The following is a 243793-nucleotide window of genomic DNA, read 5'->3' on the forward strand; positions in this document are numbered from 1 at the left end:
TATGATGTTTCTTTTTAAAATAAATATGGTCAAGTTTTAAAAATCAGCTGAAGAAAAATATTAAGTAAATAATGGTGCATGTGCTACTCATCCATCGTGTAAGTCGTGAGGTGGGATGTGGTGATATTCGGATATGGGGGAAATGGGAGGGAACACACAAATATCTGACGCGTGAACAACTGGGCTTTGGAGTCTAAATAACATGGGTTTCAATCCCGTCTACCTCTGCTAGGTACATGACCTTAAGCAAGTTCTTGAACCTAGTTGCACATCTGTAAACTCAGGAGAATGGCGGTTCACTACCCACCTCAGGATTTTTGTGAAAACAATGCACGTGAGGCTGTAATGCAGGGTCCTAGAACATACTCGATAAAGTCAGCCATCATTTTTTTTTTTCTGGAAGTTTGTACTTCTTACTCCCCTTCACCTAGTTTGCCCATTCCCCGCCCCCACCCCTGGCCTCTGACACACCGTGTAAGCACCATGCCCGGCACCCAGCACACAGTCACGTAATTCCTCCTGTCATTACCGTTGCTGTCATTAGCATCGTGGGTTAGTTCACATCTGCTTCGAAGCAGATGTCAAGGTGGGATTAGATATGCAAGGGATTTCTGAGGGGGAAAGCCTGTGAAGGATAAAGGAGGAGGGGGCAGGGGAAAGCGGAGCGAGTTCTGACACCTGTGAAAGGAAGGAGGTTAGGGTTGGAGGAGTCTCAGACTGCAGTCCAATTAGAAGAAAGGTTTGGCCAGGGGGCGCCTCCGTGGCTCAGTCGGTTAAGTGGTTAAGCCACCGACTGTTGATTTTGGCTCAGGTCATGAGCTCAGGGTTGTGGATGGAGCCTGCTTGAGATTCTCTCTCCCTCTGCCTCTCCCCCTGCCCATGAACGTGCATATGTGTTCTCTCTCTCTCTCTCTCTCAAAAAAGTAAAAACTTAAATAAAAGAAAGATTTGGCCAGGCCGCAGGAGTCTGGGAGCCAAAGTAGACCACAGGAGAGGTCTACTTGGGAGGAGCTCACAGGAAATGTGGTCTTCACGTGAACATGGTGGCAGATCCAGAAGGGCAGGCAGCTTTGGGGACGACAGTGATGCTCCCCACAGCAGGGGATTTGAGTGGCACGCTCATGGCTGCTGTGCCTACTACCATTTCCATCTTGCACTGAAAAATGGAGCCTGAGCATTTCTTCCAATTCATTTATCTAGTTAAGTAACTACCTGGTCATTGCAAACTAGAGAGAGAGAGTAAAATTATTTCACACCTAAAAGTGAAATAGGATGTTTGAAGGATGAAAGAAATTCATGGCCAACTCATGATTTTCTTGTTTCAATGTCTGACTCACAAGCCAAGAAATTATTTACTTTGAAGAGTTTGTCTTGATCAACTTTTTAAACTAAATCTATTTGCCTTTTAGCTCTAATTTTATATTTCTAAAGTTTGGCATTTCAGGCAGAGAGTTAAGCATAGTTGACACATTCATGCAAATTGAATCTAACACAGGGGCCCAAATGTCAATCTACAGATACGTTCAGCCTGTACAATGTTAAAATATTTTTGAGCCAACACTTTAAAATTGGGAGATATCATATTTTGAAAAATCGTTTCTGGTTTCTCTTGAAAACCAGCAGATCTGGAACACTAAGCCCGAATTTCAGCATGACAGTATTACCTAGGGCGATCATGGCTGCCCCTCAAAGTGGAGCTCTCCTCTTTGTTCCACCTGTAGGCTTCACTACCCATATAAAATATGCAGATGTCCTTATACCCAGCAGGTTTCACTGATTTATACATCTGCTTGGTCCTTTGGGCAGAGTGCTAACTGCAGCTGTCCCCCAATATCACATTCTGCCCTTGTAATGTTTTAGCCGGACTCATGACTGCCCATCTAAGACTACATTTCCCAACCTCCCTTGCAGCTAGCATGATCATGTGGCTTTCTAGCCAATGGTATGAAAGTGGAATTGATATTTGGAACTTCCAGACTTCTTCTTTTTTTTTTTTTAAGATTTATTTATTTATTTTAGAGAGAGAGAGTGCAAGTGTGCATGTGACTGGGGTGAGGGGTGGAGGGAGGGTGAGAGAGAGAGAGAGAGAGAATGTCAAGCAGACTCTCTGCTGAGTGCTTTGCTTGTGGGGGCTCCCTCCCACCCCTGAGATCAGGACCTGAGCCAAAATCAAGAGTCCCACACTCAGTGAACTGAGCCACCCAGGCGCCCCCTGAACTTCCAGACTTCTTGTGAAGGAAAGACGCCCTCCCTTATTTCTTTTCTTCTTCTTGCCAGCTGGAATGTTGATGTGATGGTGGGAGTCAGAGCAGCCATCTGACATCACAAGATGGAAGTTATGTATTGAGACTAGCAGAGCAAAAAGATAGGAAACCGGGTCTCCAACCCCAAAGAGCATTCTCCAGCTCTGGAAAACTTGTGCTTAAACTGTTACATCAGAAAAATAAAATTCCATTTTTGTATCTCTTTTACACAGCAGCCTCACCTGTATCTTAACTGATATGTCCCTGTTTGCAATTGAGTCTGGCCTCTGGCTTCATTGGAACAGAGGTGTAAAGGAAGAGAAAATGAATGATTTTGCAAGTTTTTCCTCATAAAAAAAACCTGTGTGAACAGCATCAAATCAAATTACACTGAGAGCTGAGATGAGGTGTGATCCTCTCTACAGTAAAAACAATACTGGAAAACCCTGTCCCTGTCTTCCAGGCTCCGTTTTCGGGTGGTTCCATTTTCGGGTGGTTCCATTTTCCGGTTGTGAACTGGTTTGTGTAAATGGTTCCTTACGGGCCACTGCTCCCCACAGCTACGTGTCTCGGGCTCACAGGCTACTGCACCACATTCTCACCTCTTTTTCATTTCCACCTTGTCTTTGAAGGCCACACTTGAGCAGGCAGCCCTCCCACCTTTTCTCGGCAGTGCCCTCTGAGTGGAAGAGAAGTAGAAACTTCTCGGTTGGTGCTCTTCTGGCTCCCCAGGGGCCAGCAGAGGCTTCCCAGAGCTCAGCATGAAACCATTGAGGAGCCTCACAGTTTCAAACTGAGCAGACCCCGCTGTGTTCTGTGAAGGTAAAGAGCCAGTTATGAAAATGATCTATGACTAAAAAAAGATGTCCCTACCTCCCTAGAGGCAGGTGCCAAAAATGACATGTTATTGTGTTCCTTAGAATGATGAATGAAAACATTGAATGAAATCTGAGTAATAATAATGCCACACTATTCAGTATAACCAGGGACAGAGAATCCTTTAAACCAGACGATGTGGGGGCATGGAACAGGGGAAGAAAACAACCCTGCTGGTGAATACGCACTTCATGTGCAGAAATATTATGTACGTTTTCTCATTTAATTGCCTCAAAATTCCTCTGAGGTAGTATTCAAGCTACTTTTTCCTAAAGCAGAAATGTTAAGTCATTTGACAGAGATCACACAGCCAGGAAGTAAAAAGCCAGGATTCTGACATCCTGGTGACCTATGGTCAGTCCATGTCATGCAGCCTCATAGATGCCCTCAGACTGGCCGAATCCGATGGAGGAGGCAAGCGGGATCACAGACAAAACTGCTGGGGATGGAATTATCTGGGTGAGGAGTGTAGTCTGTCACGGGCACAGGAAAGCAAGAAAGGAAAGTGGAAGAGAGAGACACGCTGAGAAGCTATACCTGTGTCAGATCATCCTAGGGCCCTGCCGCCTACAGAACAAATCAAGAAGAGTGCAACTCTCTGGTCCCTGAGGGAGGAGGGATGGTGGCAGGTGGCAGATAGGCATGGGGAGGGCTGACCTGGTGGCAAGGTGAGAGAAATCTGAAAAATAAGTTTTACCATACTCTTTACACTGAAGCGTATTGCTGCGTAATTTGTTGGCATGATATGGAGTGGAGAAGAAATTATAACTTAATCGTCAGACGGGAGTTAATGTTTCTGCTTATTTATATGTGGGTGCTTTTCCCATTCCTGGCAAGTTCTTTTTTCTGCCGTGTTATTCTTTTATATCCATGGTCTCTGTGTCCGTTCATATTATAAGATCAAAAGGGAAAATTATTCCCGAGGCACTGTTCTGGGACCCTGAATGTCATCAAACATCAAACAGAATTGTATCAACTTTTCAATTTTTTTAAAAAATTATCTCTTACCTTTGTTTCTTCGGGGAGGCCGTTCATCTTTATTTTCATTTAGAGGTAAAATATTTCTAACGGCATCAATGAAACCACATTCAAAGTCAATGACCAGCTTTCTAGACAGAAGACAAATGTGAGTTCTGTTCGGTACAAAGTGACTGCCAACCAATCTTTTTATGTGTTTCTTTCTCTTTCAGCCATTGACGAGCGTCTGACAGCTCCAAACTCCCTCAACACTAAGCCGATGAGACAGATAAAACGCTCAGAAATAGAGAAGTTGTTTAAGACGTAGCCGTTTGCATATACTGATCTGGCGGGGGCGGGGCAGGCTGGGGTCCCAGATATCTACATTCAGGCTGTAATAGCATGATGTTCTCTCTCCTTGGTCAGTCAAGCTCTACAGAATGAGTCCCCCGTGACTGAACACCATTCTCCAAAAGAATCAAGATAGGGTATGACAGAGAAACACTGACAGACAAAGAGAACAATGCTCCCAAGGCTATCTGCTGAGCCTAATGGTTGTGCGGGCGATGGAGCAGAGTGGGGTGGAGACGAGGCTCCAAGAGAGCTATGGGGGATGGTAGGAGTCCTGAGAGGAATAGGGACATCCGGTTTTTAGAAGGCTTTTGGTGATTTTATCTTCCATAAGCTCTCCAGAGCGGGTATGTGGTTCCATGATGTTGGGGACCCAGTTTCCTTCCATCTTTGTTTCTCTCTTACTTGCAGTATGCAGCTTCCATCTTGTGAGGTCAGATGGTAGATAAGTAGTAGACAAAGGTTGCTTCACTCATCATAGGTGGTAATAGGTGGCTTTGTTACTGAGAACACGGATGCCTGCTACTTTTGAGGTTAGAAAGGAAGACAAAAAGATGTGATGAGGTACTACTGTCATTGGCAGCTGGAAAATTCATTGCATCACCAAGTTCTCCGACTTAAGTCTTGCCTGCCTTGCACTGAGAAAAACAGAAATGCCCTCAGAGCCATGGGAAACAGTTCTCCATGGCTGTGACCATGGCCTGGTTGGGAGAAAGTGAAACTAATTTGGGCCAAGTCATGTCCTGTCTGTCCTGCCCATTCTTTCTGTGGGGCCCTGGGGCAGAGGCAAAAGGTGACGCATACTGGGCTAGAATATTCAAGAAAGAGGAAATAATGTCTGAAACGAGACTTTGGGGTCAGGGGTACTTCAAAATTTAACAATTTTTTTTTTCTGCTTTAGGAAATGTTCTTTCAGCTCTTCTTTTCTTTCCTTTTTCCTTTCTTTTTAAAAGTGAAGTTACCAAGAAGACAAGGCAGTATTTCCCAAGTGCTGTAATTTACTTTAAGCTAACTGTGTTCTGAACATGAAAGCCCTTTTTTATTTTCACAGTAATTTAAAATAATAACAATGATAGTAGCATGTTTTAATACTAACTTACAGGCTCCCCACTTAATGCTAGGATAAGCCTCTGAGACAGGGGTCATTCTCTTTGATTGAGGGCGAAATTGAAGCTCAGAGAGGATAGTGGCTTGCCCAAGGTCATACGGCTGGTAAGTGGCAGAGTCTGGGGTTTTCTCTTCGACCACGCCTGTCACCATAATTCTCAGGAATGAGCAGTAGCTTTAGATAGATGTGAAGGTTTCTTCTCCCGGAAGTCCTCCAGGCTCAGTGTGATAAGTACACGCTCCGTAGCCTCCCACAGCTATGTGGTGAGACTCCTCCAGAAACTTTAGTTCTTCTTCCCTACCAGTGTATCCAGAACCACAAACAGCTGAATTTCTTTATCGTCATTTTAGAAATGAGAGAAAATTCCAAAGGACGTTTTATTCCTGATGAGGAGTTGGCAGCCTTTATTTATGAGGGAATGCATTCTGGAATGTTCTGTTTTAGTGAGGAGACATCCTTAGAAACTGAGGGCAAAGAAGAAATGGGAGCAAGTGAGGGAGAGCTGAAGGGCGGGTTTCAGGTGGGATTGGGAGTCTTCGCTCTTTTTCCTCCTCTTCTTCAGCTTTAGAGGTCTCTGCCTTCCTTCTCCTGGGAGAGAGCAAGAACGAGGCCTTTTAAGTCAAAGAGACCTTGACTCAAATCCCAGCTCTGGTGAAAACTCTTGAGGAAGCTATTTAATCTCACTGAGCCTCAGTCTCCTCATCTGTAAAATGGGGATGATATTATTACCTTCTTTGTTGGGTCATTGGGGGGATCGATGAAATAATACAGTGTTTCTCTAAGCATACCACTGGTGGTAACAAGAGGATTTTCTGGTGATACTGACATTTTTTAATGTAATAATTATGCCACACCAAACCCATTATTTCACAGGTTTTATTGCTTAGGGCAAGACTAAGTAAAAAAAAAAAATGCAGTCCAATGTGAAGTCTATTTTAATAAAATGTTGAATGTGTGATGTAGAGGAAGGGAATGATTATTGTCAGGAAACCCTCAACTGATGACTATGAAAGCGGCTGGCTCAGCCCCCTCTGCTTAGGGAAGCAACTCCTTTCCCACTCCTCCTGGTAAGGAGGGCAACTTTGGACAAAGAGAAGCAGAGGGTCCTAGACGACCAGCAAGTTGGGTTCCACTGGGGACCCGGGGTGAAGTGACCTATGTGGAGGCCCCTGGAATTTCACCTCGTGCTGCTGCCCTCTGGTGATCTTGTGCTGTCCCAGCATCCCAAAAACAAGCACAAGTAGACCCATTGCGATGAAACAGCCAGCCCCTGTGCGCCTCCCTTCCTGGCCCCCTTTTCACCCCTTCATTGTCTTTCCTTCTGCACTCCCACCCCATCAGTCCCACATGGCCTACCCTCCCCAAAGTGTCACTTCCTCCGGAAGCCTAGACACAAAAACACCTGTTCCCCAAACTCCTTTCCCATCAGTAGAGGATGTTCTGATTTGCAGGTGTGAACAGTTGAGCTTAGCTCTTCCAGGGAACGTTTTTTTTTTTTTTTTTTTTTAATGATTTTTTATTATATTATGTTAGTCACCATACAGTACATCCCCGGTTTCCGATGTAAGGCTCGATGATTCATTAGTTGTGTATAACACCCAGTGCACCATGCAATACGGGCCCTCCTTACTACCCATCACCGGCCTATCCCATTCCCCCACCCCCTCCCCTCTGTAGCCCTCAGTTTGTTTCTCATAGTCCATAGTCTCTCATGTTTCATTCCCAGGGAACGTTTGTTTTAAAGGAAGAACTGGCTTAAAAACCAAATGAAGTCAAATCAGCAGAGAGTGGCTATATTTTGTGGTGGGATCCTTCCTTGGCTCCCATCTTTCTCTATGAAATAGGCGCTTCTCTTTACATAGGCGCTAGGTACAGGAAATGAAATTCTTGTATTTCTTTCCAGGAAATTCTGCAAGAAACCGTCAAAATAGTTTTGCGGCTGGTGTTAGAGTTACATTATTTTTCTTGAGACTGAAACCCCAAATGGCAGTGACTTTAAAATGATTCAAAAATATTTATCTCTCATATAAGCAGAGGCAACCTAGGGCTGATATGGTGATGCCTTGATCACCTGGTTCCTTCTCTCTTTTTGTTCCATCCTCTTCAACACCTGGCTTCTACCTCGTGGCCCAAGATAACTGCTCCAGCTCCAGACCTTGGGTCAGCGTTCCAGTCATTGTTGTGGAGGAAAGTGTACACTTTTGCCCTTTAAAGCACTCACTACTTTCCTTTCCATCCTGCTGACCAGGACTCAGACATGAGTTCATTGTAAGGCGTACTAGGAAGTGTAACATTTTTTTTTTTTTCCCGAGCAGCCCTGTGCCTTGCTAACCTTGGTCATTTCATTACTGAAGAATGGGAGAATGGATCTGGTCACAATTAGGATCTCTTCCACAAGCCTGTTGCTAGGGTTGTGAGAAAAGCTCAGACCGAGTAGGTTTGGATCCCAGGACTAACATCAGCCTCTTGTATATTTCTCCTGCGGCTGTGAAAATACCAAATACTTGAGATCTACAGCTAGGATATTGAGCTTCTAGTTTTGGTTCTACTGCTGGCCAATGTGGTGGCCTTGAGAGAGAAGTCTAATGTTCCAGGGCCTCAGTTTCCCTAAAATAGGTTACTTTATTTGATCTCCAGGGTCCCTTCCTGCTGTAATATTATGACTTCTTTTAATTAATTAATTTATTTATTTATTTATTTATTTATTTTTAAAGATTTTATTTATTTATTCGACAGAGATAGAGACAGCCAGCGAGAGAGGGAACACAAGCAGGGGGAGTGGGAGAGGAAGAAGCAGGCTCCTAGTGGAGGAGCCTGATGTGGGGCTCGATCCCACAACACCGGGATCACGCCCTGAGCCGAAGGCAGACGCTTAACTGCTGTGCCACCCAGGCGCCCCTATTATGACTTCTTCTAACACGATCTTGGCCTCTATAATCAAGCAGTTAAATAGAAAATGAACATATCGCTTTTCCTTTCCATCGTGACTACTAAATGCTATGGATAATCAAGAAGAGACAACCAGTTGCTGGCCCTAAATGTCCATTCAACCTTGTCATCCTTCAGCAAGACTCCTTCCTACAGGAACTAGCTAGAAATGGAGCTGAGGACCAGGAGATGCACTTTATTTTCCCATTGAACTTTGGAAGCAGAAAGGCTGCAACAACAGACCAGGAAGCTTGTGGTTGTAAAGTCCCTGTTTATATCCGGTAGTCGTGGCTGCAATTGCCCATGTCAAACCCCTGGGACAGGAAGCATATGCAGCCAATTGATAAAGAGGATATCTGCTGTGAGCACGCTAATCTCGAGGAAATGGGGATCCCAAAGTCACCTGGATTAGCCGCAGACCAGAAGGGAGTCCTTTTAGAGTTCCTTTCAGTTGCTAAGGCACACGATGCTTGAAAAACACCTCCTACTCCCACCCAGAGGTGGAAAACATTAAGTCACCGTTGCTTAACTTCCTTACAAATACCCAACAAACACTAGCGTCGGTGCCTTAATAAATAGCTAATCTGCAAAGAAAAACACCACCTTGTCTGCTTCTTGGGGCCACATAGTGAATAGTTTTCTGGTTAATCACCAGGGCTATATAACTTGTCTAGCTCCATGTGCCCTGCTGAATGAGCTGCGTGGTGGCAGGAAGAGGACAACATTGGACATCCAACCAGGAAATGAGGCAGTGGTCCACATGCCTGTCACACCTTCAGCCCCAGCTGAGCATTGCTTCTGACTTGACAGTGGCTCCCCAGAGACTGGCAGAGGCAGTGAACAAGGACAGGCACTCCCAAGTGTAGCATCCAGGATACCATCTTCCTTTTTACCAGGATGACTCCTGAGGATCAGGAAGACCAAGCCTAGAATCAAAGGGGAAAGGATCTAGAAAGTTCTAGAGCATGGCAGAATATATCTGAAACCCTAGCAAAAAGTACCTGGCTTCAGCTGAATGACAGCAATCCCTTTCCCGGGGCTGGCCAACATTTATTTGACTGCCTGACTAGTGGCTTAGACCCGTTATGTCAGCTTTAATGACTCCCACTTGGGCATGAATCTTCCAACACACCTCTTTTTTGAATGATAGATAACTGATATTGATAACTAATACTTGTTGGGTTCTTACTGTGTGCTAGGCACTGTTCAAACCTGTTTTTTTCTTATTTAATCTCACAACTACTGTTATCCCCACTTAAGCACAGAGAATTTAAGTAACTTGTCAAGACCACACAGCCAGTTCACAGGATAGCCAAGACTCTAGCCCAATGCCATCTAGCTCCGAAGTCCATGCTTCTAACCATGCTACTCCTTCATTCAACAAATACTTATTGAGCACCTACTATGTACAGATACTGTGCTTGGTACTGCATATGATCCTGGGTTGGAAACCTGGTTTTCCTACTCTGGCCTGGACTAGGACAAATATGCAGCCTGGATACCTGCTGGGTAGATCCAGAGTCTTGACTATGGACATGTTTATTCTGGACAGAGCATAGGACACGGTGAAAACAGGTACTAATGTAGGTCTGTTGTAAAAGCCAAGTGGCCTAACTTGAACCTTCAAAACGTGGGGGGTACCTGTACGTGATCTCATTTTAAAAGAAGGACACAGGGACCCAGGCAGCTTCCTCTGGGTAAATCGGGGCCAGTTTGAGCATCAGAAGAATTAAAGACAGCAATGGGTTATCTGCTATTGAAAAATTGCAATCCACTCATCCACACTGATAATAAATAGATGAGGGGGAAGAAAGGGCTCTTGCTTACGATAGAATGGTCCGTGCTGGCTGGCCAGTGTGCCACACGTGCTGGAGTTTGCAAGTTACCATTTACAGTCATCCAGTAAAAGAGCAGCTCAGGCAAGAATCATCAGTGGTTGCTAAATCTCAGTGGAAATTTTGGTGAGGAACAGGGTATTTGCAGAGTCTTAAAGTACCTACTCGAAGATTGCTTATTCATTGCAAGGGAAAAAAATAGTCACTGTAACATGGAGAAGGCAGACTGCACCTTGACTGATTACAATTTATGCTGCCAATAAGGGGCAGATGAACTGTGTGTGCTTCCAGATGCAATACCCTGCCAAAGACCCAGCATCACTGCAGTGTTCTGGTCAGGAATCCATAACCTGAATTTAATGGTGAGGAAACATCCAAAAACCCCAAGTGAGAAAATTCTTTTAAAAAGGGGGGAGAGAGAACTAGTATTCTTCAAAAACGTCAATAGCATAAAAGACAAAGAAAGACTATGAAAAATGTTTCAAATTAAAGGAGACTCATGGGGGCGCCTGGGTGGCACAGCGGTTAAGCGTCTGCCTTCAGCTCAGGGCGTGATCCCGGCGATCTGGGATCGAGCCCCACATCAGGCTCTTCCGCTATGAGCCTGCTTCTTCCTCTCCCACTCCCCCTGCTTGTGTTCCCTCTCTCGCTGGCTGTCTCTGTCTCTGTCGAATAAATAAATAAAATCTTTAAAAAAAAAAAAAAAAAAAAAAAAAAAAAAAGAAAGAAGAAGCATTCAGAATGTTAATAAAACAGCTGCAACTTTTAAAAAAAAAAAAAAAAAAAAAAAAAAAAAAAAAATAAAGGAGACTCATGAGTCCCCACAACTGACTCTGATACCTGATCCTGATCTCAGGCTGGATCCTGTTCTACAGAAAATAAAGTGTCATACAGAACATCAGTGGGTCAATTGACAAGCTAGAAGACAGACGGTAGGTTAGACAAAATCACTGTATCAGTGTTATATTTACTAAGGTCAGCAACTATCCTAAGTTCATGCGAGACAATACAATACACTCCAGTGTTTTGGAGTAAATGGCCTACCATATACGCCCGTTAGATGGGTAGATAGGTAAACCGATGGGCAAAATACTAACTATAGAGGACTATGGGGTAAGGGAATAGTGTTCTTTGTACTATTCTTTTTCTTGCTTTTCTGTAAGTTTGACATTTTTTCCAACAAACAAACAAACAAACAGAAACTTTTAAAAGGCTCACCCACGTTGCTGTGAAGCAGAGATTGTGGAGGGAAAGGACAGAAGTAGGGTGGACGGTTAGGGCACCATTGCAAGAGCTGTAGGTGAGAGAAGACTGTGGCTTCCACCAAGACAGTAACTGGAGAAGGTACAGGAAGGGCTCGGGGTCTGGCTATGTCCCGAAGATAGAGCTAATAGGATTTGCTAAGGCATTCCGTGTGGTGTTGAGAGAAGGAAAGGAAGCTGATGGAGAGACACAAAGATTCTGGCCTGACCAGCTGGGGGGCTGGAGTTGTCAGGAACTGAGACGCGGAGGAGGGGGAGAGCAGGTTCAAAGGGGAAGATCAAGAGTCTGGTTTTGACATGCACCTGGGTAAGTGGATTTATGGAATATAGTACCGAAGTTTTGGTAAGCTAAAGCATATAAAATGGGTAACTCTCTTTAAAAGATTCTTCCAGAGTAGCCATGAATCAAAGATAAACTTACTAATGTGAGCACAAAGCAAATTTTCAAAACAAGTTTGCATTTTTGGTGGGCAGGACCTCGAGTGGGACCAGCAATGACGTCCCTTATAATCAACTATTGAAATAAGCTGAACTTAGAATCAGACCCCGGGATAACAGCAATACGGGATGTTAAGCTGATATTTTTAAGTATAATGAAGCATATGCAATCATATTGCTCTTATCAAAAAGAGTAAAATGGCTTTATTATATATTTTTATATAATTTATTATTAGACAAATAAATTTAATGTTATCTATTTCATCTTTAATTCAACCCATTCAAATGTCCATCTTTAGTGTGTGTTCTATCATGTAAACAGTAATATATTTATAAAGCAGTATGTATATATAACTTATAAATAAACAAATATACATAAATGGCAGCAGGAACATGCTCAAAAAATCAACAAGTGTGGAGATCAGAAAGTTTGCAGATGTAAAAACAACAAAAGCAAAAATACACAGGTGGGACCACATCAAACTAAAAAGCTTCTGCACAGCAAAGGAAACCATTAACAAAATTAAAAGGCAACTATGGAATGGGAGAAAATAGTTGCAAACCACAAATCTGATAAGGGGTAATATCTAAAATGTGCAAGGAACTCATACAGCAAAAAACCAAATAACCCAATTAAAAAAGGATCTGAATAGACGTTTTTCTAAAGAAGACAGACAAATGCCCAACAGGTACATGAAAAGGTGCTTGACATGACTAGTGAGTGGGGGAATGCAAATGAAAACCACAAAGAGATATCACTTCACACCTGTTAGGATGGTTATGATTAAAAAGACAAGAGACAACAAATGCTGGTGAGGATGTGGAGGAAAGGGAACCCTCGTGCACTGTTGGTGGGAATGCAAACTGGTGCAGCCCCTGTGAAAAACAGTATGGAGATTCCTCAAGAAACTAAAAATAGAATTACCCTATGATCCAGTAATCCCACTTCTGGGTTTTTATCCAAAGGAAATGAACTCACTATCTTGAAGAGATATCTGTACTCCATGGTCATTACGGTCTGGTTCATATAGTCAAGTCATGGAAACAACCTAAGTGTTGAGGGATGAGTGGAAAAAGGAAAATGTGATGTATATATAATATTACATATATACACACACAATGTAAGTATAATATATATTATATATTAAATGAATGCATTATATATAGTAATTGAATGGTATTATTCAGCCTTAAAAAATAAGGAACTCCTGCCATTTCCAGATTTATAGGGATGAATGTGGAGGGCATGATGCTTAATGAAATAAGCCGGCTGGCAAAAGGCAATTACTGCATGGTATCACTTTTGTAGAGAATCTATAAATAAATAAATACATAAATAAATAACATTGAACTCATAGAAACAGAGGTAGAATGGTGGTTCCCCGGGGCTGGGTAGCAGTAGGGGGAAGTGGGGGGGGGCTTAGTAAAAAGGTACAAACTTTTTGTTTGAAAACCACAATAACAAAAGAACAACAAAGGGACATATTTGGAGACCTCTATAGACTATAGTGCTAGTTGCAGCAGTAATGCTGTCGCCCGTACTACCACCTGCTCCCTTTTCTGCCAAAGGTACGGCGTGGATGGAGCAGTGGAGACCCTCTGCTGGGTACCCAGCTCACCGAGTACGCTGCGAGCGCAGTGAGAAGTTCCGTCCAGGATGTATAAGTGATAGCATGTCACTATCTCACAACTTCTAAAAAGAGCTGATCAATTTGGATCGATGTAGAAAGATGCCCAAGATGCAGTAAGAGAAAAAAGCGAGTGGTAGAAGAGTATATGGTGTCAAATAAACAAACATAGATAGGTGCTTCTATATTCATAGAAAACTGGTAGCAGTGGTTACCTCTAGGAAGTGGTACTGAACAGAACAGCCCTCTTTTACTTTTACTTTTAATTTACTTTTTAATATACTGTCTAAATTTAAAAAAATTATATACATGTATTGTTTCAATTTTTTAAAAAAGTTTCTAAACATTCAGTTTTTTTGAAATTCCTCTTATGATTTTTTAATAAGGAAATACGTAGTATTTTGTAGTGAGATGGCCATGAGAACATTGATTAAAATGGTGTAAGGTTGGTGGTGACTAACATAATATAATAAAAAATCATTAAATAAAAAAAATGGTGTAAGGTTGGAAATAACTTAAATGTGTAGCATTAAGGGAATGGTTAAGTAAATAATGGAAAATTGACTGTAATATAATGCAGTCTTTTAAAAAAATCAATATTCTGAGAATTTTAGCCAGATGGGAAAGGCTGGCAATATACTAAGTGAAAAAAGCAAGAGCTATGTAAATTCAGTATTAATATCAACTATGTTAAAAATACATGGGGGAAAAAAAGCCTGGAAGAAAATATCCCCAACTGACTAGTGGTTGCCTCTGATAGTGAGATGATGGGGGATTTTTCTCTTTCTGGACCTGTGTATTTTCATCTTCTTTTCCATTTTTGTGCAACGAGCATGCATAATTTTGTAATGTGAAAGAAAAAGAAAGTAAAATACTGAGAAAACCATCACATGCCTTCCTGGCATGAGTCAGGAGCTGAATTTTCATGTTTAAATTAGTTTCAGAAACACGGGAGTGGTTTCTAGGCAACCTGCTTGGGAAATCATGCTCCTTTCCCTTGTTGCTGGAGTGTGCGTGAGTGTCTCAAAGAAAATGTAAGAGATGAACCCTTGTGAAAGCTGACTCCTGCTAAGGAAACACAAGCTTTGCTACTCATTTCGGTCACGGAGCTTGAGTTATCGTGATCCCAGAGGCACATAGGGACCTGAGTTTTGTGGGGGTTTTTGTGGTGTGTGTGTGTGTGTGTGTGTGTGTGTGTGTGTTGGCAAATGAGTGATTGATTTTAATGAGGATTGCCATAGGTAGGTAGAATACAATAGCTATTCAAGTCTCTGCCTGTGGTGTGTGTGAGAAACTGGGGTAGGGGGTGGGGGTGGGGGAAGGCACAAGAACCCAAACCAATAACCCCAGGTTGACAGCTTTTCTGAGAATCCGGGGCTGGGAATTCAGACAGTGGCAAGGCTTTACAAGACGGATGGCAGCTCAAGATGTGAAAAGATTGCCTCATCATCATGTGAACCATTTACTATCATTATAGACAATCCTGCTGAGCCAAAGGGCTTTAATCAGGAGGAAACATTGAAAAATGGAATCCGAGCTAAGAAACCCTTGTCCTACCTGATGGGCTGTGGAGGATGGGATGAGTTAAGAATGCTTTTTAGCCTCAAGGGAGCCATGTTCTTTACCAAGAGATTGCAGAAGGTACAGAAGGTACACAGAAGCTCACAGTGTATGTTTTGTAGACCCTGACTACATTTTCCAGCAAGCATGGCAGGTGTTCTGACTGATGAAGAGGGTCCGAGCTCAGCTTCTAGCTCCTAGGCCCCCTAGTGGTTGTCTCTTGAAATTAAAAAATTTCAGTGAGTAGGTAAAGAGCAGGCCTTTGGGAAAATGTTAGCATTTGACTAGGGTTACTGCCTTTGACCTTGGCAGCTCCGAGACTTTGTCAAAGCACAAGGGAGGGGGTGGGTAGTGGCTGCAAATCAGGAGCCCTGGCCTCAGGGAGGAAAGACCCACTTCGCAATAGAAGGGGGGGGGGGGCGGCGCAGGAATCTTCCAAAGTGGATGGTCAGGAGCTTAATCTGTCTCCACACCTTTTTTTTCCCCCTGTCTCCAACCTTCTGAACCCACATCCTGCATTCCACTTAGTAATAGTCCCCTGGGTCTGGTCAACCCTCCGTGATGGGGACGGACACCAGGAGGGTAAAGGAAGAGGGAGACTGGTATTTACTGACCCTCCTCCCGTGGTAGCTCTTGAGGCAAAACCCTTCTCTTTTCATCTTTGGGCGCAGGCCTTAGCACAAGTGTGTGTGCTAATTGTTTGCGGTCTTGAATGCTATATGGAGGCCACAAGAAGGCTGAGGGGCAGAGGGGTTAACAAACGCCTAAGCTCATAAATAGCAAACAGAAACTCAAAGCCCAAGTTCCAAGAATCTATTCTTTCTACCAAGATGTCCCCCGCTCCCACCCCAAGCCCTCCGGCTGGCTGGGCTTGCTGGTCCAACCTATCGGGTGAGAGCCCTGTCTCCTTGCCCGTTGAGTCAGTCCGCCCTGAGGGCCAACGTCTTCTCCCTTCTCTGAATTTCTCCTTTGACACTGAGTCACCCCTCTGAGGCATATTCTTCTTATATTACTTGTTTAACTCTTGTTTATTTATTTATTATTCAGCTTTTCTTAGAAGTTTGTCTTTTTTCTCCATAAGCACCTTGAAGGAAGGGACAATGGATTAATTCTTCCATAAACTCTCTGCCCAGCATTTAGTAAATATTTGCAGTGAGACTAAATTAAGTAGCAGAGTCCTGGTCAGATCTTACCTGCCAGGGCTTGTTCGTATTAGGAAAGTAGCAAACGGTTTTTATTTTAATGATTTCATGTATTTATTAGAGAGAGAGAAAGAGAAAACCCACGCTCATGAGTGCAGGGGGAGGGGCAGAGGGAGAGGGAGAAGCAGCCTCTCTGCCCAGCTCCGGGCTCGATCCCGGCACCCTGGGATCATGACCTGAGCCGAAGGCGGAGGCTTCACCGACTGAGCCACCCACGCGCCCCAGTAGCAAATGATTTCAGTTTTTATCTAAAAATATTTATACTCATCAAACATAGTTAAGTGACTTCCCCCCCTTGCCAAGGGGCTTGCTACCTAAGGTAAGTTAAATGCAGATCTCTCTTGAGGAGCTTAGCATCTTGGGCACAGACGTAGCTTTGCCGCAGCTGCACTGGCATTTGGGTCAAAGGTGGAGTCTAAACGCACTTCGCTCCTTCCGTTCTGGCTGGAATCTGCTGGCTCCCAGGCCAAACGCCGCAGGCTCGCTTCGGAAACAGGGCTCCGTTCTGACAAGCTGGAACGCTCACGGAGCTGGGAACAGGGAGCTGGCTTCTCTGCCAGGTACATTCACATCCGGGTTCCGTCTTCCTCTTAAGGAAGCCTCGCCGGCGCGCGCACAGGCATAGAAAGGTTAAGAGCAAAGCGCTCAGCTCCCACCATCCTTCCACAGAGGACACCAGGCAGGGCCATTCCTCCAGGGAGGCTGACCAGGGCTGCCTGGGGAAGTGTGGTGTGGGAGGAGGAGGTGCACGGGCAGTTAGGAGACCTCCTGACAGACTCTTGTTCTTGCCACAATACAATCATGTATTTCATGAGCATTTATTGGACGCCTCTTGTGTGCCAGGCACGGGGGATACCAAGACAAATAGAACTTTGGGGAAGTATTCAGTCTGGTTGGGGGAACAACCATGTAAGCGATTAAACAGTAGGGTAGACATTATCATAGAAGCATGTACGAGAGACCTCAAGATCACAGAGGAGGAAGTGCAGAATTCAGCCTGCAGAGGTTGGAAAAAAGCTTTATGGATAAGGCAACTCTCAAAAGAAATCTTAAAAGAGAAGCAATTGTTCACCGGTTGGGCCAGGCAAGATGAGTACTCCAGGCTGAGGGAATAAGGGGTACAACAGCATGGTGGCCTGAGGGGGTGTGGCAAGTCCTCCCTGGCGCTAAAGCTACGTGGGGAAGGTGGGGCTAACAATAGGAAGGGCTGTGTCTCAGAGTGGAGCTCCGCCCTACAGATGATGGGGGAACATGGAAGGGTTTTAAATGGGGAGGGGGTTGTGTCATGGTCAGATGTCAAAAGATCTATGTAAGTGTGTAAGTATGATGTGAAGGAGGGGCTGGAAGAGGAAGTGGTTGACTCACTACCTTGTCGTGTGTCAGGGAAGATGAGTAGGGCGGTATGGCCTTAGGAGATGGGTTCCGATGAAGCCTGCTGAGAGACGGGATGTAGTGGTTTGTGAGGGCAGGCTAGGTCAACTCCTTTAGGCCTGGGGAGATGGGAATGGTGGCCCCATACACCAAAATCAGGAACATGTGGGAGAGTTGGGGGAGAAGGTCGGGGCTGGTGAGTTAAATTGTGGCCATGTCTAAAGTGCATGTGGGACATCCAAGCAGAGCTATCTAGTAAGTGGTTGCCATATGGGAGTCTGAGCTCAAGGAAGATGCTGGATTCTGATGGAAGAAGGCTGGATCAGGCTTCTCTCTCTGTAGACATTCAATAAACATTGTTTTGAGTAGCTAATTAATGATTACAGGGCCCTGGGAAAACAGAACGATGTTGCAGTGTAAATGTGGATGCTCTTACAGTAATGGACTGATGGTTGCAGAAAAGCTCAAGCTAAATAACACTAATTTTTCCCTGCTATAAATAAATCTTCTGCAGTCGGGGTTTTCAATTGCACAGTGAAAAGAAAGGCAGCAGTGGAAATGAGGAAGGGGGGCACATGGAAGGCCTAGCATGCCTGCAGAGTGAGAATGTGAGCAAGTTCCAGCCCAAACGGATAAGGTAGTAATCTGATCTGGTGGAAAAGAGATGAGAGTCTAATGTCTTGGGTTCGAGTCCTGATTCCTCAACTGACTCATCAGGGTGTCTATAATATTCATAGATGTGTAGTAAATGTTTGCTAGCTCCTTTTAGAGGTATACTCATGGTTTAAGCTCTTTATGGGCATTATTACCTCATTCAATCCTCAGAACAACCTCATGGTATGTCCTTTATTACGCTTTCTTTGCAAAACTGAGCACGGAGAGTTTAAGTGACCTACCCAAGGCCACTCAGCTGAAAAATGTCAGCTCTAGGATTCAAACCCAGACAGTCTGGGCCCAGAATCCTTTTAGAGGCAATTAACTGCTGTGCTATTCTGCCTCTTCACGTAAAAAAGTTAGGAAATTTCACTGTGCTGGGCCTTTGATTTCTTATCAGTGTATGGATTTTGTAAAGGGCAAGTAGCATAATTTATCTTAAGGCCTAAATTATAGGTGTGTACTTTCATTGTGTTCTCCCATAATCAGTCCTTCAAGGAAGCAGTGTTTAAAGATTTGTCCCAAATCTCCTTTTTGGGGAAAGCTCTGGGAGTTCCTGTAATTATGTGACTTTGTGTTTGCAGATCACAGCAGACTACACGAGCAGCGTTATCACTCAGCATTAGAGATCGCTGTTTACGGAATTTGGCTAATAATACTAATCATGGGCTCAGAGTCAGAGACACCTTGCTTCTATCCCAGATCTGCCACTTGGATATGTTGCTTAAAACTCTCCATGCTGGGGCGCCTGGGTGGCTCAGTTGGTCGAGGGTCTGACTCTTGATTTGAGCTCAGGTCACGATCTCAGGGTTGTGAGATTGAGCCCCGCATCGGGCTCTGCGCTCAGCTCAGAGTCTGCCTGAGATTCTCTCTCTCCCTCTGCCTCTCCCCCTGCTTGCATGCTCTCTCTCTCTTTTAAATAAATGAATAAAATAATTTAAAAAACCCTTTTCCATGCCTGCTTTTTCATCTGTACATGAGATGATAACTTTGTGAAGGTAAAAGGGCACAGTGGTAAGGAGTTCACAGTCCAGGGTAAGAGTCACTGAGTGCACTAAGTTTAATACAAATAGGCGTATGAAAATGGGGGAGGTGCATTCTAGGAAAAAGGAACCGTGGAAGGCTTGTTGGCAGGGAACTTGGAGCATGTGATAGACTATAAGAAGGTCAATGAGACCATCTCATAAACTTATTAAGCAACTAGCATTTTTTTTTACATCTTTAAAGTCAGCATTTCTCTCTTTAGATAGTTTATATATAACTAATAAAGCAAAACTTGGGGCGCCTGGGTGGCTCAGTCGGTTAAGTGTCCAACTCTTGGTTTTGGCTTGGGTCATGATCTCAGGGTCCTGGGATCAAGCCCCGCGTCAGGCTCCCAGCTCAGTGAGGAGTATGCCTCTCGCTCTCCCTCTGCCCCTCCCCCTCCTTGCTCACTCTCTCTCAAATAAATAAAATCGTATAAATCAATCAATCAAAGCTTATTATTTTAAGGAAATAATTTTCTCCAAACATTTAAGTGTTGATAGCAAGCCTAAATTAAGTTCTTCTATCCATTTAACTAAAATCATTACACAAACAGGCCGGATGTTCTTAAATACATCCAATGTCTTAAAAACCTGATAAAACACACACTAGTTTTGCAATGATTACAGAAATTATTGTGTAAAAATTTATTTTTAAATTGCTAATATCATGGATTTAAGGTTGTTTGTTCATCATCTCCATTGTTATCCATATTTTATTTTTTTTTCTTGAAAAAGGGTGTTTATTTTTATTTTTATTTTTTTTTATAATGATTTTTTATTTTATTATGTTAGGCACCATACAGTACATCCCCGGTTTCCGATGTAAGGCTCGATGATTCATTAGTTGTGTATAACACCCAGTGCACCATGCAATACGTGCCCTCCTTACTACCCATCACCGGCCTATCCCATTCCCCCACCCGCCTCCCCTCTGAGGCCCTCAGTTTGTTTCTCATAGTCCATAGTCTCTCATGTTTCATTCCCCCTTCTGGTTACCCCCCCTTTCTTTGTTATCCATATTTTAATTCTTATTTTTATTTTATACTTTCCTGGGATTCCTATTTCTACATCAACTTATGGTTACAATAATCGTACAGACCCTCCCCCCCCCAGTTCAGAGTAGCCAAAATCGCAGATTCCGTTCTCAAATGGTTGATTCTTGCTGGGGATACCCAAGCTAGCAATTCAAACCTGCACAATTAGTCTTTAGGTTGAGTCTTTTAAAAAATAATCAAGTCTCATTTCTGGTGTCACAGAAATTTTAAGTCCTTTTCAGTTCAAAGAGATTTTGAGCTTCAGAAACCAGAAACACATATTCTTTAAAGTTCTCACAATCTCTGTTCGCCATCCCACAATTCAGCCATTATTCTATATTGATTTGGTCTGTCAGGTTAACTTAGGCATACTTTATCAATACCTCATTATCATTATAGAGTCATCTGGAGTCTTGCTACTCAAAGTGTGGTCCGGGGACCGACAGCCTCAGCACATCTCACGAAGAATCTCAGCTTCATCTCAGACAAGCCAACTCAGAAGCTGCATTTTAACAAGACATCCACCCACCCTGTGACTTGACTGCACTTTAAAGGCAAGAAGCGCTAATACAATGAATTCATCTCCCTGAGGATGAGGGATCAAGCCTGCAGTTCGCACTCCCTTTTCAGTGCATGCAATTAATTTATCATCTCCGAACCCACTTTTTCTTCTTCTTTTCTTATAGTTTGAGATAGTATTTTAACCGCTAGGATTTTCTGTTACACCGATCAAGAGAAGAGGGCCTGGGACTGAATTGGAGAAATCCAGCATTGAAGAAGGGGATAGATGAGGAGGACCTGCCCAGAAAGCTAGGAGAAAACCAACAGAAGCCCAGAGCAATGACCTTTCAAGGACATAATATTTGTCAGTTTCTCTTACCACGCCGACAAGCATGTAGTGAGCACTCCATAAATATTAGCCATTGTTACTGCTGTGGTTAGTAGTAGTAATTTAAGTTTTTTTCCTTTAAAGATTTATTTATTTATTTATTTACTTGAGAGAGAGAGAGAGAAAGAAAGAGAATGAGCTGGGGGAGGAACAGACAGAGAGGGAGAAGCAGACTCCCTGCAGAGCAAGGAGCCCAATGCGGGGCTCCATCCCAGAACCTTGAGATCATGACCTGAGCCGAAGGCAGCCACTTAACCGACTGAGCCACCCAGGTGCCCTAATAGTAGTAATTTAAAAATGAAGAACAGATGCTGTCTTAGGTTTCCCACAAGAGCCATTTTCCTCGTCCCTCTCTGGTGTTGAATGAAGAAGGGCTGATTTGCAGGATGACCTCAGAAAAAAATAAGGTCAGAGGAAAGAGTCTATCCGCTAGAGTGTTTACATTTCCTTTGGCGGGCAGGGTGGATGATAAAGTAAACTTACTTTTTAAAGAATGCTGCAGCTTTTCTCCCACTCTGGTTACTGGACTTTGACCATAGCACTCTAGGCATTTACTAGCTTTTTTTTTTTTTTTAACGTAAGCAAATGGTTTGAATGCAGTTTTCAAAATCCCCTGCCCTATAGGAGTGAGAGGTCTAGTCCTAGAAACCCAGGTGAAGAGTTGATTTCTCTGAGACCCTCCTGAAATGCTGTTTTGGTCTTGCAGAATTGTGCTCTGCTAGGCATTGATCTGACTAAGGGATGAGGAAAGAATAATGCAAGGACATTCTAGAAAGGATATTGATTAGGACACACTGATTTATAATCTATTTCATGGCTTGAATATGTTAATAGATTGTATTACATAAGCATTTAGCTATTAGCCAGCAGTCCTGTAGATTTAGTGTGTGAAGCTGTTGCATTTCAAACTGTTCTGAGTGTGTGTTGCCATCTCCTTAGCGCTGGTTAAAAACCACGGATTTTATTTATGACGTTATCTTGAGTGTCCTGTGGGCCCCTGCAGGGAGTTTGCAGAGACACCTGGTGGCTGGTAAGGTGAAGTACCCTGGCTTTGTTAGAAAGGATTTGAATTGCGTCTAAAATTTGGGTAATTTTTGTGGTTGAGAATTTCATTCTTTCTTTCAAATCTTTGGTAAGATTGCAGTCACGTATTTAAAAAATGGACTTTGATTCTTACAGAAGATTTTTGTAGCCTCCAGCCTCTCTTTCCTAAAAGAAACAATCAACCAAGTGAATTGACCAACACCATCAGCTGGGCGAAATCTAGCGGAGGCTAGGACGAGGGCGAGGCAAGAGCGAATGTAAGCAGGTGCCGTTCAGTAATGAATACATACAGCATTTTAATGCAATATTTTAGAAAGTCAACATTAATGCGAAAAAGTCATTATCAACAAAAAATGTCAAAATTGTAAATAGCAGGATCAGTATTGCTGGTTTTCTCTTTGAGCTCAGACTCCAATATGGCTCTGAAAGGCTCTGAGAAGAGCGAGGGTCTGATGGCCTTCCCTGACAGCCCATCCCCCACCTGGCTCATTCATGGTCAGTGGATGTAGGTCCACCCCTCCCCCCACCCATTGTTTCCCTTGTCCTTCCAGTGGCTCTTCAGGTCTCCTCCAATTCACATCAAGGGTAAGAAGCCTGGGCCAATGGCAGTGATAGGCAAGAAGAAGAAATGAAGAATAGGAAGTTAGCAGGTGGCCCTGAGGGGAAACAACTGGGAATTCCATCTTCCATTTCTCCTGTTTTATTTGTCAGGACCCTCTCTCCTCCACCTTCCTCCCACAGATGCTTCTCAGAGGCAGGGTCTTAAACCCACTGCACTGCTTTTTGCTAGGCCTCGGAGCCCAGGACACTAGGGCCCTGAGGGCAGGTGCCCGTGTCAATAAAATGATGTTTGCTCTGGTGAGAAAGCCCTTGTCACAGCTTTTCTGTTTTAATACGTGCCTTTAGTTCCCGCTGGCCAGGACCAGGGTACGGGTGGGGTGAGTGAGGATGTGGGCCCACGAACACATGCTGCTTCTCAGGGGCGCACATTTGTGTGAGACGTTGGGAGCCAGAAGCTCCCAAAATAGCCTGGGAAGAGTGTGAGTTTGGTCTGTGTGGTGCTGCCTCTGCACTTCCCCTTCCTCTTCCCCTTCATGAGGATGGCACCCCGAATGGGCAGGCTACAGTTAATAGGAGAAGTGACCCCTCCCACCTCCTCCCTGCTTGTCTCTCACCTAACCCTTGCCCTGTCATCAGAGAGATGGTCCCTGGAAATAGCAGGAAAATATGGTGTAATGATAACCACACGAGCTGCTATGAAAGGGGGAAGGAAAGCCAGCGGGGAAAGAACATACTGAGGCAGGAAGGGATCAGAAACTCAAGAACAAAGGAAAATTTCAGAAAGCCCCAAGAAGCAAGTGGCCTACCAAGGAGGCCCAATAGGTCTCATAGAGAGGGGCTGCTCAGCACGTGGTGAAGAAAGACTCCAGCAATAAGAGGAGGCCAAGGGGTACTCCTCCTAAACCACTGCGTAGAGTCCCATGGCTTTCAAATATATTCCCTGAGGGGGTTTCAGGGAGAATAGCGTGTGCCCTCTGACAAAGCCCCGTCACCAGAGCCTGCCCCGGTCTCCGGATCATTCACCTGGACACATCGGATACCCTGTCTCATGTATCAGCAATTCTCCTGACCCAGAAAACTGCATATCCCTTATCACCCGCTCACGTCTCTGCATGAACCTGGCTCTTCTGTTGGCAACGTAACGGGTCTCTTTTTACCAGTGGAGGTTTTGCCGACGACCGGAGCCCGCGTGGTTCAGCAGGGGAATCATAGTAACATTTATTGAGAGCCTGCTCTATGCCAAGTCTGTGCTTGGCACTTCATCTGTTTCCTCTTTAATCCTCAAAATACCCTTTCGAGTAAATATTATAATTATCATTTCTAACAAATGAGAGAACTGAGACTCAAAGAAATTACGTGACTTGCTCCAGCGTGTATGACTAGGAAGTGGTGGGCCGAGGACTTGAACCTGGGCCACAGGACTCCTCCTACGTCTCCACGTTTTTGCTGTTGTGTTAGGTCAGCAGAGACGTGGGAGAGATGCCTTCACTCCCGCCTCCTGCCTCCGGGGCAGATGCTGCTAACTGGTCTTGGCGTTCGCTCCCCACGAGCTAGCACGATGTGTGAGCATATAGAGAAGTAGAAATTATGACCCATGTTCTCAAGGAATTTTGCTTTGACCTCGGTTAAAATATGACACAGCACCAGAGTAGGCATGTAAGGCTGTAAATAAGCCCCTAGGCCGTAAGTGCGAAAGAGGTTCTGGGAAGCTTATGATTCATAGGCTTCACCATCCTTTGTCTGAGAGCTGGCCTCCTCCCCACTTTGTAATTCCTTGGATTTCTTTTCTCATTTTAGTTATTACTCCTTCAATCAGTACATATCTTCTCTGATTCTGAGAGTATAGCACAGAACTGGGCCACGCTCATGGAACTGAATTTCCAGTGGGAGACAGACCATGAACAAGCAAGTACACGCACACGTGCGCGTGCCTTAGCTGGTCATAAGTGCCGTGAGAAAGTAGAGCAAGGAAGAGGTAGAGAGAGGGCTGAAGTGTTACTTTGGGGAAGGGCTTTCCTGGTAAGTTGGCATTTGAGCTGAACCAAGAGAGAAGAGAGAGGAGGAGTTGAGACACTATGTCCCAGGGTGCCCCAGGCAGAAGGAACCAAGAGAGCAAAGGCCCCAAGCAGGAGCGGCGTGTTGGTGGGATAGCAAGGAGACCAGTGTGGCTGGGTTAGAGGAAGCGAGGGGAACAGTGTTAGAGATGGAAAACCAGAGACACCGCAGTCCCAGGTAAGGCTTTGGGCTTCTACTCTGGGCACGATGAGAATCTACTAGGAGGGCTGAGCAGAGGGCCGACATGGTCAGACTGATGCGGGCCTTACATGGAGAATGGAACGTGGGGCACGGCTTGCCGCCAGGAGGCAAGTCCAGTGGAACGGGTGGAAGCGGTGGGAGTCAGTGACGGCTTGACGCAGGACCCCAGTGGTGAGGCGAAGAGAGATGGCTGGCTTCCAGAAATGCTGTGAAGGTGCAGCGGCCAGGGTCTGTGGACAGACGGGGTGTGGGGTGTTAGGGTCTGAATTGTGTCTCCCCCACGTTTGTATGTTGAAGTCCTAACCCCTGGTACTTCAGAATTTGGAGATAGGATCTTGAAAGGGGTGATTAATGTGAAGTGAGGTCATTGGGGTGGCTCCGAATCCAGTGTGACTGGTGTGTTTATAAGAAGTGGAGATTAGGACACAGGTACACTCAGAGGAAAGGCTGTGTGAGGACACAGGGAGAAAGCGGCCATGTACAAGCCAAAGACAGAGGCCTCAGAAGAACCCAACGCTGTTGGCACCCTGATCTTGGACTTCCGGCCTGTAGAACCGTGAGAAAATAAATTTCTGTTGTTTCAGCCACCTCACTTAGTCTGTGGTATTATGTTGTGGCAGCCCTAGCTCGCTAATAAGTGGAACACGAGAGAGAGAAGAGTCACTGACGATGCCCAGGAGTGGGGTCTGTTTTATGTCATGGTTACAAAAGTTTGGGTGCTGGCCATTTTCTTTACGACGTTCAGAAGCACCAAGAACGATTGTCCTGCTGGCTCTTGCTATGAAGAGTTTCCAGCGTACCACACACCTCCAGCAGTGCCAGAAGGCCCCGGGGAAGGGGGGAGACACAGACGTGTGCATTTACAGATGGGGGAACGGCCCCCCAAGAGCGTGAGCCCCTTTTGCTACTAGCACCCCGCTGAGATACAGAGCCCAGCGTTCCTGTTTTCTAGGCGGTCCTCCTTCCTTCCTTTCCCGAATCTCTTTTGTTATGATTTCATCTGCATTTCCCAAGCCAAATGGAGTGGGTACGATTGAGGGATAGGGGTCACCATCCTAGACACAGGACAGTGCTCTGGGACTCCGTGACATTGCCACAGCCCTGCCTCCAGACTCCGTCTGGCTTGTCCATGGGCACCTGAGAGGGACTCACACGTACTTCTGAAACATTCCCCTGCTCTCAGCGCCTAGCCCGGCTGTCGCCACAGTTTCCATCATCATGCTATGTCGCCCTTATTTGGGGATTCTGATTGCCTGCCCATGACACTCTGATGGCCACCATGAGGAAGCCTCCCCGGCCTCCAGACGTCAAACAGGACTGCTGTGCGCTCTCTAGTTCCCAAGTGTTTCTGCCTCTTCCACGGAAAGGCTTGTTTTCTGCGAGAGCTCCCTCTCTCTAGGAATTTGTACGGGGCCCTCGGGAGCCTGCCCTGGGAGACGGTTTGCCTGTCACTGGATGAGCGGTGTTCAGCGTCAGCCCTGGCCTCACCACACATCTGCCCACGGCAAGCTCGTGCTTCATGATGCCCTTTTCCTTTCAGGCCATGCCCCTTCCTCATCTGGGGTGCTGACCCCTACTGCAGTTTGCTTGAGCCTGGGTAAGTGGATTTAAGGATTTGGTGATGTGTATCCAAGGTCGGCAAACAATGGCCGGCCATCTATTTTTGTAAGTAAAGTTTTATTGGAATGCAGCCGTGCTCATTCATTCACACCGTGCCTGTGGCTGCTTTCACAGCCCGACTGCGAAGAAGAGTAGCTGCCGCAGAGACCATCTGGCCCGCAAAGCTGAAAATATTTACTATCTGGCCCTTTACCGAAAGAGCTTGCCAGCCTCTGTGATAGATTTACGTCAACTAACGTTCACCAAGTGGATAAGGGGATTAAAAAGACTACTACAAAACATAAGAAAGTAAACAAATAAATCCACCATGGATTGTCAATAATATTCATGTTGCAATAAAAAAGGACAGCAAGAAAAGGGAAGGGCTGTTTTTTCCCACCTGTAGTACAGTGAGACTCCTCTAATTAGGTCTGTCAAGAAGTTGGGGGTGGGCAGACAAAGAAATGGATGGAAAGAAAGATAGATGAGAGAAAGAGAGAGAGAGAGAGAGGAATTGTGGCTACAGGTTACATGCCTAATTTAAACAAATGCTGGAGTTCATTTCACCCCTTTCATTATCACGTATTTAGCCCTTTTTATGGCCAATCACGGTTCTTAGAGGGCAGGCACTATGATAATCGTCCCCATTTTATAGAAGAGGAGACTAAGGCACAGAGAGGTTCAGTAATCTGCCCAAAGTTACACAGCTAGTAGGTGGTGGGCAGGACTTGAATCCAAGCAGTTCGACTCCAGAGTATATTGGCTTAAACTCTACACGAAATTGTGGTTTTTTTTTTTTAAGATTTTATTCATTTATTTGACAGAGATAGAGACAGCCAGCGAGAGAGGAAACACAAGCAGGGGGAGTGAGAGAGGAAGAAGCAGGCTCATAGCGGAGGAGCCTGATGTGGGGCTCGATCCCAGAACGCCGGGATCACGCCCTGAGCTGAAGGCAGACGCCTAACCGCTGTGCCACCCAGGCGCCCCCCAAAATTGTGTTTCTTAAATACGAAAACGTAGAAACAAACCTGAAAATGTTTGGAAAGCACTGTCGTGGTGAGTAACTCTTTGAGGAAGACTTGGCATCCCAGCTGGCAGTCCTATAAATTCTGGGACCACTGTGTAACTGGTCTTTTCTTTATAGAGCTGGGAGCCGAATGACTGGGTATAAAGATAAGCAGGTATCTGAGAAAACACCTAGGAGTTGTTTTTAGAATGCATTTTTAAACATAGTTTCTCTCTGTTGCAATTCCCGTTTTGTTCATGTGTTGTTCTCTTAGAATGAATTTGGGTGGAGTTCGCTTTTAGTCATTAGTATCTTTGCCCTAAAAGGCAGAACTGGCCCCTTGAATGTACTGATTTCACCTGAAGTGTGTTAACATTGGTAGGTTAGCATCAACTGTTAACTATTAAAAAAAAAAATTGTAAGTGACCCCAATGAATGAACTGAGTTAGTGAAAAGCAATCAAAGATCACCAGGGACGGTTACCTTCCAAGCAGGGGCCGAAGTAACCAGCACCAAGTGTTCCGGGCACCCATCACCAGGGGCTGCTCTGAATGTCATGAGCAGTCAAAGAGACGTGGGTCGAGAGTCTCTAACCACGAGAAGGCACCACCCAGCGGCTCTCAGGTGCCATGGGGCTGAACGACGAGGAAGAGGGGCGGTGTTAGCGTGAGGAGCACACCGGGTTGGGGCAGGGGGCTTGGATTCTGTCCCTGGGCCAGCGCTGCTAGAGGCAAGCCATTCACCTCCCCAGACCTCGGTGTCCTCGTGTGAAAACGCGGTGTTCAACTCAATTTCAGAAGGACCTTCAGCCTCTGAGACGCCAGAGCAGATGGTTTGTTGAAGGAGGGCTCGAGGGTTTGCAGCAGGAACTGTGTCATTTGATGGGTGAGTCAGACTGGGGGCATCGGGAAAATAATGTCTTCCCAATCAACACCAGGGCATAGGCAATTAGGAAACACACTTAGCTGACGGCTTGAGTGTCTGTTCCATTTGGAGGATAGATTCCTGAAGAGGGACAGGGTGACTCACCAGGCGGCTGTAACCTGATGAAATAGAACTATCCAATTTCCTTGCTCTGATTCCAGGCAACCAAATGATCTTAATTTGGTTTTCCAAGGCAGTTTCCCCAGGTAAGAGGAGGGATAAGTTATGGCAATTGGAAATTGACATTCTTTTGTGGGAGGAAAATTAGATCACATGTGAGAAATGACTGTGAAATTAAATAAGGTGACATTCAAATGCAAAGAAACAGCATCCTTAGTAATATCACCATTAGTTATGAATCATTTTCGTGCTGATTTGGTTAACCTTTGAACCATGTTTTTTTTTTTTTTTTGGAGGTAGTAAACCCTGGGTGACTTGGTGATTATAGACATTCTGGATCTGCAAAATCAGAGGAAAAATCACTAACGTTTACATGGTGCTTTTGCATGAAATATCCCAGTAGATCTGGGAGACAGCGAATAATATATTCCTGGTCTCCAGCTCAGGAAGGCTCAGTATGATAGGGCTAGGAAGGGTTCAGGCTTGCAGTTAAACCTAGGTCTTGGACTCCAAATCTTACTCGCAGTGCTGCTGCTTCCAAAGGGAGTGAATATGCTTCTCCCATCCCCTCCCCCGACACTCACACACATTACCACTCGAGATCTGTGCCCGATCTTGAAGGAGCTGAAGCAGAAGGTAATCTGTTCTGGAGATCGTGGAATTGCTTCTCTTTCCCTCTTCAAATGCCACTTGAAGCACATCGATAGAGCCTTTCCAGAGGAGGCCCTGTGGCAGGGTCTGCTTGGCTTCCCTTAGTCCTTAGACTCAGGCTCCATCTGCTTGCTGCAGGTGTAGAAAGTGTCTATTTCCTTCTGCAGAGTCTTGGGGGCTTGGGGGGTGTTGACCTCCTACCTGGCTGCTTCTGAAAGCTTGGTCTGGATGTTCCTGGGGAAGGTGGCTAGGGACCCTCAGCTGAGACAGTTTCCTTGGATCAGCACTGCCTGACCTAGCCCACCCAGGCTCCTATATCTCTGTGGCCGAGCTGGCAGTCTCGGATTACCAGAGGGAGGGAGGGCGGGTCTGGATCTCAGGACCTCGGGCCCTAGGTGCACTGCCAGCCGGAGCTCTCCATCTGCTTTGGCAAGACTGTGGCAGAGTGCGATCTTTGTACCCAGACCCTTCCCATTCACAGAGGGAAGTGGAAGACTGCTGCATAGCCAAGAATTTCTAGAGGCTCAGGAAAAAGATGAACTGGCCCCATTCCTGCATCTTCTTTTGCTGGATTTACTTTGCTGTCTCCAGACTGAGAGGTAAGAGGCTGATGGGTGTGTAACCACCTCAACTCATTTGGGGCCACTTCTTTCGTGGGAGTGGGCCAGCAAACAGAACCAATGCTCTAACTGCAAGGAAATGTTCGTGCCTCTTATTGACTAGCCAGAAAAATAACTCTCAGATACCCAAAGCTTGTGTCTAGCTGATGCTGGGTTGTGCCCAGTTCTAGTCTTCAGTTTGCTGTTCTTTGCCTTGAAATATACACAAGATTGAATGTTGATCCAGGTCCCTCTTTTTGAGCAGCTGTAGAAACAGCAGATGGAAAATATGCTCAGAAGTTGTTTAATGACCTTTTTGAAGATTATTCCAATGCTCTCCGTCCAGTAGAAGATACAGATAAAGTCCTGAATGTCACCCTACAGATTACACTTTCTCAGATTAAGGACATGGTGAGTAACATCAAGTGGTGACTCTTTGAAACAGTGCTTAGGATGAAACTAACCACGCTTTCCAAAGAGGTGTCTTACCTGGAATTTGAGAGGAAATGAGAACAGACAGCAACATGTACATGCTGGTGGGGGAAGGGAATACCAAGGAAGGAAGCGCTCTACGAAAGTAATTTCACTAAATGTTACCTAATCCTGACCGTTAACAGCAACAATCTTGATCATCTAAACAGAGATGGTGTCACACATCAGATGATTCCCTTTCTATGAAATGTCCGAAATAGGCAGAATCCTGGAGACAGAAAGCAGAATAGTGGTTGCCAGAGACCGTGGGAAGAACGGGGGAATAGTGGGTGATGGCTTGATGGTCATAGAGCTGACAAAAATGTTCTGGAATTGGATAGTGGTGATGGTTGCACAATATCATGAACATACTGCAAACCACTGAACCATACGCTTAAACACGGCTGAAGGGTGAGTTTTATGTTTTACGAATTTTATTCCTGTTTTAAAAAAGAAAGGTGGTGTGTTAAGATGGCATATCTTCTTTCGTGCTTATATGTGTTTAATTACACAAGGTTATGAAACTTGAAAGACTTTCCTCTGTACATTGTAGATATTTCCTGACTTTCTCATTCAAGTGAATCATCAGTGGATCAATTTTCAGAGAAATTTGGGTTGTTGATCCACGCAAAGATCTGATTGATGGCTTAAACACCTGTCCACTTTTTATTCAGAACACTAAATGAAGCAGGAAAAAAAAATATGGTTTTGGCAGTCAGTCAAAGGGATAGACTAGAAAAGCTCTCCTTTATTTAATGAAAGATTTGTGCTCGTGGAATGTCTGTTGTGAAGAACAAGCGTTCTAGAGATGGAAGGCGTTTGGTTGAGGTGTCTCCTGGACAGAGTTATATCATGGTTACTCATACAGGATGAAAGAAACCAGATTCTGACCGCCTATTTATGGATCCGCCAAATCTGGCATGACGCCTACCTCACGTGGGATCGAGACCAGTATGATGGACTGGACTCCATCAGGATCCCCAGTGACCTGGTGTGGAGACCCGATATTGTCCTATATAACAAGTAAGTACAAGTCAGTCATTTCTCAGGAATGAACTTGTTGACTTAACAGAATTTAAACATAATGAAAAAGGAATTTTTTTTAAGATTTCATTTATTTGAGAGCGAGAGAGCTCGTGCTCACGAGAGCACGAGCCGGGGGAACAGCAGAGGGAGAGGTAGAGCTGAGCAGGGAGCCAGACCCAGGGCCCGATCCCAGGACCCCAGGACCCCAGGACCCCAGGACCATGACCCGAGCCGAAGGTAGATGCTCAACTGACTGGGCCACCTAGACTCCCCTGAAAGAAGAATGTTTAAAACATACTTGAAGTTAAGTACCAATTCATGTACCTAGGCCCTGGAATGATGATCATAAAATCTTAGATAATAAAATAATAGGTCATAAAACGTAGACCTACATTTGCTTTTGGATGAGAGACTCTATTGTGGGCTGTGCTAGTTTACTAGGGCTGCAGTAACAAGCACTGCAAACTGGGGGGCTCAAATAGCAGAAATGTATTCTCTCCAGTTCTGGAGGCTAGCTCTCCAAAGTTGGTTCCTTCTGGGGCTGTAAGGGAGAGTGTGTTCCATGACTCTCCTCTGGCCTCTGGTGGTTGCTGGCAGCCTTTGTTGTCCCTGGACTTGTAGAAGTATCACCTTGATCTCTGCCTTCCTCTTCACCTGGCATTCTCCCCGTGTGTTATCTGTGTCCATTTTTTCCCTTTTATAAAAATGAAACTCATGTTGGATTAGTGGCCCACCCTACTCTGGTATGACCTTGTCTTAATTAATTACATCTGCAATGACCCTATTCCAAATAAGGTTACATTCTGAGGGGGCTAGGATTTCAACATATAAATTTGGGGGGGGACATAATTCAACCCATAATAGTGGTGCTCCCTTCTCCAAGACCATGTATCAATGACGACAATACTACTAAGATGAAATCGGAATGGGCCAGCTAGCGGCTGGCCTATGGATTTTGAACACTGCAGTGGAAGAGGAACTAGATCATAAGATCATCAGTTGCCCTTTCTTGGTTTCAGAGCAAGGGGCTCTGAGTGAAGGGGTAGAAGGTTTATGTTTCTCAAACTGTGAAGTGCACATGAATCTCCCGAGGAGCTGGTTAAAATGCAGATTCTGATCCAGTACGTCGGGGTGGAGTTTGATGTTCTGCATGTCTGTAAGCTCTAGAGGTTGGTGCCGCTGGTTCGTGGACCGCACTTCAAGGAGGAACCACACAGCTCTGTCACAGTTCAGGTTCGGTTGCTCCACATATTGTCAAAGGAGCTTCTCTCTTTTATTCAGGAACCCAAGCTCCTGTGGGTTGGGAATGGTTCCTCTTTGACTCAGGGTGAATAAGGGGCAGTTCAGGGGTACTCTCCTGAGAGCTCAGCCCTATGAGTGTCTCTTCAGGAAGAAACACTGGTGGGTTGCAGCCTGGATTTTAGCCTTGTTCCTTCCTCAGAGAGCTCATCCGAGGGTCATGACCTATTGAATCATGGCACTGATCCTGCTGACCGTCCTCCACTCTGGGTGGCCAGAGGGCCCTTCCATATCCCTTTCCAAGCAAGACAGCATCTCAAGGCTAGTGCTTTATTATTCTGGTTCACTTCCCCTTCTCTCTCTCCCTCTCTCTCTCTTTCTCTCTCTCTCTCTCTCTCTCTCTCTCTCTCACACACACACACACACACACACACAGAAGGCAAGAGAATGAGCCATGTTGTCCATTAACTCCTCTCACTCACAGGGTGCAGGTAATCAGAGAATATAGTTGACATAGATCACTAACAGCATTCTATCAGTTCTGACAGTTCTTCCTGGGAAAACAAACAGAATTCTGGTTCTCCTCTTCCTCCTGCTTTGGTTGACTGAAGCCATGACTAACTCTTACTGACATGCTTCTTTGCAAGCTTGCATGGTCGCCTAAGTTAAGCCTGCCCCAGGCCCTGCTTATTCCAGAAACCAGTTGTGTGTTCGTGAGCTCACACACACCTATTGTGGCTTTGGTAAATTCTGTCCCCATTTTCCCCCAGATCATTGGCCTTGAGGTGTGTGAGTTCTGTTCCCTGTCCCTTTTACACACAGAATCTTTTCATCACACTGATTAATCAACTCTTTTCTGTTCCTCTGGGTTGACTCTTTAGTCTTCTCTTCCCTACTGTCTAAGCGAGTTCTGTTTCAGATACTTTATTCTGCTTAGCATTCTCCTTCTCAGTAATGTCAAATTTTCATTACTTAGAGGAAACTCTAAATGTGGCTATGGTTGGATGTCATTTGCATTCCTATACCTAGCTAAAATGAGACTAGAAGAGAGTTACAGGATCAGACAAAGAAGGGACCTCGGTCATAACAATTTCCCTGACCCTGGTCCTTCCAGCTGAATCCCTGGTCCCACAGACTCATCTGATCCCAGATATAATATTCTCATTATTTCTCAGAAGCTGGCATTGAACCTTGTAGACCACAAAATGGGCTTTCTGAGTGGTGGTGGGGAGAGGAAAGAGGGCTATGTGGTAGTGATCCAGTCAGGTGTGATAAAGATAGTTTGGGCAGGAAGATGCTTCACATCTAGATTTGCCGCTCATGCCTGAATCCATGGGGTTGGACATGTTGGGGTGTGATCAGGTTGGTGATGGATCTGGGAGCTACTTCATGTGAGGACCAGCTGAATTTGTTGATGCTTAGTTTGGAAGCCAGAAGTCCTTGGGAAGATTTGATGGCATTGTTAGGCAATCAAAGAGAAAATAAGATAGAGAAAAAGAGAGAAATTGTTCTAGAGGATAAAACCCAAGACAATGAAAAGTTAAAGGGAAGATAAATAATTTAAAAAATAATCATAATGAATAACTTGAACAATTGATATTCCCAAGAGGTAGTGAGCTCTTTAGCAATATAGTTATTCAAGCAGACACTGGCTCTGTTACCGAATCAGTTAAGGAATAAATATATTGGGGCTCAAAGTTCTGGTGAGGTTGTTTGGCCAATATCATGGTTAGCCCAAGAGGCTGCAAGGATTCATGACATTGGATTGAGTAGAGACTGGGTTATAGAAGTTCTGAATGTGCATTTATTATGAGAGAGTTCTAATGGTTAGGTTTTCATGGGTCATCTTAACATTTGGATTTTAGAACTAGTGAGGAATTGAGTACCCTATCATATTCAGAAAGATTTGTCTAGAATTGAGCATTAGGGTTTGCTTAAGTCATCTAGTGGTTGAGAAAATGGCAGACTTGTTAGTTGAGATTGGATGTAAAGGAGGGGAAGGAGAACAGGTTTGAAGAAGATGATGAGTTTGCTGTGGGACCTGTTCAGTCTGGAAGACCAAAGGAACATCCACATGGAGGCAACCAATGAAGGGACTGAAAAGGCAATCCTCAAGCCTGGAAAGAAGGTCGGGAAAGAGATATCAAAAGCCCTGTGAGTCCTTATAGAACTACTCAGGAAGGAGAGAAAATGGCTGCAGATAAAGTTGGTGAAACTCTTCACTACACACATTTTCAGAAGACACTTAAAAGAAATGGTTAAAGGGGTAGAAGGAGAAATGAGAGAGAGAGTTGTGTCATAGAAACCATGGGAAGAAAGGATGTCTAGGAACAACCTACAGTGTGAAGTGCTTGGGAAGAGTTGAACAGGATAGGGACTTAGAACAGGTTTTTAGATTTGTATGTTTGCAAGTCATGAATGCCCTTTGAAAAAGCACATGTTGGGAAGAAGCCAAATTGCAAGAATTAAAGCAAAATGGGGAAATGACAGCATCGTGTATCACTTCCAATGTGTGGAAAGAGGCAGGACGTGGGAAGTTCCTGAGAAGACGGGAAGTTGGTAGGAGATACTGGGGAACAGCAGCATTAGGAAGGGTCTAGATGAGCCAGAGAGAATAAGAGGAACCAAGAAATGCAAAATCCTGAAGGAGACGTGGGAGGAAAGGAATCATGTACCAGAAGGGAAGTTAGCCTTGGAAAGAAAGAGGGGGACTTCTTTTTAATATGGAATTGTCCAAATAGATTCTCTCTGATCCTGAGATCTCTCCTCTTAGACCAAGGAAGGTAGGATGGGTGAGTGATATTCTCAGTTCATCATAATGCTCACTTCTCATACCGCTAACTGTATACATTTCTCATCATTACAGAGGTTAGGTTCAGGGATTTTCAAAAAACTTCATCTTGTTAACTTCACAAAGACCCATATTAAAGATCCTTCTCTTTAAACTGTCATTAATGATCCTCATTAAAAATCGAGCACCACACATTAACTGTAATGGTCTGATTTGGTCCACTTCAAGCAGACCATTACAGTTAATGTTGTGGCACCCAATTTTTAATAAGTGGGAAAAAATAATTTAAAGACACGCCAGTTCTTTGATCCAGCACATCTTCTTCTGGCAATTTAATCTAAGGAACGAGTCAGGGGAAAAATGCAAAGATTCAACTACAGCATTGCTTGTAAATGCAAAACCTGGAAACAACAATGTTGAACATCGATGGATTGATTAAATAAGTATGGCATATCTATATAATGGAATATAAAGGAAAACTATCAGCCATGAAAACAATGTTGCGGGAGCATATGGATGAATAACCACCTTTTAAATTTTATATCATCCTCTTTTTGGGTAAATTAACTTTTTTATTTCAGGATAATTTTAGATTTCCAGGAAAGTTGCAAAGATGGTACAGAGTGTTCCCATATACCCTTAACATAGCTTCCCCTAATGTTACATCTAGTGTTACATCAAAACGACAGTACATTTGTCAAAACTAATACAATATTATTAATTAAACTATAGACTATTTGTATTTCATTAGTTTTTCCACTACTGTACTTTTTCTGTTCCAGAATCCAATCCAGGATACACATTATATTTAGCCATAATACATTTTGTAGGGAAAAAATAATAAGTAAGACTGGAAAACATGCATTAAATGCTAATTAAAACTTATCAGTTAGGGCTGTAAGCATTGGAAACTGACTTTGGCTACCTTCTGAAAAAAGGACTTTGTTGGAAGTGTATGGTACAGCTACCAGAATTAAAGAAAAAAAATCAATGACCAGTTCTTAGAAAGGACAGACTGGGTAGACTGGGATTGCTCTACAGTTTGAGACAGCAGGGACTACTGAGTTGGTTTATCTATTTGTTTTATAAGGAGGCATCACCAGGGTGACCGTTTCTGGTTTTTGGGTCACTCTGCTTAAGATCTAAACTCCAGGGAGAGTGAATCCGTTGGATATAGCTTGGGTCACATGGCCAGCCCCTGGCCAGGGGAGGCTGGGGCACCTTGATCAACATTTCATCTGCCTTGCAATGATGGCGGAGAAAGTCAGTCTCTAAAGGAAAATAGAAATTCTGTACCCAGGCATAAATGTTGATAAAGCAAAGAGAAGATATATCTAGAATAAATTATTATCTCTTGGATTATGGGTCAATGAATTTTTAAAAAAGATTTTATTACTTGAGAGAGAGAGTGAGCAGCAGGGAAAGGGAGAGAGAATCTGAAGCAGACTCCACACTGAGTGCAGAGCCCAACATGGGGCTCGATCTCATAACTGGGAGATCAGGACCTGAGCTGAAACCAAGAATCAGATGCTTAACTGACTGAGCCACCCAAGCACCCCTGGATAAATGAATTTTTGTCTGCATTTTTCAAATAAACATGTATAACTCTTCCAACAGCAACAAAAGTCTCTTTTAATATTCTTGTGCCCAAAGTTAACAAAATCAGGTAAGCAGAGCCTCCTTGTTAGATTTTAGCCTCAACATATTTACTTTTTATCTAGATGTTTGAATCATTATACCTGGACTAAGAGAGGGGCTTTGGAAATGAAGAGGAAGGAACATAGAGCAGAGATGTTTTAAAGGAAGAATCCAAGAGAATTTGGCCCTGAGTAGTTACAGGAGATGAAGGAGAAGGGCAAATGGGAGCTGATTCCGACTTTCAGCCAGGATGATAGGGAGAATGATGATCCATTGCCAGAGACACTGAAAGGATGGGCACAGGTCGGTGAGCTGTCTGGAGGAAGGAAGTTGATGAGTTGTCTCGACAAGCGCTTTCGTTTTCCTCCTCTGACCTCCAGGGCTGATGATGAATCTTCTGAGCCTGTGAACACCAATGTGGTCCTGCGGTATGATGGGCTGATCACCTGGGATGCACCAGCCATCACCAAGAGCTCCTGTGTCGTGGATGTCACCTATTTCCCTTTTGATAACCAGCGGTGCAACCTGACCTTTGGTTCCTGGACCTACAATGGCAACCAGGTGGACATATTCAATGCCCTAGACAGTGGAGACCTCTCTGACTTCATCGAAGATGTGGAGTGGGAGGTCCATGGCATGCCTGCTGTGAAGAATGTGATCTCCTATGGGTGCTGCTCTGAGCCTTACCCGGATGTGACATTCACTCTCCTCCTGAAGAGGAGGTCCTCCTTCTATATTGTCAACCTCCTCATCCCTTGTGTCCTCATATCTTTTCTGGCTCCCTTGAGTTTTTATCTCCCAGCAGCCTCTGGGGAAAAGGTCTCCTTGGGAGTGACCATCCTGTTGGCCATGACTGTGTTTCAGCTCATGGTGGCAGAGATCATGCCGGCCTCAGAAAATGTCCCTCTAATTGGTGAGTGCAAGCGTCTTACACTTTGAGCCTAGCTTTGCAGTGAGTAGGATTGTATCTGTTCCTTTAAACTCATAACCATTAGGTCAACTGCAGACTCAACACAGGCTGTCACATACTTCATTTGTGTCTTCAGTTGGCATCTTTGAATGCAGAGATGGCTATTCTCCAAAACTGGTCTTATGATCTCTGGGTTTACACAAAAGAGGAAGGAGAGTCAATATAGTTTAGAGCAGTGGTTCTCAAACAGTGATCCTTGGACCCACCGCGCAGCATCGTTTTTGAAATGCAGATTCTCAAGGCCCACCCCAGACCTGCTGAGTTAGAAACTCTGGGGCGAGTCCTGGCAATCTGCATTAACAAGACTTCTGGGTGATTTTGATGCACTTTCTTTAGCACTGGCTTAGAAGTCATGGTCCTGATTTTGAAGTTAAAGAAATCTGCCTTTGAACTCTGACTTCACCGCTCATTTCTTAACGATTGATCTTAGGCAAGTTACTTAGTCTTGTAGTTTCTACCTCATCACCTGGAAAGTGTGTGTAATTGCTACTCATTGTGTGATTGCTTAGTGCAGAAGCTGGCATATGGTAAGTATGAAGTAAGTAGTGACTGTTATCTTTTCACAGCACATGGGATCTCTTCTTGGGAAAGAGCAGCAAACAGGATAGAAATGGTTGACTGGATTTTTCAGCCCATCATCTACCCTTAATAGAATAATCTTTAACCTTTATTTATTTATTTTTGAGAGAGAGAGCACAAGGGGGCAGAGGGGTAGAGGAAGAGGGAGAAACAGACTCCCCTCTGAGCAGGGAACCTGACGCGGGGCTTGATCCCAGGACTCTGGGGTCATGACCTGAGCTGAAGGCAGAGGCTTAATGGACTGAGCCCCCCAGCTGCCCCTCCCTATCTCATTTTGAGACGTCTCCTAATACCTTCCGTACCTGGCCCGTCCCACCGAGGACCTACTCAGCTCCAACACCTCTGCCTCCACGACTTGCTCTTATAACAGATGCTTCCCAGAAGCAGAAGCTGGACCTGATTTCTAGTTCCTTAAAGTAAACAATGAGGAGGAATTTCAGAATGTGCAGAGACTTAGACGCCAGTATGAAAGGGATACTGTACTGCCCTTTTATCCTTGACTGAATCCGGTAGGACTTGATATTCAGACATTACTACATTGGTTTCCTTGTTTGGAGATTTCTTCCTTGTTATGTCTCTCAAAGCAAAAAAACACAGACACACCAACATATGGACCCAAATACACACAGACACACATTTTTGAGAAATAGACACAGGAAGTTCTCTCCAACCCCCCCCCCCACCACTAATAAAGAGAAAGAGGTGTATTGGCATTTCGAGGACCTCTCCCGAGACAGAAATGATTGACAGTGATGACCTGTAATTATAATCCTATTTGAGGCAAAACAATGGGCAGATCTCTCTCCTTTAGGAGTGACATTCAACAGCAAGCTGGCTAAAGTTCTAAAGAGAGCTGTCTTCGGACAAGTCTCAGAAATTTTGCAAACATTACTTATTCTGTTTCTGTGATAATTTAAATATATATTTTTAGAAAAGGGGCACACAGAGCATATCTATTAACAATGACAATTTGTTATTTGCAGCACCTATGAAATGCACTTCCAATCTAATAGAAATGTGCTTTAGTGTTCTGGGTAAGCAAGGCATTTGGTCTAACCTTCTGACCCACAGTCTTTACTATATTAAGAAAGATCCCATTTATTCTTAGTTTACTTTGAGCTTTTAACAAATAATAAGAGGATGACAAACATTATCAAATGCATTGTTTTCAACTATAGAGATTAACATCTGGGTTTTCTCTTTTACTTCATTAATATAGTGAATTAGGTTTTCTGATGTTGAGTTAAACCCTCTTTTATTGTGATGAATTATCATTCTATTGGATTTAGTTAGCTAACACTTTTTATAGGACTTTCTCAAACATGCCTATAAGTAAAATGGCCCTAATACTTCCTTTCTTGTTACTTTTGGAATAAAGGCTAAATTGACTTCATAACGTAAGCTAGGCAATTTTTCTACTTCTGGAACAACTTGACTCGCATGGTATGAGTTATCTACCTTTTAAAAGTTTGGTAAAACTCACCTATAAAACCAACTCTGGAGATTTTCTATTCCAATGTTCGTTTCTCTTACACTAAATTTGATGTCTTATGTATTTTTAGAAATTTCATCTAGGTTTTCAAATATATTACCATACAGTAAATATTATTTTATTGTATTCTAAATTTCTATTCTGTTATTTCTTCTTTTACATTGTCCCTCCCTCTCTACCCCCCCCCACCTTGCCTCTATTCTGTGAGTGGCTTTGTCAAAGGTTTATCAATCTTATTCTTTTTTTCAAATAGCTTTTGCTTTTGTTCATCTTTTTGGTTTTTTGTTCTGTATTTTATAATTTGTACCCTTATCTTTATTATTTCTTTCCTTAATTTTCCTTTTTCATGAATATTGCTTTATGCAATCATACGTTAAAGACTAATAGTGACACAGTGTCTCCTTCCTTAACCAATACTAATGAGGTCTGAAGACAATTCTGAGAGTTGCCCAAGATTATTTGTTGAAAGTGGAATTTTTTCACATCATGATCTCAGCAAACATTTAGAAACCTTTAACTCAGTGAAGAGTCAGTGCTGAGAACTTTACATGTACCATCTCAATTAAACCTCACCCTAGTCCCATGAATTAGATCCGATTATTATACTTATTTTACAGAGAAGGAAGCTGAGGCTTAGCAGGATGATATAACTTGCTCCAGGCTACAAGTCTAGTGAGTGACAGAGCTGGGATCTGAACCTAGAAAGTTTGATTCAGAAGCTTATACTGGTAACCATTAGTGCATACAGCTTCCCTAGAAAAGGTGTTTGTGTATTTTTGAGCCAAACATGAGGACAATTTTAAGCTAACTTGGTTGTGGTTATTTTCCAGGCAAATACTATATAGCCACAATGGCCTTGATCACAGCCTCCACCGCCTTGACCATTATGGTGATGAATATCCACTTCTGTGGGGCTGAGGCCCGGCCGGTGCCACACTGGGCCAGGGTCGTCATCCTGAAATACATGTCCAGGGTCTTGTGTGTCTATGATGTGGGTGAGAGCTGCCTTAGCCCCCGCCACGACAGGGAGCGAACCCACCTCACAAAGGTTTATGGCAAACTTCCAGAGCCAAATCTGAAGACAGACAGAAACAAAGGCCTTTCCAGAAAGGAAATAAACAAACTGGTAAAGAATGACCTGGGGTGCCATGGTGAGAACCCGCAGGATGCTGACAGCTACTGTGCGCGGTACAAGGTGCTGACGAGGAATATTGAGTACATTGCCAAGTGCCTCAAAGACCACAAGGCCACCAATTCCAAGGGGAGCGAGTGGAAGAAGGTTGCAAAAGTCATAGACCGATTCTTCATGTGGGTTTTTTTCATCATGGTGTTCGTGATGACTGTTTTGATCATCGCAAGAGCAGATTAGGGCGCATTTGGTGTGGAGACAAATCAATAAAATTCCCTGTGATCCACTCTAACATTTTTCCAAGTCAGATTTACACACACACACTCACATGCATGCAAATACATATATATAATTTATATATATAAATGAATATATGTCTAAAAGTTAGGGGATATGTTGTGTTTTCTTTCTTTCTTTCTTCTTTCTTTCTTTCTTTCTTTCTTTCTTTCTTTCTTTCTTTCTTTCTTTCTTTCTTCTTTCTTTCTTTCTTTCTCTGGCCTGAACTCACGATCCCAAGATCAAGACTGGTGTTGAGATCAAGAGTTGGCCATCCAACCGAATGAGCCACCCAATCATCCCTGTTGTGTTTACTTTTTATTTTTAATTTCAAATCAATATTATAGCTACCTGTTAAGTTCAGCAGAAAAAAAATTGTTAAACAAGAGGTCCAAAATTTCAAGGGTAGGAAGATGAAGGAAATAAAAAAAGATCCTTTTTATAGCCTCTAGATCACACAATTATTTTCCCCTTTAACAGGGCAGATAACACAGTACCTTACATTACTGTTTAAAATTTAAAGCAAAAACAAAAGCTCATTTTCCCCTTAGCCCCTATTTTTAAAAAGATTTTATTTATTTATTTGAAAAAGAGAGAGCGTTCGGGGAGGGGGGTGCAGAGGGAAAGACTCTGAAGCAGATTCTCTGCTGAGCACGAGCCCCATCTCACAACCCTAAGATCACGACCTGAGCTGAAACCTAGTTGGTTGCTTAACCGACTGAGCCACCCAGGTGGTGCGCCCCCCTATCCTACCACTTAGCCCCTATTAAAACATGCTTTTAAAAAATGAATCATGGATTCCTTAGTGTGATTTAAGTTGCAATGTTACCTTTCTCAGGACTGGTGCATTTCAGTCATTTCTCAAATAATGAAATAAAAAGTTTTGTCCCATATAAAGAAAGTCTAAGAATCAGCAACTTAATGGGTAAGAGAACTTTCTTCATGATGATGATGTCATATATAGTGGTTATATTTTATATAAACCCTAAAGATGAAGTTGTTCCTGCATGTAGTCTTTGACTTGAACAAGATAATCAGGAAACTGGGCTCATTCATTTGCTCATTCAATTATTCACCAAGCATTTATTGGGTTGGTCCTACATAAGATAAAGCTACGTGGTTCACATTGGCATTGGTGTCATAGCAAATCTTGTACACAAGTCTGATCCTTTTTGGCTTCCCAATAATTCTGTGAGCCAGCCAGGCAGGTACCTCTAGTCCTTTTTCTCAGAGAAGGAAACTGTGTCAGAAGAAGGTGGATGGGGGCGCCTGGGTGGCTCAGTCGTTAAGCGTCTGCCTTCAGCTCAGGGCGTGATCCCAGTGTTCTGGGATCGAGTCCCACATCAGGCTCTTCCGCTATGAGCCTGCTTCTTCCTCTCCCACTCCCCCTGCCTGTGTTCCCTCTCTCGCTGGCTGTCTCTCTCTCTCTCTGTCAAGTAAATAAGTAAAATCTTAAAAAAAAAAAAAAAAGGATGGTCCATGCATCCTTTAAAAAAAAAAAAAGAAGAAGAAGAAGAAGGTGGATGGAAGTGACCTACCTCCTCAACAGTCAACGAGGAGGTAAGTGGAGCTGGGATTCAGACCCTCATCACTGTGGCTCTGAGTTTGGGCCAGGTCTGCTAAAGTCACTGCTTTTGAGCATGATAGATCATGATTTAGGACAGGAGAGACTGAGGGATTCTCATTCTTAATTCTGAATTTCTGCCCTAAATTACTTCCTGTGCTTCTCCACTTTTTTCCTACTTCCAAAGTGTCATCAAATTCCTCCCACTTTCACCTTGATGACAATTATCCAAGTACTGATAACCATTACCTATCAACTCAACTCTTCTTTTACCGATAGAATAAACAAAAAAAGGAACAGAAATGGGGAGAAGACAGGGGTTTACCTAGGAAGGAGAGGATGATATTTGGTTTAAATATGTAGATATTTTTTATTCTTATGTTTACTTATTTGAAAAGTATTTATTGTGCACCTACTATATACTGACTGCCATGTCAGCTTTGGAGGGAACAAATACAGAACAGGGTTTTTGACCCTTCTGTTGCTCACAGTTCAGCAGAGGACACAGTCAAGAAAATAGACAAAATATAGTGTCTCAAGTGAGTAGAACGTTTGACAAAATGCCATGGGAACAATGATGATGAATCTTTTTGAGGGAAAAGTTGGGAAAAACGTTGTGGGGGTTTAACATTTGGCCTTTTGAAGGATGAGCAGGAATTTGCTAAACTGAGAAAGAAGTAGGGTAGAGATCAGAAGGCATTAGGGATTAGAAAGCATTAGGGAAAAGAAAAGAGTGTGAGCAGAGCTTAGAACAGAGGCCTTGGCCTATTCATGGAATGGATGATGAGGAATTAGAGAAATATAACTTGGAGTCAGACCACTTTTTCTTCTTTATTTTAATTATAGAGGTACTTTGATTAGTTACAGTTGCATCTGACTACACATAACAGAAAACTCAACGTAGCATGACTTAAGCAGAGAAAAGTTATTCATCCACACAAAGGTAAATCTAGGTAAAGTCCAGGGATCTTTTCGTCTTTCTTCTGTGATGTCTTAAGGCACTACATTTGTGGTAATTTGTTAGAACAGCAATAAAAAGCTAATATAGTACTCAATGAACAGCTCTGTGTATATAATTTTTTCCATGTTTTAGATTACTTGTTTGGGATAGATTTGTCTATAGCCAGATCAAGACGTTTCTATTGATCCAGGCTTTAAAAATTTGAACTTTATCCCAAAAATATTGGGGAGCCACAAAAGGATTTTAAGAAAGATAGTGATAGTGTCAGATTTGTGTTTCAGAAATAAGACTGTGGGGGCACCTGGGTGGCTCAGTCAGTTAAGCATCTGCCTTCACCTCAGGTCATGATCCCAGGGTCCTGGGATCAAGCCCCACATCCGGTTCCCTGTTTAGCGGGGAGTCTGCTTGTCCCTCTCTCTCTGTGCTCCCCTTCCCCACCCCGCTGGTGCTCTCTCTCTCTCTCTCTCTCAAATAAATAAATAAATAAATAAATAAAATCTTTAAAAAAAAAAGAAACAAGTCTGTAATGGCAATTAGAAGATTTTAGAGAAAGGAGAGAAAAGGCAGAGAGATCTGTTGGCATGTTTTGTTGTTTTTTTTTTTTAACCAGCTCAAGGAAGTGATAATGAAGGTATGACCCAAGATGGTGGGGATAAGTAAATGAGTCATTTATTATCTAAAATGAAGTATCTATGGCCTAAATAGACAAGACATGGTGACAGGTTGGATGTGGGGTCAGAGAGAGAGTGATACTGAGCATTCTATCCAGGAAACTGAAGTGAAGAGTAAGAGAGAATTGGGTTTTGGAGGACAGAATTCTGTTTAGGACATCTTGTATTGGAAATGCTTGTAGGACATACTGGTAGAGATGTCTAGAAGTAGTGAACATGAGTTTGGAAATTCGGCAAAAAGTAAAAGCTCAAAAAAGAAAAGATCTAACACTCCAGTTAATTGTTAAAACATCTGTTAAATGATTTCAGTGGGTAAGACACAGTGCTACAAACTGAGAGACTGAAATGAATAGAAACACATTCTTTACCAGAATTCCAGGAGATTATAATCATTACATGGCTTTAAAGCATTTACCTTGTTTTACTGTCATTTCTTAGTTTATGTGTCTGCATTCCCAAGTATACCAAGATCCTCTCTGGGCCTCGTGCCCAGAAGTTCTGTCATTATTCTCTTTTTATCCTTTGGGATAAGGATATCTTCTTTGTATGCAATAATGGACCTAGTGTGGGGTCATCAGCTGTGAAGCGATTGTTAGCAGATGAGCGAGTAAAAGGAAGAGCTGTAAGAGGGTCCAACCAAGTGCTTTTAGAAACACAGACTGTGAAAGGCCCCTACCTTAGACTATATACTGAAAACAAATCCCAGATGAATAAAAGACTTAGAGGTAAAAACAAACAAAAATGAAAGGTTTGTAAGAGGATCTAGGAGACTTTCCAAATAAAATTCTCCACTTTAATACATTTTATTTTATTTAAAAATTTATTTATTTGACAGAGAGAGAGCACAAGCAGGGAGAGTGGCAGGCAGAGGGAGAGGGAGAAGCAGACTCCCCACTGCGCAGGGAGTCCTATGCGGTACTCGATCCCAGGATCTGGGATCATGACCAGAGCCAAAGGAAGATGCTCAACTGACTGAGCCACCCACGTGTCCCACCGCTTTAATACATTTTCAAATGTGGTGACTACAAGAAAGAGGAGTCCAGGGCTCACTGAAGAAGAGGAACAAAGGGGACCAATTTGGATTGGGTGGTCAGCCTACTGAGGAAGTGGCATTTAAGAGGAAATCTGAGGATGAGAAGGAGTTAGCCGGAATAGGAGTTGGGGAAAGTGCCAGGTCACAGGCAATGGAATGGTCAGAATTCAGGGTCAAGAGAAGAACAGGGCTTGATTATTATTTGAGAAAGCAAAAGGAGGCCGATGAGGCAGAGCCATACGATCAAATCAGAAACCCACAAGAGAGCAAGGGAGGAGACTGGCAAGGTGAGCTGGTTCCTACAGAGCCTTGCAAAGTTTAAAAAAACACCAATGACTTTGTTTGTTGTCCAACTGCCTTGGTGCACTGAGGTGCGTACCTGGGTTTGTCAAGGTCCTGACCTTTGTTCTTTCTCCTTTAGTCTCCATGTCTACTTTTCCATGAGCTCATGACTCAGACCAACACTTGCCAACACAGCCGTGGGCAAACCTGGCAATGGGCTGTCTTGGTCAAACTGGAAACACAGGTTCTAGAATGTCTTAGGAAATAGTGGTGAGGCCACCAATAATGTCATCCAGCCCAGAGGCTAGCATAAGAGCTCTGACCATTTCTTCCTTCCTATCAGATCACACCATTGAAATAGGCCTTGGCTATGGAAACTTCATAAGCTTGTCAATATAGCCAAACCTCTTTAGCCCTTACAAAATAAGCCCCATGACAAAAACCTTCCCTCGCTAACTCTTGCTCTTCCCAGCCAGGCTTCCTCCTTGCATCATTCAGGGCTCCAGCAGGATACAGATGGTGTGCTCAAGTCAGGATGATTCATGGAAGGTTTAATAAAGGACTAGTAATAGAGGTGTAGACAGGATGTAGAGAAAACAAAGCATGGTAAAGAACACTAGGACTGGAAAAGCAGAACTATTACCACTCTCAGTGAGGCTTGAGAGGAGCCAGGAGAGAGTGGTTACCTGAACCCAGCTGGGGAGAGTTGTGACCTTTGGTTGAGTGAATGTAGCAGACTCCATAAGGAGGGAATTGGGGGAGTATATATCCCCACCCCACTCCTTCTTCCCTCCAGTCTCCCCCCAGGGCTCTCTATTAGTCAAACTCAATGGAGTCACTCAGTGGTATTCTGTTGATGTTGCCATTGATCTGGGACAGAGAGCAGAGTGGCAAAGGGTAGAGCATGGATCTGGAGGGACAAAGGGGAGACACCCGGCACGTTCTCTCATTCTTTGACTTCACTCTACATTTAAAATCTGACATCTTTTCACCCCACTCAACTGAAACTGCTCTCGCAAAGTTCACCATTTGGTAATTGCCAAATCCACTGGACCTCCGAGGCCTCTCTGCTGCCTTCAACACAACTGACCTCCTTCTCACCTCTCTTCTCTCTTGCCTTCTGTGTTACCACTTTCTGCTTCTTAAATGGCTAATTCTCAGAAACCCTGGCTGCCTCCAATTCCTATCTCCTCTGGTATAAGTTGCTGTTCCTCAGTGTTCCGTCTCGGCTCTCCTCCTCCATGGTTTTTACTACCACATATATCCTGGTGGTCCTGAAAACAACTTATTCAGTCTTGCACTCCCTTTAGTTCCAAACCCAATATAATCTTTGTGTCAGCTGAGTATCACCACGTCAGTGTCTCACAGACCTTCAAATTCAACATGTTCCAAACTAAGGTCATTATCTACATTTCACCCAAGTCTCCTCCTCTGTGCTTCTGTGTCATTTATCTGTACCATCAACTCTATCATCCAGGCTAGAAATCAGGCAGTTATTATGGATTCTTATGTAACTCAATATCAAATCAATCATGGATCCTGTCAATCCTACCTGCTAAGTGGTTTCAAAGCTGTCCTCTTTTCTCTCTATGTCTGGCAGTTGCCTTATTTAAGGTCTTTGTCATCTTTGCTTGGACTCTAACAGTAGTACCTTGACTGAGCCTCCTGTTTCCAGTTTCTTCCCCTTCTATTTCATCTTCTTTGCCACTGCCAAATTGATCTTGTGACTCTTCCACCTAAAACTTTTAAATGGCTAACCAAATACCTACAAGTTGAATAAATTCCAACTTCCTTAATATGATATAGCAGCAATTAAAAAATGTGTGCATATGTGTTTTCTTTTCTGCTGCTCTAGTAAGAGGTGTTCCTTTGTTCACCCTGGGAATATAAATTATCTTCTTGGCATGGGAAGTAACCACTCTACTATGTCTTAAAAGAGAAGTAATCAGACCTTTTTTGTTGAGAGAGTCTGAGACCCCAGGACTGATTTGGGTCTTCATTATGAGAAGGGTTTAGAAATAAGACCTTTGGTGTTTGATGTTTTAAAAAAGAGTTGCAGAGCTGGCTTCTCACTCTCTGCATGTGACTCAGACTGAGCTAGATATATACCCTTACCTGAGACATTGAATCTTAAAGCTTATATGGAAGAATGAATACTAAATATGACAGTCAAGAAAAATATACAAAAGAAGACTGTGGGGGTACGTGCCTAAGGAGATAGTGGAGGTCATGATAAATAAGTCAAATTAGGATTAGGCTAGAAACAGACAAATGCAAATAAACAAAATCAGTGGAAATGAATTGAGAATCTAGAAATGGACCTCAGTGTATGTGAGACTTTAATATACATCAATGAGGGTAGTTCAGATCAGAGAGGAAAGGCTCTCTGTTAAAAAAAGATGCACCTCAATCTTAAATAAGATACAAATACTAACTTTTTACAGATTTTATTTATTTATTTATTTATTTATTTATTTATTTATTTATCAGAGAGAGAGAGAGAGGGAGAGGGAGAGAGCATGAGCAGGGGGCGGGGCAGAGGGAGAAGAGTCTCCTGCTGAGCAAGGAGCCTGATGTGGAACTCAATTCCAGGACCCTGGGATCATACCGAGTTGATGGCAGATGCTTAACTGAGACACCCAGGTGTCCCTACAAATACTAATTTAAGATGGATTAAACAAAATCAAACAACAGCAATCCTGTAAGAAAATCTAAGAGGACTTCAGCAAGGTGGTGAACTAAGAGGTCCCCTCAATCAGCAACAACAATTTGGCAACCATTCACAGACCAAAGTGCCTTTGTGGTAATACTGTGAGATCCAGATAGGAGATTGTGAAACCCTAATGGAGCCGAAGACTGAGGAGAGCCATTTTGAGAAGACAGGCACATGTCTGGGTAGCAACCTCATCAACTGTGGTCCTGGCTACAGACCTGGAAACAGTCCCCATGAACTTGGCTACAGCCCATTTGGCCACCCTGCACAAGTACCATCTGCCAAGAGACCCAGAAGGAAACATGCCCATCCATGTCCCCAGAGGTAAGACTGCCAAACTCAGTTTGACTTTATATCCTGAAATGGTCCTGCATCTGGGCTCCATCTCCTCTCAGCCATGGGCCAAGAATATTCTTGTCCACCGAAAGAACCACGAAAAGACATAACCAACCATGCTTCCCGAGGTAGGCCCACTGACCTCAGTCTGACCATGACGTTAAAGCAGACTTATGACTCAGTTCTAGCCCCTGTCAGTTGCAGTCCAAGAGTAGTCTTACCAGCCAGGGACCCAGTAGAAGACATCCTTCTCATGTTTCCAAAGGCAGGCCCAACAACTCTGGTCCAATGTGGATTCTAATGCAGCCCTGTGACTTGGTTCCAGCCCCTATCACTTGTGGTCTGGGGCAAATTCTGTCTTCCCAGGGACCCCTCCTCTCCAGTGACCAGTGGAGAGCCCTCCTAATGACCCGGCAGGACCCACATTCATCCACATGCTAGTAACAGGGCTGTCATCTACGAATCCTGAAGCGGATACTTGTTCCAGTGACAGCCTACTGACCAAGGTTCTAGAGGCAGTCCTGTCCACCCAGGAGCCAGGCAGAATCCACACCAGCCCAAGGGACCAGTCAATCCACATCTGCTTAAAATTCTGGTAACAGGCCTGCCAACTGTAAACCCTATGGCAGACCCAGTAGGAGCCACATGACCCAGCTCCAACTCCATTCAATTGCCATCCAGGAGGCAATATTATCAGTCTAGGGACCTGGCACAGGAGGACTCTACTTGCTGAAACCAGTCTATAAAGACTGGAAGAGGTATTTCCTCCCTCAAATGCATAGATACTAATATAAGGCTACATGGACTATAGAAAGTCAGACAAATGTGACACCCAAAGGAAACTAATAAGCACCCATAAGTGACCCCAAAGAAATGGAGATCTGCAAATGGCCTGACAAAGAATTCAAAATGATCATCTTACAGATCAATGAAATGTAAGAGAACACAGGTAGACAACTAAACAAAATCAGGAAAGCAATGCATGAACAAAATGAGAGGTTTTATAAAGAAATAGAAGCCATAAAAAATACACCAAAAATCCATAGAGCAAAAACAAACCAAAATCCTAGAGCTAAGGACTATAGTAACAGAATGACAGAACTGAAAAATTCAAAAGAGAGCTCAACACAGACTGGATCATGCGTAAGGAAGAATCAGCAAACTCAAAGGTAAGTCATTTGAAATTAGCCAGCTAGAGAATAAAAATGAAAAAAAGTAAAGAAAGCATACAGAACTTATGACATACCATCAAAAGAATGAATATATGCATTATGGGAATACCAGAGGAAGAGGGAAAGAACAGGGCAGAAAGTTTATTTAGAGAAATAGTGGTTGAAAATGTCCCAAATCTTGGGAGGGATATGGGCATCCAGATACATGAAGCTCAAATACCCCAAGCAGGATCAACCCAAGAAAAATTACCCCAAGACACATGATAATCAAGGTGTCAAAAGTGAAAGGCAAAGAGAATTTTGGAAGCAGCAAAAGAAAGAGACTTGGGATATATAAGGGACCACCTAGAGGCTACTAGCAGTTTTCTCAATATAAATCTTATAGGCTAGAGGGAAGTGGGAAGTTATTGCCAAAGTGGTAAAAGAAAAAGCTTGCCAACCAACAATACCATACCTGAAAAGTCTGTCTTTCAGAACTGAAGGAGAGAGAAATAAAAAGCTGAAGAGTTCATCACCACTAGACTTGCCTTATAAAAAATGCTAGATGGATTTTTTCCAAGCTGAACTGAAAGGAGGCTAAGTAACAGCATGAAAACATATGAAAAATACAAAATTTACTTGTAAAGGTACATACAGTTAAATTCAGAATACTCAAATATTGTATTGATGGTGTGCAAAGCACTTTTAACTGTAGTATAAAAGTTAAAAGACAAATGTATTTCAAATAACTATAGCTACAATAATTTGTTAGTGGATATACAATATGAGAAAGATGTAAAGTGGGCCATAATAGCATAAAATGTGGGATTCAGGGGAGAAGTAAAAGTGTAGAGATTTTGTATGTGGTTGAAGTTAAGTTGTTATCCTCTTAAAATAGACTGTTATAACTGAGATGTTTCAGGTAAATCTCATGGTAACCATAAAGAAGAAATCTCTATGAGACATACAAAAGGGAAAGAAATCAAAGCACACCAGTACAAAAAAAAAAAAAAAATCAACAAATCACAAAGGATGACAGCAAGAGAGGAGGAAAGGAATACAGGAATTATAAAATAGTCAGAAAACAATGAACAAAATGGCAATAGTAAGTCCTTAGTTATCAATAATTACTTTAAATGTAAATGGATTAAATTATGTAATCAAAGACACAAGAAAGACTGGATAAATTTAAAAAACAGGATCTAACATTATGTTGCCTAGAGACTCACCTTAACTTTTAAGATACACATTGACTGAAGGGAAGTGATGGGAAAAAATACTCCATCAATGGTAACCAAAAGAGAGCAGGAATGGTTATATTTAGTTATATATATTGACTGAAATAGATTTTTAGTCAAAATCAGTCACAAGAAATAAATAAGGTCACTATATAATGGTAAAGGGGTCAATTCATCAAGAGGAATAACAACTATAAACATATATGAACACAATACTGGAGTATCTAAATATATAAGGCAAATCTTAACAGAACTGAAGGGAAAACTAGACAACAATACAATAATAGTAGAAGATTTCAACACCCTCATTGATGAATAGATTATCCATACAGAAAATCAGTAAGGAAATAGTAGACGTGAGTGACACTATAGACCAAATAGACTTAACAGACATATACAGAACATTCCATCCAACAGCAATAGAAAACAAATTCTTCAAGCATATAGTATATAGGGAATATTCTCTAGGATAGAGCATGTGTTGGGCCCCAAAACAAGTCTTAATGGATTTAAGAAGACTGAAATTATATTATCTTCTATGGTCACAATGGTGTGAAACTAGAAATCAATAACAGGAGGACAAATGGAAAATTTAAAAATATATGGAAATTAAATAATGGACTCCTGAAAACCCAACAGATCAAAAAATAAATCAAAAGAGAAATGGAAATGTACCTTGAGACAAACAAAAATAGAAATACAACATATCAAACCTTATGGCATGCAGCATAAGAGTTTATAGCAATAAACGCCTACATTAAGAAAAAAAGAAGAAAAAAGAAATATCTTAAATAAACAACTTAACTTTAAACTTTAAGGAACTAGGGGAAAAAAAAGAATAAACAAACCCAAAGTTAGCAGAAGGAAGGGAACAATAAAGATTAGAGCAGAAATAAATGAAATAGAAACTAGAAAGAGAGTGGAAAAGATCACTGAAATTAAGAATTTTGGGGGGAAAAGAGAAACAAAATTGACAGACTTTAAGCTAGATTAACCAAGAGAAAACAGAGGACTCAAATAAGTAAAATTTTAAATGAAAGAGACGTTATAGCTAATGCCACAGAAATACAAAGGATAGTAAGAGACTACTACGAACAAAGACACCAATGGATAGGACAACCTAGACAAAAATGGATAAATTCCTAAAAACATACAATCTTCCAACACCAATCTTGGAGAAATAGATAATCTGAAATGATCAATTACAAGTAAGGGGACTGATCAGTAATCAAAAACTTCCCAAGAAAGAAAAGCCTAGGACCAGATGACTTGACTGGTGAATTTTACCAAACATTTAAAGAAGATTTAATACCAATCCTTCTCAAACTCTGAGGAGAGAACATTTCCAAACTCATTTTACAAGGCCAGCATTACCTTCATACCAAACCAGATAATGATACTACAAGAAAAGAAAATTACAGAGCAATATCCCTGATGAGCAAAGATGGAAAAATCCTCAACAAAATATTAGCAAACTGTATTCAACAGCACATTAAAAGGACCATGTGCCATGATCAGGTGGGATTTATCCCTGGGATAATCCCTGGGAACAGGATGAAGGATTAAAATCTTCATCTTAAGTGTTCTCACCACCAAACACAAGAAAAAATGGTGACTGTGTGAAGTGACGAATGTGTTAATTAACTTGATTGTGGTAATCATTCCACAATGTGTACATATATTAAATCATCACTTGCTACACCTTAAAAAATCCTGTTGTACTATCTAAATATGTATAGTTTTCATTTGTCAATCATACCTCAATAAAACTGAAAAAAAAAGAAAGAAAATGTAGGAGACTACCTATAAGCAGCAGCAGAGATTTTTTTTAATTGAGGTATAATTGACGTATAACATTATATTGGTTTCAGGTGTACAACAGTATGATTGATATTTATATATTGTGAAATGATCACCACAATAAGTCTAGTTAACATCCACCACGTGCACAGTTACAAACATTTCTTTTCTTGTGGTGAGAACTTTTAAGATCTTACTCTCATAGCAACTTCCAAATATGCAATAGAGTATTATTAACTATAGTCACTGTACATTATAGCCCCATAAATTATGTATGGAGATCTTCTTAAGATAAAATAGAAATTGGAAGCTATAAACAAAAAGATAAACATATTTGATTACATAAAAACTAAACATTTTAGGGGCACCTGGCTCAGTTGGTTAAGGCTCTGACTCTTGATTTTGGCTCAGGTCATGATCTCAGTGTCGTGAGATCGAGCCCCTGGTCAGTCTGTTCTCTCCTTCTTTCTTTCTCTCTGATCCTGCCCCCATTTTCGTGCTCTCTCTTTCTCAAATAAATAAATAAATATTTAAAAAACAAACAAATGGGCACCTGGGTGGCTCGGTTGGTTAAACATCTGCCTTCGGTTCAAGTCATGATTCTGGGGTCCTGGGATCGAGCCCCGCATTGGGTTCCCTGCTTATTGGGGAGCCCACTTCTCCCTTCCCATCCATCCTCCTGCATGTGCTCTCTCTCAAATATGTAAAATCTTAAAAAAATAAAAAAATAAAACAAGAAAAATACTAAAAATTTTATATGACAAAAGATACAATGAATATAGTCAATGAAAAAGTCGAATGAAAAATGATAGATACACCAGTGGTACTGTTAACATTCAAAACACTCATACAAACTGATCAAAAGAGTAAACAACCCAATCAAAAACAATGAACAAACAATATGAAAAGACAGTTCCCAGAAAAACAAATTGATATGGCTAAAAAGCATATTAAAAGTTGCTAAAATAGGGGCTCCTGGGTGGCTCAGTCAGTTAACTGTCCAACTCTTGGTTTCGACTCAGGTCATGATCTCAGGATTGTGAGATTGAGCGCCATGTAGGGCTCCACACTTAGTGGGGAGTCTGCTTGAGATTCTTTCTCTCTCCCTCTGCCCCTCTCCTGTTCATGAGAGAGCACATGCATGAACACACACACACAAGCACACGCACATGCACACATGCGCTCTCTCTCTCTCTAAAATAAATAAATCAATCTTTTAAAAAGTTGTTAAAATACATGAATAGTTCAGGAAATCCAAGTTAAAGCTATGTCACTTTTTACCCAGCTTGTTAGCAAATATTTAAAAAGATCTTGACATCTATGGCTGGTGGGAATCCGGGTTGGGGGGGGGAAGGAAGGGCTACTTTCTCTCTTACACAAGTAAAAATGTGAGGTGTTGTAATATTTTTGAAAAGCAAACTGACAACATTTTAAAATATTAAAAGTATGTCTTTTACCACAAAATTCTCTCTCCTAGGAATCTAGCCCATAGAAATAGAAGCAGCAGCAGTTAAGAATATATGTCCAAAGATGTCTATTACAACAATGCATATAATATCCATCAACAGGGAAATGGTTGGATAAAATATGATATATTTACAGGATGGAATATTATGCAGTCAATAAAAGGAATAATTTATAGCTACCCCGATTGAAATGTAGGAGTGTCTACAAGGTATTGCTGAGAACAGAAAGATCCAGAAAGTATCTACAATATGATCAGATTTTTGTAAAATGAGTAATGACAACATATACATGTATATGAGTATGATTGATTACCTAAGCTTGGAGAAAAACATGGAAAAATAAGTAACATAAAATTAGCAATGTTAACTGAAGTGAAGTATGCTGATTGATATAAGTTGAAAGGGGAGGAGAGAAGGAAGGAAGCCAACAAAAAAGGGAGAAAGGATTCACTAAAAAAGGCCAGTGTTTTTATATATAAAGAAAAAAAATATATAAGAATTCCAAAAACTCACATTATTTTGCAAAGCTTCTACTGTTCTTTCAGTTTCATTACTCCGTCCTTTGTGGTGTCTCTATTGTGTGTACAGATGTATATATTCTCACTTATAACACACTAAAAATTTGTAATTTAAAAATGTCCACGGCTATGTCCTCTCTTAGATTGTGAGGACCCCTGATGACAAGATGTGTCCCTTACTTATCTTCATATCCCATTGTCAAGTTGGGCATTGAATTCATGGCCTGATGTAACAAAATCCTACAAAGTGGATGGCTTAAAACAACTGAAATTTATTGCCCCTCAATTCAGAGTCTAGCAGTCCAAAATCAAGGTGTCTGTAGGGTCATGCTCTCCAAAGTTTCTAGGGGAGAATCCTTCCTTGTCTCGTCTAGCTTCTGGTGGTTCCCACAGTCTTTGGTGTTCCTTGACTTGAAATTCTATAACTCCAATCTGGCTCTGTCTTCTCATGGTGTTCTCCATGAGTGTCTCTGTCTCTATATTAAAAATTCTCACTTCTCGGGGCGCCTGGGTGGCACAGCGGTTAAGCGTCTGCCTTCGGCTCAGGGCGTGATCCTGGCGTTACGGGATCGAGCCCCACATCAGGCTCCTCTGCTATGAGCCTGCTTCTTCCTCTCCCACTCCCCCTGCTTGTGTTCCCTCTCTCGCTGGCTGTCTCTATCTCTGTCAAATAAATAAATTAAACCTTTAAAAAAAAAAATTCTCACTTCTCATAAGAACACCAGTCATTGGATTTAGGGCCCACCCTACTCCAGTATGACTTCATCTTAACTTGATTATATCTGCAAAAACCCATTTCCAAATAAGATCATGTTCACAGGTTTGAGGGTTAGGACTTCAATGTATCTTTTGAGGGGACATGAGTCAACCTATAAGAAGCATGTAGGAGACATGTGATGAAGTGATTTTTTAATTTAGTTGGGGTTATAGAATCTTCATATTGAAAGAAAAATTCATCGAACAAGCAATTATGTTTTAGTGATCTAAAGGGAAGTGTAATAAAAGCAAAGTGTACCCTGATTTGTAGCCAATACTTTATGCTAATTGGGGGGGGGGGAGTAATAAAAATAAGTAAATATGAGGAAAATAAGAATGGGGATGGGGATTGTGAGTGGTGTAATAAAAGATCTCTTTCTTTTGTACATATTTCCTTATCCAGATCACAGAAACTTAATCATAATAAAATTTCTACTTGACACAGTATGTACCTTAATCACATTTAGAAATAGATGACTCACGGGGCACCTGAGTGGCTCAGTCGGTTGAGTGTCGGACTCTCGGTTTCAGCTCAGGTCATGATCTCAGGGTCATGAGATTGAGTCCTGTGTGGGGCTCCGTGCTCAGCATAGAGTCTGCTTGTCCCTCTCTCTGTGCTCCTTTTGCTCTCTCCCTCTCTCAAATAAATAAAATCTTTAAAAAAAAAAAAAAGGAAAAGGAAAAGAAAGAAAGAAAGAAAAAGAAAGAAAGAAATGACTTACGCAGGTTTAAAGTGCAAGGCTAGGACACACATTCTCAAATTGGGGAAGACCCCTCCAGGAGATCCAGGAGAATGGAGAAGAGTCTTTGTTTTAAAAACAATTTTTCCACAAAGCTATCGTTTTCATTAATCAGACGATGGGAAGCAAAACTGACTAAATCTTGGTTGGCAAGGGTATAAAGAATTCAGCATTTGAAAGCTTTGAAGGGGGCTGAGTTAAAAAAAAAAAGAAAGAAAGAAAAGATTGAGGAACACGAGGCGAGAAGAGACAAGAAACATAATTCAGAAACATAAACTGCAAAACAATTCAACATTTTTACAGGTACAATGAGAGTCGGGTTCATCTTTGAGTTTGGGGGAACAGCATTTTGACAAACTCTGGCTGCAAGATCCCCTTTCTGTCGATAAGTGAAAGAAAGGTTTGCATTGCCCTGGCTTGGTCAGGAAGACTGCGGTTGGCGGCTGCCGACTTCAGTCATTTACAGACCAGGAACTGCACCCGCAGGTCCCAGGTTAGATGGTTGATAGATATACACGCAAAGCCAAGGGAATTGCCTTGTTTCAAAATCTTCGAGATTTGAAGGAGGGCTCCTCCCCCTCCCTTGAGAGTCTTGGGCTGGGTTGAAATCAATTCCAAGCCAAAATTGACTCTTGTTTTCTTAATTAATTCAATTCATTGGTGGTGTAGGACTGTTGCAGCAACTGAACAGTTACAAGGACCTAGAGGAGCCCACCGGTGTCCCTGAAATCCAGACAACCAAGCTGTAGATACGGATTTGTCTTGTTCTGCACCAGATACCTTGAATTCTTAGTGACTGGTTTTATGGGAAGTTATTGAAACCATAAGACTATCTGAGGCTTCATATGTAATTTAGCTGTTGAACATATAGTAATTGAGATTCTCACATCAGATAACTGGGCCAAGGTCCAGAGACCAGCGAGCAGGCAGAGAGCTGGCTGACATCCAGGTGTTCTCTGTCCCTAGGAGTGGACTCTGAGCATTCCCAGTCCTGCCCCATCTTGGGCAACTGCTGTTGGGTCAAGGCTACAGAGACCAGCTCTGTTGAACCATTTGGTTCAACTCGAAGAGAATCAGTAACTTAATACTAGTCTAAAAAACGTTCTGCAAATGGAACAAGTGCTATAAAAAAGATTTATAACGAGAAAGAATAAGAAGTGGAAGAGCTTTCCCAACTTTTACCAGGGAGAGACATTTTTCCCAGAGGCCCCAGTGCTGTTCCTTCTATATCTCATTGGCTAGAATTTGGTCACATGTACACCTTTAGACCAATCCCTGACAAAGGTTAGTCCACACCTTTGCAAGACTGGTTTTAAAACAATCAGGATTATTCTCTGGGGCTGTGGAAGTGGCCCACTTTTCTCACTACTTTCTTGTGCTCCCACTATCTGAACAATAGAAGGGCTCTGTTGGCAAGGAAGAATTTGGCTGGGTAGCCAACAGTATGGACCCACAATAACATTGGGAAAAATATAAAGTAGGGTACCAATCAGTTAAGGTATCTACCTACCACTGTTTATGTAACAGGACAAATGTAAATTTGTCCCTATTTCGCCAAAGTAGATGGTGACCTTGAATGAGAAGCAAAAACTCTTCTCTGGATCCATGTATGTTGCAAGGAACTCAATTAGAGACCCCACCAACTCTGAGAACAATCAGCTGATAATAATAGAAAGTTGGTTCCTAGAGCCCGCTGAATGAAACTTAAACCCTTTACTAGTTTCTCTCAAAATTTGTCTGGTTTGATAAATTGGAAAAGAACTTTAGAAACAAAAGAACTACTATCCCAGTACAAACATTAGGGAAGAAAAAAGAAGTAAACTTAAGTGTTGAACAAAACTTTAGAACTACGTCCATTAAGTCATCCTTAATGCCTGTAAATGACCAAATACTATCCAGTGATGAGGGACAGAATAATATAAAATGAAAGCCACTGCCACTAGAGGTTAAAATGGTAGGAGACGTTCAGTACAGGGAATTAATTCTATTTTTTAACGTAAAGATACATGCGTGATGTGCATGGATCTATTAACAGAAAATCAATTTCTCTTGCCTCCACTGAATTAAACAACAGACAAGTGTTTACTGAGCATTGTTTTGAGGAGGCGTCCGAGTGTTACCCTGTCAAAGCACCGAGTCTACTTCTGTCAGTGAGGCAGTGGGATATAGGAGACGGGAGCTCGGGCCCTCAGAAAGTTGAACTTGAACGCAGGCTGCCACACTTCCAAACCTCTGTGAACGTGAGCAGGTCCTCCATCTTGTTGACTCTCGAATGCTCACGTGTAAAACAGGAGCAACTCATGGTACCGCTGTTCTTGTCAAGCGCTTGCTTCGGAGTCAACGCCCATAACACGGTAGTCACCCTCACCTCCATGTTGGGAACAGTGGTTTTCAATGTGTCGTCCTCCGACCAGCAGCATAGCATACTTAGCAATGTACTCGAAATGCAAATTCTGGTTTCTATACAGGAACTACTGAATCAGAGACTCGGGCATGGGCCCAGTGATCAGTGTTTTAACAGTCGCTCCTTAGATTCCGATGTGCATTCACATCTGAGAACCACTGGTTGAAGAGCAAGGGCAATAAGCCAGTCTCCTGGTGTTGAAACCACTTTGACTTCCTCTTCAGCAAGTTACTCAACTTTCCCTATGCCTCAATTTCCTCATGCAAAACGAGGATAATGGTGATGTCTGTCTTCTCATAGAGCTGCTGTAAGGATTGAATGAGTTCATACATGTAAAGTACTTAAAATGGGACCTAGCCCACAGTAAGTATTTAATAGATGGCAGCTGGTATAATTAATTGTTAATAGTTCTGTTGTAGTTGTTGTTCTGCTATGGACATTTCCAGGTCAAGGGTCATTTGGGGTGAGGTGGCAGGCATACTGTGACCATGCTTTGGGGTCCCAACACCTTCCCTCTGTTCTTAGCTTCTGCTTCACTCCCACCCAAAGTGGCTTGAGGAAACTTGGGAATAGTAGAAATATACCAAAAATACGTCTTTGCCAAAAAATTGCTAAGTCTTGTCATGCTGAGACATTCAGTAAGCTGTTTAAACCACTTCTGAATGGTTTATTATGAATCATGGGGTTTCAACTAAGTTGAACTGGTTCTTATGAGTTTAATTTTATCTTAGCAAATGCAAAAGCTTTTTCAATTTAAGAAGTAATTCATAATTCAAAGGACAAATACTGTATGATTTCACTTATGAATATGACCTACTTAGAGTAGTCAAATTCATAGAGACGGAAAGTAGAATGACGGTTACCAGGGGCTGGAGGGGAGGGGATGGGGTGTTTAATGGGTTCAGAGTTTCAGTTTGGAAAATATGAAAAAAGTTCTAGAGATGAGTGATGGTGATGATTGCATAACAGTGTGAATGTACTTAATGTTACTGAACTGTATACTTAAAAAATGGTTAAAATGGTAAATTGTATGCTATGTGTATTTTATCACGATAAAAAAATAAAAAAGGGAATGATAGAAAAACGTAATACATAGATGGTGGGTGGAATAATATAGAAAATAATGTTTTTTTAATTTATCTATTTTTATTCATTTTTAAAAAAATGATTTTATTTATTTGTCAGAGAGAGAGAAAGCACAAGCAGGGGGAGCAGCAGAGGGAGAAGCAGGATCCCCACTGAGCAAGGAGCCCAATGCAGGACTCGATCCCAGCACCCCGGGATCATGACCTGAGCCAAAGGCAGACACTTAACTGACTGAGCCACAAAGGCAACCTGTGTTTTTATTTATTTTTTAAAATTTTTATTTAAATTCCATTTAGTTAACATATAGTGTATTATTAGTTTCAGGGGTAGAATTTAGTGATTCATAAGTTGCATATAAGAAAATAATGTTTTTAAAAAGAACCTCATGATTGTGGGGTATAGGCAAGATTTTGTTCTTTCACCTGGTTACATAGGTGCTGATTTTATAATATTCCATCAAGCTGTTCATTTATGCAATTTTATATCTTTGTGTTATATTTCACAATAACAGGATGGGATGAAGTATGAGAGTGATAAATTCTTAAAAATAATCACCCATGGGCCTACGAATTTATCCAGAGGCAATCACCATCAATGATTTGGGTATTTTCTTTCTTTTTCCTCTGCATATAGCTGTGTAGTTGTTATTCATTCATTTCATTCATTCAACCACTATTTACACAGCACATTTTAAGTGCTGGAATGTATCACTTATCTATTGCTGAGTAAGAAATTACTCTAAAACATAGCAGCTTAAATCACCAAGCATTATTTCACAATTTCTGTGGGCTAAAAATTTGGGCATGGCATGCTTAAGTGCCTAGGATTTAAGGTCTTTCATGAGGGTGTACTCACAATAGGCCATAGTTTCATCTGAAGACCCAGTTACAAAAGTATCTACTTCTAAGCTCACTCACATGGGCCTCTATTCCTCATAGTTGGACTGAGAACCTCAGTTCCTTGTTGGCTGGAGGCCTCCTTCACTTCCTTGCCACTTGGATGTCTTCACCAGGTGGCCTCACAACATGGCAGTTAGCTTCTCTCAGAGCAAGTAGTCCCAGACACAGAAAGAGAAATATGCAAGAGAGAAGTCACAGAGACACTTCTGCTGTATTCTGCTTGTTAGAAGCAAGTCAATAAATCCAGCCCACACTCAAGGGATGGGATTACCAAGGGCAGAATACCAGAGTGTGGGGTCATTGGGGGACATCTTCGAATCTGCCTCCTACGTGTGGAAATAGCACTGGACAAAATAGACAACCTTAACTCACACAGCTTACGTTCTTGTGGGAGAAGTCACGTATTTGGTATGTTAGAAGGTAATAAATACAACAGTAGTTGGAATTTTCTACAGCTTTATTATAGATTCTTGGGGTTAGAATGACCACACAAAAGACCTGATTTAAAAAAATATATGGCTCTTGTATCAGAGCCAAAAACCCCAACTCTGATTCATTTATACAGAATTAATTAATAAAATAATTTTTACTTTAAAAAATTAATTTTACTTTTTTACTCGATGGGTAATTGACTTACAATATTCTATTAGTTTCATGAATACAGCATAATGATCTGACATTTGTATACATTGCAAATTGATCACCGCAGTAAGTCTAGTTCACATCTGTCACCACACAAAGTTAATACAATTTTATTGACTGTATTCCCCACGCTCTACATTACATCCCCATGACTTAATTATTTTATAACTGGAAGTTGTATCTCTTGATACCTTCCATGCATTTTGCCCCCCTCCACCAATCCCCTTAAGTAATTTTACTTTATTGAAAGACCAATGAATCAATACACAGAATCTCTGGACACGAGAACCTGGTTCAGAGTTCCCAGCTGTTCTTTCATCATTTTTATTTTTTATTTTTTGGCCATTTTTTAAAATTAAGGTCCAACAGACAATGTTTTCTCCATATTACTACACTTCCTCTCCTTCAAATGTTGCTAATGAGTATGAGTTATATATTAAAGAGATTAAACTCTTTGCCATGTGTTGTGACATATATTTTTAGTTTGTGGTTAGTCTTTATATGATTTTTTAAACAAAATAGTTTTTACATTTTTATGTAGTTAAATCTATTGTGAATTCTTCCTCTGATGCAAGTTTAGTTTCAAAGCTGCAGGTTTTCATAATTCTGTCAGTTTCCCAGGAAATCTCCCCTCATCTTTTTTCCAGAGACCCCTCTGAGGCTCCTTTATTTGAAACTTGCTCACCTGGTCAGATGACATTAAGCTGTTTTTCTGCAAGAAGAGACTGTAAGGAGTTTTTATAGCAACAAGCACAAAGGGATTTTGCTCTCATAAGATTGCAATTGTCAGCAAACAGCCACGTGGGCTTAGGATTTTTTTTTTTTTAAGGTGCCATCCAGGGCCCAGTCCCACTCCATTGGCCTTGAGTTATATGAATGATGGTCTATGTCAGCACCTATGTGCAGAGCTCTCTTATTTTCTATGCTTCCTTCCAGCCATCTTTAGATGCCAGTCACTGAGATAAGTAGCTTCCCCGATTCCAATCCCAACTTTTGCCTCTGGAAAAAGGTGAGGATACTGAGGCACAAAAATGCTTAGGTAAAGGGCTCAAATTTATACATTAAGAGAGCAATATTCAAAACGTTTAACGACCAGCCCGACGCGGACAGCAAATACTCAGAATAGACAGCCCCAGAAACTGACCAATCAGAACAGATGCCGGGATGAATTCTAACCAATCAGGACAGAGGCCACTGTAAACTATCAGGATGGCTCCAGCACTGAGAACTCTCTCTTTCGTGGTAGAGCCAGGACTTGGGCTCCAGAGCCTCTACACTGGAATATACTCCACTATGCTGTCTCATCGCCAGACTTCTCAGCAATCAAGTCTGATAGCCAATTTCAATCCCTCCTGTTCTGTTCCATAATCTCCTGTTCCTCCCAAGCCTTCAGCAAAGCGATCCATATTCATTCAACTCTGGTTGTAGTGGAGTCATGAAGGGAGAAGGCAGAGGGAAAAGAAGTCGTGTTTAGGGTGACCCACCGCCTGGGGCAAAGTAATGAGAAGGCAGGACCAATCCACGAAACAGCCTGGAGCAGCCCTCTATACCGAGGGTGACAGCATTCCCCATTCCCCAAGATCTTGAGAAACCTTTGGAAGGGAAAGAGATTTCCTACACATGTATAAGATGTGATTTCAAGATGTCGTTGTCGTCGTCGTTGTTGTTATTATGTTATGTTATGTTATGTTATGTTATGTTATGTTATGTTATGTTATGAAAGGAATGGGTGAGTGAAAACACTGTGAATGCTTGACCTGGATACGTTGAAAACCCAACGTGGCAGATGTAGGAACACCCTCTTTGGAGTGAGATGGCACCCTAGTCACGGCTCTGGTATTTACAGGTTAAGTGATCTAAATCAAACCTCTTTCCCTAAGTCTCCTTAACCTGTAAAACGGGTGTAATAGTAGTGCCCACTCCAGAGGGTAGCTGTGAGGGTTGAGAAGACAAGCGTATCCAGTTGCTGAGCACAGTGAATGGAATGTTGAGTCGAGGCCAGGCGTCGCTACAGAGAGCAGTGACCTTACCACCTTCGTCATCACCGTGATCTCTGAAGTATTTTGAGCCCTTAAACACAAGCACACACGTACACACCCCTCAGAAGAAAAACCCGGGTGAGGGATGCCGGCATATTTACTCCTAATCTCCAAATGGCAGGAAGAGAAGCAGGGCTGAGAACCAGGAAGGGGAAGCCCCAAAGGTGAGAACTATTAACACAGTTGCTGTGGGCAGGGCAGTGGGTTCTGGGCTCAGGTGACCCCTAGGTCGTGAAAGCAGGGAAATTGCAAAAAAAAAAAAAAAAAAAAGACGGAGATAATTTAATATGACTTTAGGGAGAAGAGAAGTCCTGGGGGCCACGATCTGATAAGAGAACTGAGAGGTGGTTAACTGTGGGTATAAAAGACGAAGGCAGGGGACGATCAGCACTGTTTTTGAGACTAAGGGGCACCTTAACCTGTCAGATTTTATCCCTTGCCTTTTTGCTGCCTCTCTGGAAAGTCAGAAGTAGTGCCAGTAGGTTGGGTCTTTTACACAGTGTCATGATTCAAATGTTTTCAAGGTGATTTTGGTCAGCACGGGTGGGGTGAGGCCAGGTGAGGCCAGGTATTCTCATGCCGTGTTGGAGGGAATGTAAATTAGTAAACTCTTTGGAAAGCTATTAGGCCACACATCTCAGAATGACTTAAAAATGATCATCCGTTGGATAAAGAAGTGTTGTTCATAAACCATGTGATAAGATGCAGCCATAAAAAAAAGAATGAAATCTTGCCATTCACAAGAACATGCATGGATCTAAAGGGTGTAAGTCACTCAGAGAAAGACAATATCGTATCGTTTCACCCATATGTAGATTTTAAAAAAACAAAACCAATGAACAAAAAGAAAAAGAGACAAACAAAAAAACAGACTCTTAACTATAGAGAACAAAATGGTGGCTGTCAGAAGGGAGGTGGGTGGGGGATGGGTGAAATAAGTGAAGGGGATTAAGAGTACACTTATCATGAGGAACATTGAGTAATGTATAGAATTATTGAATCATTATACTGTATACCTGAGACTAATATAACACTGTATGTTAATGATACTTGACTAAAAATTTTTTTTAATTATCTGTTTGGGTGCAAGCTTTGGAGCAGTACTCTATGGAAATGATCAGAAATTTGGCCAATGAAAGGGAGGCCATTATGTTGCTTACATGAGTGACAAAAAGAACATAGGAAGGAGACTGTAAAGAAACTCATAAAAATGTGAGCACTTGGGTAGTAGGATTATGAAAATTTGTTATTTGCCTTATTTTACTTTTAAGATTTTCCTAGATTTCTGAGTATTTACTTATAAGAAAAATGTATTCAAAAATCAATGCATTAGACACAAATCTATTTCCTCCTTTCCATTCCTCCTCTGCCTCCCTCCCTTTGCAAACCAAAAACCTACTTATTCTGGTAACGACGTGCACAGGATGACCCATCGTGGAGTCTGGTTTTGACCCTTCCTTCTTCCTTTGTTGATTTTGCTATTGGCTTTGGACTGCAATTGTATGGCTTCCTCCACGTGGATAGAAGCTCTGCAGGATGTGTCTTCAGTGGCACTGATCCACAGACACCCCGCCACCCTGCTTCTCTTCACAGCCAAACTGGGCAGGGCACCTCACCAGTGGAAATGCTCAGGCTGAACTCAGCGTACTTTACGGAGGGCTCGTCTTGTTTCAGAGACATTGGTAGGGCTGGGGAGATAAAAAGGAGAGAGAGGAGAGAGGGTATTTTTCCTATCCACTCATATTTCCCTTTAGCAAGTTAAAAGTCATACCTGGTATCCTCAGTTGGATATGTCTTGGTTGGTGGTAACCCGGTTAGTTTCCTACACCAAGAAGAAGAGAGTGTGGTGGAGCCAACGTTTTGCAAAGGAGTTCACTCATTCACTCATTTCTTCATTTGTGGCTATTTATTAAGTTCCCCCACTGTGTCACGCACCATTCTAGGTGCTGGAAATGTATCTGTGAACAAACCAGGGGAGATTCCTGCCTTGAAGGAGCTTCCATTCTAGTGAGGGCGAGAGCCGACAGTGCCATGAGGAAGCATGAAGCAGATGGAAACAGAGACTGATGGGGTGGAGTGTGTGTGTGTTTCTTTAAATCGAGTACTTGGAAAAGGGCTCTTAATAAAGAGATATTGGAACAGAGACCTAAAGGAAGTGGAGTGAGGCACGTGGCTATCTTGAGGAAAGGCTCTCTAGACCGAAAAGACTAGCAAGTGTAAAGACCCCTGGGAAGAGCTCACTCAGTGTGTTTGAGGAATAACAAGAAGGCCAGTGGTCCTGGAGAGGAGCTTGGGGGGTTCCAGGAAAGTCAGCTCATGAGCAGCTCTGCAGGCCTTTTAAAGGGCTTTGCTTCTTACTCTGGGTGGAAAGGGAAGTCATGTGGGGAGTGGTGAGAGCAGAGGACTGACACGTCTGACTGCGCTGGTTTTCAACCTTGGCTGCCCAGGGGATCTCCTGGGGAGCTTTACAAGATCACCGTGCCCAAGTCTCACCCCCAACTCTGAATTACTTGGTGAGGATTGGGTAGCCAGACTTTTAAAACTTGCCCAGGTGATTTTAATGTCAAGCCAAGGTTGAGAACTACTGAGTTAAAAGGCTTTCTCTGGCTGTTTTGATGAGAAGAGAGGAGTGGGGGCGAGGGTGGACGCCCGGAGACAATTAGGAGACTACTGCACGATTCCAGGAGAGACATGCTGGTGGCCTGGACCCAGTGGTAGTGATTAAGATGGAGAGGAGCAGCTGAATTATGGAAATAATTGAAGGTAGAGGCCTAGTTCAGTGCTGCTGCTGCTGCTGGGGCTGGATGGGTACCGGGACTTAGTACCTTGACCAACAGACCAAATGCCTATCCTCTAATCTGGTCTTTATTCATAATAAAGCCGATGTTTGGCCTCCCCATTTACTTAGCATTATTTCTCAACTTGCTGAGAACCTGATGGGGAGGAGAGATGCTATTTATTAAAGGAAAGCTTCAGAGATTGGTAATGAATCTGTGGTGTGCGTGTGTGCATGTGCACGTGTGTGCACGTGTGTGTCTTTGGCCACGTTCAGCAGCCTGAGGGGAACTGCCAAGTTGGTGGCAAATTATATTTTACCAGGAATGAAATGGGGCAAGGGAGCTGAGGGCGATGCTGACAGAGACGTACCACAGAATCTGAGCCGGGAATGCCGGAAAGCAAGAATACGGGGGGAAGAGGCAAGACTAAAGAATTATAGGTCCCGGTGGGATGAAAGAGACGTTGGGGTCATTGTCAGGACGGAATGAGCTGGAAAAATAAAAGGTGGTGGTGGTGGCGAGGCGCCTGGGTGGCGCAGTCTGTTAAGCGCCCGCCTCTTGGTTTTGCCTCAGGTCGTGATCTCAAGGTTGTGAGATGGAGCCCCTGCCGTCGGGCTCCACTCTCAGCGCAGAGTCTGCTTAGGATTCTCTCTCCCTCTCCCTCTGCCCCTCCCACTTGTGCTCTCTGTGTTTCTCAAATAACTAAATAAATCTTAAAAAAAAAAGTTGGTGGTAGGTGCCATGTTTAAAACTAACATTATAAGTAGATTCTTAGTAATGACAAGGTCTAAGGTGTGACCCTGGCAGTGGCTGAGATAGAGCAGAGAACGAGATCATTGAAGGAGAGGAGGAAACAATGAAAAGTGAAAAGAGAACTAAACCTGAGGTCAGAAACTGGATTTGAATCTCGGTTCTGTCACTAACGAGCTGTGACCTTTAAAACACCATTCCGCATTCTCGGCCTGTAAAATTTCAGTTCAGTGAGCCGTGGGAGGCCTCCCAAGGCAAGCCAAATGTGGAAGCGTTTCATACCTGGAAAATGCTCTCTGGATGTAAGGGGTTTTATCCGTGGGTCAAATGAGGCACGATAACGTTTCCATAGTTAGTGAACCAAAGGGAGAGTCAATAAAACCCCAAACTTGCAATTTCTGGGACATCGAATAATCTGGGTGACTATCAAAGGAAAATAACAAATGAGTCAAACGGATGGCCCTTTGGGACTGTCCTGTTGGCAATCTTTCCACTTCTCTTTCTGTGATGAAGAGACCTAGAAGTATGGTGTTTGATGCCTTTATTCCCTTTTGCAGAGGAGTGCCTTTGATGGCAGGGAGGAGGCACAGAACTGGGAGGAGAAAGTGGTTAAGTCATTCAATCTTTCAGAAAAGAGTAATTGCCAGATTTATATTGTGTTAGAAACTATTTTGTTCAATTGTTTTTGAAGGAATTTGGTTTACCCACAAGTATACCCACTAGAGCAACAGAGATGGAAAAAACACAAACACTGAGAGAAGGAAGCAGTTTTTTCGGGATGCATTGCTGGAAGAAGTCATTTAGCACATCTGCTAAAAAAAAAACCTCCCCATGATATTGGGATATGGAGTCATAAATATTTTAATATTTGTAAACACCATGTCTTTTCATATTTTTTATTTCATTTTGCTTATTTCTGGTACTGATAACCCTAAACTTGCTTGTGACTCCGTGATCAGACTCCCACCCTGCACCCCCTATTCTAAGAAGAGGTTAATGTTTCTACATCATTTTCCTGCTTATTATCCCAGTTCTCTGAAAGCTGAGGTCCTCCCTGGTCCACTCCTCACAGCCCTTGCAGGGCTTAGCACCCACATACTGACCACTGGTCTCCTGTCTGGGTTTTTTTTTTGTCTTTGCTTCTGAATCTTCCCAACCCCCTGCCAGCTTATTCTGAGCAGACATATGGTGTGTGCTTTATTCTAAAGTGCACAGGCTTTAGAATCAAAGATAAGAAGTGAGAGACTCTTAAATTGAACTTTTATTTTTTTTTAAGATTTTATTTATTTGTTTGACAGAAAGAGAGACAGCCAGCGAGAGAGGGAACACAAGCAGGGAGAGTGGGAGAGGGAGAAGCAGGCTCCCAGCAGAGGAGCCTGATGCGGGGCTTGATCCCAGAATGCTGGGATCACGCCCTGAACTGAAGGCAGACGCTTAATGACTGAGCCACCCAGGCGGCCCATAGATTGAACTTTTAAAATGATGATGACAAAACATCCTCCTCTCCTCCATCCAGTTATATGTTGTCTGCAGAGACACATTTGCACTAAAAGGATATGGAGAACTTGAAAATAAGGAACGGAAAAACACCTACAAGGAAGCCAAAGGAAAGGTGGGATAGTAACTTCAGTCATGGTTAAAATAGAATGTAAGCTGAAAATGATCATAAGGGGTGAAGGAGGACATTATATGCTGGTTATAAGCCTTGATCAACAATCATTAACAAGTATGCTCTCTTCCTCTATATAAAGCAACGACTTAAGAACTACAGCAGCTTAACACAGCCCTCTAAGAAAAGATAGATCCAACAGGCTTTGGTTGTGATTAAGCTGACCTGAGCTCACATCCCTTCTCCACCACATGAGCTGTATGACTTCATGAACTTACCTAATATCTGTGAAGCTCAGTGTTCTCACCTAAAAGACAGGAATAACACCAGCCTTCTAAGATTGGTATATGCTCTAAATTAGATAATGCATATAAATTATCAAGTACAATGTCTGGCTCGTAATTGGCACTTTATAAATGTCTGCAATAAAAATTATCTTTTGGAGGGGCGCCTGGGTGACTCAGTCGGTTAAGCATCTGTCTTCGGCTCAGGTCATGATCCCAGAGTCCTGAAGTCAAGCCCCGTATTGGGCTCCCTGCTCAGTGGGGAGCCTGCTTCTCCTTCTTCCTCTGCTGCTCCCCCTGCTTTTGCTTGCTTGCTCTCTCCCTCTCTGTCTCTCTGTCTCTGTCAAATAAATGAATGAAGTCTTTTTTAAAAAAATATCCTTTGTATACCTTGTCCCCCATCACCTGCTCTCTTCATATTGGATCTTTCTAATGTTTTAAAAAGGATTTATTTATTTAGTTTAGAGAGAGAGAGTGAGAGAGCAGGAGAGAAAGAGCACAAGGGGGAGGAGCAATGGGATAGGGAGAATTTTATGCAGACTCTGCACTGAGTGCCGAGCCCGACACAGCAGTGGATCCCAGGACCCCGAGATTATGACCTGAGCTGAAACCAAGAGTGGGAGGCTTAACCAGCTGTGCCACCCAAGCATCCCTGGATCTTTCTGATTTTTGAGAACAGGCTATATCCTGTATCCCAGGTTTTCCGCCCATGCAGTCTCTAGGGATACAGCAGAAAGCTGAAACAGAGACTAGAGAAATCCATCTTTGCACATCTCAGGGTACTCACCTAAAACAAACCAGTATGTCTCTACTGGTTGTTTACAGATGGGCATCCCCTCTGATTGGCCAGGGCCTGTGCCTTTTACCAGTTTATTGTCTTTCTGTTCCAAGTCAACCTTCTTTACCCAGCTGTGTGTTATCAGAGCCGGACCCTGTAAACATGTCTCTTTTGCCAGCTGGCAGAATGTTAGGTTTCTTCAATAAGGCACTGGAGTGACATTGCAAGGACATAGCCACAGAAAGAGAGTTCCCTTCCACTTGTTATTTCTTCTAGTTCCTTCCATTGTTATTAGTCAACATGGCAGCCCAACTGCCCATGCAGACAACTTTCAGCTGCACCCTAACCCCTTGCTCTCCCTACTGTGACTTAAGCAGCTTTGGTCGCCCACGACGTCTGACAATAGAGAACCTCTTCCAGGGGCAGCTCTAGCCTGTGTCTCTTGGCCCTGTCAGGCTGGTGTTCCTGCAGCAGCCACAGCCTCTTTCAAGAGGTCTCCTAAGCCCTTAGTCCCTTCTTTGTCCAGGCTCCTTCAGCCTAAAGGTGAAAGTGTCTTCTACTATTCTACTTCTTTTTTTTTTTAAAGATTTATTTATTTATTTATTTATTTATTTATTTATTTATTTAATTTTTGAGAGAGAGAGAGAGAGAGAGCATGAGCAGGGGGAGGGGCAGAGGGAGAGAGAGAAGAAGAGAATCCCCAGCTGACTCCCCATTGAGTGCCAAGCCCAATGTGGGGCTTGATCTCATGACCCCAACACATGACCTGAGCTGAAACCAAGAGCCAGGTGCTCAACCGGTTGAGCTACCCAGGCACCCCTAGAAGCTTCTTTTTATTGCAACTGGTTACTGCTGAACCCCTTGGGGGCATCTCTTACTCTTTTAGTAGTTAGTCACCTTTTATTAGTATTAGTCAACAGTTCTTTATATCAAAGTTTCCTTGTTGAAATAATTGATGTAATTTCTTTTTCCTTATCAGAGACATACCTGGTAGGTTTCTCCACTAAACTGCAACTATTACCAAAGATGAATTGCTGTGTGGTGTACAAGGAATTGCTTTCTCAGCACACAAGTATTCCTGAAAGTAGCCCCACTCCTGCCATGGAAGAGGAATCATTGCCAGCTCAATTTGCTTGATTCTAGAAGGAATAAGGAGATAGGTAGAATAGACAGGATCTAAGAAGTGGGAAGGGACCATGGAAGACTTAGCACCAGGAGCCAAGTTGATCTGCATACTCAAGAGCTAAGGGAGAGAGAGAAAGGTAGGGGGAGGAAGACGAAGTATGGACTGAAAACTGGAGAGAATTAAGATTGGAGACATTTGCTGAGGCTTATGAATTAGGTTTCTGTTGATATTCTTTGAAGGCTATGAGTAAATATTACAATTTAGTTTTTATTACTTTTGGTTAAGGTAGCATGCTTCCTGAGTTGTGCTCTGTGCACAGGCTCGGCCACATGGGCACCTGGCACTTACTAGGATTATACCTGATTTCTATTTTATTTTAGGGATAGTTCCAAGTTGTTCACACTTTTGTTTCTGATATCCAAACACTAATATTATTGCTGATTCTGATATCCAAACGCTAAAATTATTGCTGAGACACTTTTAAAAACTATCGTGGGGGTGGGGGTTTAGGCTATGTAGGAAGATTCTTAGGTGTCTGTTTTCAACCACCTAAAAAAGCATTCACTTCCTTCAGTTCCCCTCTTATTTGGCACTGGAAAACCCTTTACTTCTGATTAAATTGAGATTTTGGGGGGTAAATTGATTTTTTTTTAAGAGAGGGAGAGAGCATGTGCAAGCATGAGGGTGGGGAGGGGCAGAGGGAGAGGGAGAGAGAGAATCTTAAGCAGACTCCATGCTCAGTGTGGAGCCTGACACATTGTCACAACCCTGAGGTCATGACCTGAGCCAAAATCAAGTCAGATGCTTAACTGATTGAGCCACCCAGGTGCCCCTAAATTGATTTTTTTTAAAAAGGACAGAGTGGGCATTCAACTGGGCATGGTATAAACAGTATCAGCTTTCATCTGTGTGTGTGTGTGTGTGTGTGTGTGTATGTGTATGTATGTCTATTCTTAAAAAGAAACACTAGAAAGATAAATCAGAAATTAACAGAACTAATTTATAAGGGGGAAGAGGATGGGAAGAAGGCACAAGGATGAAAGTGGGCATTATAAAACTAAAATGTAAAAGAAAAGCAGCAGATATGGAGTTAGACAGGCTTGGGTTCAAATTCCAATTCTGAAGCTAACTACCAGTTGAACTTGGAAAAGTTATTTAATCTCTGTTGGCTTCAGTCCCATTAATAACATGCAGAGGGCTGTTGGGAACATGAAGGGGGTGACACCTGCTGAGGCAGTCGGTGCCTGGTGAATAAGAAATGGCCGGGACGTGTTAGCTGTGGTTAGTAGAGTCTTGGCTTAGCACGTGAGGGAACCTTGTAAGATTCTTAAGCTTTGTAACGAACCATCTCTTTGTTTTTTTTCTTGTCCCCTGTTTGTCCTGAATTCTTAGGAAGAAAATCCTTAAGAGAATTAGGGCTAGCATTTGTCTTTGGGGGCAGCTGGAATGAGACGTTCTTCCTCTGTAGCCATTTTGATAAGAACTCCAGAGGAAAGAGCAGGTAGGAAATGGAAACAGTCCCTGGGGCTTGTTGCAAAGAAGGAAAAAGGAACCTAGGGCATGGACGTAGACAATGAGAGCCCAGTGGGAGATCAGAGGGTGCTTCCCCAAATCCAGCATGGATTCCTCCCTTCTTCCTCTTTCAGGAACAGCATGGAGAAGCAAGGACACAGTGTGGCTATGTAACTTTCTCTGTGTGTTTTACAGGTCCTGGGGTTGTCTTCCTTGTTTCAATCAGGAAACAGTTCTCAACTCCCTTTCTCCCTCAATCAATGCCTCATTGTTTACGGAGCTGAGGAAGTCCTTGGTGCAGATTATATAATCCAGACCAGACCTTTAGCATCTAATGCCTCTTTTAAGAAGGAGCCAAAGCTTCTTTTCTTCCTGACATTTCAAAGTTCAATTGAACCCAACGGCTTCCATGCATTCTGTCCCTTAGCTACCTGTGTGACTCTGGGTGAGGTTCTAAGCCTTGAATGTGAACGTTGGGTCTGTCCCTCATGGAGAGCAGCAGTGTCAGGACTGTCAGGCCAATCTCCACCCCAACATCGTGTAAGTGGTTTTGGCAAGAATAACAGATGGTTTTGCAAATGTGTTTCCACCACATGTGTTCCACTGTGAGCCTTTTTCTCTTCCATCAGCCTCTCACACCTGCCTTTGTAAGAGTCACAGTTGAGCTGGGTCCTAGCCGTCTAAACTCGTTTGGCTTCTGCTGTTACAGGGGAGGAATGATGCCTGTGTCAGCCAGGTATCTGCAGTCAAGTACTGGCCAACAACGGTGGAAAATGAAGTCATGGAAGGTTGCTCACAGAATCTGTAAGAAGGTGGGAGAAGCAGGCCTGGAGGCCAGGGAGGCTGGGCAGCAGACAATGTGGCCAGGATACCACCACCATCATCAACCATGGTCACTATCTTTGGACATGAATCTTAATGCTAGACCACCTCAGCTGCCATCATGGGTCCAACACCACTGTTTCTGTGACTTCGCATCATTCAAAGTCCTGGGTGGTGGTGTCCTACAACTTGTGCGGTTCCTTTGGTGGTCAAGAATAAGAAGGGCAAGGATTTCTGCTTTTTCGCTTCTGTACAACGCACGCATTGGCTAGCAACCAGAAGTTACAGTGTGGTTACACTGGGTTCTTGTCCTCTGGTTGACTCTTGAGACACTGGTGCAAGGAGCACCAGCTCTGACTCACAGTGGGGGGTTCCTCAAAATTCAGAAGGGGATTTAGATGCTGGGCAGAAAAGGAAGGAAGGAAGGAAGGAAGGAAGGAAGGAAGGAAGGAAGGAAGAAAGGAAGGAGTATGAGAGAGAGGAAGGGGGAAGGAAGGAAGAAAGAAGGGCCACTGAAATGTGGAGAGTGTCATAAAGTGACTTTTTCAACCAGGCCCTTTGCTCTGCCCTCCTCCGGCTTCTCTGCTACTGGGGTTGGGCCTGCCCAAGTCCTGTCACGCTTCAGTACCTGAACAGGTGCATGTGCTCCCTTCCGGGGCCTGGAGTCCTGCCATCCATTGCCCAACTCCAACTTCTTGCTGTTTTAACATTGGGCCTCCATCCCCAGGGCCTTCTCCCGGCTGTGGCTCTTGGAGTCAAGTTTCCTTTCATGAAGCTGTAAGCTGCCAGCCAACCAATCATAGAGCTTGGGACTTGGCTAGAAATGACCTGTTTTTTCCCTTCTTGGCTCTGCCCTCTCAGGGTCTTCTCTACAATCCCCGGATGTGGAAAGAGTGCTAGACTGAAGTCGAGAGACCCAGATTTGCTCACCATAGACTTGGGCAAGTAATCTGACTTTACAAACCTCAGTTTCCTTATCTGGAAAATCATGGGGGTGGTGACTGTAAAGATTCCTAGAGCTGCTGAATCATGGTGATTCCAGTTCTCACTTGAGTACCTTTTTTTTTTTCGTTTATTCTTGATTTTACTTCATGGATTCCTGAATTCCCCGGTTCTCCCGCCCCTAATTCTGGTGTGCCTTATTTCTATTTCTTTTGTTCATATTTAACCCACCAGTTATGAAGCACAATAAAAATAGGAATTTTCCATTCTCCACTCAACCCGGAGTCCTCCCACTCAGTATCATGCATACATTGCCCCAGATCACTCAGCCTGAGGATTCTGACTTTTCTGGGGTCACAAGAGAACAGTAGAGGGGCCGAGTTCTCAGCATTTGACCCTTCGCCTGCACGGTGGGGGTCACATATACTTGTCATTTTCCCAGTGAAACCCAGATGATCTGGGTTACATTAGATTTCTTTGTGGCAACATGGGCTGCAATTTCAGAATCATCTCTTTGCTCCTTGATTCTATCCAGGAGGAAAAAAAAATCCATACAAAGCAATCTTTTGTTTATTTTGTATGCCAGAAGATCCTCGTGCAGGTTTTTCTACTCTGTCTTGCCTGTATTGGTTTTTTGTTTTTTGTTTTGTTTTTGTTTTTGTTTTTGTTTTTAGAGTTTCCCCAAAGAGAATAGTAGTCCCAAAACCAGCTACCATTTACTGACAACTTGCTACGTGTCAGGTCCTGGGCGTGGGGCTGGATCTATGTTCTCTCTCAACTTGCTCAATAAATACAGGAGGCACCCACCAATGCCCTCTTTCTATGGATGAGGAAACAGGCTTGGAGAAACCAAGTGACATTTTTCTCAAGAACCCCGTTTAAGCAGCCCTCATAGAGTCACAAGCAGGCCCTCTGGTGGGGTTGCTTCACGGTCCCCAAAGTCCCCTCAACTTCTCCATCTCCAGGTGTAAAGGAGTCTCTGCTGCCTTTCTGACGTGCTTCTTTCCAGAAGCCTCTGACTCCCCTGAGGTTTACAGAGTTTCAGTCCCCTGGCTGGAAAGGATTTACAGACTCTGCAGAACCAAGGACTTCCTGGTCCCATAATGGTCCTGTTCTCACAGAGGCTACCATGCTGGGTGTGGCTCCTTTGACCATGCACGTACACTGGACTCCAGAAAAGATGGCTCTAACATCAACTCCAGGCCTTCTTGGGATTAGGTGAGCAGGTATGTGATCTGGAAAAGATCTGCAGAGGTCATTTAGTTCATCTCTTCATCTTTGGCACAATTCCCCTTTCGTACTCTAATTCCCAAGTAGGGTGACACGCTCAGCTTCTCTCGCACTGCTCAAAACAGTTTCCATTTTGATTGAGCCCAAATTTTCCTTGTTCTATCTTATCAAAACAGGGGCAAATTAGTGATTATTTTCAAAATATTGATTTCCTTCCTTCTTTTCCCTTCCCTTCCCTAGAAAAAAAACATTAAGTAAGCGCTTTGGGGGAATTACCTTTGCCCAGCAAGGAGTACGCACGCTGGGAGTCGTCAATGGGGGATTAATGTACTTTCCTTTTTTGCTTTTTCCCCACTGGCTGGAGGAATCTTTTTTTTTTTTTTTTAAGATTTTATTCATTTATTTGACACAGAGACAGCCAGTGAGAGAGAGATAAGCAGGGGGAGTGGGAGAGGAAGAAGCAGGCTCCCAGCAGAGGAGCCTGATGTGGGGCTCGATCCCAGGACTCCGGGATCACGCCCTGAGCCGAAGGCAGACGCCCAATGACTGAGCCACCCAGGCGCCCCTGGAGGAATCCTTTTATCTGGAGAAGTGATTAGAATGGTTCCTAAAGGAATTCAAAGCGAAAGAGAGGTGGTATTCAGTTTTGACATTCAAAATAAGATTTCACAGTAAGACAGTAACTTGAATGCTAGGTTTGAGAAAGGATTTTTCTAAATAACTTCAGCTCCCAGTTGGTCAGGATCGCAGAGTTTCTTTCATAGAACAGAGAAAGTAATGCTGTTTACGATTTGGGTTTAACCAGCAGTCTGTAGGTTCTGTTTAGGCTCAAGCCAGGAAACTATAAAGCAGAGTAAGTAAATGAGTCTGCTGCCTCTTCTTGTCCTGGGGCATTGTGGGAAGAGGATGCCAGGAACTGAAGCAAGTTAAGAGGGGAGGTGGTGAGATACGTGCTCTGATGTCCCTTTAAAAGGTGTGTTCAACGCACTGAGAGGCACCTAGAAGACAGGTTTCTTCTCCACTCCCTATTTGTTTAGGACTCTGGAAGGCGAACTCTGGTAGCAGGCTGTGCTCTGGGATGGGAGCCAAGGGTTGAGGGGGCAGTCAAAGTGGTACAAAAGGTTGGCTGCTTATTGGGGGCAGAGAGAGAGCCTACTGCTTTAGTCCCAAGGCTCCTCCACTCCCATTGGAGAGCCTGTGAGCCAGCCCTGATGCCCACTGCACCAGGATGGCAGAGGGAGGCTGGGACAGAGCTCTGAAGGGTGCACAGCTCCAGAAGGAGCTGAGGTGAGGCGAGAAGCCAGGGACAAGAGATGGGGAGCCCAGACCAGGAGCCTCGCTAGCTGCAGACATTAGTAGGGCACCAGCTGAACATCCAGGAGCAAGCCCCCACCTAAGGCTTGCATAAGGCCAAGGTGCCCTCTCCTCCCACAACAGTGCCACGGGCCAAAGGCTCAGACACCCCCTCGAGAATGATCCTGAGCAAGACCCAAGAGGGACCAATTAAATGAGCTATTTAAGCTAAGTTTTAAGGGGCTTCTGAGTGGAGCAGTCGGTTGAGCATCTGACTCTTGGTTTCAGCTCAGGTTCTGGTCTCAGTGTCGTGAGATAGAGCCCTGTGTTGGGCTCCATGTTCAGTGCGGAGTCAGCTTGGGATTCTCTCTCCCTCTACCGCCCATCCCCTTCCCCCGTGATCTCTCTCTTAAAAAGCAACAACAACAGCAACAACCACAAAACCAACCAAATTTTAAGCTGGATTGGACATTCGATTATATTTCTCCTCTTTACTTAGCAAGTAGCAACAAATAAGATGGCAACACAAAGAAAATATTTTTCCTACACATCCAGGTTGTCTGGTGAGCATACTTAAGCCTGCATATTTCAATTAAGCATATTTCAATAAAAGAAAATCAGCCTTTTCTATTTCAGGCTGATTTGAGTTCTCTTAACTTTTCTTCTTATTTTACATTCTTGGTTCCAGTTGCTAACCTCTGGATATTTCCTCTGAAATTCTAGAGTATGTTCTCTTCTCCCTCCTTTTCACCAACATCAGCAAGAACAAAAAGAAGAAGGAACACTACCTCTTCTGGGCTAAAATGTGGCGCATACGTTGAAGCCCAGCCCCGCGCCTCAGAAGAAGACTGACTGCATTTGGAGATAAGGCTTTTAAAGAGGTGAGCAAGTTAAAATGAGGCTCCTGTTCTGAGGACTTGGAGGATATCTTGTCATCATTTAGTATAAAAGTGTGGCCATGGCACGATCATGGGTGATGGGTCAGTGAGCAGGCGAGGGTGAATAAGAACTCACGCTAAGATGACTCGCAGCTCTCACCCCTCCGGGGCCAGGCAGAGACAGAGCGCCAGAGACACACATGGATGGCAGCTGGGTGCCCCTTGCTCACTCAAGTCACTTTTCTGTGACAGATGCTTCTTTCATACTGACGGAGAGCCAGGGAATTAGTGGCACAAATATTCGAGACGGTGTAAAAAAAACCAAAGTGTGATCTTGAAAGGTTATCAGAGTCCAAGACGTGTAGGGAAAAACTTCAGGAAGTTTGCTGTTTAGCAGAGACCTTCCAGCTGGGAGGGTGACAGAAACCCTGTGACTTGTTATCCAAAGGCCTGGGGTCTCGTGGATATTGTTAATGAGCAATGCTTTCTACCAGCTGGAAACCAGCTCCTTAACTGACACCCGGAAATCACTAATGGAAATTAGGGGGGGCCCAAAAGAAATGAGGCTCTGGGAAAATACAGATTGTAGAAAATGTGCCCTGCACATAATTGTACTTTTTTTTTTCCCCTTGTGTTTTCTTTTTTATGGAGATAGGGTTGACCTAAGACATCCTGGGAATAAATCAGCCTGAAATTCTTAGCATCCTGCCCTAGAGACCCAGGTCTGAGGAAAAGAAGCCTGTCTCTCTGCTCTGTGTCCAAGGTCATTAATCTTTATCCCATTATGTCCCTGAGTTAAGGACATGAGGACAACTCAAAATACTAGGTGGGGCTGAGCTCACTGAGAGGGTTCCACTGTCCTTCCCACCTACCCCTTCGTCCTCTCCAACCCAGAGACACAGCCTTGACTTCGCCCACCCATCTCTCTCTCCCCCTCTCTCAATTGTAATTATTCACTGGGCCCCATTCAGAAAAGGAAGACTTTGCCTCATTCATCTGGAGTCCAGAGGGGGAATTTTATTCTGAAAGTGTAGAGCTGTCTCATCCCCATTCTATCACCAGCTGTTTTGGGGGTAGAATCCAAAGAGATGTTGCTGGAACCCCAGGCAAATGTTGACATGTCTGCCATGACCTGGGCCAGAGATCACGTGCATTCCTGCCTCTTGGCAGCATTTTAATACATCCTGCTGCCTAGCACCCTGTCCCCTTTCCTAATCCTGTGGTTAGAGAAACACCCCAAAGAGCTCTTGTCCCAGAGCCTTAAAACTCTGTTCAAGGGGAGGGGTAAACAAGTCTTCTCTGCTCTCAAAGTTCTTTGCTATCTGAGCCTTGCAACAGCAACAGCCAATGGCCTAATCTCTTGCCGTGGATGGGCCTGCCCACCAGAGCGGGAGTCTTGTTTGTCATGGAATAACAGAATGCTAGAACCTGAGATGCCTCCAAGATCATCAAACCCACAGTACACCAGTGAGGAAACTAAGACCCAAATAGATGAAATAACTTGCCCAAGGTCACACAGGCAGTAGTAATAACACCCGTTGCTCCAGTTTATTGAATGCACATGACATGACCTACCATTGGGCAAAGCATTTTGCTCGAGTTATGTAAACCTTACCAGGGGGAGGTACTATTATCTCTAACTGACAGAAAGAATAAGGAAGCCTAGAGACGCCAGGTGACTTGCTCAGGGGCCCCTAGCCAAGCACAACGAACCCGGGTTTCTGGACCCTCTCTTGGCCACCATTCTCTGAATTAGTGTCCTGCTGGCAGAGCTGGCGAAATGCTGGATTCTCCAAATCCACGTGGCGACAGGTGGCGTCAGCTGTTTCATAAGTGACCAGTAACTAGGGGGAAAAGCACCTGGCCTCCCCGGGGCGAAAGGATTATACTTCTCAGCTCCTCTTTCCACAGGCCTCTCCAAAGAGGCTGTGAGATGTTGACAAACGAGTTGAAGGCGGTTGAAGTGCCAGCCACCCTGTGTTTGCTTCCTGCTGAGCTGTGTCCCTGGCACTTGCCCTTGAGGACGCAGAAAAGCCAAGGGGATGTTCCCTTTCTCACGGGCTGGTGGGATCTCAGAGGCTCCGCAGCTCTGGGAGGTGGGGAGCAGGCTTTGTGTCTCTACTTGCCCCTCTCCCCTTCACCACTGCTTTGGATCTTTTCCTTCCTTCGTGTCCCGACTGCACCCTGCGAAGCCTTGCTCTATGCCAGAAACTTTGCCCCAGTCCTCCCTGCCTCTGATTCCTAAAGCCCTACCGCCCGTGGACATTTCCCGGGGCCCCGCCCTCCCCGGCGGGTTGATAAGCCGATCCCTGTGATGCGTGCAGGGCCAACCCTCGCTGGGAAGGGAAAGGGTGGAATTGTCAAGTTCCTGAGCCGTCTGTCAGGAATATATTTGAGGAGCCACGAAGGCCTTGGAGGGAGGCACATCATCCTAATCTGATTCTCTAATTTCTCGGGCAGCCCTGAGCCTGACGCTCTGCTCCCCCCTCACCGCCCCCCTCCGCCTCCCAAACTGCCCGGGGCAAGATTTCCACCGCTCCGCCCCTGCAAGGTGTGTAAGGAGCGAATTCATTTGCATCTGCGTCCTGAGCAAATGCCCGACCTCACGGGGGACTGGGGACCCGCACTGTACCCTGGGGGACGCTCAAGTGTCTCTCTGACGACAAAGGAAAGTTGAAGCTATGCTTAAAGCGATGGCAAAGTAACACTAAGCAAGCAGCGTTGCTCTCTTGTGGATGAGACTGTATGTAAAGCACACGAGAGAGATTCACATGAGCATCTCATGTTATCGATGAAGACACTGAGATTCAGCGACTTGCCTAAATCCTCACAAGAAGTAAGTCTGAGAGAGGTGCATCTGACGTCATCGCTCATGCTCTTTTGTTTATGCAAGAGATGTGTCTCTTAGCTCAAAGCAGGTCTCCAGCCCAGGCCCGAGCTGGCTGGTGCTCCCTCAGGAGAGCTAATTGTTAAATTTTCAGCAATTTTGTGAACAAATTGTTAAATACAGCCATTATTAAAAATCAAATTATATGAACTTATAATGAAATCTATTACATTAAAAAAGGTAGTATATAGGGACTCCCGGGTGGCGCAGTCAGTTAAGCGTCTGCCTTCGGCTCAGGTCATGATCTCAGGGTCCTGGGATTGTGTCCTGCATCGGGCTCCTTGCTCAGTGGGGAGTCGGCTTCTCCCTCTGCCTGCCACTCCCCCTGCTTGTGCACGAGGGCGTGCTCTCTCTCTCTCTCTCTGATAAATAAATAAAATCCTAAAAAAATAAATAAAATAAAACAAAATAAGAAGGTAATAAATACTCAACACCTGAATAAGGTTATTTACACCTATTTTATCTGTGTGGTGGAAATAACCAAAAAATGCTGGATTATTGCACTCTCCTACCAACTTGGCATTTGGTGATAGCACCGAAGAAATCAGAGAGAAAAATCTTTACGATCTTGGATTTGGCAATGGAGTCTTAGGTATGACACCAAAAGCACAAGCAACAAAAGACAAAAAATAGATAAATTGGACTTTGTCACAATCAAACATTTTTTCATCACAGCACACCATTAAGAAAGTGAAAAGATAACCCACAGAATGGGAGAAAATATTTGCAAATCATATATTTGAAATGGGCTTGGTATCCCGAATCTATAAAGAGCTTTTACAACTCAACAACAAAAAGACAACCCAATTAAAAATGAGTAAAGAACCTGAATACATATTTCTCCAAGGAAGATATAGAATTTGATCATTTAACATAGGAAAACATTCTCAACATCGTTAGTCATCAGGGAAATGCAACTCAAAACCTCAATGAAATACCACTTCGCATCCACTAGGATGGCTATAATAAAAAGAAAGAAAGATAAAAAAGTATTGGCGAGGATATGGAGGAATTGCAACCCTCGTACATTGCTGGTGCTAATGTAAAATAGTGCAATTGTCGTGCAAAACGGTTTGGCGGTTCCTCAAAAATGAAACATAGAATTTTTATATGACGCAGCAGTTGTCCTCCTAGGTAGGTACTCCTAGGAGCAACGAAAACAAGTGTTCAAACAAAAACTTGAACATGTATATTCATAGCAACATTATTCATAATGGTCAAAAGGTAGAAACAATACAAATGTCCATCAACTATTTAATATCCATTCAATAGTTCAATTTTTCAAAATGCGGTATATCCAAACAATGGAACATTAATGAAGCCTAAAAAGAAATGAAGTAGAGATACAGGCAGTAATATGGATGAATCATTCAAAACATTCTAAGTGAAGGAAGCCAGTCATAAATGGCCACGTGTTATATGAGTCCATTTCGATGAAATATCCAGAATGGAGAAGTTCATAGAGACAGCAAGCAGATCAGCGGTTGCTGGGAGCTGGAGGCACAGGGTATGGGGGTAACTGCTTAATGGGGATGGCTTCTTTTTTTTGCAGGGAGTAGTGATGAAAATGTTCTGGAACTATATAGCAGTGATAGTTACCCAACGTTGTTAATATTATAAAAGCTGCTGAATTGTATGCTTTAAATGGTGAATATTATGTTATGTTAGTTTTATCCTCAATAAAATAAAAACAATAGAGGTGGGAGTATCATGTTTATTACTGATGGAGGAGACTGGAGGATGTTGGAGGACTTGGCTTGGTATGAGAGCCAGATCTGTAAAATAAACCCCTGAATCAGGCAGACCTACCCCACCCAGTCCCAGGCAACCCCGGGCCTGGAAGGATTTAGTAGAGGGAACAACAGAGAGGAGCTCATCTACCATTAAGCTCCTTCCCCAGAGGAAGAGGGAATTATTTAGCCTGGGATGCTGGGTTTTTCCCCCCAAAATTTATCAATCACACGTGAAACTATCATGCCACGAGTAAAAAGCAAAATGGGGCAAGGAGTGCATTATATGCACTCAGATGTAGAAAACAGTTTTCACAGTTTAATACAACAGTTGACACCTTTGTGCTCCTGGGGAGACCCAGTAACGGCAACATTCAGTCTTGCAGTTAAAGGTACCTCAGGCTCCTTGGGTTTACGATAATCTATTTTAGATTAAAAAGTCTCTCTCAAGTAAATAGTCAATCATTTAAAGTTCACCTCCCCAGAGCTCTTTTCCTCTTCTCGGTCTTCCTCCTTCAAAATGGCGGTTTGCTGGGAGCTCATGTAACATCATGGCAGGAGGTGAGAAGCTCTGGATCTTCATGTTGGTCTGCAGTCTTTGCTGGTTTCTGATGCAGGGGGCTGTTTAATCTGCTAACTGGGGGTTTGGTCCTGTTGCTGATCAATGGAATCTGTGCCCATCGAACAGCCCTCTCCCCTGCTTGTGCTCTCTTGTGCGCCCTCTCTCTCTCAAATAAATAAATAAAATCTTGAAAAAAAAAAGAAAATTTCCAGAAGTGATATTTTGTTATAAAGGGTCATCCTTTTAAAACCCATAGTTTTAACCCACTTTTTAATAGCCAGTTACCTTCTGGACTTTGCCTGAATTCTCTACAGGTGTTTCAAGTTCAGTACATCTCCAGAGTGAGCTTGTCAAGTGCTTAATTGAATTTGCTACACCCTCTATACTCTTCCTTTAAGTAAATTGCAATCCAGGGATCTGGTTAAGAATTCTGGGGGCACCTGGGTGGTACAGTTGGTTAAGCATCTGACTCTTGGTTTCAGCTCAGGTTGTGATCTTAGGATTGTGAGATTGAGCCCCACGTTGGGCTTTGCACTCAGCGGTGGAGTCTGCTTGAGATTCTCTCTCAAAAAATAAAAAAATTTAGGGGCGCCTGGGTGGCACAGCGGTTAAGCGTCTGCCTTCGGCTCAGGGCGTGATCCCGGTGTTATGGGATCGAGCCCCACATCAGGCTCTTCCGCTATGAGCCTGCTTCTTCCTCTCCCACTCCCCCTGCTTGTGTTCCCTCTCTCACTGGCTGTCTCTGTCTCTGTCTGATAAATAAATAAAATCTTTAAAAAAAATAAAATAATAAAAAAATTTAAAAAATTAAAAAAAAGAATGTGTTGGGGTGCCTGGGTGGCTCCGTTGGTTCAGCGTCTGCCTTTGGCTCAGGTCATGATCCTGGGGTCTTGGTATTAAGCCCCACATCAGGCTCTCTGCTCAGTGGGGAGCCTGCTTCTCTCTCTCCCTCTGTCTGCCATTCTCCCTGCTTGTGCTCTCTCTGTCAAATGAATAAAATCTTTTTTAAAAATAGAAAAATAAAAAAAAGATTGTGGATTCTGTAGTCAGGTTGTCTGAGTCTAAATCCTGATTCTGTCACTTACTAGCTGTGTGACCTCAGATAACTCACTTAACCTCTCTATGACTCAGGTTCCTTGTTTACAAAATGGGAATAAGAATAATATCTCATGTAAAAAACAGGAGGACCAATTGAATTTCTATTTAAAGAGTATTTAGAGCCCCCAATCCCCTCCTTGCTTCAGCTGGGTAGATGGCTGCCATGTCTATTCTCCGTCTGGCAGAAGGCCCGGGTTTTATTCTCTGGAGAGGTCTCTGAACTGCAGGATACCAGGCATATACCATAACCCCAAACCCTAACCTGAAACTAATAAAAAGAATATTTCATGGAGTTAAGAGGATTACACGGGCCAATTTCTGTTAAGTACTTAGCACAGTGCTATGTGATGTTAGCCATATAAAACTGCACCACTACCCACCCAATTACCCAGGCCAGATACGTAAAGGTTCTTGACGTGTCATTCAGGTTTGGTTTTAGGAAGATCACGCTGGCTGTGGTGTGGAGGGTGAATGGAAGGTGGAAAGGGAGTAAGGATGGAGCTGGGGAGACCCATGAGGAGGCCGTCTGTGCCACATGGTGATAGGTACTGCTGGTGCTCCGTAGAGAAAATGGGATGCTGTCTCTTACTGCAAAAATCTCAAAACACAAGGAGCCAGGCACTCCCTCATGTGATTACCCCATGGTGAGATTAACCTTGGGGGGAAAGAGGTACACAAACACTCAGATTACCAGGGGGAACATTCCAGAAAAGCGGAAGTAAAATTTTCAATGGCCAATCTCCCTCCTGTTGGTGGGATATCCTAGCTCTATTTGGGGCAGAGTGTTTAAATGAAAGCATCAAGCTATTGTGGTATGTTTTTTAAAACTTCAAATTCCAAGTTCCATTTGAATTGGACGTATTTAACATTTGGGTGAAAAAGCTGTTCTGAGAGATGCACTGAGGTATCTTTCACCCGAGAAGGAGGGCTGACGCTGAGCGAACCAAGTCACCTTACAGAATTCCCTCAGAACCATAGCGCTCTTATCCTTTGAAAGGCGCTCATTTCCCGAGTCGACCCAACTAGGGTGTGAATGGTGGCTCTTCCACCCACAGCTGTGAGGCCTTGGTAGTCATTTAACTTCCCTCTGCCACTCAGTTTGTCATTCATGAAATGGGACTTAAAATAAGGGTAACTGCCTCATAGAGTTGTCATGAGATCTTAGTGAAACACTGTGTTTAAAGCCTTTGGCACCACACAAACAGTCACGCCATAGTATTTAATTTAGAGTGTCACTGTCATCTTGGGCAAGCCCTGTATCCTCTTTGGGCCTCAATTTCTTCCTTGATAAGGTAGAGATAATGTGTGACGCCTGGGTGGCTCAGTCGGTTAAGCGTCTACCTGCGGCTCAGGTCATGATCCTGGAGTCCCAGGATTGATCCCCGCGTTGGGGGTTCCTGCTCAGCGGGGAGTCTGCTTCTCCTGCCCCTCCCCCTGCTTGTGCTCTCCGTCTCTCTCTCAAATAAATAAATAAAATCTTTTTTAAAAATGAGTAAATAAAAAAAATCTTAAAAAAAATGGAGATAATGTTCACCATTGTTTCTTTAGGTCCCACCACAATGCCTGGCACACAACAGATGCTCAAAAAAAAAAAAAAAAAAACCCCAAAAATACATTTCTTGAATAAACAAACGAATGAATGAGGAGAACAGGAAGGAGAATGTCCTCCGGAACTGTCTTACGGATTGTCCTGAGGCTCGAGTGAGGTAGAGCTGAAGTCAGCCTTCTGTGGCCAGCCGAAATGCTGTTCACAGGGAAGCTGATAATAATATTACCATTTTAGAATAAAGACGTTCCCTCAATTGGCATGTCTTTCCAGGACTTTATTCAGTATGTCTTATATTTGGGCCATCGGTCCTTAACATTATTCAATGAACTCTCCAAGGGTCTAATTATTTGGCCCCTGACAACTCAGAATTCCTAGGCTGAGCTCCCCTCTGGGCTGCCTTTGTGGTACGTGGCAGTTGGAGGACCTCCCGATGCTTGAAGTTATTCTCTTTATCCTACTGGGTATAGCCTTAAATGCCAAACTTTAGAACTTTACTCCTCAGTTTATTGAACAAGGGCTTTGCCCTTAGTGAAAAATGCATAACTCCAAGTAAATTAGTTCATTCCTTCCCTTCCTGAAAGTGGAGTTTGATACAAGGGATGCTGGAGTGCAAGAGATTTGGAGCCATGGGGAATAAAAGGACAATCCCACAGGGCCCAGAAACTTCTAAAGGTTTTGTGCCGCGTCCTCCGCCATGTGTGCTGGGTTTTTATTCTCTTCTTTCCAGTGATATTTATGGTGAAGTGACTCTGTTAGGAGAGCAGTGTAAACTTCTAGAAGAAACAAATTAAGTCCTTACAAAATGGGTATACGACAATTACTCCCCCCCACTACCCACCCAGACACAAACCCTTGTCCCAACTCTGGAGTTAGATAATCTGGGTTCAAATTCAGGCTCTTCACTTACCAGCTATGTGACCTTGGGGAGTTATTAAACCTCTCTGCCTCCTTGTTTTCTATCTCTAAAAGGGATAATAGTAGCAGCGATTTCAAGCATGAGAAAAATGACCCATGCGGAGCTAATCTATGCTGTTAGAAGTCAGAGGGGTGGTTACCCTTGGGGAGGAGGTAGTGACTGGACGGGGCCATTAGGGAAGCTTCTAGTATAGTGGTCATGTCTCTAATCTGGATGCTGGTGACATGGATATACTGTTGTTGAACATTCTTCAAGCTATATGTGATATGTGCACAATTCTAGATCTACATTATTTTTAATAAAGTTTTTTAAAAAATCCATGTAAACTACACAACATATAGTAAGTATTCGATCAGCATAGGAGTTACTGTTAGCTCATTATACTGTTCAATTATTCTTACCTCCTGCTGAGTGATCACCCTCTAAGTCTTTAACATTATTCCCAGGCATAAGGAAAATGAGGAAAAAGAAGAAATACTCACAGAGGGCAGGGGATATTCGCACTGCAGTGTCAGGAAATGATGTGAAATAGATTATTTTCTCAGTTGTCTCTTAGGCTCCAAATGCTTCCTTCTAGAAATGCTAGAGCACATTTAGACTCAGCCACGTTTCCAGAACTTCTCCTCTTAGAGGCACATCTTATTTGGAAAGGGGAGATGAAGGGCCTGTCAGGATGGGGTTTGCTTAGCACTTTAAGACAGAAAGTATCAAGTGGCCATATTTGAATCAGGGTTGGGGTGAAGCTGGTGAGGCTGATAGAAATACCATTTCCTGGTGCCACCACTCTTTAGAATAAAGGTCCTGAAAACAGAGAGGAAAATTCCCTGCAAAAAGCAAACTGGCATGGCCCAGTGTTATCATAATACCATAAGCTCATAATGTCTGGACCCAGTGCCCCCAGCAAGGTCATCTCAGAAACAACTGGACTTCAGCAACTTGTCTTACCTGCCTCAGAATGACTAAGGCCTATTTAAGCCTCGTGGTTGGTTAATCATTAATGAAGATTTTTGACAAACAAAGTAGAACAAGCCAAGAAGGATGGCTAAAAATTAGCTCAGGAAAGGTCATATTTCTTGCAAATGCAGGGTTTGGTGTTGCATTTGATCGTGGGTATAATTGTGTGGAACAGAGTCACAGGAAAATATAAGCCCACCGAGGGAGCCAGTGAGTCTCGAAAGATTTTACCTGGAACCCTCCTCTGCCCTCACAGTCCTGCGGAGGACTATAGGCCCCCCTCATCTTTGCTGAGAAGTCTGCATGTCTGTAGGGCTGCCAGGGGGAGAGTGGGGACGCCCTGGCCAGCACGTGTAGCCGCAGTCTGATTTCCGAGAGGAAAGGAAGGAAGGTTCCAGAGGCTGGAAAGTGGACCTAAGGAGGGAAGGGGTGGGGAACCCTAAGAGCCCCGGCTGACCCTCCAAACTTTCCGCCACAAGATCAAGGTTGGTGGGCATCACCTGGGACCAGGGAGACAGAACAGTGGGAGTTGCCCACTAGGGGGAGTGCTCAGATTCACCATGCTGTTGCCTGAGAGAAAGCTGTTCCCTCTGCAGTTTAGTAAATGCAGGGCTCCGCCATTTTCTGGAACTCAAAACCCTAAGGAAGAATGATTTAAGGTTCTTCCCACTTCCTTGTTAAAGGGACCAAATCTCTTCCTTCTACAGCTGACACAGGCCCATGAACCCTGTTTAAAGCTGAGCAGAACAAAGGTTGAGTTTCTTCACAGCACACCCTTTCTCTGAGACAGCCGTACTCAGCTAGTTCCGGAGACCTGACAATTCCCCACCTTTTTTTCTTCTATACCTGGCTACTTCCTGTCCCCTCTTCTCTCTGCTCAGCTGCCCTAACTCCTACTCATTCTGTAGATCTTGGCTCAGATGCCACTTCTTTCCCTTAGTCCTTCTTAACCCCCTGCCCAAGCCTCGGGGGCTGCCCCCTCCCATTTCATAGCACGCAACACTATCTTATCCTGCCTGGGAGTTTCTAGAGGGCAGAGAGGGTCAGTTTTGTTGATCGTTATCTCTCCAATGCCTCATGCTGTGCTGGCACACAGTCGACATTCAATAAATATTTATCGAACCAATGAAAACAAAAAGGAATCAAAAGGGGTAAAATGGAAAGGCTAGCAGAACGCATTCACACTACAAGGGAAGGGGAAGGAAATGTGTTTCTTGAGTGCTTACAACATACCAGGCTTTTTTGGATTCACTAATTCAGCTGATTTTCACAATAACCTGGTGAGGTCCGGATTATTTTATCTATTTTACCAGTTAAGAAACTGGTGCTCAGAGAGGCGAGGCGTCTTTTCTAAAGTCACGTGTCTGGTAAGTAGCAAAGCTGGGGTTTTACCCCCCAGGCAGGTGGACTACAAACCCAGCCTTGTTCCATGAGGCCACGGTGCTTGTCCACAGGGGCGAGTCTTTGGGCAACCAGATTTTTTCCAGGTATATTGGTGTGAGAAGTTAGGAGACAGAGGAATACCGAGTATCTAGAAAGGGATGACTGAAGAGGGAGAAAGAGGAGAAAGAAAAGGCTGTACCCAGTCCAACAGCTTAGAACTTGAAGCAAACACTTTGTGGAGGTCTCCTGAACCTCATTTTGTATTTAAGCCTAATCCTGCCCTTGACCTTGGGGGGTCAGAGACGGGGAATGTGTCAACAAAGTGGTCGGGCAAGGATAAAGTGAGTACATCTGTATCATCCTACCCAGTCATTTTTTTAAAAAAACTGAAGATGTATTTTTTTTTAAGAGTCATGGTGTCAAAATGTCATTTCATCAAAAAAGCCATGCCAAAATATCACATTTCATGTTAAAAAACTGTAAATAAACTTCAACTCTGATAGAACCTGAGTGCCCAGAAGACTTTATAATAAAGATAACATCATGTAATAACTGAGGTAATATACATTTCCATTAAATAGTCAAGCACCCCATCCTTAAAACAGAGTTTGCTAAGCCAGGAAGGTCAATTACAGCTAACAAAACACGCCACACACAGCGCGTGCCGCAGAACAGCATCCAGCGAGTGTTGGACTGTCTTGGGAGGATCCTTCACTAGAAAAGAAAAACCAAAACTTTGTTTTCTAACTGTTCTTTCAACTAAATAATCGCTTACGTATATTGTCATGACAGGTATTTTTGGAATAAAAAAGCGGGGCGCCTATTCTAGGGAAATCAGAAGGGTACAGCTGGCTTTCTAGACAGTTCTTTAGCCTTCTCTGTCATGTTTGGCACAGCCTTGTAGATAGAACTCCTGAAAACTCCCAGCGTGGACATTGTGAGCGGCTCTACTTAGAGCTGCGAGGTCCTGCAGGCCGAGAAGAGGCATTTTCAGCCATTCGGCCTTCAGTTCTCATCCAAGTTCTCATCCAAGGAAAGAGGCTGCATATGGACACATACTAGAACCCAATGGAAAAGTGCACTGGTAGAGGAAGCTTTTCTTTTCTTTCTCTGGGCTCTGAGGCAGGTTGGTAGCATGACTGGTTTTGTCCACTTCCAGGATCAGTGTACTGTTCGCAAGAATCTGGGACTCGGAATCTGAGAACAGATTTCAGTCCAGGTCCTTACCAGCTGTGTGACCTTGGCCAGTCACACTGCTTACTTCACTGAGTTATTGTGAGGTCCTCATGCAATTAGGGAAGCCAAAGAGCCTAATGAGTGACGTCATCATAGCATTTGTCCCTACCCACTATGCTGTTTATCTGCTCAATCCATGTTCTCCCCCCGGAATGTAAGCTCTATTCGGACGAGGTGTTGTGGGTTTATTCAAGCTGTGGTTGCTACAGCACACAGAACCAACCCCAGTACCTCGTAGAGGAGTGATGCACATTTTGTGGGATTATTCTTTTTCTAATGAGACTTCAAACTCTGTGATTCTGCAATTTGAAGGGCATCTGTACTCTCCTCCTAGAACAAAAAGAAATCAGCAGATCTTGTTGCCCTTGAAAATATTGCCTAATGATCTGTCATCTTGGGAAGTTTGCTGGCCCCTCCTGCCTCTAAAAAAGGGCTTTATCTTTTTAAGAGGAAGAAGTTACTATTCCAAGAAATGTGAGAAGGAAGGCCGTAACCCAGACTGCTCAAGACTAAAAGGTAAAATTTTTTGTCAATGGTAAAGCCATGTGGGGCAAGTTTTTTAGAATTAATTCCAGTGACTACCCATCACCTGCCCTTCAGTCACCTGATTGGCTTAGCTAATGGACATTGTCTGAAGGTAGTGATGCTCTCTAGAGAAGAGGGAAGGAAGTGTCCTGCTAACCTTGCTGTGCACTGTGAAAACGAGGAACACAAGGCTTTGGTTTCTGAATGCAATGATGGACCTTCAGGTCACCCAGCACTTTCCCGAGATCACCAAACAAAATGTCACATCAACTGCCTCCATTTAGAGGTCTGAGTGTGGCGCTCTTGGGATCACAGACTTCAGTACTGACAGCAGAGACAGGCTTAGCCACATTCCACTCCAGTCCGGATGTTGAGCAGAATTTGGGCGCTTAACTTTCAACCACCTAACCTCGAGTCTGATGATACTGATAATTCACAGTTTTTACTATATAACCCATCTTCAATGTAATTCCAAGCCAAAATATGACAGTAACTTGCTGGTTTTTCTGGCTGAAAATACTGAACAAGTTGCTTCCTTCCACATTGTAAGGGTTTCTCTTATTTTGTTAGGAAAAAAAATCAGTATAAAGAAAACACAATTTAAAATAAGGTCTGGAAACTGCTTTACAGAAAGCTTTATTTACTACATACATCCTAAGAATGTATTGTAAATGAAGACCTAAATAAATTTAAAAGCTTTTCAAATACAAAGCAACTAAAGATAACTAAACTTCTAGCATGTTTGAAAACAGAGAACACTAAAGCTTTTTTTTTTTTAACATTTATATAGTTTGTTCTTAACCCTAAAAAAAAAAAAGTTCACATTTCAAGTTATAAACTTATCTCAGTAGTGTATGTGAAATGGTTTTGAAACAGAAAGAGACAGACTATAGAGAAGAGGCTCAGCAACATCTGTTTTTAAGGTAGTCTGGTAGTTGCCATGTTAACACATCTATCTTTTTCTTTTCATTACTTTTTTTTTTTTTTTTTTTTGCAAATAATTTACAGGCATATGTAAAATACAGTAAGACCGCTGGGTCAGAGTCTTATCCGGTTAACCTCTGCGACACCCCTTCACTGGAAGGAGTCCTTTCACACAAAGTCAAGGGACGAGGATCTGATCCAAACTGCATTTTGTTGGATTACTCATTCCACCAGATTCAAGTCTGGAGGCAGCTTGCTGGGTACATCATCAGGAACATTGCACGATTATTTTATGTCATTTAAGAACGATGGAAAGAAACATTAGACATGTTTAAAGGCCTTTGTAGGCACTCAATAATTTTATAGAATAGTTAAATAAATATTGCTTATATATAAAAAATTCATCCCACCCTAAGATGAGGGGGAGGGAAAAGGCATTTGGGACTCTCTTAATTTAAAATTTAAAACAAAACTAAAGTATTTGCTAAAGGCGTGATCCTATCATTAATCCATAAATAAGAATTCAGCCATTAGCAAAAATTCAGTGAGTGGAAAGATTTTCTAGATCTCTAATGTGACATAAACACACAACTGTGTCCTTGCTACCTATTGCACACCTCAAGTCCTTGATGGAGCCTTTAAAAAAAAAGTTCCATGTTGATGTATTTCATAAAGCAGATGACAATCTTAACATTTTACTGTATTTTACATTCACTCTGCTAAACAAAAGCCTTGAGACAGGCACAACACTGCAACAATACATTTACTTCCTAATAATAAACAAAACTTTTTAATAACATTGAAATAAAATGGTTTCACTCTGCATTAAACTATATACCATGAACTTACGCCACAGAAAACAACTAAAAACCTATTTACAAGCTATCTTTTAACTTCTACAGGTCTCTCCTCCTCCTCCTGGATGTGCACGCCCCGTCAGCTCACCCCCACCACGTGCACAGCAATGGAGAAAAGCCCTGCTCAATAAACATAGTATTTCCAACACCCCTGACAACCACAGATATTTTGCATTGAAACATAAGGAAGATAGAAGCATAACTTTCTACGACAAGAGTCTCTGAGGGTCTTGTCAACAAAAACATTCACTGTCTCTACAAACTCATACTTCAAAACTGAATAAAATAAAAGCATTAGAAAAGGAACTAAGGTTTTATATAAGACATTAAATAGCTATGCAAAGATATCTTATGGAAACTATTAAAATTTGTGCTTATGCATATTCAGCTATTGAAAATACTTCCCCAACCAAGACCAAAAAAACCCCACAACACAAAAAACCCCCACAAAAACCCAGGAAGAAGTATAAAAGCCACCAATGTTCTATCAGAGTAATTCATTTGCCCTAGACTTGCCAAACTCAGGGGTGGGGCTGGGGCTAGGAGGGAAGGAATGAGTAGGGGGATGGGGAGGGCAAGATACATGGAGAAGAAACAGGGAAACAGGGTAATGGTGGCAGGTGAGAGCTTTTCAGTGTTTGGACTTAGAAGTGTGACAAGTCTTTTCAACGTGGGCTTAAGGAGAGATCGAGTGTTTCCTTCCTTTAAAAAAAAAAAAAAAAAAGAACCGTCATAGATAACACATGGTAACACCATCAACCCTTAATGCCAACTGAAATAGAGATTTTACTCACTCTAAAATTGCACTTTCCAGTATAACTTTTAAAATAACATTTTATGTAGTATTTTAAAGCACTATGGTTTTGTATCTTTAAATATTGAATATATTTTTCAAAATAGTTCCCTAGCTGCTCAAGTGTGCTTTTCAATATATAGTTGATATATTATCGAAGGTACTACAAAATAGAAATCTCTGGAGTGCAGAAGTTAAGAAAATAACCTTCATACTGAAAATATATCCTTAAAAATACAAAAACAAAAACCTCTATACAAATATACTATGGAGTACAAATTTTTGAGAGATGGTATTAAGGCAGGAACCATTGCAAGTCTCTTAGAAATGTATGAACACAGGCTGCTAAGTTGAAAACAGTCTTTAAAAAAAAAAAACCACAAAAAAAAAACGAGTGAAAACTTCATGAATATAAAATCTTTCAGGATGATACTGGATAACATTCTTCACTTTCAGGTCGCACGAGTGTGCGAATCCCGCACGTTCTTTCTTCATAAATAGTCAAGTGTTCCCTCGGGGGCAGTTCGTGGTCGGCGGCCACCCCGGTGGCCAGCGTCAGTACGTCTGGTAGACGTCGTGGATGGGCACCTGGATAGCAGCGGCGGGGAAGGCCTGAGGTATGTAGCCCGCGTAGCCTCCGTACACGGCGGCCGCGTTCTTCTGTAGTGTGGCGAGCGTGGCGGTGGCCGGAGCGGCGAACGGCACGTAACTGGCCCCGTAGATGCCGGCAGTGGGAATTCTCTGAACGTTCGGAGCCACCGTGTACACCGGAGTCATCGGGCGGCCCTGCGGGGAGACAGAAGGCTCCTTACTGAGCGCGCCCGCGGGCCTCTCCCGCGCAGTCAACCCCACTCATCTTCCCGTTCCTGGGGGGCCGAGGTGGGGGCAGGAAGAGGTGAAAGCCAAGGTTTTCGTTCTCGGGGCGGGGAGGCGGACGGGTACAATCAGTCACTGTTGTAAGGGAAGGCGGTAAGGGCCATTAAGGGAAGCCGGAGTGGCGTCCTCAAGGCTCCTTGGAGTTCAGCTGGTCAAAGCGCCAGACCTGCCAAGCTAAGGGAGTTTAAACACTCTGGGATCTTCTACCTTGTCATTCCTTTCCAGCGGTATATCCCCAGAGCATTCTAGGAAAGGGAGTTGAGAATCTACCCTTTGCTCAGTTGATCTCACTGTAATTAAAAAAATTGTCCCTCAAATACATGCCAGCTGTCGCCTCAACTCTTCCTTAACTGAAGGAACATGGTGCTTCAAAAATAGGAGAGGAAGACAGACTGTGACAATGTTATGGAACCCACTGGATCGATCTCCGTCGGGGCAGCTTTTTAAGCTGTGACCTAAAAACCCTGTGACCATATACTTCAGCAAGTGTGATGGGTGATTTCGACCATCTCCCGCCTAAGATACGACACCCGCGATATATACAGTTGACCCTTGAACAACACAGGTTTGATCTGAGTGGGTCCACTTTCATGCGGATTCTTTCCACTAAGTTCAGCACAGTATTATGTATGTATTTTCTCTTCCTTATGATTTTCTTAACCATTTTCTTTTCTTTAGATTACTGTAAGAATACAATATGTAATACATACAACATACAGAGTATGTTTCATTGACTGTTTATGTTATCAGTAAGCCTTCTGGTCAACAGTAGGCTGTTAGTAAAGTTTTGGTGGAGTCAAAAGTTATATGTGGATTTATAACTGCATAGGGGGTTGGCACAACCCTTGGGTTGTTCAAGGGTCAACAGTACAGATGGTTGTAGAGGCTTAGAAAAGGAACCAACTCACTTGGGAAGCTGGAGAAAGCATCTTGAAAGTAGAGACATTTGAGCGGGGTCTTGAAGGGTAGGGAGGAGCTTCCACAGGAGAAGGAAGTAGGGACAGGCAAGCTCACTGCAGACGCCACCTCGAGCTCATCACAGTCCCTGCTACTCGCTCTTCTCTACTTGAAAGCCTAACATGCTATGTTTTCTGAGCAAACAGGTGTAAAGAGTGAAGCTTGTGGTTCAGTATTTCCCAAAGGGTTTGCTCTGGAGCCAGTTCTGGGAGATGCTTTATGGAGAGGGGATTTGTGGTAAAATAAAACACACGCTGAACAGAATACCTAGTGCTCCTTCTGTTCCTCAGAATGCCCTGCAGCACAGGCCGCTGTGGCCTCTAGGTCTTCACGCATCTTCAAAATAAACAATTCAGGATATAGGACATGGAGAATTCGATTTTTAAAAATGGTTTCTTCCTGGATTTTCATAAGGGAATTAGTTATCATTCCTTTACAAAATTTGCAAATGAGAGTCACAAAATGACATTCAAAGGAAAGTCACCATCTAAGAGCCATTTTTTCCACTGTAACCAAAATAATAATTATACTAAATGATAATAACAACTGAGGGACTGTGGTCTGCTAGGCACTATTCTAAGTGCCTTATTTGTATGATGTTACAGAATCATCACAATCACCAATGACACTTGTACTATGATTATACAGAGAGGTCTGGATGTGTTAACTGACTTGCACAAGGTGACACAGCTTTTAAGCAATGGAATGGGTGACTGTGGAGCCTGCACTTTTAGCCTTGTATTATCTTGTCTCCTCCAACACTAAAGCAACGAATATCTCATTGGCCAGAGAGAAACTTCACAACTGGGAAACGGTGGCTTACAGCGAGACACAATCTTTTCCAAATGCGTGGACATATATTATTTAGCGACAAATGCACAAGGGGATGAAACTGCAGGGAAGGGGGCATTCGAGAAAAACCTTTCCATGCGCTATGGTCCAGCTCAATACCTGGGCTTGGAAGGGTTGAGCATGGGGAGATGGGGGAGGAGGGAGGAAAGGAAAAGACCTCATCAAGGGGAATGGCTATCCCTGCTCTACTTATACCATAGATTTGTGAAGACTGAGAACACTTTGAAAAATAAATTTTTTAAAAAGTCTATGCCAGTAAACATTTTCTTAAATTACTTATAAAGGCTTTATGAAATTGAGGCTATAAAATGGCTAAGCAGGAACATCCCTGAGTACGTGCAAGACAGAGGAGTATGACTGAAGGTTTCCACAGGAAGGTTCTGGAAGTAATGCTGAGAATGGATTTCTAGTGTGGCTCCACTCGGAAAAGCGTTCTATTCACCAATCAGTAGTGCTTAAATGCTCCTTCCTCTGCTGCAGTTTGGCAGACAATATAGGGGTGGGGGCAGAGAGCCGAACATTCAGAGAGCCCAAGGTCAAAGAACTCAGAGGAAGCATGCAGAGTACCAAGATGGCGGGTAAGCACCAAGGCCACACACACTCAAAGAAGTCATTCCTGAGTTCAAAAGTAAGTAGCTCCAGGCATTCTGCAGGATATGTTGAGAAGGAGGGGGGAAAATCTCCATCAGGATCAACTGATAATGACTGTCTACTGAACAAATTCATAAGCAAAGACTCTGAACAGAGACCCTGGTGGCAACATTGAGGGGAGACTGACAAAAGACTGAAAAGAGCCTGTGGTCTAGAGAAATGAATACGAGAACTGGAATTTGGGACACTACGCACCAAGGACAAAAGTTCACGAGTTTCTTAGTAAAGAGAAATTTGAGATTATTACCCAAATTCCACTCAGTGTTGTCTGGAGGTTACTGTAGATACTTACAGTCAGTCCACAGTAGTAGCTATGCTCAGTTGCCATTTCATAGTGTGAGTCATTTACAACCTATCCCTCGTCCTGGCTTTAGGAAGTCCAGACAGAAGGAATACTTGATGACACACTCACAGATGAATACACTTCAACCGGCATAACCCCCTCTGAATAGCACAGTCAAGAATGGGCACAGAGAGGGCCAAAGCGACAGCACTGCCGTGAGGTGGCTCACAAGTCTGGCTCTATTTCAGCATTACTGAGGAGCCAATACAAAACATGGATTCTAGAACCTCAGCCGAGTTCTTTTTTTTTTTTTCTAAAGATTTTATTTATTTATTTGACAGAGATAGAGACAGCCAGCGAGAGAGGGAACACAAGCAGGGGGAGTGGGAGAGGAAGAAGCAGGCTCATAGCGGAGGAGCCTGATGTGGGGCTCGATCCCATAATGCTGGGATCACGCCCTGAGCCGAAGGCAGACGCTTAACCGCTGTGCCACCCAGGCGCCCCCCGAGTTCTGCCCAATGGGAATCTTCTGGGGTCTGAGTCTAAGAATCTGTTTTGTAAACATACTCCCTGGATAATTCTTATCCAGTTAGGGAAGGGACCCCCAGCCTGAGTATCTGTACTTGTTGACTGGAAAGGATTTTGAGATTCACTGCCTCACAAAAAGTAGCTTTAACACGATTTTTTGTTTTGTTTTGTTCGGATGAATGACATATCATCTACAGGTATTCTCTACGTGCTATGCACTGAAGATAACAAGGAAATGTAAGATGTAACTCTCAGTCTAGAGGAACTTCATGAGCTGGGGAGATGGAACATATTAGCAATCATATGCCCAGTTATAATGTGGGTGATGAGAAACACAGGACACAGGATTTCCAAGGCTAGGGTGGATGGGAAAGATTCTACAGAAGCCACGAGACTGAAGACACCATTCAGAAGAGAAACTATAGAAGAGGCTGGAACAGTAAGATTGGACCGGATGAAAAGGAATGGGAACAGCTGGGTCTACTTGGAGGAGAAGATTAAGGGCAGATTTTGTGAAGTTTCATATACCTGTATCTCTACAGAGTTCTCTCTCCACGCACGCTCTTACAGACCTGTATATGGATATACATGTTGAAATACTCATGCACAGGTGGGGGGGAGAGAGAGGACTTTATTATTTTTTTTAAGATTTATTTATTTGAGAGACAGAGACAGAGAGAGCGAGCGAGCACGTGCTCGGGGTAGGGAGGAGCAGAGGGAGACAGAGAATCTCAAGCAGGCGCTGCTCGGAGCACAGAGCCTGATGTGGGGCCCAATCTCACGACCCTGAGACGAAAATCAAGAGTCAGAAGCTTAACCGACTGAGAAACCCAGGTGCCCTGACAGAGAGAGCTTTAAAAAAAACAAAAACAAAAACTTCCTAGAGCTGCAATTTGGAATGTGAAAATGTGAGCTATCTGCCTGGACTTTGGGAATCTGCCCCTTAACAGTAAGAACGTGAGTTAAAAATTATCCAGCGTCATAAAAAAAAATCGTATGTACAATATCGTGACACTGTGAAGAATTACATGTGTCATTTTTGCATATCACTTCCCATCTTTAATACGGTGATGACATTAGGGTAGTACAATTATTATTTTAAACTCGTCTGTCCTGGCATGATTTATAGGACCCATTTTTTCTGTCGCCCCATCCCATGCTTCATCAGAGAGCTAGGCACACAGCTAATTCTCCTGCTGAGCGGGAGGGAGGAATCCATGATAAAGGGAGGCCCCCCCCCCCCCCCACAGATGTCGAGGACCCCAGCAAGGGCTCTACCTGGAAAGGTGGAGGCGTGGACACGGCAGGAATGACGGCGGCGGCGGCGGCGGCGGCTGCAGCGGCGGCAGCGGCGGCGCTGGCGGGGTCTGGCTGCACGGCGATGGGGCTGATCATGTGCTCCATTGTGTGGATTTTGCCGTCTTCGATCATTTTAGGGGCTGGTGCTGCCTGAAACATGGAATACTGGGCCCCGATGGCAGGGATGGCCACTGCAAGAGAAGGGACAGGGAAACGTACACGCTTGAAAGTCCTCGAGGAAGATCCGTCGCTTTCCTGCTATTTTTCAAAGCCAAGTATGGCGGTCATGGGCCTCCCCTGCTAACTAGTGCTCCCTCAGTCTGGGCAACAAGGCTCTACCCAGGAGGGAGAGAGGGGAGCTGGCAGGGACGTCCTGCTCCCTGTTCCTCCTACAAAAAGAACCACATGGGTACGGATGGAGTCTCCCAACAGATGCTTACGGGAAGATGTCTAGAGTTTAGGTGTCTGCACCAACGTTTTTCCTACTGCTTCTAAGGAGAAATCTCATCTTGAATCCTCTCTTGATGTCCTGCAGCACAGGAAAGGGCCTTTTTTTTTTTTTTTAAGATTTTATTTATTTGACAGAGAGAGAGAAAGAGAGAGTGTGCATAAGCAGGGGAGCAGCAGAGGGAGAGGGAGAAGCAGGCTCTCTGCTGAGCAAGGAGCCCGATGTGGGGCTCGATCCCAGGACTCTGGGATCATGTCCCCAGCTGAAGGCAGATGCTTAACTGACTGAGCCACCCAGGCACCCCAGGAAAGGGCCTTCTGACTGAGAGGGGAGGCTCACGGTGAGAAGTGAGATCAGAGGCTCAAGGCCCACCAGGTGCGAGCGAGAGTGAGCAGGCCGGCCCCCATCATTCACCTGGCCCATTACCAGACCCGTCACCCTTTCGCTTTCAGGTTTTAAGAAGCAGGTGCTGGTGAGGGTTTCCTTCTGGGAACTCAGAGGTCTGTGCACGACTTCCCCACTCTGTGTTTCAGATTTCAGCATTACTGATTCAAGGAAAAATACTTAATAAAAAATGGCAAATTCCCTCATTTTCTAATGTCCACTCATAGTAGAGAAGCAGCAGAGTGGCTGGTTTTAGGATGGGTCCTGCCAGCTCAAAGATGTGCTTCTGTGAGTAAGTCCAAGGGATTCTGTTTTAACCAGGGGCTCAAACAGACAGCAGTTAATGAATGCCAACATATGACAGAGGTAACAAGGACAAAATTCTAGCCCTGGTTTTGGAGGAGTCTGTGAGTCTGTGGTATGTGTGCGCGTGTTGAAGGTAAGCAAGAATATAAAGTGTATACACAGTGGGCTTTCATCTGTGTTTTTTCTACAAGTGTAGGTGTATTTACTCTAATACAAGCAGGCTTGATACGAGGTGAAGAGACAAATGACTGCAGGCTAAACAATGGGATGGCCTTTCAGAAGATGGACCTAAAACCTTAACCAAATCCTTCACCTGCCTTTGCAATCATACGGTCTTGTGGCCAGATACTTCACCAGAAGTTCTAATTTTCTGGATGAATGAGAAATTGAGGCCAAGGGGATGGGGACCTGAGGTGATCAGGAGTTTCAGCTACACTGGGGTTGTACTGAGTAACTCTGGACTGTTTTGGCTGTCAGCCCACAGGAATTTCTATGTCAGGCCCCAGGACACGACTATACACTTAAAGATGGTTTAAGAGTTCTTTTGTCTAGTTAAATCTTAAACTACTGCAACTTGCCAACAGGAGTCCCTTTTCTAACAAGCAGAAGTGACAACTCCCATATCCAGGCTCTGTTTTATGGCATTACAGAGAAATACACGATCAGTTTAACACTGCTTACAGTGTCAACGGCATTTATAAAGAAATCCAATGTAAGGAGTCACTTGACTGAGAATTTGCAACATTTTTTCACAGGCAAAAAGCAAAATAAATAAATAATAAATGATTTTATATATATATATATATATATCTATATATATATCTATATATCTATATATCTATCTATCTATCTCACTGGATTATCAAAAGGAAGCTCTACTGGGAAAATGCTTTTTAAGCCCTACGTGGCAATGCAAACCTATGCCCCAAACCCAGATTCCTTGAATCTTTTAGCTAGGGGAAGGAGTGTACAATCCTCAACCAGAAGAAAAACAGAGCAGCTGAGCTTCAAGGGGAGGATTCTCTCCAAGAGCTCGTCAATCTACCCTCCCTGGAAGCAGGAAGAGGGCTGGAGGAGGACTGCTGTGATTGTCCACGAATGGATTTTCCCTGTGTTTGGATGCCTGTGTGATGTGTGCTAATAGGGAGCTGGTGCACTGACGCTCTCTTGACGGAGTTCCTCGCAAGTTAGGATCAGAAAGACCTGCCTCGTGTTAGGTGACCAATGGGCACTATTAATACTGGCAAACTGGTCTGTGGGGCCTGGAGTTGAAAGCAAAGTTCAAGGTTTCTGGCTTGAATTACTTGAGTGTCCCTTCCCCCAATCTACTGATCCAGCGAAAGGGAGAGAGAGAAGTGCTCGAAATCAGAATCCAGGAAGTGAGCAGCTGCAAAAACTTTCATTGCTGTCTTGTTCCCAGGTGTTCTGGTTTGTTCTAAGACCATGACAAGGGACACTTGTGTTTCATGCTCCCGAAAGGGAATTTTCTACCCTTTCCACCAACTCTCGGAACCGGCGCTCAGCTATACCCTCTGGCCGCTGACTGCTCGAGGAGGGAGAAGATAGTTTGAGCTGGCAGAAGATACAGAAGACCCCCCCCCCAGTCTTCTGTTGTCTTCCTCTGCCTCTCCCCCACCACTCCAACTCTGCCTACTTGGTCACAGATGGAGAAAGAGCCTAACAACTGGTGACACCCACTTGAAAAACCCACTACTGGGAAGTTCGACTTGAACATGATCAGGGCTAGACCATCCCCTTAAGCTCTAGAGAAGAGGACTCAGGAGGCCATAGTCTTTGCCTCACCTCTGGCTGCCTGTGAGAAGAGGAAGGCAAGTGTCAATGAAAGAGCCTGAGAAAACCTTGGGGTCGCTTCAGAGAGAGCGCTGGGGTTTCGGCTGAATGGATGCATTCTATCTCTGGTTTATACTGACCTGTACCAGGTTTAATGGCAACTGGATTGACGGCAGAGATTTCCAAATTCGGTACAAGTTCATATCCTTTTTCTTGCTGCTTTCCTTTCCCTTCATGATATCGGCTATATATACCACGGCCGGCTGAGTATCCCCCGAGGTAGGAGCCCCTGGGCCCTGGGGCTCTGTTGCCAGCCGCACCTCGACCCCGGCCTCTTATGCTGCCTGCTTATAATAACAACACAAAACATGATGAGCATCCGACAGTGACTGTGCAAGACGCAGATCTTACTCAAGCTTCTTGGTGTTCAGGTGTTTGCCCTGAGTCTAAGTTGCAGGTGGTGTGTAGGTGCTCTTCAGTGAGCTGGTAAGATGCTTCCAACATTCTGTTCCAGCCCAGGTTCCTACCCTGAGTACGTCTGCTTAACGCAAGAGAGGAACTGGCATGGTGAGTTCCCAGGACTGCGAGTGCAACTGCAATGAAGAACCACCTTCAAGGGCTGTAAGAAAGTTCCATCTGGAAGGGGATCTGCTGGTGCACCTTCCTCATTTTATGCGTGAGAAAACTGGCGGAAGGAGGTTAAAGAGACTGATGAAAGTCACAGGGCCAGTTAATCTCATGACAGCAGGACGCAGACCCTACGTATTGGTTTCCCGGTGTAATGCCTGGTTTCATGACACCCTAGCCAGTAAGTTCACCACCATCACCATGCCAACAACATCCTGCTTCCTACTCCCCAACATCCTGAAGATTTAATTCCACAAGGGGGCTTTAACCTAAGTACCCAGAGACTGGCAGACTAGCCCCAAACTGGGTAGGCCCTGCAGAGACAATATGCAGGAAACGCTTGCATGCCCCCGTGATTTCACCGCTCACCCCATGTGCAGGAACGACCTGTATTTCCCTCAATGCTATGGAAGCGAACGCCCGAAAGTGCCGGTGAAGAACAGACCCCCGAACCGACCCCCAAAGGAGGGTGGGGAAGTGGGGGGAGGAGCCCATCTACCAGCTCAGCAAATCACAGCCCCAACACCCCTGACGCTGCCCGGGCCGCGCGGCTCTCGGGGGCCTCCCCTGCAGACCAGCCCCCACTAACCTTTCACAAAGTAGTCTCTGTTGGGCCCGATGAGCGCGTTGTAGGGGTAGCCGTAGTAGGCGAGCGTATAGGGGTCACAAGAGTACACGTAGCTGGGCTGCTGCACCGCCGCCTCGGCCGCGCCGCCGCCCTTGGCCGCCTTCTGGTAGCGGGAGTACTGCTCCTTGTCCACGGGCTTGGCCAGCGTCACCTCGAGGCACGAGCCCTCCAGCTCGGTGCCGTTGAGGTTGTTCATGGCGTGCACGGCGTCCTCGCGGCTGACAAAGTGCACGAAGGCGTAGTCGCGGATCTTCTTGACGCGCTCCACGCAGCCCGGGTTGAACTGGCCAAAGCTCTTCTTGATGGTGTCCTCCGTGGTCTCGATCATGAGGTTGCGCACGTAGAGGATCTTCACAGTCTCCATCACGTCCTCGTCCACGTCGATCTCGGGCTCGGCCCAGTCCACGGCGATCTGGTGGCCCCACAGCTGGATGCGGCCGGGCATGAGCTTGCGGCGCGCCATGGCAGCGGCACGGTGGCTCTCGTACTCGACGAAGGCGAAGCCGCGGTTCTTCATCTTGTCGGCCGCGCTGGCGTAGACGATCACGTCCAGCACGCCCTCGGTGACCTTGGCGATCTCCTCCAGGATCTCCTCGCGCTTCTTCATCTTGGGGATGCCGCCGATGAAGAGGCGGCAGTTGTCCACGCTGCAGCACACGCCGAGCAGGCGGCCCGGGCGGATCTCGTAGTTGTTGAGCTCGCGCACGGCGCGCTTGGCCTCGCTCTTGTGGCAGTACATGACGAAGGCGTAGCCGCGGTTCTTGCCGTCGAAGTCCATCATGAGGCGCAGCTCGTAGATGCGGCCCACCGCCTCGAACACAGGCACCAGCTCATCCTCGTACACGTCGCGCGGGATCTTGCCCACGAAGACCTCGCAGCCGCGCTGCGGGTGCGGACCCTCCCAGCCGGGCGGCGGGCCGCCGTACTTGCGCTGCCCGTTCTCCTGCACCATGCTGTAGCCCGTGCGCTCCATCAGCGCCAGCAGCGCCGCCTCGTTGGGCGCGCCGGCCACGCCCTCCGGCACCTTGGCCGAGGCCGCGGCGGCCGAGTCGCTGCTCATGGCTGCGGTGGAATCCTCTGCGGTCATAATGTCAAAGGCATCCACGGCTGGAGGAGACCTGGGGGAGGCAGAAGGGAGGGTGAGCGTGGAGTCCGCACCGCGTCGAGCCTACACCTGGCTACTTCATTCTTTTAAGACATGAGAGACTCACGCGTAACTAGCAGGTGGTTAGATGAGAAATAAATAATACAGCAGCTCGAACAGAGTCCAAATGAGTCAAGTTGTTTTGCAGGAAAAACCAGAAGTGACTCGGGAAAAAAATCAGAATGAGCAAGTACTTCCGCTTAATCAGTACCCCAACAGCTTTGAAGCACAGGGAACCTGTTGTAATCGTTAGCGAAAACCTCACATTCTTGCAGCAAATGGCAACATCTTTTGCTCAATTCCTGCACTGTCAACTCAGATTGATTTCCTTTTAGTCATAGCATTTTACCCCACTTAATTTCTTGGGCAGACAAAGCCTCTTTGCTTTCTTTTTAAAGACAGTCTTGTCCATTTAGGAATGGAACTAGAGCAGTGTATTTAAGTTGTCAAGGAAGACTTCGAGGAGGTGCTATTATACAAGATCGATAGAGCTGTGTGCTGAAGCTTTTTACGAGAGAGAAACGGAACATCCACATGGCCAAGGACTTGGCCTAGAACTGTGGTAAGAGCTGGTAAGTCTGATTTTTACGGTGTCATTTAGGCAACAGTCTCGGTGGGAACCATGCATGGATCCCGAATCGGTCCACAAAGAGCTAGACTAAGTTCAACTGGGGGGTTTATGAAGCAGCTACTACCTGGTAAGCCACAGTACAGTTTAGGGAGAACTGTTACATGCATTATCTTACTCGATCTTCTTAATTTCCTTACATGAAAAGTGATATTATTATTACTCCTAATTTGTCTATAGGCTCAGAGAATTTGAGTAAACTGCCCATTTCAAACAGCAAGTGTCATCTTCTACCAGGACTTGATTCCAAGTCACCTGGCTCCAGATTCCATGTTCTTTCTTGGAAAGTAGTGCTGGGCGACGGAACTTTCCGTGAGGATGGAAAAGCTGTGACTAGCCACTTATAGCTACTGAACACTTAACATGGGGCTACTGTAACTGCTGAACTGAGTATTTTATTTCATTTTAATTAACTTAAAATTAAATAGTCATAGGGCACTGGGTAGCTAGGTCGGTTAAATGTCCCACCCTGGATTTTGGCTCAGGTCACGATCTCAAGGGTGGGGTACCTAGCCTGCCTTGGGCTCCGCACTCAGAGGGGAGGTTGCTTGAGATTCGCTCCCCTTGTCCCTCCCCCACTGGCTCTGTCTCTCTAAAATAAATAAATAAATCTTTAAAAAAATCCATATACAGCAGTGCAAGTCTAAACCATGTCACCTTCACTCATACAGTATGGGCTCTGTGGAGATGATTTTATATATACAATAAGGTTATCACTAGGAGCTTTGTACTGTGCTTTTGTAAAAAGGTCCTTTAAAAAACAGTTTATTTCATTTTTTGGGCTATAAAAGTATTCAGGTAAATTTTACGGAAAATTAAGAAAAATAGGAAAAGAAATCATTCCTATTATTCCTACCCACTGTTAGCCACAATTAAACTTTCCCATCTTTTTTTTTTTTAATAGGATTTTTTTGGGGGGGGAACTTGGCTTCCAACAAATTTACATCTTGCTGCTTTGCTTCATTTTTTAAGCATTCCTCCACATTCTTAAAAACTCTTTGTAAAAACGTAATTTTTAATGGCATAAAGTTTCATCATTCAAACTGGAATCTGGAGCATTATATGTAAAAATTTACCAGTAGGAATTGTATAGAATATTAAGGGAAATTTCAAGAATAATCAAGGTAAATTTGATCTTCTAAAGAAAAAAAAAACCACAAAAGAAATTGTAGGGACACAACAGAAATCTGAGATGTTTATTTGCCAGCCGGCTAAACCAGTCCTTCCTTGGTTCATTTGCCATAACATCAAGGGGCAGTATGATTTAGTGGGGAAGCGAATGGCCACTGGGGCCAGACTGTACTGTTATGTGTGAATCCCAGCTCTAAAGCTTCCTAGTTGTATGAATTAGAGCAAGGATATTTAGCTGTCCCATGCCTCAGTTTCCCTCTCTATAAAACGGGAATGATGAGAATGATAGTATTAAGTGTAGAGGAACAAGTGAGTTAATACACACAAAGCACTTTGAATTGTGCCTAGAACATTGTAAACATTCAAGAAACCTCCGTTGTTATTACTATCTTTAATCCAAACTTCAGGGTAAAACTTCAGACCAAGTCTTTCAATGTTAGGGTAATTTTGACACTTTCTCAGTTCTTTAAAAACATGTTTCATATGGCTTCTATTCTTATTTCTTTTGCTCTTTAAGTGCTTGAGACTAGTTTGACAACATATCCACTTATCATGAAGTCTTTTTTTCTGTTATAAATTTGAAAAGGATACGTTTGTTCCTGTAGTTTTACACTGAAACAGAAATTTCAATGTCAGATTTGAACATGAAGCTCTTCCCTTCCTTCCAAAAGGGAGATAAGGATATATTCTTAAGAAGACTATTTGTACAAACATGTATGTGTTTATAATCTGTGACCTGGAAAGGAAATGCCAGGACATATATAAACATGTGTGAGGCAATTCAAGATCTCACATGTTGTGCTACATAAAACATTAACTGAAGTCCAAAGGACGACACCTTATTGCTCTGCTGAGATAAGCAGAGTTGACTTTGTCTTTCCTAATTGTACTCTGAAATTACCATTTTACACGAAGAGAAGTCTTATAATGGTCAGGCTATGGGAGTCATTTCCAGTTTCAACTCCATTAATTTTATCAAAATTTTTGTTTGCTTTCAATCTGAAATCTGCTGGGGTGAGTAATATAATCACTTCTTTTTGTTTTAATCACTTCTTTTAAAATTGTTATAGCTTATTTTTTTACATCTATAAGCCAAAAAAAAAAGTCTTTTTTTCCTGAGCTTTCAACATCTGGAATAAATGTATCATGTTATTGGCCCTCTTTCCCTTTTTTCTTAGGCCACTAGGAAGTTCAGGATTAAATCTGCCACTTCAATTTTAGTAATTATCTAAGACATTACAACACAGTCTCAAGTTTATCTAATTTTGCCTATAGTTTCATTTTTTTAGTCTTCTACATACCCGATGCCATGAATTTAGCTATTTATATTGTTCATCTTATTGTTCATATGTTCCTGGAAGTCATCTCACAAAATTTTGGAACTACGAGAGGAATAAAAGCATCTATCCACACACACCCTAATATGCACCAGACATTGATGAATGTAGTGTCTAAATGAACTGTCTTTTATACTAACTAAAAACATTGACATAAAAACAAATGAGAACCACAGTGAGATACCACTTCATGCTTATTAGCATGGTTATTATAAAAACAAAACAAAACACAAAATAAGCACTAGCAAGAATGTGAAGAAAATTGGAATCCTTCCGCATTGCTAGTAGAACTGTAAAATGGTTCAGCTACTGTGGAAAACAATATGGCTCGTTATATACCCAAAAGAACTGAAAACAAGGACTCAAACAGATATTTGTACACCAATTATCCAAACAGTATCATTCACAATAATCAAAAAGTGGAAGCAACCCAAACATCCAATGATGCATGGAAGGACAAACAAAATGTGGGATATTATTCAGCCTTAAAAAGGAAGGGAATTATTACACGTGTTACAACTTGGATGCACCATGAAGACATTGTGCTAAGTGAATTAACCCAGACACAAAAGGAAAAATATTGTATGATTCCACTTATATGAAGTACCTCGAATAGACAAATTCATAGAGCTAGGAAGTAGAATCATGGTTGCTGGGAGATGGGGAAGGGGAGAATAGAGCATTACTGTTTATGGAGTTTCAATCAGGGATGCTGAGAAAGTTCTGGAGCTTTGGATGGTGGTGATGGTTATGCAACAATGTGAATGTACTTGATGCCACTGAACTGTATACTTAAAAATAGTTAAAATGGTTAATTTCGTTATGTATATTTTACCACAATTAAAAAAAAAAACGTAATCCCATAAAATTAGGATTTCATTAGAAGCCATTAAAAAATGGTACAATGAGGAGGTTTCCAAACATTCGAGAAAAACTTAGGGTCTACAAACTCCATTCTCCTTATCTTCATGTCTAATATACTATAGTTAAATAAATTATATGGTGTGTTGCTCAATGAATTTTAAGGCCAAAGGCTTAGACATCTAAAAGAGATATATGATTTATTTAATGCCTTAAAAAAGGGCACTATATAGCTAATATGACCCTTCTCCCAGAGATGTAACAGAATACCTAACTTATTATAATTAGACAAGCTTTAGACCAAGGGCTTGGCAACTATGGCCATGAGCCAATTTCTTTTATAAATAAAGTTTTATCAGAACACAGTCATACCCTTCAAAAATATATTATCTCTGGTTGCTTTTGTAGCTCAATGGCAGAGTCATATAGTTCACATTATATGGCCCGCAAAGCCTAAAATATTTGCTGTCTGGCTAGGTATAGACCAAGTCGGCTGACCTCTGCTCCAGGAGATGTGCACAGAACATCAACAGGACTAAGCAGCATAGATTGCTCCTGCTAAGTCTTACGGTCACTTTGTTCTCGGCTGCCTACGCTGAGCAACGACTTTATTTCAGGGCCAACTTTTAAGTTCTAACATATTTTAAAGACAGTCTTCTTGATCTGCCTTCTCCCCTTCTCAGTTAAGCTGTTTGCCAGCTAAGTGTGGAGTTAAATTTAGGAGACCTGGAAGGAGAGATATCTGGTGAAGGTGGCTGGCTCAGCTTCTAACACTTACATGTGCACAATAATACTTTTTTTTTTTAAGATTTCATTATTTATTTATTTGAGAGAGAGTGAGCGCGCAAGAGAGAGCACAGGCAGGGGGAGGGGCAGAGGGAGAGGAAGAAGCAGACCCCTCGCTGAGCAGGGAGCACAACGTGGGGCTTGATGCCAGGACCCTGAGATCAGGAGCTGAGTGGAAGGCACTGTTCATTTATATTCACTCATTCTGCAAATATTTATTGAGCGCCTACTATGTGCCAGATACCGGTGGACCTCGTTCTCACGGAGCCCACCTTGGAGTACACTGTAACTAGAGAATTATACTTCAAATTCTAAAAACCTGAGAATTAAGGCATCTTGTATTGTGCCCAATCACCAGAGACTGCTTCGAAAGAGTCGTAACTCAATATTACCAACAGTTTGTTTTTGATAAGACTCTAGTTTCCCAGGTTGAAAGTGTAACCACCATCACTACTGTGCTTTAAAAAATCAGTTTAGAATACCCTCTTCATATGCGTGTGTGTGTTCCAAGTGGGGGGTGTCTGAGTAGTGAGAAATACTATCTTTTGAATAACAAGATTCTTCTTGTAGTAGGAGTGTGGACACAATGAGTAGTAAGTACACTTCATAAGCTGAACATTGTGAGTAAAAAACAACAACAATTTGGATACATGGCACAGAATTATCCATTCAATATAAGATAGTGGATTTTTTTTAAAGATTTAATTTAGAGAAAAAGAGGGAGGGAGAGAGAGAGAGAGAGCGGGTGGAGGGAGGGGCAGAGGGAAAGAATCTCAAGCCGACTCCATGCTGAGACCAACAAGCGCTCAATCTCATGACCCTGAGATTGTGACCTGAGCCGAAATCAAGAGTCAGATGTTTAACCGACTGAGCCACCCCAGTGCCCCAATATAAGATAGTTTTAAAGTAGACTGGAGAGTCTGATTTAGGCGGCCCAGCATGCTGAATAAACGCACAGTCTCTGGAGTCAGAGACCCAGGGCCAAAACTTGCCTCCTCTGCTTACCAGTTGTGAACCCTGGGGAAAGCCACTTAACCTCCTAAAGCCTCAATATGCTCATCTTTAAAATGGTGACAGTAATGGCTCATGTTTACTGAATGCCCATTATGGGCCAGGCAGTGTGCTACACTTTTTGTAAAATGCATTACTCGCTCCAATCCTCACCAAGTCTGTATGGGATATTATTACGCTCTCCACCTTATAGATAAGGAAACTGAGGCACAGAGAGATTAAGCAGATTCTCAGTTCCTGAGCCTCAGAGCTGCTATGTGAGCGCTGACCGCCTGGCTTAGACTCTGCACCACAGCCGTCCCGCAGTGATTCTCACGGCCGGGCTGTGGGGAGGAGGACATGAAATGATCCACATAAAATCCACATTCTCCTAGCACAGAACCTCGCACTAAGTGCTCAAAAACTGTTCGCGGAAGAAGTCTGAACTTAAAAAAAAGGGGTATTTGAACTTGAGGTAAGAATCCTGCTCCTGTGTAGGGTTCTTGTGTTTATCGGGAAACAAGTGGTCATCCCGGCCAACCTCAAGCCAGTCAGCATGAGAAGCCTCGCCTGTGCGTTCTGGCGTGGACTGGTGCACCGGTCTCCCAGATTCCATTCCTCGCAGGTAAGCTGTCTGGCAGTGTAATTCTCCACTGGCAATGGGGTGCAGGCATCCAAGCGTAAGCCTGTTTATCACCTCAACTTTGGCTACAGCAGTTTGCAGACGCTCTTCCAGAAGGAACCCGAAGAGACTTGCACTGGATGCAAAAGGCCCAGTCATCTGCATGGATGCCAGGTCCCCTGAGGCAGGACCCTCCCCACACAACCCCATCCCTGCACACGCTAAAAATGCATCTGTCTTCACGGAAGGCCGCTGGCTCACAAACGTGGCAATATCTGTGAAACGTTTATTCATAGTTTGGCATTTAGAACAGTGAAAAATATATTTTCAAATCCAGCGATTATTCTGAACTATTAGCTAGAGTTTTTGTTGTCTTTGTTTTCAGCCAAGTTTGAGCTTGTCAGGGTAAAATAAAATTTCAGGGCTAACTCAGACTTAAAGCAGACTTAAATCAAGGATTTAAATTCTCTTCTTAGTACTGGTTCAGAACCTCTTTCAGTAGGATTTTAACTTTGAACTGGGACATTTTAGAGGGCAAGGAATACCAACTGTACTGGGAAAACATTTCCAATGTTTGCCAACCAGTCTTTACGCAGGATTTAAAAACAGCACGAGCATACTCTAGAATTATCCAAACTACTAGTTAACTCTGGTTCACAGCTGTAGGGATGTGTGTGCGTGCACGTACGTCACGAACTTGAGATTAATATGCAATTTGGAATTCACGGAAGAGTTTTATTTGCTGACGAATGGACACACTGCAATTTGAAGATCTATACAGGGGTAAAAGCAGTGTCTTCCAGCACCAGCTGGAACTCAGTTCAGCAGAAGGTTTTAGAATGCATTTATCCAAGAGGTAATTCTGTCTCTCTTTGTGGTTAGATTTCTACTTTGATGTCCCTTATTTATACCATCAAATTTTTGTCTTTACTAATAGTCACTTCTTAGACATGGCCTAGCAGACAGGTAAAATAAACTGCACAAGATGATAAAATACATAACGTACTGAGAGACTTTGGGACAGTGAAGACTTTGGAGTCAAAGAAATAGGAGTTCAAATCATGACTGTACCACTGTCATATGAGGCAAATTACCTCAGCTCCATGGCCATAGGTCTAGGATGGTTCTAGGGATAGCACCCATTTCAGAGGCTTGGTTCCAGGATTAAGTAACATTTAATTCAACAAGTCAAGGGGGAAAAAATATCGAAGGCCAGCTTCTGCAGAAAGCTTCCAAGATCTGGCCTCGCCCTGAGTGGTTATCGTACTGACCTGGCCCACGTTACCACCACCCAGTAGAGTAAACAGCAGAGAACACTCCCACCACCCGGCAGGCCTCTGGCACGGGGACATTTCTGTTACCTCAGAGTTTGGAAAGCGCTGAAGGAGTTCCACTCAAAATGGAGGCAGACTATGTGGAATTTACCTGGAGGCCCAAATAATAAGTGGAAGATTCTAGCACAGGTCTCCCACCCCCATCTCCACCAGCAACCTCATGCTATTTGAAGGCATGGCCCTTGCAACACAGTAAAATCCTTCCATGACTCTCTTTTATTTAGGTAAAATCCCAAAAGGGTAAAGAGGCAGTAGAACAGTGATATTCTGGGCCATACCTCTGTCAGCTTCCGGCTAATAGGAGAAGAGTTCATTCTCAAAGGGTCTTAAACTGCGTTGATGCTTGTGCAGATTTTGTTATGGCAAAGCACACCATTCATTGAATGACTGTGTTTGATAAACAAAAAGCCAAGAGACTCACTTTTCCCAGGCAGTTCTATCAACACATTGCCAAAAATGAGGCATTTTGTTGCGGGTTCCCAGGGGAGCTGGCTGTACGCCACGAGAGGGGAAAAGCCACCCGCTTTCGGGTGGGAGTGAGTTTTCTACGGGTGTTTGGCCCACAAATACCTGTTAAGAATCTGTTATCAGGTTTCCTTTAAATAGGCAGTGCACACTTAACATATTTTTTCTCAACAGGTTGATGGGGTAATGCCGAAAAATATGAATCCCAAAGTTGGCACATACCTTCTCCTGGATTAATGTTTTCCAAACTGTAAACAAGCAGCATAGGGGACTTCTAGTCTCACCCCTTATCTTGGCTCCTTTGACCCAAACCTTTGAGGGATCTGGCAAGGAACAGAAGGGCTGACTGGCAGAGACAGAGAGGAAAAGGACGAAGGAGAAGCAGCAATGGCTGATATCATATAATAGTGTGTTGTGTTCTGCATTTTGTAAAATTCTTTCCCAGAGATCATCTAATTTCACAAAATCCCAGACTCTGAGCTGCAAACGGACCCCGTTTAATTCAAAGTTTCTCAACCTTGTTCCCTGTTGACATTTGGGATGTGCTAAGTTTTTGTTGCGGGGTGCTGTCCAGGGCACTGTACCATGTCCTAGCATCCCCGACCTCCACTGAATTGATGCCCAGTACCCTCCATGTGTGACCCCCCCCAAAATGTCCCCTGGGGGGGGGCAGGCAAAATTGCTCCCTGTTGAGAATTCCAGATTAAGTCTGTCTTTTTTTTCCCTAAAGATCTTATTTGTTCATTTGAGAGAGAGAAAGAGAGACAGAGGGAGAGGGAGAAGCAGACTCCCTGCTGAGCAAAGAGCCCAATGCAGGACTCGATCCCAGGTCCCTGAGATCATGACCTGAGCCGAAGACAGACTCCTAACCAACTGAGCCACCCAGGATCCCCAAGTCTGACTATGTTGGAGTGATAACCAGATTATATAACTTGCACATGGCAGGTATTAATTAAATAGTAGGAGAAGAAGTTGTTATTTTATACTTGCCACTCCCGGCACGGACTTGGCATCTTCATCTGGCTCTTACTGTCAAAGCTGTCAAGACTGAGAAATGTGCAACAGCTTTCACAGGTCCAGTGTATCTCCAACACCAAACTACTCATTTAATTTGTTTGAAATTCTCTCAATTTAATTCTTCAAACTAAGCAACTACCACCATGCCACCCTATCAGATGGATTCTTTCGTCAAACGGATTTGTCCTCACAGGCAAACCAACAGGCGTGGGCCACACAAATCAGCCTAAGGATCTGCCAAGCTATAGCAGTGCCTCATTTAAATCCAGACCTCTCTGGTACACGGCCCGAGAAAACTGCTGGCACCTGGTTTTTAAGACCCGGACCATTCTCAAGTGTCACTGCTGGTTTCTCTAATAATGTAGAAAGCCTTACTTAAGATCCAGAGTTTTGTTTTTTTTTTTAAAGACATACCATGAACAATCGCTAAAAATGTTCTTCTGAAACTACAATCAACATCTGTACCCTTTAGGCAAGAGGCAATGATCTGATGGAATAGATAATTCAGCAATACTTATGTATGCATTCATTCATTCACTCATTCATTCAAACGATGATTGGACATGTGGCTGTGTGCCAGGCTGGGCTAGGTCTTGGGGATACGGTGGTGACTACTGCACAGCCCTTGGGGTTCCTAGTGAAGAAGGAAAAAAGAGGAAAGAGGGCTGAGTGAAACCAAGAGCAAAGATGGGGTGGCCACATAAGAGGATTCAACCCTAGGAGGTCACATATGTCCTTTCAACATTTTACTGAGTGCCAAAGCTACGACAATGGCTTAATCAAGTGTACCAGCAAGAAAGACCATGGGTCAAAACAGCACCCAGGGAGTCGCCCAGCTGTAACAGGACTGAAACTCTGCATGTATCTGCTTTACTTTTATTTAGAGACCGTTGGAAATTCTGCAAGAGTGAAGTTCTCCTTATCCTCCTATACTTAGAACTCACACAGTAGCATATATTACCTATTACAAATCTAATATATACACAAGGACGTTGTAATCCAGTACATTCATTAAAATCATAAAAACCAAAATCCATTTATCGAGCATCTTGGTGACACACGCCCTCTGTGGAATGCTGTTCTTTAGCACAGTGGGGATTTTGGAGCTGGACACCACTCTACAGCATTCTGGTATTTCCAGAAAAGTGGTTGCAGAGTGTGCTTCACTTACATGCCAAGAAGAGAGCAGCACTAAGAGAGAAACAGGACTTAGATGGGAAAGAGGGAAAGAGATGGACTAGAAATAACATCTCAAGGAATTTCCGTACCGCTTAAAGACTCCCGAGTTACCAACAGCTGCCATTTTGAGCACCTATTACACGCATAATACACCTTAAGGAAGATATTTGATTTTCCGTGACACTTCTAGGAGTTGAAGTTTACAATGTGGGCTCTAGAGCAGGGCGGATTGGCAAAGCACAGCCCATGGGCCAAATTCAACCCTGCGGCTGTTCTTACTAAGTTTTGTTGGCACACGGCCATGCCCATTTGTTTAGATACTGCCTGGGGCTGCTTCATGCTACAGTGGCAGAGCTGAACTGCTGTAGCAGAGACAGTACGGCCTGCAAACCTGAAATATTTACTGTCCGGCCCCTTACAGCAAAAGCCCCCTCCCTGCTCTAGGGTCAGATTTCCTGGTTTTGAGCACCAGCTCTACACCTGCTTATGATGGTAAGTCATTTAACTGTTAGCTGCCCCCTTTGAAAGACCAGGCGCTCGAGGCTCAGATCAAATAGCTCACCTAAGATTACTCAGAATTGAAACTTAGCTGATGACACACCCAAGCTCTTTCTACCATGGTACTCTGTTACTCTGTGTGTTTTTGCGATTTCCTCAGTGATAGCCAGGTTAGCTGCTGGATAGCCAGTGTTACCAGCATAAACCCATGATCGGTGCAAAATGGACATTGGTTCAAGGAGGCCCAAGCCCAGACCCCTTCCACCGTATGCCTCAGCGCACCTCCCCACCCTCTCCACCCCTCCCCTGCACTTTCAGATTCCCACAGTCTGTTCCATAGCCTGTTGCTGGCCCTTTGCAAAGTAGTAAGCATGTTCAAATTCTATTTCTAGACTTAAAAATCTATCAAATTAAGTTCTTAAGTGGAAATGTATAAGGACTAGAATTCACATAATCCAGATGCTTCAGTAAGAAGCTGGGACTGCGATGAGGCAGTGGGGACGGTGGTGACACCGCCAGGCTCTGGAGCCAGACTGCCCGGCTTTATAATCTGGCTCCACCAACTTGAGAAACAAGTGCCATCACACAAGTCACTTCGTCTCCCCGAGCCTCAGTCTCACCAGCTATGAAAGGGCGATAACAGACCCCCTGATGCCATGAGGGTTAATTGAGATACACATACAAGCACCTGGAAAGGTACCTAGCTGAGGTAAATGCTCAGATCCCATCATCATCATCATCGTTGTTTCAGTTGGGCAAAGCAGTGGATGTGTTTCAAGGATGTTCTCTTCGTAGAGAAACTATACAGCCACAGTTTAGAATCACACATTTTCTGCTTGATAATGTAATTTTAAAAGCTGAAGAATTTGAGGGACTTTGCTCCCAAATTTGTGTGGACATACTGGAAAGGAACTTATATAGATATTGCCTTCTCTACTTATATGGGAAAGTGCTTTAAGACCTGCATGTGAGGGGCACCTGGGGGGCTCAGTCGGTTGAGAGTCTGCCTTTGGCTCAGGTCATGATCTCAGGGTCCTGGGATCGAGCCCCGCATTGGGCTCCCTGCTCCTCCAGGAATCTGCTTCTCCCTCTCCCTTTGCCCTTCCCCCTTGCTCATGCGCGTGCACGCTCGCTCTCTGTCAAATAAAATCTTAAAAACAAAAGGCACTACACGTGAAATATGTGGTTATAATGATGCATTTTTAAAGCTAATGATAATGTAAAAGGTAAAGGTGTTCTTTTTTGATATTTGTTCAATTGTGTAGTATTATATTTTTTTATTACCACTAAGTATACCTACACTAATGCTCTGTGCCCACTCATTGAAGGTAATAGGCCCTAAATATTGTTTGCTAACTATGGGATATTAAAATCACTAACACAAGTTTAAGAAAGTAACCTGGGCACAATATTCTTAGAAAAACTCTTACATGCCAGCATTTGAATATAAGAACTGGTCACTTAAGGCATGGTCATTTTTATTATAAAAATATTCTTTAATTCACAAAAGGATTAATACTAGAGTTCCTCTAGAAAGGAAGTCCTCTATGTCATTTAGAATATGATGGAAGTTATTGAAAAATTGATTTCTCCCTACATATCCTTCCCTATGTATCCATATATACCTACAATACTGTGTAAAAGGGTCAGTCCCATTTTCCTCATGGAGAGACTGAGAACAAGGGTGACCATGTGCTGAAGCCCAAAATCACAATTAGACAGTGCTCAATTCAGGATTATAATTTAATAGAGAAGCCTTTATCTTTGGGGTGATAGTCTCTAGTTTAACTTCTATTTGACAGCAGTCTGTTTATATTCAAAACCAAACCAAACCCAGGCAGTGAAATACAGCAGAGTTCGAGATACATATATGGGCTTTTAAAAAATTCTAAAATTTGTGTGCAAAGGATATTTTTTGTTCATTTAGTTTCTTGAATTTATCTCAGATTTAGAAAGTGAACTTTTCTCAAACATAAGCTTACACAATCTTTATAATGATGTGTAAATGCTATTCTTTCCCCCCAGCTGCAAATGGTATTGGTGGTTTGCAAGTAATAGTTACAGAGTAATAGTATGGTCTATTATTGCTACGTCGTATCATACCAGAGTACAAGCTCTACAGGATGTGCTCTTTTCTTACCTCCTGGTGGTATACCAGATGGGACAAAACACAAATATCCCAGGTCTCTTTGTAAGGAAAGTCACAGACATACTGCCTGCCCTAGAACAAAGACTCTGAAACAGAGTGACACAGTCAAACATTAGCTTCAGTGTTAGGTGTGACCTTCTGATTTATTTGGTTAACATTAGTCATTTCGGTTGTGACTATGAAACATTATCTGCTCCCACAGGAGAAAAAAAAAAAAAAAACAGATCCTGTTTAACGTGGATGTCCTTGTAGTTCACTGAGCGGCATCTCAAGGCAATAGTTGCGGTGCACTCGCATTTGGCCAGGAATACTCTCAACATGAGTAAGCCATGGATCACTATCTCCTCAATGTTTAAGTTGAATGCGGGGTATTTTTGAAGTTAAAACCATTTTCAAATACCACAACACTGTTTCTTGACAATATGACCGTAATGGCTCTTTGTGAGAAAAACATATATAAGGAAGTGAACTTCCTAGTGGGAGACAAAGACAGCATTAGAATGTATCTATAATCAAAAAAATATTTTTTCTCTTTATTCATTAAGTGTTTAATGTTGTTTTTCCTTTACTCAGCTTTCTAGCTTCACTTTACCTCTGGTGATGGTTGGATTTATCATTATTATTATTATTAAATTATTATTATTTTGCATTCAGTGGGAAACAAAAATGATAGATTATTGAATAGGTCCTTCCAGCAAAAGGATGGCCAAAGTCATACCCTAATGCCCAATAGATTAAAATCTTGGAAAAGAAAGGAAGAACCATGAGGTCATTGGTGTGAAGGACCCTGCGTCATTCTGGGTGGGTATTTGTGAATACTGTGGTATGTTTTATCAACTTCATTTGGTTTTCAGTTTTCAAAAAGACTCAATGAGAAAAGGAACCATCTGAGAGAGGTCCTTTAATAACAGAAAAAGTAAAATTCACTTTCAATTATGGAGGGATTTTAGATATTTTAGGCTATTTCTACTTTTATCTATACTATTCGAAATGTATTAGAAAAGTCAAAACAATATGGTTTATTTCATTAGCTATAATTGAAGCTTTCCAGAGGCAGGGAGGCTTATTGTGGTATCCTTGGCACCCAGCACTGAATGGAGGGATGTTCCAGTAAAGGCATGAACGAATGAAAGAACCAATGAATGAGCACATGCACACTGTCTTTTATAAGAAACATGGTAAAATAAAGCTACAAAGAGAATTTTACTATCATATATAATTACCAGCAAATTGCTTTGGTCATTTTTTCCATTTATCTATTTATATTTAACTTCTGTGGTTTACCTACATCCCGAACCGTGTACAAATAGCCATACCAAGTATTGTGCAGTGCTCTACATGACCAAAAGGAGCCCATTAAAGAACGGGTAAGCCAGCTTTGGGACGGGAGCTGACATTTCTGATACACAGCTCAGAAAACAGTAGCTTCAAGGGGCAAAACTACATGGAACTCATGGATGGATGACACTGGATGCACATGTTAACCTCCTTAGAAACTTCTTGGTAAGGGCTCCTGGGTGGCTCTGTCGGTTAAGCGTCTGTCTTCGGCTCAGGTCATGATCCCAGGGTCCTGGGATCAAGTCCCACATTGGGCTCCTTGCTCAGCAGCGAGCCTGCTTCTCCTTCTGCCTGCTGCTCCCCCTGCTTGTGCTCTCTCTCTCTCTCTGACAAATAAATAAAATATATTCTTTTAAATACATAAACTCTTTAAAAAAGAAAAGAAAAAGAAACTTCTTAGTAAAGTAGGCACTGGTCAGATAGCTGTAGAACTTAAATGACCTTGTTTTCCTGCATTAGCCGATATGCTTAGCTTCTACTATATTATTTCAGGGACCTGGTAGAGATTTTATGCCACAGGGAAATAGGCGCAGACCATGCCTGACCATGAAGGCAGTTTCCAAACGCTCCTTTATGTGCAGGTATTTTGAGAGGCTGGGTATTACAGTGTTGAGCTCATGAACACTGGCTGGGAGACGGTCCTTTTCTCCCTGGTACTGCTCTGCTTCAGGGCAGTTTTTTGCCATACAGTAGGGAGCCTTGATGAATTGGAAAACAGATCAGAAATTAATCTGATACTGAATATAACACAGAAGTTCACAAATGTTTATATGTGAAACCCAAGGCTCGAGATGCAATAGTGTCACTCGCTCATCTGTTTTTCTACTTTCCACGAGAATGTGCCACGCAGGGACACCTCTTACTGCAGAGGGCCAAGGGTGGGGAAGCAACACAGAGACCTCTAGATTCAGTGGGGGGGAGCGGGGATCACTACTGCCTGCCACTGTTCCTCCTCTTTCATATTTCTCTCACCATTTTTAAAAAATTATTTTCCTCTCATTCTCATCTTAAATGCTCATTTAATAGCCCTGGTTTTCAAATGTAATCGCCTCGGTTAATAAATACCCCAGAGTAACATACAGGGATACAGCAATGCTACTGTGTGATTAGCTATTTGCTTTAATCCTTGTTTAAGTAACACACACGTGCACACACACACACACACCCTACTTTTTAATGAGTATTCACCATTTGAACAATATATAGGAATATATGGTTTAAGACTAGGGAGGAGAAGAGAGATTGTCAATTATAAATTATTTAAATGCTAAATTTATAATTTTTTGAGGTAGAAATTTGTAGATGTTTGGAAAGACAGTGTTGCTCTATTCTGAGGAAAGATATTAAAAGAAGGAAGAAGAGAAAGAGAGCGAGGGGAAGAAGAACCAGTTTTCCCAGTCTCTATAATTTAACTAGGCAGTTAAAGTTAGTTGGAAATTCACATAAACGTTGCATAGGCTATAAAAATTCTATAGAAGCACAACCGTATTAGTTAAAGAAATTAATAAAATTTAGACTTAGACTTTAAGAATAGAAATGAACAGAAAATATATATCTGGAGTTTTACTGAGCCTAGAGCATTTAGAATGAAATTTTCAAGCGTGAGGAAGCTTATATTTTCCCGGTGTATTAAACTCCCTGGGATCATTTTCGTAGACATAATTGCTGTTCATGTCTCCCATACTCTGTAATTTCACTGTGTGCACTTGGAGTTAATATTTCAATTGAAAAACGAACATATTGGTAAAAATGCCCCAATTTGAGCTAGTCATTTATTCCCAGTCTCACAGAGAAATAGTAGATATTCTTTGAGTTAATAAAGTGTGAAATGACTTTAATGCTTCAAGGGAAATACAGTATACCAGTCTTGCAGACTGTTTTAGAAAGCATGGCTTATCTTATCCCACCCTACATCAGAAAATTTAATTAGCTTATTTCCTTTTGCTCCAAATCCACTTTTATGGCAAAGAGAAAATGAGGACCTACAACAGCAAACAGTTTATCCCTCATACATCAGTCCCCGTGAAAACCAAGAGAGAGGGCAGACTGGGTGACAGGGTGTTTCTCATAGTTTCTGAAGCCAGAGCCTTAGTAGATTTAACAAGAATTTATTTGCAATCTGGACACCCAACTGCCAATACTGTGTTCTAAGGCTAAGAATCGAAACCGTGCGGAGAATCCGGCCACAGTGAGTTACATTAGTGTGGCTTAGCGTGGCGTTCTGATCTCCAAGCCCGTGAGAGAGGAGCCAGTCCAGCCCAGACCTTTGGTCTTGGTGATACCAGGTGAGTCAGCTTACACAGCCTGGGACTTTCTTCTTCCTTCTCAAGATTCTGCAAGTGAAGGCGAAGCAGACCTTCACATTTTCTATCGTAAGCACACGTAGGTTCTGCGCACAATAAAACAGAACTAGGATAACTGGAAACACGGTTTGCCCACATAACTGTGTCTAAATCTAGTTTTGTTTCTCTAAAGCAACACGGAGAGAGATCTATTTTTGTACAAAAATAAATAAATATTTCCTGTAGCTCACAATTCACAGCCAGATTCAGTGTGGAGTGTCCTCTCTCTTTCCCTGTGCTGCCAAATATATACACACACGCAAAACACACCCCCACCCACACACAGACACACACACATCCTTTCTCTTAGCCTAAAATGCTGTCTAGCTCTGCTGTTCTTTCGCCAGGGATTTCATCAAGCATGTTTACATCAAAACGCTCGCTGATCCCAGCCGCCACCTCACAGCTATATCCTAGTTACCAGAGCTGAGCCCGCTGAGCTGTTAGGCCCCTGATAGCTTCAGCTTTCTCTCACCTGTCTGTGGGGAAACCACCTAAGCCGACACTAGGAAGCGAAGTGAGTGAGGATGAGCGTGAGGTGGGAATATGTGCGTCATCTGCCTCAGGGGCTGACACACATCTACTCAGACCGACTCAATGGGATCGAAAAGCACCTCTTTAAAAAGAACCCTGGTCACCATACACCATGTACAAAAATTGACTCCAAATGGATCAAAGGCCTAACTGTAAGTTCTAAAACTATTCAACTCTTAGAAGAAAAATATATATAATATAGTTTTACATTTCTATAAAATATAGAAAATCATGACATTAATTTGGCCTTAATTTCTTGGATCGGACCCCAAAAGCGCAGGCAGCAGAAGAAAAATAGATAAATTGGACTCCATCAAAATGGAAAACTTTTATGAATTAAAGGACACTATTAGCAGAGTGAAAAGGCAACCCATGGAATGGGGGGAAATCCCTTAAAATATTTAAAATATTAAGGAATTAATACCCACAAGATATAAAGAACTCCTACAATGCAGCAACAATAAAACCAACCAATTTTAAAACGGGCAAATGGCTAACTAGGCATATTTCTCCAAAGATGATACAAAAAATAGTCAGCAAGCATACGAAAGATGCTCAACACCAGTAGTCATTAGGGAAATGCAAATCAAAACCACGAGGACCTACCACTCATAGGATGGCTATTATAAAAACACACACACACACACAGAGAAAATAAATGTTGGCACGGATGTGGACTGGACATGTTGCTGGTGGGACTGTAAAATAGTACAGCTGCTATGGGAAACAGTATGGGGGTTCCTCAAAAGCTTAAACACAGAATTAGCATATGACCCACCAATTCACTACTAGCTATATACCCAAAAGAATTGAAAGCAGGAATTCAAACAGATAAAGGTACACCCATGATCATGGAAGTACTACTCACATAGCCAAAAGATGGAAATAACCCAAATGTTCATTGATGCATGGATAAGCACAATGTGGCATATATAGACAATGGAGTATCATGAGCCTTTAAAAGGAAGGAAATTCCAGCACATGCTATCACATGGATGAACTATAAAGACATTGCTAAGTGAAATAAGTCAGACCCCAAAGGACAAGTATTGTATTACATAATAACTTATACGAGTTACCTGGAATAGTGAAATTCACAGAGACAGAAAGTAGAATGGTGGCTGACAAGAGCTGGCGGAGAGGGAGGAATGGGAGTTATTGTTTAAGGGGTACAAGGTTCCAGTTTGGGAAAAAAAAAAGAGTCATGGAAAACCAGCAGATTTAGTATATGGAAAAAAAGGAGGAAGGAAAGCAGATTTTTAAGAGAAAATGGGAAAATAATTAGAAAAATTATGTTCTAGGTTCCCCATATTTACAATTTTCATGTTTACAATTCAAATTGCAAAGAGAGACAAATGACCAATATATTAGCTTTCTACCTAATGGGACTTTTTAACTCCATGCAATCTAGTCAGAAAGTGTCCTTATTCCAAGGTTAAGATTAGAGCTAGTCTGAGGGAGTATTATAATCTCTTCATGCTTTTAGATTTTGGACGTTTGTTTCAACACAGATGTAAAAATAAGTTTTTAAAATACGAAACAAACCAGTATTACAAAGTGGCACAAAATCTGAGTAGAGAGGAATCCAACAAATATTTATAAAGTATCTACTCTATGTTAATATGCAAAGGACAATCTACATCAGAGAGCAAGATCAACTGGTCAGTGGCAAACTTCCTTGCCAAACTTTGGCTCGGTCTCCTGAAATTGTTCAGTGTAGCCCAGGACAAGTATAGTCATACAATATTCACATTTCTGGTAGTGGTGAAGGATAGCCAAATATTCATGAACCCAGTTACTCCTGAAACTTTCTGGTGTGTTCCAGAGTTTGAAAAATCTGATAAAAATCCATGAACGGTGCAAGTGCAGACGTCTCCTTTGGGTGTGTGTTTGGGGGCAACTGGTGCCAGGGTGAGGATGAAGATTAGACAGAAATGATCTGTAGATTCTATCACTTTAAAATTCTAGTCCTGATTCTACAAAGCTCTCTGTAAGGCCCGCTGACCATTCCTTTGCTTTAGGAGTCCTCAGCTTTCGGTATTTTATTCACTACTCCTAAATTATAGATGTTAGAGCGAAAAGAAATTGTGGAGGCCATCTTGAAGGAGTTTCCCTGCACTTTTTTACATAAAAAAGAAATGATTAACTTGAAAAATTTTCCTAGTACTTAAAATGCAGGGAAACATTTCTCTTTTAAAGAGCAGATGTGCTTTCCTGGCTGGGTAATGGAAGTTATACAGCGCATCATGTCGTTCAGGTAAGTTTAGGTCATCTACATAATCATCTTCATCGTTGTTGCCGCCACCTTGTGTGCTCACACATGTTTACTAAAAACCACCTCAGACACTCATCAGATACAGACAAACTGAGCCTCTCACTTTAAAGAAGAAGAAACAGGACTTGAGAAGTTAGGTGACCTGTCCAAGGTTAAGTATTTTTGAGTTTGTTGTTTGTTTGGACTCATCAACTGAATTAGGCTTCTCGGACAATGAAAAGATCTTCTCTTGTTCTCCTGAGGTACATAGTACAGAAATGAACAGAAGTGGGGACAACAAATACCAAGTGAATGAATACAAGCCTCGTATATGCTTTTCCCCATAAACAGATCCAAGACGTGGAGGTTGGTACAAAGAGGCAATTGGATGGCGTTATCTTCTACTTTAGAAACCTGGTACTGGTTAGGACTGGGGTAGGGCTGGGGGGAGGGAAGAGGCTTTTATTTCCTGAGCTTCTGCAGAAATACTTATGATTTTAAACCTTAAAGTGATAGAACTCAATCTTTACATGCATGCATGAAATGAACATTGTTATATATAATGGGTAAAGAGAAATGGGAGGACAAGTATAATTTGAGATGTTTCTGGAAGACAGTTGGACAATATTAAGAGCTTTACAGTGTTCATTAAAAATAGTTCATTTTCATTAGCCCAATGATTCCACTGATAGAAATGTACCTCAAGAAAATAATCAGAGACACAAATAAAATTTATAGTCAAGTATGTTCACTACAGTGATATTTATAATGTAATGAACATAATAGTACGAATTTATATGTGAATACAACAAACGTAATGTACAGCGGTATAGAAATGGCTAAATAAATTATGGCATAGTTGTAGGCTAAAATATCGATCTCATGTTCTCAACTATCTTAAACTTGTTAAGTACTATTTTAGAATATATATGAAATATTTTTAAAAAACAGAAAAGGAATAAATATACCATAATGTTAATTGTGGTTATCTTTGGATTGTGAGATTATAATAAATTTTTCTTTTTTTAAAAGATTTTTATTTATTTATTTGAGAGAGAGAGAGAGGGAGCATGAGCAGGGGGAGGGGCAGAGGGAGAGGGAGAAGCAGACTCCCTGCTGAGGGGCTTGATCCCAGGACCCTGAGATCATGACCTGAGCCAAAGGCAGACGCTTAACTGACTGAGCCACCCAGACACCCCTATAAGCAATTTCATACTTTAAATTTCCAGGTTTTCTTTAATGAAAACACTTTTATTACAAAAAAAAAAAAAAGTTAGCTCTCTGAGTCCCTGAATTCAGTAGATTAAGTCCAGAATCCAACCTAGAGGGTAAGAAAATAAGGGACTTGGGGTGGGGGGCAGGCAGGGGAGGGACGTTGTTGGGTAGATCAGTGTCACCCCAGCACCATCTCCCTGACATACAAGGATTTTCTGTCTCTACCTTTTGGAGCTTAGTGAGGGCTGGGGCGGGGGCTGGGGAGGGCCGTCTGTCCAAGGTTCAGCCTCTTCCATGCTCCTCGCACATGTAGGACCATCACCCATATAACACTAATACCATCTATCTGTAGAGAATTACATCCTTGGCATTTACATGGGTTGTAATTCACTGGATTGCCAGGTTTGAAGGGTGTGATGTGACAGTTATTTTTACCTTATACGAAGGTGAGGAAACAAATTTAGAGAATGCCATGAGGATCATACAGGAGAGAACATACAAGTGTCTCTTCTAGCTCGTGCAAAGGACCCTTACTTGTGTCCAACACTTTCAAAAGACCACTCTGATGGAAATACCCTTGACCTCTTTTTTGGGTGAGGTTAAGAGGGAAGTTATGAGCAATACATAATTATTCCTTGTCTCTTAACTCCAAAGATGCTCACACATACAGAGAGAGGTAGTAATTTTTCCTCTTGGGTCACAAAGACGTAAACTGAACAGAGAAATAAGGATTTGTATTGTGGGTTTAAGATGACTTATCATGTCCTATAAACCACCAAGATTGTCACATAAACATACACCAGATACATAAGCAGCAGATATCTTGGTTGACAGGAATGGAAATTTAAAGTTTTCTTTAAGTGAAGAAGAAAAGAACACTGGGAGTGTACTCACCAAAAACCCACTGATTTGGTTTGCCCGGTCCGTTATAGGATGTAGAAGAAGAATATACAGGGAAATTCAGGCAGCTTGCTTGGGATTGTTCAGTTCAATTTTTGGCATGCCCTTTGAGCCAAATCCTGAGGGATGGAAAAAAAAAATGCTATTAATGTTTTCAATTTCAGTATCATTTTCGTAAGTGTGTTAAAAATTGGGGGCCATTTTCTTAAAAAAAAAAAAAAAAAGGACTACCGTTACTCTATCATGTTCTCTACAAACCAAGAAATGCAACCATTTCTTCTTTCCCCTGTTCTTGAAGAAGCAGGGAACAAGGAAGAAGAAACTGTCCAACTTCGTCCATCTTTCGTACTTTTCCTTCTGCCTTCTTTAGAGCATCTGTGACTTTAAGATGAACAACACAAGGTTTAGGAAGAAATAGCCTCTATTTTATGCTTCTAGGCTCTTAAAAAGAAGAGGCTGGTGTCCTTCACAGAGATGATACTATCTAGCTGACAGGCTGCCTCTCCCCATTGAGGGACTTAGGCTACACACACCACCAACAGATCGTTACACTCTTCCCTGACGAACCCAGACAGGGTCTCAGAACCCACTGAAACAAGAGTTGTAGCCATCTACTACCAACTGATTAGAGTCGCCATGAAGGCCACTTCCTATTCTGCCCTAAAATGTGTAGTTAGGCTCTTCTGAGAATGTTCTTTACATGGAGTCCCACAAAAAACAGGATTTCGGATCCTAGGATCATCTTTAAAGTCGCAATACAGAAAACATTCAAATTAAAGACAGTTAAGATGAGACATTAAAATATATACTAAGCACCAAACTTTTACCTTTATTTCACATTTGGAAATATGAAGTTTGCTCCCCTGAAGAAAATTAAAGGAGTTGGATTACCAGCAGTGTTCAAAACGGTTTTTAATTTTTTGTTTTGTATTGTTTCGTTTTTTGTTTTTTGGGTTTTTTGTTTTGTTTTCGTTTTTTTTTGTTTTTTGTTTTTTTAAAGATGTAGCACCCTTTCTTCCATCAAAAATTTATTTGGGTGCAAAACCAGAACTGATACAAGGAAGCTGGCTGAAGTGCAGGCAAGGGAGGCATCCTCATCCATTCCGCTCCCTTGTCCACTGGGGGCAGGTGGGGAGCCTATGGGACCTGTAGGCCTACAGAGGGCACAGTTTGGAACCTGCCAATTAAGTGGCCTCTAAAGCCAGTTACAGTTCCAAATTATTTTGCCTTGAAATATACTGCATATTGCCAAGAGTGACAAAAGCTTTCAATGGGATCCATAACCTTATGGGAATACAAGCAGTAAAACTAAGCCATAAGCTGGTTTTCATCCTTATTGTCAATGATCTATGAAAGAAAGAAAGAGGGGGAAGAAGAAGGGAGAGGAGGAGGAGGAGGAGGGGAGGGGGGAGGGAGAGGAAGGAAGGAAGGAAGGAAGGAAGGAAGGAACAGCTATACCCTCAAATAAATCATAGAGTAATAGCTGTTAAACTGGTTCTGGAAGCATATAATCCTTACCCCAATCTGTGAGGACAACTTCCTAAATGCTGTTATCCTGGATAACACTTAATGATCAACATCACAGTATTTGATAAATTGAAATAAATGCGCAAATTACAAAGTGTGTCCTGTCAAAGTAACAGAATACAATTTAGATTCCTGCCCTGTTCATTTACTAGCTAAGTGAGTCCAGACAAATTTATTTAACTTTTCTGAGTCTTGGGTTCCTTATCTATAAAGTGGAGATTTCATGGAAAACAGAGACCGTATGAGAACAGAGGAAGGACTGCATGGAGAATAAAGAATATAAAGTACCATTCCTGGCACACATTAGCTGTGTAGAATTGTGAGTTTTCTTTCTATAATAACAAAATTTCCCCCTTATTTTTTAAAATAATATCATGGTAAAGGACAGGTAAACTTTATGAATTAAAAGCAAATCATCAACCTATAAATGAAATTATAGGCTTTATACAGTTTTGTGCTATATCTTAATGAATGAAAGAAAGATTATCAATGTGCCTCTCATGGGTATTCAAGTAACAGAAAATTTCTCCCAAATAAAATACTTAGGCTCAACTGTTCATTTCCAGAAAAAAAAAAGAAAAAAAAAAGATTTTCCAGACCGACTCCAAACACAACCCATTTCACTAAAAATTTAATATTCTTTTGCAAAAATCTTCAAGCAAAACCCATATGCCACTTGTGTCCTATGGCTTCACATTCCTCCTGACACGATATTGGGTACCCCAGGGAATCCAGTTTGAAAAGTCCGTCTCTAGTACAATTCCTAGATTTTAGTGTGGAGGGAACTGTCTTACTGAAGGTCACATAATTCTGTATGTTAATAAGATTTGCAGGGCAGTTCCTAGAGGAAAGCAATGGTTTCCAGACATTAATTGGGTTGATCCATTCACTTCAATCCCCTCACCCGCTCCTCATTCTATGAACAGCTATGGTTATTGCTCACTGTATTCTGGAGTCTTTATGAAGCCCTCGTCGGGAAATCTTCCTAGATTCCGGAAGAAGGAAAAGCTATTCTCAGCAGAACACTTGGTTTGTTTTAAGTTTGGGGAATGTGAATCTTAGAGTTGCTTCTCCTGCTTCGACAAATGGTGGGTCTGGGGGCGAATGTTCGCTGGATTTATGACGCCTATGGCACCATCTGCTTACCCAAACCTGATTTTTACCCCTTCTTCTTAATCTTGTCATACCATATGTAGTTTTGAAAGCTGTTCCAAATCTATTTTTGGAATGATAAATACATGAAATAATAAATGTATTTTTCCCAAAAGGACACCCCAGTCTAATATCACTTTCCATGTTCATCTTCTGCTTCTCGACTCCGTCATAAACCTAGGCTAAAAATAACTCTCTCATCCTTTCTGAGGATAAGCCAATTGCCCACACTCAGGATGCTAGTACAGGGCCTAATGCTACCAGGAGACCACCAGGGCAAGAGTCAGATAAGAGTTCAGATAACAGAATCCTTACTCGGCCACCAGCAGTGTTTGACCACGGGGTGTGCCATTTAACTTTCTGGGCCTCAGCATCCTCCCTGGTGTAGGGAAGCTGATATTAACACCTCACGTGAGAGCTGTTATAAGGATAAAGTGAGATACTACATTTGAAAGCATCTTGTAAACTGCTCTCCATCAGCTTCTACCTGGATGATTGCATTATCCCCCCAACTGACTCTCGTTTTATCCACTCTTGCCCACTGCAAACACTAGGTCTCATGGCAGGCCAGGTGATCTTTAAAAACAAAGCAAAGCAAAACAAAACCACAACCACAACCACAATTTGAGCAGGTCTTGACACCCTCCTGCTTAACCTCGACCCTTTCTTACAATATGCCCTTATAATAAAGTCAATATCCTTAGCACAGCCCATAAGGAAGACTTGGGTTCCTCTTCCGACCTCATCGTGCGTCACTTTCCTCCTTACACATGCTGTTTCCAATGCTTCAAACCCTCGCCAAGCCCCCTGCTCAGCCAGCTTGTTCTCATCCTTAATGTCACTTTCAGAAGCCATCTCTGGATCCCCTAAGATACGTTCCCACAACACCATATAATCTCTCCTTGTACTCCTCATAACACTAAATTGAACTATATGAGATTGCCATTTTGAAGGACAAAAACAGTAGAATATCGGCAAATTTATATGGTTTAAGCTTACAGTTGTTACTGGTATAATAATGGTCTTCCCTAGTTGGTTGTGAACTTTACTGGGGCAGAATCTACTCCTATAATCCCAGTGCCCTACAACGAATCCTAGCACATAGTAGGTGCTTAACTGTTTAGTGTGAGATGTTGTCACTACCTTTTTAATGCTAAGTGCATCATTTATATATTGTCACTGGCAGTAAAAACCATGTTTTCAAATGCTACTTCGACCTTCTATAGGAATGAAATGAAGAAATGGAATGAAAAAAACTTATTTTTTAAGATCGTCATGTCTGGCATTTCGGGAAAGCACAGGTTCCTTGTATGTGTAATATACCTCATCAGGGATAGAATTTAGCCCACTGGTGTGGTACCATTTACGGATCTGTGTTTTTTCACTCAAATGCTTCTCACCGAAGGGCAGAATGAAAACAATTCTCAAAGGAAACCAGAAGATTTGCATTTATTTCTTTTTACAGCTTTTGCCACGCGATAGCACATCAGCTGGGGGGGGGGGGATAGCATCTATGAGAGTGCTAGACTTGAAACTGAGGAATTTTAAAATATACTTCCCCATGATATTCAAAAGGAATGCACCCTACCATGTTCCCAGATCACTTCATCCAACTATAGCATGGCTTATGTCCTTTATGAAACGAACAGAGCAAAGACCAAGTCTAAACCAAGGTTGGATGACGTACAGGGTAGGCTACGCTTATGCACAAGCGATGTAACTTAAGAAAATTCATAATGTTAATAACAGCTAACATTCATGGAGTGCTTATAATGCATCAGGTACTGAGCTAAGCATTCTGTGTACGTTGTCTTATTTAATCATTACTGCAACCCCATGAAGCGAATTCTCTGGTAATACTCATCCTGAGACCGCCCGTTGGCTCAGGTCCCTCAGCTGTAAGTGATGAAGCTGGAATTCAAACCCAAGAGGCCTGAGACCAGAATCTGCACTCTTAATTATTCTGCTCCATGGCAGAATCCAGTTGCTTCCAATTGCATCCTAGTCTGGGAGAGCAGAAAATTAAAATTTGCGCTATAATGAAAATGACAAATGACTATATTGCCGCTTTGGAGTCATTTATGAGTCAAACCTGGGAATGGCAAGTCCATGATTTGTCAAAGACAACCGTGTGAGAATTTTTTCAAGAGTTCCAATATTTTCAACCTGGCTTAGAAATAAGGATAGAAGTGTAACTTTTTGGATGACAAGTAGAGAATGTCAGATACTCATAAATATCACGGGCTTAGAAAACCTGGTTATCCAATGTGCTCCCTAGATTCTTGAAAGGCTGTTATGCTTTTGAAAGTGTAACACTTGGGCCCCTGGGTGGCTCTACAGGTTAAGCGTCTGCCTTTGCCTCAGGTCATGATCCCAGGGTCCTGGGATCCAGTGTTTCTCTGCCCCTCCTCACACTTGTTCTCTCAATCTCTCTCTCTCTCTCTCAAATAAATAAATAAAATCTTAAAAAAAGAAAAAGAAAAAGAAAGCATTACACTTTGGAAGGTTTTTGAGAAATCAGAGACTCCATAAAAGGAGTCAAGAGCCTGCCATTTCACTTTCTACCGCTCAGTCAACAATCTCTAATCCGACAGTTCTTTCTTGCTAACATTTTTAAAAATAACCTCTTTCAGTAGCAAAGAAAATGAACATACTAACATTCACACCATAGAAATATGATTTTTAAAAAAATAATCACAAATGACTAATTCTTGACGTAGGATTCATAGGTGGTGGTTACTGCGATGTGACTCCCCACTCCCCTCCGTCTTTCTGCATTGACATTTGACCCTTTTTATAATATGCACCTTGTACCAGTGAAATCTAAGGCACCAGCTAGTTACTCATTAAACTTGGGTGCCAAGGGCTGACTTGTACAAATTACGCTGTTAACTGCCCAGTCTGGCCTGTGTGCAGAAGTGGAAAAAAGCAATCATCATCGCTGGGAAATTCTGTCATATCGGCAGAATTGAACTACAAATTGCAGCAATTCGTGCCTGACCTCTGATCTGCGAAGTTGGTCTAAACCTTTGAACCTCAGTGTGGAATTGAGAAGCAGCACTGACTTGTACCGGAGAAGACGGCGAGCAAGTATTCTCTGCTGTGAATAGTTAACTCTGTGACTGTTGGTCGACTCCCCTGAAGAGTCTACGTCTCATAAAACGGCATTTTAATAAATCTAATAAAAGTGGAGAGTTTCGGGATGAAAATTTATAAATAAATATGTAAAAACGGAAAGAAAGGGGGGAATCTGAGATAACTTGAATTACTGGGCATTTATACTAGTACAGTAAAAAAAAATTCTCCTTACAAGCTGGACATAAAGAGTTTTAATTAAATACTTTAAAAACTTTTGCCAAACGGCGCCATCTCTCATATGTTAAAATTCTAAACAAATATATTATCTAATTCCTATTATAAAATACAAATCCATATTAAGCCATCTCTGGGGGAAAAAAAAACCAACCATGGGAAATCAGTTAGACCATTCCTTGAACCCAAACTTAGCTTCTGATACTTAGCATTAAATGAAGAGGAATGAATAAGTATAATAATATACATTTCTTATGTATACATTTTGTGATAACACTGATCCATCACATTTTATTCATAATGAGGAAGGTTTTTCTTTTGAGAATTAGCTTCAAATGCTATTCAAATTGCTCCATTTCCAGGTAGAAAGCAGAGAATATTGTATTTCTCTGGTTTCTTTAATATTAGAACAAATACTGCATAAAATGCAACTATTCTTTATAATGAAAGTGAAACTTACTTGTAGTCTTTAAAGCATACAATCTACACTTAACTAATTCCACTTCATAAACTTTACTACGGGTTTGAAAAAACGGTGCTACAAGTCTTACACGAGACCTTTTTTCATAGAGGAAATGTCATGACTGCTAAAAATATGTAGCAATTATCATAATGCTAATTATGCTTATTTTTCTTATCTTTCATGATCACATTTCTTAAAATCACAAACCCTCTCTAAAGACTGACTGAAAATGACTTTGGAAACAAAGGTGGACATTACCGATAAATTCCTGCTTCTTACCCCATGGTTAAAGTAGCAGTGATCTGGGAAAAAATTACTCTGTGAAGGCCTGGCTTTTTCAAGTATGCAAAGTGAAGAGCTTCTGGAAGAACTGATTTAAAAAAACAAAAAACAAAAAAAAGTTCATAACTTAAGAATTTTGGTTTTGCTATTGGTAAGGCAAACCGCAGTAATTGAAACTATTACCAAGCTCTAATTTTCCTTTTTGGCCTTCAATTAAAAAAGGGATCCCTTGCTTGTTCAACCTGATCTGAATCACTCTAACCAAACACGACCATCTCGTCCTCTCTTCCAATTAAAACAAATAAGGGTGTCCCCTACCTTTCCAGTCTTGAAATCTGGATGCGACAGGCTAACAGTAACAAAAGCTTTGCTTAAGCAACCTTCGCTCCTGATCTGGGGAACTGCGTAACTCTGTTTTACACAGCACACGTCTCCTCATTGGTCAGCGAGCTTTGGCCATTTAAATGCCTTGGGAGTCATTTGCTAAGGGCACCTGGAATGAGCTGTGAGTGGGTGGCACAGAACGAAGGGAGGTGTTAAAATTGCCAGATACAGACCGCTCAACAGCAGCCTGAAAACTGAATGAACACCTACTGTAACAAATGGGTTCGGGGAAGGCCCAAGAAGACAAAAGCTCCGGCATTTCATAGAGAAAAACATTTAACCGAACTCTTTTACTCAAACGCCACTACTGACTAAAAGTAAACAAACTATCTTTTAAATCCACCTTCCTGGAATAAGACAGGTGCCCGTTAGCTTGTACTGCGTGATGCAGACAAGACACAGAGTAATTGCTACTCCATCCAGGTTGTTGTGAGAATTAAATGAGTGAATACACGTACGTGCTTAGATAAAACCAAAAATTACCCGGGAATTAAACCCTCATTTGATTTTACTTCACTTCCAATCTGGAGCTGGCAAGGGATTTTCCGGTTAAGAAGTGGAGAGAAACAGAAGGGCCACAGAAGAGACGGGAGTGGTAAAACATGATTCATGGTAATGAAGACAGTTCGTACAGAACAACGGACCAGAAAGACCGGAAGCACCCAGGCAGAGTAAATATGCTCCTTTTCAAGAAGTTCAGAGGTGGAACCTCATTGTAAGTCTCTCCTTGGAAGCTGGGTTTGTAAGTTCTGGCCGTTGGGAGATCAGGGGAACCGGGAACAGAATAGGAAGGGGAGCGGCGGGGAGGGTGTCCTGAAAGTGAGGTGACATCTGGGACCCAAAGTGTCCTGAACAAGGATGAAAATAAGCTCCACAGCATATACAGAGAGAAACAAATCTGTGATTTCAAAGTTGTGGGTTCCAGTTTTCCCTTAGTGGTTATTCTGTAATTGTCAATCTCACTAAATTCCAGAACACCTTAGCGATTTGAAGTCGCCAGGACAGGAAGTAAGAAGTCCAGAGTGACAAGAAAGTTCTAAACCCAGGTAACTGGCCATTTACCTACCTTTGGGAGAAAAAAAAAATAGAAACAGCATTATTACTCCTAAATAAAATAATCTAAAACTATCAATAGAGACTAGAAAACACTAGCAGGTTAGTAAAGGGCCCAAATCCAGAACAAGTCTAAGATTATCATCAGGTTAAATATTATGTGAAACTAAATTGATAGGTTCTGAATGGAGAAGAATTGAAGCAATCTTTATACAACACTAAGGCAGTGTTTCCAAAAAACTGATTTTAGACCAAATTCCTCTTGACTACAAATGGGACCCAGGAAATCTGTCTTTTATATGAACAACTGAATATTTCATACAAGAATTTTTACAAATTCTGGGTGTGTGGCATGCTTTAAGCGTTAGAAAGAGAATATTTTTGGTGTGTGAGTGGGTGTGTGTGTGCCTGTGTGTATGCACGGACGCTAGTATGCGTTCTTATACCGAACATTATCAAAGAGGCAAAGACTCAGGAGACAAACCACCTCAAGAAGATACATTTTAGAAGTAAGGTGGTAAGGATGGGGCAGCTTTTCACTGAATACCTGAAAACCCGAATCACAATTACAGCCTGCACTAAACAAACAAAACAGCAATATTTTCCTGCTTTTGCGTTGAACAAAGTTAATTTTAAAAATACAGGCAAACATGCACACAGATATTTATGGTCTTTGTAAAAACAATGCATACTAGTTATAACACATTGAAACAATATAGAAAAGTACACAGAAAAAGTAAAAGCCATCCTTCTCCCATTGCCACTGGCATGGACTGCTACTACGGAGCCCTCAATGGAGGCAAATGTGTAAAACTGTAGGTTAAGGCCATCATGGTAGACATATCGTGCTACCTTCGCTGTGTTAACTTCTGATACGTCGGGCTTGCAACAAGCTGAAGTCATCCCAGGAGGAGTGATCTTTGTCTCAACAAAACACCTTTGTTTTCAGAGTGGAGTGACAGCAGGCAGATCTGAGGTCCGAGACTGGAGAGAAGAGGGGAAAAGGACACAAGCCAAATAGACACTTGAGACAAAGACGAGCTCTAAGGTAATTTGGAAAAAGGAACAAGAAACAAGGTCGCAGACAGGTCTTGGGAGAGCAAGAAGTGGAGTACAGGTAAAGACGTGATGTGAAGCCAGGAAACTATTATGTGGGGCTATTGTTTTAAATATAGGAAATACTTACTAAGGTCATTTTTACATGCCACTAGAGAGCATTATATTTTATTTTAATTTAGCTAAAGACTAAGATAGGGGCGCCTGGGTGGCTCAGTCGATTAAGCGTCTGCCTTCAGCTTGGGTCATGATCCCAGGGTCCTGGGATTGAGCCCTGTGTGAGCAGGGAGTCTGCTTCACCCTCTGTCTGCCACTCCCATGCTCATGCTCTCTCAAATAAATAAATAAAATCTTTAATTAAAAAAAATTTCTAAATAAAGGCTAAGATTTAGCCAAAGATCAAGTGAATGTGTATTTGCTTTGTATAACACAGTAGTATATAGTTTTCCAGAAGTAGATTTTACACTACTTAGAGTTACACCATTTAGAATTTCAAAATCTTTGCTGTATTAACACATGACTAAGGCAGAAGAAGACAGTGTTCACATGCACACGCACACATTAAAGTACTAGCTTCCACGAGAAAAGGTATCAACCAGTGGCACGGAAGCCGTATCACTGTGTTGGTGTCAGCAATAATAACGGGCTGTGAAGCTAAGGAACCAGCACTGGAAAAGCGAGCTCAGAGAGGTAAGGGCATGCCTGTGTATATACGAGAGCCGTTCTAAAGAACGGATGCGACACACAGAACTCCCTCTAAGGACAGCAATATGATAGCAAGGATTCACTCCTTCAAGACAGCTTTTGGTTTCACACACACACACAACATACACATGGGCTCGGTCTCAGTTGGGCATTGTTAAAATCCCTTTACCTGCCCTCTCCTACCACCGCCGTGGATCAAAAAGTCTTCTGCTTTTATAGACCAGTATCCACAAACGTGTATGATCAAAAGCACCATAGGGTTCCCTTTTGGTTAGTTTGCCAAATAGCCTGTTGTGATACCAACAGGAAGAATTAAATAGTGGATATTGCCATGTTGGGGATAAAGAGCTTATCTTATGTAGACATTAGGAAAGGCCTTTAAAGGTATGGTATCCTCTCAGTACAATTGCTTTAAAGAGTAAAATGATAATAGTAACCTACGTACATATTTCAGTCACTCAATATTTATCAAGTACCTTCTAAGTGTCAGGCACTGTTCTAGGTTACTAAGGCTTTAGCGGTGAACAAAACAGACAAAAATCCTTGCCCTGAGCCTTCGAGTCCTACGGGGCAAAAGACATTTAATAAGTAAGTCAGTAAAATATACAGTATGTTAGACTGTGAAAGAGCTAAGGAGAAAAAACAGGAGGGAAGGAGCCCGGGAGTGTGTGGTGGGGGAGGGGGGCAGTGTCCCGCCTGGTCTCTAACTTACAAGTATATTTACTATTAATTATTTTAAAAATTTAAGCATGTGACTCCATTAGTGTTCTAGTGGGATACGCTTTTAATCTAAGCATATAGCTAAACTCCTTTAAATCATATGTCAAGTAGTTCCTGTTTACATAGTAGTAGCTATTTAATGTGGACACAGGCAAGGCAGCAGACATCTTAAATGCAGTGCTTAGGTGCCAGGTGCACGGTGCTGTGGAAAGAAATCCGAGAGGGAACGCCATGTATTCGCAGGATTGTTTTGAAGTAAAACTAATTCTGCACTACTTTCTCGGCTTACCAAGAACTTCCAAGGATTTAAATAGACCAGGCTGGGCTGCTCAGAGATCACACACCCTCGCTCTGGCTCATTCCCACCCCCTGACTGTGGACATGCTTGACTGAGTCCCTGTCCCTTAGAAATGTTCACCATGACAGAGACACCACTCAGAGAGAGGAAGATGACAGAAGATCGGGACTACTCACTTTTCTTCAGAGTCGAGGGTTCCAGCATCCACTACTGATTTGGGGGCATCTGTGAGCCTTGTCACATCATACATGACTATGTCTATCACAGAGCCTCTCTGTGACTTCTTACGCAACTCGAAGGAGAGATTAGCCAATTAAATCAAATCACCCCACCCCATATCCAACCAACTCCTTCCCTCCGAAGCTTTACTCAAGCAAGGACATTGCATTTGTTACTTTTAATTTTAAATATGTCACAAAAGCACAGCCCCTCTTGCATTCTCTACTTTCCTGAATAGGCAGTCAGGGAAGAGCCCAGAGGCTTCAAGCACCTGTGTTTATTACAGGCAAGAGGACATCTGGTGAGGCAGCCAACGAAGACATATAACAAGATGGAATCATCACCCTTCCCCTGTCTAATTTTCACTGAAATTCATCACCTCCATCTGTAATAAAATAATGGTAGCTAACTCCTCTCTATAGCCCTTGTCATACACCAGGCACTGTTCTAAGTGTTTCACATACATTAACACATATAGTCCTATAAATATATTTTGAGGTTAGGGACTAGTATTATCCCCATTGTACAGATGAGAAAACCAAGACACAAGAAATAAAGTAACTTGCCCAAGACAGACAAGCTGGCAGCAGTGGAGTGAGGATTTGAACCCACGCACTCTGGCTTGTAGGGATCACACTTTTTTCCGCCTCTGGATAAATAGATAGTATTCCTCCCTCCCTCCCTCCCTCCCTCCCTCTCTTCTTTCCTTCTTCCTAATCACCTGCCCCTCTATCTACCCACACATCCTTCACCCTGCTGCTCTGACCCTGACAGTGACAGGCATTTCTGTACTTAAGAGGAAAATGCTTTGGAACTTTGGAGACGGTATCTCTGAAGCCAGGGGAAGAAACTTTAATACTCGGTGAGCGAAACCGCAACTTATAAAAGCCACAGAATCTCATTTAAATCTAAAGACAATCCTCTTTGCATTTTCTCCCTAAACTCTTCCTCTGACCTAGGCAGCATTCTTCATTAACACATAGAAACCTGCCAGATTTTATAGTGATCTCTTCCTGACCCTGTAACATAGCAAATTGTGGTGTCTTGTAAGCTAAGAAATGATCTGTCTTTACCCTATATATCCTGTGGTCATGGTCACAGACTTTTTCTTTTTAAAAGAGGAAGTTCAGAATAAACATTGAATGTGGGTGGAAAGGAGATACCTATTACAAAGTCATAAATAACGTGTAAAATCCAAGCCCTGTGTTTATCTTTTGCTAGAGAAAAGCCAGTTATATTAAGTCATGATGTAAAAAGTAGATTTCCTCCCGTTTAGAATGTGCAGTCAGGTTAACAAGTGCTCAGGAAGTGTGTGGTTTTGCCAAGTATTATGTGAGTTTTGCTCTTTAATAATTACTGGAGTTTTAATAATTTCCTCCAAATTACCGCAGAAATCCCCTACCATTCTGGATTCACCGAGTACTATGCTTTTCCATTTCAACAGGTATTTCCTGAGCACTTTCAATAAAACTCCAAGATGGGCTCAAGTACTGGGGGGTGGAGGGTTGCGGGGGGGTGGGAACTGCAGTCAAAGACCCTGATGTGGTCTCTATTAACTAAGACCTGATGTGGTCTCTATTAACTAAGAAAGAGCTAACCATCTTTTGAATGTCATGTGTATATGTATGTTAGGGGGAGGGGCACAGAAAAATGCAATGAGAGAGAAGGAAGCAGGATTAGGAGGAACAGAGGGGCCTATTGCTTAGGGTGGCCGGGGAAGTCCTTTCTCCCCCGGGCAGAGACCTGATGGAGTAAGGAACAAACAGTCTGAAGAGAGAAAGCACTCCAGAAGAAGGAAGGAAGGGCTACAGAAGGGTAACAACTTTGGGGTATCTGAAGAGCAAGAAAGGGGCAACGGCTGATGACACAGGGTGAGCAAAGCAGGCAAGGGTCACGTGAGGACTCTGGGTTCTATTGGACCGAATGGAGGATTCTAAGCAGAGAAGCAACGTGATCTGATTTTTCTTTCCTTAACATCACTCTGGCGTGGAGAAGAGATCACGGGTGAGCCAAGGAGGAAGCAGAGGGACAGGCTGGAGACTGTTCTGGTCCTCCAGGAATGGGATGACAGTGGTTTACACTAGAGTGGTAAGCCTGCAGTGGTAAGAAGAGAAGCTGACCTTGAGTCATATCCTACAGGCAGAGCGGACAGAACTGGCTAACGGACGACCTGGATGATAGCAGGGGCCAGGACGACGAACGTTTTTCCAGCCCGAGCAATGGCAGGGGCCAGGATGACGAACATTTTTCCAGCCTGAGCAATCAAGAAAAGGGTCGTGCCATACTACCATCTCAGTAACATGGGGCAAAACCTTTTTTATGGCATGGCATCCACTCATAAGCAGTAAAGACACAAATATATAGTGAGTGCCATTAATCAACAGGCAGCATATTGGAATATTATTTTTAAAAATCTAGGTTTTAGCCAACCAGCGCCCTCAGTCCTTAACTTCGCTGCTTAATATATTGGGCATGAACTCTGCAGTCCTCTCTGTTTCTAGTTTTCTCTGGCACTTTTATGGTTCTTTAATTCAAAAGAATGTATGTACTATGGGAAACGGACCGCAGGGCCAAGAAACAAAAAAATACACAAAATAGTCTCAGTGACCTCCGTTATTTAAAGCAATAAACCACAAATTTAAGAAACACACTGGGTAGGTGGGTGGGGAGAGGAGGTATACAAAAGGTCCATATTCTGGAAACTCTGCCAAACTTCAGGGAAATAAAGACTTGCATTAAAAAGCACCTGCCTAGAAAATTCTCGGGAAGCTCCCAAGGCCTATGGAAGATGGAGTTGGGGGACTAATGAGTGGGTACTCCTCTCATTCTCCAGTTCCAAGGCCTCCTTCTCCGGCGCCCACCATCTGGCCTTCAATTCCACCTGACTCCCCCCTCCTTAGTGTTCTGCTCTTTGATTATTCCATACTCTTTCTCTCTTGGGCTTCATGACCCAGTTCTTACGTAGCTCCACTCATGACTATCATCTGTTTTTGTAGATTTTCCATGACTGACTTCTCTTCCCTCTGTCCGCCAACACTGACTGCGACCTACCATTTTCTTCCCTCGTCCTACATCCCCTCCTCACAATCACATCACTTGACCCTTGCTTTCCATTTTTCATTTAAAAAGAAAATGCTACAATCTATCCAGATGTCCCATTTGGCTAACAATAGGAAGTATGCCAATTAACTTATATATCGTATATGCAAGATATGTATTTTTTTAATCTCTCACTTCTATAAATTAAAATGACTCTTAAACCCAACAAAATGTTCAACCCCATTGGTAAGCAAATAAATGTAAATTAAGGAAAAATAAAATAAACAATATCACTTTTAACCAATAAAATAAGCAGATATTTCTAGCATGGTGCTACTACATCACTCTTCAGTAATCCAAGTGTCAATTGATCAAAACTTTTAAAAAAAATAATAGTTTATAATCTACATGAAAAGCCTTGAGAATGTTCATTGTCTTCACTTAGCAATGTCATTAAGAATTTATCCTAAAGAAAGAATAAAAAATGAAGTTTACACACAAAGATGTTTATCTCAGAATTCTTTATAATAAATTTAGGAACTACCCAATGCTTGACCCGGAAGTGATTAAATAAAAAAATTATATTATATTGCAATCACAACTAAAGATTATATTAATTATGCAGTTACTAAAAAATATATTTATGAAGAATTTTAGTGTCATGACTAAAGGTTTATGACATGTGGGTTTAAGAAAACAGACAGTATGGATAAGTGAATGTACAGCACACTCTCAGCTGAAACTAGGGAAATGAAAGCTAGACACATAACAAAATATTGACAGTGGTTTGTCTCTCGCTAGTAAGAGTATTGAATATGGATGATTTAAAATTTTCTTTTTATGTACTTCTGTATTTTAACATTATACACACATACATTTATGTTATATATCTTTGATATATATAACTTTGATCATCAGAAAAATTTAAATGGTTTGATCAAACAAATCTCTTTGTTCTAGCCCATTCTCCCCTTTTCAGCCCATCATTAAGTTCTGCCAATTTTTTTCCTTTCCTTTCTCACTGATTTTGCTCAGCACTAACCATGCACAACCTCCCACCTCCACCCTTCTGCTTCCCTCCCTGACAATCACTTTCTCTGCTGACCATCCTGAGAGCAGAAGCAAGAACTGTCTACCTGAAGTATGGCTGGGATCATGTTACCCCCATGAAGGGAATTTGATGTGATCCTTGGTCATCCATAACACTCCAAGCTTTTGATCATGAACTGCAAATCTTTGGTTAACTTCTGACTACAACCCACTGCATAATTTCCCTTTGTTCCTCTCAACCTCCATAGACATACACCCACACACAAAATCCCCAAGACTACCTTTCTACGAACTTCTCTAATATATCCTTGTTTTCTTTCCTCACTCTTCTCTAGAATTATCTAGGAAGGCTTCTTATCCAGGTATCTACTGTTTTCCAAACAACTTTGCTCCCACACTGCTTCCTCATCCCTTTTTTATATACATACACTAAGCAACTGGATGTTTGTCATTTGCAATCAGACTTGCAAAATGGAAAGAAATTCCTGTTCTAGCACAACATTGCCTAAAGAGCAAATTCTCCTAGCGTACATAAACTATAATTCCACTTTCGAAAATCAAAAACTTGAACACAAAATTTAAGATCATCTCTTATGAGAAATGAGATACACCAAGAGCCAGGTTTTTTGTTTGCTTACAAAGCTGTCATCTGCTTGCATGACAAGATGGTAGTTCCTTATGAAGTATATCTAAGGCATTTGCTTTCAATCTCTATCCCCTGCCCAGTGCAGACACGCAGAAATTCGCCAGTCTGGGTGCTCAAGAATCATTCCTCACAAAAATTCCGAACTATTGGTAAAATATTTTTGACTTACAACATGGAAAACTTTATTAAAAGATCATTGTGAAACACAGCACTCACAGCTCAATCTCTTTAGCTGTTTGGTGAACAACTATGGAAAACAGGAAGAAGGAAAGTCACATGAACAGTTGTTGTCTCTGAGTGGTAAAAACATGCACTTGGCTGCCTCTTCAGACCTCCTACCATATTTGCTTCAGCCTTCTGATGTGAAATCCACCTGAGTCCCTGACACCTCACTGCTTTGACAAACATCTCATTTCTCCAGCTCTGTTTTACAAACAAGGAAAGCAAAGAAATGGCCATGGAGCAGCTGAACGTAGCATGTTTCGGACATGCCGACACTGAAATGACCAGTTCCTGATTTCCAAGTGAAACCACGGTAAGAACTGTATGAGAATCACTCTGATCTGAAGTGTTAATAAAAATGACAGTGTCAGTCGTGACTCCTGATAGTCACTCAGATGGACAAATTTTTTAATTGAGAAAACACATTGCTGTGGAAACCTACTCTTGCGAAGAGGAAGTGGATACATGCCTCAAACATACAAACACATGATTTACAGTCACAGCTTATTACATTTGTTAGGAATGGCTGTCAACGAATGCATTTATTGGAAGTAAAACTATAAAACAATAATAATGGTTAACTGAAAAAAAAAAAAGAATACCATTAATAGTACTCAGTTCTCTTCCAGAAATGAGCAAGGAAAAATTATGATATAAGAAATCTCCATACTAGACTCCTTATGTGCACAGATACGTGTGCCAGAAGACAAATCAGTTAATAATTGACCCTGAGCTGGAGGATTAAACAGCTAAACATAATAGCTCAAGCTGAAACTAATAATTTATCTAAATTTCAAACTGAACTAAAAACTGATCTCATTACTTTTCTTTCTACCAAGAACTGAATATTAAATGGAATTTAGAAGTATTTATTAAGATGAAATCAGAGACAGACTACAAATGGAGTGGGTTACAACATATATAATGAAGAATCAATCTCCTTCAACTGCAGGAGCTACAAGTCCATAAGAAAATATAACCCAATAAATATGAGCAAAGATATGAACAGGCAGCTTACAAAAAAAATTATATGGCCAATAAACATAAAAATATGTTCAACTTTATTCAAACTGAACTTTGTTCCATTAAATAAATGGAAATCTAAACAATGAACACGGATTTGGGTCCATTTTGTACCCCAGAAATTTATGCCAAGTACATCTTTAAGAGCTCACTGGAGTGGAAGGGTCCTAAGATCTTAAGAGCCACCAGGAATTATTCCCTGCTCCCCACCCCCCCACCAAGAGGGAAATATACCAGGAGCAACGTTGGAACAGTCAAGATTCATTTATTAGCTCTTTTACACCATAGTGGAGCTTTTACCAAGGATTAGCAGATGCAACTGAATGATACAAAAAAAGAAAACAATAAATCAGTGTCTTAAGAACTGAGATGTTCCTTATGGTCTCTACCATCTGATGATATGAGTGATTTCACCTCTGTATCATCTATTTCCTTCCTATCCAAAATGCAGTGCCCAAATTTGATAAATAATAAATATACTCTCTCTCTCTCTTTCTCACATACACACACACACACACACACACCTTTACATCTGCCTCAGTGTGTGCAGCTTATCTTGATATCTTGGCACCCTGATAATTATTTAATGTGCTAGTGATCTCTGCTGGTCTAAAAGTTTTGGAAAACAACAGACAGCCAATAAAATTTACTGACTGATAATTTTAGAGCTGAAAAATGCATTTAACCTGACAATTCTCAACACTATATTCTCAGCAGATCATAGAAACTTCTCTTGTATTTTTAAGTGTTTAAGAACCCAAAACCTGGAGGGGCGCCTGGGTGGCTCAGTCGGTTAAGTGTCCGACTCTTGATTTCAGCTCAGGTCATGATCTCAGGGTTGTGAGATTGAGCTCCTTGGGCTCTGTGCTAAGCATGGAGCCTGCTTAGGATTCTCTCTCTTCCTCTTCCTCTGCATCCCTCCGCTCCCCACATACACACTCACTTGCTCTCTCTCTAAAGTGTTGTAGTTATTTAAAAAAAAGAAAGAAAGAAAGAAAGAAAGAAACAAAACCCTGGAGAAGTATTTGTGCTGCTGATCCCTGGCCACTCTAACTGTCTAATTTAGAACCTGCAGCCAGCCAGTCTCCTGAGCACCCCGTGTGCCCCATGTGCCCCATCTGTCATGTTCTCGTATAATTACTTGTAAGCATGGCTACACAAAGAACAAGCTCCATGTATTCATACTAAATTCAGTCTTCCAAAAAAACTACCTACTTTCATCTGTCGTTGGATAAAATTCATCTTCTTGATATATATACAGTTTAAAAAGCTGATTATCAATTTGTAGGCTCATGAGTTATTTTTTTCACTTTTTCTCAATGTATAGCCTAGCATTTTCTCATTTTTCTTCACCTACAGGGAGAGAGAAAAGAAGAATCCACATCCTTTCTACTATTTAGTGATGCTCTTGATAAAAAGGTTTAATGGGAAAAGACAGAAAGAAAGGGACAGAGAGGGAGGGAGGGAGAATACCGAGTAACTGAATACTGGTTGTATGGATTCTACTAATTAGATATTGGGAAAAATCCCTTTAGAACATTTTATTTCTTCTTCCTATGGCTAAAATGGAAATAATTATTTCTCCATAACAATCTCAGAGATGCTGTGAGGGGAAAAATATATAGTATGAATGAAAACGTTCTGCATTTTCAGGGAAAGAATATATATTATTAAAATAATGCTTGCCTATTGTTTTAATAGTAAATATGAATACTTATATTCAAGTGGTTAACAACCTAAAACTATTATCTAGCTATAGTTAATAAAATATTTGTATTAAAATACTACTTTTCTTGAAGGTTTGAGGATAATCTCAGTTAATACTATTTATAAATAACTAGAGGTTGGTTATATTTTCATTTTCTAGGATGCTAACTGAAAGTTTCATAGTGAGGATTGATCCATACCTTTTTTCTTCTAGTAAAATTAATGGCCATTCTTTGGCTGAAGAATTAGACTAGCAATGTATGTATTTTTTTTAATCCCTGAAAAATGCTTGTTAGACACAGAAACAGGGGGCGCCTGGGTGGCTCAGTGGGTTACGCATTGGCCTTTGGCTCAGGTCACGATCCCAGGGTCCTGGGATTGAGCCCCGCATCGGGCTCCCTGCTCTCCGGGGAGTCTGCTTCTCCCTCTGCCTGCTGCTCCCCCTGCTTGTGCTCTTTCCCTCCCTCTCTGACAAATAACATCTTTAGACACCTGAACAGCAGCCACAGCACATGCCTTGAGGCTGCAATGAGAACACACTGCCCCCATGGAGCTCAGGTAACAGGACTTAATACTAAGCTCCTCTGGGGAGCTGAGAGAAGGGCACTTCTATCCCCACCTCAAGAGGAGAACTTAGAGTACTAGCAAACCTAAATTTGAATTTTTCAGTGATACCATTTTCATAATTTCTGGTACTCCCATCCTGAGCTTGCTTCCAACTTGTTCAGGAAAATGCATTCCCTGCCTTTGTTCTTATATCATCATGATGATCTGCGTGGAGTCAAGCCTGCAATCTTTCTGAGAAGGAAAAATCTCTTGCTTGAAGTAACACCCCGAGCTGCCACAGCCCAGGAGGAAATGTGTCTCAGCACCTGGCAGCAAATGCAGGTGAGGGCCATCCCGGTAGCCTCGCGGGTGAGGTCACGGATGACCGGCAAAGCAGCAGCAGCTAATGGAAACACCACTCCAGGCTCTGTAGCTACTTGCCATGGTGTCGGCCCGGCCTAGGCCCGTGTGACCTGACAGCAACATCAACCAAGGGAGAACAGCTGACCCTCACTGAGCATGGGCCGCGTACCGACCGAGCTAAGGACTTCGCACGTAGCTCAGCTAACCCTCGCCACAACAGTATGAAGTAGTAACCTAACCTCCTTTACGCTGATTTTACACCTGTGGGAACTGACGTTTACAGAACGGAAACAGCTGTCCCAAATCTCACAGCCGCTAAGTGGCAGAGACAGAATTCGCAACCAGGCGGCCAGACTCCGGAGCCCGGCTTTGAGCCCCAAACCGCAGTGCCACATGGACTCCACCAGGGAGAAGTCGCTGCTTCATCAGCTGTCCTGTGTACTCGCCTCACGGATTCAGTGGCCTTGTCACTCTATCCCCACAGGGGACGTCAGCTCCAGCACTGGTCATTCACACTTACAAATTGTCTTGCGAGATGAAGAATGAAGACAGTAGTTCAAAGGCAGTAAACAACCTAACCTCCCACTTTAAAAAAGAAGTGCCAACAAAATCTGAAACGGTGTAAGAATGGAAATCAGTAAGAATAAAGATTCAAATGGAAGTAAAGGAAATGGGGAATAGAAAAAGAACAAAGAAAATCCACGAAACCAGAAGTTGGTTCTTTTGAAAAGATCGACAACATCGGCAAACCTTTAGTTAGAATGACTAAGAAAATAAAAAGACTCAACTTAGCAAACTCAGAAATAAGAGAGACATCACTACAGGCATACCTCGGCGATACTGCGGGTTCAGATCACCACCACCACAGTAAAGCGAGTATCGCAGTAAAGCGAGTCAAATGAATTTTTTGGTTTCCCAGTGCATATAAAAGTCATGTTTATGCTATACTGTAGTCTCTTAAGTGTGCAATAGCATTATGTCTGAGAAAACAATGTACATATCTTAATTTAAATATACTTTATTGCTAAAACATGCTAATCATTATCTGAGTTTTCATTGAGTCATAATTTTTTGCTGGTGGAGGTCTTGCCTCGATGTCGACGGCTGCTGACTGATCAGGGTGGGGGTTGCTGAAGGCTGGGGAGGCTGTGTCCATTTCTTAAAATAAGACAATGAAGTTTGCCACATCGATGGACTCTTCCTTTCATTTGAACACTAAGAGGTCACTGCAGTATTATTTACTGGCCTAGCTTCAATATTGTGTCTCAGGAAATAGGGAGGCCCAAGGAAAGGGCGAGAGATGGGGAACAGCCAGTCAGCGAAGCAGTCAGAACACACACCACATTTATCAACTAAGTTTGCTACCTTATATGGGTGTGGCTCAGGGTGCCCCAAAATAATTACCATAGTAACATCAAAGATCCCTGATCACAGATCACCGTGACAAATGTAAGGACAAAGTCTGACATATTGCAAGAATTACCAAAATGTGACACAAAGAGACATGAAGTCAGCAAATGGTGTTGGAAAAATGGTGTTGACAGAACTCCTACAACTCAAAAGACACAAATAACCCAATTAGAGGATAGGCAAAGGATCTGAATTAAACATTGCTTCAAAGAAGGTATACAAATAACCACAAATCACATGAAAAATGTCCAACATAATTAGCCAACAGGGAAATGCAAACTAAAACCCCAGTGAGATACCACTTCACAGCCACTAGGATGGCTATAAAAAAAAAAAAGTGGGGGGGATAACAAGGGTTGGCATGGATGGGAAAAAACTGGAACCCTCACATACAGCTGGTGGGAATGTAAAATGGTGCAGCCACTTTAGAAAACTGCCTGGCAATTCCTCAGGTTGAACACAGAGTCACCATATGACCCAGCAATTCTACCCCTAAATATATACGAGAGAAATGAATACTTGTGACCACACAAAAATCTGTGCACGAATAATCCTAGCGGCATTATAACAGCCCCAAAGCAGAGACAGCGCAAATGTCCACCAACCGATGAATAAATAAATTCATAAATAAAATGTGATCTATTCGCGCGACAGAATACTATTCAGCACTGAAAAGGAATGAAGTATTGATACTTTCTACAACATGGATGAACCCTGAAAACATTAAATTAAGTGAAGGAAGTGAGTCACAAAGACCACATATTGTATTGATTCCATTTACATGAAAGGTTCATAATGGGCAAATCTATGAAGACAAAAAAATAGGTTAGTGGTTGTATAGGCTGGTATGGGGGGCAGGAGCTAAAGAGGTGGGGAAAAAAGCGGAAGTGACTGGTAATGGGTACCGGGGATTTGTCAGGGAGGGGATGGAATGTTCTAAAATTGATTATAATGATGCTTACACAACACTGTGAACACACTAAAACCAGATGAATTGTACACTTTAAATAGGGGAATTATATGATATGTGAATTTTATCCCGAATAAAGCTGTTCAGAAAAGAAAGACCGACCATGCTTGTCACTGTGGAAATATGGCAAACGCTGCCACGCACCATGCCCCCTTCAGAAAGATGTATTTCAGAAGCTCACCCCAGATTTCTCCCATTCCAACCATCGTAGCCAAGAAACAAAACCTGGGCATGCAGCTGTGGTAACCACGATGTTCATGTTACATGATATCCCCTATTTCATTTCCAACTAGAACTTCAGGTAAAATCGCACCACACAGAATAAAATTACGGAGGAGGTTAGGATGACGGTATTTTTATGCCCTGGTGGATGGCTTAGTACTCCAGCTCTATGTTATTCTCATAGGGAATAGCTTTCCAAGAACATGCTTTCTCTCTGGTCCCCACTCACTCAGCACTCCCTCTGGGACCAAAGTCCCCGATGGTGCCTGCGTGAGCACGTGGGTGTGTGCTTTGTTGGAGAGGGGAGTGTGGGGTCAGAGCACTGCTAAACTGAGCAATGTATAATTAACCTCCCTTCCCAGCCTCAGGAAATGATGATTTTCCTTCCCCTTCTATCTTCCTCCTGGATCATCTTCATCATTCCAGCCAATCCTGCTTTCTAATATCCCAGAATGGTTTAGGAGAAAGAAAACAAGCTTTAGAGTGTTGCAGACAAGAGGGCGAAAACTAACCTTACCACTTTCCAATTAGTAACCTTAGGCAAGCCTCAGATGTCAAATTTGTAAAATGAAGATCACATAGTCTCCAAATTGTTAAAAACTGTTTGTCGGGGCACCTGGGTGTCTCAGTCCGTTAAGCATCCAACCCTGGAGCTCAGCTCAGGTCTTGAACCCAGGGCCATGAGTTCAAGCCCCACGGTGGGCTCCATGCCCGTGTGGAGCCTACTTTAAAAAAAAACTTTTTTTTCTCTAGATTTCCACTATGAGCTGGGTACTGAGAATACACACATAAGTAAAACACAGACTCAGTAGCTGGAAAACTCATGGTCTAGTAGGAGACATAGAAATATACACAAAGGGACGCCTGGGTGGCTCAGTCAGTTAAGCATCTGCCTTCAGCTCAGGTCATGATCCCAGGGTCCTGGAATCGAACTCCCGCATCGGGCTCCCTGCTCAGCGGGGAGCTTGCTTCTCCCTCTGCCTGCTGCTCCCCATGCTTGTGCTCTCTCTCTGACAAATAAATAAATCTTTAAAAAAAAAAAAAAAGAAATATACACAAATAATTATTACCAGGCAGTGTGAGAAATGCCATGATAGTATCATGAAGGAGGGAGTGATTAATTCTCCTAACGGTGGAAAAGGAGGAAGAAGGCTTTTTGGTGTGGCTGTGAGACTTCAGCAAGACAATGTGTCCACAGAACCCTTGCACATAGCAGATGCTCAGAGAGTGTGAAGTTCTTTCCCCACTAAGGGCCCTAGGAATTTAGAAGAAAAAAATAGGTTTTGTCAAGAAGTAAAAAACTGGACAGGACTGTTTTCTACTCTGGCCAGGGTATTATCAAGGGCTAATTTAACTAAAGAAAGCTGGGCCTCATTTTTTTATTTCTTCCTGCCCAAAATATAATACCTAGAAAGATATCAATTATAATACACTTATATCATAACAAATAAATGCAGATGTCCTGGGGTGAATACTGCGTATTTTAACCTATTAATTCTAACTTTGCCAAATTAGAACATCCAGTAAAATGTTCAAAAAAAATTCTTGACTCTTCCTTCAATTATTAGATGCATATTTACTGACCCCCTATCATGTGGCACCAGGCAACAGAGACATAAAATTGAATTTACAACAAGCTTACAAATGACTGTGGCAGATAAAACAAATCCTTAACAATTGTAATATAGGGCAGAACAACACGTTGTTTTTATTCACCCACAATAATTGCTCAGGAGGTTTACTTGCTCTTGAAACAAAGCAGAGAAATAATGCTGATAATAATGGGTTCTTCCTGACCAGACCTGTACTTCTATTCTAATTTCGAGAACTAGATATTTGCAAATGGGCTTCCCTTGGGTGAAAAAAAGACATGATAGTTTCTCAATAGAGACAAATCAAGTACTCAGTGTTCTCAGGGCAAAATCTTGCTGAAATGATAAAACCTCCACTGGTTATCAAGAGGCTTAGCTGTGCAGATAAACAACCTTGAGGGTGAGTAAATCTACGGTAGTACAAGGAACATGGTGTAACCCAACTCTGGAGTCTGTGGCATAAGATGTGGGGACGCCTGAACCGTGAAACATCTGCAGTGAGGACACAGCCAATGCCTCCTCTGTCCTGCCCAAATGTAAGGACACTATAAGCCTGAAACTGCCAAAAAATGAAACCAACGCAGAGAACAACAGAGAGATCGAGAGAGAAAAACAATCTGATGACCTATTCTGAACCCTTTGATCCTGTCAGGTGCCACCCTTTGGAATTATTAGTTAAGTAAATCTAGGTATACACAGAACTTCACATATAGAATTTAGTTTGATATATTTGTTTGTTGATTGATTCCTGACGCTCTTGGGGATTGGAATTCTGTCACTTGCAACCAAGAGGGTCCCCATTAACAAAGGGTCTCCTGCACTGCTCATCCTCAGTGTATCTTATTATGTGACCAAGAAGGTGACGTGGTAATCCCACCTGACCCATCCACTCTTTCCACGCCTTTTTCCAGTTTAGGAAACGTACTCTCCAGGTGCCAGGAAAAGCTGCCATTTTCCCTCCTTAATTCCTTCAGTAGAATTTTAGTCTATGCCTCTTCACCCTTATTGAAGAGGGCAGTTCATCATTTTGGGTCTAACGGAAGAATGGTGTTAATCTCATGTATCTTTGAAGAGAAGTGCTAGAATTCAAACAGAAAAAATGACAAAGGACATTCTGATAAAAGAGGACTTCTCCTAGAAGTTCCTTATTTTTAACTTCTGAAAAGTGGTCAGATCTCTTTCTCTCTCTCTCTGTAGTAGAATCTTACAGAAAATTCTCATGTTCGTGGAGAGAGCCTTTTTGCAATGACTACACCTGAATGGCACTGAAGGGCAGCCCCTCAAAGGCCGGTCTGGGGTCTGTCTGCTGCCCCGAGCAGTGGTAACTGGGATTGCTCAAAGAACTCGCAAACAATTGATCATCCTCACTTCTCCCGTGACCTTCATTTTATCTGCCTTCTCCTGCTTCCCTCTCAGAAAAAGACAAGAGTGTCGATAAGAATAAAGAACAAGACCTATGGGGAGGCAACTCTGACAGGAAACCACGGAAAACCCATTAAGGGAATTTCTGAGCAGGGCTGAGCCGGATCAGCAGCTGTGTGGGCTAAGCAGCCGCTCGCCCATAAATCCGCTGTGCACAGTGCCAAGCAAGGCTACCAGCAGGAAGGATGGTTTCCAAACACTCACTCAGTCTACACTATTATATACCAATCTCGGTGGGAGAACTAAAACAAATGAAAAACAAAAACACCGCCACAGCTAGAATTTTGGGAGGGTCCTGGGCGTTCCTAGTTTTTTTTAAAGCTCCTGCAGCTGATTCTAGTATGTAGCCAAGGTCAAAAACCACTGGTTTATACATCTCCAAAGAAACTCTTTCTCCAACCATGTCAATTGTTCTGCGTGGTTTGGGCTATAACCAAAATGGCTACTAACAAAGCCTAGGGTGTTCTCCTTTCTTCTCCACAAGCAGATGATTAAGGTGTCACTTACGAAGTCTTGACTGAGTAGTAGCCTGAACTAAGCACCTTACATACATCATCTCTAATCTTTACAACTACCCTGGAAAACGGTACCATTCCCATTTTTAGCACAAGAAATAGAGACGTGAAGAGGGAAAGGAATTTACCCAACACTGCACAGCAAGTGGCACAGGCAGATCTGTATCCAAGCTTGCCCTCTCTCCACTATAAGACAGCCCCTCATCACTGAGTATCTTTACTCCTGGCTTTACTTTTTTTTCTTTTCTCTCTCTCTCTCTCTCTCTTTTTTTTTTTTTTTGCTTTTGACACAATCCAAAGTTGATATCCTACAACATCCAACCCATACACAATATGCCATTTAAAAACTAGTGAGACTCAGAGAAATACTTACAAATTCAAAACAAGCTTCCTTCATTTTACATTATCAACTGTTAATGCTTATCATTTTTTAAAAATTCTCCAATTCTAGAAAGCAGAGACAAATGTCAAGAGCTGTTACCAGCCTACCTTCAAAACCCTAAGGGCATTTACAATGTGAAGTTACTTCATTGAGCAAGTTAGTTTTGCTCAGTTTGGTAAATATACAATTGGTTTGGGTCACATAATCAGTGAATCTATTAGTAAAGGGCACCAGGACACCTGTAATCAAACACCGATGCTCCTTTAAATTCCCTTTCCTAAAAAAAAATACCGGTAAATCTGGGAATTCACCCTTAGGGATTGCAGGAAAGCAAACTATAGTGCAACACTCTATTAAAATTGATTAGTTTGACAGTTGGTATGATATGATAGCTTCTAATTGCTAGAAAACATAAGGCAGGTTTTCACTTTTTTTTTTTTTTTAAGATTTTATTTATTTATTTGACAGAGAGAGAGAGACAGCCAGCGAGAGTGGGAACACAAGCAGGGGGAGTGGGAGAGGAAGAAGCAGGCTCCCAGCAGAGGAGCCCAATGTGGGACTTGATTCCGGAACGCCGGGATCATGCCCTGAGCCGAAGGCAGATGCTTAACAACTGAGCCACCCAGGCGCCCCAGGTTTTCACTTCTAACACAATGTATGAATGTGACTGTGATTTGGTACATTTATACAAACCAGGGACATTGCAATTAGCTTCAGATAAGTCCGATTCAGTTAGTTTATAGTTCTCTATGGCATTACCATCTCACACCTTATGCTAACAGTAGGTACTCAATAAATACTTGTTGAATGGATATATAAATAAGCAGGGAGGGTGGCAGTGCAAAATGGGGGGAAAGGCGACCCCACCTGGACTCATCTCCGTTCCAGACAGCTGCCCTTTCTCCATCAGAGGGTTCCACAGTCTCACTGATGGCTAGGACCCCCGGTACACATGGCCTGACCCCATGGCAACCTAGTCTGCTTTTCCTACAACTCCAAGGGTTAAAACATAATAATTTTTAAACTGAGTCCAACCAAAGACATGTTTTTGTTCAGTTCTAAAAGAAAATGCCCGAGGCTCCTGGGTGGCTCAGTTAAGCGTCCGATTCTTGGTTTTGGCTCAGATCATGATCTCAGGGTCATGAGATTGAGCCGTGCATCAAGCCCTTCGTTGGGCTCTGCGATCAGCATGGAGTCTGCTTGACACTTTCTTGTCTTCTCCCTCTGTTCCTCCCCCTGCTCTCCCTCTCGCAAATAAATGAATAAATCTCAAAAAAAAAAAAAAAAAGGTTACAAAAAAAAGAAAGAAAGTAAATGCCCATTTGTCAGAAGGGTGCGTTGAAGTGAGTTAAGATCCATCAACAACTTGTTTTAGGGCTCCTGCGCGTCAATTATAACAGAAGATAATTCAAAGACATTTTCTTCTGAAGGGAGGTAGGATGGCATGCAGAACTGAATGTGCTTTGGGGTCAGACTAATCTGAGTGTGAAGGCAGACTCCAGCATTTACTAAATGACGTGTCTTTGTTCAAGGCCCACGAGCCCTCTGTGCCTCAGTTTCCCCACTTGTAAAAGGGATTAATGAGTCTGAGCTAGCAGAGCTGTTGTAAGATTGGGGATTATGTTCAAATCTCTGATGACTGCTCTCAAGTATCCCGCATGAAAGGGGCTGTCCATTAAATGTGAGAATAATAAAGCAAGGAATCTGGGCATCTACAGCTCTTTCTAGAAGTGACTGAGACACTATCATGGTGTTTCTTTTTCTTCCCTGGGGCAAGGGTGCCTTGCCGAAAGGATGACCTGACTGCACGGAGGCACCTATCATCTTAATGCAAAGTTAAAAACCTAACCGCTCTCAGCCACAACTAAAAGAAAGTGTATGTAAAGGGCGTCTTGCCTCCTTTTGTTCTTCTAAGTGAAGGACATTCTGAGCAAATCTCCAGTAACTTTTGAAGTAAGAATGGAATATTTGTGAATGCATGTATTTGTAGGATAGGACATGGAGGAAGGAAATTTGGAAACTTTATTCATCTCCAACATACTCAGTTGAATCAGAGACTTTGACACCCACGAGATCAGCACGCAGAGCCCTGTGTGAGTTAGCAAGTAAAGCACTTCTAACCCCATTTTGAAAGACATGAACTTTGTCTCCCAGGAAATTTCTCAGCAAGTCTGACTTGAAACTCACCTACCTTTCTTATGGTGACTGAATGTTTCTTTATGCATAAATATTAAAACCTGATCTTAAAAAAAAACCCTCAAAAGTTGCTATATGCAGATTTTAGAATGCACCATGAGCATTTGAAAATAAAAACTATTCATAAGGGAAAAAATGTATTCAAAACAAAGGTGAGAATGAAAAATACACAAGAGAGCCCTTTTTGAAAACGAAACAAACTTTGAGGGGGGAAAGACAGAGAAAATGACCTAAGAGAAGTCAGGTGAGTGGCCAGCTTTCCAACAGGAGATACACAGCCCGCCCTATTGCACGAAAGCCAAGTCTTCAATAACGAGATGGCACATCGGGCGTGGTCTCTGCCAGGACGGGGCTGCCCCCAGGTAATCAACAATGTGCGTGTTCAGTTCAGACCAACTGTGAGGTCATGAAACTTTTCTCCAGCTCAGTTTCCTCATCTGTGCAAAAGTGGCGGTCGTCTCCCAGGATGATGGAGTCAGTTAAGTAAACAGCCCATGCAGAGCACTTAACAAACAGACTCCCCGAAACAGACTTTTCTCTCTCCACCCCTTTCGGGTGATAACATTTCCACCCCACCCTTTCTGAGATCCCTTCACTCAAATGCACTGGAGCACACACGGAATGATTTTCAGCCCATATAGCCATGTTTTTAATTCCCCCCAAATGCATTAAATGGTGGTCCATTCTCACAACAGAATCCTATGCGGTGGTGAGGAAATACAGCCCAGCTGCGTGGAACAATGGGGACGAATGCCCCAGACATAATACTGAATGGAAGATGCCAGATACAGAAGAGCACATACGATCCCACTTTTATGAAGTTCAAGAACAGCCAAAGCTAATCGACAGTGAAAGAAATTAAAATAATGGCGATCTTGAGCCACGGGGTTGACAGAGGAGAAGCACAAAGGAGCCTTCTGGACCCTGAAAATGTTCTGTACCGTGATCTGAGTGTTGGCTACACAGGTGCATAGACGTGTAAAAACTCATCAAGCTGTAAGTGGGGTGCATTTTACTGCCTTTGTTATACCTCAATAATTAATGTTTAAAATATTTTTTAAAGATTTTATTTTTTAAGTAATCTCTACACCCAACATGGGGCTCAAACCCTTAACTTCAAGATCAAGAGTTGCCTGCTCCACTGACCGAGCCAGCCAGGTGCCCCTAAAGTAATATTTTTTCAAAGCATTTATTGGACGTAAGCTTATCATAGGGCAGTTTCTCTCTTCCCTGGAAGAGTCTTGCAGGCTCATTTTACATTTACATGGGTGATAAATGTATTCACTGGTACCTCTGTCATGGTAGAAATATGGAATTACTGATCTATGAAATTTTACAAATAACTGAATTTATCCACTTAGGCAAGAAAACCAGTACTTTCTTGGATGAAAATCTTTATAAAATGATTTGTAGTCCTCGCTATTGTTTTAAACAGACACGACTCGGCACATTCCTCTTGGTGAGCCAAGGTTATCCTTAGAAACTTACATGGTCAAGCTAGGCTGAGATTAAGTAATAACTTCAGGGGCCACTGCTTCTACACCGATGGCAGGAGTCTCTGCCCCTTCCCTGGTATCTGGGGCTATTTCTTACTGTCCCCTGCCTGTCCCTGAGGATCCCGATCTTCTCATTTGCTTTCTTTCATGCATTTATTCACACAGTTGGTACCTGTTTTTTGAATGCTTAGTATGTACTAAGCCCTGGAGATTAACTGTAGCGGATAAGACATTCATGATCCATGACCTAAGAGAACTTACATTTCAGCAATGGAGTCAAGTATAAAATAAATGTGACGACTATCTTAAACAGGGAAGTATAGGACCTAATTTAGGAGGTCCAGAGTGACATTTAAGAACTGAGAGAGGAAAAACAAGCCAAGAGTGAGACCTTAGTAAGTATCAGCTAAATTAATGAATGTATACGCCAACAGAGAAGCCGGAGTTCTCAATTACTGTGCACTGAGAAGCTAGGAATTTCACCAAAAGATGCCGAAATCAAGAGTCAAAGGGTAGGGGCGCCTGGGTGGCACAGCGGTTGGGCGTCTGCCTTCGGCTCAGGGCGTGATCCCGGCGTTATGGGATCGAGCCCCACATCGGGCTCCTCCGCTATGAGCCTGCTTCTTCCTCTCCCTCTCCCCCTGCTTGTGTTCCCTCTCTCGCTGGCTGTCTCTCTCTCTGTAGAATAAATAAATAAAATCTTTAAAAAAAAAAAGAGTCAAAGGGTACTGAGTGAGGCCCTGATGAATTTAATGCAGTGAGGACTGTTTTTTGCTTGAAGACACTTAATTACTGGACAAGTGAAGAATTTTTACTCATTGCTCAACTAACCTATACATATTCAGTTTTCATGTTACCAAAACAAAACCAGCCCCAAATAGCCCAAATCTTTTTTTTTTTTAAAGATTTTATTTATTTATTTGAGAGAGAGAGAAAGCATGTGAGGGAGGAGGATCAGAGGGAGAAGCAGACTCCCCACTGAGCAGGGAGCCCGATTTGGGACTCAATCCCGGGATCCAGGGTCATGACCTGAGCTGAAGGCAGTCGTTTAACCAACTGAGCCACCCAGGCACCCCAGCCCAAATCTTTACAATGATTCCTTTGGCTTGCCTGCCAAAGTTCTGACCCCTAGCTCCTATGAATGTGACTTTTCTGGTATAGTCACCCAAAATCGTCTCGAAAGGTAGTTGTCACCCACGCACACTTCTGTGTGACAGCTCTGTCCAAGCAAGCCAAAACAGTCCCAATTCCTCGGGCTTTATTGGATGTTGCAACCTGCCACCTAATTTAGGGCCTGTTATTGTCCCTGAAGAGTTCACCTTAATGACTTATTACAAATCAAGAACTTGCATGCTAAGGGATAGAAGGACGGGATAACAACACCCTTTGTGGAGAGACTACATAATGATATACCTTTTAAAAGCCAACCTGATCCAGAAGCACTATTACCATGTCACACATAATAGCAGCCACGTTTACAGTGACAGAGATATGAGCCAATTTATTCAGGGCTTAATCTGATGTATGAGTTGACCCATCAACAAACGATCATGTAACTGTAAGAACTCCCAGAAAGAGGCACAAATGTAGCCTTTGGTGATCATAGTTCCTTACAATTCTGGGTAGGTCTTTGGGACTCAAAACCTGAAACAACTAAACAAAGGAACTACACCAAACAAGGATTTTCCCAGTGAACTAAAGGGAAACAAGGAATGACAAGTATCTGGAAATGGTACATTTTTAGACTTTTTCTCAGAGTCTTTCGGTTCGCCTGATAAGATTCGAAACAACTTCACCAATCTAGTTTAGATACAGTGGAATGAATGCATGAGCTCCTTCACTGGTGGGGGTCTATGTAGATTTTTCTGGCATCACAGCTGGGCGGAAGTTTCACAGACTCTTACGCATCTAAGTGCAACTATGGGACAGACGAGTAGAGAGCTAGCATTCTTCCCTGTTTTGGAATCTTAAAAGAATGGTAAGAAAAAGTTAAACCACTTGCTGAAAGTTACATAAACTTTCAGCCGTCAGGGCAGTGAAACAACTCACCGCTAAACCCGATTTTCTGATACGTGTACACAAATAATCAAATCTGCTATCCCTCGAGTGAACTCGAGGTCTTTCAGATTTAGACCTATTTGCCTAAATACACAAAGACACAGTGAAGTTTTCCCTATGGAGGAAGTTCTCTCTAATTTTGAAACAATCATTTCTTCCAGCCATTTTGCAATGACTGGGCACTTGTCAGAAGAATGGCTGTTGGCTTCTTACTGCCAGTGTCACTGGGCAAAAATGTCAAGTCACATTTTTTCCTTCATAATTAGTGGGCTCTTCACTTTAGTACCGTCTTCATACTTATGTCTCCCACTACATGGGTAAACGGACCAAAGATCCCATGTTGGTTATACTGTATGTATTATACTGAGATTCCTTTCCCCAAGAACTGGGCATTACAGAGATCTTTCACAGCTAATCTTTTTCTAGATTTCTCCTATTTATTGTTTGGGTTTTAGTCACTAATAACATGGTTGCAGGTATCTGTATCCAGGAAACCATTATTACAATTGATCAAATGTTAAATATTCGGTTAAGGCTCTAGGTTTATCATATGTACTCACCTTATTTTTTTTTTTTTACAAAAAAAAAAAAAAAAAGCTAGAATATAAATACTCAGTATTTCCAAGAAGTATTTAGTCATTAGTTTTCCAAAAATGATCTACGAACAGTACACAGTCATTCCTAGGGACTGTGTTCTAAAAACACAGATTTGAGGAAAAGAAGCAGTCTTACAAGCTGACCTTTACTTTGGTTTCTTGTCAAAATTCAACAGAAAAGGTGGGGAAGAAAGAAAGCTTAAAAGTATTTTCATGAAACCAGAACCACTGTTTAGCAAAAGCTGTTCATGGCATGAGTCACGGGGCACACCGAAGTACAAGTCACAAGGTTACAGGTCGCCTCCTAGAAACACCACACCTGGTTCCGAAATCCTTGCTAAAGCAAATGCTAACATTTGATTCAGAGAGCTGGAAAAGCTCAAGCCCGGGAAGATTTCACCTCACTCTCCATGACACCCAAGTCCCTCGAGCAAAACCGAAAACAATGTTTGACCGAAAGTGAAGATTACAGTGATCCGGGACTCCGAGCCACTGAAAAACAGTTTGCAAAGACACGATTTTTGCCCCCCTCCTCCCCTCCCTACTCCCGTCCCTTCGGGCAAAGGCAACCCAAATTCTATGTAATCTGAAATTTTAAATATTTATAAATACGAAAGTACGAAAGAAGTACCTGCCAAGCACCTGGAGCTCTCTTTCCCCTGCTTCTCTCCTCCCACACTCTGGCAACGGAATGCCCTTCAAAACCATGGCTCAGTGCTTTTGGTAAATGTTTTACGAGACACTAAACAGCCTTGTGTCCCACCCTCAGAGCAAACACCATTGAGAGAACACAGTATAATGGTTGCAAAGATACTGTGTGATGTACAATAATGCAAATGAACAGGCAGGCTCTATTTCCACACTTCCCCTTAAGGGGGAAATAAATTCCAAACTTGGAGGGGGGCGGGGGTAAGCTAGCAGGAAGGGCTTGCTGAAATAAACCTGGACACCAGAAGCATTACAAGGGGGTGTGTGTGTGTGTGTGTGTGTGTGTGTGTGTGTGTTAAAGCCGCATTAGGATAAGCCATTGTTCTAACACAAGCGAGTCTTGGCTTGCTAAACTGAAAAAGTGTCAAAGGCAAGAGCTAATAAAGGGTAGAGTTCACCAGTGAGCCTGTAGACACAGTAGCAACTACACATTTACCACCTATTTCTATTTATTAGAGAAAATGCAACTTGAAAATCTTTCCTAAACCATCTTGCACAATAAACAAAACATACTCCCCGTTTTCTATATTCCTCAAGTAATTCATAGCTAAAAACCAACTGCTCCAAACCAGAAGTTTTGCATTCCATTCAAGTTAACAATTACAACTGGAGGATAACAGAAACTTGCTGGCACTGAATTGTTAGCATACCCAGAATGTCAGGTGCCTCTTGGTACCACCAGGGTTAACACGATAAAGAGAAGGTGCTCAGGGATCATCTGCCTAGTTTTACTGACACTCCGTACGGAGACTGCTGGAATCCGGAGTCCGTGTGGGCAGCACGCACCTACCTGTTCTTGGAGCTCCGAGTAGGACAGTCAGAAATGACAAAGTAGAATTATTTAGCAACTGTCAAGCCTACGCGTTAAAAGGAGACCAAGGCTGTCTAGAGGAGGAAAAAAAATTAACTTTGGCTCTGAAATCACACACAGCTAGGTTAGGCAAATAAGAAAAGCCATTCTCTTATCCCCATTGTATACCCCAGTCTCTAGGAATATTCAAAGTTTGCATTTCATACTTTTAGGACGTCTAGTGGGTAGAAAGAAAACCGAACACAGAACTGAGATCATGGCTTTTCTATAGACCAGCTGTGTGACCTTGAGCAAATCATTTAACCTCTCTGAGCCTGTTTCTTCATCTAGGTAATAAAAAAATCTAGAACCAGGAAATATATCCCAAAGTACTGACAGCTCTCCCAATCTGAGAGCCTAGACAACAGCAAAGGGCAGTTCTTTACATTTTCAGAACTTAAGGTCTTCAAATCTTAAAGGCTGTTGCAATTTATTTTGTCCCCCTACCTTATGTATATACGTCCCATTCTATTTTCAGTTTCCTAATATTACAGATGCCTCAGGTTAGTGCTATGACTAAGGGCAACTGACTTCACTTCTCTTTGGTCTGACTAATCTACCTTGGGTGGGTGTCCTAAATGGTGGTTTATCTGCCTCCCAAGGGCAACCTTGAGGGGCCTCCCAGCCCTCAGCCAGAGCTGTCCTGTCCTTCCGTTTTCACATTTCCTCTCTTCATGAATCCACCTTCCCTTGAACACATCCAGCTACCTGCCTTGTAAAGTCTTATCCTGTCCTCACCTTCCCTTTCCTTCCCTCTTGCTTTTTTCTCATTTTCTTTCTTTTCTTCCCTCCTTCCCTCCCTGCCTCGCCCCTACCCCAACCCCCCCCTCCCTGGCCCTGAGAGGGAGGATGGGGATGTTGTAGAGAACATTCACTCTCCTCATCCTATTTCTTCCATTATTTTATGTGTCATATCAAACACCCCGTGAGGGAAGGAAGTCAGATGTTTTTACCATCCAGATTCTACTGACAAGAGCCCTGAGATCCAGAGACTCAGCTGGTCTCAGGCCAACTGCTGATGGCACCCTGCAGCTCGGCTTTCCTCACAGGTCAGGGCTTCCCTGCTGCTGCTATAGGGGGGCCGACGCACAGTGGCAGATGCCCCTCAGCACCCCAAAGTCCCCACCTGGTCTAGTCGGTTCTTCCTGCCCATTGTGCCTATTTCCCCCTTGGATCACTCATCTCCTTGTCTCCTTCCTTCTTCCCTCTTGGCTGGTCAACCTCTTACTCTGCTTTTAAGGTCTATCTCACTGAACCCCTATAACCACTTCTGATTATTGCTATCCCCACGTGCTTTTCTTTAGGCAAACCCAACAGGAGCAAATCTCCAAAGTGACAAGGCTGTAAGTCTGGGGGATAATTATTCACTTCCTAGGAGACCTTCCTTACTAGGGCTCCTTTTGGGTCATGTGGCCCATGCCACCATGCACCCCACTATGTGTATGTCACCTGTCTTCTAGAGCGCCGAACACCCATCTCTGCACCCAGGCATGGAGTCCGGGGCTTAGTGTTAAGGAACATATTGGAATTTTGATGAAAAAAAAAAAAGTAAAGACACATTATCTAAATCTAAAGCAGGGCCTGAACGGAGAACACTTCAGGTAGAAGCGGAGACCTGAGTTTGGGTTTTAATGTCCTTGCTTTGCACTTTTTTTTTCTTCTTGGATTCCAATAAGGATAAGAAAAGTGGGTTATAAAGACAAGATAGCATATAAACTAACCACCAAACTCTGCCACGAAACAAGCATCATTTACTAAATGTCTGCAGTGACCCGGCCCGTGACATATGTTACCTCATTTACAGTCATCAGACAGGAAGAGACGGGTTCAGAGAGACTGGCCCTGGGCAGGCAGCTGATAGAAGACCGAACTGAACACAGAGCAGATCTCCATCCTCACTCTTCGCCTGAGCTGTCCTCGTGCCACAAGCACACCGCAGCCTGCCCGCTCCAAGGACGTGACTATTGTCCCCAACAAGAGCCACCTTGCTGGTGTCTTCTGCCACTCTGTGCTCAGAACCTGCTTGACCCTGTTCTTCTACTCCACTGCTGCTCCTTGGCCTCCCCACCCCCCTCCCTCCACCTTTTCTTCTTATCCCAAAGACAATGTGTCCTGTCCACTTTGCAATCTACTGCAAACTCTAATAGAGGGGCCCTCATTTGACCACAAAACCTAACCAAACAGACAGTTTGGGTTGTCCCACCTCAGGAGGCCTTTTATATTCATTTCTTCTGTGGCTTCATATTTGATATGTGACTTCAGACACTGCAGGCTGGGTTAAAACACCCTGTGCGATATACAGCACTTGGTGTGCTATTGTGTTCAAATATTATATTTTATGCTGCCTAGAGACCAAAATCTGTGTTCCTGAGAAAGAACGACGCCTTCTCCAAAATACAAACGTCTCATAATAACACTTCCCCATTTCCAGCCATCCACTTTCAAGTCAAGTTTTTGCTCTATCATGTATGCCAGTGTGCAGGTCTACCCCTGAAATTTTTAACTCCAAAGTTCCAAAAGGACAGAATAATCAAACTCTGGCAAGTGCTACTCTATTACCCCGGGACTGTTCCAAAGCATCTGTCAGTTCTAGAGGCCCCCTCCTAGCCTAGATATGCTTGAGTCTAGCATATATTTGTCCGGCAGGATGGCTCCAGATTCTGGAAGGGATTTTGAGTTCCCCTGGACACTAGGGGATAGCAGAGGAGGAAGCAGCAGAAGATGAAGATTGTATTTGGAGCTGCCAAGACTGCTAGAATTTGCCAAAGGCCTTGGCACTCTCCTGAATCACCCAGGCCTGTTCAGTTCTCTGGAAGGGGGACTTCAAAGAACCTTACATGTGTGGCCTCAGAAACTGCTCTTCACCCACTCCAGCCTAAACTCAGACCCCAAGCAAGGTGTCCCAACAGCTCTTGATGACTTCCCAAGTTGTCCAAGGAAGGAGAGGCTGGAACAAGTGAGAAGAACACATGATGAATCTTCTCTGTCCAACACTGTCTTTCACTGGGACATTATCCACTACACTAGCAGTTCTCAAACTGAGGTCCCTGGACACTCTGAAGGACCCTAAGACCTTTCAGAAGTCTCTAAGTCAGGGATGCCTGGGTGGTGCAGTAAGCTGAGCGCCCAACACTTGGTTTTGGCTCAGGTCATGGTCTCAGGGTTGTGGGACCGAGCCCCATGTAGGGCTCCATGCTCAGTGCAGAGTCTGTTTGGGATTCTTTCTCCCTTTCCCTCTGTCCCTCCGCTCCTTTCTCTCTCTCTCTCAAATAGATAAATAAATAAATCATAAAATAAGTAAATAAATAAGAAGTCTATAAGGTCATAACTATTTTCATAATAATTCTAATACTTTTGCCTTTTTCACGGAGTTGACATTTGCGCTGATGATATAAAGGCAGTGGTGGGTATAGCAGCATAGAATAAGGCAGCGGTACCTTTTTCATCACCAGGCCCTCAAAAGTTTGTCTTTGTTTTGTTTTTTTAGAGCCCATTTTCCTCAAGAATGTACTTGAAGATGCAAGAAAATATTCGTTTTATTATACCTTACCTCCTAAGTATGTGCATGTGTGTGTGTATCTTTGTCATCCTGTGTGATGAAATGGGCAGTATGCACAAAGCTCTCTTGCTGCATGCCGAATGATGATGATAGTGTCAAGGAAAATCACTTTTGTGGGGTACAGAGTGAATTATAGCTGTTGTCACAGAACACCATTTTTACCTGAATGAATGACTGATAGACAAAACCACAGTTATTCAGCCTTGGATATTTGGCAGACAATTTCTGGAAAAGGAATGAAATGTGCCTGTCACTTCAAAGAACATAACTGACAGCATTTGTTTCCAATGATAAACCTCGAGCTCTCAAGTCAAAAGTTAAAATTAAAAGTTAATTTCTCAAGTCAGAAGTTAAAATTGCAGAACCTGCAATTGTGACCATGCACTGGATGGCTCACCAATAATTAAAAGCTTTTTGGATGAAATTAGTTGTAATGTTAACAAATGTGATTTTTTTTTTAAATATCATGTAATGAAATGTGTGAATATTTAGATCTTCACAACTCAGTAAACCAATTTTTCCAAATGACCAATTCATAATGTTACAGAATCAGGCATGGGTAAAAGAGCCATTCAAAGTACAAGACAAATGGGCAGACTTCAATGTTACAGAGTGTGGAAAGTTCACTGATACTGTTTCAGATTCCATACTGCAACTAACTTTAAAGAACCCATCTCTTCTTGAGAGTTTGGATTTTGTATCAAAGAAGAATGTTTATGATTATCTGAAAAGGCTACTAAAAAACTCTTCCCCCTTCCAACTACATCTTTTTGTGAAGCTGACTTTTCTTTATAAAATTTTGTGAAAATAACATATCAACAGATTGAAGACAGAACCAAATATAAAAACATAGCTCATTTGTATCAAGCCAGTCATGAAAGATATCTGCAAAAACATAAACAATGCACTCTTCTCAGCATTTACTTGTTTTTGGAAGTGCAGGTTCTTTTCATAAAGATGTTGTTAATGTTTTTAACATAAAAGTTCACTATTGTTATTTTTGAAGGAATTAAACAAATATATTTAATTTCTCAGTTTGAATTTCTAATGTGGTCACCAGCAGCAGGTACAACCCACATAAGAGCACTTTGGGTCCCCCATAATTTTTAAGAATGCAAAGATGAGGCTGCCCCCAAATTAGCAAGTAAAAATGCAGGGCACCCAGTTAAGTTTGGGTTTCAGATAAATAAGGGATGATAATTTAGTAAGAGTACCCATGAAATATTTGGGACATACTTACATTTTAAAAATTACTTATTGCTTACCTGAAGCTTATCTGAAGTTAACTGAGCATTTTTAAAATTTTCTTTGCCTATTAAGATGTACTGAGCCCCAGAAGTTTGAGAAACACTGCACCAGACCACGCCCTCCGCATCTGTGCTGAAACACTAATACCAACATTTATTAGGCATCCACTGTATACAAGATCCAGCTCTAACTTCTTGACATACACTACCTCTTCAGTCTCCGCCCAGTTCTATGTGGCACATACTCTTAGGATTCCTATTTTACAAATGAGGAAACAAAAACCCAAAGAAGTCAAGTGAAGCTAATTACTGGTGGAAGACAGGAGTAGAACCCACCCCCTCAGTCGCTAAAATCTCAGCTTGTAACTAAGTATGAGGCTCAGACTGAACTCTGAATAATGGGAGATTCCCAAAGATGATGGTTTTTCTGCATATTTGCAATTCAATCTCTGATGCTTCTCTCCTCTCTCTCTCTCTCTTGCTCTTGCTCTCTCTCTCTCAGCTCTCACACAGCTGTGTGTTCGGCTATCAGAGCAATGGTGAAACCCAAGGCTGCGAGGCAGGGAGTCCTATCCGGAACTGGCCATCAGCATTTTGACCCAGAGCCAACTTCTCTAATGGACACTCCCCTGGGCATGACAGCGGCGTTGTTCCGGGCTGGGAATTCTAGAATGGAGCAACGGTGCATAGGCACTGCTCATCGCTATTAATTGGAAGCCACTGGGATTTGGTGCTGAGCTAGAATCATCCTTGAGAATAAGCTGGGAATTTCTCCAGATGAATCTGTACCAAGCGAAGCAAATGCAAACCTTTGTTATAAGCAAGCCAAGGTCCTGTTTTTTGTATGATCATGACCCAGGCCACTGGATATATTTAATGAGCTCAGGCTCGACAGTAAACAAACGAGGGAAAGTAAATTTTTTTTACGATCCAGCATGGGGGCAAGAGTATGCACTCACGGTGCCACGTGATCTGCAAATACAAAAGTGAATTTGCCTGCAGCCAACCAGAGGCCCTGCCCCAATCACCAAAGGCTATAATGTAATGTAGAAATTGGTAAACATAAAGGGAGGGAGACAGATACCAGTCTTTCATATGAGGGAAATTTCTTTAACAAAGGGAAGATTTACGTTTCAAATTTTTTTTTTGTTTTGTAAATTTGGATTTTTATTAGATGTGAGGCAAACCGGATTATACTAGGGGCAGTTGTACACAGAAGCCAAGGGTGCAGAAGCCAAGGGTGAGAGAACTCTGAAAATGAGCCCAGAGGAGAAAATGGGACAGGGGAAAAGAAAAAAATGGGTAGATCAGAAAAGGAAAAATGCCCAAGCTTGAGTGTTGGATAATTAAGAAGAGGTGCATTTTAGAAACCAAGACTTGGCGAAAGCCTAGAGGACAGGCCTAGGTGGAAAGAAGGTTTTGGGAAACCCAACGGACATCCAGAGAAAAAGGTCCTTGTTTTACTTTTAAAACTCTCTGCTTTACGGTTCGCCTCAGGCCCACCGGGCTGGGCTGCTGCCTGAGTTCAGACCCTGGCCCAGCCCCACTCGCCCCTTTATCTGTTCACTCAATCTAGATCCCCCAAGCGCTGAAAGGGCAAGGGGCAAGAGAAAAAGAACAAAATGAGAGGCAGGCCTGGGCTCTCTCCTTGGATGAGCTTGTGGGGGAGGGGGAAGTATTCTCGAAGCTCTCCCTTCAAGGGGCCTTCAGAATTCATTCTCATGACCGCTGAATGCCAAGGAGGACACAGCCAGAAACTGTGACTCATCAACTTTCCAAACTCAGGACCAGTTTCCGGACCCCAGGACTAGCTTTCCACATCAGAAGGGAGTCAAGGGTCCAGCCTGCTTTGGACACAAAGGTGACAGAGCTGAGCGGCCCACCTACTACTCTGTCCCAGCCCGGCTGGCTGCCCTTCCCGTCTTCCAGGTTCACTACAGCACAGAGAACATGAATTTTTTTTTCCATTTTGTTTGAGACACAGGCCCTTATGACATTTCTGGAAGTAATTGGCCTTGAAAAGCGGTGGGATTGTACATGAAGGCCACTAGTCGTTAGTGTGGCCAGATAGTAAATATTTTAGGCTTCGCACGTCATACAGTTTCTGTTACGTATATTTCTCTCTCTCTCTCTCTCACCCTTAAAATGTAAAAAACATTCTTAGCTACCTACAAAACATACAAGAACAGACAGTGGAGCGGCCTAGGGGGCTGATTCCTTACTTAGAGCGACAGCAAAGGGCCAGCGGGGTCAACTGGTGACTTCTGCGTACAGTTGGGATGAATAGTGTCAAGCGTTATGTCAGAACGTCCATGTCTGTCACTGTCTTGCTGACAAAGGCTATCTCGTCCTGACATGCTCTACTTAGGGGGTCATCTCGCCTCTACTGTGATTCCCTTCAGAAAAGAATTTGTAGATCTGGCAGGAATTAAACCCTGAAACGCTAGTTTTAGACATTTGCAAAATGAGATAAACAAGTTTTAAAATAAGCTAGAATATTTTAAAAGTTTTCATTCTCTCTGTGTGTGTGTATGTGTATATACATGTTTTGTTTAAAAGTGAACACTCAGGCGCCTGGGTGGCTCAGTTTGTTAAGTGTCTGACTCTTGGTTTCGGCTCAGGGTCATGATCTTGCGGGTCATGAGATCGAGCCCCATATTGAGGCCCACACTGGGCTCTGCCCTCACTGGGGAGTCTGCGTGAAGACTCTCTCCCTGTGCCCTCACCCTCGTCACACGCGTGCACACGTGTGTGCGCACATGCACGCGCTCTCTCTCTTGCTCTTTCAAATAAATAAATAAATCTTTTAAAAAATGAAAAAAAAATAAAAGTGAACACTCTGTATGTATCACAAAATTGCAAGCCCGGAAAAATCCTCTGATTTAACTGTTTATGCTTGAGGAAATGGACCTAATTCAGTTAAATGAGATATTTCGAGTCACATACCAATTGGCCAAGGAACTGGGGCCACAAACTCCTGATTTCCAAATCAGTTCTCTCTTTACTGTTCTACTTTACGGCACATTGCCAGATCAGTACTAAAAATTCAACTCGACAAATACAATGCACTTCCAATGTGCCCAGCACTGGCTAGGTGCTTTAGGGATACAAAAAAGAGGATTCCTGCCCATAAAAGGCTTTTGGCCTCACTGAGAAAACAAAGCACACACGAAACAAATACGTTCTGTCTTAACATTGTCACGTAACTCTACGGGCAACACACTGGCTGTTCAATATGACAGCCAGTAGCCACTACTGAGGCACTTGAAATGTGGGTAATGTGACTAAGAAAGTGAACTTCAAGTTGCATTTCATTTTAATTAATCGACATTTAAATAGCCACGTGTCGCTAGTGGCTATTCCGCTGGACATCACAGATCTAAAAAAAAGGTTCTAGGTCTGGATGGAAAATATGTAACATACATTCTGTCATTTTCCCCTCTGGTGTCTATGACAGGAACCACAACTGATCCTAGAACTCTTTCCCTCTGAGCCCTCTGAGGCTCTCCGGCTACTGTCAACGGCCTGTACCTGGTCATCTATAATGAAGCCTATGTGCCACTCCTGATACAGAAGGGTGACAAAGGTGAGCTGGAGGAGGAAAGGCTTGAGCTGAGCCTAGAAAGATGGATTTGAACAGGGAAAGAGGCAAGGACAGAGCGTGAGCTCCATGAGCAGCACAGCGGAGCAGAGCAACTGGACAGAGTTCTCCAGGCTCTCGGACAGGGAGGATGCCGGCTGGCAGGATTGGGTTGGGTGCGGTGGGAGATAAGGGGACAGGTAGAGGGTGGGGCTAGACAAGGAGACCTTCGGATTCTAGGAGTTTGGACTTTTCTCAAGAGGAAGAGGTGCCCTGGAAGCTTTAAGCAGGACAATGACTGGGGAAAACCCATGTTTTAGGAAGGCAACTCTGAGAGCACACCAGAGAGTGGGCTGCCTGATAATACATACATTCAGAGACCAGAAAGAAGGCTATTCCTCTGATGGTTTTGGGTTTCCTTTAGGAAAGTCATACTTGTTTATTAAAGAAAATGCGTAACTCACAGAAAAGCAGATACAAAATGAAAATCAGACCTCTACTTTCCCAACTCAGCCACAGTTGGCATTTTGCTGTAGTTTCTTCCAGGTTGGTTTTTATCCTTCCCTGGCTATTGCAATAATTCAGGAACACAGTTATGACTACAACTAGAAAGATGGTAGGGTGAACGAAGAGGACAGGCTACAGAAGAAAGTTTTAAGTGAGGCAGCAGGATGCAGGGGAAAGAGCATTCGTAGCAAGGGACCTGAGTTGTAGGCCTGGCTATTTCCATGGGCCTCGTCTCAAATTCCAGACTTGATTTCCTCACTTTAGAATCAAGGTACTGGTCTCGGGGTGCCTGGATGGCTCAGTCGGTTAAGCGTTCGACTCTTGATTTCGACTCAGGTCGTGCTCTCAGGGTCATGGGATTGAGCCCTGTGTTGGGCTGCAAACTGGGGGTGGAGTCTGCTTAAGATTCTCTCTCTCTCTCTCCCTCTCCCTCTAGCCCCCTACCCCTACTTGCACGCCCGCGTGTGCATTCTCCCCCTCTCTTAAAAAAAAGAAGAATCAAGGTACTAGTCTAGAACAATCTTTTAACCTATTCTTTTTGGTGTCTCATTAAGGGTCAGATGAGATTTTTGAGAATCTCCCCCAGACATAAAATGGGAACTAAAATATGTATATATGTAAGTCTGTGTATATTTTAAGTGACTATCACCTAGAGATGGCAGGAGCGGTCATAAGACAAAAATGTTCCCTCGTTCTTGAAACCATATGAACAGTGTGGAGCCTGCTGCGGTCTATAAGATTTTAGATGTGAAGGTATTAGGCCATATATGCGGAGCAGTGTGGTAGGGAGGAAGTACAGGTGTGGTTCATAGGACTCCTAACGGGGTGGTGTGAACAGGGGACCCATGCTCAGCTAGGACTGCACTGAGTAGCGACGGCTGTCTTCCTAGGAATCAAAGGATTTTTAAAGCCCCATCCATCTTCCCAGACCATATAGGGAAAACAAAAACAGCTGCTGGAGAACACGGATTATTTTCTCCCGAAAAAGTAATATACCACCATCCGCCAGGCTGAGAAGCAAGTCTAAAGCACTGCCTGTCCACAATGGACAGACATGAGAGCCGATGGCAAATCTTTCCAAAAATACTGATGATGGTTGAATCAGAGTCTCAGTGAATGGGACTGGAGCATTAGTGTGGGGAGTTTTTTTTTAAGTTCTCAAAATGACTGAAACCTGAAGTACAAGCAGGTGTCCCCGAGCAAACACCATCCAAGGGACAGAGGAACAGTCTGGGATCCAGATCTGACTGACTGGTTAAGAGCTGGAGCCAGTTCCTTAGTGAGGGGGAGGTAGAGGCAGCCTAGTCCCCACTGGGACACTTGATCATTTGCATCGTAAACTCAGAGTACAGCACCTGTCATTTTCAAGACATCCCCTTGTCATTTGCCCTTCAGCATGTGTTAGAGAAGCGAGCTCTGGTCAACCAGCCTGCGCCCTCAGCCCTCCGAGGAGCCACGAGACCGACCTAGGTGTGTGGGCCATCTTTGCCCCCTGCCTAACTGTGTGATCTTGTGCAAGTTACACATTCTCTTTTATACCTCCGTTTCCTCATTTGCCAAATAGGTATCCTAACACATGTTTCACAGGATTTTCGTGGAAATGAAATGAGGCCATAAGAGTAACAACATAAGGAGAAGATTTCTTTTGTGTCTGGAGCACGTGTAAGCACTCAAGAAATGTTCATTGTCATTCTGATTCTCATCATCACCTCTAGGGTTCCTTCTAACTACAATGATTTATGACCTCAAGAATCCCTCGGTGACTGCATATGTGCAAATGAACAAAAATCAGAAGGTACCACCGACATGACACCCCTAGATTTGAAGACTCGGTCTGTGTCTGGCCCCCCTTCGTGCCGGCCTGACTTCTCCATCACCACGCCATGCTTTGCTTGAGATGTCCCTTGCATTTTGCTGATCTTGGTCTTAGTTCCAAGAGGACCTTGCTTATTTTGCAGACACTGGACTTCTGCCATTCTTGATGAAATCAATGTAGTTATTCCGTTACTGTTTGTTTTTTTGTTTTGCTTTTCTGGGTTTTTTGGGTAGCACAGAACCACCGCCACCCTCCCACCCTGCCCCGTATGGCTGAAGTGACCGTCAGATATTCTATTCCCGCCTGCCCTTGCCATGGCAACCATGCACACAGCTGCGGGAAACCTGTCTGAACCAACACGCGGCCTCCGATGAGGCTCCAGCTCAACGTAACTGTGAAGCGTGTCTAATGACTGGTCTGAAAACCTTGTTCTTGGACACTTCAGGGCTGACATTTCATTGTCACCCATGAAATTTGCCTAAGGGCCCGATGCTGTTGTTAGCCACAGACGTCAGCCCCATGACCTTGGAGTATTCTTTCTCTTTGCTTTTCAGAGCACCAAATACCCTCCCACAAAGCGTAACACCACCATCGACCTGTTATTCTGCCAAAAGACACACACATCTTGTTGATGCCCAGTTTTCTTTTTCGTTGTCCATGGTGGGAACAAATGTCTTCCTTTTAGGAAGACAGTCCTCCTTTTGTCAGCAAACATCCGCTTGTCTGCCGTCTGTTATTGGCTGAGTCACAGCCCACATCCCCTTTCTACCTTTTCAGTCTTGAAAACGGGTCACCTTGTTTTGCAAATAACAAGTCACCAAGGAGCAGGTTGCCAAAGGAACACTGGCTCTATGAAACTTTTGCCCATATGAATGAAATAATTTTAAAAGGGGAAATTGTCCAGTTTGGGATTAACCACAAACTCCCTGTGGAAACCAGTTTTTCCCTTTGAAAGCCAGTTTTTCCAAACATATGTTTGTTTGGGTCCAGGAAACAGATCCCAGTATCATCTTGGTTAAAGGGATGTCTTGTTATGAAGTCCCAGATTGACTGTATCTACAAGAGGCTAAGCATGAGTTGGGCCCAAATACTGTGACACCAAGTCTTGGAAAATTTTTCAGCTTATATCATCATGGTAATTACACACTGATAATTATAAACTGTAAAGGACTTCAGGGTTACTTCTGCGTAAGTTCTCAACACCAGCAGGCCTCATACCTGAATTAGCACTGACACTGAACTGGGTCAGAGATCGAACCAAAGAAAAGGAGAGTAAGAGATCCAGATGAGAGGGCAAGGAGTTTACTCTCTGGTATATCTGGATATAGATGAGAAAAGAGATCCACTAATTTCTACTGCATTTTAAAAAATGCCATTAAATATTTGAGTTACGATGTTGCTTGTTCTAATGCACTCTTTTATTGTTAATATTTCTTCTTAACTAAATGGTTAAACTTTCATTCCCCCCCACCCCAGGAAGCTCTACGCCCAATGTGGGGCTTGAACTCACGACCCCGAGAACTAGAGTCGCATGTCTAAGTCAGCCAGGCACCTCTAAACTTTCATTCTTCAACTCTCCTGGACCAAGGATCATGTCTGAGCATCTTTGCATCCCCCATGCACCTGCCCCAGTATCTTTCTTGTGGGGGTCGTTTGTAGGTTTATTAATTTGAATCAAATTAAATTCCAGGCCTTTTTCCCCCTCTGTATAGTAGTAAGTTATATGGCACAAAGCAAATAGTAAGAAGTAATACGTAAGAGGAAAACATCCCTTCTGTTTTCAGGTAAGGAAGCAGGAAAGCTGTGTTTAGACACTGCAGCAGCATGGGGTCACGTTCTGACAGGTCCCTATTAGTAGCTGATTAAATGAAAGAGAATCTATTTCAACTCATTTGCTGGACTTGTGTGTATATGTTTTTCAGCAAGTTTTCTTCATATGGACCACATGAGCTGCGTAACAGTTAGGAGATGACCTAGGTTCTACTGGAATTACAGTCTGCCTTCTTGGAAAATAATAATAACGGGAAAATCATTTTCTGGGATTTTGGAAGAAGCGTTGCTAAGAAATCTGTTCCTAACTAAATGAGAGCTACAATTCAGAAATATGAACAGCATGTTACCACAGAAAACAATGTTTTTTGCAACCCATCTTCTCCTTTTCAAAAGCAACGTGCATTTTCAAGTTGTAGGTTAAACAATATGTACTTCTTAATTTATTAACTTACTTGGAAGGGGAAGCTAGGCTACGATGTGTAGGAAAGGGCTGGTACTCAAAATGTCTTACTATTTTATGTCAAGTTTCCACTGGGAACTCCATGATCTTCTCCCTCTTTACCTTTCCTGGGGATCTCTGCCATTTAACCTCTGATGCCCGTATCTTGATGGGGGAACACAAACTTCCTGTGGCTTGAGAAAAATTAGGTAATAATCTAGATGCTACCTTTTTAAGAGGATCGGCCTAAGAGGTCACCAGAAGTTCATACTAAAAGTTCAAATTTCTTTATATCAATCATGGCCAGTGATTCTCTTTCCTTCTGTATGGAGAAAAGAGACCAATCTTATCTCAGACTGAGGTAAAAAAAAAAAAAAAAAAAAAAAATATATATATATATATATATATATATATATATATATATATCCAAAAAAGATTATAGGCCTGTTAAAAAAGATCTATCTGGCTCTGGTCACCCCCTGTACTAAACAGAACTCTCGAAAAATGACCACATCAAATTCACCCATGATTAAGAAATAAGCAAGCTTGATATGGCCAATTCAATAGAAATGGGGTTCTGTGTGTGAATATATGTGTGTTTGTACACGTACATGTATGGGTTTCTGCATCTTCCAGTTTAGTTTACTGACCAAAGTGCCTCAGCTCGGCAGTACTCTTGATAGAAATGTCAATACCGAATGCTAATTTTATCATATGGTTTCTCTCATCTATGGAACATAAGAACTAGGAAGATCGGTAGAAGAAGAAAGGGATAAAGAAAGGGGGGGTAATCAGAAGGGGGAATGAAGCATGAGAGACTATGGACTCTGAGAAACAAACTGAGGGCTTCAGAGGGGAGGGGGTGGGGGAATGGGATAGGCTGGTGACAGGTAGTAAGGAGGGCATGTATTGCATGGTGCACTGGGTGTTATACACAACTAATGAACCATGGAACTTTACATCAAAAACCAGGGATGTACTGTATGGTGACTAACATAATACAATAAAAAATATTATTATAAAAAAAAAAAAGACTTGAAACCTGAGACTCTCATCGTGGTCCAAAATGGAAGCAGGGTCAAGTAGCTGGCCTCTGTCTGTTCTATTTAAACTATCTTTTATTTATTTTTTTTAATCTGGCATTTGGGTGGGAGGGAATCATATACAATGCCAATGATCCCCCTTCCCTGATCACCTTCCTGTGGGAGGGTGGTGAGGGAAATTAAGAACATAGATCTGGAGAGAATTCAAAGGCTTGGCAAGAAAACAGGACTTGGGATCCAGCTTTAGAAATAATGCTGATAGGGAAGGAAGAACTTATGTCTGAAGCACAAAAACAAAAAATCTGATCAGTCTGAAATCGATCTCTAAGGGGCTTTAAAGATCCGTCCACAAACTTGACTAAGTCCTTATTTTGCAACAGACATCTGTTCTTCTGAAACCCTCTCTCTCCCTCTCCCTCTTGCCCAGTTAGGTTCACGCTTACTCCTTGAAGCTGACACTGTCCTAAGCTGAGACCCTCACAAAGGTTGTTTCTCATCTGGGACAGTCACTACCACCTGCCCCCAAGCTCCCTCTGCCTAGCAAGCCATTCCTTCTTTTTTGGGACTCAATTAAAACATCACTTAGATTCCAAGGAACTTTCCCTGGTGGTCACACCTCCTACTTAAGTTAGGGGTCCTCTGGTTTTAAACTCCCTGAACTCCTTACAATTCTTCAGCCCACTCATGACTCTTTTTTTAAAAAAAAGATTTATTTATTAGAGAGGGGGAGGGGCAGAGGAAGAGAGAAAATCTCAAGCCGACTCCCCACTGAGTGTGGAGCCTGATGTGGAGCTCGATTCCACAACCCTGAGATCACGACCTGAGCCAAAATCAAGAGCTGGTGCTCAACCAAATGAGTCACCCAGGCGCCCCGACTCTTTTTTACTTAATGTTTGCCTTGACTACTAGACCAGCTAGACTACATTACTAGACTTAATGTTTGCCTTGACTACTAGACTACATTACCGACCCAGAGACGGCTAATGAGGAGCAGAAATCTAATCTTTCTGTCTTAATCTCTTAATTACCCAATACCTAGCACAGAGCCTGGCACATAGTAGGTGCTCAGAAAATGTTTATTAATCAATTTTCCTGTATCCATACTGATTTCAGGATTAGTGTACTATCACTTGTGGGGCCCTATAATACAGAGGATATGCACATCTTAAAGCTTATATAAACCAAATTCACGTGGCTGGAGGAATCCTCCTCATTCTATGACACTGACTCTAGAAAGATGTATTTTCCCATGCATTTAACATGAATGTGCATTTGGACTCATTCACAGATACACGGATGCTGACAAATCATTCTGGGAGCACGGCATGAAGTGTTAGCTGCAAATCCTACAGTGTTGATTGCTGGAGGGGAACCTGGCTTTGGATAAGAGTGTCTGATTTGGCGACTGGCTGCCTCGGAGGCTGCTCCAGGATCTCACATGGGCTGTCCTGAGGTCCAGCACCACTGCTTATGAGGTCCCAGGGCTCAAAACCATTGTATGAAGTCACCAAAACAATTAGTTCCTCTTTCAGCATTAGAATCATAAATTCTTTGAGACAAAGTTCCTATTGATTTGCTCTTCAACAGGAAAATATTCATACCCTACCTAAAAAAACAAAAAACAAAAAAACCAAAAATCTTGTATTCTGTGAAAAATAGAAGGTAGAGAACACATAATGTTGGTCATTTGGGGATTATTCAGAGGAGTGCTGTATTTCACTGATTCTAAGTCTCCATAAGATGCATCCCAACTTCAGACGTGTTAAATGGTGGAGGACAAATGCATGCTAGAGGTGATGAAATGCAGCAAAAGCTACAGGAAAAAAGTCAGTATTAAAAGAGTTTAAGCAAAGTCATTCAAATGCAGCTCCTGTCATTCTTTGTGATTGTGGGAGTCCTCTGGGCCATTCGTGCCTATACACACAGAGAGCACTCTGGCCTAGTTACACGAAGCAAACACCCAGAAGCAGAAACAATACGCGCTGGTTTAAAATAATAATAATAATAATAAAGGATTAGCATTTGAATGTCACTATGTAATAGTCACCTACTTTTTTCCACCCCTGGATTATGTTCATTTGAGCCATGGTGAAATGAAGCCAGCCTGACTTACCAAACCTCCTCAGTGAGCCCAGGAAGGGCTGATCTCTTTCGGGTGACCCGATGCAAGGTGTCCCCCAAACGCCTGTTACCTGAACTGGGAAATGGAAAGGATAACATTATAACATTACCGACCCAGAGACGGCTAATGAGGAGTATGCAACTAGTGGCCGCTAAGTGTAATGGGGGGGGGGGATAAGAAGAAATGCAGGGTTTAATTATCATCACACACCCTTTGTGTGTGCATGGTACAAGGAAAGCCACGTAACCAGGCCCTACAGGAAATTTCCACTGGCCCATTTGGGCCACACAGAGAAAAAAGGACTCGTACTTTTGCCAATTCTGCAAGGCTATTTGGGTTCATATTAACTAAAAGGACATTCAAGGAAGAAAATCTGACTCTGGTGAACAGGGGGAAATGTCGAGAAAGGTGGTGTAACAGGGAAGGGAAGCTCCAAGGTTTGCCCACATGCTCAAAACTGAGATCTACTGCCTGCTGGCTGGGTGATCCCACACATTTCACTCAACTTCTCTGAGCCTTCTTTTTCTCATCTAACATGGGTCTAATATCACCCACCTATTAAGGACATTGTGACAATGGATAAGACGACAGATAAGAAGTCCTTAGGGCCCCATACCAGAGTAAACTCAGCGAAGGACGGCTATGATTATTACAGTCATTGAAATCCCCTTCCACAGAGGCGCGTTCACTTGTGGCCTTGGAGGGTAAATCACCAAACACTCAAAACATCTGAAAGCGCTGTGAGCTGGTAGTGTTTTAAATGTTCCTTTACCTTTGAAAGCCCTAGAATATTCTGTAACTATTCAGTTTCAGCCTTAAGTAAAGGCTGATTGGCTAGATAAAATCTACACAGATTTTATTAGGCTATCATGCCACCAAGGAGGAGGAATACCCACCAAGAGTCTCCCTCCCGCGCCCTCCGAGAAAGACCACGAGTCCACAGCCTCGAGCTGAGAAACAAAAGACTGAGCCCCCCTCACTCCTGCTGTCCAACTCTTCCAACTCAGTAATCGTTTGTTCCAAAGTTCTTCCCAACAAAACGGCCTAATTAAGGTTGAGCTTTTGATTAACATACAGTGTTTGAAGGAACTTTGACCCACAGAAACTTGGCGTTTGACTTGCTTCTCTGAGTCCAATCTGTGTCACGAGTGCTGGTTTCAAGGGTAATAAAGGGCCTGGCTGTTTGCTCACAGCAAACGGAGGCGGTGCCATGTCATTACGCGGCTTTTACCGCTACCGTCCACGGAACCCGGAGCAAAGAAAAGGGTTGCAGGCCAGATGTCGGTTTTTGGAGTGCACAGAATGAAAGGATATATATTTCCAAACCGAAAAGCACCTAAATTCTACTTGTGTTAACTGAAGGTCAGTTGTTTGAAGAAACACGAATACGGTCCCAAGATCAAAGTGCTCATCCCGGAGGATCAGGTGTCTGAGCAGGTGCTCGATGTGTCCGGCCCGATTCCGCCTTGGTGAGCAAATTGCTCTCTGACGGGCCCGCCTTCGCCTTTACTAACTGGTTATAAAACGCGCATCAGACAGCAGGCGAAGACACAGTACTGAGAGTTTGCGTTTCTGCCTGTTAGGAGATGAAGTGCCCCCCACCCCCCGCCCAAATTCATATGAAGTCCTGGCCCCCAGTATGTCAGAAGGTGACTACTTGGAGACAGGGCCTTTAAAGAGGTAATTAAGGTTAAACGAGTGCATATGGGTGGACCCAAATGCAATATGTCCTTATAAGAGAAGATTAGGACACATTCACACAGACCAAGGGACGACCACGTGAGGACACAGCAAGAAGGCCAAGAAGAGAAGAAACCGAACGTGCCGACACCTTGATCTTGGACTTCCAGCCTCAGAACTCCAGAACTGTGAGAAAATAAACTTCTGTTGTTTGAGCCACCCAGTCTGTGGTATTTCGTTACAGCAGCTAGCAAACTAATACCCCCCCGCCCCCCGCACCCCTCCACCTTATGTCGCAGGACCAGGCAGGTAACAGGTAAGAGAAGTAAACTAAGAGCAAGAAATAGGAATAGGGTAGACAGTGGTAAACAGGAGACAGCAGCCTCTCTCTACAGGTATAAAAACACTGGGAGGCCATACAAAATATGTCCACGGCCGGTGACGCTTCAGTATGCAATCCCTAGGCTAACCCAGTGCAATCTGATATTTAAAAACACCCACTATTCATGCTGTCAATAAATATTTGTTGAACATCTACTACAGGGCAGGCTCTTTGCCAGACGCCAGGCATAGCAGTGGTGAATAAAATAGGCGTCTTCTCTGCCTCTATGGTATAGAATGGTCTGGATGGGGGATCCAGATACTGAGCTAGGCTCGAAATGCACAGAGGTGGAGAGAGACCATTATAAACTAAGGTGACCCTGGCTATAACACACAGGGGCAAGGTAAGAGGGGGAAGAAGAGATTCCAACTCCATCAAGGTTAATTGAGGAAGGTAAGAGCCAAGTTCTGAGGGTCTGGCAGACAGAGATGATGGAGGAGGAGAGGGCATTTTCCAGACAGAAGGAACAGCCAGTCCCTGGGTTGTGGGGACAGGAGAGCACAGCATCTTTGGAGAATGACAACTAGCTGGACTGCAGGTGGGCCACGGAGAGCAGCAGGGCGTGCAGCTGAACAAGGCCTGGAACCAGAAGTTCCGATTTTATTGCACAGTGAACCACTGGAGAATTTAAATCAGGAAGGTGACATTACTAGAACTGCACATTGGAAAGATCGCTCTGACCACAGCGCAGAAGAGGCTCAGGCAAGGTGACCCATCAAAGCAAGAACTAAGGAAACAGACACCAGGATACTTGGTGGTCAAGGTCAGGGAGGCAGAACTGGAATCATCATGGTGTTCAACTGTGACCATGGGTGACACTGCCCAGGACACTATCTAAAGAGAAGCGCTGTTTTTGTTGTTGCTGTTGTTTTTTAAGCCAGGAATGGCTTTGATCAATGAGATCACACAATTCTTAAGAAACTTTGAATTTCATTTATCTTACATTTCACATCAGGAAACTAACTCCACTCCTATTTACCTGTCAAAGCCACGTATGACTGTACCTCAGTTTCCACATCTGTAAATATGGGTGATAATGGTACTTCCCTTAGAGGGAGGATTTCTTGAGCTCATTAATACGAGTAAGTATTTAAGTACAATAAATGTTAGCTATTATGAAAGCATAAATAAGCTTTAAAGAACAAATGGATAATTGATGTTTGTGCAACGAAGGACAGTGCTCCCTGTCAGTGAATATGAGCCAGATTAAAACAACAACCACAACCGCAGACTAAGAACTTGTATAACTGCCTTGGAAAGGAGCTGCCTCTGATTTCCGTCTCCTCAGAACTCTCACACAACCTCTTAGAAAAGTGAATATTTGTGCGTGACTATTACTTTAAATTTATAAAAATGCTTTGTCTTGGTAAACATTTTTCAGAGATTAAAGACTCAAGGGGATGTGGGACCTGCAAAAGGAGACTGACTGCAAAGGGGCATGAGAGAACTTTCTAGAGAGATGGACTTTAATTTTTTAATCTTAACTGGGGCAGTGGATTCATGGCTGTATCTGTTCCACATATCACTAAAAATGTGTGGATTTTATTATATGTAAATTATATTTCAGTCAAGTTAGAGGACTGGAATACCAGGAAAGAAAGGGGGCATTCAAGGGGAAACATACCTATTCCAAAGAGGAGAAAATAGATTTGTGTGGAAGAACTTGCCTTAAAACTTTTAATTTCCAAAAACACCATTTCTTTGAAAAGACAAAGTTGGCGAATAACGTAAAAAAAGCTTCCTTATGCAAGAAACATTTTTAACAATTCAGAAGTCTTCCCCCTCGGTATTCCCTGTCTGAAGAGCAGCACTTTTTACCCCCAGCTTCACTGCACAAGCTGCCCTCTTGTGGCTCTGACATATATTTCCTGAACACAAACTGAACAGTTACTGACTTAGGTAGCAATCCCAGCCTGCCCACAGATATTTCTCAGAGCAACTGAGGGTGGGTGTGCGAGCCTGCTTCTGCCACGAGAGTGTCCACGGGGTATCACAGGCTTGCGTCACAGCCGAGCGTGAAATACCTAAGAAAACAGGGTTACCACAAAATACATATGGTTTGAGGCTGGCCAGTTCAAAAGACTGTTTGTCGCAGCTGAAATTGTTGCTTCACTTTAACATACTCCAGTACACACTTTCACTTTTGCAACATGGAATCAGTGTACCAGAAGCAAGCGTCCGTCTCAAACAAGATGGGAGTCAAGAAAACAGAACTGAAAATTTCAGTTCTACCACCTTTGTCCAGTATTCCCCAGGTATCTCTGCACAATGAAAGAAAACCGCTGCCACCGCCAAGCCACCCTACCCAAACATGAGCTTCTATTAACACGGGCTTGCAGGGAATCCAGATGTCTCAGGAAATACTAAGGATCTGTTTCAAAGAAAGAAGGGAGGGAAGAAAGAAGTAGACAGGAAGGAAAGAAGGAAGGGAAGGAGGACTGTATAGAGTATCTTTTCAAAAGTCTCACCAGAAACGATAAAAGATGGGGTGCCTGGGTGGCTCTGTCAGTTAAATGTCCGACTCTTGATTTCGGCTCAGGTCATGACCTCAGGGTTGTGAGATCAAGCCCCGCATCGGGATCCACACTGAGAGTGGAGCCTGCTTAAGGTTTTCTTCCTTATGTCTGTCCCTCCTCCCCCACTTTCTCTCTCAATAAATAAATAAGATAAAAGATAGTACAAGCATTAACTAAAAAATGGCAACATTTTCCCTTTAGAAAGCAATCCATCTTCACACAAGACCTTTTGTAAAAGGAATATAGAGAGAAAATATAACAGATATAGATGCTGTTACCTCAACTGTTAAAAGTTCGAATCCATATACAGTAGTAGTATCAGGTTGGACTAAATGAACTTACACCAGAGTTACACTAACTCCTGATAAATGACTGCTGAATTCATATTCTAGTAGAGAGATCTTTTTAAAAAAATCCTATCACGTCACTTCCCTTCTCAAAACCTTCCAATGGCTTCTCCTTACACTTGGAATAAAATCAAAAGTCCTTCCCAGGGCTCTCCTCCAGGAGCTTGCATGGCTCTCTCTACTTCCCTTCTGCCCCTCTCCCACTCCCAGATTCCCTCTAGGCATACCACCAGCCTCCTGGCTGTTGTTTCAACTTGCCAACTCTTTCTCCCTCTCTGCCTTAGCACTCATGGTCACCCCCCATGAGAAAGAAAGGGATTTCCTCTCTCAGCCTTCCCTGTCTGGCTTTCTTTTCTCTGTGACTCGATTCAGGTATCTGCTCTAGTATCACCTCCTCCAAGAAGTCCTCCCTGACCACTCTTTGAAAACAGCCCTCCACTCACCGGCCCTGCACTCTCTCTCCTTTTTCTATCTTAATTTTTTTTTTTGTACTTGTAATTATCTGAAATTACATTATGTATTCATTTTTATCACTTTTAATTATCTCTGTGCCCTAATGAAATATAAGCTCCATGAAAGAAGGGGCTTTCTCTCCTAAAACAGAGTCTGAAACTAGTCAAAACTCATTATTTGAGAAATGAAATATCCCCACTTGCAGAGGTAATAAACCCGAATGAAACATCTTCCTACACGTTGTCACTGTCAACAAATCCTTAAGGTCTACCTGAATGAAGCCTCTCTTATTGTGACAAAAGTCCCTATCCTTTACTTGAATCCCAGAGTGATGGACAGTGGTTGACCAGCAAGCCAGTTCGGTATTTCTTTAGGACCACAGACTTTTGAAGGTAAGATGGGGCCTTAAAAAAACTTATAACCTACCCCAGCCTTTTTTTTTTTTTTTTTTTTTAAGATCTTATTTTTAGGTAATCTCTAAACCCAGTGTAGGGCTCGAACTTACAACCCCAAGATCAAGAGTCACATGCTCTACTGACTGAGCCAGCCAGGTGCCCTTCCAGCCTTTGTTCTGAAGGTAAGTACACAGGCTCAGAGAGGTTGGCTGGATTCTCCAGGTTCACACAGAAACCACGAACATCAGCAAACACCAGCTCACTTAAAGGATGCACAGAGCCAGCCTTATTTATCTCTATAATCTCAGGCCCCCCACAGAGTGCCTGGCACAGGGAATACGCTCAGCAGAAGTGTGCCTGAGTACCAACTGCCCTCAGTCCTGCCGTCAGTGCTCATTCAACAGAACTGTACTTCCTCTCGTGACTGTCTCAACTCTTAATTTCCTGCTCGAGGACCATTTCCAGTTACATGGGTCACGTGTCATGATTTCCTGTCCTCTCTCCTTTTAAAATGCAGTTTGACAACATACCAGGCACAACAGTGTATCTGGGGGATGGTTTGATGCTAACAGAATTCAAATAGCCCAGCATGGAAAATACCTAGGAAAAAGTAGGATATGCAAAGCAGTCGTTAAAAAAAAAAAAAAAAAAAGGACAAAGAGCAGGGCCATGTATGAGGCCACAGGTGCCATGACTGCAGTGCAAGGCAGGGATCCTGTCTGCTCGCCATCTGTCTTCTTGCAGCACCTAGCACCGTGCCCACTGGTTGGGAGGGAGAAGAGAAGAAAATGACACGTAGGCTGAATTTCTACTCAGTCTACAATGGCTTTATAAATAACAGTCAGTGGGCTTTATAATAACAGTCCACACCTGCTGGGGGCCTGCTGGTCTCAGCACTTTACCTGTGTCTTCTCACTGAATCCTCCCCAAGACACACACATCACCTGTAAGGGAGATACTACAACTCTGAAAACCAAGTGTGTTTTAGAAGTCACCTAGCAGCCAAATCTAGACTCTCCAGACTCGAACAAGACTCTACGGACTTCCCTTCTTCCAATATGTCTGAGTACCCACAGGCTTTGCTGGAGAAACAGCGATGTGTTCTGCTGATAGGATGTTGCCCCAGACCCAGCTAGTAGCATTAAGCAAAACAGAGTACATGCAATATATTATCTATCTAGAATCTGAAATAGTCTGCATTCCAAAAACACATCTGACCTGGTAGGTGTCAGGCAACGCTGTCTCAGACTTACACTCACGCAGAGAAGTGAGCTGTCTACGGCCACATAGGTAGGCAGTGGCGAAGACAAGACTCCAACACAGGCAGTCTAATTCTGCAGGTCCTGCTCGTGGCCACGTATTATCCTGTCTCTAATCGATGATGTCAGTGTGAGCTGAAAAGTAATTATTACCTCTACTATTTCCTGATAGAGCTCCAGGAAACAGGATTCAGCAAGGCAAAGGGCTGGGGTGAACATCAAATCTGACTTGGACTAGCCAAGACTCCAGCTAATGACGGTTCAGGGACGGTCACCTGAGCACTGTGGACTTCTTAGGAAGTCACGGCCACATCCAGGAAGAGGACATTCAAAGCTTCTGGCGATCAAAAGTTTCGCCTCTCTGAAAGCCTCCCCAGGAGCTTCCGAGAAACGTTGAGGTAGACCTGCTAGGGATCTGGGATGATTTTCCTACATTCTTTTGTAAAATTACTCTATGAAGAGGGATGGCAGAGCTGTGGGTGGGGTGTGAGCAGGAGAACGTGTAAGTAGGAAGGGCGTGTGTGTGTGTGTGTGTGTGTGTGTGTGTGCATGCATGGAAGCATATGTCCATTACAAAATGACTTCTTCCTAATGTCCAAAATGCAAAACAAGTATAAATTGTGTTTCAGCTTTCATCTCTAATTATTTATGGAAATGAAAAGAGGCTACTTAATGTGGGCCAGAGGTAGTCTTATTTCAACAAGTACTTGGGGTAAACTCCATTTTTCACATCTCAGTTCAAATACTGCTTCCTCAGGGGAGCCTTTCCCAAATTGATTGTTCCCCTCTGCCCCATTCTCTCTTACTTCTTGGTGTAAGATTTCTCTCCTAGGGCTCATCATGATCTGTAATTAAATACTAATGAGTTTATTTATTCATTGTAATCTCCATGACGGCAGGATCCTTGCTCGTGTGATTACTTTTTTTTTTTTTTTTAAGATTTATTTATTTATTTGAGAGAGAGAAAGAAAGAAAACGCACAGTGGGGGACGGGCAGAGAGAAAATCCTCAAGAGGCCTTCCACTGACCACAGAGCCTGGCTTGGGGCTCGATCCCACGACCTAAGCTGAAACCAAGAGTCGGATGCTCAACCAACTGAGCCCCCCAGGCGCCCGTTTGCTCACTTCTGTATCCCTAGCATGTAGCACAGCACCTGACACGTCCTAGTAGCTCAAGGTATATTTGTTGAATGAATGAGTGAGTCCAGAATTTCACAACGGAAAACCAGGAGTTGGCCAGCACTTCACCAGCAGACATAAACAAGGTCTTCTGTCACTTGTGAATTGTGAATGCCTTACTGCCCGAACAGTTCTATTTGGCAGTTCATCGTACACTCTGCCCTGTGACAATGTTCTCTCTCTGATTTTGGGTTGTTGTCTCACTTTAACATTGTTATTTAACTTTTAACCTGTTTAAAAGGTTAAACTGAGCCCCCAAAGTACAGGAGAGTGTCAAGTGAGAACACTGAAAATTTTATCTAAGAAAAATTTTTTTAATGTGTCAAGAGTGCCCAGGAAGACCGAAGTTGATTAACTATAAAATACAGGTTCTAACTCTGCTCGTGCAAGTGACCAACACAAGAGCACAGAAACTCTTAATTCAGCGAAGTTCTTTTTAGTTTCATGAAATATCCCCTCTGCCACCCTTCAGGTCCCACCCAAATCAGGAAAACGGTTGGTGGCGCAAATGCAGGATTTCTGTTGTTTCGCTAAGTCAGGCCCTTTATTACTGGGTAGAAAGAACACTTGTTCCTGATTTCTCAATTCCTCATTCCTGCTAGCAGCACAAAATACGCCCTAGCTCCAATTCTCAAGCACACCAAACCACAAATGAAAGAGATAACTCAGTGTTCCTTCAATCTATATATATACAGCTCACGCTTGAACAAGGCAGGAGTTAGGTGTTGACCCCTACAAGGCCAACAATCCAGGTATAACTTTTGACTCCCCCCAAACTTAACTACTAAAAGCCTACTGTTGAACTAAAACTTACCAATAACATACGGTCAATTAACACATACTTTGTATGTTATGTATATTACACTCCTACAATCAAGTAAGCTAGAGAAAAGAAATTTACAGTACCGTACTGTGTTATGGGAAAAAATTAACGTGTAAGTGGACCCATGCAGTTCAAACCCGTGTTGTTCAAGGGTCAACCGTATTTCAAGCAGTCTTTAATGTTTACTTTCTTTCTGGTCAAATTTATGATAGATGTTAGATGGATTAGCAAGTAGGTCTGTGAATCATTCACCCATAGCCAGGCACTCTACTCTGGCAGTACCCCGTTCTCATTTTCTACCTCGGCTCTCAGAGAGGCACAACAGTTAAAAACCAGACCAGTCAGCTAAAACGACGTTGTCAAAATACAACCCAACCACTGAGAATTTTCAGAGTTGCCTGGAATTTCCTAGCATGGCCAGAGTCACTGACAGTGGAAGGTTTCACCAACATCACCTGCAGAATCTGAATCCCCTCCATGAAAAGTGCAGAAAACCCCTAAAATGCATGAAGCGCTCATTAAGGTCAGACTTTAAAGTGAAAGGGCATGGAAATTCTGCACTGTGGCTGTCTCCATTTTCCCCGGGCACAGGTGTTCCACAGGCGTGAGATTTCACATGGCCCCGCACTCTCTTCCCACCCTCATTGGACAAACAGAGCTCAAAGCGTACTTGGCTGGGCTGAATTTTTAAAACTAACCGGAGCTCATGATATGACCAATTTCTCAGACGGAATGACACATGCCCTGGGTTTCCCGGCTCCCAGTTGTAGCCTCCCAGTTGTAGCCACCCACCCCTCCCCTACCTCGCGCATCTCAAGTTTGAATATATTTTGTGCCTTGTAATGATCTATGTTCTCTTTGCGGACCACTATAACAAATCAAAAGTTGATGCCATTCCCGTTTCTTTCATCATTTGCCATATGTTTAACACTGGCTATGCGCTGGACACTGCATTAAGTCTCAGGCGCCTGGTTGGCTCAGTCAGTAGAGTGAGACTCTCAATCTCGGGGTTGTAGGTTTGAACCCCATGTTGGGTGTAGTAGCAATTACTTTAAAAAATAAAAATCTTAAAAAAAAAAAAAAAAGCAGACCCTGTGTCTGGTTTTAATCCTCCCAACAACCAGGTGAGGTGGGAACTGTGAAGCTCACTTTCAGTGAAGGAAACTGAATCTTAGTAGAGAGATTCTCTTGTTTAAAAAGGTCTCCTCAGAGGTAGGCTGAGACTTAAAGCTTGGTCTTTCTGGCATTATTCCATTGTCTTAAAATGAGAGAGCCTCCCATTAGGAGACCAGAAATCTCTGCCATTCATCCCAACCCGTCAGTAACATTTATGAGTAGTCCACAATGCATGGTCCACTTGATAGCTTGAAACCCCTTTCTCCCACTCTACAATACACCAAATTTTACATTTTAACATCTCTCAACTAGCCAGTGTATATATTTTCTCACTTTAAAAGCTATTATTAAGGCAATTTTATGTTTTACCATCTACACCATCAGATTACAAAGCAGGGAACAAGCCCCCTGAGAGACTATCTTCAAAACCCACCAGATTTAAAGATAGGCAAAATGAACTAGAAAGAGACCACCTGGTCTGCCTGGCTCCGTGACTGTTAAGACTCACATAATTAAAGAAAAATTGTAACTATCAGAGGGAGGGGTGGTTCCCCTTTGGAAGTCCAGAAAATGCTGGACAGGTAGAAGCTCACAGCGCCCACTGGAGCACAGATCAAGAGAGGAACTTCTAAAGTCACTAGATTTCAGGAGGTTCCCAGTCCCAAAGATAACATGAGCCTAATTGTGAAACAGACTGAGGCTGCACCGGGTCAAGGAGGTGGGTGCCATTAAATCTGAGATCCCTCTCCTTCAGCTGTAATTCCATGCTCACCCAGCGGTCTTCTGGGCATGGTTTGACTCTCCCTGTACACCTCAGGTTGAGAGAGAACATACTCATTTCCCAAAAGTAATCTTATTTTCAACTGACAACACATACTGATGGAGGGCCTGCTCCAAGCCATCACTGGCCTAGATGATCAGCCAGATCTTCTGCCCCAGGGCGTTACATCGGGAGAATTTCTTATTCCCATGGGACCCCTCTTCTGAAAAGTTGGGGACCGCTGTACTGCAACAGTTTCTCAAGCTTGCCTATCACCTGAGGAGCTTGTCCAAATCAGATTCCTGGACCTTGCTTTGGACTTTCTGCACCAGCACCACCAAAAGAAGGGTCTGGAAATCTCTCATTTTAAACAGTGTTCCAGTAATTCTACTCATTGGACAAGTTTGTTGGCCCAGTTCTCTGGCTACTGTGAAAGAGGCAATGTATTCAATGTGATACACTGGGGATTCAGAGTTTTTAAGCCAGTGTCTTGATAAATAACATACAACAGCTTTTATTATAACCAAGGCCCATTTTGCTTCATTTCTTTGCCCCAAATCCTACCAAGTGTAGTATCAGAAGCTTACATCCTGTCCCACTGAAAGCCCACATGGCATAATATTCAGAAGATCAGCTAGTGTTAGGTAGCCCAAGCTAATGATAATATTCTCAATGCTAACACAATGCTTAGCCCACTGCTTTGAGCAAATGAGCTCTTGGTATTTTTTTCAACAGCCAGGCATGGCCCTTTCTAGGCCAAAGCCTACAGAAGTTTTTATGTGCACAATACAGTGCTCCTTACAATATAGTGGATAATATATACACAGACATATAACTTGCCCACAAAATACCTTCTTTCTACTTATGACTACTCCCTAGAAACTAAAACTGGTTTCACAGATATATTTTCTCCATATGGAATAGTATTGGCTCAATATATAGGACTCCTCAGAAACAATATTATTCTTAGACAAGGCAACATCGATGAAGAATTCACTGCAAGGAGTAAGAATCATATTTGGTGCATGTGAAGGTCCAAATGCATATTCCAAAGAAGGAGAAGTTCAACGATAAGGCAGCATAAGAAGGCAGTTTTAAATTATCCAGAGTGAATGGGTTCATGTGTTATATTAGACTGGCATTCTTTAGCCCTTCCTTTTTTATTAAAAAAAAAAGATTTATTTATTTATTTATTTATTTATTTATTTATTTATTTATTTATTTATTATTTTAGAGAGAGAGAGGGAGAGCGCATGCAAGCAGCGGGGAGGGGCAAAGGGAGAGGGAGAGAGAATTCTCAAGCAGACTCCCCACTGAGCACAGAGCCCCACATGGGGCTCAATCGTAGGACCCTGAGATCATGACCTGAGCCGAAATCAAGAGTCCGACGCTCAACCAACTGAGCCAGGAGCCCCCTCTTTAGCCCTTCCTAAAAATCAAAAGTTCATTTTAATGTGGTTGCTGACCTCTGTGCTGTTCACCACCCAATGAGGCTGACTCTAAATAAATCCTTTTGCTTCATAAACAGCATTTAAACAATGAACACTCAGATGATCTGTGGAGTTTTCTTTCTTTTTTTTTTTTCCTAGAGATTGAATGACTGTAACAGCTATAAAATGCTCTCTAAACTTTGGGGCTTGCTGTAATTATCCTGTAGGATCTCCAGAGGCCAAATTCTTAGAATTATGCCATCTTAAACCAGTGAAATACCTCAGCTATCTACTACCTGATCTAGATAAGAAAACTGTGATTCAGGCAGGTGACTTGCCCAAGGTCACATGGCCAGTCAGCATTCAGCTGGGCCCAGAACGGAGGCCTCTCCCACTGCACACATGACGGTACTCAGAGAAGGTGGTGTCCAGCAGGCAGAATCTGGGTGGACTCAGCAACATGCTAACCTTCTCCCTGGTCCACTGTCTGAACTTGCCTAATCCAGAGAGGTAACAAACACTGCTCCCAGTGTGGCTCTGTTACCAAGGCCCCTTCTTTTTTTTTTTTTTTTTTTATTAAGTTTTTATTTTAATTCCAGTATGGTTAGCATATAGTCTTACATTAGTTTCAGGTATACAATATAGTGATTCAGCAATTCTATACATTACCCTGTGCTCATCATGACAAGAGCACTCCTTAATCCTCGTCGCCTGTTTCACCCATCCCCCCACCCACCTCCCCTCAAGTAACCATCAGTTTGTTCTCTATAAAGTCTGTTTCTTGGTTTGTCTCTTTCTCTTTTTTCCTTTGTCCATTTGTTTTGTTTCTTAAACTCCACATATGAGTGACATCATATGGTATTTGTCTTTCTCTGACTGACTTATTTCACTCAGCATTATACTCTCTAGCTCCACCTCAAGGCTACTTCTTAAAATTAGAACAAAAGAGAGATGGCATCACAGTGGTACGTCCCCTAAGCACAAGCTTCAGGAGGGCACATTTACAACTAGAACTACCTGAAAGTTATGAAAAATACCAGGTATAGAGGTCATTCCCTTCTATGGACCACAGCAAGACCACAGTTCCCACACTGCAGCTGGGTATGACCATTTGGCTTAGCTCGAGCCAATGGACAGAGAGGAAATGATGTGTGTGTGCAATGATGCCTGGCCCTAAAATCTACCACACACTCCCTTCTAGGCTCCTTCCTCCTCTAGCGAACTGGGATAGCAAGGCCCAAGCAACTCTGGACATCGTGTGTTGGAAAAGGCAAAGCCACTCTGGGTCTGGATCTCCAAATGAGCTCATGGATTTAAGCCACCCTGCCAGCCCGCATACCACCAGGACTGCAAGAAATATATTTCGATTGAGTAAGCCACTGATATTTTGGGATCCATATGTTACTGCTACTTAGACTCTCCTAACAAGTACACAGGGAATCTCTGAAGATTGGGAAAAGTGTGGCTTCAAAGCAGGAGAAATAAACAGTCCAGGTAACACACCTGTGGGTTTATCTTCAACCACAAAACAACAAGAAGGTATCAACAGCATTTGGGGAAGAGTAAAATCTTCCATACTTCGTTTCCATCTAGAATACTAGAAAAATCCCTACCTGATTTTTTTCAGAAAAGTTCATTTATAAGTTGCTTTTTGAAACACAGAATGCGTTTTCCAAAGAAAGAATGTTAGGAATGATGTTCAAAAGTTCAACCAAAAAATCTCTTTTGCCCAAGTGCAATGGAAATGATTCTAAAAGTAACACCAGACTTGTGGGTCTCTGAGGCCTAGGATCCTCTCAACAGGCAAAGGAGGCTGCGGAAGAAGGGGCAGAAGCGCTTCTAAGCAAGGGGCCCAGAGGCTGAATGCCTAGAAGGAGGGCTGGCCCTGGCCTGAGTGGCTTGTGTAGGTTGGGTACTGGGAGTGGAGACAGCGCTGGAAGCACTTCCTCTAGCAACCTCAGTCTTGGTGAGAACACAAAATTCATCTGCCCACAGATGCAACATTCCTCATTCTGTGCTTGGTCAAAGGAGGCAATGAATTCAGCTAAGCCTTCACAGCGTTTCTGATTTGATACCAAATGGCAGTTTCATTAATGAGCTGTGAAGTTATTTTGTCATTCATCCTGAGCTGCCCCAGTGACGCTAAGCAGTACTCAGCATGATACTCGATACTCCACAGGAGCGTGGTTCAGAGCAAGAGTACCTCAAGGGCACTGACACGCATCTACCAGCCAGCCTGGTGGTGGCCCTGATGCCCCTGCTCAAGCAGGCGTCAACCTTTTACTTGCTGGCTTATGGGCACATCCAGGGAGGCCAGGCTGGGGGGCAGCGGGGAGGAGAAGAGCTCATGCGGGAGGCTTGGAAGAGCAGCTATCCACCAAAAGGTACAGAGAGATTTCAGTATTTTAACAACCAGCATGGCTATACCAGTGCATACAACTACTGATGAGCCCTGGTGAAGAGGGCAAGCTCTGGAAACAGATCTGGTCTCAAACAGTAATTCTGGTACAATCCAATGGTGTGACTGTGGGTAACTTACTACTCCTACTCTCTGGGCCTTTGTTTTCTCAACTGCAAAATGAGGGTGAGAACATGGATATGAGGGCACGGACGCAATGCCTGAGATTTAGTAGCTGCTAGTTCCCCTAACCCCCTCCCCAGCTCACAGTGTCTGCAGAGCAAGCCCACGGCACAGGCTTAGGATAAAGGAAAAGTAGAGGATAAATAATACAAACCTAGAATGAAAAGGATAGGACTGAAGGAGCGACGAGGGAAGAGGAAGAAAGAGCAAACAGGAACCTGGAGTGTTTGCTACACATTCAATTAGACCTTTGGGTTAGCTGTGGGCTCATTCTTGGAATAGTTCCTCCTAGATGTTCTTGTGGAAATCTCACTACGGAGACTGTTCTGAGGCCAACAGCATTTAAGGGTCTTTGGCTGCCTTGGTTCAAATCCTAGCCGTCATTACTAACTGTACGTAAATCAGCCTCTGTAACTCAGTTTCTTCATTTGCACAATGGAGATAATCATAGTATCTACCTTCTGACTAATAAGGATCAACTGAGTTAACAGAGGGAAAGTGCAAACAACCACAAAAACCCAAAAAACCCAAAGAACCCCCAGAGGTAAAGTGCTAAGAATGGTGCCTACCTGGTACGGGCCATACAACTTAGTTCTTCTAGTATTCACTGGTGGCACCATGAAAAGCTCTGCCACTTCTGGGGGAATCGCTCCATACGACGCTGCACTAGAGCTAACATTCAGCGAGCACTGAAGACATGACTCTCCGTACTGTAAGTTCTCTCGTTTAACCATCACAAGACTTTGATGAAGACTCCGTTTCTTTGATGAAATTGTATCCATTTCCCAGAAGAAGAAACTATGTCTTTGAAAGGTTAAATATCTAACCCAAGTTCATAAAGAGGCCCAGCCATGACTTCAAGCCAGTTCAGCGAGACACCAGATCCTGCTCTCTTAAGCCCTGTGCTCTATGGTCTCTGCTTCCAAGACTGTAAAAGCATAGCAAGCATGCTTGTTGGGTAACACAGACAATTGTGAACAGCACAGCAAAAACATCTGAAGAAAGGATTGCAATCCAGTGTCCGACAAAACCAAAGAAATGCAGCCTAGCCTAACAGAATTAAGATAAAGGTCAAAGTTTTTGGTTGTCCAACATGACTCAGTATGAGACAAGATGAAAGAGGCACAAAAATTAAAGCTAATGCTGGAGAATCAAGAGGCTGCAAGTCTAATACCACAGTATCATTTATAAAGTTATCATGCTTTATAAATGAGGCAATCTAAAATAAGTATTTATACATTAAACCATACCTTTATACTGACTTCTTTTTTTTTTTTTTTAAGATTTTATTTATTTATTCGACAGAGATAGAGACAGCCAGCGAGAGAGGGAACACAAGCAGGGGGAGTGGGAGAGGAAGCAGGCTCATAGCAGAGGAGCCTGATGTGGGGCTCGATCCCAGAACGCCGGGATCACGCCCTGAGCCGAAGGCAGACGCTTAACCGCTGTGCCACCCAGGCGCCCCTATACTGACTTCTATTATGATCTCAAAGGATAGTTCTAAAGTCCATGAATAAAATACCCAAGAATGCCAGCAACATTTTTTTAAGTGCTGTCTCTACCATATTCTGGGATGAGACTATGCAACATTGGAAGATGCCATTTTGAACTGGTGTGTAAATTTAGCATGTTCCCCTTTAGTAAAATAATAATGGACTATTGTGGCTTTTTTTTTGGAGAGAGATTGAGAGCACATGCACATGCAAGCTGGGGGAGGGATGGAGAGAGAATCTTAAGCAGGCTCAACACCCAGCGAGGAGCCCGATGCAGGTCTCAACCTCACAACCCTGAGATCATGACCGGAACCAAAATCAAGAGTAGGACGCTTAACCAATTGAGCCACTCAGGCGCCCCTAATGGAGTGTTTTTTTAAGGAGGGGAGGTTTGGAACTGAGTTGATAAAAGTTGATCCTAAGGTTCATAACCAGGAAAATTCTGACAGAGGGTAAACAGCACTATCAGAAATTAAACAAAGTATAAAGCCTTAATAAATTAGTGTCATCTAACAGGAGCATAACTAAATGCTAGACCTCGCAACAGTTTCAAACATAAGATCCAGCATCCGATCAAGGAGAAACAGGTGCATCAAGACAACATGAGTGAGAACTCACAGAAATACAGGAAACAAAACTAAACTCACAAGAAAGTTATTAGACAGAATGTACACTATACTTATTATACAAAATGCAGTCACCTTCAAAGGATTAATAGTTGAGACTGACAGCTGCCTTCTTAGCACCAACAATGGAAGCCAGAAAACAGTAAAATGTTAATCTTTGGTGTGCTGGAAAACAAACCAAAACTACAAATTAAGAATGCTATTTTCATTGAAAATATCTTTCAAAAATGAATAATGACATATTCAGCCAAATGAATAGAGTGTGTCACAAGTAGACTGCCACTACAGAACACCCTTTAACAGAAGCAAAGTGGCCCAAGATGGCAAGTCGGGGAACATGGGCTAGAATGAAGAACAAGAAAGATGGTAAATCTGAACAAACATTGTTTATATAAAACAATCATGTCTTAAGGGTTTTAATATAAACAAATAAATATTTAATAAAATTTAAATACTATAAAGAGAATTAAAATGCATGACGAGAGTAGCAAAAGCCAGAGAGGGGGTAATGGACTTAAAGACAATCTAGTCACAAATAGAGTAAATGCTAAAACTATTTTTTTAAAAACAAGATTCCCAATTAATAGAGGGATACATAGAATGATAAAACAGAGAGCTGTATAAAAATTCAAATACTGGTACATACGTAGCCAGAGCAATAGAATGGAATAGAAAATCCAGAAATATATTCAAGAACATACGAGAATTTAGGAGACAGTGAAAGACCGTCTCATGCCAATAGTGACCGGGACTATTCAATAAATATTGCTGGGACATCTAGATATTCATTTAGAAAAAACAAAGTTGCAGGGAGATCGGCAGGGGAAGGAAGGGAAGAATGAAGGGGGGGTAAACAGAAGGGGGAATGAACCACGAGAGACTGTGGACTCTGGGAAACAAACTGAGGGTTTCAGAGGGGAGGGGGGGTGGGGGATTGGGCTAGGCCGGTGATGGGTAGTAAGGAGGGCATGTATTGCATGGACCACTAGGTGTTATACGCAAACAATGAATCATGGAACACTACATCAAAAACTAAGGATGTACTGTAGGGTGACTAACATAAGATAATAAAAAATTAAAAAAATAAAATAAATTGTTTCCCTGGTGGAAAACAATTAAAAAAAAAAAAGAAAAAGAAAAAACAAAGTTGAATCTCTACGTCCTATCTCATACCAGGATAAATTTCAAATGGATCAAATATATAAATGTGAAAAACTAAACCACAAAAATTCTGCATGAAAATATGGGAAAATTCTTTCATAACCTTGAAATGAGAAAGTTCTTTCTATTATGACTCATCAACCAAACGCCATAATGAAAGACCAATAAATTGAACTATACACAAAAATTTTTTAAACCACAAACAAAATCAAAAAATAAAGGAAAATATCCACAACTCATATCACAAAGAGCTCGTTTTGGTAATATATAAAACGATCGTACAAATCAATGAAAAAAATAATCAATAAGGCAACAGAAAAATGGGCAAAGGAGATGATCAGATAGTTGGCAGAGTACAAATAATCTTGATGAAAATACGCTAACTGAAAGTACACTGAAATATTTCTCATCTATTAAGAGATTGGCAAAAAAATCCAAAAGTTCGACAGTAACATATTAGCATAATATATTGGAGGCTGTGGGGAAACTCATACTCTCATACATTTCCAATAGGAGTTTATCTTGGTACTACCCCCATGGAGGACACTTATCTATATTATATGTCTATTATACTTACTATATCTATTATACATCCATTATATCTATTATAATTACTACTGCATATACTCATTAGTCTAGCAATTCTACTTCAGAGAATTTTTTTTTTTAATTTTATTTATCTGTCAGAGAGAGAGAGAGAGAGAGAGAGCATGCACAAGCAGGGGGAGCAGAAGCAGGCTCCCTGCAAGGAGCCCCATGTGGGACTTGATCCCAGGGCTCTGGGATCATGACCTGAGCCAAAGGCAGACGCTTAACTGAGCCACCCAGGCATCCCTCTACTTCAGAGAATTTAACCTACAGATATATTTTTGGCTTATGAAATGACATGTGTACATGATAATTTATTTCAGCATCATTTTTAATAGAAGACTGGAAAATAACCAAATATTCATCAACAGAGGACTAGTTAAACAAACTAGGGTAAATCCATACAATGGAATACAACGTGGCTCTTATTTATACTTCTTTTAAAGATTATTTATTTATTTGAGACAGAGTGATTGAGAGAGAGAGCACAAGCAGGGGGAGCAGCAGAGGCAGAGGGAGAAGCAGACTCCCCGCTGAGCAGGGAGCCTGATGCAGGGCTTGATCCCAGGACCCCAGGATCACAACCTGAGCCAAAGGCAGATGCCCAACCGGCTGAGCCACCCAGGTGCCCCCAGTGTGGTTATTTTTTTAAAAATCAATGTGGAAGCCCTCAATACACTGAGATTGAGGGGTCCCCAAAATGTATGGCCAAGTGAAGAAAAACAGTTCAAGACCATTCACCTAAGAGTCTACTTTTTGTGGAAAAAGGAAGAGGGGATTAGAAGATATAAATGTACCTACTTGCATAGAATAAATTCCTGAAGGACAGATAAAAAACTAAGAACAGCTGATATCCATACCTAAAATAGCTGAATAAAAAAACTTGATGAGAAAGTCCTGTCTTCATCATTATGCATTCTTGTCAATTTAATTCTATGAAACTCCTTGTTTATGCATGTAAAAGTACAATATATTAAAATTCACCACAAAATTGTGGAAATGTTTTCTATCCCTAGTGAGAACTGAACAGGAGGAAAGTTAATCCGATAAGCACATATTATATCCATTTTTTAAAGATGCTTAATTCCAAAAACATGATCTGCATTATCTCTGGGCTGTGGGTTTACCAATGATTTTTATTTTCACCTTTGTGTTCTTCTTCTCTAGTGGCCTGTGTTATTTTTGTGATTCAATTTTTTGTCCTAATAAAATAAATATTATAAAGAGGAATTGTCTTCAGCGGGTAAGAAAAGGAAGAAACTTGGCCTTTGAGGTATGTAAAAACTAGAACAGTTTGCTAATGAAGATAATCAAAATTTCCATTTCTGCAAAACTTTATAAATAGTATTAGACATCTCTGGTTTAAATATTCATTTGGTGAAGGTCAAAAGGTGGATTGGATGACCTTTTGCCACAAAGGTGGTACAGCCACTACAGAGCAGTGTTCAGAATATTTTTCCATTTAAGTAGTTAGGAGGACAGAGGGGCTGACCCAGCAGGTAGGAGACTCCAGGTGGTGCAAGCAGTCTTTGGGTCCACAGCCTCTCTGCAGGTGTTCCGGGTCATTAGACTTTGAAGATGTAGAATCTTCTCCAAGAAGGAAAGGAGCCCCTTTTAAAGATTTTATGCACATTATAATATCATAATTTCAGAAGCACCCTGAGCAACACTACTACCATGAGAAGACACCAGCTTTCCAGTAAGAGGACAGAATTTAATTATGGTTTTTTAAGAAACCTTGAAGACTTTCATTTGCTTAATTCCAGTGAACCTCAGAGGACCCCCTACTGAGACAAATGAAGAAGTTAAGGCAAGAAGGAATTTCCCCAGACTCAAAAAAACTCAGTGAAATGACTTCTTCCAGACCGTTAGACAAACTTGTGTTCTGTGGGTCTGTTTTAGAATGTCATCAACTTACGATGACCCATGATCGTGGACGACAGGAGGAGAGGAGAGTGAGACAGCTATCCAAGTATTAGGAGGGGCAAAACTGGAGGGAAAGGGCAAAAAATCAAGAGACAGACAGGTTACAAAGATGATCAGGTGGTCATTTTCCTCATACAGGAGAGCTGTTGTGGACCTCGGAGCAACGCTTCTCAGCTGCAGCCGTTCTGTCCCCAGCCCCTCCCCGGAAGTTACTGGGCAAAGCCTGAAGACATTTCTGGCGGCAGGTGCTACTGCATCTGGTGGGTAGAGGCCAGGGATGCTGCTAGACATCCTACAACGTGCAGGACAACATCCCAGAACAATCCAAAATACCAACTTTGCCCAGGGTTGAGAAACCCTGACCTGGGGGGAGGCTACTGGCCCCACAGAAACACTCAACAAACACTATTGTTCACAAAGGGAAATTATTACCATCGCTGCCTACAAGGAAGTATCCCCTGAGCAGCTTACCTACAAAGAAGTCTCACCAAGTTATCCGGCTTTGAAATTTGAGTTATGGCTTTGTCCTTAATCCCCCTCGGGTCACATTGATCCAGGCCTACTGTGTGCTGAGGGTGACCAACCCCTGCGGGTTTGCCCGGGATTGTCCTGCTATTAGCACTGAGGGGGCAAAGGAAGCTATTCTGTTGACCAAGAGCGTGGTGCCATGTGGTCATCTGTAATTTCTCCCTCTTGAAGAGAAAAATCTGGTTTCTTCATGGTTTTCTCTGTGCCTTTTCTCACACATAACAAGCTTCCATGGCCTGGCTCCAGGAAGGAAAGTGTTTGACTTCTCAGATGCTCTGAGCGCCAATGGCTGCCTCTTGGCAAACAGGCCCTGTGGGCAGGCTAGAACTTCATGGGGCCTCTGTTTGTCAGTAGTTCACCTCATTTCACCCCCACCCAGGTCTGTGGTCCAGGTTCTCCTCTGGCTAGGGTCCTTGGGGAAAACACTCCTACCCTGGAGGCCCACAGAGCTTGCTGAGGGGGCAGGCTATGCAATCCGCATTGGTGGGGCCACCTTTCCTAAACTCCTTCTGGGTGGGACCAGGCAATGCAATGCATTCCTTTCTCCTTATCGTTCCTAAATTAGACTCTCAGCAGCCTATTACTTCTAAATGTGAAACATTTTAACTACTATCCTCTGATCTATCTTCTCTGATCAATGGACATAAAATATACGAAGGCATTTCACAAACTGTCCAATACAAAATAAATGTAACATATTAAGGTCATATTGAGAAACTATTGGTGTTTGAGGTTAGCAATTGATGGCTGTTTCCCTTTCTTGCTAAACCCTTATAACTGCCATGTGGCAGGCACTGTGCTAAACACCATGCATGCGTTACCTTATACAATATTCACAACCCTGTGAAGTATTATTATGATGATGCCCACTTCATAGATGCAAAAACTGAGGTAGGACAATATGAAATAACTTTCCTAGGGTCACAGAGCTGGTGGCACTGACAGAGCAGACTCAGGCAGGCTGGCTCCAAAGTTCTTGCTGGATGCTACCTGTCACTCAAGCCATTCCAGGAGATGGAAGGGAGTTGCTCAGATAAAGGGCATCCCCCTCCCACAACGAATCATTAACTTTCAGCCCACTCCATGCATTCGGTGGGCTGAAGGTCACATGCTGCAGCAGAAACCCTGAGTGAGTCACTCACGAACACATGACCGTGTTCTTAGTTCCTTCTGGCTTTGCTTCCTGAAATAGCCTTCCTCGAGTGCTGAGCCAACAAATGGATTGGGACCAGTTTCAGTTCTGGGAAAAAGGCTAAATTCCAGCTAGCCAATCTCTGAGTCCTCGCTCCAGCCCTCTGCATGCTAGTGACCTCAGTCTCACACTGGCCACAGGGACTTCCTCAACCTGGGACATGCCTGCTCACAAGAGTCCTTGGCCAACAGCAGGTTTGCAGACGAACCACCTCGCAGACCGCCTCAGAGAGATCACAGAGTGAATAGTGACATGAAGCTAGTTCTGGAAACAGCTCATGCGTCAGTCCAAACAAACGCAGACAGTATACTAGGCACCTGGGTCAGATTCCTTGAAAAAATAAAGATGTCCCCTTCTGCCATGTATTCTTTCCTCCTGTGTCCCAAGTTTTAAAAAATCCTGTGTTCCCTTCCCTGGTCCTCTCTATGGTGTCTCACGCTTTCAAACAAGATGTCTGGGATAACCTGATAGTTACAGAAAGACAGGAATGCAGCCAGACAAGAAACCAAAAGCCCCAAACCTCTGCCTTATCACAGACACTTTCAAACTCAGGGGTTTTCTCCTGCTCCTGCAAAAATCTTATGATTAGACAGATGTAGTGCCATTGTGTTATTCCCTGGTAAAGAAACCAACACACACACACTTAGTTGGCACTGAAAAGATACTTGAATAAATGATCTCCCTCTCAATCCATTTTCTACTTTTATCCATTTTCAGTTTTCTGAGCTTTACCTTTCTGTAGCCTTACCTAGTGTCAGAGCTTACTTAAATTTCATTGTTCTTATACGGGAAAGCTTAACTTCGTTAAGCTTTTCTAGAATTTTCTCTTCCACCTTCACTTCTAGAGTTACCATATCACTTAGGCTATCAAGAGGACAAGAGACTTAACTTCTGAGCTTCAGTTCCTCCACCCGGACACAGTGCTAGGACAATATTCGCTGTGAGGATTGATGGAGGGAAGGTTCATAAAGTACTCGGCACAATGCCTGGTACACAGTAGGCACTCAAAACATAATGGCTACCATCAATGAACAAAAACCCTCCATTTTTTTTCTTGCTAGTTGAGATTGTCTATGTAGGTAAAATCCTGTTTATAACTTAAAAGTAATTAGGAGAACTAAGATCTGCCTTCAGGAAGAACTCCATAATCCACCAGAGCACTTCTCCACACACGTGGGTAGAGCCACATTAACGAGCAGCTCTGGGGGAACCCTCTGAAGCACTTTCCCCTGGGGATCCTTATTTGAGCCATAATCTCCAATGGTCTTGGAGTTACTATGTTGGGAAAGTGGACTTTAGGGTAATTACTGACCGGCAGAAATACAAAGCATTTTCTCCCACACTGACCATCACTATACAGAAAATCTTATGCAAAATTTTAAAAAAAATTTTTTTTTTGAAACCAGAAATACTTCTAAAGTACTAGCAAATTCTAATTCTGTCTGAACTCCAACATATCAAACATTATGGGCCTCTCTCTACTAGGAACTCTTTCTCCAACTAAACTTAATTTAGTTAGCCAAATCGAATAATTCCATTTCATGGATATTTTCTAAATTTGTTTACCTCCACTACATCTATCTAAAAAAAAATCTTAGAATCCAGGTGACTTATCTGTGTGCCTGAATCCCTTTCCCTTCCTCGTTTTCCTCCTCCAAGTTCCCAACTCATTCTGTTAGCTGCGGAAGGTAATCAAATTGCACGACGTTAAATAAGTTGAGGTTCCTCATTTGGAACCTAAACTCTACATCCTCTTCCTGGTTTCAGGGTTCCAAGGATTCCTCAGAACACCACAGGATAACCTTTTGGATCCCAAATGAGGAACCTCAGACACATGGTAGAAGCCTTAGGACCAGAAGTACAATGACAGGTGATCTCCAAGTTGGATGGAGAAGGCACTTGAGATCGTGGTTGCCAGCAACCCCCAGGGAGTCAACAACTGGGGGATGCATTCACTGGCACTCCCTGCCAGTGTCAGCTGCCTTGTGCTTGCTTCTCCGTGTCTTTCTCTCATCCTTCTCTGTAGTGGCTTACTTCCCACGGCATAGCCAAGCAGAATGACTCATGACCACCCTCAGTCCTGTCCTCCTTTGACCAGCTCCGCAGTCCCATCTTTACTCCACAACAGACTTTAAATGGCAATCCCAGCTGTCTTAGTCTGAGCGCATCTCAGCACGCAGCAAGACCCTGGCCTTCGGCTTCCTGAATCTCCCTTTCTTGCTGATGACTGTAAGTCCATCTTACAGTGAGTGCAGTGAGATTAAGCTGTCCCTTGTCAGAAGAGAGCCCATAACCCCTGACAGAAAGTGCTTTATTTATTTATTTCAGAAAGTCCTTCCTCCCTCCCTCCCTCCACGGCCCACGTGGGGCTTAAACTTCCAGCCCTGAGATCAAGAGCCTCATGCTCTACCGACTGAGCCAGCCAGATGCCCCCCCACCGCACCCCCCAAAGGAAAGTCCTTTAAAGGAGAACCCTGAAAGCATTCTGAGAGCGTGTCCGGGTAGAGAGGGCTGGCGGTGGCATCCACGGGAACAGTCCTACAAGAGGGAAAAGCATAGGAGGGAGCAAGAGCAGCTCTGCCCCAGCCGTCAGCCTGGCCTCACTCCCCAGCGCCAGGCCACAGAGCAACCGTCCTCACCGCAGCCTGCACGGACCTCGCCCTCTATCCCCCAGGCCTGCCTCCCTTCCCCTCAGCAAGAGGGGTCCACCTCAGCAAGAGGATCACCATCCCCCAGACTCACCCTGCGGGAATCCGGGCTGGCATCTGCCGCCCGTTCCCTTCCTGCCTCCACCCCCCCACCCCACCCCCGTCAACCACCCTGGCTTCTGAGCCCACTCCCCTCCTCGCTCCTGGATTGTGATAGAGTTGACATATAACACTGTATTCGTTTAAGGTGTACAGCATAATGATTTGACAGTTGTATATGTTTCAAAATGATCACCACAAGAAGGCTGGTTAATTTCAGCCTCTGCTGCAGAGTGACCTTGACTTCCCAGATCTGGCCTTTCCTCTCCGTCCCAAAGCCAACCTCTTGCTTCAGGTTCTTCACTCAGACTCTCGCTATGGTACCTTACAGGATTCTGCCCCTGACTCTAGTCCTCGTTGCCGAAGTGATCTTGCCAAAACTGGGACCTGGTTTTATCACTTAATACCAACTAGTCAGCAAAGCACACCGAGTTCGTCCGGGATCAGTTCTCCACGCGGGCTGACGTCCCATCTCAACTTCATCTTTCCGCACGGTGACCCAGCTATTCCGCACACTGTTCTGGCCGCAGGCTGTGCCGTGTGTCTATCTCAGGCCCCCAAGCTGTTTCTTCCCCAACAGGATGCCCAACTCTCAACACCTGCTCATTTATCAACAAATCACTTGTCACGTCCGTCTCTTCTAACCGTCACCCTGGTAGCAGCCACCATCTCGGTCCCAGCCCTGCCCACACAGGACTCTCTGCCAACTTCCGCTGGGACACCTGTGACGTTTATCATCCTGATTTATAAACTCTCTCCCTTGACTATTTAGTCAGCACCTTGAACGCAGGAGCTTTGTCACTCATCTTCGTATTCCCGGCCCCTAGCAGAGAACTTGGCACATAGTAAGTGCTCAATACGTGAATAAAACCTTAGTAGAGATACGGAGTGTGCCAAGTACAGAAAACACAAAGAGAAGAGGAACTTCAGGATCAAAGTGAGATTGCAGAGTGGGGCAAAGAACAAGAAAGGAGAAAAGAACTAAGTAAGGTCAACAATAAGTACAAGAAGAGCAAGTAATTTTCATAAAATACTACTTGCGAATGACTGGCAGCTCTGACACAGTCTTTCAGATCCAACACAAAATGGCAGGTAGGGTCTTTGCAGACAAAGGTGGCTACTTTATAAGGCCAATAATAATAACCACAACAATAACACAACTTCATAATCAACAACAATTAACAACTGAGCACTATTCATGTGCCAGGCACTTTACGCGGGTTATAACTTTTAATCCTCATAACAATGCTATCATGTAGGGCCCATTAGTGTCCCATTTTATCGATGAGGAAACTAAGGCTTAGCACGTTTAAAAACACTAGTTCAAGGTCACACAACTAGACAATACAGATGTAGAAATCAAGTTCAGGTCTGCCTGACTCCCAAAACCTGAGCTTTTAACCACAATTACTATGGTGCTTATCACATCAAATATTATTTAAGTGCTTTGTAAAGTTATCTATGACTTGATTGATTAAACCATACTGCTGAATGGCTCTCTTAACCAGCTGAGTTATTTAAAATTTCGAAGTTTAAATGATGAGATTTCCCCGGTGGTAAGTGGAATTAAATATGTGATGTAGTTTTGCAATTAAAAAGTATCTAAGACCACCAGGGTTTGACAAGCTTAAAAAAACAAAACAAACAGAATTATTAAATCTATTTTGTGATTTGCTATGGCATAGAATTTGTTGTTCATATTTTTAACAGAGCTCGTTGTGATGTTCTCACAAAGTAAACGGGTGAGAACTCTGTGAACCATGGCATGGAACCTTTCGTTCCAATCCAACAGACCAGTGCTGTTCTGTATTAATATCATGGAAGACACTTACATGTTTTAAATTTTGTGGTAACCACACTTAAGAAGTACAAAAACCAGGCATATTAATTTTAATATATTTTCTTTAACCCAACATATCCAAAACATTATTATTTCAACGTGTAATCAATATAAAAAATTATTAAGGGGAGCCTGGCTGGCTCAGTCCATAGAGCAAGCAACTCTCGATCTCGGGGTTGTGAGTTCGAGTCCCACATTAGGTGTAGAGATTACTTAAAAATAAAGTCTTTAAAATATAATTAGTAATTACTAAATGAGATATTTCACATTCATTCTTAACAAAGTCTTCAAAATCTGGGTGTGTATTTCACGGGGATAGCACATCCCAATTTGCAAGCAAAATTATCATGAGAAATAATCTCTATTACATAAAATTTACAGTTGAAAAGGTAGATTCACATACCCAAGTTGCTCCAAACATACTTACAAGCTTCCCAATAAAGTTGCATATAACAAAAAAATACTTTACACTGGAGCACCTGGGTGGCTGAGTCGATTATGCATCTCTCTCTCAAATAAATAAGTAAATCTTTTTTTTTTAAATACACTGCTTCTGTTTTTAGATTTAAGCTAATTAAAAAATTCAGCTCAGTCACACTAGCCACATTTCAGAGGCCACCAGGACCCAGTGGCTCTTGTGTTGGACAGCATAGCTGTAGATCATAGGGTTGCTCGGGTTTTCCTTCCCCCCCCCCCCCCCCCCCCCCCCCGGCCTGCTCAAAATGGAAAGGTCAGAAAGCTGAAAGGAGTGCTGGCTACAGGGTGATTTTGTTGGGAAGTATGGATGCGAAGACAGGTTTTGCCCCAGAGGCCCCGCCAATGCAGTTACTCCTGTTAACCAAGACTGTCAGTATGAGTCACCCCTACTTATGGGGTGAATACCTTTGCACTCACTCTTCCCTTCAAGTTGTACAACCTGTGGTTGAAAAACAAGGCACAGAAAATAACTGTGAGGAACACTATTAATTCATTGCTTTGCTTTTCTAACAGGTTGTACTTGGGGTCATTAAATGAATACCTCGTCCATGTGACCCGACTACTTAAAGATTTTATCCCAATAAATCCTTGTTTGCAAAATCAAGAAAAACTAAGAGGATTAGGTGTTTCCATGTTAGCAAAAACTAGGAAAACAGAGTTGCTGCTGTTTATTTTAAAATTTTTCTGTGCACAGGAAAAAAAATTGTATGGAATGAAATTCATGTGCCAAATAAAAATGAAAAGGGGAAAATAAGATCAAGTTCCTTTGAGCCTAATTCTTACGTATCCTTTTCATTTCAGAGACCCAGAGCAAGTCTGCAATCGTCAAGAACTGCGACTTTTATTGCAGAAGTAACGAAGGAACTAAATTACCCCATATATATACCTAATTGTTTCATTAGGCTCTAATAAACTGACCTTTAAAGGTCTTGTGTAAAGAAAAAGTGCATACATTACACAACTGCCTATTATTTCCTTGCCTCATACTGACAGTCTTGGTTAACAGGAGTAACTGCATTGGCGGGGCCTCTGGGGCAAAACCTGTCTTCGCATCCATACTTCCCAACAAAATCAAAGCAAATCCAAGCATCTCCGGAAGACAGAGGTGGCTCAGCACGTGGTCAAGCATGGTTTATTAGCCACGTTCCTACTGTTACTAATGAGATTGTGACAGGTCATCCATCAACCATTACACAAAAAATACAGCTCTTTAGGGCAGACACAGAGGCTGTTTTTATTCGTTGCTGATGCCCAGCACCAAATGCAATGGCTGGCAAACAATCTAGAAATATTTGCTGAATGAGTGAGTGAATGAATACATGCTGGGGAACAGAAGTGGAGCAGGCATTCTTTGGTAGTCTGGAAGGTGGTAAGCAGGACGGGACCCTTTATCTCTTCCCACTCGACTCACATCCCTGGCCCCCAACCCAAGCTCCCTCCCTGAAGTACTCTTGATGCATCCAATCCACCCAGTACAACAAGGGTTCACTGAACGCCCAGCACTGTGCTAAACGCCACAGGGCAGAAAACCAAAAGAAAGAGAAGAGAGGGTACACATCCCAGAGAATTAACCTGTTAGGGAGATGCCATAAATGCCCATCCCCCACCTCTCACTCCTCTGCAGCTCGTGTTGAATGTGGAGATAACCTTGCTGTAACCTGACAGGTCTGCCCTGTTGAGGTTTGGGGTAAAGAACCTTGTTGAGTGGTGGCAGTGGTGGGCATCTTCCCTAAAGACTGTGATTGTTCCCAATGTTACACACCCGGAAATATAAGAGGCTTCTCAAATCCAGAAAGGATCCGGAAGATGAGACTTCGAACACCAGGAACACCAGGAACAGAAACTGCCATTTAGGGTTTTCTCTTGGGTGTAGAGTCAGACTTTGGGAGGGTGCTCCTGGTAAGTAGACTAATGGCAACCCCCATTTTGTGGAAATGAGAGGGAAGGAGACAGGGAGCAGAGGCCCAACCACCAGCCACAGTGGAAAAGCCTTATCTTATTAATCAGAATATCTAGTTGCATATAACTTCCTGCGTTCATTCTGTCCCTTCAAGCACCCTATATCCAGCCTAGACTCAAGTTTTAAAGTCAGAAGTTGCTCCTGAGAATAGCCTGGTGGGGGTAATGTAACTGATGAGCCAAGGAGAAGGTGGTCCTTGGAAATAAAAGTCACAGCTAGGAGGACCAGGCATGCCTCTTCACTGGTTACCCTCTCCATTGCCAACTGGGAAGATCTGAATTCCCTTTTAAGGGTGCCTTGCGGGTTTCCTTACAGAAGACAGTACAAACGCCCCTGCTGCCGGTCCCTACAAGATAATGGGATGGGTGTTTCAGAATGGCTGTGCACAGGCAATAAACAATATTTTAGATAAAGGTGTGATCTTGGACATATCACCACTTCCTTGGGCATCAGCATCCGTATCCATAAAATGAGGGGTCTGTATAGGACCAACAGGAAATTTCTACTCCGACATGAGCTACCATCCTAAGTACTAAAATGTGTGATATACACCAAGTGCTTGAAGAACTGAGAATGGAGGATTCCACCTGCACTGCAGGCGTTGGAAAGGGCTTTGTGGAGGAGGCAGGGCTTCAACTGGGACTGAGGATGAAGAGGATTCGGGCATCAGGAGAGACAAGCAGAGGGAAAGGGGAAAAGGGAAGAGCAGAACAAAGACTAAGAGCCTTGGATGTGGGAATACTCGTGGCGAGTGGAGAAACCATCAGAGCTGAGTTAGGAGGAGGGTACTAAGGCGTTAGGGGCTAGGGCTGGGGCTGAGACTCAGGCGGCCACAGGCAGTACTCAAGGAGGGGGCAGGGTGTGCGGTGACACTGAGAAGAGACCAGAGGCCCTGACTCCCCTCGCCCTTCCCTGTGGTTCCAATAGATATGTATTAAGACCATATGCCAGGCACTAGATGCGGGGGGTGGGAGCAGATACCATACCTATTAGGACAAAATAAGTGGATCTGTCCTTTCCTTCCACTTCTATGAATTCTTCAACTTGATTTCACTAAATAAAATATTGGAGGGCCTGGGGTGGCACACATTCCTTAAACCTTCAGAGCTTTGGTCTCTGGGTCTATATTATGGGCATAATGACACCCTTCGAAGGTCACTGTGAGGAAGAAATTCCCAGGGCAGGGAATGAGGAGGGATGCCTTCGTGATTAAGACTGCTAATTAAATTAGAGAAGTCAAAGGTAGTGCCTGAACAAATGCTGGTTACTGGTATTTTCACTCTTTTCATTTCAGGGAAGTAAAAAGGTGGCAATTACAGTTCCAAAGAATTACCGTGACTTGCTCAGGATCAAGGTGACAAAGCCAGGACCTAAACTGAGCCTCTAGCTGCCCTCTACCAAACAGCACCCTGACTAGCACCACCATCTATGTGTTTCCCATCTGTCAGGCTTGCCAGAATCTCTCTTTTGCCTGGCCTGTTCGTGGGGCCTGGCTGTGTTGGCTCGGAAGGGCCCCCAGCCCCGTGCCTGCTCCTCTGAGTTCCCACTTCTTTGAGGTGTACAAAGCTCTTCCAGACCTGATCTAAGGACCTGCAGCTCAAAGGACAGGCAGGGACAGGTGAGGACAGGTGAGGACAGGTGATGCAGAGTAAGGACTAAGCCTCAGGAGGCATTGGAGCGCAGGCAGAGAGGGCTGCAAGAAAAAACACGGTTCAGCCTGAATGGCAGATAAACAGTCAATCATTTTTCTTTGCTAAATAGGGCCAAGAGGAAGCTCAAGACTGCCTGGACGGTGAGTCGTGCAGGCTTTGTGGCGGAACATTCCAGCTTCCCAGAGGCTTCGTCATTTAAAATTCAATGCTTCTCCACCAAGGTAATTATTTCTGGGGTGGCTTCCCTTTACAAGCAAAGATTCAATGAGAATAATGACAACACCTGGAAGGTCCTTATGTTGTCTAATTCAAACTGACACTCTCCTCAAAGAACGAACAACTAACTATATCAAGAAATGTTAGGGTAGGAGAGGAAGCCGAGACACTCCCTTAAAAACACTACAGCATAGCAGAGAAAACCTAAATGATTTTGTTCCTAAAATTCACTGACTGGGATGAGAGCCTAGAATCTTGTTAGGTGTGACAGTAGTTAGACTGTGATCAAAAAGACAAAATTATTTTTGTTTCAACTATGTCTATTCTCCCGGCTGTTGGTCAGAGAGAGCTGCCTGCGTTGGTCTTGAAATGCAGTGGTGAGCTGCTTACAGGTATACATTACTGTGCTACAATTAAGACTCCAAAGAAAGCTCCTGTATTCACTGGCCCAAGGGAGGAGACTGCACCATTAATTTATAAAAAGAGTGGGCAGGGCCGAAACCAGGGCTTCTGGGGGACAAGGAGAAGCAATAATGAAGTCTATAATCTCAATCTCTCCCTCCCTCCTTCCCTCTTTCTCCCTCTCTCTCTACCCCCCCGCCATTGGCAATGGGAGAGAGACATCGTCATACTCCAACAACTGTCACACTCCAACAGCAGCTGGGTTGGAACTTTGGCTGACATGTTTGGTGTTGTGTTCCCTTCCAATCCCTTCTTGGTCAATGCCATAGAAAATTCTGATATTTGATTTGTGGTTGCTTAGGTCTGAGGGGAAGGGGAATAGAGGAGTAATAGCCAAAGGGTTTCTTTTTGAGATGATGAAAAGGTTCTAAATTGACTGTGATAAAATGACTGCTTAATGTTAAATGACTATTTTGTTTAAATGTTATAAAATTGACTGTGGTGATGATTATATGTACAAGTGAATATGCCAAAATCCACTGAAATGCACACTTCAAACAGGTGAATTGTACTGAACATGAATTATATCTCAGTAAGACAGGTTTTAAAATCCTGGTACTAGGGGGACACCTGGGTGGCTCAGTTGCTTAGCGTCTGCCTTCGGCTCAGGTCATGATCCCAGGATCCTGGGATCAAGCCTCACGTCAGGCTCTCCGTTCAGCAGGGAGTCTGCTTCTCCCTCTCCCTCTGCCTGCAGCTCCCTCTGCTTGTTCTCTCTCTGTGTGTCAAATAAATAAATAATATCTTCAAAAAAAAAAAAAAAATCCTGGTCCTCAGCAGATGATGAACGCTTGGTAAAATGGAGGACACCATCCTCCGTGCCTGCAGTGCCAAGTGGGGCGGTGGGGGAAGCAGCCACTTGTATCTCTTTTCAGACGAATTTCATTTTTTGATAGAGACTGAGCCCATCTTTCACATTCCTCTAACTCCATTATCAGAAAAGAGCAGTAACGCAAACGTCCTGACAGTTGGCCTCACAAGGGGCCAGGGCTGTGACAAACTAGAGAGGACTTTCCCAAGTACAAGCCCGCATCCGACTCCAGCTGGCAGGTGGAAACAGCTCAGGTACTAACAAAGCTTTGTTTTGTTTTTTGTTTTGTTACAAGACAAACATTTGGGGGCGCTGGCTGGCTGAGTCGGCAGAACGTGCAACTCTTGATCTCGGGGCTGTGAGTCTGAGCCCCACATTGGGTGTAGAGATTACTAAAAAAAAAAAAAAAAAAAATCCCCCCCCCCCAAAAAGACAAATATTCTAATGTGTGTGTGAGAGAGACAAAGAGAGAAAGAGGGAGGGAGAGGGAGTCAGGGGAAATCCTTCACATTTAAATGTGGACAACTGATTCAAGTTTTAAAGATTGAAAATTGAAAAACAAAACAAAACAAACAGGAGTCTCCTGGCTGGCTCAGTCAATACAGTTGCGACTCTTGATCTCAGGGTTGTGAGTTCAAGCCCCCTACTGGGGGTGGCATCTACTTAATTAAAAAAAAATCAAGTTTTAAAGATTGAGCAGGACAACAGTGCCTGTAAAATCAAACACATCTTGGAGCCCTCATTTTGCCTGAGAACTGCCCATTTGCAACCTTTCATCTAGGGTCACTAAACAGTCCTAGTAGAGGTCCCTCTTTCCTGGACGAGGGCCCTGGTTTCCAGACTGAAGACACACTGCCTCACTCTGGTGATTACCATTGAGCTTAGTTGTGAGTACCTTAAAAAGCAACAGCCCAAAGGGTAGAAAGAACCCAAATGTCCATCAAGGAACGAATGGATAAACAATATGTGGTATAGCCATATAATGGAAAGGGCATGTCTTAAAAGGGCATGAAGTACTGATCCATGTCATAACATGGATGGACCTCAAATACATCATGGTACCTGAAAAAAAGGTACAGAAGACCATATATTGTATATTCCATTTATATGAAATATCCAGAATAGGTCAAATCCAGAGAGGCAGAAGGCAGATTAGTGGTTGCCAGGGGCAAGAGGAAGATAGAATGGGGGTGATTTCTTAAATGGATATGGGGTCTCCTTTGGGGTGATGAAAATGTTTTGGAATTAGACAGACGTGATGGTTGCCTAACACTGAAAAATGCCACTGATCTGTATACGTTAAAATAGTTACGTTTATGTTATGTGAATATCACCTCAATTAAAAAAAAAAAAGGCAAGAGCATCTGGGTAAGAAAATCAAGGAGTAGCAGCTGTGTGGGGGCAATTTTTCACAATTATCTTGGCAGGTGATGGGTTCTACCTGTGACACCAGAAGAGTTGCCCAGTGGAGACATTGGAGGGGGTTCTCCAGGTCGGAGACACATTGCATTGGAAGACATATGGCAGAAAGAGCACACAATGTTCACACACTGACAAGAATTTGGTATGAGATAAACGTGTATGGAAACTGAATCTCTCAAAGTTTATATATACACTGGATGCCTAGGAGAGATTCACTACAGTAATCCCAGAGAGAATCACTTCCAAAAATACGGTTTACAACTCAAGAGAAGTGCCTGTTCGTAAACCAACTGGTGCTACACTTGTTCTTAATAATATCTCCTCACTTCACCATTTCCCATTCAGATTTTAGATGCAGAATCTTACCCTTTGCTTTAAAAGTCCAGTTTTTCCCTCAAATACTTCATCTCTTTTTTTCCCCTATACATAGGATAAACGTATATCCCTACTGGTCCATGGGAATAGTTTAGAAAATCTCTTTTTTCTTGGCTCTTCCCTGGACTGAGATTTCAGTTGCAGGGAGTCCGCAAAACCTAGCATCAATGCGGAACACAGGGGAGGCGCCGTTTCACAACCATTAGCTGTGCACCACCTGGATCACACTTACGTTTAAGGAACTACTTGATAATGCACAGCTGGACTGTGTCCTTCAAGGTCTTTCTGACTATTCATTGGCAACTGTGAGGAAATTTTTACAACTTTGTGAATTAACATTTTCTTACCAAACTTGGTACAAAAAAAGAATCATCTCCATCAAATCACTTCACACCCATGAGGCTGGCTATTATTTTAAAAAAAATTAACAGGATATAGCAAGTGTTGGTGAGGATGTGGTGAAATTAGAACGTGCACTGTTCCTGGGAATGTAAATGGTGCAGTTGCTATGGAAAAACAGTATGGCGGTTCCTCAAAAACTTAAACATGGAATTACTATATAACCCGGCAATTGCAGTCCTAGGTATATACCCCAAAAGAATTGAAAGCAGGGACTCAACAGATATTTGTGCACGAATATTCATTGCAGCGTTATTCACAATAGCCAGACGGTTCCTCAAGCCGAGTGTTAGCGCCTGATAAGGAGATGAACAAAACGTGGTATATACACCTGCAGTGGGGTATTATTCAGTCTTAAAAAGGAATGAAATTCTGACACATGCTATGACACAAATGAACCTTGAGGACATTATGCAAAGTGAAATAAGCCAGTCACAAAAAGACAAATACCATACAATTCCATTTTTATGAGGTATCTACACCAGTCAATTTACAGACACAGAAAGCAAAATGGTGGTTGCCAGCCACTGGAGGAAGGAGAATGGGGAGTTCTGGGTTAATGAATTTCAGTCTGGGAAAATGAGAAAGTCCCAGAGATAGACAGTTAAAATGGTAAATTTTACATCATGTCTATTTTACAATAACAAATTTTTAAAAAATCATCTTTCATTTCAGATGGCAGCCCAAATGCAGATCCCCAGCTCACACCCAGAGTGACTCTGATGCAGGACTCAGGCCACACACACTCAAGAGAACCCCTGCCCCCTTCATGTCAATACATTTTTTTTAAGGTTTATTTATTTATTTGAGATAGAGAGAGCATGAGTGTGCGAGCAAGGGGAAGGGCAGGAGCAAAGGGAGAGAAAGAACCTCAAGCAGACTTCCCTGTGAGTGCAGAGCCCAATGCGGGGCTTGATCCCAGGACCCTGAGATCATGATCTGAGCTGAAATCAAGAGTCAGACGCTTAGCTGACTGAGCCACCCAGGTGCCCCACCCTTCATGTCAATACCGAAATGGCATTCTGAGCTTTAGTTTGGTTTACTAACCTCCCTATTCAATTTAACTTCAATGAAAACAATTTGGAACACACTTTATTAAAAAACATTAAATGATCTTTTTATTCTCAATGACCCATCTTCATAAAAGGGAGCCTTAAATAATACCTGACTACAGGAAAGAGACCCATGGAAGGCCACTTCAGATGTGCCCAAAACCCTGATAAATGTATATTCCCACTGATCCAAGGGAATACCTTAGAAAATCATTTTTCTTCCCCACCCCTTCCCCAAGGCCGCCCACTTCAAATACGAAACTTTCCACTCTGGCTTCTTTTCTCAGCCAGAACTGTGACAAAGTAAGGAACACAAGAGATGGCATATTCTGCTATAGTCAGAGATATTTCTCCTGATTTGAGAGTGATAATGGAGAGATGAGGGCCATTGCGCAACGCTTCTCAGATTGGTTCTTTCAGAGATGTTTTGTAAAACAGCATGTTCCAGTGTCTTTCACATTTTTTGTACTGAGATAGCAAATCTGCATGGAGTGACATTGGACTAAGATAGGAAAAGTCAAGGCCTTGTGGGACGGCAGTCTTCTACAGCTGAGGACAGAGCTCAGACGCAAAAGCCATCATTACACGGGTACACATATTACTGGAAGGAGTATATCAACTGTCATTGCTACTAAACTCCTCTCCTTGGCATTCAAAGCCTTGCCTAGCCAGACCTTAATACTCCTCTCCATTCTCATCTCTCCCTTACGTCCCTTCATACATGGGCAAACTGAACTATTTCTTTTCTCTATTTTTCACCTGGTGTCTCTTTCTCAGTGCCTTTCCTCATGCTGTCCAGTGGCCTCAAATGTTCTTGCTCTAAATTCCATTGATTCAAATCCTTGTCTTCCCCTGCCACCTCCTTCAAGAAGCCCTTCAGATTGACCCCAGAGGGAAATCACCTCTCCTGCATTTCCCTTCCAATACCTTTTCTGTACCTCTTTGATGGCCTTTCTGACACTCTAGTTTGATTTTTTTACCCTGTTGTATTTTTCATTTTCTATCATTCATCTTTTATTTCACTAACTCACTTACAAGCACCTTGAGACTGAAGCATCATTACCTTGTATTCTATCTTTATTGACATTTCTCACCACAGATTGCTATCCCCCAATCCTTTGCTAAGAGAACTCCAAGGTCTCTCAGCTAATAGATGGACTGCCTGACTTCAAAGATCAGAAACTCACCACTACACTATCAAGCACTATTCAGCTATTACTGGAAGAGGAAATAATCAGTTGGGACAAATATCTGCATAATTCTGGCTTGGGAAAGGGGAAGATTCATCACTAAAGAAACAAGGAAGAAGTATCATTACTATCGTTTCTCTTTCTCCAAAAGAAACTGAAATATTCTCATCAATTCTTTATATAGTTTATGTTTAAAAGAGCATTTGTTCATCACTCTTTGCTGACTTTTGCCTCTCTGTAGCCAGTGTAGATGTGATCTCTTGATGTGCGTAAGCCAGAATTCTAAGACACAGAAGACAAGGCAAGTGCAAGGGAACGCAATGTGCCAAATGAGAGGCACAGGCAAAGCATACTGCTAAGCTGAGAACTTGCAGGAGGGGGGATGTGACTATCCTTGGAGCAGTTCTTTCTGTCACAGGACAAATGGAATTTGTTGGTTTTGTATGCACGAGGGTGGGAAAAGTGAGAACAAGGGGAAAATCTTAAGGCAGAGGAATAAGATATCATCATTCAGGGATGGGAGATGACAGGGGAAAGGTCAATCATTGCTGGTCTCCTGAGACAAGAGAAAAGGAAAAAAAATTCTAGGTTATTAAAAAAAAAAAAAAAGCCTTTTGTCCATTTGAGCCTGCTCCTGGCCAAGCCACGTATACCTACATACCAATCTTTCCCCAGCCAGATTCTTTACTCTGTGTGTGTGTGAATATGGTAGACGAGGGGTTAGCAAACACTTTTTTTGCAAAGGGCCCAATAGCAAATATTTTAGGCATGGTAGGCCATAGAGTTTCACTTCCAACTACTCAAATCTGCTACTTTGCACAAAAGCAACCCTGGATGATACATCTTAATGCTGTATGCCAAAAAAACTTTATTTATGGACACTGAAATTTGAATTTCACATAATTTTCAAGTGTCACAAAAGACTGGTCTTCTTTTGCTTTTTTTCCCCAACCACTGAGAATGTAAAAGCCTAAGTATTATTTGCGTGTATATATCATATAGAGCAAAGACAAGAAGTCATGCCAGGAAATGGTAATCCTGAACTTAGGGTAGACGCCACTGCTGTGAAGAGGGGAAGAGGGTTGGGGTGAAGGTCACAAGGGGCTTCAGATATTTCTCCCATGTGTCTTCCTTATGTTGGACTGCGGACACAGGGTGTTTGTCATTTTCAGTAGGTCTGAAATACTTCAATAAAACAGAGTAGAGACTCACTGAACATGTGTGCGCAAGTCCGTTTCTGTTTTCGCAGTCATGACTATGTCGGTAAAAAATAAACTAAACAGCATTTGTCCAGGAAAAACCTATTATTTCAGCTTTTGAATCCCCATACAAGATTTTCCTCAGGATCTCAAGCAATAAAGAACAAGGCACCTAGCAACAATGAATTCACATCACTTAGCCAGAGTATCTTGGTTTTACTTCTGCATAAAGCATTTTCTGTTTTCTGTAATGGCACCTTTGGATCAATTTAGCATCCCAGCTGCTAGCAGAACTCTACAAAACAGCCTATTTTTAAGGCAGACAGTTATGCTAGGTCCCCAGCAGTTGCTTTCTGGAAATTCTTTAGTGTATTATTGCATAGCAGAGTAGTGTGACAAGGATCAAAAGATTAGAAATAATTTCAATTAATTCCTTCTGCTAATATAGGTAGAGGAATAACCATTTAATTTTGCCTCAATTTCCAATGGAAAACAAAGTATACATATCATTGACCAAAATTACAGAATTTTAAAATGCTGTTTTAAAGAGTCAAAACATCACAAATGCTCTGCGGGAATGAAAAACAGAAAATGATGTAATGGGATAAGAGTATAAATTAAGCTATTTATAAAAATCTTTTGATTTAGGGTTTCTACATTCTTTTTCTACCCAATCTCCAACATCCTTCTGTCCTCTACTCCCATGTGTTTAAGCTGTAAACGAATTCTATCACAAAGTCCTTTGTCTGATGGCCTGAAGAGGATCTGTCTCTATTGAACTGTAATACTAATGGGCTCACCATCTTGAAGTCCAGCAAACAATCAGAACTGATAAAGACTGTGCTCAATAACTAAAATAATTATTAGAAAAAGAAGCCCCTGGGGCTCCTGGGTGACTCAGTCGATTGAGCAGTTGCCTTCGGCTCAGGTCATGATCACAGGGTCCTGGGATCGAGCCCTGCGTCAGGCTCCCTGTGGAGTCTGCTTCTCCCTCTCCCTCTGTTCCTCCCCCTCTGCTTATCCCAACCCTCCCCCTTTCTCTCAAATAAATAAATGTCTTGAAAAAAGAAAAAGAGTACAAAGTGGCAGATTTGAGTAGTTGGAAGTGAAACTCTATGGCCTACCATGCCTAAAGTTCAAATGCCCCAAAATAGAGAAAATAGTAACTTCAGGAGGGAAACTTTCAAACCCAAATAGGTAGTACCACCTCCAACCCAGGAAAATGGGGATTAAGCTCGGCTGATCCTCAGTGTGGCAGATTAAGAATGGCTGTGAAACTCTGACACACTCCTCCCACTGAGAGGTGGAGTTTTTGTCCCTCCACTTGAACTTGGGTGGGCTCTGTGCCTGCTCTAACCTGAAAGTGACAATTGTTCCAGCTTCCAAGCTCGGGCCTGAAGAGACTGGCAGCTTTGATATCCTCTCTTGAACACTCACCCTGGCTGACATGTAAGAAGTTCAACTACCTTGTAGGAGAGACATGATGGAGAGGCTTGAGACCATCCCTGCCAAGATGCCAGGCATGAGTGAAGCCACCTTGGATTCTAGGGCCACACTAGACGCAAGCTGAATACTACCAACAGATTCCTATTGACATGCATATATCCGAAGAATCTTCCAGCTGAGCCCTGTTCAAATCATGCCCAGTCATGAGAGATGCTAGGTACTCATTGGTGGTTTTTTGACTTACTAAGATAAGATATGGGGTAGTTTGTTGTCCCCCAAGAGATCATCAGAGCTCTTCTGGAACTAATGTAACCCCTCACCTTTAATTTCTGGACATATGGCTTTCACTGGAAAGGAGGGATCTTAAGTGGTATTACTCTCAAGAGTAAAACTAAATCCCATAGATGAAAGTTAAGAGAAAGAAGATTCCACCTAAATATAAGAAAGAACTTCCCAGTAGGGTTTTCCATTCCCAGCCTGGAGTGTCTCATGGAAACGATGATGCAATGATCATTGTAGGAATTCAAGGCCAAGATGGAAGCAGTGAAGTAACACAACAACAAAACCCTCCAAGTTTGGAATCAAGAAGACTGTGTCAAGATCTGTTTTGCTGTAATTACCTGTGTGTTTTACGGCAAGTTGCTTAACTTCTCTCAGTCAGTTTGCTCACCTGTCAAACAGAGATATTAATAACAGCAACCTCAGACAACTGTAATGAGTGCCTGGCCCATGGGAAGCTCTGGATGCATGTATTTATCAGATCATGATCATCACTAATGCTTCAGAAGTATTTCTGCATTGGATGGAATGTTGAACCAGAAAGCCCCTGTGGTCTTGTCCAACTGAAAACATGCTAGATGATTCCATGACCACTCATGGAAAGTTTGTGTTTGCTGAAAGCTAAATGAAAGCAGCCAAAAACATTTTCAATTACAACTCAATCAAGTCAATGGCATTCTCTTTTTGTTAACCTGAGATCATTTAATTTGTACTTAAGACCCCTAATTATTTAAGCAGAAAAGCAGCAAAAGAACAATGGATTTAACTCACATGTCAAAAAAGCCTTGCTTGCTTGTTTGTTGGCTTGACATCATTAATTCCAAGGCTTCCATTGTGGATTTATCATGTAGACCGTTCACCACCCTTCCCTCCATTAGTGCCAGCCCCCTTCTGCTCCCCTCTGTTCCTGGAGTCTCTAAGTCCAAGTACAACCTCCAACCCCAGGTGGCCCAGAGTCACGGACAAGACAGAGGTAATAGCTTCAGCTCAGTCACTTACCAAATGTGTAAGTGAGGACATTAAGAAATCTCTCTGGGTCTCAGTTTCCCCATCTGGAGAATGCGGGTAATAATGAAATCTCATAAGATGTTCTAAAGATGAAACGGATCTTTATAATGACTCTAAATGATTCAAATATTGCAAAACAAAATGCAATTGTCAATTGCATAGCCAAACAGGGCAATAATAAATCCCAAGACAACTGAGCCGAATGGAAACTGAAAGAAGCAGCTTCGGATCTTAGATTCATCACTAGCTTCTCTGCTTATTTTTCGTAACTGCTGTTTATTTCTTTCTGGAACAAGGCTCTTTAATTTAAATTTTTTTTTTTGCAAGTTACTTTTATTTTCTTTCCATTTCTTAAAATACAGACTTTTCATTGAAGTACAACATATATAAAGGAAATGTACAGGTTAAGAGAGTACTTAACTGAATTTTCACCAACTGAACACATTTGTGTCACCAACACACCAGAAGTCCCCCTCATGTCCCCTCCTAGTTACCATCCACACAAGGCGGACCTGCTACCCTGATTTCCAACACCAAAGATTTGTTTGTTTATTTTTGAGATTTATGCAAAAGGGGATCTTATATTTTGGAGTCTGGCTTCTTTCGCCATCGTGTTTGTGAGTCTTAGCATATTTTTGTATGCAATAATAGGTGTTTGTTCTCTTTATATATAGTATCCCATTGAATGAAGAGACCATGGTTTTTTAAGTCATTCTACTATTGATGGGTATCTGGTCTGCGTCCTGTTTGGAAATATTTTTAATGATGCAAAGGACATTGTTAAACTTATCTTTTGGTGAACATACGTACAGTTTTCTATTGGGAATATACCTGGTCCATGAAGTACGTATATTTTCAGATTTCGTGGATCCCCTTTTGGGCACCAGGCATTTTAATCTGTGCTTATTTTCTATTTCTCTCCCTGTTCCCTGGATCTCACTCCTTCATTTGACTTCCACACACAACCAACCCCACTTGGCTTTGTTAAAAAGAGCACTAATCCTGTTGGTTGTTTTGAAACATTCTATGATTTAGGAATGCTGTAGTTCATAATACTATCACATTCAAGGTCTCCACTCATTGGCCCTAACCAATCATTTAAACATACAACAAATAATGTTCCCAGCCTTGAGGCACCATACAATCTTAGGGACACACTAAACAAGTGATAGCAATGTAAGACAAGACATCTCAGAGCCAACTTCTGGAGGAATCCAGATGATCGGAAATGATTTAGAGAGGAAAAGTTATTTGAGCTAGTCGTAAGAAAGGAACAAGGAAGAAGACAGGGGAAAGAGCAAGAAGGACAGTCAAAGGAACGACATATTTTTTTTAAAGATTTATTTACTTATTTGAGAGAGAGAGAGGCGTGTGTGTGCAAGCAGGGGTGGGGGGGTGGAAGAAGAGGGAGAGGAAAAGAATATCAAACAGACTCCCCACTGACCATGGAGGACAACGCGGGGCTCCATCTCAAGACCCTGAGATCATCACCAGAGCCAAAATCAAGAGTCGGTTCCTTAACCAACTGCGCCGGCCAGATGCCCCAGAAACAACATATTGTAATGAAAAAGCATGATGAGTCCAGGCAGGAGGAAAGCATGTTTGATGTGACAGCCACATGGGGTACCAATGCTAGATATGGAGCTGGAGTATAGACTGAAATGGAGTTTTGAAGGCCCAGCAGGGTGTTTGAACCTTATCCTGCAAGCCTTAATATCTCAATAAACATGACCCATGTACTGGTGTGCAAGTTGCTTTGGTGCTAATGAGTACAAGCATTTCATTTTAATGGTTTGGTTCACTGAACCACAAATTAGAAAAGTACTGGGTTTTCTTTTAAGGTAGTGAGATAAAGTTCCACTTTAAATAAATGTATTCAGGGGCACCTGGGTGGCTCAGTCAGTTAAGCGTCCGCCTTTAGCTCAGGTCATGATCCCGGGGTCCTGGGATCGAGCCCTGCATCAAGTCCGGCTCCCTGCTCAGCGAGGAGTCTGCCGGTCCCTCTCCCTCTGTCCCTTCCCCCACCACACCCCCCCAGCTTGTGCTCTCTGTCTTAAGCACTCTCTCTCTCAAATAAATAAAATCTTTTTTAAAAAATAGTAAATAAATAAATGTATTTAAGCAAAACAAAAGTGAGCTGACTTAAAGAAAAATATGAATTAATTAAATGATGATATAGGTGAAATATGGGTATGGGAAAAGTTGGAAAGGTAGTAGGAAATGGTTGGTACTAGGAAACTAATATGGAGAAAGATGGGGAAGGAGGGCCACCCGGGTGGCTCAACAGATTAAGTGTCTGACTCTTGGTTTTGACTCAGGTCATGATCTCAGCGTCATGAGACTGAGCCCCACACGGGAGCTCCTCGCTCAGCGGAGTCTGCTTGTCTCTCTCCCTCCCTCTCTGCTGTCCCTACCACCCCCCCCCAAATAAATAAATAAATAAATAAAATCTTTAAAAAGGAAAAAGAAAGAAAGATGAAGAACAGGGAGCAGTTTTTAAATTGGAGAATGACACGTCAGATGAGTCTTTCACAAGGACAGCTGCTGAGTGGAGGACACCCAGTCTCTGGCCTCATCTAGCACTCTCTCCTGCACCCCTGTGCCCTTTAACCCCACCAAGACAGTTCCACAGACTGGGGCTGCCTGGCCGCACGGCCCCGCCTTTGTGGCCCAGCCGGGTGGTGGTTGAGCAATGAACTCCAGAGCCAGACTGCCTGGATTCGGCTCTCCATTGACTAGCTCGCAACCCGCGTAAATTGTGCATCTTTGCCCCTCATATGCCACCTCACTGGGCCGTAACAAGAACTCAGAAAGTTAGTATTTGTAAAGGTGCCCAGCATTCAACAAGTCATGTACCACATGCGTATGCGTTCATTAAAATGATGGGTTTTAACCACCCGAAAATCCAACCTCCCTTCTATGCCTCAAAAGAAACCCTTCTATGTATTCAAAATTCAGCTGAAACCAAATGCCCACCAACTGATGAACGTATCAATAAAATGTGGTATATCCATACAACGAAATATTTTCAGCCATAAACAGGAATGCAGAGTAGATGCCTGCTGCAAACATGGATGAACCTTGACAATATATATGCTAAGTGAAACAAGCCAGATCCAAACGCCACATATTGTAGGAGTCTGTTTATAAGAAATGTCCAGAATAAGCAAATCCATAGAGACAGAAAGTGGGTTAGTGGTTGCCAGGGGGTCCAGGAGAGGGAAATGGCGAGTGACTGCTTAACAGATATGGGGTTTCTTTTTGGGGTAATGAAAATGTTCTGGAATTAGATGTGGTAATGGTTGCACAACTTTGTGAATATACCAAAAACCACTGAATTTTACACTTCAAAATGGAGACATTCATGGTTATGTGAATTATCTCCAAACAACAACAATCCAGCTAAAAGACCGCCTCTCCTCTCTGACTGCCCTTTCCTCCAGGTCTCCTGCACGGATCACGTGCCTTGTTATAGGCCTGTAAGCTGGGACAGGTCAGTTATTCCCACCGGAGTATGAGCAGCTTGAGGGAAGGAAGAGTGTCCTGTTCGTCCACAGCGCCCAAGAACTTAGCAGAATGACCAGTCCCTCGTTGCTGCTCCGGTAAATGCTGGTCAATATAACAAGCAGGACGTCACACTTGAGGGAAGAGCAGGTTTGGGGAATAACTTATTTCCTCAAGCGTGCAGGCTCTAAAGTTCCAACCCAGTAGCAAAAAGATCGCATGCCCTGCACAGGGGCCAACCCTGGGGAGTATTAAGATTATGTACAAAACAGTATAAAAAGCTCTTTCTTTCGCCATTGAGATTGAAACAAGCTTAGACTTGGATTTCTTTTTCTCTCCTGTCAACCAGGCTTGTTTGTGCCGGGCAAACATGCAAATCCTGAATCTGGAGACTGTTGGAGCGGTTACGATCTCTGCTCTGATAATCACTGACCCACCAAAGCCACTGTTAGCAAGACGGGTCCAATCCAAGACCCTGGCTCAGAAGCCGCACTCCAGGCGCACACGTGGTATGAGGTAAATATACGCAGCAGGAATCCCACAAAAACAGCACCTTTGCGCGAAGGCGAGCGTCGTACGGGTACATCCCTCAGAGTCAGTCTGCTAATCCTGCTGTCATCGCTGATTTGGAAAAACAAGATGACACGAAACATGTGAGCTACCTGCAATGTTTGGATACACTTCCACCCTTTTCTTTTTAGATCCACTTTGCCTGGGGAGGCAGGTGTGAAGCAACGAGAACGTCAATTTACACCTGGGTGCAACTGTGGGTCCCCTGTGAACTCAATAGTTTCCTCAAGGAGCCTCGATGCCACCTCTGTAAAACGGGACTCTCAGTATCACAGGGATGGCGTGAGGACTGAGTGAGTTAAAGCGAGGGACCGTCGCATACGGCACTGCGGGCTGGCGTAGGACAGCTATGTGGAAAAAGGCAACCACATCACAAAACAACTTAAAGAAAAAGCACACAAAATTTAAGAAGTAAGAACTCAGGTGATTTTTCTTCCTTTCTTCCTTTTTTAGTTTCCTCCCCCTCCCCCCTTCTATAAAGTAAAGTACACGCTTTGCCCATGACACAAAGTCCTTGTGATCTGGTTTCTTCCCACTCCGCCTCATCTCTCTCTGGGCTCAGGGATTCCCCCCAAATGGCAACTACCTACCTGTTTCCATATCTCTGAGTCTCTATCAAGACTCATTCAAGAATCTCCTCTAATTCTGGAGCCAAATTGCCAGGTTTCAAATTCGGTTCTGTCCTAAGCTATGTAAACTGAGGCAAGTCACGTGACCTCTGTGTTCTTCAGTGTTCTGGTCTGTGAAATGGGGATAATAATTGTATATACCTCATAGTGTTTTTATGCGTATTAAAAATGAGTTAATCTCTGTAAAGTGCTTGGAAGAGGACCAGGCACTTAAGACATGCTACGTAAATGTTAAATATATTACAGGTCTTATTTTTACGAGGAGTTCCCTAAATATCTCCCTCTTTCCCTGCTATGCCTCTTCAGGTGAAACTGATGCTACTGACTCCAGTAGTATCTAGAATACTTCATTTTTAATGTGTCCGTCTGTCTGTACCAGACCATAAGCATCTTGAAAACAGACCTTTTCTTATTTCTAGAAGATAAATGTAGGCACAAAACAGTTTCCAGTGAATCACTGAATAAATAAGTACCTCTCTATTCTAAAAAGAACAAAAGAACTTTTTTTGTTGCTTTATATGTCTCACCTTGTCTGTGAGCTCCTTAAGAACCCAGAGCATTTCTTACCCATTTCGTATCTCCAGTGCCTGGTATAACACCTACATGCACTCAGTCAATAAATGGCTGGAGCTATTACTACCAAGAAGGCCAACAAAACATATTGAATTTTCAAGAGTAGTTTTGCAAGCAAACTTTAAAGCATTATTCAAGACTTGGGAAAAGCCACAGAACATCTTAAATTGTCCAGCATAAAGATATCATGAATTTTATATATACATATGTATATAATATACATACACATACATGTATATATGTGTGTATAATGTGTATATATGCACATAATATGCACATATGTGTATATATGTATACTCGTGTATATTACATATGTGTATATATGTATACATATAATATGTATATACAGTATACGTATATATGACTATATAAAATATCATGAGGAGCAACTAAAATAATCAAGCATTGGGTGTTAGTTTTCCATGTAAGACACATGCCTCTTCAAAACAGAAAACGAAGACTGAGATAAAATAGAACTCAAGGGGCGCCTGGCTGGCTCAGTCAGTAGAGCTTGTGACTCTCAATCTCAGGGTCATGAGTTCAAGCCCCACACTGGGCATGGGGCATACTTAACAAAAAAAAAGGTCAAACGTCAAAAGCATGAAGGGAAAAGAGGGCCAGGGTGCAGTTAAATTAGCTACATCTAGAAGCCTGAAAATTGCCCTTAGAGGGTAGTAAATTGTAGAACCAGCTGTTCCTAAAGATAGAAGACAGGGAAATGGAGAGAAGTTCCCCAGAATTTGAATGAATTCACTCATCATGGGCTGATAAAGTGTGGGTGTGAAGAGATAATGGTATCTGGGGTCTTGTGTCTGACATTCAAAGAGCTGTAACTAGAAATTCCAGGAATTACCCTAAATGACCTGACTTGGCATAACACCAAGGGTGTTCCACGATTGTAATTAATTTCTTATGGTAACTAGGTGAACGAAGCTTCCCTCATTTATCTTTCTTCCTCAAATCTACAGGGCATCATCTATCGCCAAACATGTGTCTTCACAGGAAAATGTCAGCCTAGCACACAGAGTTCATTTCTAGTCATCTTTTAATGTTTGTTGTCTTTCCAAAGCCATTGACAGTGTGCCTATATACCAGCATGTATTTAGTTAATAGATACCTTCACTCTTCATGGATTTTAAAGCATCGTATAAGGATTTTCCATTTTAAATGAATTTAAGATCCAGACTTGATAAAACATAGGGCACTTTCATTCTACTTAACCTAGAACTTTCAGCTGAAGGCATCTTTAGGTCTGAAAAGATTCTAACAAACTTTCTCAAAGCCCGGCTTTGTTAGAAATGTACAAATGCCAAGACACCTCTTAAAAAAAAAAAAAAAAAAGCCTAACAAAAGTATGTATTTCAGTGACATTAGGAGGACCCAAGGAAAAATTCTCAGAACCTGGAAAGGGAGTGCAGTGACTAATATTAAGCACTGAATCCATGGCAAAGAGAAAAATAAACTGCTAATTGGGGATTTTTCCAAACTGCTAATTGGGGTGCTGGCAAACACTTGCATCCTAAGAACAGAGTTCAGTTCAACTTTGCCCTAACCTTCTCCCCCAAATCCCTTCTCTGACCCTGAATCTTCAGAAAGGAGATGGGTGTTAAAAACTAAAGGAAGAAACAGGGGATGCCTGGGTGGCTCAGTTGGTTAAGCAGCCAACTCTTGATTTCTGCTCAGATCATCTCAGGGTTGTGAGATAGAGCTGGGCATGGAGCCTGCTTCATATTCTCTCCGTCTTCCTCTGCCCCTCCCTACCACCCCATTTGCAGGTGCTCTCTCTCTCCAGAAAGAAAGAAAGAAAGAAAGAAAGAAAGAAAGAAAGAAAGAAAGAAAGAAAAGAAAAGAAAAGAAAGAAAGAAAGGAAGAAAGGAAGGAAGAAAGGAAGGAAGGAAGGAAGAAAGAGGAAGGAATGAAGGAAGGAAGGAAAACTAGAGGAAAAAACACTATCTGTTCAAGTTGCATGGGACTGTAGTGGTTGTGGCAAGCAAAGACTTGTCCAAAATAGCATTTTCCAACCTTGGCACTATTGACATTTGGGGACCAGTAATTGTTATGAGGGGCTGTCCTGTGCAAGTTGTTCAGCAGCATCCCTGGCCTCTGCTCATAAATGCCAGTAGCACCCCACCTTTCCCCGATGGTGGCAACCAATAATGTCTCCAGACATTGGCAGAAGTCCCCTGGAGGACAGTCTTTCCCAGAAGAGAAGCACTGGTCTCGAACCACCCTATATGCCAGCAATAATCTCTATCCCAAATGGGATTTAGGAATCAAGAATCAAGTCTGTAAGAACTTTGCGAGATGTGGACAAGCCATCTAACCTAGCAATTTTCCTCCTGGGATTCAAGACCAGACTGCCTGCCCTTCTAATTCAACTCTCTTCCCCCCATTTACCCCTACCACCTTGATCTTCCCTTTAGACACCTTTTACAGATATGAACCATGCTAGTAAAAGGACTTAGAGAAATTTGGCATCGTGCAAAGCATGACTAGCCCCAATCTCCCCTCCCTTCTATCCAATTTTAAAGGCAAGGAAATTGAAAGCCAGTAAGGTGAAGTGCCATGTCCAAGGTCACTTATCTGCTAAGCCAGGGGCAGATCTTGGTAAGAAGCCTGGGTCCTGGTGCACTGGTTTTCCCAAACCTGACCTCATGTAGGCAGCTTTGCAACAGTCTGAATCCTGACCACTCTTTACTCTGGGCAAGTTGCCTGACCCTGCAGTGCCTCATTTCCACATTTGTCAAATGAGGGTAACAATAGGACCTACTTTCTTAGTGGTAGTTCTGTTGATTGAATAAAGTCATGCCTACCATACAGTAAGTGCTCATTCAATGTCAGTCTTCATTATTAGCTGCTATTACTTTGTTTTTAACTTTCAACTTCAAATATTTAGTAACAGATAGCTGTTCAGCAATTACCCAGCACAAGCCTCACCTCCTTTCTCTATGTGACTACTGAGAGTACACATTATAGAAGTTCCTCACCAAAGTCTTTCTTATTAAAAACAGAATTTAAATGATACTACATATCCTTTTGGAAAGTGACCCATCTTGTGCATAAACCCAAACCACACCACTTGGCCCAATTAAGCAATAATAAATTTGATCATGCCTCGTGGGCTCCACGGGTGTTGACAAACCAGAATGCAAGACTGCAGCCATTGATGGTTTCTATAGCCATGATTACCAAACATTATCCATTTTAACTCTTCTCCCACCTCCACCCACCCACCCCTAATTACTGATGACTTTTTGAAACATTACTTTTTTGGACTTAAGTTTTTAAGTGCTTTTTAATAGCATTTTATTTCTACAGATTTAAAAATATATGCTGGGGGGTTTTTTTGTTTGTTTTTTTGGTTTTTTTTTTTTTTTTTTTTTTTTGGAAAAACCACTGGTGGGGGAGAAGGGCTTGCAGTGGTGGTACTAAAACAGATAAAGCTTCCATTCCTCTAAGTTCCAAAAGCCGTATGCCTTATTTGCAAACAAACCCCCAGTACTTGCTCTACAAGTCCAAAATATGGGTTTCCTAGAGATACAAATCAGCTTTCCACAATGTAGTTTAAAGTATGTCTACACTGGCTTCCAGTTTCCACTTACATAATATGCAGAAGTGCAGAGGACCCTTTGTAACATTAGGCAAGGAAGAGACAAATATATGTGCATGTTCTAAATGGATCCAATTTTTTTTAATGGCTCCATTTTTAAGGGTCAACATTTACAGCATGAATTTGCATGCCCCTAAGTGGTTGTAACTCACAAGGAAATCCAGTTTCATCTTGTAATATTTTTATCTTTTATAATATGGGATGAATCTTTGTTTATGCATGATTTACACTTGGTTTTCAATATTAAATGTTATTAATAAGGATTGGTATGTAATGTGAATTAAATATGTTTTCTATATTAAACATATATTTAATTATCTTGGCATATATATTTACCATACATTAACATATGTTAACTATATAATGCAAATGTCAAACATTCCATATTGAAATATTAAATATAAATAGGATTAATTTGAATTAGAAGAGATCTTCGATGGTTGAAACTATACTTAAGATTTTTTCATGGTTTGTTTGTTTTTTTAAAGATTTTAAAGTAATCTCTACACCCAACATGGGGCTCAAACTCACAACCCTGAGATCGAGAGTCGCCTGCTCTACCCATTGAGCCAGCCAGAAGCCCCAAGATTAATGTTAACCCACCAGCCCCACCATCAGTTTTCCATTCACAGCAGATACTCAGTGTTAGAATATTATTTTGTCATTTGGGATATATAAATAAAGGTCATGCACCTAACCTGTATTTGTAAATGTGGCCCTAGTGAGAAAGAGAAATACTAAAATACAAAAGAGCTGCCTAGAAGAGGTGCCTCCCTTTTTGTTGATGGCGCTGGATACAAAGGGAAACTGAACATCTCCCTGGCAAGTTTAACAGGCATCCCAGTAAACACGCCAAACCAGAGCGCTTGATTCCCTCTGCCCCCTCAAACCTGCTCTCCTTCAGTCTCCCCCCTGCAGCTGGTAACTCAAGCCCGAATCCTCGATGGATTGGATGGCCAGGCCATCACCAAATCTTGCTATTTTCACCAGTTGCTGAAACTCCTGCCATTGCTGAACAGACACTGTAAAAAAGGCAGGAGGAGGCACAGAAGAATCGGACGCAGTCAACTGGCTTCTCTCCACCTCCACTGTTAGCCTTTCTTGCCCGACTGCTGGGACAACCTCCCTCCAATCCCCCCTTCACCCAGCAGTCACTTATCTTTTAACTAGCAAACCCCCTTTCATGGCTTTCCATTGGGCTCAAGAGGAAGAAAATGCAAACTCTTTCCCATGGTCTTGAAAAGCCTACATACTCAGCAACCCCTATCTTATGCCCCTCGGCATCTTATGCCCTATCTTATGCCCCTCGGCCCTTCACCCCAGCACCGCAGCAACATCGGCCTTCTTTAAGACCCCCAACATGTCGAGCTTTTTCCAGCCTTAGGACTGTCATAAATCCATCCAAGGATCCTCCTATCCATCAGATAACTTCAGCATCCATGCTCCCAGAGGAGCCTTCTTGGACTACCCAGCTAGGGGAGTCCCACCTACTACCATCTAATTCCCAGTAGTTCCCTCTGTCCTGAATCCCATCTCCACGCCTGAAGAAAGCCCATGAGGCAGAGAACTTTTATTCTCCCCTGCATACCTGGTACCCAGTGACCAGCACACAGCAGCTACTCACTAAGTAACAGCTGAGTCTGTGCCCACATAAGAAAAATAGGTCTTTCAATGTCTGGTTTAAGCCAGTTCAGTTCATATTCATCTTTTTTTTTCAAGTGTACCTATTTCCCAGGTCTGTATTTTGATAAATTTTTCTAACTCATAAGTAACAACGCCAGGGCTGTCTACATAGTATACTGTTAAAGATAAGTCTAATTTAACATTTATGTGCTGTTCATTTTTAATGTCCCATTCTGTACATATAGTTAGTAATAAAATGATTTACAGGAAGGACTATCATTATTAGCTGTTTATTAGGTATACTTCATTTTTTTAAATTCTTCAGCCAATTTTCCAGTGACTATCAATTGTGATGATAGCTTCCAAATCAACTTGGAAGTGAAAAAAATCCAAATAATTCTCACTTGGCCACAAGCCATGATCGACGAAAGTCAAAAGTAACTAAATCCAGGATCTTCATGTACCTTAAGCAGAATTTATATATTTTGCCTTTTTTTTTTTTAGTTGCTGCAAAGAACCTTGCTGGATGGAGTATATACCCACCTTCAAGCCCAGTTCTACCGCTTTCAAGCCTAGGAGCCACAGGATTCTACCAGCCATTGGAGAAGCTCTTTCCAGGGCTATGTTATAACCCTAAGAAAAGGCAGGTGGACACACAGAGAGCTGTGCCACCAAGGACCAAGAAGTCCAGTTTTGCCAAACCAAGTCAACCGTGGAAAGGGAGACAACAGGGCCAGAGCTCAAGTATAACAGATCAGAGAGGTGTTACGCCACTCAGTAAAAGGCAAGACCGAGGTTTTGTGCAAAAGTGATGGGGAAATATTAAAGACACAGACAATGACACCACCACTCGCTCCATGCCATGTCAAGGCAAAATACCTAAGTGAGCTCTGCAATCAAGAAAAATCTAGATGGAGTCCTGTAATAGCAATAAGCATTTGGCAAAATCTCAAAGGTCAAAAGGGATTATTTAAAAAACAAAAAACAAAACTTGACAGTTACTTCCAGAACAATCATTAATTATAATTAAATGACAATAGAAAAAGTAATAAAGTGTATAGTACCATGAGTTAGACAAGTGTATCTGTAGGGCATGCAATTCACAAGACTGGTTCAAAACAGGGCTGTAAGAATTAGATGGAAATCACAAAAAGATTGCCAAAGACAAGGCTTTGATTTGGAAACAGCAGAGTGCTGAAATGATTGCGCCATCCCCACACTCAGCCCTGCCTTGCTCCTTACTTAGTCATCAGCCTCCATCTAGGGCTCCTGGTGGCACAGAAAACAAGGAAACTAGAGAAAATATGGCAGCTTCCTACAGGAGGTCGGGGAGAAAATCATGCTTATTCTGAAAGATGTGTTTGTGGTTGTATTTTGAGTAGAACACTCAAATCATACTACAATTCCAGTCATACCTGTGCTGTGCAAAAGCCTCTGGGTTTTATTCATTCATTCGACAAATATTTACTGAGTACCTACTTTGTGGCAGATTCCACCCTAAGGTTCTCGGGATACATCAACAAATGAAAGAGACAATGAACTGTATCATTATATAGCATGCTAAGAAGTACCAAATAGAAAAATAGAGCAGGGTAGGGAGATAGAGAGAGCCAACAGGAAGGAGGAAGTACTATTTTAGATAAAGGAAGGAGGAACAAAGACTTGAAAGAGGTGAAAAAGTGAGCCAGGCAGATATTTGGGGAAAATGGTTCAGAGACAGGGAACAGCCAGTGCAAAGGCCCTGAGGCATGAAACAGTGGCTAAAGCAGAGTGAGTAAGGGAATGAGTGATAGGAGATGAAGTTAAAGAGGTAATGGGACTAGAAACAGAGTGCCTCACTGGCTTTGAGTGAGATGGAGGGGGCATCTCAGCAGGGGATTGACATGATCTGACTTCTGTTTTAAAATAATCTTTCTAGGGTGCCTGGGTGGCTCAATCGGCTAAGTGTCTGCCTTCCGCTCAGGTCATGATCCCAGGACAGGATCGAGTCCCTGCATCGGCTCCCTGCTCAGCGGGGAGTCTGCTTCTGCCTCTACCCCTCCCTCCTGCTCGTGATCTCTCTCTCTTGGTGTCTCAAATAAATAAAATCTTAATAATGAAATAAAATAAAACAATCCTTCTAGGGGTGCCTGGTGGCTCAGTCAAACACTGACTCTTGAATTTGGTCATGATTTCAGGGTCCAGTGAGATGCAGCCCTGTGGTGGAATCTGCACTCAGCACAGTGAGTGCAGAGAGATTCTCTCTCTCCCTTTCCCTCCGCCCCTCCCCCTGCACTCACACGCCCACTTGCACTCTCTCAAATAAATAACATCTTGAAAAAATAATAATTCCTCTAGATACCATGTCAAGAACAGTTTAGGGGTGAGGGCAAAGGTGGAAGCAAGGAGAACAGAAAAGCAGATTCTGCAGTTCTAATGACTAGTTAGCTCAGGGACTAGCTCTAGTCAGTAGAGAAAGGGCAAGACCCACAACAAATTAGTAGGCCCTGTGAGAACCTGGGTGTTACGACTAATTTCAGGGTCTGTGTGCCTCCTACAGAAACTACTGGAGAGTGATTCCTCCTGTGTTCCTCTGGGAAGGGTGCTGTGCTGGGAGGATATTCCAAGATCCCTGCCTTCCCAGGCTTGGTCTCAGCGCTGGGAGGGCCGTCTCTATGGAGAAACGACAGACAGCAGAGAAACTGCAAAGACACAGCACAAATCCGAGCTGGTAGGTTCTGTTTACTCACTGGCAAATCTACACATAACCTGAGGTGGATCCTGGAACCCACAATGAAGGGCAAAGAGCAGAGGAGGTGCCTGAGCCAAACTATTGTTTGCACTAAGTGGGTAGAATCCCTTTGCTCTGCAAATAGGATTTCACTAGAAGCGATTCTCTCAACACTTCTTGATCATCTGACCGCCTTCCTCACCACTTTCCTTGGCCAAGGGTACAGCGCCAGCCCACGGACAGAACCACACCACTGTGGCTCACAGATCTGCGTGTTCACCTGACATTATTTCCTCTCTTGGATCTCTCTGTTCATCTCCCCTAATTTGGAGAAAATGCTCTTTTTCCTAATAAATTATCTAATAAATTCCTCCTAATTTTGAGAAAATGCATTTCTTCAGCTTCTCATAGTTACCTAGTAACAGGTCTGAGCTTTTTAAAGGATATTAAAGAGCAGAAAAAAGAGGTATGAAATTTTCAACAATGCAATGGGCACACCATAAAAATTTACCCCCTCTCTACCCCTGGCCTCCCCCACCCTGCCATGCCTTCAGAGGCTGGACTGTGGATAGGACTTCTGTTCTGGCTCAGCCCTGCCTGAGTTCACTACAGCTCCATCATATTTCCTTTATTTAATAATTTGGGGTAAAATGCTTGTTGGGGGGGGGAGAAGTCATGCAAATAAATATGTACAATCAGGGTGCCTGGCTGGTTCAGTCCATAGAGCATATAACTCTTGATCTCAGAGTCCTGAGTTCAAGCCCCACATTGAGGGTAGAGCTTACTTAAAGAAGAAAAAAACAGTACAATACATACCCATGGAATGCAAAAATGCCATTATTTTAGATGGCAATGTATCTGGGCTAAGAAATTTTTTTTTTAAGATTGTATTTATTTATTTATTTATTTGTCAGAGAGAGAGAGAAAGCACAACCAGGGGGAGGAGGAGGCAGAGGGAGCGGGAGAAGCAGGCTCCCCACCAAGCAGGGAGCCCAATGCGGGGCTCAATCCCAGGACCCTGGGATCACAACCTGAGCCGAAGGCAGATGCTTAACCGACTGAGCACCCAGGTGTCCCCAGGCTAAGAATTCTTATTTATTAGGCACTCAACTATATACCAGAGACACTGAGGAATACAAATATTATTCAGACACAAATCCTATCTCCAAGGAACTTAATTTGTGTTTGGTAGGGAAAACAGTGAATGTACAAAAGTAAGAAGTGATATAAAATGCTATGGGAAATACACAGATAAGGCCTGTGGCAGGTCTAAGAAAGGCCCATATTATTTATTATGTTATGACTAATACTAACCAACAAAAGTTGTAATAGCACCTATTGAAGTTTGATGTAGTTAGGGTCTTTTACACAGAATATTTCTACTTTGCATTAGCCCTTTCCGAGAAATTTTTTTTTTTAGAGATCTTATTTTTTTTAAGTAACCCGGACACCCAATGTGGGGCTTGAACCTACAACCCCAAGGTCAAAAGTCACATGCTCTACCGACTGAGCCAGCCAGGCGACCCACCATTTCTGAGCATCTCTACTCAGTTTTCAGCAGGACACCTGGTGGTCTCTCACCAACAGATATAACAGTTATTATTCTTTTTGTTTCTAATCGACATCTTTGATTCACCTAGAGAAAGAATAAAAGGGTACCTTGGTGATTCTAAGTAACATTTTCTCCACACAACTAAAATACAAAAACCAAAAGTAACTTAGCAAAGCAGTGCTTGTGTGCAAAGGCAATGGCCACTTGGTCAACGCCGAACAGCAAGGTTAGAAAGAGAATCCTGGATTCCAACCAGCAGAAGAGGTCATGAAAGAAAACTCTTACAGGAAGGAGGGTAGTGAGACAAGAATTCAAACACAGAAATATATCAAAACATGGTACACGTGCCTATCACGTTGACTATGCGCCACATTCTACTGACCTCGTGCCCAGCGCCATGCCAAGCTCTGCTCATACAGCAATCTACTTATTCCTCAGAACAGCCCCATAAGGCGGACATTTTACAGTTGGGAAAATCGAGTCACAGAGAGTTTTTCTGGTTTTTGTTTTGTTTTTTAGGTAACCACCTAAAGTCCCCTCACTCATAAGTGACACAACCAGGAGGTGAATCAAGGCAATCCATACCTTTAGCCACTCTACCAAGGAGTTTCAATTTAGCCCAACTGTCATCCCTTTTCCCCAAACTGTTGTTTTCACTCTGGCTAACCACCTTTTCTTTCTTTCCACGTGTGACCAAATTTTGCTGATTACTCTGAGAACAATGTAGTCCACAGACGTAAGCTCTCCTCTGCGTCAGCACGCTACAGCTTTTGTGTTCTATAATTTAACTGAACTCCAAGGAAAATCCCCAACCACCACATTCTTCCCTGGGAAAGCCTACACTAGTGAGATCATCTGCATGGAGATATATATCATAGATATCAGCTGGTAGAGTAAACACACACACACACACACACACACACACACACACACACACATATCAGGCCATTGAATTTTCTGTTAATAATAAGTTGCAGTGCCCCATTGAGTTTCCTGTGCCACCAAATCCTTCCAGTTACAGTTACACAAAGGCAACTTTGTCCTGGGAAGCCTACTGAGAAGATGGGCCTAATCTTGGCAAGAGCTTGGTGTACCAAGAACCATGCTATTATTTTTAAAAATAAATGACAACAAACAGAAAGAAATATTAGTTAAGCCATCTTTTCGAGAATCACAGCACTATTATCATCACGCACATGGATCCCTACTTATAGAAACATGAATATCTGACCTGAGGGTGAAAGGCTCAAATAAATATTTTCAGAATGGCAATCAAACTGATCTCAGAGAAGAAGCACCTGAAAAAAAAATCTTCTTCATTTTTTTAAATACTTTTTTTTTTCTTTTGGCATGATGTGAAATGCTTTACAAAAATGATTGAGCCAGGTCTCAGGGCTCTGAAAGGTAAATATTTTTATTCTAATTTTTACAGGTTGGCATTTCCTTGGTCAGGTGGAGAGGCATCCTGTTCCTGTTTTGGTGCACAATGCCCCACATTCATCATACCCCAACCACTGCCCATTGGCACATACAGTTAACTCTTGCTCACCCACATATGGATTATACAATTATCCATAGTTTCTGGGACCATGCTGTCTTTCTCCCCAGTTGGTGGAGGAATAGGAGCAAAATTGACTACTAGCCAAAGCAAAGCACAATCAAGAAGCTAGAACTATCAGCAACTCCCCTTTCATTCAACATATACACACCTGGCACCTACCATGGTCCTCGTATTGGGCCATCATGTTCCTAAGAACCACAGAAACAGTATCCTCAAAGACAAATAGCATGATTTGCAGAGACTGGAGATGGTTTTCTTGATTAATATGAACGGCTGTAACTTATAAATAAGAGATGTATTTTGCACTATCAGGACTCTGCTAAGACCAAAGGATTCACATTTTCCCAAAATCACAAAGGGTATTCAGGGTTACACCAGCCCTTTGTCTTCTCCTGATGTCATCTCTCTTAAATGGCCTTCAGAAAGGTAGAGACTGTACTTCTGATTTCTAGAATGACTTCACTCTTAAAACATGATAGTGTTTATCAAAAGAGCAACCATAAACTACTGTCAATTCTGGGACAGTAGCCGTTTACTTATGTTTTGTGTTTTACAAACATAGAAACCGCGTGTGTCTAAACAAACCTACAAATCATTTTTGCACAAATGAAGTTCCTGTGATGACAACAACGGAATATTCACAGCAACGAAACCGAATGCTCGTATTATACACAGAAACCGAGCTGTGATTTTTTATTTTTATTTTTTTTAGGTGTCCTTAAACCACAGGAGAAAAGACAGAGTGGAAGGCGGTAACGCAGCTGAAAGTCTTCTTTTGTTATCAGTTTCCTTCTGGTCCTACCAAGGGACGGTATCTTGAACCCACTCAAATTAGCCATCTATCACAGTATACGAGGAGCATTTGAATTACAAAAGGTGGGGGGGCAGGGTGAGCCTCTAAATCCTACAGTTGCCAGTCCACCTGCAACAGTTTGAGGGCATTAATAAATCTCCACGGGAGCTTGCCAGTGCATTCCACATCACTAACAGTATTTGGAACTCACCTGTTTCTCGGCCACGTACTCCTCCAGACACTCTCTCCCCTTCTACTTTCACTGGAGAATTCCTCCCTCACCCCTTTTTCAGGACAAAATATAAAAGGTCCTAAAAAGCAGGGGCACGTCAACTGCCAGGGGAGAGACTATCCTGTCCCTCTGTCTCCTCTCCCCCATACAGATGCTTTCAGAAACGAAGGGGAAACAACTATGAGAGAAGCAGAAACCATCAGAAATCCAGTGCAGACCCCCTCAGGAGAGTTCTCCTGACAAGATGATTCAGACCACACACATATAAGTGGCAGGGTGCCATTTCCCCCTAAATCCCTCTAGCCTGTGATGTCTCCAACAACGTGAGGTGGCACTGAACAATTACTTACTGTCATTCCCACGACAGTCCTTTGCCGGAGAACGAAAAGGCCTCCTACCTCACAACCCAAGTCATTCCCGCATTGCCCTTCTTCAAAGTCTTTTTTCCAGTTGTTCTTTGAAGCAATTACTCTGAGCAGGTGGTTGTGGGACTAACCTGTACCTCTTACAACACCAAACCAGAAAATCCACACCATCATAAGACACAGAAACTGCTCCCAACAGGAAAAATCTCTCTCTTCATCAGGCCAGCGGTTGAAATGTTCCAGTAACCTTTAACCTGGAACCATTCTGACAACCACTTTTTCAGCTGCATGCACGTCTTCATTGGAGCTTAAATGTTTGGCACACAAATTCTAGATTCAGGCAAAACACATCCTTTTCCTAAATCTTATGAATGCCAAACTTAAGCCCTCTGCAAAGTTTTTTCTAGGATTATGCACCCTCTGGGAAAACCTCATCACAGTTTCTCTTGAACCTCGTGTCCAAGTTTGGGATCTCCTTCCTCCTACCAGCACCCCTACATCTATCTACTCTTTTGCCTGTTCCTGAAAAATCAGAAGGAACGGGAAATGTGGAGGTGGAGTCATGTCTGAAACAGGCAAATACTTTCCTATAGCAGTAGAAGCTCAATCATTTGGGACTCTTGATCTTAATCTTCAGATCAGGAGTAGAATTTGGAAAGCAAACACATTTTGTAAAATAAAACAATAATAATTTATCTACTTTAACCTTCTAATCTTAAACTACCTAGAACAGGTTCCATTACTAATAAACCAAAGAGAACAGTCTAATCTGAATGTTCTTATCATGTGAGGAAGAAAAAAAAATGTGAGTAGTTTAAACACTAGTTAGAGCAAGTATATAGGACACGTGTCCAGAAGCACAGTTTCCTTGCTTTCTATCTTGATTCTATCCTTGTCACCAACTGTTTTGGTCACAATCCTTTCAAAATGTAGCCGAGAGCAGCGCAGTAGGGAATCAAAAACAAATACGTTGACTATTAAAACTGTAGAGATTGGAGTATAAGGATGATGCCAGATTTTCAATCCTACAAGCTTCAGAAAACTCGCGAACCAAGAGGAAGCTGAAGTATCCTCAAAATTTGATTTGTTTTCCATGTACATGAAGAAACACTCTTGAACATATGAATTTACGAGCAGCCTAGTCAGGTAAAGAAGCATGACAGGGAGGCTAGTAGCTTTGTTGCCCTCTGCTTATTTCCTCATTTAGCAGATCTTGAACGTTAATAATGAAGCTAGGCTTTTGTGAAATTTCTGATTCCTCATTCTCCCGTATGCAGTTATTAAGACAAGGAGGCCAACTGTATTCCTATCAGAACAGGGTGAATGAGGGGTAAGGTGGACAAGAAAGGATACAGAAACCCACATTTCTCTCTTTCGCCTCCTGTTTCCCTTTCAGACTGAGTTGGTTTTGTTTCCCTCCAAGATTTCTGACCATCAATCTGACCAAAATCGTTCTTTAAATTAACAGCAACACAAACTCCCACAAAGTGCTATCTCATTGCCGCGTCCAGAGGCCACTGACAACCTTTCACCTGTTAGAACTGAATGGGCACCTGCAGTTCGCAAATGCTCTTGGTCTAAGTGCAACTGTGCTTAAAACTTCTTCACGTCTGGGTTGTCAACCCTCCGCTTTCTTTCTCCTGAAAAATATGTGTGATTCCAGCATGGAACACATTTCTTTTTTCTTTTTTTGCTAAGTGAAATAAGTCAGTCAGAGAAATAAAGAACACATTTCTAATCTGCATTCCTGCCAAAGACAAATGAGTGAGTCATTCAGATGCCACTAGAAAAAAATTGCTTGATTTTTCATAAAAACCAGTACGGCCTATAAGTAAATACCTTAAGGACACTACCTTTCTATCACTTTGATAAGCCTCAAGAAAGAAGCCACATCCCAAATGTCTTGGGACAGTACCCAAGAGTAGATGAACTTAGTTACCTAATTTTAAAAAATGAATCACTTATTTGAAAAATTCCACGTCATTTATTTTAACTGATTTCTTAAATATCCGATGACTGGTGATTTGTCAGCTGTCATAATTCATCAGCCCTACACTTTAACACAGATTGAATTTGTAACTTTAAACAACTAAACTTGCTTCGCTCAGTGTTACCTTTGGACGTAAATTTGTGCAACAAGACATCCCTCTTCATTCCCCCCACCTTAACATTTAAATGAGATAGATGCCTGTCATGAGTATTTCCTCAATATCACTTTAATAATCTGATTCTAAAAGTCACCTGTGCCTCTGGATGGCCCAGTCATGTCTTCTCAAGGGCGAAAAAAGAAATCTGTTTCTTGTGGGAAAGGTTTCATCACCAGAGGAAACATGATGAGTCTGACTGTGTATGATTTTCTGCTTTTCCAGAAGCTGACGTTTTTAAAATCTTTTTATAAACCATTTCTTTCCCACTAAATATACCAGAGTTGGAAGGAAAGTGTTACAATGAGGGAGATCAGGGCTAAAGAGAGAAAAAGAAAAAAAATTTTTTTTGAAAACTGGGACCCAGATGTAAGATTAAGGGAAGGTCTTTAGAAGGATTGCCAAAAACCACCTTACCTTTGTTATGTATTTGGAGTCGCCCACTTCAGAAATTAACACCATTCACAGCCCGGTAGCAAATTACACAGCTAGGAAGTAACCTACAACATCTTCTCGGCCTCCCTCTTTTTAATGTAAAACCAAAATAAGGAGTGTCCAGCTACTCCCCACTGCGCCGCTTAAAGCAACAGATCGTTTTAGGCTTAACTCCCAGGCTCTGGGAATTCCAGTTTGTCAGAATGTCTTAACCTTGGAAACCTGCGGAGAGAAACTCTCTCAACGAGGACAACTCCCCAAGCCCTGGCTTCTCACTGTCCCAAACTGCACATTCCAAAGTGGGAAGCGGGAGCGATAACTAGAAGACAGCTTTCGGGGGCTAAATTCCTGGCGGGAGAGAGAACTGGAAAGCGCGGCGACTCCACTGGCCGAGCGACGCCGGGTCCGCAGCCCGGGGGAGACGAGTGGCCCCGGGAGCCCGGCTGCGGCGGGCGCTGCGCACGGGGAGCGCTCCGTGTCTGCTCTCCGAGCTCTTCCCTGTTCCCCTCCTCCCTCCTCCCGCCGCCCTCCCCCAGCCGAGGCCATTCGCCTCACAGTAGCAAGGTTGTCTCTCGTCTACTCCCTTCCCTTAAACTCACCAAACCAGATTTTTACTCCCAACACCAGCAACTTCCCGTAAATCTGCACTGAAATTTTATCCTGCTCGCTGAGCCTCCGCTGGCTAAAGGCCAGTGCAACATTCCTGTTGTTTTAGGAGCTCGGATACCTTTGCTGAAGGTTAAGGGGGGCGGGGGGGATCTGCCCGGATGGCAGAGATTTGGGGACTTCACCAAACAGACTTCTCGCCCGCTCCAAAAGTCACATCCATTTCTGACATCCAGACACGGCCCCAGAAGTGGCACCTGCTTCACCTGAGGACATCTGTCCTCAGACGTCTGGCCCCCTTTGGGCTGTTTGGAGAAACGAAGCAGAACCATGTTGGAGGAATAAGGAACCTGCTGTTGAATCACGAGCGGATCAGTAACCCCCCCCCCCAGCCCGGTTCTTCCCCCGGGTACACGAGCCGTTTAACCAGGTAGTCTCACAGCCGGCCCCGCGGCGGGCCTGGAGGAAGGGGGGACCTCCCAGAGTGTCCTTACCTGAGGCACAGCAGCGCTCGGACGGACGCAGGCAGGAACGTCACGCGGCCGAAACCCTGACCTTTGCCGGGGCCTTCGCAGCAGGGCCTGGGGCCTGGGCGCTGCTCGTTCAGAAGTGGCTCGTTTTAATGCGCCCTGACCTAAAGTTACAGCTGGTTTCTAGAAAGGGAACAAAAAACACTGCCTTTAACAACAGCAGCCAAGCCCTCCCTTAACCTGGCCTGATCTCTGGGGACTTGGCTCGAACCCCCACCCCATCCCCATCCCAAAGAAACCCGCAATCTGTGCCCCACCCCTTCGCGTTACCTGTTTATACAAGAGTTAAGGAGCCTCACGCATTTCAATAGAGCGCTAAGCCTGTTTGTAGGCGCGTAACCGGCCAACAGGAATCGAATTCTGTGACTAAACAAACTAGAAGAGGAAGCAGGCACCACCAGGAACCTAAAACGGAGTTGTGATTTCGGGTTGCAATGTCACCAACTGAGAAAAAAAAAAAAGTACTGTTTCTCACTGGGCTATTTTAGTGAAGGACTAGTCCAAAAATGTTTTTCTGCTGGTTAGAAGAGTTAGTACATAGGAAGAGCTTAGAACAGTTCCTGATACATAGTTAGCAGCCATTATTATTATTATCATCATCATTATCATTATTATTTGTATTTGTACTATGGCTTTTCTCTGAAGACGACAGGGTATGATCAGAGTTAGAAGTGGACTCTAGACCTACCGCTGCTGCTCACTAGCTTTAAGGCCAGGAGCAGGGGTTTTTTGATCTCCCAGCTTCCAGAAGATCTCAAGGATGAGACTTTTGCTCAGTTTCTAGAAGATTCCAAAGATGAGATTTTTGCTCACAGTCTACATTGTAGACAGTTTTGAATACAATGGAAAGCAAAGTTCCTGTAAAGGAGTGTCTAGCTGATTTTCATCTCACTTAAAAGTTGCAAGATTGACAAAATACATGGCGATAAATTGGCCTGTGCATTCCATGAAGTTCAGTAATAGGAAACTCAGGACCAGCAATCAACCTTAGATGGGTGTTTCATGCTAAATTGAATTTAGGTAACTCCATTTGCTTGCTGCCTGACCCTGGGAAAGTTATTTATCCTATTTAGTTAGAAGCTGACCCAGGCCAAATAATGGTCTTTGCCATTTGAAAAACGGTGTGAAATAGGGGAAAATAATTCTTAAACCCCTCATAAATATTAAAAGGGGGTTATTGGAGGCTAAAAAATGTGATCAGTGCTAACAGAGCACTCTTTTTCCTCCACTTAGCTTCACCTTGAAAGAAAGAAATCGCCCTCCCTTTTACATTAATGAGCCCTTGGTGCTTTAACCAAGCACTTTCACCCACCTCATCTTATCTGATCTTACAAATCAATCCTGTGAGCTACTTTACCCCCATTTTACAGATGAAGACACTCAGGTCCATTAGTTCAAGTTTCGCTGCATAGTGAGACCAGGACTAGTTGCAGGTTCTAGTTAAATCTAAAAGCATCATTTGCCAGCTTTAGGAAAAAATGATCCCTCAAAACCAGTAGAGAATTCTCAAGCATTTTAGATCCCTTTGGGTTTTTCAATCTTCCCTAATGGGGGCAAGATTTAACTCAGATCAATTAAACACCTTTCTGGGTTCATTCCTCAACAATTCAGGTGAGAGCAAAGTAGCCGCAGCAGGCAGTGAGGATATACTGAGGTTCTGGTACCGTCTAAGGATTCGCACTGCCAGGCGTGAACAAGGGCTCCGCAACCTTAAGGCAACATACGCATTTTTCAGATTTTTCTTTTCTTTTTCAGAAGTATCTGGTTTGTGGTCTCCAGAACCTTTCACTGTCAGGGATTCTTTGAGTTAAAGGATTCGAGAGAGGCCATTCTCCAGCTTACTGATTTTTCCACCTGAGGACAGGATTTTCCATAGGAAGCCCTGGGCCAAAGCCTGGAGAATAATGATCAGGAATCATACCGTGAGTGTGAAAGTGTGGAGGTCTGTGACTCCAGGTGACCTGGGTCTGGAGTCAGAGAAGATGGCCCTTGATGGGGGCACAAGCCCCTGGAAGGAAGTCCGGATGGCAGTTCTGAGTCCATTCCTTTCTCTCGAATGTTGCCTGGCACTTCTGCTTCTTTCTCAGGTTTGCCCACTGCCACCTATTAAACGGTTATAATCTTTGTTTCTAACTACTTCCCACTGTCGTCCCCAGGAATATGTGAAAATCAAACTGACTTGTCAAGCAGCAGGCTGTAACAAAGAAATGTCCGCCAACATCATTTCTTCTTTGTGGCTGAGCCTTGATGCCTGTTTCTATTATTTTCATTCTCAGGCAAATCCCATGATCCTGGGGCATTTTAGGTTTGCAGACCCCTGCTTTCTGCTTCCTTCTTTCCCTTCTGCCTGTAATGCAAAGTGCTAGAGTGAATGCAAACAGCATAGAGCTTGGTTTCGCAGTTTTGAGTTTGAATCTCAGTTTTATCCCAGCTATGTGATGCTGGGCAAATGGGTTAACTGCTCTGAGCTTCACAGCTTCATTTATAAAGTAATAGCTGCTACTTCCCCAGATTTCTTTAAGAGTTAAATGAGAGGCGCAGTCTTGGCACAGTTCCTGACACAGGTCGGTACTCAAAAAATGGTATTACCCTTTGTACCCGGAAAAAAACTACTCCAAGGCTCACAAAGAATCTTCCTGCCCATGTTTAAATCTCAGATCAAATGACACTATTTCAAGAGGCTCTCATCAACAGAGGCAAAATGAAGGCATAATAATAACCACTCATCTCCATAGCATCTCCATGACATATTATCATCTTTGACCATCACGACTATGTAAGGGAAGCATGAGCAAAGCACAAATCATTTGCATTGCCCTATTGCTCAGATGAGGAAACTGAGGTTCTTAGCAGTTGTTTCAAGTTGCTGATAAGTAGTAGAGTTAGGTTTTTTACTGCTTTTTACTTTTCCCTACTACTAGAATTGTGAAAATAAACTTAACCAACTGAGCCCCCCAGGTGCCCCTCAATATGTTTCTTTTCTTTTTTTCTTAAGACTTTATTTCTTTGTCAGAGAGCGAGAACACAAGCAGGGGGAGCTGCAGGCAGAAGTAGGCTCCCTGCTGAGCAAGGAGCCCGATGCAGGACTGGATCCCAGAACCCCGGGATCATGACCTGAGCCAAAGGCACACACTTAACTGACTGAGCCACCCAGGCGTCCCAATGTGTGTTTCTTAAAGACCAAAGACTCTGTACTCAAAGCAGTACAGGTGAGACCTAACTGATGCAGGCAATAAATAAATGGAAACAGCTGAGAATAATCCCTGCACGTAGTGATGCTGTTCACTGTTCTTGCTATTATTATTTCTTCGTAAACCAATTCCTTGTGATCGTGGTGAGGTCATAGTAAGCAACTGACTTTTGGGGAGAGGGGAGCTTCTATTATCTATTTCTTATAAGAGCTGACCTTCTAGGTACCCTTTTACAGTATGAAAAAGGGTAATATCTTTTCAATGGTTTTACTTTCTACCAGTTTCCTTAATTTCCCCTAATTTTCCCTGAAACAGAAAAATTATTGTTGGATGGGATACAATCACTGACCTGAACCCAAACTTTCTACTGAGGCTGCTGCTATTTTTCCCAATAGAAAAAAAACCCTATTTTTTACCTAGAACGTGCAACCTGACCCAGAGAGACCCAGAGACACCACAGTTTCCACAGCCTCTCCTTAATATGGTGCCCACCGGCTACCCATAGGAGAATTTTTTTTTTTTTTAAGATTTTATTTATTTATTTGACAGAGATAGAGACAGCCAGCAAGAGAGGGAACACAAGCAGGGGGAGTGGGAGAGGAAGAAGCAGGCTCCCAGCGGAGGAGCCTGATGTGGGGCTCGATCCCATAATGCTGGGATCACGCCCTGAGCCGAAGGCAGACGCCCAACTGCTGTGCCACCCAGGTGCCCCTACCCATAGGAGAATTTTTGTTTAATCTTTTATTTTCTAATTTTTATATCAAATCCACACTGGATCTAACGTGTGCAAATTTAAGACATATAATTCCTGGGCACACTTGAATGCAAATGATTTGGCCCAGCCACTAAGTCTAGAACACAGTCGTCAGCTCATAGGTCAAAGGCTGAGGGAGGGCCCCTGAGGACTCTGTCAGAAGGGCATCTGGGTTTGCAGTCTCCATGCCACACTACAGGAGGGCCCCTCACTGAATTTTAAAAATGTACTGAGTTCACAAAAAAGGGAATTAAGTATAGCAGGGGTTCACTCCACACATTACTCTCAGAAGCCAAATCCTTCATTTTGAGAAAGGCCTTCAATACGAGGAGTCCCTTGACCTTCGTCCTTCCGGCACAAAGAGCTCTGCCAGAGCCCGCCTGCTTAGATGGAAGGCTTTTCCCACCCCCACCTGCCCGCTGCGATGGAAGGAACACTAAAGTCAATTATAGGCCCCTTAAAGGCCCACTCGAGACCAAGAAATGGTTTTGTTATGGCAACAGATGCTGTTAATTCCTTTATATCCCTTTAAGACTGATTCCCCACCAGAGATCTCCAGACCTCTTTTCATTTTATAATGGAAAACAGCCTCACATATGAAGCTCAATCATTCAGCAATAACTTACCAGAAATGATTGTCAACATGAAATTACTAACATTTATTAAGCGCTTACTAGCGTATTTGCCAGACACAGTGTTAAGCACTTGACGTGTATTAACTATTTAATCCTCACAATAATCCCATGAGATAGAGACTGTTGTTACACCCACTTCATGTATGAAGACACCAGCGCGGTATGTGACGCTGCTGAAATCCCACAGCTAGAAAGTGGCAGAGCGCGTAGCTCCAGGGCCTGTGATCCTCACCGTTATGCTCTATGGACTTAAGAAAGACTCTATATGTGTCTACGATTAGTTTACACACATGTGCATTCTGGGAGTGGTAGTGCCAGCCTAAAGAGATTGTCTGGCACATGGTAGGCACTCAAAAAGTGTTTGTTGAATGAAAGAGTGAATGTGGAAGTACATTTGAATGTTATCATTCATATATTTAGAAGCATGTGTCAAGAGAGGTAGGGTTTAACTCATTGAGAATCTGAGATGTAGGGTCATATTAGAGAATGAAAGCAAGTAAGTTTTCAAAAACATGGTTAAAGTTTTATTTTGACCTACAGCGCAGGGGGTGCCTATTTCATAGGACAGAATTAATTGCAGATGTGGCTAAATTTACTGACCATAAAAGCCATGTACAAATAAAGGGAATATTCCTACCTTTGTTTCTGTTGTTTCTCTGCTTGGAATACCCCTAGAGATCCATCCATTCATCCACCCATCACCAGTATAAGCATAGCAACTAAGAACACAGTCTGGA

The 243793-nt window shown here is 42.8% G+C and overlaps 2 protein-coding genes, 1 long non-coding RNA gene and 1 other non-coding gene across 6 annotated transcripts; 3 read left to right on the forward strand and 1 right to left on the reverse strand.

Moving 5' to 3' along the window:
* Positions 1-16792: 16792 nt before the first annotated feature.
* Positions 16793-23271, forward strand: LOC130543234 (uncharacterized). The gene is made up of 2 exons (XR_008958409.1): positions 16793-16948; positions 20872-23271. It is a non-coding gene; the product is annotated as an uncharacterized LOC130543234 (long non-coding RNA).
* A 2019-nt stretch (positions 23272-25290) lies between these two features.
* CHRNA9 (cholinergic receptor nicotinic alpha 9 subunit) lies at positions 25291-41696 on the forward strand. The gene is made up of 6 exons (XM_057309561.1): positions 25291-25393; positions 26763-26819; positions 30387-30532; positions 31461-31615; positions 37667-38199; positions 41158-41696. Exons 1-6 carry the CDS (start codon positions 25291-25293, stop codon positions 41694-41696), a joined length of 1533 nt encoding a protein of 510 aa, XP_057165544.1.
* A 49782-nt stretch (positions 41697-91478) lies between these two features.
* Positions 91479-238852, reverse strand: RBM47 (RNA binding motif protein 47). Of its 3 annotated transcripts, XM_048212046.2 has the most exons (7): positions 238747-238852; positions 238441-238599; positions 125795-125919; positions 103038-104194; positions 101962-102168; positions 98872-99083; positions 91479-94232 (listed from the first exon to the last, which is right to left on the reverse strand). In XM_048212046.2, the coding sequence occupies exons 4-7, from the start codon at positions 104161-104163 to the stop codon at positions 94002-94004; spliced, it is 1776 nt and encodes a 591-aa protein (XP_048068003.1). In that variant the 5' UTR covers positions 104164-104194; positions 125795-125919; positions 238441-238599; positions 238747-238852; the 3' UTR covers positions 91479-94001. The 3 variants fall into 3 exon arrangements, with proteins under 3 accessions (XP_048068003.1, XP_026364565.1, XP_026364564.1); XM_026508780.4 differs by lacking the exons at positions 238441-238599; positions 238747-238852 and adding an exon at positions 159058-160745 and having other exon boundaries at positions 101962-102165; XM_026508779.4 differs by lacking the exons at positions 238441-238599; positions 238747-238852 and adding an exon at positions 159058-160744.
* TRNAE-CUC (transfer RNA glutamic acid (anticodon CUC)) lies at positions 222802-222874 on the forward strand. The gene has a single exon. It is a non-coding gene; the product is annotated as a tRNA-Glu (tRNA).
* Positions 238853-243793: the final 4941 nt, after the last annotated feature.

This window comes from Ursus arctos, unplaced genomic scaffold (assembly GCF_023065955.2).
Source record: "Ursus arctos isolate Adak ecotype North America unplaced genomic scaffold, UrsArc2.0 scaffold_9, whole genome shotgun sequence".
NCBI classification, from domain to species: Eukaryota; Metazoa; Chordata; class Mammalia; order Carnivora; family Ursidae; genus Ursus; species Ursus arctos.

What these genes read in the sequence shown, in the direction of transcription:
- CHRNA9 (XM_057309561.1), top strand. Translation starts at nt 25,291, where the DNA reads ATGGAGAATGGAACGTGGGGCACGGCTTGCCGCCAGGAGGCAAGTCCA. An exon ending in CTTGACGCAGGACCCCAGTG is followed by an intron (nt 25,394 to 26,762) that starts GTGAGGCGAAGA and finishes TTTTCCTTTCAG; the next exon opens with GCCATGCCCCTTCCTCATCT. An exon ending in TGCAGTTTGCTTGAGCCTGG is followed by an intron (nt 26,820 to 30,386) that starts GTAAGTGGATTT and finishes CTTTTTGAGCAG; the next exon opens with CTGTAGAAACAGCAGATGGA.
- RBM47 (XM_048212046.2), bottom strand. Translation starts at nt 104,163, where the DNA reads ATGACCGCAGAGGATTCCACCGCAGCCATGAGCAGCGACTCGGCCGCC. An exon ending in CAGAGACTACTTTGTGAAAG is followed by an intron (nt 102,169 to 103,037) that starts GTTAGTGGGGGC and finishes TGTTATTATAAG; the next exon opens with CAGGCAGCATAAGAGGCCGG. An exon ending in CCACGCCTCCACCTTTCCAG is followed by an intron (nt 94,233 to 98,871) that starts GTAGAGCCCTTG and finishes GTCTCCCCGCAG; the next exon opens with GGCCGCCCGATGACTCCGGT.